This window comes from Cyprinus carpio, chromosome B2, assembly GCF_018340385.1.
Source record: "Cyprinus carpio isolate SPL01 chromosome B2, ASM1834038v1, whole genome shotgun sequence".
NCBI lineage: Eukaryota > Metazoa > Chordata > Actinopteri > Cypriniformes > Cyprinidae > Cyprinus > Cyprinus carpio.
Genome location: NC_056598.1, coordinates 23,368,450 through 23,650,450, shown reverse-complemented (window position 1 = coordinate 23,650,450; position 282,001 = coordinate 23,368,450). Strand labels below are relative to the sequence as shown.

The 282,001-nt window shown below is 35.8% G+C and overlaps 4 protein-coding genes, 2 long non-coding RNA genes and 1 pseudogene across 9 annotated transcripts; 1 reads left to right on the top strand and 6 right to left on the bottom strand.

The window, feature by feature from the left end:
• Positions 1-37,349: 37,349 nt before the first annotated feature.
• Positions 37,350-50,028, top strand: LOC122136375. The gene is made up of 4 exons (XR_006154098.1): positions 37,350-37,480; positions 48,572-48,604; positions 49,108-49,240; positions 49,355-50,028. It is a non-coding gene; the product is annotated as an uncharacterized LOC122136375 (long non-coding RNA).
• Positions 50,029-103,395: 53,367 nt separating this feature from the next.
• On the bottom strand, positions 103,396-218,929 carry LOC109068233 (ephrin type-A receptor 3-like). Of its 2 annotated transcripts, none has more exons than XM_042718730.1 (17): positions 218,671-218,929; positions 203,212-203,276; positions 195,440-196,100; positions 160,004-160,159; positions 156,770-157,105; positions 154,162-154,274; positions 150,758-150,920; positions 148,604-148,712; positions 127,935-128,002; positions 127,519-127,644; positions 125,809-125,994; positions 115,577-115,638; positions 113,365-113,574; positions 111,204-111,353; positions 110,159-110,352; positions 107,676-107,813; positions 103,396-105,207 (listed from the first exon to the last, which is right to left on the bottom strand). In XM_042718730.1, the coding sequence occupies exons 1-17, from the start codon at positions 218,912-218,914 to the stop codon at positions 105,108-105,110; spliced, it is 3,081 nt and encodes a 1,026-aa protein (XP_042574664.1). In that variant the 5' UTR covers positions 218,915-218,929; the 3' UTR covers positions 103,396-105,107. The 2 variants fall into 2 exon arrangements, with proteins under 2 accessions (XP_042574664.1, XP_042574665.1); XM_042718731.1 differs by lacking the exon at positions 218,671-218,929 and adding an exon at positions 210,658-210,715.
• On the bottom strand, positions 133,367-135,379 carry LOC109102197. The gene is made up of 4 exons (XR_006154050.1): positions 134,832-135,379; positions 134,545-134,632; positions 133,600-133,653; positions 133,367-133,480 (listed from the first exon to the last, which is right to left on the bottom strand). It is a non-coding gene; the product is annotated as an uncharacterized LOC109102197 (long non-coding RNA).
• Positions 218,930-235,869: 16,940 nt separating the features above from the next.
• Positions 235,870-240,989, bottom strand: LOC109110796 (putative uncharacterized protein DDB_G0282133). Its single transcript, XM_019123756.2, has 7 exons — positions 240,924-240,989; positions 240,595-240,791; positions 240,221-240,474; positions 239,998-240,065; positions 237,238-237,409; positions 236,929-237,046; positions 235,870-236,809 (listed from the first exon to the last, which is right to left on the bottom strand). Exons 1-7 carry the CDS (start codon positions 240,981-240,983, stop codon positions 235,870-235,872), a joined length of 1,809 nt encoding a protein of 602 aa, XP_018979301.2. The 5' UTR covers positions 240,984-240,989.
• Positions 240,990-249,649: 8,660 nt separating this feature from the next.
• LOC122136317 (C-C motif chemokine 21a-like) lies at positions 249,650-251,039 on the bottom strand. Its single transcript, XM_042719171.1, has 4 exons — positions 250,995-251,039; positions 250,559-250,688; positions 250,169-250,280; positions 249,650-249,978 (listed from the first exon to the last, which is right to left on the bottom strand). The coding sequence occupies exons 1-4, from the start codon at positions 251,037-251,039 to the stop codon at positions 249,714-249,716; spliced, it is 552 nt and encodes a 183-aa protein (XP_042575105.1). The 3' UTR covers positions 249,650-249,713.
• A 5,120-nt stretch (positions 251,040-256,159) lies between these two features.
• Positions 256,160-260,911, bottom strand: LOC109110774 (annotated as a pseudogene).
• Positions 260,912-261,333: 422 nt separating this feature from the next.
• Positions 261,334-263,022, bottom strand: LOC122136257. 3 transcript variants are annotated; one of them, XR_006154047.1, is made up of 4 exons: positions 262,883-263,022; positions 262,622-262,714; positions 262,290-262,470; positions 261,334-262,067 (listed from the first exon to the last, which is right to left on the bottom strand). XR_006154047.1 is itself a non-coding variant. In XM_042718729.1 (4 exons), exons 1-4 carry the CDS (start codon positions 262,950-262,952, stop codon positions 261,789-261,791), a joined length of 627 nt encoding a protein of 208 aa, XP_042574663.1. In that variant the 5' UTR covers positions 262,953-263,022; the 3' UTR covers positions 261,334-261,788. The 3 variants fall into 3 exon arrangements, 1 of the variants encoding a protein (XP_042574663.1); XM_042718729.1 differs by having other exon boundaries at positions 262,879-263,022; XR_006154048.1 differs by having other exon boundaries at positions 261,334-262,470.
• Between the last annotated feature and the right edge of the window lie 18,979 nt (positions 263,023-282,001).

The window sequence follows — 282,001 nt, the reverse complement described above, 5'->3', positions numbered from 1 at the left end:
CCTTCCCACAGACTTCCCACTGAGGTGCCTTGATACAGCACTCTGGGAACAGCCTATTCGTTCAGAAATTTCTTTCTGTGTCTTACCCTCTCGCTTGAGGGTGTCAATGATGGCCTTCTGGACAGCAGTCAGGTCGGCAGTCTTACCCATGATTGCGGTTTTGAGTAATGAACCAGGCTAGGAGTTTTTAAAAGCATCAGGAATCTTTTGCAGGTGTTTAGAGTTAATTAGTTGATTCAGATGATTAGGTTAATAGCTCGTTTAGAGAACCTTTTCATGATATGCTAATTTTTTGAGATAGGAATTTTGGGTTTTCATGAGCTGTATGCCAAAATCATCAGTATTAAAACAATAAAAGACCTGAAATATTTCAGTTGGTGTGCAATGAATCTAAAATATATGAAAGTTTAATTTTTATCATTACATTATGGAAAATAATGAACTTTTTCACAATATGCTAATTTTTTGAGAAGGACCTGTATGCTAGTTCAATTGTAATTTAGTTGCATTGGACGTAATGTAAAGAGGTCTTACGTAACTTATGCTGTGTAGTGTGGACTCTTGTTGAAGAGTTTAGTGGGGGAGAAAAAAACATTCTAAATGTGTCTTTTTCCCTAGTAAATAATTTGGGCTCACTTGTATATCTGTGTGCATTAGCCAGCCATAAATTAAATATATGAGACTAGTATTTCTTTTTTTTCATTTGCAGTCAGACTCATCTTCTCCGTTGTGCTGTGTGCCTGCACTGTTTTACTCAGGAAATTCAGGAAACCGTTATCTGAATCTCACAGGAACTGTGCAATCAATGCCGTCCCTCTGTTCCTATTCTTTCTGCATTGTGCAGCCTGCCTACAAAAATAAGGCCACGTGTGGTTTACATGCAAAACATGTCATTCAGTCTATAGCCTATTCAAAACCAGATGGGCAGCATTGACCTGAGAGCGCTTGTTTACCTTGCTTAAATAGTTTTGTCTTCTGCTCAGAACAGACCAGATTCCTATCTCCATGGTTTTACTGTCAGTATGTGTTAATTAGTCTAAATTAGACTGTGTGTCTCTGTAAAAATGCTAAATGAAAAGACAGTTGGTAAACTCCCAAATGAGCATCTGGCTTTTACAGTTTACAAACTAGATGAGTAAATTAACTGTGTTTTGAAAATTCTCTTAATTGCTGAAATAACATGAGTTACATTTGATATGAGGACAAATATATAGTTAAATTTAAATTAAAAGTTTGACTGAGAAACAACACAATGTGCTAAGTACATAGACTGCTTTTTCATCTTTTTTTCTTTTTCTTTTTTTTTTAACTTTTTAATTTAATATTTAATGCTAATTAGCACATTTTAAATAAGATTTCTTATCGAGTGAGATCACCAGTGTTGGGAGCTACTGATAAAAAGTAGAATAGGAGAATTAACTCTTTCACTTCATTCTATATCTATCTATGTACTGTGTGTATCTATCTATCTGTCTGTCTGTTTTTCTAATAGACTGTATAACCTTCAAAACATTCTAAGTTTAATCTTTAAAACTATTTTAAAATTCAAACTGTTTCAAATTTAAAACATTCAAACACTTAAAACTTTTTAAAACGCTTTCTGGTCTGGCTTTCCCAAGCCAACTTCAAAGTTTGTCTTGACAAACTTTTTTTATCTAGTTGGAAATTTAAAAGGTAATTGTATTCTCAGTGGTTCACAACCCTGTAAGATAAAGTAGCTAACTACTGTAAACTGTTACTTTTACATTATATAAATTGTTAAATAAATGTATCAGGAATGACAACATTACAGATCAGCTCTGTAAAGCTACAGTTGCAGTACCATGGCCAAAAACAGCAGCATATTATTTTATTGTCACACCACTACTTGTTGGAAAAAGCAGCTTGTTGGAAAAGCTACGTTTTTGGAAACTGCTGAGCTACTGTAATGCTGCTAAAAATGATTATGAAAAATGTCTGTGAAGACTAAACATCAAATTCATTGCAGTCATTGGAATGTGCTGCTACAACTTTAGTTTATAACAATAGCTAGGAAGAAAAGGCGAGTCATTTGAAATGATTGAATGTGCATTATTTCAGAGAAAATCATTTGTTAAAGAAGTCCCTAAACGGTGAAGGTAATTCTCTGAGGTCATTTTTGGATTCGTACACTGGACTCAGAGCCAAGGTCCATATTAGTGTTCATGGCTAAATTTACAGCTCTGCTCCTCAGAGCAAGCTGTTAATTTTCTTCTTCTTATATTTCCAATTAAGGGAGCTGGAAACGGGGATGATTGCCTCTGTCTCTCTACCCTTTACCTTCAGATCTGAGAATTAGAGAGTGAAAGAATAGAAATGACTGAACGAGGTCATGCGAGATCACATTTGGCCGGTAAATGACAGTCTGAATGTTTGTGTGAATGATGAGGTGACGAGTGCCAGCCGAGAGTCCAGACTCAATGACAGATGCAGACGTTGGAAATTACCTCAAGATGAACCAATCGCTCCATCTTCCCCCACCTCTCCTTTCCTTTCAAGGTTACGGTACCTCAGCTTCAGAATGGCATGTTTGAATTTGATATGTTGACCTCCACATCTCTCATCAGAAAGCATTCTGTGTGTTCTGTAAGGCAATTTTGTTTGCTCCAATGGGACTATGGACAAAGCTTTACATTATTCCCACTATGTATGGATGCTGGGATATTGTAGGGATCCTATTGATTGCATGTAGATATTCATGAGTTACCTGCTTCCCGCTGGAGCTCGCTATGTGGTCTTACATTTCTGCAATATTCTATGGACAAATGAATAATGATCGAATCCAGCATGGATTTAGCACACAAATGGGGCCTATTATAGATTCCAGTCATGTAGCTAACACTTGTTAGAGGGGGCAAATCTGGCTATGAGGCAGATTTCTTACAGCATATTTCTTTCCTAATACTTATGATGTTATATGCTATTTGCATCTAAAAAACAGGAAGAGATTTTTCAATTTCACTAAAAGATGGATGCATAAGCTCTATTAGTAGAAAAAGTGCGTTGGTTGACGTTATAAAGTGGATTCATGTTGAACATATTAGATTCACCCCTCTCACTGTCAGTTTTTCTCTCTGTGAGAGCTACTATATCAAGTCCAGTGGCTTGTCTCTTGACCTTGGCTGTCAGAACATTGAATGGTCAGGCTGTAATATTTGATTCGGGGGACCGTAGAGTGGGACAGGCTAATCTAAATGAAATGAACCAGGATTTTTCACAGATTTTTCCCAGGCTGAGAGAAATTCAGGGATCTTCTCCTGTGCCTTCTTCAACTCAGATAAAGTGTTTGTAAAGAGAAATCACAGACACTTTGCATCCTCTGTGAATTCTATGAATGCTTGATTACAAAGAATTTGCACATAATGTGCACCTTAAAATCCTTAAAAATCATGTAGTGTGAAGAACACGCTTAATGCATCATGTACAATACTGTATAGTACAATACTAGTTTTTTTTTTTCTAGTACTTTTTTTTTCTTAAAGATTTTCATGATTGATGATGGTAGTTAAAATATATATATTAAGATTGAGATGAGATCTGCTTTTTTTAAGGTAGTATTTTGATACCCAACAGTAGATTATTAGTTAATTCAGTTAGTTGCCTTTGGCCAGCTGTTGAGGGAATGCAAACATAGTCAAGTTCCCTCTACTGCTTTGGGGGAAATAACACTTTTTTTTCTGCTTTTAGAGTGACATTATATGTGATTATATAATTATACAGTTGTTTTTTAAGGTCAGTCCAATTACATTGTAGAATAAAAGCGATAATATGATTGTAATGACTGCCTTCAACAACTGTTGGAGCCACATGGTCAAAACCAGGCACATTTACACAACAAAGATGTTAGTTATGCAATGCTCTCACAAAACAAGTTCGTAGCTGTCTGAAGAATAGAATTATGTTCAGTCTAGGGCTGCAAGATATACCAACATTAATTATGAATTGCAATATTCGATTGTGATTTTTGAATCACAATTAAGTCATTTGTTAAAAAAAGAAGAAACATAGTTACTTCAATAAAAAAAAATCAAGTGTGAAATGTAATGCAAGGAATTCTGGGAATGTCAATTAACGGTTATTCACTCTGAATTATACATTCTTTTTCCACATCCAAAAACGGTATACTACCGTAAAATTGCATGTAATGTCCAGCACAGTTATTTACCGTATATAGTAGGGGAACTTACCGTTAACCAACTAATACGTTTTTACTGTAGCATTTTAACATTCTTTTATAGTTAAAATCACAGTCATTTTTACAGTGCAGCACTGTCAATCAGTTTGCAGTGAAGCTATTGCAAATACCAAAGCTGTTTTATTGAGTTTAAGTTAAGTTTAAGTTGTGTGTCTGGCATTTTCTGTCAATGTTTAGAACGAAAACTGTGATGTACTGTATGTCAATGAATCACTCTTTTTATTGTGTTCCTGTCACTGAATTGGTCAAACAGGTTAGCAAAACATAGTTTATTTTAGTAATTATTTAGGCTTTGGTTTATACTGTATGTTGCCTAAAAGCTAAAATCAAAATCTAGAACAAATTCTACAATCCTACAGGCATTGAAAGCTCTCTTATGCTCTCACCACAGAGAAAGGAAACTTTAACAAGAAATTTGATATTTCTGTTGACATAATATGCCACTGAATCTAAAGTTCCTCCAATTTATACAAAATTCACTCATAATGGAATGAAATACAGTACAAACATAAAAGCAGTTACATTATGCTTTAAAGTCAAAGAAATTGTTTAATCTAGTTGTAATAATTTTGCTGATAGAAACAAAAAAATATATACCCACAATGATACCTTTGAGGGTTTATTTGCACATTCTTGTCAGTGCTTGGGTCTCATCACTTTGAGATTTCCCCTGGAACCCTTCATTTTGGCCGCAGCATCACTGTGGAAAGCCTGTTGCATTTTTATAGCCTCCTGCTTCCATGTGCTTTACATAAAATAATAACACATGTATGACCTCGGCTGAACCCTGCAACTCTCTCGCTGTACATAGAGGGTCATTTATGCTCATTAGTTCAGAACAGAGCTCACAGTCTAGCGCTTTGACCACGTGTCATCATATGAGAGACCACCGGAGCTGCCTTATGCTCAAAATAGCTGGTTTGAACATGTATAAGGTTGTGTTGATTCTTTATTAAACATATTTTTTAGCTCCCTGAGTCTTGTCTTGAAAGGCTGTTTCATGGAGAGCCTCTAAGATGAACAAAAGAGACTGTGAAAGTGGCTGCAGAGTGATGTGTTGCCTTTTAAAACATGCTTGTTACCAGACCATTTTGAATTCTATGAGGCCGTTATATATACAAGTCACTGGCTGTTTGTCTCTGAACAATATAATTGACATTCTGAATGGCTAATGATACTATATTAGTTGCAGATTGCACTCACATTCTGTCTGTCATGAAGGAATCTATTATAATAGTATTAGTGTAGTAAAGTAGTCTGCCTCATTGAAAAAATACTCAGGGAAGCCTGTTTATAAGAAATCAACTTGGCAGTGACAAGCACAGATTTCTTTCTCCTTCCACTCAGTGAATTGAAACGGTTTGAAAAATAGCTTTGAGAGACCCTCTTTGTAAAGATGTCTATGCCGCCGTCTTAGCTATCAGATTTGTTAGTTCTCATTTTGGCGTACGTCCGACTTTCTGTGTTTTCAGGATATGAATCAGCTCATCTTTTTTTCCTCCTTTCTTATTAAATAATCTGAAATGGATAGTCTCTGTCATCATTTTCTCGCCCCATTTTACTTCAAACCCATTGATTTTCTTTCTTCTATAGAAAAGATGTTGAGCTGGATGTTCGTGCTGCTCTTTTCCATACAGTAAAACTACAATGTGTATATAATGTGTATATTTATTTTTTCTTTAAGGGCAAGTTCACTGATTTTCAACCAGTTTTTTTATTGTTACAATGTCGATAGTTACAATATATTATTATATTACCTGCATCAAGATATCTCAGTTTTTGAAACTAAAACTAAACACTCATGGATAATATGATCGAGTCCAGTGCATTATGGGTTTAAGAGTTTTTGTACCTTTCTTCACCACAGCCTTTTGTCTCTGTTTAATCTAGACAAGTAAAACTTCTTGTTTCTACATAGACAGACAACTTTTATTAAATCCTCATCCTGTTAGCTGTGAATTAGCCCTTTAATATTTGCACATTCATGACTTACTTCAAACCTGGTGTGACATGTCCTAACATGCTATGTTTAATATACACAACATCAATGAGATTTGACAGCTTAAATTTCTGTACTTTCTCCACGTTATAGCCACTTTTATGATATAATTAACCACTTAACCACTTTTTTGGAGCTTGATGGCCTCTTGCCACCATTTACTTTCATTTTCTGCAAAAACAGTCACAACATTTTGCTAAACATAAGAAAAGAAAGTCGTATACTGTAGGTTTGGAAACAACTTGAAGGTTTTCTTTTTTGGTGTGGACTACGCCGTTAAAATCTTCCCACATGAGAAAAAGTTTATTTTGTCGGCTGTCTGCATGTGTCTGAATATATATCTCTGATATTCTTCCACTATGTTGAAGGTTACAGTATTCTTGCATTGCTATTCCAGAGCCGTGATTGCAGCATGCAGCAAGGTGGATGGAACATCCCAGAGGAGCACAGAGGCCTTCTTACTCGCGTTCTCCATTGAATTAGCACTAACTCACTTTGACTTTGAAGAAAAAACAACAATTGATCTGTGCATCAGCGGCCTGGTGAGGGAGAGAAAAGATTCCTGGAGGAGGGCATTGACTCACTGAGACAGATCAAAGCCGAGCCGGGTAAGCGATCACAACTTTTTCCTAATCAGGAGAAATGGAACAGCTGTAACATCGTATTTTCTTAAACTGCTCCTTGAATCTTCCCCAGCAGCCTCCTAAATTCAACTTAGATGAGTCCAAAATGTGAGAGATTTGGATTTAGAGATTGCAGAAGCCACAAAAGTTCTTTCTCAGAAAGGTTTCTCATTAAAGTTTCTTTCCATCACTGCAGCAACTCTGCATCATTTTGTTTGCATATTGATTTTTCTTTAGATCAATCGAGAAAGTCTGAGTTATTGCTTATGTACACATCTAATGTGTTTGCTCTCCCATTTATGTGCTTGTCAAAAGTTAAGTGAACCAGAGAAAAGCTTTTGTTTAGCATGCTCAATAAGACCAGCGTGACATCGAGCAACTTTAAAATGTAACTCTCATACTTGGCAGACGTCCACTGTATTGCTGTAAAACTCATTTTAAGATTACTTACTGTAAGAGGAATCTGTTAATCTGATGAGCAAGAAAAGACATTTGAAAGCCGTCATTCTTTACTCTAAAAGATTTTCAGCAATTATAAAACTACTCAGCACAACAAATGAACCATATTTTTAATATAATACAATATTATGGAGAGGACCTGGACGCAGTTGCTTTTGCTTGTATTCATTCTCTATCATTAGCAAGATATATTCTCTGTGCCTGACGATTATTTATGCCGTGTATTTGCTAAAGCAGGATAAGGGTGGGCTTTTATATACAGCTCAGTGTCTCTTTACGAGGATTGCTCTTTTATAGAGAGGCTGGTGAGGATTATGCCACTGCACAAAGGTGAAAGAAAAGCACTTGGGACTCCAGACGGTTGACATTCAGCTGTCATTCAGTTCGTACTCAATTGGACACTCAATTGTGGATGAAGGTAATTGAAGTTCTTAGAATGTCTTTAAAGAATAATGAGTTGCTTTTCATCAATAAGTACATTATTTGAGAATTACCTGCCTTGATGTCTGGAATTTAAATGGATAGTTCTCCTAAAAATGAAGGTCAGCTCTGTAGCTGTCTGTTCCTTGTACAGAGCAGGGGTCTTCACTTTTCAACGTTTTCAGCCCACCTTTGAGGAAAGAAAGCAGTGAGTGTTGCATTTTAAGTTGATCAGTTAAATGCCATGTTTGTGTATTTATGTACTTGGTTATAATTGCAAAGTCAGCAAAATGATCATTATGGTGTAGAGAAAGGAGTCATACATTTTAATTTTACTTAATGCATTTTAATGTATGAAGAACAATGAAACATTTAGCTGAACTTACAGTACCCTTTGCTTTGGTTCAAGAGCATGTCAGTCTGCATTTACTCACCCTTATGTTGTTGACTGTATGACTGTCTTTGTTTTGTGAAACATAAAATAAGATATTTTGAAAAGTGTTGATATTCAAACAATTTAGGTTGCATTCCATTATATGAAAAAAAAAAATAATAATACAAAGAAAATCAATAGGAGCTAAAACCAGCATTCTTCAAAATATCTTTTATGGTTCTGCAGAGGAAAGGAATGCATGCATGTTTGCAACGATTTAAGTGAATAATGACAAAAATGTTAAATTTTTGTGTGGACTATCTTTTTAATGCATTTTTGTTTAACATTTTCTTTTCAAAAAATAGTTGGAGATGAGTTATTATACTGCATCTCTTGCTGCACATGGATTACTTTCTTGGTCGTTTTTTGTCGTTTGAGTAACTTTAAAGCCATTTTGAAGAATGTTGGCTTCCAAACAGTTTTGGTTACCATTGACATCCATTACATGAACAAAGAAATACAAAGGAAATCAATAGGAACAGTTTGGTTACCAACATTTACTTTAATGTCACTTTAATGCATTTTTGTTTAACATATATAGTATTTATTTTCTTTTCTCCAAAAAATAGTTTAAGATTAAATAATATACTGCAACTACTGCAGTGCAAGAAATGGGCTACTTTTATGGTCTTTTTTTGTTTTTGTCAATCTGAATCTGACAGCAAATGCTTACCACCTTCTTTTGTTGTATTATATAAGATACCAAAAAGAAAATGCTGACCAAAAGATAACATGAATAACACATAACAAATACAACAGAATTTATTTTGTGTTCCACATACGGATTTGAGAAACATGGGGGTGAGTATATGATTTACAATTTTATTCTCAGGTGAACTATCATATGCTTTAAGATTTCAAGGCTAATTAAATTTCTAGCATGCTATGATTATTTTTTATTCCCTCTTGTGTTCACATTAACAGCGATTTAACAAAATAACCACTCTACACGTGTTCTCCTGTGGGTGAGCATGCCAGTCTGCTGTCTCATGCTGCTTTTTATTTGTTCTTATCATGTACCTGTCTGTCCAAAGCAGAACTCCTTTCACGGCCCATGTAGGGCATTAAAGGGCAGGACGTGCGTGTCTTTGAAGGTATCAGATAGGACAGAGGATGTGTGGACAGAACTGTACCCTACTGAGAGTGTGTGTGGGCTTGGCTTCAAAGGAAGGGCGTACTGACCTTTTCATCACATCAGAGGGGAATAGCATAACCCGACTGCTGTCCTCTCCACAGGGCCTCTTACCAGCCTGGACTTCACATCCTGAGATAGCGGCCACACACACACACACAAACCCTTTAGATAACTCACCTTGCAGTGAAAACTAGGCTGTTTTTGCACAGCCATTTCGGTCATTTTCATTTTATGTACAAACTATGTTTACAAACTAAGTCACTGTAAGTTAATGTTTTTATTAATAGTTAAAAGGGGAAGTTCACCCAAAAATGAAAATTCTGTCATTAACTACTCACTCTCATGCCGTTCCAAACCCTAAAGACCTTTTTTCATCTTCGGAACACAAATTAAAATATTTTTGATGAAATCCGAGAGCATTCTGACCCGCCATAGACAACAATGCAACTGTACTCTCATGAAGACTGACCGGAAGATAAGAAATTGTTGAATTAAGTCATTATTTTAGTTTTCTTCACGCACAAAAAGTATTCTCGTAGCTTCATAAAATTAAGGCTGAACCACTGATGTCACATGGGCAATTTTATCGATTACCTTACTATCTTTCTGGGCCTTGAATGTGTCAGTTGCATTGGTGTCTATGGAGGATCAGAATGTTCTCGGATTTAATTAAAAATATGTCAATTTGTGTTTCGAAGATGATTGAAGGTCTTATGGGTTTGGAACAAAATGAGGGTGAGTAATTAATGACATAATTTTCATTTTTGGGTTAACTATCCCTTTAATTCTATTAAAAGTGACAGTAAAGACTTGTCTAAATGTTACAAAACTTTTCTAATTCAAATTGCTGTTCTTTTGAACTGTCTATTCATCAAAGAATCCTGAAAAAAAAAAAAATACATATTATGGTTGCTACAATAAATATTGAACTGTTTTTCTTTGTAAGATTCATTTTAAATGCTCAGATGCTTAGTGAATTTGCTTCTCTGGCTTTTCCAGTCAGCTAAACCAGCCAAAAAGAAAACATCTATCCAACTTCACAACAATTGGCATCACTGTTTTACAACTTATTGAATCATCTTATTTTCACTGGGACTATAATGCCCTGGGATCAGTCAAAGCCTTGACAAAAATCTCACATTTTTCCCCACCTCCTCATTTCTGTGTTCTACAACTCACCATTGCAGTGTTTCTCAGCAGGCGTTTTTCCACTGTAAACAAAATATATTATTTAAGTTGTGGAGCTTTGTTCACAAAGTGTGAGTTATGAGTATCATAAGTCTCGGTGTCATAAACGATAGCTTGTTGGATGACGGAATATGTTTATACGTGTTTCTTGTTGCCTAGAAACTGGTGTTTGCTGTAATTCAAAACAATCTTTTCAAGCAGCTCGCAACAAAATCAGTATCTGAAGTGGATAATCTCTCATGCATGTATGCACATTAAAAAAAAAAAAACCTAAAGCCTGCTTGTTAATGCATTCACCTTGACATGCTTCATCTGATCAGGGATGTTGCTGAGAATGCAGATTGTGAAACGATTACAAGATTATGTGTAGATTCTATCCTATTTCCTGTATTGATGTTGTAAGATATCTTTGTTGTTCTCATTCAGTGAACGGCACAATGACAATGCAGCAACATCAGGATCCACAAACACCAGCACATAAATGTTGGGATGATAACGGCTAATCGGTAAAGCTGTTATCTAGAAATCAAATCGGTGACATTGATGGAGCCCTAAATACATCTATCACACTTTCATTCTGTCTGTTCAGGTCCTGTGGTTTATATTTTTCTGTGAATGTCACCGTCCCCTGAAGTCTCCTCCCCAAGTCGATAACTTTTGCTAGTGTGTGGCCAGTTGCCCTCCCACCTGGTCTGGTTTGTGTTATACTCATGCTGAATCTTCTGTCCTGAGGGATAGAGCTTGTGAAAATCCAATATTGCAGTTATTGTTGTGTGGGCTCAGCGTGATTGAATGGAATAGTGGAGAACGGGTCACTTCACGCGACAGAATGAGGCTGGAAAGACAGATGGAGAGGTGCAGAGGGAAATAGTGAGGCAGATAAAGTTTGGTGCGGACCTGTGTTAACTGAATTTCGCAGATTAGTACAGAGCCCAACAAAGGACATGTTTTTGAGTTCAGTCGGCAGTAAAATGCACCAAATGTTTCAGTGTACCACTAACAGAACTTTAAAGGGAAATTCCACCCCCAAATTTTAATTTTAATTTAATTTTGTAATTAATCACTTACCCCATGTCGTTCCAAACCCGTAAAAGCTCTGTTCATCTTCGGAACCCAATTTATTTTTGGATGAAAACCTGGAGGCCTGTGACTGTCCCATAGACTGCCAAGTAAATAACAGTGTCAAGGTCCATAAAAGTCTAATATCATAACAGTCTCCTCTGTGTCTCTCCATGTCACCGTATGCTGTGTATGCTCTTCTGTATCATCCGCACCACAAGGATGTGCTGTTTCTTCGTGTATTTATCTTTGATTTGAAAGAAAACAGCGCATCCTTGTGGTGCGGATGATACAAAAGAGCATATGCAGCATACGGTGATAGGGAGAGACACAGAGGAGACTGTTGACAAAGGAATTGTTGAATAAAGTCGTTATTTTTGATTTCTTCGCTTACAAAAAGTGTTCCCGTCGCTTCATATAACCCAGATTGCACATCTGATGGCAGATGCAGTTTTCTGTCAACGACTTTCATAGCTTTTATGTACCTTGACACTGTTATTTACTTGGCAGTCTATGGGACAGTCACAGGCCTCCATGTTTTCATCCAAAATATCTTAAATTGTTTTCCGAAGACGAACGGAGCTTTTACAGGTTTGGAACAACATGGGGGTAAGTGATTAATGACAAAATTTTCATTTTGGGGTGGAGTATCCCTTTAACATCTTCAGACAATGATGTAGACATTTTGAATGTGCAGGATGAGAGTTCTTACTTTTTTGTTACACAGTTAGTTATTAATTTGTGCCATGTGTCTTAGAATGTAAATGAGCGCCAGTAGAAGTTGGTTAATTAGAATATAGTGCCAAGTGTTTTAGAATGCATATGCATTTCAGTTAGTTAGTTAAACAGTTAGTTGGTTGTGCCAATTGTCTTTGAATATGAGTGTCTTGTAAATGAGTGTTTGTATCAGTTGGTTGATTAGATAAAGTGTCTAATGCAAATGAATTTTAGTAAAGATTACTTAGACGTCTAGTTGTGCCAAGTGTTTTAGAATGTAAATGAATTTCATTGTTAGTTAGTAAACAGTTAGTTGTGACAGGTTTCTTTAAATGTGAATGAGTGTTAGTATCAGTTAACTAAATAATTATGCTAAAAGTCTTAGAATGTTGATGAATTTTAGCATTAGTTACTTAGACTGTAAATGAGTGTTAATATCAGTTAATTAAATAATTATTCTAAATGTTTTAGAATTAATTCAGCATAAGTTAGTTAGACTGTAATTATGTGTTAGTATCAGTTAGTAAATTGAATAACTATAAGCATTGATATACAGTAATTTAGTTAAACATAATTAGAAAATTAATCAGAAAAGTTATTAGATAAATTATTAGTTTAAAATTAGATAGATTAGTTGTGCCAAGTGTCTTGAATGTAAATGAATTTCAAGTCACTCAGTGAGTGCCAGTTACAGTAGTTTAAAAGTTTGTTATTTTTGTCAGGTGTCTTTGAATGTAAAAAAGTAAGTATCTTTTTGCTTGTTAGCCAACTAACTGATACTGGGAATTGTTTACATTCTAAGGCTACGTTTACACTAAACGTTTACACGTTTTCGTTTTAAAACGCATAACTTTTGCTATGGTTACGCCTGTCATTTACACAACTCCGGCGTTTTCGACCCTCAAAAACGGGGACTATTGAAAACTCTGGGGTTGCGTTTCAGGCCATGTCCACACATACACGGGAATATGTTTTTCCTCCTTCCATTTTTAAAAAAAATCTCTGTCCACATGAAAACATAAAACGCAAATGCATGCTATATGATGCACTGTCAAGAGCATGCCAAACAAACAGGTGGCGATATAATCTCAACCGTAAATCCATGTTGGCCAATCAGAAGCCTGAACAAGTTTCCAGTAGGCGGAGATAACAATGTGGGCTGCAACGTCACAAGCCAAAAACTACAGTTTCGCTGTTTACACGATAACACTGCAACCGGAATTTTTGAAAATCTTCACCCTGGGAGGAGTTTTCAAAAACGTTCGGTTTAATTTACCTGGAGCTGCGTTCGTGTGCGGAAGAACAACCAAACCGCGTAGAAAAAGCTGTGGTTTTAAAAATAACCGTGTTCGTGTGGACAGGGCCTCAGTGTAAACGGACCAAAACTGAGACTTTTGAAAATGATGGCGCGGATGCCCACATTCACTCTGCATATCCATATGTCTGTTGTACTTTCATGAATGGTCATGTGACATGCGTTTTCGGTTTTGTAGTGTGGATGGAGATCGTTTCTGAAATGCAGTGAAAACGCCAGTGTAGACAAGGATCATTTTCATTGTAAAATGCAATTTTATATCGAAAATGCACTACATTATACAAGTCCTAAGACACTCAGAACAACTAAATAACTAACTTTTAAAATTAACTAACTTATACTGACTCCACCTAACTCATGAATGAATGCACAGGTACAGTACTGACTCTCATTTACATTTTAAGGTACTTGGCACACACCAAATGGCCGCTTGACCATGCAGTATTGTGCATCACACATCAGCCTGATGTCTCCATGCTCTGGTTGCCACTGGAGATGTAGCTCCGTCCATCACCTCTGGTGAAGTGCACTGTACGTTGCCTCCAGCATCGCTCCGCTGTCTCCCCTCTGTGATTGCTGAAACTGACCCAATCAGGTAGAACAAACTGAATGAGCTCTGCTCCTGTCAACTCTGCCTTCTAATTTTCAGCATACTCTCAGTGTTTAAACACCTTGCATGCATCACAGCAAACCACAGAGGCTTAGATCTTTCACAGCACTTTTTAAAGCCTGCAGCGGAAACAGACTGTTCCCGCAGTGCCCTCTGTTTTTCACCTTCTCTTTGTCTCTTTATCTCTCTCTCTCTCTCATGCCTACAGCAGGCTGTGCGCAGACCATTAGGTTTGGGGTTACTAATGTTCCTCTCGCCTGTTCTGCTTTCCATTATGACCCCAGGCACTGTGACCTGTTTCTCTCTGTTCTGTGTCCCGTCTTCTATCAGTGTAATTTCCCCCTGATGGAAACCCCTCATGGGCCTCTCTCTCGTCCACTACCCATACAAACATAGAAATGTACATTTCTGGCCAAGATAGGACCATGCCTGGCCATTTTTTCATGCTTGGAAGACTGAAATGGACTTTTATTTTTCCTTTACAACAAAATGCACTAGTGAGTATTATTATTTTTTCCAAATATGTTACATCCACAGTTCATATGGAATGGTCTAAATGTCTGGGACCCAGTGTTACTCTATTATTTATATAGTATTATATATATATATATATATTTAAATAATTTTATTAATAATGTGAGTTTGCATTTATTTTTATATTTTCAGTATTAAGTAAAATGTTAGTTTAATTTATTAGTTTAACTATTAGTAATTTTTTTTGACAAATTTACAGACATTTTTTTATATTACTTAAAGAATACATAATATTCTTCATTATGTGGGTTTCTTCTTTCAGTTTTAGTTTTAGTTTGTTTTAGTTATTTATTTCCGTGCTTCAGTCTAAACATATTCCTTGTTTCAAAAAGTAATAAATATTCTATTTTATTTCAGCTTTATTTCAATTAGCAAAAATGTTTTTAATAATTTTAGTTCATTTTAGTTTTAGATTAAGTTATGATAATAATCCTGCTGAGACTGCTATGGAAAATTCTTTCCTTATTGAAATAATTTTAATTACTTATTATATTGTCAGCATAAACATTTGAGTGAAAAGTTCAATTTAAAATTAACATGAATTTGGTTTGTCCTCTTTTTGCTTTATTGACAGTAGCACTGGAGCTCCATGAACTCCACGAAGTTTGTAATACCAGATGATCATGTTCTACAACAAGATTTGAAAACAATTTACTCTCTCCGTTTGATCCAAAGGTCTCCTCTCCGTGGCTCCCCTGAAATGAAAGTGTGGTTTTTGTCTGGTTCTGTGCAGCAGAGGAAGCCCTGTGGATCGATCAGTGGCCTTCCATCAGGTGGCTGCTAATGAATGAGATGAGAGTGGGAGGGAGAGTCTAGTGAAGTATTGCTCTCCTCAGCAGAGTTCTCGTCTCCGGGTCTGACAGCATTCTCCCCCCAGCTGCTTCACCACTATCTGTCCAGTCACTATCAATTACCGAACTCTGAAACATCCTGTACCCTGTAAACCTTCCACGGCAAGTGTGGATGCACATGTCAGGGCCTTGACCTGCTGTGTGTGTGTGCCGCATGTCCGTAATCGAGAGGTAATGCTATAGAGGCAGGTGGCCACCGAAGTATCTACCTATCCATTTTGTGGAATTGTGGTCATCTCACCTTGACAAATATGTGTGTGTGCGTGCTCTTGTCCTCCTACTAAGGTCACAACAAAGATGTTGGAGCGCTGGAACAATGGTCAACCCATGCAGGTACACTAGGACTGAGTCCAGCCTGCAATATTTCTTGTATTCCTAAACCTTTTCCTCCATATTTGTTGAATAAAAGAAGGAAGTCCAACAATTAAATACAAGTCTAATTCCTGCTGAAAAAAAAAGTTAATCCAGTTTGCTGGTTTAGTTGGCATTCCAGCCTGGTCTTGAGCTAGTTTAGCAGGTTACCAAGCTGGGTTCCCAACTCGCATGTGCCAAAAACACTTCTAATACAGGCTGGGAAACCAACTAAGGTTGAAGACGGAAAAACAAACCGCCCTTTTACTCACCTGCTATTCAAACTACCCAAAGACCAAAACAAATGATACAAAATGCCTAATACTTGAAGGAATTACACCATTTTGCAGTCTCACAAACAAACTCATCTCAATTATACGATTAAATTTTGTTCCTTTAAACACGCTCTCACATCGTCGAATGCGTTTCTGTATAATCATGCTTGATTCTTGGCATGAAGAACCGAGCTGAGGAGCTCTGATTGCCGAAGTTACAGTCTAAGAGTGACTGATGAACAAGGCTGAAATTTCATGTTTCCTCTCCAGAGCCCTTAAGCAGATGTCACATTCTGGCAATTTTCCCTTCAGTATTAATGGAAATGCTCAGCTGGCCAGAGAGAAATGGTTCTGAGTCAGCTGCCGAGAGGAAGAGGACGGCAGTGTGCTTTTGGAAAGTTTGCGATATTCTCAAAGAGCTCTGAAGGTGAGTAATGACAAATCTAATCAATTCATCATTATCCCTTTATATGAGTTGAGGGTATCCATTCTATCATTCTGTTATGCGTATCTCCTTCAGACACGAGGAAGACCAAATGGAACTCCATTATCAGAATGTGTGTTTAAAACACCTTCTTTTCAGGAACCGTGTGCCATGCACAATGAATGGGAAGGCTTTTTGTCTCTTTTTGATTTAGTTCCTCCGGCTTGGTGCCGAGAATATATTCTTTTCATGCGCGCATGTCTTATTTTGCTTGAAGAACTAGCAAGAAAGGCATCTAAGCCGTAAATTATTTTAAAGAATGGGCTCTAATGACCTAACAAACTTTAATATAGCCTATATTATTGAGTCATCCCATTAAGTATAGCCAGTATTTCCTACCCATGCATTCATCATGCTGCGGACAACCTGGCTGTTGATTTATACTGCCATTTATTCCACATGAAATGAGCAGAGATTACATATTCTATTCAAATTCATATAATGGGCTGACTGCGTGTGTGTCTGTATAAGAGAGTGAGTGCTTTTTCATTTTCTAGAAGTTTACCCGGCTCTTTTTACAATTCACATCCAACCGTTTAGCAGGAAGTTCACACGGTGCAACAATGTTGGAGGTCTGGGAGTTGAATGTTTTTTTCAGCTGTCATTTACAGGTATCACCAGGACAATTAATGTGGGAACTCAGTGTCTTTCTCTTTCAACTCATACGCACCTCATTGTCACAGGAGTCACTGTAAGTATAAGCCGATTACCTGCAGCTAAATGGATTTCTGGTTGGTGATCACCAGCTTTGTACCAATGTGCTTAGCATTCATGGTCTCCCCCATTGGAAAAAACAGGCCATGTGGTTGGTTTGAGTCTAAGGTGGTCTATTAACCATAAAAAGCTCAACCGAAATTATCTCTTAGGTCTACCTCAGTCACACTGGCAAGTTGTCAACCATCTAGACCGTTAAGACCATCCCTGATAACTTTTTCTAACCCATTAAGCGATAATTGCCATTGAAAGGCTGAAGATCCATCATCTAGACTGGCTTTGGTTGATAAAAACCATGTAAAACCCACTTTTTCAGCTGGATTTTGCTGCAAGGTCATCAAAGGCTTGTTAGATCACTGCACCACCTGACACCAATCCAAATTCTCAATCCATCACACCTCTTTCATTTGAAATCGCTTGTTTTGCTAACTCGAGTCACAAATTCACAACCAATAATTTCCCAAATGGCCTTTTGGCTACACATTTCAAATTTTGCAGCTGCAGCCACGCCACACAAGGCTCACTTCATTCCACAATCACAATCAGAGAGAATCTCTGGCAAGCCAGAACTCTCCAATCACTTCTCTGGTTCAGAGACGGATATAGAGCTTTGATTGAAGAGCTCTGGTAATCAGAATGCTTTGACATTCTTTCCCCTCATCAGGGCTGGAGGTTTGGGTGTCCTGTGTTGGGCCTGCAGGGCTGACAGCAGACTCCCCCTCACAGTCTCACACGCGCTCCGCAGGCATCAAGTAGGAGAGGACCCTCTGATTACAGCTCCGCAACCTCTTCAGCCTCATGAATCAGCCATGACGACTAATGATGACAGACAGGGAGGGACTGTGGGGGCCCAGGTGGCTCTTTCATTTCTTTTTAACCAAAATAATTTAGTCTCTTTAGTCATATTTTAGAACCAATGAGATTTTAGTCTCTATACAAAGTACTTTTCTTGCTTTAAACACTTGACACCTGTGTGTCACAATACTGTTACATATACAAATGCACAATACTGTTCATAATTTTATGATCAGTAAGGGTCATGATAATAATAAGATTCTTGAGCACCGAATGAGCATATTAAAATGATTTCTGAAGGATCATGTGACAATGAAGTTTGGAGTAATGGATTCTAAATATTCAGCTTTGCCATCACAGGAATAAATTAAAATGTAAAATATATTAAAATAGAAAAGTTATTTTAATAATATTTCACAATAATACCTTTATTATTATTATTATTATTATTATTATTATTATTGTTTTGCTTAGTAATTAGTTTTTTCTTACTATTTTTACTATAATAAACGCAGCCTTTGTGAGCATAAGAGTTCTTTCCAAAAACCTACAACATCATACCGAACCCAAACTTTTGAACCGTAGTGTATGCGGACATGGTTACAGTTGTTATGAAAAGAGAGAAAAATTATTTGTGACTGTATAGAAGTGTGTTATGAACTTGCAAAATAATGACTAAAATAACCAACAGTCCTAATTAGTAATATTTTTAAATAAAACAGAATATCCAAGCAGAAAATAATGTACAGCATGGTTTGATTTTAGTCATTGAAAAATGGCTGTTATATATACCAGAATGTAGTCGAACACATGTTTGCTAAAGCAATGCCTACATTTGGTCATCATTATCCAGTTGGCGGATTTCTTTTTTTCAAACTAAAGATTCTTTGTAAATTTCAATTTCTTTGCAGTTGAATTACACAAAATAAGACCAGGAACATGCATTAAGAAAGTACATAAGTCAATTTTGATTTTGTGTTAACTCATCCATTGATTCATCTTATATGATCAGTGTACTTTTTTCTTCAAGACTGCGCTTCTAAAGCTAAATCCCAATCACCAAACCTGCATGTTGTGTTGACTCTTAGAGCTATTTTGATGTAGAATAGATATCCAACTTGATTTGCTATAAAACCTTGTCAAACTTCTGCAGAACAGCTGCTTGAAAAGATGTTTCTCAACTTTTAATTAGTTTTTTAAAACTGTATGTCGTTGCCCTAAATGACTGAACATAACACGTATCTATGGAATCGCAATACTATCAGCAGCCTTTCGGTATAAACAACCTCTCAATTCCGCTAATGTGTCGTTTGAACAGATGTAGCTGGACGCTGTGCTGTCTGGCCCCTGCTGTCATGGTGATCCCTCGCTCTTGTGTGAGGATGGCATTAATCTCTCAGTGCCGTGAATGAGGATCACAAAGGCCTGAAATTAGCGGCACGCCTCCAGCCGCACTCAATGTCACATTTAACGGAAACACACACATACACACACATAAACACTTTGCCAGGAGTCATTAATTTTAGAGCTGAGCCTGGAAATCCAGCTATGGCCTTTTCATACCCGGCTAATTGCCTCTAATTGTGCTCTTAGCAGGTGTTGCGCTGAAGTGGCGAGTTCTGTCTCTCATCCCAAAGCCAGGCTGGCCCTTCACCCTCACAGAGAAACAGAGGTGGTCTCACTGCATTCAAAAACAACAAGACAGATTGCTATCCATCATAACTTCTTTCAGAGGCTGTGTTTTTAGTGTCCTTGAATGTGCAGTTTGTTGTACTGTGGTAGTTTTGAATATTCTTGCAATGGAATACTAACAGGTTGTTCACTGCGTAATGCAAAGTAGCTTATGAACTGCCTATGAACATGCAGCAGTATTTGGTATTATAACATCAAACATCTTTTGTTCTATTCCAGATGCCACTTCAATGAGTGCAGACAGCAGCAATTAACATAATGCAAGTATGCATACAAATTCAATACAGCTCAGTAACAGTAACACACATACAAAACATGCAATATTGCAGTCAAATGTAAACCTACAATCAACCAAACCTGTTTCACTCAAGTTTACAGTCCTGACAGTCTCCACAAATCTTTATGGGCACTGTGCCAAAGTATGCAACAATAAGCTTTTGCAAAACATATTGCCACATGACCATTATACTGCAGAACGTGTTAGTATTTATTAATTTTTTGAATATTATTTATGTATTGTTGAGCTGAGGTGTATTGGTGTGAAAAAATACAGATCTTAAGAGAGCGTATGGAGTACTGCTCAGTGCTAAATTAGGCCATACATGAAAACAGTCCCATGAAGCTTGCCGTCTTTGGACATTTAAAAATTTTCTATATCATTAAAAAATTTGAGGCAGAGGAAGTTCTATTATTGCCAACTTGACCTTTAAAGGGTAATTGCCTTTTCCTTACCAAAGGATAAAAACCCTGAAATGTTTAATACAAAAATAGGACCTTCTTTACAAGCTACAATAAACCAAACAATAAAAATATGTTTCTCCATAAAATGCTAGCTATATCACTCAGGAAGAGATCTTAAATGGCTTTTAAGGGGAAAAAAAGGGCCACAGTATGTATGGTACTGATTTAACTGTTCCCACTGAAATGTTCCCTGTATAAAAGAGGTTGCATTTGAATGAGAACAGTTTTATACAAATCAAACGAGTACATTGGTCATTTTAGAAACCACGGTCATGTGATATGTATTCCTTGTTGTAAGAAAACTTAAAAAAGGGAAGGCTTTTAAGGAATAAAATGCTCTCTGGCTCTTCAGAAATGGAGTCAAAGTTTTATCCTGAAGTTTATGGGGAAACTCTGGCTGCAGAATGAAAGCGTTCCACTGCAGCTGTCATGAAAGATAGACTTTAAAGGGCACTTTTCAGACTATTGTCACATCAAAGCACTGCTGCTCTCTTTTGGGTATTGTGCTACTTTAATGATTTTTTCTTTTTTCTTTTTTGAGTTGGCAGAAAGCTATCATATATAGAAACCACCTGATCTGGAAACAGTGCAGTGAAAGGAACTGGAAAGATGCTTGGAGAAGACCAACAACTTGAAAACCGAACGAAAATAGCTCAAGAAAAGTATGAGAAATTGATTGATTATAATAATAAACCGAAGATGTTGTAATTAGGCCTCTTTAAAATGAATGCACAGTTCCTTGAGATGTGTGTAGTTTACACACATACTAACACACATAATATTGGCCCCAAAAAGTATTTGGACACTTAAAGTAATATCTCATCCTCAGACCATCCAAGATGTAGATGAGTTTGTTTCTTCATCGGAAAAGATTTGGGGAAATTTAGCATTACATCATTTGCTCACCAGTGGATCCTCTGCAGTGAATGGGTGCGGAATGAGAGTTCAAAAAGCTAATAAAACCATCACAATAATTCCACAAGTAATCCACGCAACTCCAGTCCGTCAGTTAACATATTGTGAAATGAAAAGCTGCATGTTTGTAAGTTACAAAAGCATTGTAAAGGCATTTTAAATTAAAAACAGTCAGTTCTGTCCAATATACAAGTTCATAATCTATAATAACACTTTCTCAAGTGAAAGTCCATCCCCTATTGTCCTCTCACATCATAATCCACCAACATATTTGTTTAGAACTGTTTTGTGCTGTTTTCAGTTATAAATGGTTCTTAATCTGTGCATATTTCTCTCCTGATTTAGATAAAACTTAACAATATTATGGATAGAGTCGTATTTTAGTTGAAAGCAATGGTATGAAGTTTAAAATGTTTTGATGATGGATTTGTCTATTACAAACATGCAGCTTGTGGATGACTTACATTACATGTAAATTATTGTGATGTTTTTATTAGCTTTTTGGACTCTCATTCTGACGGCACCCATTCACTGCAGAGGATCCATTAATGAGCCAATGCTAAATTTATCCTAATCTGTTCCAATGAAGAAATAAACTCATACACATCTCTGATGGCTTGAGGGAGGGTGAGTAGAACATAAAGCACATTTTTATCCAAATCTAACTTCTGGGGCAACTGTATAGCAGACTCAGCCTTCCAGATGCTCACTACAGAAACCGTCACAGGAACTACTAGCTACCATTTCCATGGGGAAGGTCTACAGTTTGCTGAGATACTGTAGCGCAATACAGTGTTTTTAACATAGGAGTTGGAAGGAAGAAAATTGACCACCAGAGTCCAGCGTGGACAGAAAAGGTCAAGAGCTCCCATCCTCTCATCTCATCCTCCTGGTGGAGGTGCTGTTCCCATAATTACAGTGTAAGCAGTGCCTTCTAAGTGCGCCTAAAGCAAACATCATCAGGCTGACGGCAGTAATTTTATATCATTACTGAATATGACTGGGTAGGGACATTAGCAATGGAACATTAAACTGCCTCATGCCGCTTCCAAATGGTTTGTAAAACAACGTACGATTCCCTTTTCATGATTTATGCAACTTTCAGGAGACCGGCCCAGAAACGGGGACAGAAAGAATGGGATCCGGTATGTGCTGATGAAGAGGAATTCAAGAATGATGATGTTGATGATGACAGTGATGATGAATCATGATGAGTCATTGTAAAAAGTCAGAGACTAGTGCAATGTGGTGGTGATAACAACAGCTGTGGTCATGAAATGATTCAGACATCTGCTCCCCATTCAATACTTTGTTTACTCTCATAATGAGGTAACAGCTTGTTTAGCATGTTTTATTATTACCGAACTAATCAATGCAGGGGACTGCAGAGTGTGTCCCGGGTCACGTTCATTCAGTGTGGCTTACTTGGTCAGCCTGAAAAGTTTCGAAAGCTTAGTCACTTCATCAAGCCAAGCTTAAAGTATGATGAGCTGCTGGGCTGCTACTCTGTATCCATATATATAATCAAAGCAAATGATCTGACTTTTAACTCTTGCTCATTTGTTGTGTTTTTAGTGCACAGGTTTATTCCACATTATCTTCTGGCTAACCAATTAAACCAGACGGACCTTTTCCAAAACTGGTTTAAGATTATTTTTAAAGGAATATTTTGTGCAAATGTGAAAATTATGTACCATTTACTCACGTTCATGTCATTTCATCTATCTATCTATCTATCTATCTATCTATCTATCTATCTATCTATCTATCTATCTATCTATCTGTCTGTCTGTCTGTCTGTCTGTTCGTTCTTCGTTTTGGAATCTTGACGTCCTGTCAGTTTTCAAAAGAAAAAAATACCTTTAGCAAGCTACCTCATTTTTGTGTTTTGAAGAAGAGAAAGAAGAAAATGGTTTGGAATATTAAGAGGGTGAGTAAACCGTTATAATTTTAATTTTTGGACAACTGTTACTTTAAGAAAGCATTGTTAACTATTACCTAGTGTACCTCAAAACTCATTATTGCATTTCTGCACAGTTAACTATGAAGCAAGCTTAAGGAGAGAGATACAAGGGGAGGTAAGAATGAAATTTAGCAGAGAATTTATGAAACTGTCTCTGATATTCAAAGCAGCGATGGATAAAACGTCACTGAATGCCGAAGTGAAAAATCCCATTTCTCAGACACACGGCTGGAGATTGAACATGAAGGGGATCATTTCTCTGCTGTGGCTAATGTCTCTTCTTCTGAGAGTCCTCTTTTTGCTAAATTAATTTCACTTCCTTTAAGTGCATGTTTACTTTAAACAGCACCGAAGTCCCCTGACAAATGCATTTCTTTCTCATCCCCTGAATGTTCAGATGCTCTCCAGGTGCATGTAGAATTCAAGTATGCCCAAAAGACATTTTGTAGCCTTTATTCAAATTGCAGTTTGCTACATCATTGAAATGTGTGCCCACCCGTGTACAACTGAAGTATGATGCCTGGAGAGTGTGTTTACTGTGCTTTTATCAGGGACCATAAAACTGTCTTAGTGAAGAAAATCAAAACAGCAAATCCCTTTCCATCATTCGAAAACCAAGCAGTTGGTGTTATGGACTAAACTGAATCAGTAGCACATTCTATTTGTTTACTATTGTCTTTTTTAGAGCTGCTTTACAGCAGAATTGAATTTTGTTTGCATTATGAAATCACTATTTTCTTGAAACAATCTGTATTGTATAAAACTCTGTATAAATAGTGGGATTTGACTATTTTTTTTACAACGTCACCAGGGTTGCCAGGTCTGTGTAACAAAACCAGGCCACAGGCCAATGACCGTATCCAGGGCTCAAATTGAGTGGGGGGGGGATTGGGGGGGAGCGGGGGGATGGCATCCCCAGCAAAATGGTTCAAGCGCATCCCCAGCAAAATGGTTCAAGCGCAACTTTTGATTTTTTTAAAAAGAAGACAACAGAAAAGGTATGATTGTAATTTAAAGACATTCCCCGACATTATGTTATTGTGCTGTATGTGTGACTGTGAGGGATTGAGAGACGATAGTCTGCCTGTCTAGGCCTGTATACTTTTGTGAGTCAAAGATGGTTGATAGCTTGTATTTGTGTTTATTTATTTTTTTCGCATCTTTTTTTCGGCAGAAAACAGGAGTCCCTCCTGGAAAATGAATTACATGAAATAATGAAGTCACTGAATTAGATCATTAGCTTGATTAACTCGCCCCATATGTTGCAGTCATGGGAGAATGATGAAAAAGCATGAAAACACATCAGCGCTTGTGAATCATAATTAAGAAATGCTAATTGTGTTTTTCATTACGGGAAAATCAATGGCTAACTCTGGAGACGTTACACTTGGTTTATTTTGTTTGGGCCCAAGATTTCATCTTAGAAGCGAAACATTATGATGCTGAATACTTAGAATATATATATGTCATTACTTTATAGTTTAACTGTCACATAGGCTACTGTAACTATAAAAAGATCTCATTACATGTTTGACAGAAAGTTCTTTTGCATACGCATTCTTTTGTCTATTTTTTGATGCAAATAGTTTTCATCAAAATTTCATTTATAGGTGCAAATTGAATAAAGTGGTGTCTCCATAATATCATACACCCAGTGCCTGGGAATACCGCTTAGCTCATGTATTAAAGCTGACTACTTGGCCTTGGACTTGCTTTGAGTCCGTAATATGCTGAGATGGGAAATCTTTGGATTGTGCATTGTTTGCAGGGTCACACACCATGTAATTATATTTTGAACCTGCTGGTGAGCTCAAGACAAGAGCATACATTTGAATATACAATAGATGACTGCAGAAAGAAAAACTTTTCTACAATGGCAACAAACCATATAGACTAACATAATATGTGCATGCTAAGTAAAAACCAAGGGCACTGTGAACATCATGGTTAGCTTACATACAGTAGCTACAATGAGTGATCTAGGCTTGCATAACTCTGTTAAATGTGCTGACAAACTAAGTTATATATTTGGTATTTGCTCATATTTTTCTTAGCAAAGCTACTTCAAGATCAATGGGTAAACATCTGTTATTATCATATCAGCTGCTTCACTTAAATATAGGAATAGTCTTAAGAATCTGCTCAATATTACCATTTTTCAATGGATGCATTGCTGCTGTGGTGATAGATTATTTTGATCGCCTTTGTCAGTTTGAATTTTTCTCAAATAGGCTTATTAGTTTCTGTTCTATTTATTTTCTGTAATAACCACATGCCAGCCAAAAAATTTTAATCCTTAAGATTTATGTAATTAAAAAAAAAAAAAATGTTAATGATGTTTTTTAAAGAAGTCTCTTATGCTCACCAAAGCGGCCTGTATTTGATTGAAAATACAGTAAAAACAGTTTACTGTGAAATATTATTACAATTAAAAAAAAGAAGCCTTCTACAGTATTTTGATATGTTTTAATATGTAATTTATTCCTGTGATAGCGAAGCTGAAGTTCCAGCAGTATCTCACTATGCAAATTCCATGTAACAGTAAGGTTTGTCTCTCTTGTCTATTTTGAAATGAGATGTTATGGCTTGAGATACAGTGCAGTAACTTTTCTTCAATGTTTGTCTATCACTTTCAGAGCTTGACGAGATAAATTTCTCATGTGTAGAAAGAAAACATGCAACCTTACATGGGTGGGACGAAGACAGCTAACGGAAGTCTTATGTAAGCTGATGCACAGCAAGTATATATATTTTTTTCCCACAGTCCAAGGACACATAGACCGGACCGAAAGGTCCCCCCGTGCACACCACTGCTTTCAAATATCTTATTTTGTGTTCCACAGACGAAAAAGAAAGTAATACAGAATTAAAAAGAGATAAGGAGGATTATGTGATCATTTTTGGGTGAACTATCCCTTTGAAAATACTGAAAAAAAAAAAAAAGTACTAAAAATATTTCACTTTTGAGATACCAACGGACAAAGAGGGACTATTACATTAAAGTGCCGGAACAAGAACTCTTTTTCATTAACTAGACTGAACTATTAGGGGCTGCATGGCTTACTGAGCAGCTCACATTACTCTGTGTTGTGTTTGAGACCCTCTCTGAGTGGCCTGTCCACCAATGCCTCGCCCCCCGCGTCCATGTCGTTCGGTGCAAGGTTAATTGCTACACCTTAGCTCATGTCCTTGTTAATGCAAATGAGACCTTTTGACATCCCGAGACGAGTTTGTGTGGTGGAACAGAATAGGTGGTGGCTCCAGAGCTTGTCAGGGAAGTTGTGTAACAAAGGCTGCTTGTCTGAGTAATCACTCTCCATTGTTTGCCAAGGAGGTCGCAGAGGAACAGTATATTCATGAGTAGAAAGATGAGGGAGACGCATTTGTTTCCTTCCTCAAACTGAAAGGTAAAGCCCTTGTTCTATGAATGCTCAACACTGTAGTCTCTCCTCGAGTGGATGTGACATACAGTGACAAATGAAGTGGAATAAAATAGGTTTTCAGCTATGTGACAGGCACAGGAGACGTGTACCACCTTAATTTAGCAGCTAATTAGATTGTTTTCAATTTATAGGCGTAAATATTATGTGTAGGAGAGGCTGAGGGCAGATGTTTTTTTTTTCCTCCAGTGAATGTTTCTCAGGGTAGATTTATATTTTAATGTCAGTTTCTGTATAAGCACACACCTTAAAGAGTCATATATACCCTTGAGCAAGGCACCGAACCCCCAACTGCTCCCCGGGTGCCGCAACATAAATGGCTGCCCACTGCTCCGGGTGTGTGTTCACAGTGTGTGTGTGTTCACTGCTGTGTGTGTACACTTTGGATGGGTTAAATGCAGAGCACGAATTCTGAGTATGGATCACCATACTTGGCTGTATGTCACTTTCACTATTGAACATTTCTACTGTAACCAACTAGGGGGAAAAAAAGCCACAGTGGAATCTTCCATTAAACATTTAACAGTAATATGATTATTAAACATGGAAAAAAAAAAAGTGAAACCGCAACAATGTACATTTACATTTAGTCATTTTGTTTTTGTTAATTGTATAATTAAGAAAAAGAAAACAGATAGAATACAAAAAGATAAAAAAGCTATTTTTTTAAAGAATAGAATTACAATAGAGAGTGCTAGAGTTAGAGGTCAAATAAAGATGGAAGAGATGTGTTTTTTTTTATTTTTGTAGCCAAATGTAAAAGGTAATGTCCCACAATTAATTAATAAATATTGTAAATAAATTGTAAACTGTTGTAAGCTCTAAAACAGCTTGTCACCTTCATTATAAAGTTGATTCTTGTCTTAATGTACACTCCTACTGTTCAAATGTTTGATGTCTGTAAGATTGTTTTTTTTTTTGTTTAAGTATTTTATGCTTATGCATTTTTTTATTTAAAATACTGCAAAATATATATATATATATATATATATATATATATATATATATATATATATATATATATATATATATATAAAAAAAATAAACAAAGAGTGAAGTATTATTACAAATAACCGTTTTATAATAAAATGTAACATATTCCTGTTATTGCAAAGCTGAATTTTTGCATGATCCTTCAGAATTCTTCATAATATGCTGATTTGGTGCTCAAGATACACTTCCTATTGTCTATGTTGAAAATGTGCTATTTTTAAAGGATTTATTTTTTTATTTTTTTGATGAATATAAAATTCTAAAGAATAGCATTTATTTGAAATAGAAATCTGTTGTGACATTATAATATGCCTTTATATATAAAATCTTATTGACCCTATATTTTCAAACGATACAGGATAGTGCACTCTATGCTTGTGTGATTTTTACTGTTCACTTTTTTTTTTTTAACCAGTTGTGTACATACTTGCTTACTGTTTCTGTATTGGTCTTGTTTTTCCACACAGGTGACCTTGTGCACGTACACAGAGACATATGATCACACTGCTGTTTACCATATCCACTTATAGAAGCCAAGCCAAAGCACTTTATCCCTTCATGAGCTAAAGGTGATCTTTACTGCGGTAGGAAATGGCCAAGATCTGTCATAGCTCTGACAAATGTAGGCCAATTTTGCAGCGTTACACTTTAAGGCTTGTGTCCCCACAAAAAGTCACCTAGCAGCTGTGTTAACTAGCCTACTGGGAGGGAATCCAATACAGCGTAGTAGAGTAAAAGATCAAGGAAGTGTGCTGTTTAGCCTGGGTCATTTAACTTAGCTTTTCCTTTGCTGCAATGACAGCATGTTGCAATATCACTATGCATTTTGCATGACATTTATACACAAGTGTTAGTTATTGCTTAATCAATTTCATTATAGGCTGTGATATTGCATAGAAAGCATGCTTGACACTTTCAAAAGGAAATGTTAACAGTGCTTTATTCTTAAGCATTTTTTTTTAATGCTGAGATGTTTATTCATGTAATCTTTTCACAGAGTATGTCAAAAATTTGGCATCTGACGGGGTGTGAATAGTTTTATGTGGGGTGATACTTTTATGTTGTTTAGTCAGACCTGGGTTGAACAGTTTATTCATACTGAAGCTTGCAAGAATTATTTTTCCCTCCTACAATCACAAAATTGACATCAGTGGTAAAAAACGGGATCAAGATGCTCATTCATTTGGAGAAATGCCAGAAATGTGTGATTAAATAGCAACATATAACCCTTCTACCTGAATTGAAAAGGTTCATGGGTAGTTCACATGCAAATTAAAAGATTTGCATAATAACTCCTTTATTGTAATCTTCTGAGATTGGATCTGTGGCCAAAGGTAAATTAAATTCATCACGTGTGGAATGTTTCTTAATAAAAGTGGGAAGAATCTGAAAGCTAGGATATTTTACAACCAGTATTTAGTATCGTCATCACACAGACTACGTTTTTTTTACCTGTTTCAACAGAAACGTAATTGACCTCAGTTGATAGGAATGTGTATATTCACCACACCACACTTTAGTCCTGATTCAGTCTTCATTCATTCTTCACGGGGAACCAAGGTACAATCCATAGAAATCTGGAGTTTTACAGTAATGTCCCACACAACATGTGATTCCCGAACTGTGTGCATTTCCAACGCAGTCTATGGTAATTCATTAATATTTTACATTTTGTGCAAACTGATGGCTAATTTAAATGATTTTATATAATCTCATTTGTAAATTGTTATACCATCTGTTTATGCCCCAATAAAGAACATTCAAAAAAGAACATATTTCGAAAAACGCCTCAGTGTTTTATATTTTCTTGTCCATATAATAAAAGTCACTTATGTCTGATATTGACTCAAATTCATTGTATGGACAAAAATTAAAGCATTCTTTAAAATGTCCCACAGAAGACAGAAAGTCGTGAAGGCTGTGATTAAATTATGATAAAATTTTTCAGTTTAAATAATATTGTAACATTTTTTTCATAATGTCACCCAAGCCCTTTCTGAGTATTTTTTTTTTTTTCATTTGCTTCCAGGTTTTTAGACAACTTGCCAGATGAATTTAGAATGAAGTCTCTCAAGTATAAACACTCACAACCTACAAAACTTGACTTCTGTTTTCATGTGCTTTTAGTGATAAAGCTATTATTATAAACCACAATTCTTCATTTCCATGGTTACAATAACATTTACAAGGCATCTTTTCAATGTCCTTGCTTTACAGAAAACATGAGAGCGAATTGTATTTACAAAAGAAGATGTGTGTCTCTTTTACAGCAGGGGAGGATTACGTAAGCAACGGAGAAGAGAGAATCGGAGCAAGCAATGCATCCTCCGAGTCAGGATTATACTGTATTTAGCTCAGACCAAGCAAACAATGCAAACTGATCATGTAATAGATAAAGACAGCAGTGCACATCTAGAGTACTTTTGGGTATTGTTATTTGAGCAGATTAAATGTTTAGAAAATTATCTTACAAGGTAAAGCAATTAGTTTATTCCTTTCTCTCCTCGCCTATTGTTTACTTTCTGCTCTCACTGGATGTTTAAAGCAGAACGCCCACTTCTCAAAGAGACTCGTAAACTTTCAAATTGTGTCTTCACTTAATTAAAAGCATGTCCTTTATTGACTGTCTCTGCAGAGACTTGACTGACATCAATTTCTTCATTTTCCAGTCAAGTGTGATGGGACTTTATGGTCCAGCTGGGCACAATGGAAACTCTCACTCGAATGTGGGTCATCCTTCATATCACAGCGACATCAGTCAATAAAGCTCAGAAAAATTGAAGATCTCTTTCCTTTCCAAAGCCAAATTTTATATAGGCGTTTTGATTTTGACTATGGGGCTGTTTTGCTGTGATTTAATATCTTGTGTTCCCACATCCGGATCTTCGTTGTTTTATCTTCACACAGATTGAATTGGGCAGTTGTGGTACATCAAACCAGGTCATGACACAAGGATTTTCTTTCTTTTCTTTCTTTAATGGAAAACTTACTGGAATAGCTTACTTATTCAATGTTTTATTGTATCTCTGTGCATTGGAATTATATTCATCTGGTCAATTTTGTATTAAAACATACTTATATAACCTTCAGCATTTCAAGAGAGGATCCAAACTGCAACAAATGGATTTACATAAATTAATAATACACAGGGCTGCACTGAATCCCAAAAATAATCCCCTTCCTTTGGCCATCGAGTTCTTCACACAGCATTTATACTCCATACTGTGCCATAATCGCTACCCGCAGTCTTTAAAACCACACTAGCTGGTGTAGGAGTATTAAATGCTTACGAAAACAAGGAATTCTATCCAGAGATTCTGTAACTTCTTCTGGTTTGTACAGGTGGATAATAACAGAGGAGTATATTTTTTGGGGAAAAAAAACACCTATATGACCTACTGCATCATTTTGAGTCTTTTTGATTCAGAAACACATTCTAAATTGTACTGAATGAAAAAGGAAAGTCTCTTTTTTGTAATAATATTATTATTAAGAATAGTGGCTGTCAGAAAAAAAACAAACAAACTAGGAAATGGACAGACAATGGACAAATTTTACAGAATTAGAATAGGCTAAATGCAATAATTATTTAGAACATCAGTCAGGTGATTTGATGTTTTATTAACATATTTCCACGGTAGAAATAGTGATTTGGCGATAACATGAGAGAGAACTCATTTCAGTAAGTTGTGCTGGATGATTAATGGAAGAAAAATAATGACAAATGTCAAAATGACAAAAAGCATGTTGAATAGCACTAACTGAAATAATAATAATAAATAAATAAATAAATAAAACATTGCATTAACAGTGCTTGCATTTAATGCCTTTTATTTTCAGGGCTTGCATTTTTAGTGGCTGAAATCCAACATAGTTGTGAATATTTTATATTTTATATATATTATATATTAAAAATTCAATAATTCATATTCACCTACTTCACTTCCAAAATATTCAGTCCGTTTAAACATACAATGTATAATATTCGACAGGCAAAATTCGGTAGATTTTATTTCACTTTACAAATTCGCTTCCACAAATTCAGTGGTTAGTGGTTCAAATTCGCCAGAAAATTCATCATTGCACATCCGGGAACTGCAGGAATAGCAGTAGAGCAACGAAGCATGATCTCCAGCTGCTGTCAGTCGCTTACCAGCAGGTGGCGCAAGCGGCTGTTGATGAAAACCAAAACAACCGGTGGCACAATTCATTCATTCATTTATAAAAACTATTTTTCAGGAATGGACCAATGGTAAGTAGAAGTTGTGATAATCAGGGCCAGTATGTATATGCGGAAAAGGTGATGTGTTTACATTTGTGCTTAGTTTCCTAAACTTTGAACTGTAACTGAAGAGGAAAAGACAATCGATTCACGCGCTCTCCGTGCTGCCATTTGAACTGAGGCAGCTAGGTAGCGTAAAAATGGCATTTATTATTTGAGTGTCCTAATAAAATAGAAATAATTTTAAATATGAGACTGTCTTTTATAAAAACGAACAACATTTATTTATAATCACGTTTCTCCACAAACGGTTAATTGAATCTCAAAATAGCTAGATTTTCTGCTATTTATACTACTTATTGCAAATTGTGGCAATTACTGCACCTCGGTATTGTAATACATAATACAATAATATTATAAACGTATTGAGTGTAAATTATAATTTTAATTCAAATTATTAAATGGACGCCACCTTATTGGGACAATAAAGCCCTCCCTACATCCTAACCCTACTCAGTACTTTATTTTCAACTTTTTGATTATTTCCTTAATTTTTATTGAAAATAGATGCCTTTCTGATGTGATATAATATTTGAAAAAGAAGAAAAAAAGTTTGGTAAATGGTGGGCTCGAACTCGGGTCGATCATGTCAAAAAGCACACGCCTTACCATCTACACCTCTGGAACTGATGTTTCATAAACGTCTTTTGTAGTGTTGACTACCCCAATCACATGTTGGTGGGCAGATCAGTGTACAGTAAATAGCCTCAGCCAACAAGGTGAGCTATTTGAACTTAGTGTAAATAGACACTCTGTAATTTGTAAATTCTGACTCAATAAGATACAGCACGCCACCTACAGTATGTGCTTACTGTGATGTTTTAGAACCGAGAGTTCAGTTCCATTATACTAGCAATCCACAAACACACGGTCGTAATCTTCATCATTTCACAGTGATGCATGCATTTTTGGTCCTAGCACATGTAAACGAGTAAAGCAGGCATTTTTTTAGTTGCTCCCACTGGCACAAACTCACCACCCTCCAGTACCAAAATTCAGCTCTGCCTGTAGAAAACAGGATTATTGTACATGCTATCGGCCTCTTGTGATGTAACATATGAACCTGTGCTGATAACCAGGACCTGGGACCACGGCCTGGTTCTCTAATTGTGCCACGGATAGTGGGCTCGTCCCGTTCGCAATACGAGGAACCATATCCGCCAACTCTGATTTAATCAGGTGGTGAAAAGAGAACTGGCAGGAGGGCTCTGATTAAAATATTGTTTTTTAGCACTGCCTGGGAGAGCCAGGCTCCTTATTAAAAATTGATCCTCAAGCTGTGTCGCCTTGCGTTTCTGCCTTGCTGAAGAATTCATTACCTCTGCCACGCACCATGTCGCCTGCCTGGTATTCTTCATGTCACTGCACCCTTCCGTAACCCCCACCCCCCTTTCGTTTATCAATTCTGAGATGCAAACAAACAAATATTCCAGAGGGAGGAGAGAGGAAGAGAAAGACGAGGAGGGAGGTTGAAACAAAACACGCTGCCCCAAGGCCTTCTCAGCACGAAGTACAAGACGTTTGATCACTGGCATGAAAACCAAATGCTATTAATAATAAGAAAAAATAAGAAAACCAAAATTCTTATTTTTCCTACTTGTATAAGTTCATCTCTTTATGCCTTATGAGTAGCCCTCTTTTTTCATTTCATTACTTCATTGCAAGTGTTGTTGTTGTTGTTTTTTGTTACCTACAGTATAGAGGAAATCTTTCCTATTAGGATGAAACAACCCAGCATTTTTTAGAGTGGAGGAAACAATCAAAATCACAAATGAGACAATTCTCTCCCTTGGACAACAATTTGCTGAAGTCTCTGGTATGTCCATTTTTTTCTCTCTCTCCCTTTATTCAAATCTCTTTTGAAAATTATGTCATACACAACTATTTGTACAAACTGCAAAAGAAAAAAAAAATGCAGACAAAAACAATATAAACTCCAATATTTCTCATTAGTTGCTCCAAAATCTAATTATTAGCTGTGCTATTTCACTTTCATTTCATAGGTTGCTTATAGGTTTTCCTAAAAATACAGACATTGCAAAGGTCTCATTGTGATATTTCTTAATAACATTCATCACATTTTTATTCCCAGAAACATCTGAGATAAAATTGGAACATAACTGAGATTCCATTAAATCTCCTGAGCTATATGAAAGAGCAGCCTCTGAGCACTATACATTTCCCATGGATTCTCTTATTTTCCTGTTGTTCTTTTCTGTATTTTTCTCTCTCCTTCTATCAGACTTTGTGCTGGGATGTTGATTAAGAACTAATGCAAATGATGGAGCCTCAGCGTCAACTGCCACAGGAAATCAATATCCCGCAAACCCCTGCTCCTTCCCCTTCATTCCTCCATACTGATAACTAGAGCTTCTCAAACAAAACAATTAAAGACTCAACCTTAAACTCATTACCCACACCGCTGAACAAGAAAGCCTATTCCAGGATGACATTGAGTGCTGTTTGCTTCTCATTGTGAGGCTATTTGATATTCAGAGCTTGTCTGAGACCTGTTTAAATGCTCAGATTAATTTTGTTCATGTCCACTTGTCTTTGCTCACACAGGTGTGCCTCCGTGATTGATTTGCTGAGAGCTTTGTATTTCGTTTCCAATAATTTAGCCAACGAATTAGAACAACCTATAAGAGTATGTTGGTTGAATGACTGGAATCTAAGACCTTAACTAGAGTCATTAATGAAAGGATTTTCAATAATCTTTACCTTGACTTTTTATTGCAGATACTTAAATGATAATGAACATTGAATCTAGTGTTGATGTGTACACCTTGTGTCTAATAAAGTAACAATATGAGTGCACAAGTAAAAGACAACATAATTGCTGTTCTTAGAATTCCTGTTTTACTTTATGACTTTATGACTTCACAGTGAAGACTGAAGCTTCCATTCATTAGAGACGCATCATTGCATGATGACATTTCCTTCTTTTCACTGGCAGGCAGTATTAATTACCTTCTGGCACCTTTAGCAAATCTACATATTGGCAATAGTGACAGTGAATCCTCTGTTAACACCCATGTCTCATCTTGTCTATCAAGATTATTACATGAAAAGACCTTTGAACCCACCGAAGGGTAAAACCTTACTTTTTTAAAGTCAATTTGCCAATGACACTCTAGATTCATATAGCAATCTGTCTCCAAAGGTTCTAATTTTCACTCGTATGAGTCATCTGTCTGGGGTCTTATATGTGATTCTGATAAATGGGGTTTGGGTAGTCTAGAATGAAGTTTTTGGTGCACTTCTGCTGCACATTTGGTGGTTGAATTACCAGCGGGTCTGTTGTTCAGTATGTGTCCAAGAAGTGAATAAATAAAAGTGGGATAATTGTTAATGCCATATTAAGAATTTTATCATTGTGGGAATAACTCTTGCCTGTCGTTTAAATGACATCTTGATTCATTACTGTACAACAAAGCTCTAGAATTGGATATTTTATTAAAAAGTAGTCAATGAGTTAAAAAACTACTTTTGCTTTTAGAGACACAAAGTCTAGGGAATTTACTGTATAGAGTAATACATTTTCTTTGACTCTTTCTGATATTTCCAAGCAGTGAAATATATACTGCCTTTTCAGTATATATATATATATATATACACACTGATTGATATATTGTTCTTTTTTTTTTTTTTTTTTTTTTTGTATTTACCTGGTTTGGAAGGTGTTGAAAGTTGTTTATATTTAAAAAATGCAAATTGATTTTTTCATTGCAGTCTCTTTCTGCTTGTATTTTAGGGTTCTGCTCTGAATTAGTGAAACTTGTTACATGTGTGCATATGAGACTTGCATCATGCAGTCACTTGTGCTCAGACAGCACATGAGCAGGTGGTAATCACAACAGTGTCCATTTAGATTACAGTGTTAAACACTGCTCTGATAGATTACATTTCATGGCCCATTTAGCTTATGGCTGGCAAGAAAATGCAAAAAAAAAAAAAAAAAAAAAAAAAAAAAAAAAAGCAAGAATTTTTCGCATATTTGCTGATCTGGCTTCATTTAAGGCAACACAGAAATAGCATTTCACAAAATTCAAGCCAATCTACCAACGGAAATACTGAAAAAGTCATTCCCAGATTCGGTCCACATACAACCCCTAACTGTAAACATGAAAAAGCACACAAAAATTAGGTGAGCATCGGAAGGAAGCAGCAAAAGAAAAAACAACAACAAAGCAAAGCAATATCCTGTAGGGTAGCGTCTGTAAATTAGCGAACTTAATGAGCCAGTGACAGCATGACGGATCTTTAGCATCTGGGCTGGGGTGACAGTGATTGATAGATGTTGGATGTCTGCGGGCTGATCTGATGGCTGATTTATGCCGTGCTCGGCGCTGATTACATAAATGCCATTAGAGCTCCCAATGGCAGCGCTGGAGTGCGGCATGAGCCAGACGTGATGGAGGAGAGGACAGTGACCGACCTGACACAACTCAACCTCCCGCTAAGTGCCCCCAATCCACAGTGACTTGAGAATATTGTATCATTTTTTAAATGATTGTTTTAGTATTTGATTATCTGTCCTCTGATTTCCATCATTTTTCATTGTCTTATATGGAAAGAAATAGCAGCACTCTCCATGATAGCTTTTTTAGGACTCGTACTGATATGCAAGGCAAACAATCTTTTTCCAGTCTGGGAACTCGGATGCCTGTTTCAGGTTGTAAAACTCACCATCCAAGCATATAGGCTACGTGCTGGTAATGACATTTACAGTAGAAGTTTGCATTTGTTTAAAACTGTAATGGAGCTAGTCATGTGTTAGAATGAGAAATAAGGGAATTTTTTTCTCTCTTAAAAAAACAAACAAATGGGAAGGCATATGAAAAAAGTAATGAAAATATAATCGAAAGAAACAACTTCTGAAGCAATGAACAACTTTGTACAAAGAAATTATCTTTTCAAACTATGGGTTTTAGACTCTTTGAACCCCCTTTATGGATAGATGTATGGAATAGAAACCATATAACATACTGTAAAAAATGTAGTGTATTTTAAGCCTGACAAAATTGTTCCCAATGATGTGAACATGTGAATGAGGTACTGTATACCACATTTTGTCTAAAATGTCTGTTATAGTCAATTTTCTTGCTACACTAGAGGTACCAGGCTCCAGTCCAATAGGTGGCGGGAATGGACCTTTAAGTTTGGTTTGCAAACTTGCATTAAAGACAAGAAACCACAGAGGAAGAGTATACCCCTGTTTTTACTGCTAGTACCTGTAAATACTGCAGTTTTCCCATTCAGAGCTGAATTGGACTCAGGTAAAATAGCTAAACTTGTATTATTTAATAAGAAGTGTGCATCACTTTGTGTGTATAATATGCTTTGACCTGTGTGCTTATTTTCAGTTCATGTAAAATCTTGTCACAAAAATGGTTGATTGAAGACTAATTATGATGATGATTAGGATTTTATTATTATTTCCTCGAAGGGTGGAAAGTAAACTATACTAGGCCAACCAGGCCAGAAAATCTGTAAATTCTCTATCCCTTCACATCTTAGAATCTGTTTTCCACAATAGCAAACCTGCATCACTAAATGACTCTGCTTGCTTCATAAAATATGTATGTCTGTACAGGGAGGAAAAATGCTAATAAGTTTTGGTGGCCGAATTAGATTTGGGATCGGAGGCAAGGAAGGAAGAAATGCATGAAAGAATTTAGCTGTGCAACTCATAAATAGTTTACCAACCTAGTGAAGATTCATCAAGTTGCATAAGAGATAAATTATATTTTCTGGCTTTGCATTCTCACCCTCACACCGCCTTTCCACCAGAGGAGTGAATTGAATAAAAGATGAGGGATGGAAATTGTGTCTGCGGCGCGATACCAAGGCTAACTGCGGTTTATACCTGCCGACGCTCGTGAAATCCCGATATCTATGATAGGCCACATTTGGAATGGGTGTCACCGATGCTATCGCCTTGCCGTGAATGAGGAAATATTGACAGCAATACAAAATGCCTTCCATGTGCACGGCAACACTATAGCGTATCCTCAACCTCCAGCAAAGCTGACATCTGCTAGTTTTTGCATCCTGAAATGGAGGATGTGGAAGAAATCCACCACCAGTGGTTTATCGGATCTCTATTTAACATAAGGCAGGCCGCTGATGAAATTATTTCTAGCACAAACTGAGAGACATGCCTTTTTGTTATTCTGGAGGAGTTAGAAATGGCTTTAAAAATGCAGTAAGCTGGAGACCAGTACCCTCGCTAGATGCCATTCTGTGTTCACAGCAATGAAGGAAAACAAATTTTCTCAACAGGAGACTTTGACTTTTTGCAAAAGTTAGAGAACGTTGTGGAAAACAGATGACTAAGCTAACCCGCCTTAAGCATTTTCTGTCATTTTGGTGCATGCTTTACACAGCTAATAACACACTAGGTGCGTCAGTTACAAGGGTATTCCCCTCCCTGCATATAGTTAAAATCCCAAACTTCGCTTCTCTCACAAATTTGTGCACATGCCTGCATGTTGTTTGTTGGCAAGAGGTCAACAAACAACATAAAGTATGTACTTCTAGTAAATTTTAAATTTGCAAAGAACACACTAAATAAATAAAATAAATAAATAAATAAAATAATTGTGATTCTTTCTTTAACAACTTTTTAATCAGTCCACATAATTGCTATGCTGGAAACATTTGGTTAGATGTACATATACTACATAGGCGGTGTTTAAATAACTTAATTTTTAATTAAAAGCAGAAAACTTTCATGCTTTTTGGTCATTTATTTACATGACATCAGCATTTAAGGAGCCTGAAAAGAGGTTCAAAGTGCAAGTTTTTAAAAACGATACAGTTATTGTATCTGTGTAAACTATGAAAACATGAATTTGTGAAATCAGTGACATCGTGCACGCATATTATCTGTTCAGTCTATAGGTATGTGTACAGGTGTTTCTTTACAAGTGACATCGCCAACTACTGGCCTGAAATGTGTAATACAGTGCTTTGTAAAAAAAAAAATGCTTTGTGTTCGGGCAAATACCGAGCTCAGAGCCCTCTCCCTGGACAGAGTGGGAGTGGTCCAGGTTCGGGAAGAATTACTGAGCTCGGAGCCCTCTCCCTGAACAGCACACCAAATACGCATAACCGTTACTCTGTTTATTATATGTAGGTGTGAACTCGTGAATTACTACAATTGTTGTTGTGCAAATGTAGCCTTAGATAAAGTTGCAAAAGAACTGATTTTCAGTGTGTGGATATTTTATATGTTTTGTTTATAGCGCATTCATACAATGTAAAAGCCTACATACTGTGTTTAGCTTGACAACTATAACAGTTTGTGTCTTGTCTGTGTAGTGCACTTGGTTCCTTATAGGGTAAGTCATTAATAAAGCATTTGATGGGATACTAACTGTGGCCTAAGTGGACAGGAGGTGAGATGTGAAACTTCTTCAGCAATTTTTGGAGAAAACTAAATCATGAGGGGTTGAAGTCAATTGCATTTGAGTTAGTTGTGGTCTCAAGTGTCAAAAAAGATTTAGATTCTGTGTTGTCAAACAGTCATCCACTTCCCTTTGAAAGATATCCCTGTCTTTGAAAGCATTACTCTGTTTTGCAGTGGCTAGACGTGGTATTTATTGTGACAGAGCTCTTCATTTATCCAGTCTGACACAAAGCAGTGGATTATGCCCAATGGGAGTCCTCTGGTCTGGGGAAACTGAGATGATTGGTTGTGTGTCATTTAGTGATCAAAGAGAAAGACACGTTTAAATCATCCTCCATTTGGCCATAGATTACTCAGCGAGGCTGCGTTCAGACAGAGAATTGAATGTAATATGTGTATAAGACTAATGGTTAAACTCTGCACAAGGCCGACCACCTCTTTTAATGCATTTAGTTTGATTAATAGCTTTATAACTATACATTGCATGGCAGTCTCTGCTTCTGATCTAATTGGTTTTATTTGAAGTGGTGTGTTTTGAGATGATGCTGCCATTAGGGTTTCGCTTGTTTTGAAATGGCAAACACAGATGAAAATAACTGCACTGCTATTAAATACTGAAGTCCAAGGCATTCATAATATCTCCATTAATTTTAGGTTCGAATAACTGTAAGACCACCCTGTTCACATATATCTGTAATTTGTCTCATAAAGTGTCTGACAAGCTACAGAACCTGAATGACTTGCATTAGTGCTCAACACGAACATCATTTAACATAAGCACAGTCTGTGGTCTACAGTGTATCCAGAGTCTTTGTTTCTTCCATCCAGACTGTGAAACATTTTTCATACATTTATATAATAATAAACATATATGTATATAGAACTGTATTTTATGTTTAAAGCTGCAGTCTGTAAGTTTTTCCTCTTTGTCGCCATCTCTGTTTGAAAACATGCAATTGCAGCTGTTTGCGGAATTATTTTCATTGCGTGGGTTGTGAGCCGGCACGGCTCCAGCGCGGATGAATCTAATGTTTTGAGGAGTGTGTGTGGCAGTCAGTCACCACACCGGTGTGGATATTTACTGTACTTCGCTGCTTCGCAATCACAGATTCTTGCCTATGTCTTGGAATATATGACCCAAATAAGAATTTTCACCGTATATTGTCATCTGAACAATTAAGTAACAAGTCTGCCACGTTTGTTCTGACCAACTAAGGAAAAAAGCATTACAATAAATTGTGCTACAAATGGTGATTTAATCTAAAGATCAGTTAGCTCATATCACATAAACCATGCAAATTATTATTATTATTGTTATACTTTATTCTCAGATTATTGATGTTAATAACACCAACATTGCCTATAATGTGTATTAGCATGTAGATTTCAATTTCTGTACAGTCTAATTGTCATACCATTCGAATTTCATATTAAGAAATTCTTTTAACCCAAAAAGCAAATTATTCTCCCTTCGAAAATCATAACCACAAAAAAAAAATCAATATAAATCCCATAATATCATAAAACACAAACAAAAAAAAAACATTAAAATAATTTCATTTCATTCACATGTGTTTCATAAACACATTATCCTTTCTGGATTACAATCCACCATCAAAATGATACATTTCATTATTCTAGCTGCTGTGAGAAAAGGCTATAACCGATCCGCCACCTACACAACACCAACATCAGATATCATACCAGACCCCACTCTCATCCCAGAGCTCAACACATTACATAATGACGTGGCAACATGCTCAAATTTTCCACGAAAACCTATCAGTACCACTCAAAATAGAAAACATTATTATAAACTAACCATTGTGAATCAGGCTAAAGTAAGGCAATGGTTTTGAACACTGGCTGGTTATGTACTTGCTCAAATATTGATTTCGGATAATTTTTAACCAAAAAAAGTGACTGACTGCAGCTTTACTGTTACATCAAAGCCAGCTTGTGCACATTTTTGTGGTCTCCATTTTACTAATTTAAATAATCGTTTCTATTCTTTATGTAAGCTTTTTAGCAAGGTACAGTACATAATGTTATATTTGTAGCAATGCTAACAGTTAGCAATGCTTACTGTTTTGTTATTGTATAAAATAGCATATGCAAAAGCATTTAATACTGATGGATTTCCATGGGAAAAGTAGATAATTATTTGCCCATTAGAAGTAGATTTTCACGTTTTACAGTAAATTCTTGACAAAGCAACTGTTTTGGACTATTGATTAATTGATTGATTGATTGTACTCTATTAAATATTTTTTAATTTTATTAAAGCATTTCATAGTTGTGCATGCCAGTAATTAGCTATACTGAAATACTATAGTGTGAGTTATGATTTTTCAGTGTGATGCAAGGTTCTGTTTTTCAGTTTTTTTACTCCTGAAAATACTGTACATCTTGTAGTATAACTTGATGTCCTTGTTTTATAATATATTTCTTGTTTTGGCAACATGCAGCATCACCTTAAATCGATGTTTCAGCTTTATTTTATTTTATTTTAAAGTCCAGTGTTGTTTTGGACCTCATTGATTTTCATTGTTTGGACAAAACATTCTTCTAAATATCTTCTATTGTGTTCCACAGAAAACAAAAGCTGTAAACTTTTGGGATGACATGACGAAATGATGACTGAATTTTCATTTTTGGGTGAACTTTGGGTACATTTCTGTTTACCCATGAGCTATCTCATTAAAAGTTTGCCTTGTAGTGAGAAATAGCTTTGTCCCACACATCAAATGTCTCCTGTGATACTAAAGTCATTTAGCTCTTGTTAGCTATTGTAAAGTCATATCGTTTTTTGATAAAACAAAGCGTCCCTGCACACCATTCACGTACTGTAAATGCTTTCTAATCCCTCTCGTTCTTTCTTTCTTTTTTTCTTCTCGTTTACTTTTGTGGCATCAGCCACAATTCTTAAACCTCTTCCGTAGGGCCGCTCCATTCTCGGTAGCGGCAGATTTTCATTACCGAAGAAGTCAATCATCATCAAACCGCCCTCTTGCCTTTATCGCTGGAATCTATTAGAGTTAATCCTTTTAGCGGCATTAACCAGGGCCCTGCGAACCTGCGGCAACCAATAGGCAAGAACAACATCCCCTGATGACACGTCTGAGCCCTGTGCTGAAAGACCTGAATTGATAGCTCTGCAGGTAGATGAATACCAAACAGAGAAGGCCCCCGCCCCGGCTCAGGAGCAGAGTCCTTTACTGCATCTTAATGGAGCCTGAGCTTCTCTGCAGAGGATGGGAGGGATTGATATGCTGCCCGACAGCTCCTCACTGGCTCCCATTGTGCTATAGGCAATATAGGAAGCAGTCAGGGAATCAGAGTGGATGTTGCAGGGGTAGCTGAAGACAGATTGCTAACTCTGCCTCTGAGGTGTTGGACACACTGAAGGGCCATTGTGATGAGCTGTACTCATGCCTGGGCAACTAAAGCATGCCAGTGTCCTCAGGCCTCACAGTGCAAGAGAACAGCATGATGCTTTTCTCCCTTGAGTGACTGTTTAATGTTAATAAAGAACGCGGACAATGAAATAATTTTAGTCCTGTCCTGCATCATTGATTTTCCCACTGAATTCACCACTCTACCACTTTTCTGCTAATGCCTTAAAGAGGGGGCTGGAAATTCCCTGTCGTTCATGAGTAAATTGGTGCGAAAGATTGGGTTTTTGTCTCTTATGGCTTGGACTAGTAATGAAGCAGTAAAGAGAGTTGCCATGTTCTGATTTAGAGGAAATACACTTGTATCACTGACACGTTTACATGGATGATCATTTGTTTGTGGTAATTTAGCTGCTTGATTTATACCCTGCAAATTAAATAGTTTAAATCTAGCTAACATGTACTTATAACTTGTAATTTATAATGTGTCGCATACAAAAAAAATTGCATACAGTTTATATGTAATCCTTCAAATATTCTATTACACATTGTTTCATGTACATTAGCATTCAGGATAACTTTATTTTTATTTATTTATTTATGAAAAAATTAACACTTTTATTCAGAAAGAATAAATTTAATTGATCCAAATTGTCATAGTTTCCACAGCTGCACAACTGTTTTTAGCATTGATAATAATAAGAAAATTAACAAATTCAAAATATCTCTGAAGGATCATGTGACACTGAAGTCTGGAATATTGACTGCTGAAAGTTCAACTTTACCATCACAGGAATAAATTAAATTTTAGAACATATTGAAATAGAAAAGTTATTTTTAAATTAATATTTCACAGTTTTACTGTTTTAGTGTATTTTTGATCAAATAAATGCAGGCTTGGTGAGCATAAAATACTTCAAAAACATTAAAACATTAAAAATACAAACCCCAGATTTCTGAATGGTATAGTACAAACAGATGAAGACTGTAGCTCTAAGTGACTATTTGTTACACCCCCCTAGTCTTAGTGTTTCTGAAGAGCTAATGTTTCTGCAGCATCCTCTGGGTCTTTCTCAAAGTATAAATGTGATGAAAGTACTTTCATCAACATCCTCATTCAAACATACTGATTAAGGCAGATCCAAAGCTGAACAAGTATACTTCACTTGTGTCTTGTAAATCAATACCGGGTGAATGTATTTCCTGACAGACATTCTGGGCATTCCATTTGTAATTCTTGTGCATGCTCTGTAAATACTCTTCCTGAACAAAAAATGTGAACTGTAATGGAGAAAGTGTTTTGTCTCTCCTTAAAAGCATTTTTGTTTATTGATGCTGTGGAGAGACTTGATACTCTAAGCCTTCAAAAAGTAGGGCTTATCTTTTTCAATGCTTTCCTCCAATACATTCTTTCAAAATTGCTGTAATTTCATTTTTATTTTTAAATTTTTTATATATATATATATATTATTTTTAATCTAATCCTAAAATGTAAGTAAATTATTTCTGAGTACTGATAAGAATGTGTGTGTGCTGACATTTAGATATCAGCTTTCCTTGATTAAACTGTTTATTCAGGTTCTGATCTGTCATAGAACATTTGTTTGAGCTTTAGTCGGGTATTTAAATGATGACTGGAATTCACTTATCTGGTCTGATGTGTTAAGTTACTTTGAATGTCTAATGTTTGTTTTCTGATCCTCCTTCAACGTAAAACTGAAATGATCAAAATAGTCACCCTTAACTCAGAGAGTCTGCAAAAAACGTTTGCCTTATTGCACTGCAGCAATATTATTAATTAGTATTAATATGATCTTGTTTTGCAGTAAGATATTAACACTAAACTTGGTGAGATGTTTGCTTAATGTATGTAGAGGAAAAAAAAACATATATAGATACCAATTAAATACAAGTGTTTTTTTTTCTTTCTGTAGTGTTCATTGCGGGCTTTTTTTTCTTATTTTAAAAGTTAAGATTAATAGCAAACAAACAAAGATTTTGGCAGTTAGTGTTATTAGACTGCTTTTTCTTAGAGATGCTGAACATTTTCTTGATTTTTTTTCCCCATACACTTCAAGAATTGGGCCATAAAAGTAAAGTATTCCAACATGCTCAAATGCATTATTTAAAGGCATCAGAGACGATGTTCACATTCACAGTGAGGTCAGGGTGAAAAATTGCTGCACAGTAATGTATTCATAGTCATATTCCCAATAAACAAATACCAAATAATCTCTCGGATAAACCTCATCATGATCTACTTCTTTAATTGACTCTCCTGAGATCAGCTGTGTTCAGTGGATTGGATCATGCAACTACATTCAGTTTTTAAGGCACCACAAATTATTAAAATATAGTTACATTTATCAATAATTCATCAGAAAATGTCAACACAAAGCTTTGTTTGTAACAGGAAGTCACCCAGAGGCAGCTCCATCTGCGGTGTGCTGGTAGTTTTGCCAAACGCGTGTGCCTGGTTCGTAAGTGGGGGAGAAGTGAAGCTGTGTCTGACCTCAGATTCACCCCAGGTTCAGTGGAAGTTCAGTGGCACTTTGTCTCATCACCAGCAGTAAGCCTGCAGGGCTATAACCCTCCTGTGTGCGGCTCCTCAATATTACATAACGTCACGGCCCCAGGATGGCACTACACAATGGAGTCAATTAACCACTGAAGGACATAGTAAATATTCTGTAATGCCTCTTTAAAGAGGTCTCTTTTAGTTCGGCTATTGGCAAAAAGTGATATGAAACCCCAGAGAATATGCAACAATGGGGAATGTGAAGTCAGACGTTCATGTAGAAACCAAGCATGACTTATTAAAATGACTAAATATTTCATTTGGCCTTAATTTGAATTTGATTGCTCTCAGTGACATTAGGTTTATTATTTTAACATTGACTTTTAGGCTGAGATTTACCCTCGATTCTAATAAGAAAAGACACATAACTTGGCTCTACTGTTCTTTTCTGCTGTAGGTTTTGACCTTGGGTTTTATATTTGGCAGACATTGCACACCGGCTCTGCAGGGACAGCCTGTGACCATGCCATTACCTCTGTAGTAAATTATTTAGCTACAACAGCCTTGTCTAGCCACCTACCGAAACCCAGACGGAGAGGTGTGAACGGCTAAGCAGGTCATCACCTGCCACCAAATTGCGAATTCCAAAGAATTTTTAAAGTGAGGGAGCTTATAGAATACATTTGAATGTTTTATATGATTGATATTTTTGTCAGCGTAATTAGAAACATTCAGCTGCTTAGAGGGCAATGCATAAATTACTTTATGGCTTTTTCCCCCCTTTGATCACTCCAGTTGTTAAACTCTAAATGAGATTTGCCTCAATTTACCAGCAGAACCAGAATTGTTTCATGCAACTAATAAGTCAAAGAAAGTTTGACAATCTACAGACTAGATTTTTAAAATAAATTGCATTTGAAGAGCAGCATTTAACATGTGGAAGACAAATCATGTGCGTTGGAAGTTGAAGAGGTAAATCTCAAGGGACAAATACATTGATAACTCAATGAAAGTGAAGATGTCTCCTCTAAGTCGTTATGTAGATGTACTGTGTTTCGGCTTTAAATAATGCAACGTGAAAAGACCTGCAGAGGCAGAGTAAGTATGGTGGAATTAAAGCAATCAAACCAAGGTTAAGTGAGTTAAATGATTAGCTTCACGTTAATATCTTTTTCATATACCAACATAAAAATGGTAATTAAATCTGTGTCCTTTTATAAAATGAAGGTTTGCTTCATGGTGGCAGCAGTAAAGCAAGAATGTGGGGAAGCATGTGGCATTTTTGATTCTCCTAGTGTTCATAGGCTTTTCACACTTGAAATAGTTAACACTGGGGCATTCTAAACCCAGGGTTAATCATCGATATTCATAAAGTTCCACGCCACACATTTAAACCTGTTTTTATTCGCATATTTGCAGTGTGATTGGATGAACGCAACATGAAGGCTCTTCGCGCATCCTCGATAAGCTGTACTATTAAGTTTTTCCTGATTTTTTGGACTATAAATGTAAGAATAAAAGTCTCTTCCTCGTTCCAATTAACATGCCTTCCGTCACCATTTGACATTTCCCCTCAAATACTGAACAGTTTAAGCAACGCGGTGTGTTTATGTGACTAAAGCATGCGGTTGGTGTCTGTTGCTGAGCATCTAGCCGTAACATTAAAACACTGCATCGTTGCAAACAGTACATGTTTGAGAACCCTGAATACAATTTCAGGCATTTCATTTTATTTCTTATTCATAGATTTGTAAAGGCATTGAGTGCATACAGAGTGTGGGTGACATCAATATTCATTGTTAAAGGAATTTTCAGGGTTATTTTCAACGGCACAAACAGTATTTCTGTATTATTTATAAACTTTGAAAGATTCTTTCAGCATAGACTGTGAAGGTTTAGGGTATTTAAATTTTAGTGAATAGTAACTATTTACATGTAAGTTGTAAAGTATAATGGGAGAAAACATCACCATAAAGTTGCACCCTTCCCAAAAAGGAAAAATATTAGAATTGTATCATTCCAAACCTGTGGAACACAAAACAAGGTGTTTTGAAAAGTGTTTAAGTGTCCACTGAGGTTCAGTGTTGTTCAATCTGTATGGACAAAAATATATTTTTCTACACATCTTCTTTTGGGTGCAGTTTTTTTTTTTTTTTTTTTTTTTTTTTTTTTTTTTTTTTTTCATTTGTAAATATTTTAGAAGTAATGAAGGTGAGTTTTTGGCTTCTTGGAAGCTTTTGAAGAATTTTGAATGCGCTAAAAGCAGTATCAATGCAAAGTTTATTGTCTTTGGAACTGAAAGAATACAATATTGTATAGACATTTTTTTTTTGCTTCATAATAAATTATATACTTAGTGTCCATGTGCCTGGCACATCTGTCTGGCACTAAGCAATTTTAGGTAGGGATTAAGGGGTTTCTTCATATGACACATCCAGAAGGTCTTGACAAGCAGATACTTGAAGCTGTCAATCAAACTGTTCGTCTCTCTCCTCCTCTTTCTTTTTCCATCTGCAATGGCCTCACTGATGTTCCTCCCTGCCGTCAGCTCCTTTAACCCCTCCATCTTTAGCAGAAATGTTCTGTCACTGCCCTCACAAGAGGAACAAGCCATATGACAGGGTGATTTTATGGAGGGAAATTGTAAGGAAACTGTCTGTCATACAATGTGGGGTCTTTTTTCATGCCTCATTTTTCTTTCTAGACACCACAAGTGATGACAGTTATTACCATGGCAGGAGTTTCAATGTCGAAAAATAACAGTGCTTGTTTCGACTTGAAAAACAACTGCTAGAAACATTACTTATTATCTCTCACATATCCTGTTTGTGCATGCATTTTGGGGGGCAAGGTCAAATTGAATAAAAAAAGAAAAAAAAAAAAAAAAGAATGATCTGTATTTTTGTGCTACATATTTTCAGTACAATTGTCTATTGTGAGCATTATTAAAACAAAATGATGTACATTTCTCACATGCTTTACCATATTGTAATTTCTTACAATAACCACAATTCTTCAAAATTTCACTTTTTATGTTCTACAGGCAAAGGTTGAACAGGTTTGGAGCAACAAGAGGGTGAGAAAATTTATGACAGAATTTTGCTTTTGCTTTCATTTTCGAACTTTACCAGCTTTTAGAAAATATGTTGAAAATCTCTATCTCTTTTTTAAAATTATTTCTTTTTTTTAATTCTTCATTTTCCCCCATTGGCAAATAGGTTTTTTCCTGTGATTGTCTTTACAAATTTCATTTAGGGTTATGCTTAAAATGAGACCCAAAATGCCAGTAGCATAAAACATGAAATTCATTATTTTAATTATTATTATTATTACACTTATTTTACCTTTTAAAGTAGATATATGTTGTTTTGAGGAATTTAAGGTATTATCTGAAAACTAATTTTATAATCTGGAAGTAAATTTTGGGGCTAAATATATCTTGTTTTAAGGATATTCATATATTATACCTGGAAAAAAAAGAAAAAAAAAAACAACAACACTGATTATAGAAAATAGTTTTTGCAGTATTTCTGAAGACAGTGAACAAAGTCAGGTTCATATTGTTTTGTTGTCTTTCAGACTGAAGCATTTGAAGTTTATAGTGTTGTGGACGCAGGTGTTGCACCTATATTGCTTTCTCAATTGAGGTTGATACAGGAATGAATGTCCATCACTCACTCTCCACAGATTTATTATGGCAGAAAGTACAACGGTTGGTGCTGTGCACATCCACACAGTTCACGTACACATACTGCCATCATGGTTACCTAAGGCATTGAATTTGACACATTAACTGGTTCAAACATCATTTCTGAATCTATTTCAGGCAGCATTTTCCACAGAGGAGGATAGAGCGCATTATTGATGATGTCTACTACAGAAAGGGTCATTGAAATGTCACGTTCATGAATGATGTACCATCAACATCCGTATCCATAAGAAGGGACCAACAGTTGCATGATAAAAGTAAGGAGAAATAGCCCTGTCCAGTGGACTCTAAAGGATGGACGGTAACATTCCTGTTTATAGGCCCATTTCTGATGGCTCACACATTGATAGCATCACCTGCAGTATGTGATTTGTCAGTGATATTGTGGTTTTTATTTTATGACGTGCTCTAAAAACTGACAGGAAACTGCTCTCACAGAAATGCTGACTTAGAATGCACATTATTTGAGAATCAATGACATGCTGGAGGGAGCTGTGGCATAGTGATCAATATGCTTTGGTGCTCAAATAGACAATTAAGGTTCAGATTTGTTTTGCAACATTTTATTTCTCCTTCTTTCCTTTTCCTTTGTAGTATAAAATGGCTCAAAAGTATTTGAACACTTAATCCACACTTAAGTTTTTTATTGTATTTGATGGAAATGTATTAAACTAAGTTGCATGGCATGAGCTGAAGGCTGATTGTCTGATTATGGCACCAGAAGAACACGTTTCCAAAGCCCTTCACTAGTGAAAATCCTCAGATGTGAAAGGCAGCAGACAGGGGGGAAAAAGTCAATTTCACGCTTTAAAGATCCCTAATAAAAAGAAACGGGCACTGGTAAAACATATTATGTAATATAATTAAATATTAGCAGTATATACTACCATTCAAAAGCTTGGGGTTGGTAAGATTTTTTGTAATGTTTTTGAAAGATATTTCTTATACTCAACAAGGCTGCATTAAAAACAACAACAACAACAAAAAAAAACAGTATAAACAGTAATACTGTGAAATATTGTTAAGTTCGAAAATAACACTTTTCTATTTTTTTTGTTTTGTATTTTATTAAATTTTTTGGTGCATTTTCATTCTTTTTATTCTTCAGTATCACATTTTTCTACATTAATTATTTTAATATAGTGATTAAATATGTGAAATATTTCTTAATGTTGAAAAGAGTTGTGTTGCTCAATATTTTTTTTTCAGGATTCTTTGATACAAAGAAAGTGCATTTAAAATGGATTTATTTGAAATACAAATCTGTCTTTACTATAGATGTCTTTGGACCTTGATTTTGATCAATTTATTGCGTCCTTGCTCAGTAAAAGTATTAATTTCTTTCAAAACAGGCAAAAAAATAATTCTGTCCCCAAACCTTTGAATAGTAGTGTATAGCATGTTTTCACAAAAATTAGTCAGAATACACAACTGCTTTTGATTGGCTGACAGTGTAGAAAACGATGTAGATAGTTAGGGCATCTACCAGCAGGGGTTAACGGGGTCATGCTAACCAGTCAAACTTTGACTCCATGGTTGGCACAGCAAAATTAGAGTCAAAAAGCGCTTGCCCTGGCAGCCTTTCTGATGGACAACCATGCTGTAATGACAACTTGTGTGCTTTGTCAATATATCACCAAGAACAATCTCCCGGTCTCTTATAACCAGCCCTCTGGTGCTCATTTTGTCCACAGCTGCCTGCCTGTTCACCAGCAATCAGTCAGTTCCAAAGAGTCTGGCATTGAGTAAGTGGCGCCAACTGCCCGAACAGTGTGTTTGTTTCATTTCATTCCGCTTTCGGGTTTTGGATCCTGCCCTCCATGAGCTACTCATTGTGTCCGATGAGCCTAAATGAAGGTGTCGGAATGAGTAATGTGTGTTGACAGTTGAAAGTGGCGAAACAGCACTAAAATCTTGTCTATCCATCCTTCTATCTCTCTGAACAAGTACAGCAGAACAAGTGTATAGACGCAAGGCAACGTTATCCATCTTTCTTGAGGAAGGAGGAAGCTGGAGAAGGAATATAAGAGAGGAAGGGAGGGACATCTGTCCTTGAGTGTCACAGCAGAGGTCAGAGTTTGCTCCATGCACATAAGTGGCAGAAAGCAGGGAGAGAGAGATTGTAAAGAGAGTTAAATTGGTCTATAGATCATTGTCGCTGTCCCCTGTTGCAGTCCAGTGAAGGTATGAGCATTGAGCAGCATGCAGGAAATTACCATGCATGAGCTGTGTGCGAACATGTGTGTGTGCACTGCTTAAGAGTAATCTGTCACCCTGACATGCCATTTAAGGGGAAACGGGAGAGTATTTTATTATTCCTTCAATGAGCTCCCTTTGTTCCGTGGTGCACCAAGCATGCAGCATGCTATATATTAGCCCTCATTCATTTTGTGACCTTTAGGAAATAAATCAGTGGTTTTATTTTGCAGGTATTTTATTTGTGAGGGTTTTCAGCTGATGACGAAAAAAAAAAATGTGGAAAAGAAACAGTTTTAGCTCAGAAACTGCTAGTAGGGTAAATTTGACAATAACAAAGAAATTGTAAGTTACCCACTTATGTACTCCAATAATTTTTTATTTCCAACATTGAAAATTAATTTTACACTGTTTAAATTTTAAAGATGTTTTTTAACAAAATGGGTTATTTTACACTTTTTTTTAAAATTGTGAGATAAACATATATTTCTTTATACTATGTCACATTCGCACAGTCAGGCTGAGTAAATCGAGCAAATTCAACCTACTCATGTTCACTCTACTTAAATGAAATGTGTACTTGAGATTGTGGATACACTTAAACGCTATAATCTCCTACCACTGTTTAATATTTATTTCCAAGCATTTTACTTCAAAATGCAGATATAGCAGCATGATTTATTGCAAGATTAGCTTCTTTTAGACTGATGAAACTGGAGTATTTCCTTCTGTAAACTGTACCCTACATTTGCATTTAGCATACGATTTGTATTAGTTATTAGCAGAGATGGGTCGATTACTTTCAAATTGCAGCTGTAATGTTACACATTTTAGTTAAAATAATCAGACTACTTTTTGATTACTTTTAGGTTACTTTTAACATAACTTGTTTATCACATTAATTTAAATAGGATAATATTGTAGGCTACTATATTGATATTAAAATGCAAAGAAAATATGTTCCATTCATTGTTATTAACAACATAAAGTGAATTACATTATTTCATGGTTCCCCAAAATAGGGTTCATGAAGGAACTGGAGGGGCATATGAGTTTATTGAAAGCTAATAATTAATTACATACAAATTTAAAATAATTTCAAAAAGAAGTTAAATAAAAAGCGCCCATACATAAAAAAAAAAGTGTCTCACATGGCTCCGGGGGGTGAACAACGAGCTCCTGTAGCGATGCGTTTTTGTAAGAATCACTTTAATCTAGCTTGCACAGAAGCAGTTCCGGCAGTATGAAGTATGAGGTCAGCGCTGCGCATGCGCTGGTGAGTCTCGTGAAAACCAACATTTGTTAACAGGAGCAAAGGAAGCAAATTTCCCTTACCTTAGCAAAGGAAAACCAGTCTCCTCTTGGCTTATATTGAAATCCTCTGACATTCTTCTTTACGGATCCTCGTTTTGTGCTTCTTATTAGTGACTGTTGTTTTGTTTTGATCTCTTCCCTGCGGTTCCACGTTTGTCACTCCTAAATGGCGCATGCGCAAAGCGGACCTCATACGTCATCCGCCCGGAGCTACTTCTGTTTTCAACAGTGAGCACAAGCCAGATTAAAGTGATTATTACATTTTGAATATGGATATGTTTCTTACAAAAACACATCGATTCACTACAGAAGGCCTTTGTCCACCCCCGAAGTTTTTATTTCACTTCTTTTGGACTGAAGCACTGCAACACCTGCTGACCGCAATGTTTGAGCTTGGAATAGCCATGACAAATTTTAATACAACTCCGACTGGATTCGTCTGAAAGAAGAAAGTCATATACACCTAGGATGCCTCGGGGGTAAGTAAAACACAGCCTACTTTTCATTTTTGGGTGAACTAACCCTTTAAGTTGTAAAAAAAAAAGCCACTCCCCCAATCACAAAATGCAAATGACCTTTATTGACACTGATTTAAACATATAACTACTTATTTTTGTTATTTTGTTAAATGAATAGCATGATTAAAATTAATTGAATAAGCAAAATATGATAACATAAAATTAATTTGAAACCAGATTCTTTTTTCTCTAGTGCACCGTTTGCTGTTCACATGTGAGGCAGTGGTTGGATTTTTGCAGTGAGAGTGAAGGGTGGTGCTGTATGGCACTGAAGACAGATTGAGGCTGTGACACCTGTCAGACACGTCTGTCTGAGCCTGCCCTCATTCACAGAACACTTCAGATTACAACGGTGTGTCTGGTAAAAAGAAAATGGGGTGAAGATCTTTTCGTGGACTGATGTAAATCATCAACCATCAAGTTTTTTTTAGTAGACAGGTACATTCAGTAAAAGAATATTGCATTTTTCATTTGGTATTTTACTGTCACATTTGGCAATTAATATGTAAAGCATCTTTTGAAGTTATTTTTGTTATGTTTAATGGAATTTTGTTGCATTCTCTGCCATTTTTATTAATTGAAATGATTTTTTTTTTTTCATTTATTATTATATCCTATTGCTTTCACCACTACTCATACATCAATCATTTTTTGACAGGAAGTGAAATTTAAATTGTGTGTATACTCAAGAGTGAGAGACAACAAAGCTAGAACACCCAGGTTATACAAACACAATACGGTAAAAAGCAATTATGTTATGCATAAAATATTCTCTATCCCCAATTTCTGATTATCATAATATGCCCAGATGTTTTTCAGTTGTACTTCTGATTATTCTAACCACTATAATACAAATATCTATATTTGTATATCATATTATTTAAATCAGCATGATTTTAAGTTAGCACACCAAATAATACCAGTATGTTTAAAATACTTCATAATTTAATTAAAATAAAACATTTTTTTTTCCACATTAAGATAATTAGATTTTTTTTCCTCTTTGTTTAAGCATAATTAGAAGTGTGGAGGGGGGTTGTAATTGTCATAATAAATAATTATGTCATAAATAATATCATAATGCAAATTATCTTAATGGCCCTTAACCCTTTCTCCACCAGCATTTTTTTTTAAAAAAAAAGGTTGCCAGTCACCATCAGCATTTTTATGTTCATTTTCACAAAATGTTCATGGCCCCCAGAATATTTGTTGTATGAATATCTGAACATGCAATATGTCAGAAGAAAGGAACAAGAATCTCCTCTTAAACAACAACAACAAAAAACATTTTATTCTAGCTTTATGCATTCTTTTTTTTTTCATTAACACTTGAATGGGGGCGAGTTTAACAACAACAACAACAACAACGATTTTTAATTTTAATTATTTTTAACAAAAATCTGAGAAAATTATGTTTTTGTGAAAGACTACAAATTGTATTCAGAACCATGAATGCATTTCCTGGGTTCACATTTCATTCTATAATGTTTATATGCTGTTAAATGTTCAATAAATGCACTATTTTACATATCCATCTGCTTATGCAATCAGTAGTTTTTGCTTCTTCTCCTGAGTTCTGATCCGGAGATTCTGTTCACTTTTAGAAGATGTTGAATAGTGCCCCCTACCATATGACAGTGAGAAAACAGAAATCTGGAAAATTCCATCATTGGTGGGGAAAGAGTTAAAATAGGCTTAGTGTTTTTTTTTTTTTTTAAGCAAATAAAATTTCATTTTCCTTTTTAAAGAGGTGAAACAGGGTAAGTTAACAGTCTCTCACTGGTCTGAGTAAGTGAAAGGCCCTAAGCATTAACTGTGTAAGGAAACTTAATTTTTTTACATGAGAGAAAACACAGTCTGCTCAGGTTATAATATTTGAATGCTATTTCAGGCAATTATCATCCAGTAGTGACATCTTTTGGAAACCTCTGCCCGAGACCTCATCCATCCCTATGGTAATGAAACCCAATCAGGTTTCCATTGTGCACAGCACTTCCACTGACCTCCCAAAGTCCCTTGGAGTTTGTCTCCAAACTTTTTTCTCTTAGTAATTACAACTTTCACTTCCACAAAAATACTTCAGCAAACCTGCCCAAATGTGTGATTGTGAGCAGGAAATGCACACTTCATTAAAACCCCCCTCTGCAGAATGTCACAGTAGATATTAGCCCCCTAAACTTTTGGGAGGTAATTGTCATGTGCTGCCTGTGTAACCTTACTGATCAAGGCGCAGTGTTCTGCCCTTCCAACCCCTTCCTAGTCTGGAAAAAAATGTTTCAGAAAAAAAAGTCCCTGACATTTTTAATAATTGTTTCATTTGTATTCAGGTTTCACTAACCGGCCTTTCAGTTTCAAGTATGATTCTGCTTCTCTTTTACTCCCTCTCCTCTGTGGACTCGAACAGTTTGACTAGCAGCATAAAAAAGTGTCTCATTAAAATCCATGTAATATTGTGTTCAGAGTAACAGCAAGTGCTTGTATTCATATGCTAATGAGAATGAAAATGTGCACAAGATATTGATCAGTTGTTTGTTTGTATCTTTTGTTGTAATTGTAAAACCTGCAACATTCTTGTATTGTATTATAGTAGTTTTTATTTTTTGGGGATTGTGAAAAGGATTTACATATGTATTTATTTATTTACCATCTTTCTTTCAATCAATCATTCTTTCAATTTCTACCCCAAACTTTCTTTCTTTCGAGCTTTGTCAAAACTTTCTTTTGGACTAACTTTCTTTCTTAAAACACCTCACAAAAATCGTGCGCACACACACACATACACACATGTTGAGTTTTCATGTTTCATGGGGATATTCCAGACGTAATGCTTTTTATAATGTACAAACTGTTTTCTATCCCCTTACCCTAATCAGGGATGGGCAACGTCGGTCTTGGAGTGCCGCTGTCCTGCAGAGTTTAGCTCTAATAATCAAACACACCTGAACAAGCTAATCAAGTTCTTCACGATTACTAAGGCTACAGAAAAGTGAGGATGTTTTTTAGAGTTGGAACTAAACTCTGCAGGACATAGGCACTCCAGGACTGACGTTGCCAAACCCAGCTCCTAACTGTACCCCCAAACCTTTCCCTCACACAAAACTTTCTATTTTAGATTTCTAAAACAGATCATTCTGTATGATTTATAACCCTTTTTCATCATAGGGACCAAAAAAAAAAAAAAAAAGTCCCACAAGGTCTAAATTTACTGGTATTACTGTCTTTATGGGGACATTTGGTGAATAGTTTGGCGAAACTATTAACTTTGCAGAATTACCACCCATAGAAACCAGTCAAAATATTATGAAGAGATATTTGTGTACATTTTCTATAGAAACAAAACATTATAATTGGCCATATAGCCAGAAATGTGCCAGAAGCATTATAGCCGTGATGGTGGCAAATAAATATCAAATCATTAAAACATTATTCAAAACTACAAAAGGAGATAACAACGGAACAGGAGAAGATGGCATTCTTTCAATCTCCATAAGGACTTGTACCACAGCAGATCGACATTGTTTGTCGCGGACAACTTCTGATGTATAATGCTATCTAGTATAATAAATTATAAGACACTTGTTCTTTGCTTTGTTTTATTTTATGTACAAACCTGATTCCAAAAAAGTTGTGACACTGTACAAATTGTGAGTAAAAAAGGAATGTAATTTACAAATCTCATAAACTTATATTTTATTCACAATAGAATATAGATAACATATCAAATGTTGAAAGTGAGACATTTTGAAATGTCATGCCAAATATTGGCTCATTTTGGATTTCATGAGAGCTACACATTCCAAATCAACATGATGAATAAAATATTGAAATTTGAAACTTCCACATCATTCTTATATATATCTTAAAAAAAATTCTTAGTGAATTCTGAAGTCTTATAGAAATAAAACTTTAGCTGTCTAGTAAAACTCTTTTTAACATGTTACTCACTACTCTTTTTGTCCTTGTATTTATTGAGTTGCTCTGTTATTAACAATACGCTAGACACTTTAATTGAAGGAGCGCAAGGGAAGCACATTCTGTTGTGATTGCAGTGCGATGTGGGCAGCACAAGTGCTCTTATCCTGTTCCCTTTAGTCATCGTCTCCATGGTGAGGCACATCTCAGGAAAAAGTCATCAGAAAGAGTAAATACTTCAAAACTGAAAGAGCCCTTTTACAATGTCTCTCTCTTTCTTGCGAATTTACTAGTTTGTTTTGGCAGTTGTTGACCCTGCTTCACCAGATTGCTACAAAAAAAAAAAAAAAAAAAAACGTAGTTTCTTAAATATCTATTCTTCAGTCCTACAGAGAGACAGTGAAATGGTTCAGAGCACAAGGACAGTTAAAAGCATCCAGTAGCAGACAGGGGAAGAAGTGGCTTGCTCAAGGATATAGTTACAGTGATGAGAATCTGGAATTGTAGCCTGGCTCTTTAAGGTTCAACTGAAGTTTTTCGCCTGCCACCGTCTAGTTAGGAATAAAAATATATGTATATATTTTCAAACGTTCCAAGTTTTGTTCAAAACTTTAACTGTTTCTTAGTTGCTGATGCTGGCAGAATATCTCTGAAACTTTGGATGAAACTGCCTTCTGTTCAATGGAAACCTTAGTGATTGCTACTGCAGCAGCTGCAGGATTTTGGAGAACTCTATACAGAGGAAGGAGGTCTAATATACCTAGAGAGAGTTATCATTGTTGGTATTCCCATTCATCTCAGTGGCAGTTGCGCTACTGGTGCGCGGAGCCCAGAAGTATGCGACCTGGATGTTGCCATCTTTGCTTTATAGACTCTCACACTTCTGATGCTTTTGGCCATCCATGCAGCATTTACCAGCAGGACCAAACTCTGATCCAGAGCGTGGGTATAGGATGAGGTAACTTAATAGCTTTTATGGTGTGTAGTTTTTAATGTTGAGACGCATTTTCCTATCCTAATGGAGTGGGTCTGGGAAGAAGATCTCAGCTATTTGGGAACCTATATGTTTCTGTTTGTATTGTGTTGGTGTAATGGCACAGTGATTAAAAACTTCATCTTCTAAGTTGCAAAGACTCCACAAGAGCTGTTGTAATTAGGAGTCATTTAGCAATGCTTTCACCCAAAGTCATTTCGAGTAAATTTATTAAAGGGACAGTCCCTCTGGAGCAACCTGGGTCAAGTGTCTTTCCCAGAGGCGCAGTGGTGATAGCTCGTGGATCATACCTTGTCACTTGAACCTATACATGATGATTTCATTAGTAATTACTGGTGTTCATACATAACACTGAAGACTGTTTATTAAACTGTTGACAGTATATAAAACAATTTTTTCAATATATTAAAAACTTGCAAGGTTTTTTGTATGAACAAATGTGTACAATGGCTTATGATAGTTGAATATTTAATTAAATAGGAGCTCAAAAAATAAATAAATAAATACGGGTAAAATATAAATTGATAAATTCTATAAATATTAATCTAACCTTTCAATTACCAGTATAGTTAACCGTGGTGCTACATCACCCCGAACAGTAACTGTAACAGACAACTGTGCCTTTGAAACAGATTAATAAAGAGTAAACAAACAGAGAGGACTGAAATTGTGTCTTTGTGTAAGAATCAAAGGCAGCGCGTTTGGACAAATAAGCATAAAAACACTTTGGTCTACATTATACAGTCAATTTAGTATCAGTTTACAGGTCATGGCATCTAAAAGTCTTACATTGCCTAAAGCAAAGCCTCCGCTGTCAAAAGTGTTTCACAAACTGAGAGATATTAAATAGTGCTTATCTCCCTCTTGGGTGTGTAATGTTTGCACAGTATTACAGCCCACGGCTCTGTGTCTCTCTAAATTCAGACCTACCTATCCTAGTTGCTGGCCTCAGACAGGCAAGAGGGGCTTTAATTACAAATGTATCTTTTGCGCTGGGCGGCTGGCTAATTGTTCTGAATTCCCTCCGGTGTCATTTTCTTTTTGCCCCACCAGTGGCCTGACTCGCAGCCTCTAATTGTCATGTACACACTCCAGCACAGTAGATTTAGTGTTGCACTGCCCTTAATTTAATTGGAAAGCACAGAACGTTGTGAGCAAGAAAAGGAGAAAAGAAAGAAATAAAAATGGAAGCAATCTTTCTTCAACGGGCAGTAAAAGGGCTGCAGGTATGAATTATTCATCCACTTGATGGATGGGTCTGCAAATAAAAATGTTGAGTGGGTCGCTGACTGTTAAGCGAGCTTTGCATACTGTCACCCAGTTCTTTTCCCTGCTATATGACTGAGGAAGACAACACACACTGTTAATTATGACACGACGTCACCACGCAATTAATGTAATGCGTTGCTATGTAGAAATGTGTCACAATAACCATGGTGTTCTGTGTGCCTGCAGTCTTTAAATGAATTAAAAGAAATGCTGATCACAGGATGCGGTTTTGTTCTTGGGAATGTTTCGGCAGAAATGTTCGCTCACAATTGCTATAATATTACATGTCGGTATTTCATGCACCTGGACCTAACAGAGTGTTTTCAGCTGCTCCGCAGTTGGCTGCAAATGACAGCACTTCATAAATCTTGATCATCAGTTTCATAAAGTTAAGTGACAGATGATTACAGTTAATCATAAGCAACCCAAAAGCCATTAGGATTTTCTGCAACCCTCTCCCTTTTTTGTATGTAAAATTTCTCTATCTTTGTAATCCAAGCACAATTTGTTCATTATTTCCTGACTATCTAAAATCTTGCCCAGATAATAAGCTTTCAAGGGAGTAAAACTAGATGATGCTTAACAACACAGCTCTGGGTTGGTCATGATGACAACAACAAGACTCAAGTGGATGTTTAACACAAGGTCTATAAAGCCTGGAGGAACACACTACAGTATAAATTAGCATTTCTGTTTATCTTAAAAGCAGTTGTTTGGCTATTGTAGGCCTCTGGAAGTATGACATTTCAAATCTGATACCTTTGAAGGCACTCAGTTATTGAGTAAACGATTGGCTAATAGCACCACAAGAACTTGAACAGACGCAAATCCTCTACTAGCCCTGTTTAAAAAACCAGCATGTGCTGGTTAGATAAGTTTTGAAGCATGGCAGCTGGTTTTAGCTGGTCCTCAGCTGGTTATGAATTGGTCCTGAGCAGGAGCTAGTTGCTTAGGACCAGCACATGACCAGTTTATAACCAGCTCATGACCAACTAAGGACTAGCTTAAAACACCTCAAAACCAGCTGCCATGCTTCAAAACATACCTTAACCAGCATATGATGTTTTTTTCAACAGGGAGCACCTATTCTGACCTGACTATTTGCCAATAGAGGCTAACTGAGTCATTCTAACTAGACAAGCCCCGACCCCTTGTTTTAACATCTTAAAGAGACAGTTCACACAAAAATGACAATCCTGTCATCGTTTACTCACCTTGTATTATACTTATATCTTCGTATATATGTACTGTTGGTACTGTAACCAGACAGCTTTGGTTACCTCTCTTTCTCTCTCTCTGCAATTGTATAGACAAAAACACTGCAAATTTCTCAGAATGTTTTCTTTTGTGTTACGCAGACCAAAGAAAGTCATACAGATTTGGAACGACATGAGGGTCAGTAAATGACAAAGGGAGAACTATTCCTTTAAGTATTTGTGAGACGGAAGAGTGATTTTACTGCCAAATGATCAAATGTGAGGCATATTAAAATACGAATCAATGGACTGATTACCTGATTGATTGATTGATTGATTGATCAGTGAATAGATAACTAGACAAAGATGAATGAAGGGTTTAAAAAAATAATCTGTTTGAGCTTTTTTTGACTTTTTAAAGCATTAAATTATTCTGTACTGTAGATAATAAGCATGTGGTCAAAAGGACTCTGAGTAGGTGTTTTCTGTGCTTATAATATCTCAAGTTCTCTCCTTGTGTGTCTCTTCAGTGTTTAATAACTAATTTTTCTCAGCTCTGCTCCCTGTAATCTTCCTCAGGTACCTCATCAAACGGGTGGGCCGCACGATTATTCTCATCATGGTTAAAGACGTGATTGTACATCTGTTATATTTTACCCTCGCATTTCTCTATCCAATTATTATCCAGACCCTCAGCCCACAGTCTGCTGAAGGGACTCTTTAATGTCATAGATTCACACATCCTCACGTATTATTTTTATCCTTGCAATCACAAATCACTATTCTTTACAATGAACGCTACACCCAGTATTCAAAGCAAAAATGTCAGGCATTAATTTCCATCGGAAGCGGAACGTTTTTCTTCGCTAACAGATCCAGTTGGTGTGTCACGGACAGGAGTGAGCAACTCCGTGTGATTTGAGATATAATTGCTCTCTCGCTGAGCCGAGTTTTCGCTTTATTGGATGCTGTGCATTCAATAACTGAAGTTTAATTAGTCTTTATGCCAGCGATTAAAGAAAATAAACAAAGACTCAACAGGCTTAAAGCGTTTGCCTCACTCTGTTTGCAGTAAAAGCCTCCATTTGACCTTAAGTTCATGTGGATCATTTGGGGCAAAACTCGAGAGAAGCATTTATAATGTTTTGTGCCTCCCCAAATACAGAGGCCTCATGTAGGGCTGGGGGTATTTGCATTTGTTTGTCAATTAAAAAGACAGAAGGAGTATGCTAGCCCAGATTGCAGTTGAAGCTGCTGTTCTGTGTGATATTTACACAGGCTTGAAAATCAGCGGTTGATTAACTTACCAATGATCCACGGGAGATGAGGTGTGCCCGTGTTCTCATCACTACATGGATTAATTAACGTTAATGGGCTAATTATCTCAGCCAAGACAGATATTATACTGGATATCATGAAAAATACTTTGCGCTACAACAAAGCATCAAGGTGACCTGTCTTTTTATTTTTCAGCCATGATTTAGGATGATTTAAGACAAACAACATTAAGAACTGACCGCTTCAAGGCAGCCTGGAGCAAATTGAACCACTGATTGAATCCAGAACCAAAGGACATTAAAAGAATCAAGACCTACTTGTGTTTGATGGAGGGCAAAAGAGACAGACACAGCTGTACGTCTACGAGCTAAAGCTTATCACCCTCAACAACATGCATCAGACTCTCTTCAGGCTATGAGAGCGAGCTGTTGGTGGAATTGCACCAGCCAATCACAGATGGGACATCACTTCCAGGTGAGGCCAGATTGTTCTGTGAAACAGCTGATGGGATCAAGGCTTGAGTGGGAAAAAGAGCCAAGCAAATCTCTCATGGTTATAAATTACATGGCCTATTCGCTCTTAAGCGCTTTACATATTCAGGATTTTTCTTCTTTGCTATCTTCCAAAACCTAGTGAACTGCCTCACTCCCTACATAGGCACCATCACAACCATGATGGAACCTTATAAATAGCCAGTTTTACATGGTTTAATAGTTTTAGTATGTTGCTAAGCCAATGGCATGTTACACATTATGGTGCTCATGTTTTATGGAATTGCCTTCTCCTTTATGCAATGCAGCCTTAGAATTTGGATAAAACTGGGTATTTTAAGGCAACATGACTGAGTTGTCAACCTTTTGGAACAGCTTTTGAATTTGGTATGCACTGTTTATTTATTATTATTATTTGGTACAGAGCTGCCATTCCATGATTTAAAAGTGTTCATTTGTAGATCTGTAAGCAGTTTTTAAAAACTTTGTCACAGCAGAAGCTATATAAAAGTACAGTCTGTTTAATATATTGAACCTAAGCATCAATCATTTCAGTGAACAAACAACTTCAGGAAATGAACGTTATGTGACCCAGGATGTTAAGAAAGTGCAATATATTAAATAGAATATATTTCCATGCCTCAGAGCCTCAGTTTTATTCACGTCAAACTAAATATGGTAGCCTCTCTGGCTAGTATATGTGTGCGTGTGTATGTATGTATATATGATCATTCATACATTTTCAACTGTAAGGAATGTTACTGGGAATGAAAGGAAGTTTAGGATGTTGCCAAAAACTTTGAATTTGTCTTCAACTGAAAATGTTGTCTTTGTTTAGATTTTTTCCTATATGTTATTGTAGGTGAAATATTATTTTTAGATACTGTGGCATCTATTATTGATACTCTGAATTTGCTGCATATCCAACCACAAGGCCGCCCCATTTTTCTCCTCCTGGCCTACTTGTCTGAGTCCTCAAGGGCAGCAGTGATCTGGGAGATGTACTATAATTAGGTGGGAGCTTCTGAGTCCTGAAGGATGCTGGGTGAATGTGTAGGTTCTCTTGTCTGTACACACACACCTGCATTCACTGGATGTGAAGCTGCTGTGATCCATCAAACAAACCATCACTGGTAACGGATTATTAAAACAGTCTATTCATTGTGTAAAAATAAGACCTTTTATGCCGGTCTTGCCTTTAAGAGGAAAGTATAGAAGGACATTTGTTCTAGAGCTGCTTTGACCCATATCACAACTGCATATTTGATACGAGTAACTCTTGTTATGCAGAACCTTTTGAATCATATAGCTTTGAAAAAAAAAATTTGTATTGTACTTTCCTTAAAAGTGCACACCAGACTTTCAGAAATATTGAGCTCTGATCAAGCTCATTTTAATTGAAATCATGACAGTTTGGTACAGAATGGGATTTAACCAAACAAAACCATGGTTTTCAATTATTGTGAAAATGAATGATAAAATATTAAATTTTATAGTCAGATGGGACATAAGGAATGCATATGTGATTAGTTGGCCTTTAATAGTGTTGCCTTGTTTGATCTGATTCTAAAAATGTATGATATACATTGTAGAGGTTCTATTAGTTTTCTTGGTTTCTATTATAGTTTTTTTTTTTTTTTTTGGGGGGGTGGTGGGGGCGGGGGGGGGGGGGTGTACTTGTAGGTGTTGTTTACCTCTTATTGACCACAGTCTTTTGGGATGTCCTCTCTGTGTGGGCCTGCTTTCATAAACACCATTAAGCATAACTTCTTTATGTGTTTCCCTCGGCCTGCCTTAATTTACGGTTGCAGCCACTCTCGCCTTCATGTTAATTTGTGTGTTGAGTCCTTTGAGCTTTGTGAGGAGCTGGTGTTAATCACACAGCTCACACCACAACTGTGTCCACAGCCCCTCGGAGAACGCCATTGATCAGAGCATAATGACTTCACAAGCCTGTGATCCCTACCATTCAAGACACCAGCTTGCCCGAGGACAAGGGCACAGGACCGAACATCCCATAATTACCCTGGGGGAGACAAAAATGCAGAGAGAACAGGAAATCTTGTGGCAGAAATACACAGAACACTCAATCCTAGATCTTACCGGTTGCTGCATGGGGCATTATGGCAGGAGTCTTATGAAGGACTTGTTTGTAGATGCAAATTAAAAAGAAACAGACAGGGAAAAAAGACAAGCTTTGATTTGCTGTTTGTTTTCCTACTCAAATGACCCAAACCTCTTCCTTGCGGGGCCGTGATTATGTTGTGGCTTGCCCCGCTGTGTATGGGGGCCCAATCAGTGGGTGATAGGCCTTTGATTGGGTGCAGGTTCTCAGCTCTCACATGCTATTAAGTATAACAGGTTTGTGGTGGCTGAAGCCACTAACACTCTCATTGAGTCGAGGGCTTAAATTCAGTCTGTCCTCTCTATCAACCATAGCTCACTCTGGTATAATGGCCTCTGACATCATAAGGATGATGGATTATGAAGATGGAGTGTTTGTGATTTGGCTGCTTATTCAAAGTGATAGATCTTTGCATTCCAGGATCCTTACTGCTTTGCTCCTGCATTTATCACTAGTTTGCTGTCATTTCTTAGCATCAGCATCGTAGTATATATCAGTAATCAGCACATTTAAATAATAAAGGGCATACATTGTCATGCACATTGACAACAGTGGATGATGCTAATGAATGAGCCTGTTGAAAAGAGTTTGGAGTGGCATCTTATTGCCATGGCTGCAGGTGTTGTATAATCAAGTGGGTAATTTTGATAATCCAGTTCCTCGTTTCCAGAGATTGGTACAGCTGATCCCGGTGGAATTAATATAAACCTAATCAAACTGAATGTCTAATGACTGCAAATATTTTTGTCTGTTTGCTGCAGTATGTGCAGGTGGAAGCCTTTTAAACATACCTGTATAAAGCTGAGTGATATGAACTCCTGCTTGTCAAAAAAGTTATGAACATTTTATGCAATATGCAGTTTACTAGGTAAAGGGGACTAATGTTTCTCACCAATAACATTTTGTTTTTATAACAAACACAGTCACCTACCGAACAATGTGTTTCTTATATAGATTTTTAAAAAATGTATTAAAGTGTTATTTGTAGTCTATTATTATATTTATAAATATATGAATTAGGCATTAACTTTTTTATATTCTCAATGTTCATTTAATTTCATGTGCTTTTGTCATTTTTATTGTTTTTTTTTTTATATATATTATTTCTGTATAAATATAGATTTTTATTTCAGTTAGTTGCAAAGACAACATTTCTGATATTAATTTAAATTCTTTAATTTTACATTTCCCATTTAATGTATATATTTTATTTTATAAAAGAAGTGGACATAAGATCTTATTAATATAAATGCAATACTATAAATGCAATAGTTACAACCTGAACTTTAAACATAAACTGAAGCTGAGCACTTTTAAACATTACAAGAGGGGGAAACTAAAATTCAGCCTTAGATTGATGATTGCAGCCATCCAGTTACTGAAGTGTTTGTCTCAATGCTAATTAGTAAATGTTTCATACAAGCGGTGCTTGAATTACTCGATTAGTGTACGGTTTTGAGTTGGCGTCACAAGTGAGTGTGTCCCAAGTGTTGTTCACATTTTTTTTTAAAGATTTGATGAAACAATTATTGAAAAAAAAAAAAAAAAAAAAAAAATTTCTTAAAGTATTGGCAAAATTCTTTTGACAGCAGCACAAGAGAAAGTATGTTTGCCGAAGGGCGTTTCGCCTGAGATGCTGAACTTGCCCAGACGGGCACAGCATGAATCTGTCCGTCAACGTCTGATGTGTTTTTTGCCTGTCTGAAATCTCCCGCAGGAGGCTTTTAATTGTGGCCCTGTTTTAATGATGCGAATAAACAGGCTAGAACGCATCCTGAAACTGACCTTCCCTCTCCTCATGGGAGGCTGTACGTGATTGAAGGTTGAGATTTTCTCATTAAAACCCCAATGCAGAAGGTCTTAACCAGCCCACCAGGGTGACAAAAAATAAAAAATAATAATAAAAAAAATATATATATCAAATCTCCATTAAATAGCACAAAGAAAAGTTTGGTTTTCTCAATTTTACCTCTGGGTAAATTAGCACAAAGTGTTGGATGTGGATGCAGATTGCTGTCCTCAGCCAAAACATTCATACCTTCCAGTAGTTTAAAGCAAAAAAAATGATTATAAGCTATTGGAAGAAAGCTATAACAGTGCTTCCACAGCTAGTCACATTTACACTTTCAAAAATAGTCAGCATACAACACTTGTAGCGATGTAAGGATATGATTGTGCAGCACGAGCACTTTATCTGTATCTTCTGCAATGACAATTGGATAATTGGAAATATGATGTTAAAACTAAACAAAAAGCTTTAAGATGTTATCATTTCATTTACAGTTGCGGTATAACAAATATGCCTCAAATCTTAGTGTACCAGCAGCAATCTGTATTTCCCCCAAGTTCTGTTGTCTTCTTGTGTTATTGTCTTATTTTTTTATAAGGATAGCCGATAACCCCATCTCCTCCGGTTTGTTTTGTTCTCTAAATGTCTCTGAGACTCTCAAATGCCCATCAGAAAAACCAGATAGATCTGAACACGGCCTGAATGCTGAATCGATATTTGAACATGGAAGACACCCACGCTGCACTGCGGGGGAGACAGGAGGATCCTAGTGTGGGCGTTAAGCCTCGGCCCCCAGTCAGAGTCAAACAGGCCCCTCAGCACATGGGAACCAGACTGGTGCTCTAACCACAAAGCTTTGATTGCAGGATCAGCTGGTCTCAATATTAGATCACCTGTGTCCTCAATAGGGTTCATTTGAATCAATTCACTGGCTGTACACAATTTGAAATATTTACACTACAGTATATCTAAGCCATTATTAAAAATGCATTCAGTCATTAAAAGATAACATTGGTGTGCATTTAGATTCAGATATTTTTGTATGGATTCATATAATTTTATTTTGTTTTTTTCACTTTTTCATGACATTTTTTTAAAAACAAAGTAGAGTAAGGAAAAAAAAAGTGGAGAGAGAAAGATTTGCTTTGTGTGCAGGTCTGGCCGTCTGTGAGTGAACGCTCGCTCAGTAAACATGGCCATACCTCAGCTGAAGACTGAGTCAACAGCAGAACAGATGGTGAGATCCTGCTGGAGCTGTTGGGTGTACACAGAGCTGAGACTTCACCTCCTGAACGAATGAGGAAACACAGACAGATGAGAGGGTTATAGAAAGAGCTCTTCAGTGTAAAAAGTGAAATGTTTGTTGATACTTTGGTTGAAGAAGAGTTAATGGTTTTTTTTTTTTAATGCATGGAAAGAGTACAAGATACACTTTCAAAAAAAGAAGGTACAAAGCTTTCACTGGGGCAGTACCCTAAGGTGCAAAAGCTAAAAGATACATCCACAAGTTCCCTAATTACCCCTGAATGGTACGTACTAGTTCCAGCTTTCAAAACGTACTAATATGTGGGGTACTTCCACTTTGAAAGTTTCAGACACTATTTTAAACCAAAATCAAACTTCCATCATCGACATTTGTATGCATTATTGAAGCCGTCAGTAGCAATGTAATGTTTTTTTTTTTTTTGTTATCTGTGTCTGCACATGCCATTTGTGTGGGTCAGATTTAGCCTATTTTGGGGAGCAGCCAACTACGAGGGAAACAGCTTTAAGGAATAGTTCACCTAAAAAAGAAAATTTCAGATTTCATTGAAAATTTCATTTCTGAATATTTACTCACCCTTGCCTCAGGCCATCCAAGATGTCAAAATGAGAGTCCAAACAGCTGATAAAAACATTGCAATTCACAAGTAACTGACATGACTTCAGTCCATCAGTTAATGTCTTAAGCCTAAGTGAAAAGCTGTGTTTGTAATAAATAAATCCATCATTAAAATATTTTAATTTTAAACCATTACTTCCGCCTAAAATATGAGTCCTCTAGCCATAATATTGCTTTCTTCAGTGAAAAAGCAGTCTTGTCTGAATCAAGAGATAAATATGCACAGATCAAGCACTGTTTACAAGCAGAAACCTTTCTAAACAAATATGTTGGTGGATTTTGTTGTGAGAGGACAACAGGGGATGGACTTTTTCACTGGAAGAAGTGGACTGGTAGTTTGGCCAGAAGTGACAGCTTAAAGTTAAAATGCTTTGATGATGGATTTGCTTATTACAAACATGTAGCTTTTTGCTGCACAAGACTGCTTGGAGTCAAAACTGATGGAGTCAAAACTGTTTTTATCAGCTGTTTGGACTCTTGACGGCACCAGTCCACAGCAGAGAATTCATTGATGAGCAAGTGATGTAATACTAAATTTCTCCAAATCTGTTCTAATTAAGAAACAAACTCATACAAATCCTGGATGGCCTGAGGGTGAGAAAATATAAATCAAATTTTCATTTTTGGGTGAATTATTTCTTTAATATATCCTACTAAATATTTTCTTGCAGAAAGGTTAATTTTACGTATAGAAAATATAATTAGCTAGGCATTAAAGCAATGGAAGTAAATGGAAAGTCCTCTGTTACAGAAAACCGAATGTGTGTGTACGCTTGTATCCATCTGCGCTGTCTATGGACATGTGACACAGGTTTGATGACATTTTAAAATATTCATGTGAATTAACAAACAGAGAAATCGAGGCCAGCGAGGATGGGGGCTGGTTTGTTTTGCAGGAGCAGGCCTTTGTAATTGCTTTGTTTATTGCCTCTTGGCTGCGTGCGATGGCACATATGAAATATTACCAGGATGATGATACGTCTCAGCCTAATTCAAAATTATGACAGCTTAAAGTGTGGCAGAAAACAGGAAGGGGGGAATTGGCTGGCTCCGCTGTCATACATAACAAAACTTTGAGTAGATCCTGACCTTCAGGCCCACAGGTACAGCTAACGAGATTTTAAAATGATGACCTTCCGTAATAAATGATTCGCCTGAACCTCAACCATGCGCGGTGGTGACACTATTAGTGTTTAAAATGATGGCAACTTGAGTTGTGCTGTGAAAACTAATTACAGATGGGTAATTGTTTTATTTGTCTTGATGTTAGCGTGTGAGTAATGGCCGTGGCAAATGCATATTGGAAAATATGCCACATGCGAAGTCTAATTTTTTCTCATTACAGGATAAAAGCCCTCTGCGTTGGGATTCTGAGAAGTATATGTGCTGTAATTTTCTGCCATTTATCAGGCAACAAACAATAAACAGGTCAATTTAACCATTACTATGTATTGTTGAGCTATTTTGTCTTGTTTTAGGGATTTGTGACATTTTATATGATGTTTATTTACTTTTTAAATCCAGACTCCTCTGGAGTCTTTTTTTCTTTCTTTATTTTCTTCATTTTTTGACAGACTTCAAACTGTGCATTCTACATCTGTTTTTACCACTAACCTATGGTGAAGTCAGAAACGTCTCTTTAAATGTCATTGTCCATTATATTGATTGTCAGCTTTCGAGACAGAGAAGGGATCCAGGAGACGTGGAGACCTCAAAGTGTCCAGTCAGCAGTGAGCGTCCATTGGATATGGGTAGAATATCACTTTTCCATTGGCAGTCACAGCACTTGTGTGGCCAGTTTGGGTGGTCTGGGTGGTCATTGGAGCCTATTTTCCCTGTTAAAGCCATCCGATCGGCGTCTGAGTACCTCTTTGTGAGCTGTCTAGGTGTCTTTTAGTGATGGCTATCTTTGCTTTGCAATCAAGTATGTGCAATATGACCTTTAGAAACATGTCTCCTTTCGAAGATGAGGCTGAAACAGATGCTTTTATGGCTGCAGCAATGACCAGAAGCACTCTTGACCACAGTGCAGCATCTTTGTTAGGTTTTCTGGAGATGGAGTTAAAGAAAGACGGAATTTAAAAATTAAGACGTCTTGCTTTTTCCTTCCTTTTGTTCACTCAGTAATATTTTTCTTATTACAAAAGGATAAATAAAATGTATACTTATTAATATAAATGTAAATTATTTTATTTAATATAATCCTAAATCATACTTTTTATGTTCTAATAAAGATTTATTACCTTTCCATGATAAAAGAAAATTGTTGTCAGCTTGTCTTAAGCATAATCTCATAACAATAATTTTGTTATAATAGTTTAGATATTTTTCCAGTAACACAGTATTGGTGGAGAGATCTTAAATGTGTAAATTTTACTTTACTTTATTTTACTTTACTTTACTTTACAGGTATTAGACACCTCCTTGGGTCAATTTATACAGTTATGCAGTGCACCTTTAAATATCGAAGACTGGTTTATGCAAAAGTAGATTCCAATTAATTTAGCATTAATCTCTTTGCAATTAATTTATTGTGCTAATCTTTATTCTTGTATATAGTAACATCAATGTGAACCTTATGCATAAGGGTTTCGTGAGCAATAACATGCAAATATCATATCTATTTAACATAATTAGCTCCAGCATTTCATCCTCATGTAAGGACCCCATGAGAAAATAGCTGACATTTGTGGAAATAAAAGGCCTCATCTGTTGACAAAGCCTCTAATTGACGTTGAAATCCAAACCTCTAGAGCTCACAGTATGGGGTCTGGGTAGCCAAACAACGTTCAATATCCTCCAGCTCCGAAAACTCTCCCTCTGGTGGGAAAGCCAACGTTCTCAGCAACATTAAATGTTAAATGTTTTTTTTCCTCCAGCTGACCAAAGCCATGTGTTTTCATGGCTATCTCTGTGACCCGCAGCCTATGATGAAATATTCAGAAAGGTGTTATGTTTTGGGACTAGCAGGATATGTTTGTGAATTTCTCTTTCCGAATAATGGAAGAGAAGAAGCGACCCTAGGGTCTATTCATTTTACACACATAAAAATGGTCCTCTCCGATCCATTGTGTCTTTGTTTCACAGATCTGTAAAATGAGCCTAAATGCATGTGTACGTCTCTTTTGTTCGAGGAAATGATTCTAATTATCTGGCCTTTAAACCGTTTCTATACATCAGCCTTTCAAGTGTGTGCATCAGAGAGTGTAATGGGTACTTTCTACCAGATAATGATGATCGGAGTTAAAAACCAGAGATAATGACATGGTGGTTATTATTTAAACATGTTGCTGTTACTGTAGCAACCTGAGCAGCTTTAGAATATATTGCATGAATTAATTACAGACCACTGTATATTGAGACTTTACATTAAGTAGCTCAGTAATTGTTTAGTAGCGCATTGAATTTAGAGATGGTGAGAAAATAAGATAAAAAGATCAGTAGATGGTTGAAAAAGTGAAGAAATGAGATACATTGAAGTGAATATGTGAGTGATTTTATAGAGAGGCATCTGTTGAGTTTCATGGTGTTTTTGCCACCTGTGAATGATGCTGTCCCGATGGACAGGCCCAATGAATTCAGATCAGTTTGAAACTGATTTTGCACGGTGCTGATCCTCGCCACACTTTGTTTACCTTGCTGTCAGTCATCCAGTGCGGAACATTTTGGGTCTGATATGAATCTGTGGCATGGGAGATTTGCTGCCTAGAGATGGGGGTTTTATTTAGACCACCCAAATAAAAAAGTGTGACAACAGCATTGGTATTTCAAATGAACAGTCATAAAAGTAATTAATTTTGGTTTGTGGTGAACAGTACTTTTTTGCACAGATGTGTGAATTATGTGAATTACATCTGTTAAAGCATATGACCTTGTTTTAATGGCTTTTAGAGTTTAGTACATAAAATATGCTATTTAGTAATTTTAATTATATTATACATTTTATTTTAATTTTATATATAAGCATTAACATAATATGATGTCTGTCAAAATACGTGACTTTTTAATGTTTTTGAGTTTATTATATAAATTATTTAATATTAATAGAATATAATTATTAATAGAATATTATTATATAAATATATATATATATATATATATATATATATATATATATATATATATATATATATAAAAACACACACACACAAACATATATATGTCTGTTTTAAATTAATTTGTTTAATTATTAATTTAAAATTTGATGTGTCTGTCAAAATACAACATATTACATTGTTTTTATGTTTTTTATATAAATATATATATATATATATTTTTTTTTACTGTTTTCTAGAAACTTTACAATATTTGTTTGTTTATAAGCTTTATATAACAAACCTAAAGCCCTTGAAACAGGAAATAGAATTCGATTTTATTTTACAAAATCATATGAAAAAAGGGTTTGAAACATGCCGTCCAAACCACACACATCCTAAAGTTTAAATGGGTTCAAATTGCTTAAAGCATTCTCTGATTCTTCCACTTCATCTCTTCTCAATGGGTGGATTTATTCTTTAGAGTGTATTCCAAAAAATAAATTGATTCCAGAAACTCTGGCTTAGCATGTAAGTGTAGTGTTGATGAATGAAGGGGAACTGAACAAACTCTTTTGTGCCATGTCCCTGTTTCAAATTGACTTTATCTATCCATCAGGATTGATGAATTTCTGATGACAAGCAATAATATGAACCATATTTTTTATTAATTAGGTGCCAGTAAATGTCTACTTTTTTTGCTGTATCATAGTGCACAATGCTGTATGTTTGTCTGTGAGTGTGTAAGAGAAAAAGATGATGCTTGGCAAAAATTCTATAATCGGATAGCGAAACTCGGCGGTGCAACTACAGGCAGCTGAGCCACTTAGCTTATTGCTTTCACATCCAAGATATATAAAAGGAGAAGAGAGAAAAAGGAGCATGCTAACAAGATGCTGAAAATAAATACCGTTGAGATATCAAATAAATCTCTGTGTGCTCATTTTCTAAAAGCATCATCTTGAAACCAATTACTGTTGAATGCTGCTCACTTATGAAACCTTGTCATGGCTTGAGGTTGAGCTCACTTTCCAATCCAGTGAATCTCAATGGAGTTTTGAAAAGTTTTCAGAGACAGTCTGTACACTTTTGAAGGTTATGGAGGGTGAAATTCTCCTATCACTTCATAATATAGTGAGACATAATATTTGTCCCAGTGTTTATTTCACATATTAGATCATGCTGTTGTTTTTGCACTTAGAAATTATACATGTTGCGCCGATGTAGTTCTTTTTAATATAAAAGGGATATTTACTCTTTACAATCAGTTACTCACCCTCATGTCATTTCTTAAGCTAAACACAAAAGAAGATACTTTGAAGAATCCAAACAGTTTGGGTTCCCATTGAATTATATTGAAACTGTTTGGTTACCAGCCTTACTGAAAATAATTGTTGTTTGTTCTACAGAACAAAGAAAGACATGCAGATTTGGAATAACATTACATTTACAGGTACATTTACATTTAGTCATTTAGCAGACGCTTTTATCCAAAGCGACTTACAAATGAGGACAATGGAAGCAAACAAAATCTACAAAAGAGCAATGATATAAGAGTGCTATAACAAGTCTCAGTTAGCTTAACACAGTACACATAGCAAGGGCTTTTTAAATAATATAATAAATAAAAAGAAAACAGATAGAATAGAAAAAGAATAGAGCAAGCTAGTGTTAGAGGTCTTTTTTTTTTGCTTTTGTTAATTGTATAATAAATGAAAAGAAAACATAGAATAGAAAAGGAATAGAGCAAGCTAGTGTTAGAGGTCTTTTTTTTTTGCTTTTGTTAATTGTATAATAAATGAAAAGAAAACCGATAGAATACAAAAAGATTAGAAAGCTAGTTTTTTCATTTCATTTTTTTAAGAATAGAATTAGAATAGTGAGTGCTAAAGTTAGAGGGTCAAATAAAGATGGAAGAGATGTGTTTTAAGCCGATGTGAGATGAGATGTGTTTTAAGATCTGTTTACTCAACATTAGGTTGAGAAAATGAGCATTTTAATTTTGGGGAAGACTATTCATTTAATGCATTTCACTGTCAGATCTTAAGCCCTTTTTTGTTACCTTTCAAACATTAACAATGTCAATTTCTAAGGTAAATGTGTAAGCTTGGTGTGTTTGATTTTAAGGCTCATTACCAAGTAAAAGGCACTGCCGGCTAATGCACTCGCCAAACACTTGTCTTTGTCCCTGTCTTTCCGAAATCACATCCAAGACCGTAAACTGATAGGGGAGGATCAATTGAAATAGATCGGACTTTCGAGACAGTTAAAACAGTCTTACTCTTGGATGCAGATCCTCTTTCATAAAGAAACTTGGATAGTTGAAATCAATATCGAAGGCTCCACTTCTTTCTGTTAATGCCTCTGTTCTACCTCCGTTGGGTGGTGGTTGTCCTGCAGTGCAGGACAGTGTCATATATAAATGTTTACTTCGCCTTCCCTCTTTATTTGGCCTAATGAGCAGACAAGCTCAACTTTAACAGCTCAATACTTGATCTTCACCTGACCTCCCTCCAGCCTATTGTGATGCCGTTCCACCAACAAAGAGATGCTAATATGGAGAGCACAGCATCTGTGTAGCGCACCAGGCACCTGCTTTAGCTAGCACATTGACAGCTTGGCTAGATTTCAATAACGGATCCATACAGCCGTCCTGGCTCACTCCACAGCAGGGCCCCATATTGATGCTCTTGTGTTCTCATGCTCAATACAACAGATTGCTCTTTAGAAGTCATTTCCTGTACCTTTTTCATAAGTATTTAGATGTGTATCTCTCGCCCACTACATGCTGGAGATTGTGTGCTAACGAAGAGTTTGAACAGTCTTTGTCCTCTGTCAGATGTAGAATTGATTGTGGCCTTGTGGGTGAAAGGGCGTATATGTCCCATGAGTCTCTGCAGTGACAGCAGAGGTGTCTGTACTCTGGTAATGGCAGACTGGAGACAGACGCTAACATTTCGAAGATGCAAGGTCTCTGGTGACCTAATGAGAGGTAGGAGGAGAGAAAGAGTGATAGAGGATGATGGGAGGAAAAGAGGGAAAGAATGCCTTTGGGTGTTCTTATGTCTCATAAATATTGTCATTGTGGCCCTCATGGTATCCCAGCTTCGTATTTCAGCTCAGATGGACTGGACAGATGTGACATTTGTGTTGATTAATATTCCTGTCATCCTCTTTTGTCACTAAGGTGCAAAGGATGCTCTTTTTTTTCTTTTTTCTTTTTTCAAATCGTCAAATTGCTGCATTGTCAGTAAATACAGGATACAAATTTTGTACATCATGCTCTTCAGGTGATTTAAGTAATTTCAGCTATTTTGCAAACTTTGCACATGTTTATGCTACTGAAATTTACCACTTGATTTCAGCAAACCCAAACATACACAATGAACAGCTGATTGGTCAAATATCTATAAAAAATAAATAAACTACAATTAAATTAATAAATTATTAGAGTGTCTATTTACAATAAGTGCAAATAGCCCACTTTTTTGGCAGAGGCTATTTACACTAACTCCACCCACCAAAAGACACCTATTAAGCAACAGCTCCAGTGGTGTAGGTGGTAAAGCACGTAGCAGTGACATTTTGATGCGATCGACCAAGTGCGAATCCACCTTTTGCCGAACTCGTTCTTCTCCCTTTACACATCACATTTCAGATAGAAAAGGCATTTATTTTCAATAAAATGAAGGAAATATAAATAATGCACCTCACGGTTGTTTATCAGTTAGGGGTAGGTGTGGGGACCTTACTGTCCCAATAAGGTGGTGTCCATTTAATCATTTTAATAAAAAATTATAGGTAACACTTTATTTTCAGGTGTCCTTGTTACACATTTTACATGTACTTACTATTATAATAACAATGAATTAATTACGCATAATTACATGCAAGTAACCCTAAACCGAACCCTAATCTTAACCCTAACCATACAGTAAGTACATGTAGTTAATTAATATTACTCAGTTATTAAATATATAGTTACACTATAACAAGGACACCTTAAAATAAAGTCTAACCAAATTCTAATTTACACTCAATGCATTATTATTGCATACAGTTTTATAATACACTATGGTGCCGAGGTGCAAATATCTGCCAGATGCATAAAGTAGTATAAATAGCATCTAACTAAATTTATTGCGGAGAAAATATTGCTACATACTGTAAACAGAGTCTATCGCTATTTGCACTTAGTGTAAGTAGCAGCTATTGCTGTTTGCACTTAGAGGTAATTGGCATTTATCGCTATTTGCACTAAATTTTAAAATTATTTTTATTTAAAAAATTTTTTTTTGTGGAAACTCTTTTACTTTTTTTCTAGCACGCACACATCTAAAATCAAACTACTGTATATATATCGTTTACTGTTGTATACTAGAGTCATTGTTGATGTGAACCAATGGCAATATCGACAAGGCAAGTAAAAATCTAATCAAACTAACAAACAAACACAAAAGACAGTAGGACAAAAAATCCTTGCTGTTGAACCCTTGTTGAGGTGTCTAAGACTATAAACTGACTGTCTAAATTGAAAGAGATTTACAGAACATTTTTATGCAAACTGTCTATGAGGAAAACTAATGGTGTGTATGATGTGTTTTAACCCCGGAGGATATTTTTGGCAGCATGTCACTGGCCAAATACTTTTTCCGCAAATGTTGGGTTGGGTTTTGCTTAATGGTGTAAAACGGGGGTTTGTAGTGCAGAGATCATCCAGACTGTAATATCTCAAGATTGATGGCATTTTATTTGAGGTCAAGAACGATTATTTAACATCGGTTACTAAATGCTTAATCATGGTTAAAGTAAATAGTATGTTTTATCTGGCAGGAGCTTCGGCTTAAGATTGATCAAGTATGGTAGACTCAATGGCCCATATGGCAAGTTGTGCCTGATTTATTTTGATGATTTTATGTATGTTTTATGAATGTGTGATGTATTTCTTCTGGTTTTCAAAAGGACTGAATCATGATGGAACTGAAATTCTGTGTTTTTCCTATCCTGATCATGCCAGTTTTAAAACAGATTGTACAAAATCATTTCACGTCTTTGTTCCTAATATAATTCCATGTTTTTCTAGGAACAATCAATCGCCATTTCAGGTGAGGCTGAGGGAAGGGATTTGGAGTGTGAACACTCATCTGTTGCTGTGGTTGTCCACACCGTACCTCTGCTTCACCCCCTTATGATGGACCGGTCCCCTCGCTGTCTACCAAGAAAATTTCTGTCAGATTTGATTATGTGGGCTGGCAATAAGAGACTGCTTTTGACCTCCAGGACCCTGCTCACGTTTTAACGGGCAAGTGTAGTGGACAGCCCTCGGAGAGTAATCAGTGTCAAATGAACCGTTGATAAATGTGTTTGGCTCTCATTTGGGAATCTGTCATGGAAGCTCACATGCAGAGGAGTCCAAACCTCTTTCCAGCCCTGCCGAGAAACACCAAGAGAGCTGCCTGCCAAGACCACCAATACCTTACTGTTTTTAGCTTTGCAGTTTTTAAGTTTGGAGTCTTTTCTTTTTTTGGATGACACACTTCAAAATGATATATATCTACTGGACTTTGTGAGTTTGTGTGTTATTTGGGAGACTACACTCAGAAAAAAATTGGGTCATTGGATGCAAAATTCACTTTACAAGTTGTTTGAACATAAATGTGTGTTAAAAGTGTGTGTGCACATCCATCCTATGATGATAAAAAAACGTTTATTTTTATTTTTTATTTATTTTTTTTTTTTCAATCCCGATTTTAAAACCCCCTTTTTCAAATCAGGATATTCTTGGATTCCTATCAGAAGGACGTATTTCTGCACAGTCCCTTCCCATGATAGTTGATTGACAAGGCCGTCTTACCTTAGACCCGCCCTAAGTGAGCTGTCCGCTATTGTGTTTACTCCAGTGCAGGGGAAGACAAAAACATTGAGCTGTTTTGTTGTTGGATGTAATACTGAATATAGCAGTCGTCATTTACCTCTGACATCTGATCCTCTAAAGACAGAGGATTAACATTACTTTAGTTTTGAAGGGAATGTGCCGATCTGCCTAAATGCGTCTATGTTCGCACGAATCATTTGTGATCGAGCTTCATCTACAGAAAAAGTGAATATAAGGTTTTTTTTATGAATCTTTGCAAATTGCCTTTCCTAATAATGTGCTAGTTAGCCAGTTTCGCAGCTGAAGTTTACAGTCTGCTCATCACCCCGCAGAAAAGAGGTCCAATGACCCCTTTAAAAGTACAAAAGTGTACCTTGGGAAAACGTGCCTCCCCCGTGACAGCTTTACTGCCTTTTTTCTGAGAATTGTTAGAAAGGCCAGTAACTGTAAGGTTTTCTCTTGTAGCTAGTTTGTTTGTTTCAAACATCAAAAATGTGTATGTACTGTATATAAACATAGAATAATAGTGGCATATAATTTTAACTGCTTCATGACTTTTCAGAAATGTTGGGATAAGCCAAGTAATACACAAAAAAAAAAAAAAAAAATTATTTTTGCCTTGTTTTCAAGTCCAAAAATAAACATTATTATCTCAACATATATTCTTATAAACATTCTTAAATCAAGATTCCCCTTTACATGAGAAGCAAAATAAAATGACTATTAGATATTAAGTCTTCTTTTGTGAGAAATTGGTTATGTTTTATGAGAATTTATACTTAAAACATTTGGGTTTGAATTAGGTTTATTTCCCATTTGCCACTGACAGAAATTTGTACTAGATTTAAGCATAAGCTCACTTAATTTTGATATTTTCTTTTCAGAAAACAAGACTTAATATCTGAAGTCATTTTGTTTCTCAAATAAATGTATCTTGTTTAAAAAAAGAAAAAAGCTTTTCTACTGCAAAACAAGACAAAAACACTGACAGAAAATAGTTTGCAGTGTATCAGTTATATATTGTAATTTTGCATTTTCCTTTTTGTTATTTATTTATGAGTTTAAAAACATTTTTTCTATTATTAAAAAAACTAAACTTCTAAATATTTTCTGAATTAAATGTGAATTAACATGAGAATTTTAGAGTGTGGTGGGAGGGTGGTACAGTAGGTTGCAGTTAAATGGTTGTGAAAGTATTTGGAGTAGTTCTTACCGTAGCATGTGGTTTCCAGCATGTTCAGAGTGTTTTTTGGTTGCTTGCTTGCTGTTTTTTGGAGTTTTTCTGGATTCTCTTTGATGTGTTGGTCCCTACAACTTAGCTAGTAAGCAGCACTATAAACTTGAGTGCAAAGTGTGATGGCTCACCTGAGTTTTGTGAATGTACATTCTGAAGCTGTTGAGTGATAGGATCTGGTATAGTTTGATGGTACTGTAGAGTATTTGTATCACAGAGTCTGTTAGACATGTGATGATACCTGTACAAATCTCATCACATCTGTAAATGCATGGTGTCTTCTCGAATCAGTTTTTTTTAACTCTGTATGTCTGTTAGCTGCTCTTAAACCTAAAGTCAGTCAAATTCAACAGTGTGCATCTATAGTTCTGCAATAACTACAGTTTCTACTTTTAAATAGAAAGCAGCAGATATATTGTGTATAAGAAAGAAATGTTGAAGGTGATTTGTTTGGCACCCACAGAACCTGAATGCATAATTTCATAGTTGTATATTCATATATTCATATTTGGTTGACTGTTTGATTACAGGTACTTTTGATTACTTAAAAGTACTTAAAATATTGAAAAATGTCATTTCAAACCATATTGCATTAACATTTAAAAATAGCGCATGTCCTGGAATAAAGATTTGATCATGACCTTGACTGGTTATCAAGCAGATTTTGGTATAATGATTTTTTTTTGTTTTTCGAGAATTCAATTTGAAATTTATTAACAAAGTTAGTTAGCGGTCAGTTAACTGTGAATTTATAAAACAATAAGCCAAAAATCCTGTCTTTAAAAAAAAAATAAAATAATATATATATATATATATATATATATATATATATATATATATATATATATATATATATATATATATATATATATACTTAAGGGTCATAGAAGTTCAACCAATTGAAAAAACAATTATTCATATATACAGACTCTGAAGAAGTGTTCCCTATTCTAAAGTGTTACCATATATATATATATATATATATATATATATATATATATATATATATATATATATATACATACAGTATTTATATATGGATATGGAAACACTTTAGAATAGGGAACACTTATTCACTATTAACTACAACATTTCCTTCAATAAATTCCTAATTTGCTGCTTATTAATAGTTAGTAAGGTAGTTGTAAAGTTTAGGTATTGGGTATGATTAGGGATGTAGAATAAGGTCATGTAGAATAAGGCATTAATATCTGCTTATTAAGTACTAATAAATCGCTAATGTTCTAGTAATATGCATGTCAATAAGCAACTAGTTAAGATACCCTAAAATAAAGTGTTACCGCTGGAATAAATTGTACATTGTAGAATTTATTAAATGAGAAAACTGTTATTTTTAATTGTAATAATATTTCACAATATAACTGTTTTTACTGTATTCTGAAAAAAAAATGTTGCCTTGATGATCATAAGAAATTTATTTCAATAAACTTTTAAAACATCTTACCGAATGCTAGTGTACCTATTCATAAAACATACATTTCCAAACACTAATTTTCATTTAAACTCTCCCTGTACTTTATTGTAAATTATTATTATTATTATTATTATTATTATTATTATTATTATTATTTTTTACGTTTGATTCTGTTCTGTTCATTTTCCTTTAAGAATGCTCAATTCAGGGCTTTGAGATGACACTGACATCTGTTAGATAGTATGAAACGCAAGAGCATTATTAGAACCTGTTTCCAAAAAGTATTCTGAAATTTAAGCATAATTCCTTTGTGGTCTGGCCTGTCATGTATTTCATTAAGATGCCATTATTGCCTCTGTACCCTGACTCCACTCTGTCAAGCTGTAGGGGCCGACTGACAGATAGCTCCACCATCTATTGATGTGTTTATTCCCCTGTTAGCTCTCAGTCATAGATGGAAAAATAATTTGTTTTGCGAGAGTAGGAAGGCACTTGCTAATGGCGGAGTGTATTGGAGTGTGTGGGCATTCAGCATAGTGCTTTATGACCTCATAGCTGGACAAGATGTGTTTCGATGATTACAATCATACAAGCCCTTGTATGAGATTTTGTTGGATTGGCCAGTGAACATGTATTATTTTTTTTCTTGACTCTGTGCAGTCACATTCACAGTCTTAGTCACATTTATATTTTGATTTTAAACCTGAAATCAAACAACCCTATAACTATGTTCTTAATACTTGTTCCTGGTAATATTGTGAATTATTCATCGGTGCATATTATTTAAAAGAAAAACACGGTTTGACTTTGTAATCTTTAATTTAAATGTAGTACCTTACTATTCCTCTGAAACAACACTGATGTCACTTAAGTAAAGTTGGCGATTAAATAATGCTTTCAGTCTGGCTCCATTGTGGTATGTAATATTACATTTTGTATGTTGCATTCAGTTTCTGCTAATTTTTTTAACAATATTTATTTATTAAAGAAATAATTCACAGTATATAACAAAAAGGGTCAAATTTGTGTTGACTTTAATTTCACCAACATGTCTTGTCATCATCAGCAAGTTAAAGCACCGAAAGACTGTAAAATCAAATTTTATTATGTAAATAAAAATCTCAATTTTATGTCACTTTTCTTTCTCTTTTATGCTCCGCTGAGCATAGTCTACAACGCTTTTATCTTTGAGCGAATGTGGAGAAACAGTCTGTTCTGAGCACAGCTTTCTAAATGAAGATCAATGCAGGCATTTGGGTTCAAGGTGATATTTTATTTGGTATTAGCCTATCAATTTGCTAATGCACAACTTTCTAGAGTTGCTCCGAAGAACAAGGTGACAGCTGTTGGAAATGGATATTGATTATAAAAGGCTGCTGGGTTTTCTTTTTACTTTTTCCCCTCCTTTTATCTTTGTCTTTCTCTTTTGGTCACGCTGTAATGTCTTATGTAGCACAAAGCATGATGGAAGGCCGAAGCAGATTTCAAGGCTTCGTGTCAGAAGCGCACTTTTGAGGATACCTGATCGAATTTCAGCCCTCTTTTCTGTGGAATCTCTTGGATATCATTATTGATTTTCAACCTTAAAGCTTAGCCATGAAAATGGACCTGCGCAGAAATAACTGAATAAAAATAGGCTCAGCGTTTAAATATCTCCTTTTAGGGCAATATAGGATAGCCGCATGTGACTGGACATGGAACATCACAAAATCATTCTCCTGTGCAGTTAAGTTCATGTGATTCACACACCATAATAGACTAACTACTTCTTCATCAACAAAAAAAACTATCAACAAAAAAACTTCTTCACCACAGCCTCACTGCTGAAGTTTTACTTGTACACTAACAATGTACTGTCATGTTTTGTTCTGAAGGTCAAAAATATTTCCACCACATTTCAAATGATTTATTTTTACTATACTCTGGTGGAAATCATTTTCATAATCTTCTTTTTTCTTTCTTTTTCTTTTTTTTTTTTTTTTTTTAATAAAATGGCTGAATTGCTGTTTTTTTTTAAGGCTAATTTGTTTTTATGTATTTTAGTTGTACCCAATTAAATAATAATTTGTCAGTTTTTGCATAATTTGACAAAATTACAGCTTGGAAAAGACACAACTGAGGGATGTAAAACTGTGTAAAAACAGATCATGTTAAACAATTCCGGCTTATATATTATATATATTACGTTTTAAATGTAATTCACAATTAATGCTTACTAATTAGTGCTATTAATTAGTGCTCACCTTGAATAAAACTAATGAATTAAAAAAAAGAATACAACTGTTCACCTTGTGTGTATGTACACACACACACACACACACACACACACACACACACACACACACACACACACACACACACACACACACACACACACACACACACAGGTGCACAGTGTCACACAAATACGAAAGGCCATCAAGGAAACACGCAACATTAAAACTAATTAAACATTAAAATGCATTAAGTTATAACATAAAACCCCTTAATAAACACCATTATGTAAACAAAAATGACCATCAAATGTGAAGTCCTGGGAATGTCAGTTTGCAGTTTTTCCTCTGCAAATTATAAGATGACGTTATATTTTTTTACTTTCAACATTTAACAGTATTTTAATGTAAAATTACATGAAATGTAGGGTTGGATCTATAAGCTCCAGGTCTTCTTGTACTGTAGCTGATGTTGTTGTGTATTCAAGGTTGGACTCCATTATTTGATGAGAATGTGTGTCCTGGGTTTATGATCTCATATAAAGCATGTGTGCATGACAGTGTCTTTGTTTGTGTAAAGACGCCTTGCTGTATAAGCACTTATTTCTTTTGCAGTGTTACTCTTGGCTGTTCTTGCCATATTTCGGGAGACGTGTGAATCTGGCTACCCATCTGCATCACAGCTGTGAGGTGTCCTTTTATTTAATTGACTTTGACGTGGAGCTCCAAACACGCAGCATCTCTGCAGAGCAAACAGCTCCCTGCACTCAATCAAAAACACTTCTAATGAAAATGATTCTACCATCTTTTTCGCATGCATGCATTCATTCATTCATTCAGTCATTCATTATCATCCATCATCTATCTATCTATCTATCTATCTATCTATCTATCTATCTATCTGTCTATCTATCTATCTATCTATCTATCTATCTATCTATCTATCTATCTATCTGTCTGTCTGTCTGTCTGTCTGTCTGTCTATCTATCTATCTATCTATCTGTCATTTAGGATTTGCAAGGGTTTCTCTATCAGGATGTTATTAACCATATAAAGCCTACTGAATCGTAATAAGCAAATTTCCACCTTTAGGTCATGGAATACGTCTTTTTTGCTGTTAAATCTTTACAGATATTTGTCAAGTAAACATAGGAATAACTATTATATTGTTTGTAAGTTATATTTTAAGATGGACACTTTATGGACTGAAGCAAATGATTAAATAAAAAATAAAAAAGGTTAGGTTTTTTGCTCAGTTTGCACCCCTGAAATAAAATTATGGTGTTTCTCCCCCTCCTCATCAATTATGAGCTCCATATTCTTCTATATCATACTGTATAAGCCATAAAAGCCTGATGGATCACATGATACTCAAAACTAAAATAAATAAATAAATAAATAAATGCAAACTTCTCTTTAAAACAAACAAATAAATAAATATACTGTTCCAATAAACTGTGTAGCAATATTTGTCAGACTTTATAAGGTTAATTTGTTAGTCAGCCTGCTTTAAATAAAGCTACTGATTGCTATATAAATAAAGCAATTGAAGGCTAAAGGTTAGGTTCAGCCCACAGGAAGACCGAGCACATCAGATACCCGCCTATATTGTCATTTGTCACTGACTATAATCCATTGATGGCTCAAATTAATTTAACCCTTCAGTCATAGATCAATAGGATTGATTATGATAATCACATCATTGGTGAAAGGTCAAAGGTTAAATGAGTTTAAAGACTGGTAAAAACCATTTAACACTCTGACTGATGCTCTGGATCTCTCTTAAAAACTGTAGGAGGGTTTCTAATTATGCAATATTTGCAGCTCTCCATAGAATAATGTTTGAAAAACCAGTGCAATGTTATATAATGTGTTGTCACAAAACTGTAAGTGTGAGTCTGCATATCATAATGTGTTCATCTTTCTACTGTACTGTATCTTCCCTCTTTTTCAGTTTCCAAAACCATGCTGACATTTGGAAAATCGGTCTAAGAAGTGCAGCCAGGCCTCAGAGTTGCCAGAATATCAAGATGTGTTTGATGTGACAGATGTGTTAGCCCAAACTGACACAGCATTCATGACGGGGTACTTACTGTTGACATATTGGGGGCAGAGGAGGAGATGTCTGGTGTCTACACAGACTGACTGTGCAGAGACAGGCCTTGTGTTGAAAAAGTCAGATATGAAACTCTCGCATAAGCTGATGTTTTGCCTCAGAAGTGCAAGAATGAAGTTTGCCCTTGAAACCAAAGTCAAACCATAAACAGTTTTGCCAGCCTTGTTGTCCTAGACTAAGCGCTCAGCTTTAAGCCTTGATTGCATTATCGAAGGTAATCAAAGCAGATGGCATTGGCAAAAAATGAGCAGGGAGAGAATGCATGAAGGGCGGCATGTGGAAAATTCAGACTGTCCTTGGGCCTGAACCTTTTACTGCTCTGTTAGTTTGCCTTTAGCACAGGGAGGCACTAATTAAGGGTTCATTTAATTTCCTGAATCAAACGGAATTTGTCAAACACTGATACACGAGCGCTTGTTAAGCCCTGTGGGTCCTTAAGGTTCCATCACATAAATGCTGCAAGTCACAAAACACTATTCAGCAGAATTTTAAACAAGGTGTTATATGTTTGAGTATCTGGAAAGAAAGTGCTGGATGTCTCACATTTTTAACTTGCAAGGTTTTTCCATCTGAAATGAACAAAAACGAAGCCAGGCATCACAAAAAATCTTTGATCTGGTTTTAATTTCTACATCCAATGATGAATATATTTTTTTTCAGACCTTCATTCTGATTGAGGTGAATGGTGTAAAAATGTCTTGTGTTACTGACCTTGATGATTCATTTAAATGGTCAGATGATTCAAAGATTTATATGATTAAATAACTCTGATGACTCTGATTTTACTTGAATGCCATGTTTAAATAATGATAATAATTATAATTGATAAATAATTATTTCTATCCATTTAACTTGTCTCAATAATGTGTGGCATTTCTATTCTATTTTATTAGTTTTTAGAGTTTTAGCTACATTTACTTCATCAGTAATTTAATTCAAAATGGTTTAATCTAGGGATGTTTAAAAAAATGATTTCTCAATTTTAATCGATTCTCATTTTTAAGAAACTTAGATACCACGAATCGATTAGTCTATTATAGCCTGTTTTCAGTTAATGAACATACTGTAACATTGTAGTGTATTTCCCATCCAATAAATTGCAATAAGCTTTGTGCTTTGCTACTTTTGATATGAAACAAAGTCTCAGATTTCAAATTCTGCCCATTTTATTAGAGTATTCAAACAATAAATGTTTTTTTTTTTTTTTTTTTTTTTTTTTGCGCGTGGTTTAATGTGGTGTCAGAACGCTGTAGCGCCTCAGTTCACACTGATCATCTCCTCTACTTCAATACCAGTTTCAGTATGAAATAAACATGCATGAACATCCAGAGGTATATTAAATGAAAGACTCACCAAAATATGTTTTTGTCTCATGTTATTGCTCAATCAGTGTTTTAATCGTGCAAAGACATCAATATATCGTCACATTTTCCTCAGCAAACCATGTTTGGTGACCATAAATTTAAAGAGAAGCATTTTGCTAAACACATGCGCCATATTTATTATAATGTTTACTGTTCTCCAATGTTTTATGTTTGAATAGATTTTATGACAGCCACCATTTAAATGTATCAGAGTATAAATGTAATTATGTAATTGTTGCTTTATTATTAGAAAAGAGTGTAATTTAAGCATTATACAAATCAGTTGATTTTAATGTTCAATATTAATGTAGTAGCCTACCAACTGACTCTCTTGTATATTTTACAGCATTGCAAAATATAACATTATAATTATAATTTTACACCATTGTAAAATATACCTTGAGAAATTTTGGCATGAACTGTACCTATTATATATCCAAAATAATCAATATCAGAATCAGAATATAATCCGAATCCAATTGTGAAATTTGTATCAAAACCCAGTCCTAGTTTAATTGATGAAATAAACTTTGTCTAGTCACTGTGGGACCAACAAATTACAAATGAAGAATCTAAGGCAACTTAAAACTTAACTTTTCATTTTTATTGGGTTGAAAAATTGTAGTTCCCTATTGGGTTTTATAAATATCTACCATATTTATGCTATTCACACAAACTTGCAAACACACCTAGAGCAAGAGTGCTATATTTTCTCTCAGCTGCCATGTGAAAAGTAATGAAATTCAAAGCTACATGTTGACATTTCCAATATGTGGGCTGAGGGAACTGTCCAGAAATCCGTGATTGATCTTTATTCATCCTTAACGCACAAAAACACGCTTAGAGTTTAATGCAGTGCTCCCAAACTGCCTTAAATTGGTTATTGATTTAGATTTTTCAAAAAGCAACAGTGCATCCGCTTTAGCCAACAGCTTGTGACATTTGTGTTCACAGCAGCAGTGATAAGTGAAAACATAAAAAAGAAGCCAAAAATTTGACCTAAAAAAGATAATGACGAACATACTATGTAAAATAAGCAGGAAATAGTCAATCTGAGAGCTTGTTCAGATCTGATACAATCACAGCCTTCAATAATGCCAAACACATGTGATTTTACAGCAGCGCAGCACGCTGAATTCATTTCCTCTGTGTTTTTCCTGAGTGTTTGCTGTAATTCAACAATGCTGTGATCTCCGTGCCTGACACATGGCTGTTTTCATAAAGAAACATCTCCAGTTTCAACACTGAAATGCACATTACTGTATTTCCTTTGTATAAAGTAATCACATGGACTGTATCCAGCAACTGTAGATGTCCGTCTGTGAGGCTAATGTGTGTTGTGCACAGTCCAAAACAGATGTGATACCTCCATACTGTATTCTCATAAACTGTGAAATATCTTCTGTATTGATTTGCAGACAATAAATATTCTGTTGGTAACTGGAGAAGATTAAATCTTTAAGATATATTGTACGTTATGACTGTGAGTCATTGACTTTTAAATGTGTTAGCTGTCTTTGATCACAATGAGCAGGTTTTATTCTTAAGCTTTAATGGTATGAGTCTTTTGGAAATCTTAAGGGTGCGCAGTGACCTCAGGCACGCTCAGGGCTGCCAGAGACCTCTGGACTCTGAGAGGAGATTTTTTTGGGGGAAGCTGTACAGCTGAAAAACTTCATGGGGAGGCACTCTGGCTCCAGGCAATTCAGGACTCAGTGGAGAATATAATGGAAAAGAGAGAAGAGAGAGCTGACTCAGGAGAAGATGCAGAGTGTAGAATAGAGAGAGAGAGCGCAGAACAGATTTATGTTTGTGCTTGTGTGCCTCTGTCAGTGACCTACATATCTCGAAAACATTCTCTATATTGTATGAAAGCAAAGATGAAATCTTTTTTAACATGTAATCATAACTAGATTTACAAGGATAGGTCAACCAAAAGGTTTTTTTTTTGTGTGTGTGTGTGTAACATTTTATTGGGACTCACAAAACCACAAAACCAGTCTTAAGTGATCTTTATTTTATATCATAATGATTTTTGGCATAAAAGAAAAATCAATTTTTTTTGACCCATACAATGTATTTTTGGCTATTGCTACAAATATACCCCAGCAACTTAAGACTGGTTTTGTGGTCCAGTGTCACATATGCCGCAAGCACGTGACGGAAATGTTACGTCCCTTACAATACTGTGATGCCTTGTCCTGGCGCGACGAGACAAAAACAATAAAACCTATTACAAACGAGGCATTTGTTGCATACAGTGGGGACATAAATACCGATTATAATGACTTATACTGTCTTTTTACGTGTTGCGTTGCATCTCATGCTGAGTAAACATAAAACCATGTCTGCATTTGTGATCGGAGAAACGACAAACATCTAGCACTGCTCTACACTGCTCAAAACTCACATTTAAATTGTCATTGGCAAATTCTTTAAATATGAAAATGTACTTACAGGCTGTGAGTCAGTAGCACCAGACTGTCCTTGCAAAGTTGGAATTGCCCCACTTTATAGAAACAACCTTTGTGCACAGCCTTCCCAGGTTCAGGAAACAGTCTTCTGTAAAATGCGCTGCACACATCTGAATATTTGGGTTGAACTGTTCTGGAACAGTGTTGTAAATACAACTTAACCACTGATTTCTAGTTGTGTACTCCTTCTTTCTTTGCATCAACATTTGGGCGATGTTATGCAAATCTTCCCACACAGTGATGTAGACATGTGGGGGCGTGTTTAATCCAGGCATTTTAGGAGGGCGTGGACGAGTCTTAACTTTCAAAAAGAATATCTCTTTGGGTTTGAGACTTTACTCTTTGCAACTTTAGGGATCTCATCTATGCATGAACAGCTCGTAACACTCCAAAGAGAAAGGAAAACTTGAAATTGCATTATATGACCCCTTTAACACCTTTTGTTATGTCCATATTTACTACATTTCTATATCTCCTCTGATGGACTGCCGCTGGTTAAAATGAAAGGACAGAATTGGGTGACATTTCTGTTTGAATTTCTTCAGTATGCTACAGTCAAGATGCTGATGTTATCATACCAGCACAACCACTTCCTCTCTCATGTTTCTCCAGACATAACAAACAACACACAGCAATTTTCCTGTTTACCGTGACAAAGGTTGGAGAGCTGTTAATCTCAGCAATACATACAAACATTTGTCATTCAGAAAACAACTGAAATCAGAGAAACCACCTGGCTCCAAAACCCTGTCAGCAACTGTACATGCTCAAATGCGCGCACAAAATGAACATGCATTTCCATGCTGTATTCCACTTGTCTATTCTCAGAACCCTTCATTTGGAGGGAAAGTAAATAAATAAGCTGACACAGCAGTGCTGGGAAAACAAAATGCTTAAGTACTAAAATTAATGAGTGGGTCCCATGGAGGGCTTGACTGAAGTGGTCTACCCCAAAGACTCTGCTTTGCCTCCAATTTCAATCTGCTTTTCTTCGCCAGAGGGCACGTGATGGTCTTTTATTGCAAGTCTAACCATTGTCGACATTATTTCTTACAGATGCTGCAATTTCATGCCTCCACGATCCAGCGCCTAAATTTGGGGTTTGCTCACTGTGCATGTGACCACTCACAGCCATATGGTCAGAGGATATTGATTTGGCTTTTTAATCTGAAAACAAGTGTTTGTGTGTGGGAAACTGAACAGGAAATTTAGTCCCGAATGATGTCATTCTCAGTAATCTATAAGAGGATTTCTAATAATGTGTGAGTAAAACTAGCTGATCTGAAACAGAATTTCAGCTGATTCACTTGTGGGGTGGACAGTTTTATTGTGTGAACTGATTTGTGTGGTATCAGTTCCTCAGATGTAAACACATCCAGATATGTCCAAGAGCAATAAAACAGTCTTTAACTAAAAACAGAGAAGTCTCATAGCAGGGGAAGAGCGAGTCCTGGTATATTAGTTCATTATTTCAAGTGTAAAATGTTTTATAGGGTCTAGCACTGGAACGAATCCTGTTTATTGTCGCAACTGAGTATCTGGTGCCGTGCTACAATTTTTACGTTTCACAAACAAGATAAATTGGAGTTATAAAGTCGTGTGTCCTGCCCATGGGAACTTTACTGAGGGTCATATGATTTCAGCTGCCCTACTGAAAAAAAACGAAAGTATATTATGGTGGTATATACATGTTCATTTGTCCGCTTCATAACAGAAAGTGAAAGAAACTGAAATAAATAATCTGTATAGTGTGATTTATATATGATTTGTAAAATCTAACCATACAATTATTTATAATATTAAGAATTCATAAAAATTGTTTACGTTTCTGAAGCTGTGCACACATGAATACATTTATGTTTTACATGTTGTCAGTATTCTTGTTCATTTTCTGTTTTAACGTTAGTCTATGTAAACCAGGGTTATTATAGTTCAATAAAATGAAAACCATAATAACAGTTTTTGTTACTTGAAATAAAACAAACTTTAACTGAATTAAAACTGAATTGAAAAAAAAAAAAAAATTCAACTTGTTAAAGCACTTTAATTTAGTTTCCTGATGTATCAAAATAACTAAACAAAATTTTATATATATATATATATATATATATATATATATATATATATATATATATATACATACATACACACACACACACACACACACACACACACAACAACAAAAACTAATGTAAATGAAAAAAAAAGAATTACTAAAAACTTTAAAATTAAAACAGAAAATATAAAAACTAATTCAAAATATTAATAAAAACTGTAATAGTATCTGAATAAGACTAAAATAACATAATTTGTGAATAGCTATGAAACCAGCACCCAAAACACATAGCATGCTGGCCCTTTAAGCAGGAAGGTTTTTTTTTTCTCTCACTTGGTTCTTTTCAAGCGATCTAAACTTGCGCAATTTCAACAAACACCACTTCAGAAGATAGCATAGTCTAAAGCAATGCAACAGCTTTAAGGACCCAGTCACTTGAGAACAGATTTCAGTCAAACGAAACGTCTCCAGGCAGCGTGGCAGTCACAGCCGCAATTATGCCTTTTCTACTTGCATGTTTGTAATTGTTTCTTTTATTTAGGAGCCCTTGAGGTCCTCTGGAGAATCATAAATTGTGTAATTAGGGGCAGTGAATGGAAATCCAGAACATTTTGCCGTCTTCTAGTCTGATCTCTCCCGAGTATCTACAGTCTTTCAACTCTTAGCCCTGAAGCCTTCTGAAGCATTTTATTTTCTTTGCGATTGGATGTCTCTGCAAGCTGAAGCACATTGTGTAAAAATGTATTTATTTTTGTTTTGTTCCAATAATTGCATTGTTCAAGATGTTTTTCCCCCTCGCTGCCGTTTTCACACACTGTTGTCTGTGTTTGGGTCTATTCCAGTTGGTGGGGGGGAGGATTTTTCATTAACTTAACTACTTTTGGTAAGTGTCAGAGGCTGGTTTGACTGACAGCACTGTTCGATTGCACAGTTGGCCAGAGATTGCTCCACTCCACAGTGGGCGTGGCTGAGGGAAACTGATCAAGCCCCCAGCGTCTGCTCCTATCTTCTGCCTCATGGCAGGTGGAAATGGGCTGTGCATGGACTGCAGTCTTCTGGAAATGGGATTGGATTGGGAGTGAATAGGAATGGAGAAGTTTGCATTTTACTAGCAATGCACTCGTCCCCTCTTTTCAAACTGGAACTGATCTAAAATACTCTGGATTTGCAATTGATTGGAAGAAAAAGATATTGAGAAGAAAGTCGGTTTTCATTTTAGTGAAGGGTTACAGCAACAGCACACGGAAATCAGTTCTTCCATTATTTAATTACCCATACGTTACCTGGAACTTTTTCATTTGTATATTTATTATTTGTAATTTTTTTTACCTGAATACTTATTTCAAGGCCACCAAGTACACTTCAAGATATATAGGGTAACCTTTTTTTCTCTTAAAAATAGTATACAATCATATCATTTTTTATTTTTTTTATTTTTTTGTCGTTTTATCTTAACCTCAACATTTGTAAGATTTAGTCAAAACACTTTTGAGGTTAATTTTGTGTCTCTGGAAAAGACAAATTGACATTTTTTTATGTTAAAGTTTGGATATTTGATTTATTAATTGTATGTTACAATTTAGGGTTACACTTTATTTTAAGGTGTCCTTTGTTTCAGTATTAACTACATGTACTTATTATATGGTTAGGGTTAGGATTAGGGTTTGTCTTAGGGATATTTGCATGTAATTATGCATAATTTATTGTTATTATAATAGTAAGTACATGTAACGTGTAATAAGGACACCTTAAAATAAAGTGTTACCCAATTTATTAAATGCTTATTTTTCTAAATTCGGGCATCTTTCCCCAACCTTAACCTTTAACAGCTTTCTATATGGATAAATAGCAAACACACAAACATATATATATATATATATATATATATATATATATATATATATATATATATATATATATATATATATATATATATATATTAATGATAATTATATATATTATATTATTTATTTATTACAATTTATTTATTTATTTATTTTTTCATTTTTTTATTGAATAGGGCTCCATTTCCCAAAAGCATCATAAAGCCTAAATTGATCGTAGCTCCATTGGTTTCAATTGGTCTACGATGTACTTAAGCTTATGATGCTTTTGGGAAACGCAGCCCTGGACAGTTAGTTCAGATTTCATTAGTGTCTTTTTTTTTTTTTTTTGCTTTGACACTGTGCTTAATAAGCATATATCCATGCTTAGAATACATACGTAGATACATACATACTTGCTGTACCAATAAAGTAGCTACTAATGAAGTTATGAATTTTTTTGAGAAGGGTTTTGGGCCTTTATCAGCTTAATCACTTAACAGCTAAACACCCATGCTGACAAACTAGTAAACAGCTTAAACCACTTGAGACTAACAAAGGACCTTTCATCAGTTTTGCAATATATAATGTTTTTGACATTTTTCACATGCTGAGATGCATTTTCCAATTCAGCCGTGATGCAGATCTAGCTTCATGTAACTGTCAGAATGGAATACAGAATATATGCTGTATGTTCTATGATGTATCAGATCAAATCATCAGCACTGAATTGAGTTTAATGTAGCGGTGCAGTTATTTTCTCTGCTGTGAGGTGTGTGAGACAACCCTCCGTCATCATCTTTCATCTCCATCCATGAGTATACTCATCTCTCCACTTCTGCTCGTCCAACATACCAGATCATCTTTTCCTCCAATCACTCATCATTACAGTACCAGAGTACTAGAAGCGTGGGACTCCTCTCCCTCGTTCTCTCTCTCTCTCTCTCTCTCTCTCTCTCTCTCTCTCCATCCGCAGCTTTAGTTTGCTCCTCATTCACTGTGTTCTGCTGCAATCTCACTCTCATGTGCTTTTTCTATGACATATCACGACTACAGACCTACTTTTCCACTTTCAATCTTTCAATTGCTTTTTCATTTTTTTCCTGGTACAGGCAGTGATCCAAGAGGGACAAGTATTCCAGTGTGCTGGGGTAATCAACGCTCACTGAGGTATCAGTCTCATGGTTATAACCCATGTTTTCAGAGAACAGTGTGATTAAACAGACTTGTTCTCCACTGAGCTAAATCCTATTTAGTGCAGTTGGGCTTTTTGCCCTGCTAAAAATGTTCACAAAGCTAGTTTGAGGCATTTTTTTTTTTTTTTTTGGAAAATAAACTTGTTTTGTGATAAACTCAGTTGCTGTAGCTCAGTGGGTAGAACATTAGCAACACCTACGTCATGGTACTGAAAAAACGTATACCTTGAATGCACTTTGATTGAACAGCATCTGCCAAATGCATAAGTGTAATGGAATGTTAATATAAACAAATGATAAAAAAAAGAAACTTCATAAATGTGCTGTATACTCATCTAAATAATCTAATTGCACACATATGTTGCTTAGAAACAGGAGATAAAATAATATATCACTGACAGGTAGGTTCTCTTTATAAACACAGAAACTTGATTATATTTAGTGAGTTGGGTTGTTCTTTACTTTATGTAATCTCAGTGTACACATTTTCCAAACTGCTTGTCCTGTGCTAAAGTCTGTCCCTGGACGGATGGACAGATGGCCAGTCTGTATATGAATTATAGAAAGTATGGGATCAGTATGATTATATATATATATATATATATATATATATATATATATATATATATATATATATATATATATATATATATATATTATTTCTTTTATGCAGCTAAAAGAATTCGACATTCGGTTGATCAAAAGTGACAGTAAAGACATTTATAATATAATGCAAAGATTTCTGTAATTTCCACAAAAAAAAAAAAAAAAAATGAAAAAAAAAACAACATTTCTCAACACCAAATCATAATAAAAATACTTATCACCAAAAAATCAGCATATTAGAATGACCTCTGAATGATCGCTGCAAAGTAATAGCTTGAAAATTGATTACAAGAATAAATAACAAGAATAAATTACATTTTAAAATATATTAAATATGAAAACTTGGAAAAAGTTGTTTTAAATTGTAATAATATTTCACAATATTACTGTTTTACTGTATTTCTGATCAAATAAATGCAACCTCATGGGGAAACATGTTTCAAAAATATTTATGTTATGTATTTAAAAAAATAATAATGGTGGGTATGAAAAATGATTAAAAGTCATTATAAAAATATGTAGCTACATACTTTTAAAATGAACTTTAATCTAATTTTATATATATTTTATTATTAAATTTATAATAAATTTATGGTATAAAAAGAGCAGCTGTAGTCTCCAATTTTTTTAAATTTTTATATATAGAAAGTTTAACCAAAATTCATGTAACTAACAAAAAAAAAAAAAAAAAAAAAATCAATATAACTTTTAAATTAAAGAATCTTAAATGTAAAATGTCACAAGGAATTGTGGGAATGTCGGTTTATGGTTTTTCACTGTAAATAATACATTTATAAGTATAATAGTAATATAAAAGTAAAATAATAAGTATTTTACTGTAAAATTACATAAATTGTCCAATTTGATCTATTACAGTTTTTCATCATACTGTAATAAGGGAATTTACCGTTAACCAACTAGCAGGGTTTTTCTTCTTTAAAATTTTCACAGTTTTTCCCCATTCAAATTATATTTCAAGAAACTGACCCCTATTGTAAATTGTTCCAGAGACACAGACCTATATATTCCAATTAACTTCCACATATTTTCAGGTTGTATCTAATGTCGGATTTTCCCATCCCTAAATGTCAAATATAAAAAAACATATGTCACATGTTACTCAGATGGCATCTTTCTGAGCAGTTCTTAGTCAGAATAAGTTGAAATGAGTAGCAGACTGTAAGACTGCTATATAACTGGATCAGAGTGGTGTCTGTGTGTGGTAATTCATCATGGCCAAAAGCCCATCAGCAAGTGAATCTAGATTTCCCTGAGCTCACACAATGGCATCATCCACCATAATCTTTTCCTTAATATCTCTTTTCCAGCACTCAGATGGGGCATTCTGCGATTTAACGTTTGCAAGATGTGGCGCAATGTTCCACGAAAAAGACATAAGCGATGCTCATTTTTCAACCCACGATCAACTGCAACCAGCAGAGGCGACTCTTCCAGAAACAAGTGCCAGCTGTGCACCAAAAAGAAGCACATCTGCAGAGGGTTAGAGGAGATCCAGACCTCCACTGAGAAATATCCTGTACGATCCACCAACTCCCCACAAAACCCCAAAATAATGCTCTTTTTGAAAGAGGAAAGTCAACCAAATGTTATTGAGCGGTTCACTATAACACTCACAATGGGAATACTGGCGACATGCCCGGTGCTGCTGGAAAGCAAGGACAGCAGTCAAAACATGTAGTGTAGATGGTGACAGCTCTCCCCTTTCTTCTCGATTTCTTTCTCTTGTGCGGCTGAATGCAACGGGTGCTTTCTTTCCTGCATGGGTCAACAATACTGAGCGTCTCGCTGTAGCATGCTGATCAAAGCAGGCGTATCAGGCCCATGCATGTAATACAATTTAAAGCACCATACTCACTTTTTAAATTGAATTAGTAACTTTGATAGCTAATGTAAATTTGAGGCAGGAAGTGCTTTGATAGGCAAATTAAAATTCCATGAAAAAACCAAATAACTTGGAATGAAAACAGGTACAGCAACAGCGTCAACTATGGTATCTCAAAAAAAAAAAGCTTTTAGTGTACGAGCCAAGGTCAAATGCTTAAAAGACTTCCTGACTAAAATATGCAAGTGTGCTTGCAGATTGAGAGGTGCTGACTCATCAATACATAAGTCAGAGGAGCAGTTAGACTTTTTTTTGTGAGTGATGCTGGTAGGATGATTTTCTAGCAGACTGATAGACGGGCATCTGTTCCAACAGGCTCTAATTAACATCCGCTGTCTGTGAAGTAACATCTCTACTGTCAAACGCTACAGCTGATCATGCATGGAAAAGTCTGATGGATGTGTGGAGTCCTGGTATTAGTATTCCATAGAATCTGCTTTTGTGTCTCTTTTGTAAGTCGCTATGGATAAAAGCATCTACTAAAGGCATAAATGTAAATGTAATAATAGCAATATTAGACAATATAAAATGTATAGTTCCAAGTTCTGGATCTTGGCTCGTCAATTATTGGCCTTGATATATTCCTACTGTATAATTACAATTTTGTTCACCACATCACTGAACAGCTCATTTAGTGAACTGTTTATTTTATTTAAAAAAATAAAAAATAAAAAAATAACATTCTGTAATGTGAGGGACTGGGAAAGGATGATTCTTATTAAAACACATTTTTAATGAAAAAACCTATAACACTAAATAATATATCTGTCTGTTGATATTCAGTATATTCCAAAAAGTAACTATGTGTCTTTCTCAAAGAACTTTAACAACAACACACCACCATTCAAGGACTAAGATGTTACTTTTGGGGGCGTGATATGAAAATGATTTTATGGTTACAGTTCAGGAGCTACTGGAAAGCCCCTATCAAAAATGCAAATTGTTCATTGTGTCCTAGTGTGGCTGCTTGTCAATTTTAATAAAGCCTCTTACAATGGTCTAACTGTACACTCTTCATAAAACACCATTCACAGAGCCCTCGCTGAACACGTCTACAACAGCCAAGACAGCGCTGTTTGTAAGTAAGCCGTCCCTATAGATGTTTTGCTGAAGTGGATTAGGATGACGGCCGGGCTAATCTAGTTAAACGTGAAGATCCCCTTTGTGAGCTGAAATTCTCCCACACTTCCTGTGGCTCATCCTCTACCACAGTCAAACAATAGCTCAGTGAGGAGCCGGATCATATTAAACACAGAGGACTGCACAGCAATCACATGTTCCCCCAGTATCGCAATGAGTGAGTAAAACCAGCTAGGCTTTTTTTTTTCCTCGCCGAGCAACAAATGCGATTTGGTTTACAGAGGGAGTGACAGAGAAAATCAACTGACATATTTTTATGAAAAACAACATTTGTTCAAACAACATTTGTGTAAACCGCTGTCAAAGACACCGTGAGCTAGCATGACGAGGGAACTCGTATACTAAATTTTCTTCAGGACTTTAGTTCTGATCAAAGCGCTACGGTGTGTGACCTTTTTGCTATTCAGTGTCATGTGAGGATGGCACTTGTTGTGCTCCGAACCTTTTGTTTTCGCCTAAATGAAAGTAAAGGCCGGACGCGCTGGGAGCAAACGCTAAATGTCACTGCTAATCAACCAGGATTACATGACAAATGAAAAAAAAAAAAAAAAAAACAGCCACTGGGCCACAAGTAAGAGTAATAAGAAAGCAATCCAGAGTAATTCGAATTTATTTGCGCATTTATCTAACTATATTTCATTTTCAGATTGGAGTGGCTTTGAATTAGCATTCAAGAAATATGCGTCCGAGCTTAATGTATTAAGTGCTTCCCAGTTTCCAACACATCCAAGAGAGAGCGCAGTGGGAACGGATCGGTTCCCGGACAGTCACGTGACCCAAATTGAATCCTCTTCAATCTCCCTTTGTCATGTTCACCATATTAAACAATCACATGACACCAGTAAGCAGGGCAGAAAGGATGACCGGCTGTCATTTAGGACGGCGTGATGGATCACCCCGTGATAATGTGTCATTTTACCAAACCACAAATTAGGCCCAAGTCCATATATTAGCAGATGCGAACAGTCGGCCACAGTAGGACATATTGATTCATTTTGAAATACACATTGACATAATTTGAAAAGGTTATATGGCGAGGCGAAGAAGGCTCGAAAGGCCAAAACATGACGGATGGGGTTGTCGGGCGTGTGCACAAACTCGTACAGCGCACTGATTCACTCTGAACAAATGTAGAAACACACTAAGCGAACAAATTCACTTTTACTCACTCTCTCTGTAACACACATGCACACGGTAGCGAGTCCCGAGGGTGTTTAGTCTAATTACTCCTCTCAGTCATGCTGTCAGACAGGGGCTTAGGTGTCTCTTAATGTGAGTGCAGAAGGCATTAAAAGAACACAGGAGCCCGAGGCTGGATGGTGCGATATAGATCCACTCAGCAGCGTTGGAAAACTGACCCCTGCCCCTTGTAAAAATGGCCCTGAATGATCGCCCCCACACACTTCACACTTTCGCAGTGACATGCAAAACAAACATTGATAATACCTTCCTTGCTTAATGAGAAAACTTCCCACCTTTGCGATTTGTCTAGTCTATAAACACTCCACATTTTATCATTGTGTAATGGGAACACAAAAGCCCATGTAATACTCATTAAATGGAAAACTACTTTCTTTTTTTCAGTTCTCAGCACTGCGGTACAGAGGCCCGTGACATGTAACGAATCCGCTATGGCAAAAGCGAACCGTTAGAGATGATTTGTGTACTGTTTGAACTTCTGTAACGCAATATGATTTGTTTGAAAAACCGTCCGTAATGTTCATCTGTACTGTCTTGCCTGCTGATTGTATTATTGTGGCCCTACGGGCTGCCCATAAATCTGTCCGACTGCCATACTAATGATGGCTGAAAAATGACTATGTGTTCCATATGATATGTGTGTGTGTGTATGTGTGTGTGCCGTATAATGCACAGCAAGACAAAGGAGAGAAAGAGAGAGTGGGGATTGGTTGTAATGGGCATAACATAGAGTGAGAAGAGAGGCAGGAGTGCTTTTAAAAGCTGACCTTCTCTGACCCGTTCTCTCTCTCCGGAGAATATGACATCCGTCTCAGGCACAGCACACAGGTCAAAAAGACCCTGTTTTGCTTGACATAAATGCAGTCTAAAAAATAAAATAAAATAAAATAAAAACTACACTTTTTGCAGTTATAGCCTCATTAGGAGGCTGAATGTTTTTATATATAGTTGTTCTTTGTGCATCTTAAATTTAAACAAATGTTGAAGGCACACAAATTTGGACTCAATAATTCTGCTAAAAAATAAACTTCATGTAATATATACAGTGGGTACAGAAAGTATTCAGACCTCCTTAAATTTTTCACTGTTATATTGCAGCCATTTGCTAAAATCATTTAAGTTCATTTTTTCCCTCATTAATGTACACACAGCACCCCATATTGACAGAAAAACACAGAATTGTTGACATTTTTGCAGATTTATTAAAAAAGAAAAACTGAAATATCACATGGTCCTAAGTATTCAGACCCTTTGCTGTGACACTCATATATTTTAACTCAGGTGCTGTCCATTTCTTCTGATCATCCTTGAGATGGTTCTACACCTTCATTTGAGTCCAGCTGTGTTTGATTACACTGATTGGACTTGATTGGGAAAGCCACACACCTGTCTATATAAGACCTTACAGCTCACAGTGCAGAGCAAATGAGAATCATGAGGTCAAAGGAACTGCCTGAAGAGCTCAGAGACAGAATTGTGGCAAGGCACAGATCTGGCCAAGGTAACAAATAAATTTCTGCTGCACTTAAGGTTTCTAAGAGCACAGTGGTCTCCATAATCCTTAAATGGAAGATGTTTGGGATGACAAGAACCCTTCCTAGAGCTGGCCGTCCGGCCAAACTGAGCTATCGGGGGAGAAGAGCCTTGGTGAGAGAGGTAAAGAAGAACCCAAAGGTCACTGTGGCTGAGCTCCAGAGATGCAGTCGGGAGATGGGAGAAAGTTGTAGAAAGTCAACATCACTGCAGCCCTCCACCAGTCGGGGCTTTATGGCAGAGTGGCCCGACGGAAGCAACTCATTAGTGCAAGACACATGAAAAAACACCTGAAGGACTCCTAGATGGTGAGAAATAAGATTCTCTGGTCTGATGAGACCAAGATAGAACTTTTTGGCCTTAATTCTAAGCGGTATGTGTGGAGAAAACCAGGCACTGCTCATCACCTGTCCAATACAGTCCCAACAGTGAAGCATAGTGGTGGCAGCATCATGCTGTGGGGGTGTTTTTCAGCTGCAGGGACAGGACGACTGGTTGCAATCGAGGGAAAGATGAACGGCCAAGTACAGGGATATCCTGGACGAAGACCTTCTCCAGAGTGCTCAGGACCTCAGACTGGGCCGAAGGTTCACCTTCCAACAAGACATTGACCCTAAGCACACAGTTAAAATAACGAAGGAGTGGCTTCACAACAACTCCGTGACTGTTCTTGAATGGCCCAGCCAGAGCCCTGACTTAAACCCAATTGAGCATCTCTGGAGAGACCTGAAAATGGCTGTCCACCAACGTTTACCATCCATCCTGACAGAACTGGAGAGGATCTGCAAGGAGGAATGGCAGAGGATCCCCAAATCCAGGTGTGAAAAACTTGATGCATCTTTTCCAAAAAGAATCATGGCTGTATTAGATCAAAAGGGTGCTTCTACTAAATACTGAGCAAAGGGTCTGAATACTTAGGACCATGTGATATTTCAGTTTTTCGTTTTTAATAAATCTGAAAAAAATGTCAACAATTCTGTGTTTTTCTGTCAATATAGGGTGCTGTGTGTACATTAATGAGGAAGTACTTTCCAACAAATGATTTTAGCAAATGACTCCAATATAACAAAGAGTGAAAAATTTAAGGGGGTCTGAGTACTTTCCGTACCCACTGTATATATATACATATACAATTTTAAAGGACTTCTTTTAACCTTTTAGAATAAGAATAAAATACAAGTAAAAAAATATACCATTTAAAAAGTAATACATTTTATTTATAAATTAATATATTTTACTAATTAATCCAGTTCATCATGAAATCTGAAATTTGATCACAATTTCATATTAATATTTTGCTGTGCAAAACTTTCTTTAAAGTCTGTCAAATATAGAGAAAATGTACTATAAAAATAAATAAATAATTAAATAAATAAACATTTTACTTGTAAATGCATATCTGAATAGAGGTGTAAATAATTGCTTTGAAGTTCGATTTGGTTACTACAATTATTTTCTAAATAATTCCGGGCATCTGGAAATCTGATATTTGGCCACAATTTGGTTATAATATTTTGGTGCAATTCATAAAGCGTCTATTATGGATTTTTTAAAAACAAAACAAAACAAAAAAAAAAACATAGAAAAACAGAACAAGCTTATCAGAGTACATTTTACAAAATATATATTTTTAAAAGTAATACATTTTATTTATAAATTAATATATTTGTACATATTTAATTTATATATAACTATTTTGTTATTTACTAAATCCTGTGCATCATGAAATATGTAAATTTGGTCACAATTTGATTCTAATATTTTAGTGTGCAAGATTTTCTAAAAAATAGTTTTTCTACACCATTTTTTTTTTCAGGGTTTTTGTGTGTGTATGTGCATCGCATTATAAAGAACCATAAGTGCATTTAGAGAAGAAGGAAAAGAGATGCCAAAGCTTCAGGTGAGAAATTAAAAATATTAGCATTTATTACAGCGACATGAAGAATCTCAATGCGTACACCCTTTTTTGCGAGCTCAAAGAGACCTGCAGTGTGTGGAAAGATGGGCACATAGCTTACAAAAGAACAGAGATCATTCACAAAAGGATCAGCCCAAACACATGTACAGAGCCGGGGCAGAACAAAAGACAACAACTTGATAGACAATTTATAAGCAAGATTCATCTATCATCTTCTATCATATTAACAACATTCCACATCCTGCCACTAACACTGTTTAGTCACACAACCACCTGCTTTGATTCATTTGGTGAGCAGATATATAGATAGAATTCTTTACTTAGCTCCATTAGAAAAAAAATAAAACCTAATCACTCACTGATAAAAAACTGGAGCTTATGTTTTATCAGTGGTCATTAATATTGCCACTATCATCATCATCATCATCATCATCATCATCATGTTTTTATTCTTTCAATGCAATTTTCTGCAACCAATTTTGCCACATCAGCATATTGCCTCCCTAGACAGAGTTGAATGGATTTAATTTTGGGTTGAAAAATGAGCATAAAAATGGATGAGTTTCTGGTCTTCTTGAATTACTTTACATATTGAAATCTCAGATTTAGTGTATAAGGTTCATTAACAACCGCAGGATAGAACAAATGAATTCATCTAAATGCATAATCACTTGTTTAAGGATGTGTTTTTCCTCTCCCTCTGTAAAATATGCATGAAAAAAAAAGAAACAATACAGAAAAGTGCAATGGTTAGTAGTGATCCTTGCATTTATCAGTATCATATATATATATATATATATATATATATATATATATATATATATATATATATATATATATATATATATTATTATGATGCAATGTATTGTTGTTTATGCCATTTTAATTCGGGGAACTAAATATATGGCCATTTTAAACATGGTTCGAGATGTCATTTTCAGGATTTTCACCTTTTATGAAAATATCCAGTTATGCATACTCTAATAACAGATGATGATGGATTTTCCTTAAAAATTGACGATAGGAAGTGTGGTTATGTGTGCTTAGTTAAACCCACACGGAATCTGCAGCTATAGAATTCTGACCTTTTATTTATTTATTTATTTATTTTTACTCATTATAATTCCATTTTAAATGCATTTTGAACAAAGATATTTTAGCATATTCAAATGCTTTCAGGAAGAAAAACCCCTACAGATTCCAAGCAAGTTTTTGCGATTAGTTACAGTGTTGTGCTGAAGCATCGAAACAATCAATGACATAAAAGAACTCAAAATGTGAAATGACGTCAGGGAATCATGATTTGAAGTATGATTATCTCTCATTTCCATCCGTTCCTGTATTTATGTATCATATATATTTAAATAAAACAGGTAGACTTCTACTTTACAACAGAACAACCTCACTAGTACAAAAATATACAGTGCAGCAAATCAGTCTCGGTTAAGTTAGCATGAGGCATTTAGTTCGGCCCAATAGAGTCTCCGTCCCTGTTCCACACGGATCGAATGCGTTTCCACAAACAGCAGACTAAAACAACACGTCGAGCCTGGCTTTAACAACGAGCTCCAACTTCTCAGTGACGCAATGATAAATACTATTTACATTAAACTTCATGATATCGTTTCTAAGGGGAGGACGAGAAAAAGAGAGAGAACTGCACAGTTAATAAGGCATCTAAAGTCAAGCAGCTAAGGGCACCACTTGAGTGAAAAAACTGCAGTCACTGTCACCTGTCAATCAATGATGAAGTTTAGGATCCATGCTACATTCCAGAGATGAGTTATTATCGCACATCGACAAACGACGGTGATAACGACCGCTTCCTCCTCTTCATACTAAATAAAAGTACATCATTACAAACATTCTAGTTTTTCGTGTTTTCGTTTTTGTCTTCTTTTTTTTTCAAATCAACACTGTACATTTTATACACTATAGTACAATAGTCGTCACGCACTACGAGTATAAACGTATAGACGATGCGAATTTCGTAATGACGAAAATTACCTTTCGAAGTTGTGACGTGCACGAACTTTGCAGTGGTACAACACGTTGGCTTATCTGTGCAGCGAATGGACAGAAATAACATTTTTACTTTCTGGATGTGTGTATGAGAAGTCATACGGTTTCTTATTCAAATGCTTGCAACACGGCGATGAGTGAAGAGCAATTATTTCTCAGCTTATCTCGTCGTCCTGTGCAAGGCACGGCCTTCATCTTTGTCATCGCAGATGTTTCCGACCATCTTTGCTGGTTGTTGCCTTTTCGTCTGAATACTGGGACTTGAATCCATCTGTGCTCAAACGCCCAATTATGACAAAATAAATATACTATAAACATCTTCTGATATGTTACTGTGGCTTATAAGTGATGTAGAAGGACAGACTGATATCCCAAACACGGATGTGAGAAAAACAGAACAATAACCCTCCTTTTAAGAATAACAGTCCGACCTCTGATATGCAAAATGTCAAATATTAAATGCAAATGTTGAAACTGTAAAACACAAGCTGTGAATTCTCTCTAATGTGTTTTTGTTCCTTTTTTGTTTAATAACCATACTTCATATCTGATTTGCCGTGGCCTTGTCAAGCGATTGTAGATCGGTCTCCGTGTGTTCCTCTGCCTGTAGGAAGCTCGGACGTGCATGGACGGAAGCCAGAGTGCTTACAAAAGGGTCGTTTGCGGAAACATCCAGGGTGAGAACTGTACGTTGAAGCTGCTGATAGGGACTGTGGTGGGAGCGGTTGGTAACTCTCTCAGTCTGTACGCTCTTCAAGGCTTGTTATACTTGCACGTGTGTCCCCTGTGCGTGCAAACTCTGGACGGCCGAGAGAATCTTCTTCTGGTGCCCGACCAGAGTCACGCCCATCTTGCTTAACTCGCTGAGGAAGGAGGGATAGGAAAAAAAAAAAGGTTCAGGAAATCATTTAATTTTGGATTCAGTTTATTGGTAGTTTGGTTATAGAAACAATGATTAAACAACAATATATTTAATAGTAGTATAATTTCTCAGATATATCTTGTTTCTAAAGTAATTGCAATGTGGAGCATGATTTTTGAACAAAGAGATTTCATTGTGGGGAGCTACCCTGCACTACATTATAAAAATACAAACCAAGCAGGAGTTTCACATTAACAGCTACTGGTTGGGACAAAAAAAAAATAATAATACAGTGCCCTCCATAAGTATTGGAACAGTAAAGACAAAATTGTTCTGTTTGCTGTGGAGTCAAGAAATCTGTAAATATGATTAAAAGGTGAATATGAGACAGAACTACAGAATGTCACATTTATTATTGGGTGATTCAACACAAATATGTTTTACCAGCTAAGAAGATCAGCACTTTTTAGAGTTTCATCTCCCTATCTGATGTGAGCATAAGTATTGGATACAGTTGCCTCACAGGTCTTTCTAAGTGATCAGCTGTGTCCTGTTGCATTAATTCTTCAGATATTAAAAGCAGGGAATGTGTCTTATCAGTTATATCCATTGCTTCTGCATTCTAAGTCTTGCATTCGATGATGACATACACAAACCAGGATGAAGACGAGGAAGCCGACTCTGAAAGAAAAGTAAGAAATTTGGATGCTAAAAGAAAAGAGTAAGTCAATTAGAATTATAGGAAAAACAAAGGGCATGGAGAAATCAAGAGTTTGGAAACTACGGGCGACATCAGCAACCAACGACGACCTGATCGGCTGAGAAAAACAAGAGCAGTTGATGACAGACAAATCATAAAAGCTGTGAAAATGAACCCTAAAATACATGTCTGTAAAATCACCAACAACTTCCAGAAAGCTGGGGTGATGCTCTGTCAATCTACAGTCCGCAGCAGAATTTGACACAGAATTACAGATGCTACACAGCAAGATGCAAACCTCTGATCAGCACCAACAATAGAAAGGCAAGATTCTTCACAAATGTGAGCCAGTAGAGTTTTGGAACTGAGTTAATGGACCGATGAGACAAAGATTAACCTTTATCTAAGTGATTGGAAAGCAAAAGTGTGGAGAAAAAAAGGAACTGCAAATGATCCTAAGCATACAACCTCATTTGTAAAGCTTGGTGGAGGTGGTGTCATGGCATGGGCATGTATGGCTGTCTCTAGAACAGGAACTCTTAATTTTTAAAGATTACAAAATCAACTATGCCACCAACAGAAATGAATTTGGAAGGGTACAAAATCATCTTGGCTACCAATATTCAAGAAAATGCCCCCAAACTCATCAGAAAGCACTTCTGCCAGTTCAGTCAAGGACTTTATCATTGCAAAACAAGCAACAGTTGGAATTGGCTGCATTAAAGGCTGGAGAAAAGCATTTCAAAGCATAAGATCAAAAGTCTGGGGATGTCTATGGGTTGCAGACTCAATGCTCTGATTGCATGCAAGGGATCTGCAACTAAATATTAGCTTTTAATCTTTTACATCTGCCTTAAATTCAACTGTTCCAATACTTATTCTCACATCAAATAGTGGGATGAACTCTAAAAGTGCTGTCCTTTTTATTTGGTAAAACGTGTGTCTCGAAAGATCTAATAATAAAATGTGACATTCTGTAGTTTTGTCGCATATTCATCTTTTAATCATATTTGCAAATGTCTTAACTCCACTGCAGAGAAAGCAATTTTGTCTTTACTGTTCCAATACTTATGGAGGGCACTGTAAATATATATATGTATGTATAAATATTTATATATATACAAAATTTGATTTAATTATTATAATTTCTAATCATTTTCTGTTTTTATTTTTTCATTTTTATTCGTTTTTATTGTTTTAAACATCTATACAGTTTTATTTAAATTTTTATTTCAGTTTTAGTTTTAATTAGTTTAGAATGTCAAGAAAAACTAAACGAAAATAAGTAATGTCAACTAGCTTAAATAAAATAAGTTTAAGTTTTTTTCATATTTTATTTCAGTTAGCATTTATTTTATTTCAATGAATTATTTTTATTATAATAATTTTTTTTAAAGGTTTTGGTTTTAGCTTAATATAATAACCCTGCACTACAGTTCAGAAGTTTGGGGTTGGTAAGATTTTTTTATGTTTTCAAACAATACACTCTTATGCTCACCAAGGCTGCATTTATTGATCAAAAATACAGTAAAACTTAAAATTTAAAATAACTGTTTTCTATTTTAATAAATGCATTTTATTTACTTCTGATATGGCAAAGCCACTGTCTTTAAAAATAAAATGATTAAATTATTTAAAAAATAAATTAATAAAATACAATAAAAATAGGGTCTTCTTACTTGCCAAAATGTGTGTTTTTGTGTGTTTATACACTACTTTTGGGTTCACAAGTATACAGTAAATGTATTTATATTGGTATACAAACTTACCACAAGCTGATGTACAGTATGGAATCTAGAGAAACGTAGCCTGCGCTGGCAAAGTTGTCTTTGTACTGGCCCATATTGATAGCGTCCAGCCATTCATCCACCGTACTCACACTGAACTCAGGGGTGGTGGGGTCTTCCCTGAAAAGGAAATTGAATTTGTATCAATTGCGGTTTGGTTCATTGCGAAAGCATTGAGAACTGAGCTGAAAAACTGGTCTTGCATTATAAATCATCTTTGGAGATGCAGGATATAGTATTAAGGCTTCAACTTCAGGCCTACAGTTAAGAATATCTAATCAAACTGTCACTTGTTTCTCATTTCATGATAGTTTAATGAGAGCCTTTTTTCCGAACCAACAAAGCAAGCTGATCCAAGAACTTTCTACTAGGGAATACAGCAGTTTCTTCCAAAAGCCGATATCTTAAGCAATTTCATGAGGAGCTACAGTTGAGCTTAAAACCTATTGTGTTGCCTTTCCGTTCTTCATGACAGAAGGGTTAGGTTCACACTGCTGAGTGACAGCAGCTTTGAGTGAAAACCGGGGGTCAATTCAATCTCAGACCTGGGATGTATTTAACGCCCTCGTTCTTCTTTGGGATAAAATGACTGGCAGGTTGGGCTGTAATCAGAGAGTCTGTGATGGGTTCGAGGAAGCGTATATCTCATGAAGGGCTCTGAGTCACTGGCTTGTAATGTGAACTCCTGATAAACCGCAGGTGGAGGGAGAGTCTGCGCTCTGTCTCGTGTCAGGTTTTACAATGGGGTTTCAGGCTATCTATACAACTATGTCTTTTTACAAAGCTGCAAGATGGATGTCTGCTGGAAAAGGATCAGCGACACTAGGTTTGGTTATATTAGACAATATGGAGTTTATCTGCTTGTTGTTTCACATAAAACGAAAGATTTGAGAGTTCATGGGGCAGACACCGAAAAGCTGGATTGGATTTTCTCTGGATTTATTTGAGCTGTTAGGGATTTGTTTTTGTGGCTTTTAAATGTTTTATCTGTACATCACTTTAAAAGAGACAATCCTTTGGTTTAAACTGGTGTTGTCCTTCGTGTTTCATGTTTCCACCAAATGATCAGGTTTTTCATAATTTAAAGTGTTAACCTTGAGTTAACATAATCTTGGGTTATCTCGATCCATGTTTACACTGATCATACTCTTTGTAAACACTGTACATGAAAACCTTGGGGTAGTTTTCTAATTTGCAAGTCTTGCAAAATGGATGTGACATGTTTGAGTGCCTTTTCAACAATTGAACACGTTTGCCATCACTATTCATCATAACCTCCCTCAGACACTTGAATTAATTAAAATAATAATGCATTTTCATCCCACTGGTACTTTTCAGAATATCTCTTACAACATATAGTAAAGTTTACATTTAAAACAAGAATAAATTGCTAATTGGGTAAGAAAAAGGAATAATTTGAGACATTCCCTGAAAATGAGCCTTCCCTAGTAAATGTGTATTAACTTATCTTTAATTTATCTTGTTTTAAGGATATTAAGATACACTACCTTTCAAAAGTTTGGGGTCTGTAATTATTTTATTTTTTAATTTTTTTCCCACCAATGGCTACATTTATTTGATCAAAAATACAGTAAAAAAATTTTTACAATGTAACTTTTCTATTTTTACATATTTTAAAATTTTAAAGTGCTCCTGTAGCTCAAGTGGTAGAGCATTGTGTTACCAAGCGCAAGGTTGGGGGTTCGATTCCCCGGGAACAGATGATAGGTTAAAATTGATAGCCTGAATGCACTGTAAGTCGCTTTGGATAAAAGCGTCTGCTAAATGCAAAAATTTAATTTAATTTAATTTAATTTAAAATGTTATTTATTCCTGTGATGGCAAAACTGAATTTTCAGCAGCCATTACTACAGTCGTCAGAGTCCTGGAGTAATGGATCCTTCAGAAATCATTCTAAAATGCAAATTCTGTGCTCTATAAAATTATTATTGTTGAAAACAGTACTGCTTAATAATAATTAATAATAATAATAATAATAATAAAAAAGAAAATAATAACACATTACTTTTTTTTCATAATAGAAACATCAAAAGAACAGTATAAATGTTGTTATTGTCACTTTTGATCAATTTAATGCATCCTTGCAGAACAAAAGTATTAATTTCTTGCCAATAAAATAAAATAAAATAAAATAAAATAAAATAAAATAAAATAAAATAAAATAAAATAAAATAAAATAAATTTAAATTTAAATTTAAATTAATTTTACTGACCACAAATTTTCAGAATGGTAATGTATATGAACTTATCTTTCATTTTTCTGGTTCAAATATTTTTACAGCAGATTTATTGCAGATTTATTGCAGATTGATTGCAGCGTGAACATTACCTAATCCAGGGTCAAAAAGTGGCCTTAATGCAGGGTTAAAACATAGTGAAAATCATGTGTATGCACAAATATCAGTTGAATTTTAATGAAGTAAGGGCTCATATGAGTTTCTCACCAGACTGAGCTGTTGGCAAGCTCTTTCAGACTGTTGGGGTTACGGATCAGTTTGTCAAGAGTGTTGACGATCTGCCCGAATTTGGGCCGTTCACTCCTGCTCTTCTCCCAGCAGTCCAGCATCAGCTGGTGGAGGACAACAGGACAGTCCATCGGAGCGGGCAGCCTGTAACCCTCATCTATAGCTTTAATCACCTGGAAGACAAAGACATGCATTAAAAATACTGTACAATACAATGTGCATGTGCAAATGTATATTTAAGTACATATTTCTATTTGATTTTCTACAAAATTGCATTAATATAGGATCTTCATAGAGTTTTCTGAACCTTTCTGTCCTTTTTTTTTACTTTTTCTCCTTTGAAGACAGTATTAACAGTTAACATCAAGCCAGTGGTATTCTATTATAGTGAAAACTATGGTTATCATGGTATATTCATGCAAGTAACATCACTTTTACATTTCCATAACATACCAGACTATAACTCAACTCAATGGTTTAAACATCTTCTATATGACTATAATTCATTGCTATGGTTAAAACAGCTCCTGTTCACTGCCACTTCCTGTTCTTAAATCAAAGGAACTATTTCTTTCAGACAGGAAACATTCTAACATTAATTTCTTTGTTTCAAAATGAGCACTGAAGTCTAAATCATTATCTACGGTGCCCTGAAGGTCTTGAAGATTTCTTTGACATTTCCTCTGATGGTAATAAAGGGAGAAGTCAGAGAGCGTTAGCATAATACAGCAGTGAGGGATGAAGTGTGTTTAACTGGCTTGTATTAAAGGCAGGAGCAGCTGGACAGTTCTTGTTTATGAGGCTCCTAAAAACCATTGTCATTCGAGCGGTTGCCATACAGACATCACCGCAGGAAGATGTCTGTTACTCTCTGAGCGTTTGCAAGGACACACTGCTCAGAGCCCCCCGAGAGGCTTCAGTGGAAATGATATTAGCAGAGATATTAGATATTAGTGGAGCAGATTTCAATTTAAACAATACACACGAGAACACGTGCATTTCCAAGTTTCTCAAGGACACTTACGTCTTGATTAGACATCTCCCAATAAGGCCGCTCTCCATATGAGATCACCTCCCACATGACGATGCCGTAACTCCAAATGTCACTTGCTGAGGTGAACTTCCTGTATGCTATAGCCTCAGGGGCCGTCCATCGAATGGGAATCTTTCCACCCTAAATAAGACAAAAAAAGTTGAATTTTTTTCACTTCAAGAACTTTGGTGTCCTAGGGGATGATTTTTTATTATTTTTTTAAACTAACCAATTTCTTTCTCTTTTTTTTTCTTTTTTTTTTTTACATCATATAAAGGACACTAAAAACATTTTGTAGATTTTATTGTTTTACCCTTGTCCCGAACCCAGATCTTAAAATATGAAAATCCATCAAAAAAAAAAAAAAAGGATTATTACCAGTTAAAACTATGATCATCTAAACAAATAAAATGAAACGGTTTTATTATTTATTGTGCAGGGGGGAAATTGCATTTTCATTAGTCATCCCACATTTTTGTGGCATCATTTATAACAAGTTTTCTCAAAAATTAGTGTACTTCATAACCAAAGAGATAATACAGTCAGTTAAGAGCTTGAGATGAAATATGAAATGCATGACATAATAAAAACAAAGAAAATGTTTAATTGTGCATCAGTTTCATTCAAGCTGTAACTTGTCAAATTATGCAGAAAGTGTGAAAATAAACACACAACATTTAAAAGTTTGGGGTCAGTAAGATACATTTTTTTTGGGGGGGGGGTTAATATTTTAATTCAGCAAGGATACATGAAATTGATCAAAATGTATTTTATGTTAAAAACATTTTAAAAAACTTATCAACCTCAAACTTTTGAATGGTTGTCTATGGTTTAATTGTCTGGAAATGTAAAAAAATTCCATCACTGTCATTTCCATCAGAAAATACCTATTAAACACAAATATATATTCTGGTGTAATTTCTATTTCCATGTAATTTCCACTGTTGGACATTGTTAGTAGACTAATAAAATTGATGGGAGTGTGAAAAGTGTGTTTCAATATAGCTAATCTTCTAAAATTTAAAGAAACACCCATAAATAAACAGCAAAATAGAGACAATATTTGTCTTTTCCTATTCCAGCACTATGGCAGGGTCTGTATTTTCCTAAATGTCTTTTTAAATAGCTGCAGTGGTTTGTAGTTAATCTCTATAGTCAAAGTCAAACAAAAGACAAACCAGCTGTACTCTGTATAGACATACGTGACGAGAGTGCCAAAAAACGGCAGCGGGGCCCATGGGGTAAAATCATTTAAAGAGAATTTCAAAAAGCGATCTTTACAATTTTTTAATTATATAAAGTCACGGCACATAAACGGCTGCCTCGCGTGGCCTGGAGGGTTTTGTCTCTTCATGATTTCAGCACTTGAACCAACAGGGCAAGGGGTGCTGAATGTCAGAGTTCCTCTCTGTGAGAAACACACATTTTGCCACAGATGCGCACACACGGACAACAAAAAGAAATCTGCGGGGGTCTGTTCAGGGTTGTATGAGCACTTTTCTCCCCTGTTTGCATGTGACAACAGATTTGCCTGCTGAGTTTATGCTTTGTCCACCCGAGTGGACACTGACGGTTACACACACACACACACACACATATGCCTCTTTCTTGCCCTTGGCCTTCATACGCATCCACAGGGTGCTCACCAATTACCGAGCTGAGAAGGAGAGAGAGGAACGAGTGTAGGGGGTTTGGAGGCGGTTGTCCTGTCAGAAATGGATGCAATTAATACATGCTGGGTTGACAGAGAAACCGACCCCTGAGAAAGCCAACTTTCATCTCAAAAATCCCTCCTCAGTCTCTTTCTTTCAGTGTCTTGGTGAAGTTCTTTCACACAATCAAACACTTTCAAAAGACAGGAGAGACATTTTCAAGGAGATCAGAGACATTTCAGTCATTATTTCTCAACTGAGGGCTCATGGAATCAGATTTACCGTATTAAACAAAGACAATGCTCTGAAAAACCATTAAATAACAACTAAAGTGGGACTCAAATTTATACTGGAAACAAGATGTTACAAAACAAAACAAAACAAAAAAACAGCATTAATTTTTTATCCGTATAGTTCTTCCTTCATTCCCTGTTTCTGTAAAATTGATGATGGCTCACTTTAGGATCTAATAAAACCTTGAGGGGGGAAAGGTCCTTTACCCGTGTGGTGTATGCAGCTTCAGGGTCGTCCTCTAGCACTCTGGACAGGCCGAAGTCGGACACTTTGCACACCAGGTTGCTGTTCACCAGGATGTTGCGTGCCGCCAGGTCACGGTGGACGTAGCTTATGTCAGACAGATATTTCATTCCTGAAGCGATTCCACGCAGCATGCCCACCAGCTGAATGACCGTGAACTGCCCATCGTGTTTCTGCAAGAGAAAGTGAAGGCATCTGTTATTATTTGTAGATTGTACAGGTGGTGTACACTGTTAAAAACAAAGGTTTGAATAACTTAAAAATGTCATCCTGTGGCAGAAGGATGCAAAACTGGTTCTAACCGGAACCATTATTTTGTTTTTACTGGCTAATTTAATATGCAGAGGCAACTTATGTAATACATAATATCAGATATCATGAACTAGCAATATAGAATATTTTGGTTACACTTTATTTTAAGTTGTTCTTGTTACAGTGCAATTATAAATGTAAGTACTGAGTAATATTAATTAACTACATGTACTTACTATATGGTTAGGATAAGGATTAGGGTTTGGCTTAGGGCTACTTGCATGTAAATATGCATAATTTATTGTTATTATAATAGTAAGTACATGTAACGTGTAACAACATTGCATTATTCAGAAAATAATTTATATTACATTATGATATGTATATATCATTAGTATTATATATATATATATATATATATATATATATATATATATATATATATATATATATATATATATATATATATATATATATATATATATATATATATATATATATGTTGTTGGTACTGTAGGTGACACTTATAGTTAATATTTGAAGACTTTTTTTTCTGTTACAATTTTTTACATTACATTATTCAGACTTCATGCATTTTTCAAACACTCCATTTTCACAGTTCTAATGGTTTTGCCCTGAGTTCTGATTCATTATGCAAAAGAGTATGACCTCTGGTTTAACAGCTCTTTCTGCCATAATTGCTATAATGTTTACAGGCCTTTATTAATGTAAAACCATCTGGATTTGGTGCTTCTGTTAACTAAACAAAAGAGCCTGGACATCCATTTTGCCTCAAAAACAATCTTCGCAATGAGCAATTAGCCCAACGCCTTAATCTCCATATCTGGGCAGTACACTAATCTTGTTAAAACCCCACTTTTGTCCCTCCGAGCAATATCAATCTGAAACATGCGCTCGTATAATATTTCATGCATCATAATGTGGGTAAGTTAATTATGCTGTGTTTTGTGAAATGTGGCTGCTGATTGATCGTCTGGTCTGATCAACTGGTTGTTATCAATCTAGTGTCAGAAGCCACACTACTTATAGGAAGAGCAGAGAAAGACAGAAATAGAGACAGAGAGAAATCCTATATTTTTGTACTAGTAAGTGATGCTTAACTGATCTGTCCTCTAATTAAACACATGTAGCTGCGTGGCCGAACCATGAGCTATTAGCCATAAAACTGACCCCATAATTATATTAGCTTTTTATGTGGGCTAAGGGGGTATTTATGAGATTCATTATGTATGCTGCAGAAAGATCGAAAGTCTCAGACAGGCCCTTTTTTAGGGGTGGAGGGTGTTAGATTTCATTTTCATTTCCTCAAAGTGTAGGCAATTAAAAAGAGTCCTGACTTAAAGGAAAACGTATCTGTGCTGCGTGTAATAAAACTGCATGGCCCGATCCGCTGGGTGACAAAGGCGGTAATAAATTAGCGAGGATTGCGGGAGACGTTATGGCAGCTTGGTAGAGCGAGTGCACCCTTATTATAAATCTACCAAATTCATTTACTCACTTCCTGTCTCTATATGAGACACACTTGCAGCACGTTCACTCGAATACACGCTAAAGTGTTATTTCTGATTACTAAAACCAAGGCAAAAAAAGGAATATTTCATGAAGCAAAAACATTCAAATGTGCAAAAGTCAGACTATTATAATCTTGGCACTTTTGCTGTACAACAGACAGGATGCCAAAACCCTAATGGACAGCGAGCAACTGAATCCTCACAGCTTCCACCAGGCATCCATTCCCTGCTTAATTTCCCTCCAGTAATAGACTTTCAGGGAGGTATCCGTGGCTTATACCCTTGAGCGATGCTAGTTTATTGGCTGTAGGTAATTAAATGTAAGGCAGCATCTTAAACAGCATGCGAACATCGGTGTGGACTTGTGCCACGAGCGTTTTGCCTTCCTCACCTTCAGGAAAGTATCCAACGATCCATTCTCCATGTACTCTGTAATAATCATCACAGGCTTGCCTGTAGACACAAAGAAAGAAAAAAAAGACAAAAACACAAGATTTACCATCAGCCTAGATGGAAGGAAAAAAGCATAAAATGTCGTAACAGATTGATGATTCTACACAAATCCACAAAGAAATAAATCATGGTAATGGTGTCATTAATCCTTTATAGCTGAGATGCTGAAACACAGGAATGAAGGAGAGAAAAGAGAAGGCTAAACCCTGGCCACACTCTCAGCCTCTCTCCCAGGCAGCCCCATTATTCAGCATGACAGACCTTCATCAGAGCCTTCCACCATCTACGACAGCAGTTAATTAACCCCAGCTAATCCACTGAGAACCAATTAGAAAGCTTTGTTGCCATGATGGGCGGGCAGGACAGTCTATGAGAGCCGATGGGAGGCCACTGCTCCTGTTTTGATGGAAGGCAGGTAGCGAAAAGGGAGATCTCCTGTAATCTGACACTTTAATATCTAACAGTGCACTTAGTTTGTTTTACAAATGACTATAGAACCCAAACTGAGAAAGCAAAGTATTAGTCACCTGAACACAACACGTCTGTTCTCTCAATACAACCATGATCAAGTCAGACAAGTATCAGTCTACAGGTTAGTCTGAGAAACACACTTGTAAACATTAGCACCATAGTTTTCTTCATGTGTAAGTTCATTAGCTTCTAACAAATACAAAACTTAAAGCATTATAAGTGTATTTCTGACAGAAATGATCCAAAATGAAGCTCAGGAAATTACGTTGACTTCTAAGATGTCTAATTTTAGCCAAATGCTAATATAGCATCGCACGTCTCCTTTGCAAAATATGCAATGCCAGTTAGCCAACTGTGGACATACACTTTATTCATTCTCTCAATATTTCAATCAATAATTTTGTTTGATATCTGTTGTTGGTGCTTTTTATTTCTGTTAGATTAACATGTTAGCTTTACAATGTGCTAATGCCAGACAGTAGCTACAGAGTGCAACATTCAGGTTCTGAAAGTAAAAATCCCATTAATTTTCTCGATTGGTGAACTGATTTTTACCAAAAACATTGAAAACAGACCTACTGTGAGCTACAAGGTTGTTAGATGATAGATTATGCTTTTGTTGATGCCAGCATTCAAAATATTTTTTCAACTTATTTTTTAAATGATCGTGTTTGAAACAGACCTACTGTGAGCTACAAGGTTGTTAGATGATAGATTATGCTTTTGTTGAAGCCGGCAGTCAAAATTATTTTAACTTATTTTTTAAATGATCATGTTCAACAACAAAATTCCTGGTGAAAAACTACATTACCCATGATTCTGCATGATTCTTCCTACACTCTCAAACTATGTGTACATTTGTACATATATGCATATTTTTCAATAATCCTAAAATGTGTTATTTCTATGCAATCACCACCTTTAAAACAACAGTTATGTATTAATCTATCACTTGATTATGCCATTTGCAATGCTTCATGGGATTGTAGTTCTTTTCTTCATTAAAGCAGTTAAGTACACTGTCTTGCACCTTTATATGTTTGTCTGATTTTCAAATATGTTTTGCTTTAAATCAAAATTTCTAATATTGTGATTCACCTTGTAGCTGGCTGGTTTGGTTTATATCAAAGGGGAAAAACAAAGAATGGGAACCATTTAACCAACCATTAATGTATTTGTGGGTCAGACAAGCATACAGTATTTACATACAGACTAACATATTCATTGTTTACATTACCAACTTTATGTGCCTTATATTCAATTCCACTAAGCTATTTTTAATGCAAGAAGGCATCCTGCATGAACACCCGCACTTACAAGGTAGCTCCTTCTGCAGATATAAGGCAAAAATGCAGAACACTGGGTTTTGAAAGAGAATTTTAGTCTTACAAACACACTCACACTATTAAACATAAGTTATACTACTGCTGCCACCAATCTACCACAGAGCATCATCTGCAAGCCGATATCTGAAATATAGCGACAGGTTGAAATAAACAGAAAAATGTTCCAGTGCCTTGTTGAGTCTCGGTTAACAAGCTCTGTCATATCCCTCTCAATCCTCTGACCTGAATACATCACTCACAGGTCACCGAGAGTTCAACAATTTAGCGACCCTTGCTTCATTTGACAGAACGTCTAAGTGCAGATTTGACGGAACGAATCCAAACGTGACCGCTGGGGTAAAATGACCGTGTCAAATGTGCCTGTTGATTAGTTGGGGCGTATGATTCCGGTGGTGTACACCATGTTTGCCCTTGTTAAAGGGGCATATCAGTGCTGTGTATGAACCTACGCCAAGCATAAGTAGGTCTCCAGAGCGGAGGCTTATAGGTTCATGTACAGACACTGAATGCTAAGTGGGCTTACAGAGAGCCAGATAGCAGGAAACAGGCCGTCATGTTATCACACAGAGAGATGTAGTGTTCATTCGCTTTTAAGCCACTAAATTGCTCTTTACAAATATTAGTCTATGGAGGACCTGCATTTTATATATATTTTATATATATATATATATATATATATATATTTAACTCAGCTTCAGCCATTTTTTTTAGATAAACTGACATGCAAAACAGTGTCATTTTAGTGTTATTTATACACTATTATAGTATTTATTAATACTTATAACAACGCTAATGCAATATGGGTACAGCAGTATATTAGGATTCAAACAATGCATTAGTAGGCATTTTCTTTCCAAAAGTGGTTACTTCTCCCCAAAAGTATGAGCAATCAGTATGTGTGTCAGTGTATCAGTGTTTATTAGTGCTCAGCAGTGGGCTGTTGTCCCTGTCTCTCTCAGGGACATGTAAACACCAGACACGTCAGTGCTGATAAATGACTTACATTCTGGAAACCTCCACTCTGGAATACAGAGATATGTGCTCGAGTCATGGGACGTGAGGTCTATGTTTGTATATAAATATATATGTCTCTATGAGTTTGTGAAAAACAGGTTTGATCACCCCCCTCCAAGCATCACCACAGCAACAGACTGGTTATACATCACCTAAAATTAAATCACTATCTCACCAAGATAAATGCCTTCCACAACACCCCCAAACCTAAACCCCCATGTCTCATCTGAAAAAGGAGGGGGAAAAAATGCAATTCCGTTTATTTTCGGAGGCAGACTAATGTAGCTGTCAGCCGCTGAAAGAGAAAGAGAGGGAATGGGCAGCAGCGCACTGTGTTCTGGGAATGGAACGGCAATGGGTGGCCATCTGATGTCACTATGTGTGTGTGTGTGACTGCTTTATCAAAAAGTGAGTTGAAGCGGCGACTGGCATTGATCCTGAAAGAGCGGGTGGCCGAGGCAGTGGATCTGATCAGTGAAGATTACGGCAGCCTCCCAGGGCCCTGACCTCAGAGCCGAGCCCAGTGAGAGAAAACACGAGCTGAATGTGCAGTTAAACACTGTGAGGGCAGATGTGAGGATTTAACGGCATCACATATTTTTAGCACTTCAGCTTAAACATATTTATTTCAATTAGTATTTTATAGGATGAATCAAAATGTATTAGTATTTAATGGAATGTCTAATTTTCGTCATGTGATCAGGTTAAATTTTCTGTTTTTGCATTCATAGCAACTATTTTGATAGGAAAGGATGACAAATATAAAACCAATGAAAAAAATTCATATGAAAATTTCAGACTCAGTGTGCAAGGACCTTAAATGCTGGACTAAACTTTGTCTCAAGTCTTATAATAAAACTGCTCTGGTAAATCGTTTTGAAAGGTCATCTAGTGTTGATTTTATATGTGGGTTTAAGCCACGATTACAGCAGGCGTTTAACTAATAAAACACTCCTTATTATAAGCTCTTCGGAAAACAACTCTGTAAGATTCGCTCTTGACATTAATCTCTGGCAACCTTGAGGGGATTTTTTAATTTCCCCTCTAATTCATGCGTTATCAAGTGATCATTCTGGATATCTGACATGCCAATTTTTCCTGATGAGACATAAAAAGGTTATGGCACAACCACAAGCACACACAAGCAGCTTCATCCGGTGCAGACGGTGTTCGCTATCTCAAAGCACACAATGGAGCTCATTGAGGGCTTCCTGCATTAGCATCACATGTCTTATGAACAGAGGGCAGGCATATCTCTGTGATTTCACCCTCAAGACCTGGTTTCTCTTTTTGCTATGTTACTACAAAGACATGAATATGTTTAACCCTTCATGAACCCTGCATGGCTGGAATAGCAGCAGTCTACAATGAGCGCTGTGTATGCGCAAGTGAACTAGCAGTTAATGTCACTGGTGGCTTACTAAGTGTGACCTCAGGTACAGAGCTTTAACAGAAGGATAGGTTATAGATTTACATACTGTGAAGATCAAGAAACCCTGAGGGTGACACTAAATATGGTTCAGGCAGGCAGGTTTACAAATCATTCTTCAGAAGACAATTCAACTGTCTGACACAACGTTCTGTTAATATGAAGGAATTGTCCATATTGATTTTTTGTAAGTGCTTTCCCTGTATTTTACATTATGCATTAAATTGTGCTGTGTTTTAGATTTACTGGAAATGTCTGTAAACAACTCTATGGATTTTTTCTTACAGTGATATATCATATGATGCTGCAATGGGTTATAAACGAGCTTAAAATTTTTTTTTTTCTTTATCTCAATCCAGAAATCAGTTTGGATGCATTAATGAATTTATTCAATTCATTTAAATAATAATAATAATACAAAACAATAAAGACTAATACATTGTTACAAAACAAACAAACAAAAAATTCAAATAAATGCTATTTCAATGAACTTTCTATTAATCAAAGAATCCTGAAAAATGTATCACAGTTGCCACAATAATATTAGGCGGCACAACTGTTTTTTAACATTGATAATAAGAAGAAATGGCTCTTGAAAAACAAATCAGCATATTAGAGTGATTTCTGATTGATTCTGTGATATTTAAGAGTGGAAAATTGCAGGTGAAAATATGGTTTTGCCATTACAGGAATAAGATACATTTTTAAATTATTAAAATAGAAAATAAAAATGTATAAATTGTAATAATATTTCATTATATCACAGTTTTTTACTGTATTTTTGATTAAATAAATGCAGCCATGGTGAGCATGACTTCTTTGACGTTTCAAAAACATAAAAAAAAAAAAAACTTACCCTCCCAAAAACTACTAAATAATATAATTTAACATAAATATAACAAATAAATAGAAATGCATATACAACACACAAAATAATTTCCTCAAAGCTTGATAGAATGATTTTCCCAACTCTGATCCTTTGCTACTTTCAAGAAACAACTACAAACACAAAAATATGAATCGTTTATGTTATTGTACTGTTTTTGCTCTGGATAAGTGGGTCTGATAAATGCATAAATGTAACATGTAAATGCGACTATAAAAGTACAGAAATAAAGACTAAGCTGTCATTGTCTGTGGTAAAAATGGAAGCATGGATCCAGATCTGCTTGTGTTGTAATATCTAGGACAGAGACTTAAAAACCATATCCACTTAAATAAAGCTGTCACAGCACGCTGCTGTCAGAGGCATTTTGCACAGAATCTCATGAACTCTATACGTTCTTTCCGGGGAAAATCGCTGGATAATTCTATTCCCAACGGAGTCCCTCTGACCTACATGTTTGTATCGCACGTTCAGGAAAAAAAATGAATACCTGCAACAAACTCAAGTAATCAATATCACATAACACCTCATCTGTGTAATGCAACACCCCTGTGATTTACTTCTAACCGGTATTGTAGAATAATCACTAAAGGAAACAGTCCTTTGTTGCAGGTGATTTGACATTTAGAGAGCATGTACGTTATAAAAAATGCTTTGTGACATCAGATACAAGGTGGATTGTGTAATTGCTTATTGGAGGGGAGGCGCACCAGCTTGAATGTGTGTGTATAAACAAATGTTTGTGTGTAAAGCGGCACACCAGAGGCTTAACATTTGGCTTGTAGTCGTCCCAACAGGACTCCAGCAGTGACACCCCTTAACAAGCTCAAATCAGCCCCATTCTCAATGCTGGCTCATCTATAGAGCAAGAACCCCTATTACAAATAGAGTATTGATTTTACACCCCGCATTAAAGCGTGGTAACAGCAGAACTCATATCTCCATATATTCTGCATTGACATACAATGAACTAACTTATAGGATAAAAGAGAAATTGACCAGGTTGATGTCCTGATGGACCACTTTGGGCATGATTATGAGCATAAGAACACAAGGAGCTGTTCTTCAGCTTTACAATCTTATTGATTTTCCAAATGGTGTTTTAACTAAATGACACATGATGTACTTAGCACTGAGCTGCTTTCCAAGTCCTCGCTGTTCCCTGCATCGCAACCCTAAATCTACCACAAGAGTTAGCGTAATTTAACACAAGAGTCTCCGCAAGACTTTAAACTTTCATTGTCACCTAAACAAAGGAGCGGTGGTTTTAATGAATGCTTTCTCGAAATAGCAACCACTTTGTTAAGAGGAAAAACCTTTGCGGTGGAAAGGGTGCGATGAGAGGAGATGATAGCCTCCTCCAAATTGAATGCTTCCAGATTAGGCGATTGTTGGCACATAAAGGAGGAAATGAGAGATACGGAGAGATCAGAACTTTTCTGACAAATGACGAGATGGCAATTAAAAGGGCTATTTCCAAAGCTTTCTTTTAGTCGCACCAAACCAACCATCTACATAACAATGGAAGCAATCACAGCAAGAGGGAGGGTTTGGAACATTATTCTGATAAAGCACTGTTGATTGGAGCTCTGTTTTGGATTTGTTGATCGCTGAGGCCACAAGCGTAAAGAAAAACACAATAAAAGCTACATTTACGAAGGCTTCTTCGTGTACATCACTAAAATTAGCCCTGAAGGGTAACATTGGGAAGTCAGATTCATTCTGTTTATTCAAAGAACCAGTTAAAACTTGATTAACCAACTTATCTGAGTCATTATTCAAAAGTGTTTCCAGCAGCATTTTAAATTTCATTTGAAGTTGTTTTGTAGTGTGTGAAATGCTGCTGTTTATCACTGTTTATCACAAATGGATTTTTATGATTTTTCCCATTACTTTTGCAGATGTTTAAGATTACTGGATATTTTAATAATGTTTTAAAATGAGTTCATAGAGACTGCACTCACAAAAAACAATGAACGCCAATGAAATATATTAAAAGTCCATTCATGCCTGCAAATTTGCTGATATTTCCAAGTTTTCCATAACCACTGGAAGCCTGTTGTGCTAAATACAGAGTGATTTATCAACACTTTGGGAATCAGTTTGAGAATCTGTTCAAAAAGAATGAATTAGACACTTTTAGCTAATCAAAGATACAATAACAGACAGAGACACATTACTCTTCAAGGATTTTACATATCCCAGAGGTTTTTTGTTGTTGTTGTTGTTGCTATAGTGAGTGGCAATCACAATGGAAGGATTTGAATGCTGGGAGCTGTTAGAAATGGATGTTTTGAATAACTCTTTGGAGTGAAAGGTTAGAGAGCTGTCCCTGCTGTTCCCTTGCCCTCTCCTCGGCCCTGCAGCCACTGACCTGCTGAGCAGTGATCTGTGAAATTGCCTCTCTCCGCTGTCATACGTGCGACTATTCACAACCCCCAAGGCCAGAATACAAGCAGCCATATGGACAGTGACATGACTATCACTTTACCCTTTCAGAATCTCTAAGATGTTTAGTACATAAGAGAAATAAAGTCTTAAACATAAGAGCACACTATGTTTATATATATATATATATATATATATATATATATATATATATATATATATATATATATATATATATATATATATATATATATTAATAATAATAATAATAAATTGTAATAAATTAAGTTAGAATTCTAATAAGTTAGAATTTTTATTTAAATTAAGTATAATCCAAAAGACAAAATTTAAATCACAACCTTTACCAATATAACACAAATTGTGTAAATATTTTTTTTTTTTAATATGTAAACATCTGTGAAATAGCTTCATCAGAGAATTCAGAGAAGAGCAGAACACAATGAACACACATTTTAGCACTGAGATACTATTATAGTTTTTTAATGAATATTTTGAACCTAATTTTAATTTGTTATATTGTCCCTTCTTATTTTAATTTTAGATAAAGTATTAGTACTTTTGTAGTGTTTTTGCCATTTTTTTTGCAGTTTTGTTTCCCCCTCTATATGTCTATACATTTTTATACATTTTTTATTTAATTTTTAGTTTTAGTTATCACCTTAATACATTTACATTTACAATCAAAACCAACAAAAGAGCAATAAAATGAAAGTGCTATGACAAGTCTCGGTTAGCCTAATGCAAGTTTTTTTCTCTTTTTCTAAGAATGTCAAATATTTCCTCTCTACATCTTCCCCTAAACTCTCTTTTACCCTGTCAAAAGCAGGCTTATTTTAGATTCCAACAGAGGACTGGTCTATTCCATGAAGACAGAGGTCAGAGTGCAGTCCAATGTTGAATGCATTACTCTCACTTAAACCGCTACTTTGTTCTTCCAAAGAGTCTGCGCGCTCTGAGATACTGAACTGAGCTTTAACCCCGAGCCCCTGATATTTGCTCAGAACATAAATACACCACTTATAACTAGAGGACAGGCAATTAGGCAGCGTCTGCCTTTTCAAAATGAAAAGCAAACTCGATTTACGGAGAAAATAGTTCTGTAAACTGCACAAACCAATGCTAACAAAAGGTCAAAATTAGCATTCCGCATTTAGAGAGAACAGAGCGAAAAATGAATAAGAAATGTCGAGACGTCGCTTTTCATATGTGCGCTGCTGAATATTTATGACACTTAAAACACATCCAATTAACTATTTAAATGATTAATATTCATGCAGTCATAAATATGCATACTTTCATTGTTGTGCTCTATAGGTAGTGCGGAGCCGCAGACGTTTGTTCAGTCATAATGATGCTCGAAAGAAAGGGTTTTTGTTTGGCGTCTGGTGAAAGCTGAAGTTCTCCGATAAGCTCTCCCCCATTACTGATGAGATAATGAGACTCTGAAAGGTTTCTAACACACATAACACTCTGCTAGTCTATCGCTGTATGCGATTAAGATCCAATTTAGACAACACCATCAGGCCACAAACATATAAGTGCAAAACGGCAGTTGAAGATTGGAGAAACAAGAGATAAAAGGAAAACAAATATATGTCCTAAAAGTTTCTAAACATTTCATTTTGCTTGTGTTAATGTTAAAAAAGCCTAGTTTACTTAATCTGAACAGGACATTATTTAAAGATCAGCGCAACATTTCCACTTTATATACCTAATCTATACTGTTGTAAAACTTTGCTAAAGACTTAAAAAGGTTTAAAGGACAAGAATTAGTTCAAATTCTATTCAAAATATTAGACTGTCTGAAGAAAATCTGACTGTTTTCCATACATCATTGTCAAACTGCAATGCTAAGGTGTTAGGAGCGGTTTTTGGCAAGTACTTATGTTTTCTAGGATTTTTGGGTGGTTTTAGGCATTTAATTGCTAGGCGGTTTAAAACAAAATGACACAGTTATCATCTACCTTTAACTGTCTGTAGCACAAACAGTGGGGAACAAGATAAGCGCCAATTTTATAAGTCATTTAATACTGTACTTAGGTTTACTTTTGCATAATATTCCCTAATCAAAAGATTTCAAGTAGCCAAATGACCATTTCCAAATGAATAGTGAATTCTAGAGATAATATGTTTAGTCACATTTAAAGGCTTTCTCTGCAATACATCTGCTGTAGCGAGTCTTTGTCTTCCAACCCTCTTGAGTGGTCGGATCCAACTCAACAGAGCCATTCAGGTGGAACAGTAGAGCTCTGTTTCTGTCCTCCCCAAGGCTGAGCACGTCAGTGAGTACAGCACACCTCCATCTGGCTCTTAATCACAACGCCATGAAAACACTTTGTGACCGCTGTGGCGGAAAAGGTTTGTTGGTATAGTCACAATAATCATATACTGTCACACTTGTGCTATTCAACCACGCTGTATAAAAATTGTACTGAGCCAAGAACTCAACTGTGCAATTGAATCCCCGCAAAATGATTTCTTAAAGCACTTTTGAGAACAGCTTATTTTTCCCTCAGTGCTTACAATGCAGTGTATGTACTTACTTAAACTTTTCAATCCGTCTTTTAAAAGCTATTGGGTGAAGGTGAAGATGAAAGTACATGTCAGTCACTTACATCTGGTAACGACTCCCTCCAGTCTGATGATGTTGGGGTGGTCGAATTGGCCCATGATGCTGGCCTCGCTCAGGAAGTCCCGCCTCTGCTTCTCTGAGTATCCTGCTTTCAGACTTTTGATGGCCACGTAGATTTCTCTCTTGCTGGGGAGCTTCAGACGGCCACTGCAAACCTCACCAAACTCACCTGAGAAGTGACACACAGCTATCATCACATCAGGGTCAGACTATGGTGGATTTATGAAGGAAAAATATGCACAAATAAAATTCACTTGACTGGACACTGTGACTGTGCTCACCGTCTTGTTTTCCAGTGAAAATATATGGTAACACTTTAATATAGGGTCCAATTCTCATTATTAACTAGTTGCTTATTAGCATGCCTATTATTAACATATTTGCTGTTCACTAGTACTTATAAAGCACATATTATGCATGACCATATTCTACATATCTAATCCTACACAGTACCTAAACTTAACAACTACCAACAACTACAACAAACTGTTAATAAGCAGCAAATTAGGAATTTATTGAGGCAAAAGTCATAATTAAGGTTTGTTAATAGTGAGAAATGGACATTAAAATAAAGTGTGACCAATTATATAAACATAATTTAAAATAAATATATTTTCTGCATAAGATATAACAACTCGTTAAGACAACAGAGAATATATATTTTTTTATATATTTCTTTTTATTTTAGTTTGTTTTTCTGACCACATTTATTGTATTATAAATACAAAATTTAGTGAGGTTTATTATAAAAAAGAATTAAAGCATTTTGCCAATAGGGTAAGAAAATTATTTATACAAGTACACAATTTAAGGATGTTTAGATATACAGAATATATATATATATATATATATATATATATATATATATATATATATATATATATATATATATATATATAATTTTTTATTTATTTATTCCTCTGAGAAACAAGACAAAAAATATTACTGATATTTGTTGAAATGTTATTAAGTGAGAAGAAATGGACTGTAGAGTTATACGAGAAACATAAAACTAGAATAGCTTTGTAGAAAACTAATTACCATTGACAGAACAAATATACAATTTTGCGGTATATATTGTATACACAGATATTGTTTTGGGAAAGCTCTGTTATATGGCGGATAACATCTCTGTCAAATATGTTTGAGTTAAACGCGTCTCCTGTTCTCACACAAAGAATCTAAGAATATTTCTCCATGGCATTGTTTAATTCAGAGCTCCTAAAGCCCTGAAGAACTCTATTGCACACTATTGCAGCCAGATGAAGAGAAATAGGAAATGAGAGAGAGAAATAAAGAACCAGGATAAAACACAAAAAAAGTCTGAAAAATGGAGAAACAGTCACTCACGGACAGAGAAAGCATAAGCTGAGGAAAATGAGATTTCAAAGCCAAGTTCAGACGCAGAGATATGTGGTATTAACAGCTCAGTATTTCAAACAACAGCTTTGTGTGTGAGGATTAGAGTTGGCAGACGTTCTATAATTAGGGCTCAAATAGAAACCTCCCTTTCTTTGACATACATTAGCACACAACTGCGCTTACACACTGAAAACACGTTTTATGAAGTGACTAAACCTCCAATTTAAGGAGCTACACTGACATGATTTGCATAATGTATATTTGAGATTCAATATTGTTTTATTTTCATTTTATTTCCACAATTTGATCTACAGAAGAATAAGACTCTCACCTGCCCCAATAACTCTCTCTATACGTATAGTGGAGGCATCGATTTCCTTGGCAAAATCTCGGACGGCTTGATTGGGGTCCTCATAAGTGTGGGGGTGAATATACGTCCTGCTTCCTGGCAGTTTCACTGCAAAAAGAAAAAAAAAGACCATGTATGATTTACAAAGGGATTTTCAGTCCAAATGAATGTCAAGACACGACTGCACCATAAACCCAAACAGCCTCCTAAAAAAGTTGGAAAAGATAAACTCTATGGTGAGGCTGAACATCAGGGGTTTTGATTTATATCGCACTGTCACAGCCGGGATTAGAAGAGAGACCTTTTACATTTATGCTACCTCTACAAAGTTTGTTTTGACAACCTATTATGTATGAGTGTTTTGTGTGTGTTTGCGTGTGCTATTTTGGCCATCGTACCTCTCCCATTCTGAAACTGCATTTTTTCTTCATCGGGATCTTGCTTCGCTTTAATGTAACCACAATGTCTACAACAGATAAAAAAAAAGATAAAAACATCACCTATGAAAATGTATATTTTTATATACCAGCCATAAAATTGCCGTTCAGGACTGTATAAGAGTGGGGAAAAGATTATGATTATTTCCATGCTGCTGAAGAGATGAAGTTCCCTTCATATATTAAACTCAGCTGTGACATCAATCAACATTTTCCAGTCCATATATACAGCATTAATTGAGTCTGAACACATTTGAATGAGTATGCACTTAAAATATGAATAAAAGTCTTAAAATGAGAGTTTGAGGAAGTGTATGCCCTGATAAAAGTTAGTCTTTGCATGTGTATAAATGTGTGTGTGTTGAGCGCACTAGCACATCTGTGAGTTAGTCTCCGAGGGCACGTTGGAATGTCTAAAAATACCCATTGGTGTTCTGGGTCTCCGTGGGTATGATTTTGAAACCGTCTGCCTTAGCCTGCAGCAACATAGTGCAACACACCCAGTATAAAAGCTCCTAGAGGCTTAGCAACATTTTAAACATCACTGCAAAACAACAGCCCCCCTCTCAGTCATTTGTCAACTGAACACGGTTGCAGTTTACGCATTAAAAGACCCCTGAGGTGTGTCTCCTAAAGGCATTTCATTAAATGAAATTAAATAATAGTTTCACATTTCAATTGTACAAGTTCACCTCTTCATGCAATTCATGTTTGACTTTTCGTCTATGATGGGAGACTGAATATGAGATTAAACTTAAGATCAAACTTCCATTGTGAACTAAATAATAATAAAAAATGTGCCGGTAATTAAAATAATAAAATAAACTTTAATCTGATTAAATAAAAAAGTTAAAGAAATTAACAAATAAATAAGTAGTGCCTGTAAAATAAATAAATAACAAATCCAAAAAAAAAAAAAAAAAAAAAAAAACAATCTGTAAATGTTCAGCCCTAGTGCCATGTGTCAGAGACAACAAAAATCTTTCTCTATTCAGGGTATGAGCAATATTAGGATGACTGGAATTAATCCTGAGATTTTACAAAGATGGATGCTGAATGAACTGACCTGCCTTTGAGTCTGCCTAGAAACCCATTTCTTTACCTTAGATGCTTGAGTGAAGATCTTCTTGAACCGAATCAGCCTCTGCAACTTCCCACATGTAACTGCCTAATCTTTCATGCTCCCTTGCAAACAGCATTACGCTTTAATGAGAGAAGCTATGAGGGAATTGCATTTCCCTTCTTCAGGTTCTTCTCTCCCTTGTTCCTGGTCCTAAACTCCCCTCGGTAATTTGTCTCAAAGTAAGAATCACTCATGACAGCTAATCTGAGAAGAAAATGTTGAACTCTCTCATTACAATCAAGGACTAGTACATTTTAAAATCATCTTTTGATTATAATTGGTTTGGGGTGAGTTCCAAGGCGTCCGTAATAAGCGTGCTCTGGGTTCGGCACAGCGAGGGAGCGGCCGAGCTCGTGATAAGAGTCGGCAGCAGGGAGACAGATGAGCTGGAGGCTTCTGGCTTTTAATTTGGCAGTAATGATGAGGAGAGGGGCTGCCCATGCCAGGGTCACAGGAGCCCAGCCATGGCGAGTTGGCAGCTGGAGCTGCGATTGCGTGGCAGAGAAAAGTGAGAATGATTCTGTCTTTGGCAAGCACACCTCACTCGCACACATGTGTGTGTACACTACATAGTGTAACTGATTGCCAGTGTTCATCATGCTTCATCACTTCAGTTTGATGCTGATTTTATTTGGCTGAATCAAACACAAGCTTGTCATCATGTAAACGCCACTAATTGGCTGGACGGATGGATCCCCCTGTGCGTGCGTGCATGTGTGTGTGTGTGTGTGTGTATGTGGAAACCTTGACTCATCTTGTCATTGATGTCAAGGAAAATGAAGAAAAATGTGACACATAACAAGATGAACAGCTGAAGGTCATCAAAACTAGAAAACAAGCCATTCATTAAAATCTTAACTTTGTTTTCTTGAATGCAATCTGACAAATGGGAAAATATCAGCAGATTTAACAGCAGTTTATTATGACAGCACTCAGCTATGCTGTCAGGAAAGTGACACAAGCACACACCAAAATACTGTGTGTGTGTAAGTATATATATTTAAATGCCTGCCAACTTACATTGACAAAGATTTTCCATTAGTTTTTCTAATGTTTTGTTAGGGCTGAATCCAGTGCCATCATCCTTTTATAGAGATGCTTAAAAGCACAACAATTACATTTGCAGCATTCTAACGTCTCACTTTCTGAAGGTTTTTTGTTAGTGTGTCAGATGGCATTGTTAGTCTTGTGTTTTGAAAATAGTTAAAAGCGTTACAATTTTATGCATAGATAGATAAATAGATATATATATAGATAGACAGACAGACAGACAGACAGACAGATAGATAGATAGATAGATAGATAGATAGATAGATAGATAGATAGATAGATAGATAGATAGATAGATAGGTGTGTTAAATCTACAAATTCAATCCAAATTCATGAATTGAAAGGGAGGCAGTTCTTTACATTTGAATTGTGAACTATAAGATCAATTATGGCTATTATTCATTATCAAACAATATAGTCATCAAGGAATCAAAATAATACTATATCAAAGAGAGAGAGAGAGAAAAAAAAAACTTGTCAAGTTAAAATAATAGGATTCTTCCTATAGTTTGGACAATGCAACCATTTCTACAATCAGTTTCTCTTTTGAAATGAGAATGTGCACATTCTGTGCCGCATGTCAATAACGAGTAAACATTTCCATGACATAAAGTGTGTATGCGGATATTGAGGACCAAAAATCTTATGAAGCTGTTCTCACACTGTAAAAAAAAAGTTTTTTCACAGAAATATACTGTATTATTTTACAGATATTTTCAGTTTTTTTAACATTACGTGTAAATGTCATGAAAATACAGAAAAAAACTTTTATTAAAAACATTAACCATAAAATAAAAGTAATAATGTGTAAATTCATATAATGAGAAATTATAGGCTTTTTTACAGGATTATTCTTTTGTTTAATTGGCTTGAATGTTAAATTACATTAAATTCTATGTAAAAAGACAAGACAATTCACATATTTAAAATTAAGACAACTATGTGTTTTTTTACTGTGAAACCTTAAATTTAAGGTAAATTCATGTAAAAAAAACAATCGTAAAAAAACGGTAAAAAGTCTGGCAGCAAAGTTGCCAAACACTTACCGTCAAATTACAGTAAAAAACCTTAAGTTATTCTACGGAATAATTCTGTTTTTTAAATACAGATATTTACTGTAAACATTTTCTGTATTTTTACCGTTCCACTGCTAAAGAATGAAAAGAAAATCTCATTAAAAAATGTCTGTAGAATGTTAAACAAATGAATAAATCTGCATATAAACTGGAGATTATTATAGAAATACCTTAAAATTATACAATTAATTAAAGTCTTCTGTTTTTACACAGTATTCTTTGGTAAATTCGTAACATTATCAATTACCATCCACAAGAATTCCCTGTCAAAATACAGATTTTTAGATGTAAAACACACAAAAAATTACATAACATTACTTAAAATACCGTATATTAAAAGCTTTAGGTTTTTATTTTATGGGATTATCAAATATATTAATATTAAATTCCTGTTAAATTTAGTTTTTGAACTGTAGAAAAAATAAGATCACATTATAATAGCTTGCAAAGCCATATTTTTTTTATAGTCATTACTTTATATAAACAATATTTGACAGTAATTACAAGCATTTATCCAATATATCTACATACTTTCCCCATTAATGTATGGGGTTTACTTTGAATAAACATACTTTTATAGTAATTAAAAGCAACTATCCAATATATTTACAGACTTTCTCTATTAATGTATGGGGTTTATTTTGAATAAACTCACTTTTATAGTAATTAAATGCAACTATCCAATTTATATACATTCTTCTCCCATTAATGTATAGGGTTACTTTATATAAACATTGTTTTATAATACTTAAAAGCAACTATCCAATATATCTACATACTGTTTCCATAAATTCATGGAGTTCACTTTATATAAAAAAAATGTTTATAGTAATTAAAAGCAATTATCCAATACATTTACATACCTTTCCCATTAATTTATGGAGTTCACTTATATAAACTTTGTTTTATAATACTAAAAAGCAACTATCCAATATATCTACAAACTTTTCCCAATAATTCATAGTTCACTTTATATAAACTTTGTTTTAATTTAAAGCAGCTATCCGATATATCTACATACTTTTCCTATTACTGTATGGAGTTTACATAGTTTCTTTTATTTACTATAAACCAATGTATCCAATATATCTAGAGACTTCTGCCAATTAATGTATGAAGTATATTTTTCCAAAAGCATTTTTGATAGTAATTGAAATTAACGATCCAAGACATACATGTCAGACACTCTTCAGAGGAATATTTGTTCTGCAGTGTATACATAGGTTCATTTCAGCTTTTTCAATTTGGTCTCATATGTGCTGTGTTGGAATTGCTGTCAAACTATCTCTGAATGCAAATTCTAGAACTAAGTTTTGTATTTAGCTTGTAATTTGCAGTTATTTCTAAAGGTATATTATATATATATATATATATATCACTGAATTAAAATCAATATATATATATATATATATATATAAATATAAAACACACTGAATTAAAATCAGAATTTAATTAAATCCTTTTCATTTTCACATTTTAACATTTCATTTTAAACCATGTCTAGAAAAATTACACTCCAAGTGTAAAGTGTTACACATGCTATTGCTGTTCAAATTTTACACTATGGGGTATTTTAACACCTCTGCTGTTGTTTTAAGCGTAATTAATAATGTCCTCTTTTCAGTGCAAACAAAAAAAAATAATGTTAATTATGATAAAAATAAAGTTAATGTAAAAGGATAGACATAAAATCAGGAAAGTCTTCAGACAGATGTATACATTTCAACATTTATTGAACAAATGGGCAAAGTGGCAACTTTAAAACCATATACCAAAAGTTTAAATATTAATTAACATTTGTTGTTCATTAAGTGTTGCACAGAAACAAAGTAATTAATAAAACACAAAAATCATCAAATTTACCTAGACATGAACAAATATGACGTGTAGATTTGAGTTGTGTAGCATCCATGAATGATGTTCCTCATCGTCCCATCAGTGAGCGTGTATGGGCTATGTGGTCTCTTCTCTGCAATCAAGCTGTTCTTGTTAGTGCCTGCAGATAAAAGACAAAAGTAACACTCAAGGTCAGCTCTCCAACTGTTTTTTTTTTTAATATTAAATGTGTTTTTCATATACAACCCATTTGGCAATATTTTTAGGCAGACAATAGGTATTGACAGAAATGTCCAAATGTACCTTTTGAAGATGTTTTTCAGCTTGACAGGATGACATTTTTCCAGATCCCTTGCAGCCTTGTAATGAAGGTGGAATCAAATGAAGTAGGAGACCAATTGAAGCAATATAACTTTCCCATTCTAAATAACAGATATGACAAATTTAGCAAAAAATGCATGAACACAGAATATAGATACGACATGAATATAGATATTCTTATTCTGAAATATAGCCTAAACTTAGACAATCTGTTTCATACTTCTTAACAGCTGATTCAGAGGTCAACTGGATCCTTGAAGGTCTTCTGAGGCTTCTTGAAAAAAAAGAAAAGAAAAACAATTAATGACAACATCTCTCTCAGGAACCATTATGCTAAGTTGATTGTGTAGTCACACAGTGGCTCTGTTCACAACCTGACATTAGCAAGCATCTCGGGTGACACATATGGCCATATACTTTTATTACAGGATTCGTTAAAAAAGGAAAAGTTCATCAGTTTACTCAGCCAAGACTTTTGTTATCTTTGAAACACAACTGAAGATTTACAGTTTCACCTACCTTTAACTCGCATTCATACGCAGCCCCGCACGTCACCTGTAGGAGAAAACCATACAATCCGTCCCGTCAGTTTATAAACCGACACTTTTTGTTAAACCGAGGGAACAGTTTAAGAATTCGTGAGTACGGTTTACAAACTGACGGGACGGATTGTATGTTTTTCTCCTACAAGTGACGTGCGGGGCTGCGTACTTTCACGATACTTGCATAAACGAAACGTTACTCATCATAAGAAACACTTCACGGAAGCGCGTTTGTGTCTGTTTGACGCAGATATGACGACACGATAGACATGATATTCAGCTCTGAGAACAAGCAACGCAAGACAGTAGCGAAATAGAAGTTTTTAAACGTGCTCTAATTTCAGACTTTTGCATTAGATAACGTCAATCAAAATTTTTGGAAAATGTTCCTCGTTATAGCCAGCTCTGTCTGCAGAAAGACTGCACATCTGCAGCGAGTAGACGGACACTTCTACACGGTGTTGTGCGTCACAAAAAAAGATGTTAGCGCGTAATGTTTAACACTCACACTATTTACCGTTTCAAAAAGCATGGAAAACAGCGAAATGCCGCACTCAATGCTTTCAAAAACAAATGCATTTACCCATTGAGATGAATTCTCTCATTTTAGTAGAAAACCCTACCGAATATAACGTTAGCAGCTTCAGTCTTCAGCGCCAGATTAGCAGTAACCCCAGGCCGAGGAGGGAACAGAGGCGAGAGGACGACCAACTAAAATAAAAGAAGCGTAAAGCATATAACGTTTATAAACATAAAGTTAACGAACGAACTTAACACTGAACCTGACAAAACACTCGCGGTTAGTAATTTCCTAAATGTGTTCACCACCAAATCATATTTCGAGTTAAATCATCAACCAAAAAATGTTTTTCCAGTGTACTTTTATCAAGAGAAAAGCAGTCCAGCTTACCGTCTCGGTCGCTCGAAGAAAAGATGGCGTTGTCGCTTCGCGAGGCAGCAGTCACTGAAGGGCGGAGTCCAGACAATTCGGCGGGTCTTTTATTTACACCATATAACAACACTGAACACGAGTACTGTTTAACACTGTGGATTGTTAATTCAAATCTTTGGGAATTAATAACTTTTAACACTGCAAATATTACACTGCTGATTTTACTGCCCTGTTACGTGCTATGACTTCGTCTCCACCGAAAGAAAGACCGCCAACTGGACGTTCTTTTAATTTGAAAATCAAGCAGCCAATCAGGGCTGGCTCTTGATATTGTACCTTAACCTTTAAAGGAAAAGGTACATATATGTACATATATGTACCTTTTTAATGCTTGGGAACATATAAGCGAACCGAATGTATGCAATTATTAACATTTTACATATTAACAAATTAACATATTAACAAATTATTTACATTGGTAATCATGAAACTGACATATTGACCACACTTTCTTCCTGTTTTCACAAATCATCCTGTCCTGCTGTATCTGGATTCTCTATAATATACAAAAAACCAGAAAGATAAGGGACATAGTAACTTAGCAAAAAATATCAATAAAAGACAAATTGAACAATGGCTTGTTTACCTTAGACTTAGACTTAGAAAACTTTAAAGTCCTCAGAGAGAGGCATTTGTGCCTTGACAACTAAAGTCATCGATTAATAAATAGAGCTACTGTTAAGATTAAGTGCGATTAGGTGCGTAAAACGTAAAGCTTAGCCTAGCTAAGATTATTGCCCAAAGATTAGCATTTGCTAACCTAACGAAGTGTTTTTTTTTTTTTTGCCCAAAGAGTTATTATTATTTTTTTTTGTATAAATGAAAACCCTTTCACCTTTTCACACCTAAAAAATTGGTGCAGAGAAAACATTGATTTGATGTATCTGTTTTAGTCCAAAAGTGCATGGTGCACATGCCCAAGTCTGTGATAAACTCATCAGTGAAATATTATATGCTGTCAAATAATGTTTATATTAAGTTGTTAGTCCCATGCACTTATAAGGAAGGTCTGTATATATCGGAGTTGGTTATTATTACTGTGAAACAGTGGTTATATAAAGTAAACCCCATGCCGTAATGGAAAAAGTATGTACATATATTGGACAGTTGCTTGTAATTGCTATAAAATATTGTTTACATAAAATAAACATGTGTATTTTTACATATATTGGAGAATTGCTTGTAATTACTGTCCATTAATGTTTATATAAAGTGAACCCATACATTGAGTAAATGTCATGTTGATATATTGGAAAGTTGATTTTAATTATTAAAAAGCAATGTTTATATAAAGTATACCTCATACATTGATGGTAAAAGTATATAGATTTTATTGGATAGTTTGCTTTAATCACTATAATATGTTGTTTAAAGTAAACCCTTGTACATTAATGGGTAAAAGCATGTAAAGTTATTGGAGATGTGTTTGTAATTACTGTCAAGTATTGGTTATATAAGGTAAACCCCCCATATATTAATGATAACGTATGTAGATATATAGATATATTGGGAAGTTGCTTATAATTACCATAATAAAAATGTTTTTAATAAGGTAAAGCCCCATACATTAAAGGTACAAATATGTAGAAAATATTGGAGGGTTGCTTGTAATTACTACAAATAATGTTTATATAAGGTAATCCCCTGTACGTAAATGGTTAAAGTGTGTAGAAATATTGGAGAGTTGCTTGTTATTACTGTCAAATAATATTTATATAAAGTAAACCCCCGTATTTAAATGGTAATAGTATTTAGAAATATTGGAGAGTTACTTGTAATTACTGTCAAATAATGTTTTATATAAAGTAAACTACCGTATTTAAATGGTAATAGTATTTAGAAATATTGGAGAGTTACTTGTAATTACTGTCAAATAATGTTTATATAAAGTAAACTACCGTATTTAAATGGTAATAGTATTTAGAAATATTGGAGAGTTACTTGTAATTACTGTCAAATAATGTTTATATAAAGTAAACCCCCGTATTTAAATGGTAAAAATATGTAGAAATATTGGAGAGTTGCTTGTTATTACCGTCAAATAATGTTTATATAAAGCAATAACAGTTAAAAATATGTTTACGAAACTTAATATCACAAGATCTTGGTTTTTTTGTACAGGATAAAACCAATATTTAACAGGAATTTACTGTAACTAGATTGAATAATGACATAAAATAAAAGTTTAAATCGATCAATATACTGGTATTGGGCTTTAAATTAAGGTATCTGAAGGTAATTATACAACATTTTCTATGTGTTTTACATAGAAAAGTCTTTACTTTGACGAGGAGTTCTTGTAGAAGGATTGGATTATCTTAAAAATATATCAAATAATACTGTATTAATGCAGAAGTCTTTGTTTTAAATTATGTAATTTTAAGGTATTTCTGCAATATTTTTAAGTTTTTTTATACAGATTTATACATTCGTTTAACATTCAACCGAGATTTTTTTATGAGATTTTTTTTTTCTTTCTACAGCAGTTTGACTGTAAAAATACAGAAAATGTTTACGGTAAATATCCGTTTTCAAAAAACAAATCTTTTCTGTAAAATAATTTAAGGTTGTTTACTGTAATTTGACGGTAAGTGGTTGGCAACTTTGCTGCCAGACTTTTTACCGTTATTTTACGATTTTTTTTTTTACAGTGCACTGTATGTCTGTATGGCTGACAGGCCTCTCAGAAATCTAATGAGAAAAAATGCATCTTATATTGACAAAATGTCTCTCCTTGAAGAACAAAGCAGCGAGCATCACCCTGATGGACGACACCAATCTTCCAGTGTTCCTCCAATAAATGAGCGAGCGCTCTTTGCTTTTGTTGAGCAAGGCCTCTACTCTTTCAGTATGGCCTGAACACCATGAGGACAAATCACTTTGTGCTGCCTAATGCACTCTTGTTCTCTTTCTCCAGAACATTCTGCCACACAGAGCAGACAGATATGAGATGTTCGGTACACCAGGGTCTGCTATTGTACTTTGCTGACGGGAGAAAAAAAGCTGTTCCCACTCTACGTGAAGGTCTAGCACATTTCAGCTTCATATTTCCTCATTCTCTGAATCGCACACTCAATTTACATTTCAATTTACCCTCCCGGTCTAATATGCTGTCACATGAGCGCCGTTCTTCTTCATGACGGCTTCCAGCTTTCTGTCCTGCAGATCATATACTGTGGCTTCTATAACGAATAGTTCACCTTAAAATGCTAATTCTGTCATCATTTATTCACCTTCATCTCATTCTGTATGACTTTCTGTCTTCCATGATTTTAATGTTTAAACAATATCCTGGCCACTCTTTTGCCAAAATGCATCATAAAAGTATAATAAAAGCAGACCATTCAAATCAGTCATCTAAAGCCATTCAATAGCTTTGTGTGATTAACAGACAGAAATTGAAATTGTCAAAATCTTGACATCCAACATAGTTCTCACTGACGTTCATGATATTTCATATTAGAAGTAAGGATATCTGATCCATCTACTAATCATTTTGAGTTTAATATTTCCAATGAACTGATTGTTCACAGAACCATCTGAATGATTTGTTCACTTATTTTTATGTTTTATTTTCCATAAAGCTATCGCATTGCTTCAGACAACTTGGAATATAATGTACGATTCGTATGAAAACATCACTATTTGTCTTATTCTATAACTTTTACTCTTATTTAGATTCAAATAGCTTTATTAGTATAGTCAAATTTGGGGGTTTTGGGGTCAGTTGATTTTTTTGTAATGATATTAATACTTCTATTCACCAAAGATGCATTAAATTGATCAAAGGTGACAATAATAGACATTTAGAATGTATCAGAAAAAAAAAAAAGTTATTTTGAAGTTTTTAATCATGAGAGAATCCTGAAAAATATGTATAATGGTTTTCACAAAAATATTACGCAGCACAAACTTTTTCTACATTGCTAATAAATGATTATTGAGCACCAAATCAGCATATTAAAATGATTTCTGAAAGACTGTGTTACACTAAAACTGGAGTAAATGCTGTTAAAAATTTACTCAGCTTTGCCAGAAAAAAGGAATAAATTACACTTTAAAATGCATTAAAATTGAAAAAGATACTGCAATAATATTTCACAATAATATTTCAGCCTTAGCAACTTTTGAGCAGAAATACACATGTAAAAAATTATACAAAAATGCAATTAAATAAATGTATTAATAAAAATGCAAGCAGTAATTTTATGCATGTCGCACAGTGTTTCAGTTATTTTTATCCTTTCCTTTTCTCTTATCTGACCTTTAACTCTTTGGAACTTCCATCACAATCGTTTCTCCTCTCGCTATATTTTCACATCTACATCTTGACACTCTTTGAGGGTTTGAGTCGGAGCAGAGCTGACGATTGTGCTGACAGTGTGCTTTCTGCTCGGAGCGCTCAGTTGGGCTGCAGCATACTAACACTATTGAAATGAGACTTGGGGAGAAAGTGATCTGCTGTAACAGGAACCCTAGAGCTGTAGAGCCCATTCCCATCAGCCTCTGCCCTGAACACCGAGCTGACTAAGGCGCTTTTTGATTCCCCCATCTCTGCGAGGTGCCTGGTGTGAAAAACGGCTCTCCCAAAACAGAATTTCTTTAGGATCAAGAAAGCTGGCCAGACAAAGACGGCGGTGTGATCAAACAGAAGGGAACTTTCTACTCTGCGTGAGCACAGATGGATGGTTTTTTTTACACCGAGACTCCTTTAGAAGAAAGTTTGATACCTTTAAACTGAGTAAATATGGATGTAAAGGGAGGCTTTGAAACCAAATTGAAATGTGAATCTAATGGAAGTTCAAAGGCTGGAAAGACACAAAGGAACTTCTCAACCTTGACTGAACCTTCTCGAAATTCGAACTTTGGACAAATGACGACAAACATGCTGTATAATGAGAAATATTTTATATGACAAGCAGGCTTTCTCGATATTCAGATCAGTCGATCAAGACAAGCAGGACTACAGAAATAGGAGGACGGGTCAGGGTTCTCCTCTATCCTCCTGGCATTCCATTCATCTCCATTAAAGCCTCCCTAGCCACATGTCCTTGCCAACTGTTTCTAACTGACTCGCAATTAGGTGAAAAAAATGGTTCAGATATTCCCATGGCTGCCGCTGCCCTTACCCTCGCGCTCCAGCAGTGTGTTGAATTACGATCACCTCATCTGGTTTAATTCACCCGGCATCTCATTTTACAAACACAAAGTGGACCGCCGTAGAAACAGGAGGAAGGGAGTCAGCATCAAGTAAGCCTTTTGCTAAAGAGTAATCAGTGACTGTTTGGTCAAAGCGATGACCCTTTGAAATACCAGTCAGTTTATAATAAACGTAAAATTAAAACTTCCTTTTTGACCATGATTTTTATTCAAACCAGCATGGGTGTTCATCATAGGCTTCTGCAAAATACACACATCTGACCTCCACGCTGACCTTCTCTACTGCTCCGTTCCACCTTTTAAACATTCTCCTCATCTCAGAGTGATGAATGGCAGGCGGTCTTAAATGTTGATTTCCTGTTTGGCGCACGTCTGGGCTGGGGAAGAGCTGTAAAACCTGAGAGGAGCCTGCAAAGGGCACAGCATGAAGTTATTTCCTCCCATAATGCTTAATTGCTTGTTTGATTACCTTGTGTTTTTCACAGCATTAAAACGGGAGGTGACCAACCTTAGCCTTTCATTTGACAATAAGCATGTGACCTTGAGATAACCGCCCATGCTGACGACACAAAACAGCTATGGTCAAGCTGATATGTGGATTTTACTTTTTATTAATGGGAGGACTAAAGAAGCGTAGGAGACAAAGTGACCTTCTCAGGTCTGCAACAAGCCAACAAGCCAAATCACGCAGCTTATGCTGGAATTCTAAAAAAAAATGATTCTGTTTAAAAATACCTGCTGAGCACTCTTACAAACTAAACTAAAAATTTCACAGCCTGATGAAGAACTTTTCAAAGTTCAACAAAGGACTTTTTATTCTCTTAAATAAAAGGGAATTCTCACATTAATGCCATAGAAGAACCATTTTTGGTTCTTTCAAAAAATCTTAAAAACCTTTTTCCACTATAAAGAACATTTTGTGGAATGGAAAGGAACAATGCATGTCAAAAAATAACCATTAAACCATAGATGCCAATGAAGAATCTTTATTTTTAAAGTATTTAGAAATATAAAGTTCTGGTGCTTAAAATAGTTAAAAATGTAAAAAAAAAAATATATATATATATATATTTTCATGATTTCTGAAAGAAAATGTTTCAGATGACATCAGATATTAACAATGTATAAGTGTAACTTCAAAATAAAGATTTTATTAATTTTTTTAATGGTTCTATGCGGCATCTTAGGTTCAACTTGTCTAATGAAGCTTAATTTTTCATTGCATTGCAGTTTTAGGGGCTATATATAGATATTTAGAAATTGAAATAGTCCTTGATGTGACATTATAGATTCTTTAGATGGTTTCTGGGTTTCTTAAAGAGATAGTCCACCAAAAAAATAAAAATCATGTCATTCCAAACCCATATGACTGACTTGTGCAAAACACAAAAGATGATTTTTTTGAAGAATGTTTCAGCTGTTTTTGCCCAGACAATTACAGTCAGTGGGGTCCAAAGCAACACTGGACCCCATTGACTTTCAATGTATGGACCAAAAAAAACGTTTGGAACAACATAAGGGTGAGTAAATGATAAGAGAATTTAATGTTTTGGGTGACTACGGCATGCTGATCTAAAGAACCTAGAATCTCACATCAGTTACATTGTTTAATCTCTAAAGATCTCTACAGTCCATATAACTCAAATGTACAATGAAAAATAATGCTTGATAAAAAGAGTTGAACCTAAGGTACTGCAATAAACACTGAAGAACTGTCATTTTGAAGATTGTTGCATAAAAAGTTTATAACAACGTTTATACGTTGTTAACATCTAAAGCGAAGCACTTTTGGTATAATTCAGATTAGACAGCAGTGTCCGTGTTTGAAGTCAGAATCAAAGTAAATGCTTTTGAGAGGCCTCTATTACTGAGGAACAAAAAAAGAAAATTACGCGAATGATCTCGTCAACATTCGGTAATGAAGAAATTGAACAAATGACAGCACTTTGTTCTGAACCCTTTGTTCATATACTGTCATGCCAATAAAGAGAGAGCGAGAGAAACAGGAATAGGATTTTTTTCTGGGCTTCAGAACATCTAAACCGCACACAATGTAGATCAAAAGAGAAGTTACAACAACACTACACAGTGTCCATACAAGATTAGTCTCGAAAAATGGACAATAAAGCTGAAAGGGATGCACAGAGATGCTCTCCAGTGCTCCGTATTTTTGGTGAGGGAATGTTTTGGCCCGCAGTGGCTGTCAGCAGGGTTGATTAGCATAAACGACAGGCTTTTTTCAAAGATCAGACGATTTCTAATCATTCGGTGTGTTTGCCACAGTGCTAATAGGATGGAGACGGACAGAGAAATGCCCCCCTAACGCTTTCATCACGCGGAGTGGCTCTTCAGATTAATGGCAATCAGCGACACCCACGGCTCCAGCTCACAGGAGCCGTCATCGCTGCACCGTACGGTCATTACATTATCAAGCAATAACAGATAGCCAGAATGAATGCGAAACAAAATGCTCGTCCCTCGTCTCTTGATCCCTCATTTCTTTAAGCTACTTTCTCTTGGCTCCTTTCTCTGTTGGAGGAGACCTGGCAGACCTCCAAGGCCTGTGCTTGCTATTTTAAAAAAAGATTTACTCCAGCTAAAGTCATTATTAGTGAACTGAAGAGATTAAATTGAGATATGTGCTAAATTCCAGGACGTGTTTCTGATAGGTGTGGAGAAACATCTAATTTGTTAACGATTCATTACAGTAATTGAGAATGCAGGAGAGAAAATTGAGGTGATAATGATCCTATTTCTGAGAGCCGCTTTTTATTAGTTTGATTCAGTACAGCAGTCAGATTCCAATTAATTAAGGAGTCTGACCTCTGACATGATGACTAGTGTCGCCTAATCTATGCAGGGGCCATGCATGTAATAAAACTCTCATTTGCTAAGCGGCCCAAAGAAAATGAAAAGACAAAGTGCATGCCTTTGTTTTGGCGAAAAACGACTGTAAATTAGACTAAGCATGATAGCAGGTTCATTTCGGTTGACTTTTAATTAGAGATAATAAATACTAAGGATACAAATCGTGAAAGGTTATTTGTTCAGTTAATTATGAAAGCAATCTTTAAAATTATCATTCAAAAAATTAAATGCTATTATTATTATTATTAAATTTCTAATGCCAAATTTAAGAAAAATATTAACAAAAGCACTATATAAAACTATATAACAACAGCATTAATGTTATATTATATTAATGTAATAAAATAGTAATATAACATTTTCATAACGCATAATAATACTAATACTACTACTAATATTTTTAAAAGACTATATTTATATTTATATAAATATATTATTGTATAATTAATAATAATATGAAATATTTCATAAATCATAGTAATAATAATGCTATTTTTATAATAAAACAATTATTATAGAATTATTATTATTAAAAATAATATTACATTTTCATAAAGCATAATAATACTGCTATTTTATAACAATAACAGTATTATTATTATTATTATTATTATTATTATTATTATTATTATTATTATTATTATCATCTCAGAAAACCAATCATATTTCCAATGCCATAACCTATATCTAACTTTCTTTTGTTGTTCTGAGCAAAGTTTTCTGAGGAAAGTACTACAGCACATGGAAATTTACACTCCCTCCCTGAAGACTTAAAGCTCGAACCACACAAACAAGCCTGTCACCTCTTTCCTAGCAAGAGGTTTAAGATTCCCTTCCAGTATAATTGTGCTTGACAGGCGGCAGCTTGCTTTGCTTTCATTATCTCAGTGTTTACTTCTCTTTTATGCTGACTGTGCGATATTTCAGTCGCTACTCAAATCGCAGCGCTCAAAATGAACTGAGCTATAGTGCCGTCCATCCTATAGAAACAATTATAGCAGCAGCCCTGCTGCCAAAGAGCGATTTTACACACAGCGAGTATATTGTGGTGAGAGGCCAGTCCATCACGTTAAGAGGATGGGAGAACCATTACACCTCTGGATAAACGTGAGAAGCATGTGTGTGAATGTGTTTGCACATGAGTGTGTAAATGAGAATGCACTGAGAAGGGCCCGCTGGCTTTAGACTTGGAAACCAAGCTCCTATGAAGCTTTGTGTTCACCATTCCAGCTTTTATAATGGGACAGCTCTTCAGTTTATAAGCAGTTTTGGCTCTAAAACATTATTATGTCTGTTGTGCTACAATTTCAGGCGAGGGAAGGCGCTTTGGTGAGTCTGCTAGCAGCACAGATGCATTTATACCAGGGCAGAAAAACTAAGAGCCAAACGTTAAATTGTTAAATTGGTGCCATTTGGCCAATCAAAGATATCACTTCGATGTTAGCACACACAGGCACACTTGAGGTAAAACTGAACATTTTATGCAGAAATCCATTACGAACATTGCAGCGCCATAACCTGTTGGACAGATAATGGGAGGATGAAAATTATCAAAAACATGTTGGAGAGCATGAAGTGTTCTCAGCTTCAGAAGAAACGTTCTACTCGCATGAGAGTGAGTGAGCGTATGAAGCACACTTTCCTGTCATCATTAAGTTTTAAGAATAACCCAAGGCCTGTAGCAGATGCTTCGAAGATAACATCCCATTGACAAAGAGCTGCTGCTTCTGTCTGATTAGATCGGCTTGAAAATCTTCCTGTGCACTTCATCTTTCATTACAGAGACAGATCCATCTGTGCCATACTAGCATCATCAAGGAGATAAGTGAATGATCTCTTGTAGAATCTCAAATTATTTCCACCATCATGACAGACTATATCTGAAAAAGGCAGTAGAGGGGTTTAAAAGCACAGTATACACTTATAGAGGTGTACCAGGGAGGGAACAAATGAATGGGAAAAATCATGATGCACAATATGGCAGCTCTAGAAATTAAAATCCCAATTTGTTTTCTCGAGAGCAAGCATGCACATTTAATTAGACATGCCTGGAAATAAGTTCATGCAAATACTTTTCAATGTTTACAGTTACTCATGCAATTGTAGAAATGCATTATTTGCAGTCGATCTTAATGAATTTATTCCAAAAGTGTCCAAAAATCAGGAACTACTGAAATAAATCATGCATATAATATGTATACAAAATATTTATATAATAAGAGTAATACGCAACATGTAGCTGGTCATGTGATCTTAACATAGCGCTCCCATGATACGACCTACTATACAGAACATATATAGGCTATTGACAATTCACTATGATTTTAAACATTTTTAAAAGTACAATTTAATTTGACAGTTTCAAGTTAATGCATAAGTTTCTTACAAACACACGGTTTTTCACTTCACAAGATGTTAATTGATAGAGTGGAGTCATGTGGATTGTTGTGATGTTTTTATCAGACTCTCATTTTGACGGCACCCATTCACTGCAGAGGATACATTGGTGAGCAAGTGATTTTCTTTTCTAAATCAGCTCTAATGAAGAAACAAACATCTTGGATGGCCTGAGGGTAAGTACATTTTCAGGAAACTGTCATTATTGGCTAAACTATTACTAACTATTTAAATGAGGGAAAATCATCTTTGAGATGCATAACACTGCAATTCGTATGAATAATTTATTAAATATTAAAAAAAAAAAAACACAGTAGCTATTGATAATCATTCAAAAAGAATGTGCTTGCTTGATTTGCGTGCAGCAGAAAATATAAAAAAAATGTAATTAAAAGACAAATATTGGCATGTGTAGCGCGCACGCCAAATAATTAGGCGCTCCACTGAGGATACGGCTTAAAAGAGATTATCCTAAAGGATAGAGGGAGTTAGACGTGGGAGTAAAATAGGTTTTCCAACTTTCTCATAAGTTAAAAACAAAAATAATTGTCTGGCAATGATGAGAGCAGCAGTGATGTTTGAGAAGTCGGACACCTAAACTTGCAGGAGATTCCCAGCCGTTAGCACCCACCTGCCGTGTTTTAATTGCTTTTTAGGGAAACAGACTTTTAAAAAGAAATAATAGTCCGAATTTGATGACTGAACACCATCTGCCTGCTGTAACACATGCCAGTTTCTCCTGTTGTCCATATACAAGACCATAAATATTCTATATTCTGTCAGCCAATGTAAGTCCCTGGTGCACTGAACAAGCAAATTAAAATAGCATTATTTATTTATTTACTTATTTTGATCTCAGCTGTTATTTTATTCACATAAAAACTAAAGCGATCACAGGGAATGGAAAGAAGAGAAAGGGATAGCTTGTGGGCTAATGGCTCCAACTAAAACTTTATTTCTATTAGCCAGTTCACTTACAGTTTTTATTATTGAGAATTTGACTGTATGACTATTTACAAAAATGCATTTTTATGGTATGCTAATCATGCTCGCCTATTTTCATTCAACAAGGGGAATGACACTAATTAGATGTATTTCAAACGATAATATTAAAGCACAGATCCCAGCCTCAGTGGAGCAGGCAATGCTGATGTTAAAATCTCTAAATTATGCATTATCTCTGTGAGCCAGGTGAAGTAATCAACAGTACAAAAATATGCTAACGGTGCTGTAGCCTTAGCAAAATATTGCTCATGTTTTTATCTACAGAAAATAGAGAAAGAGGGAGGGAGGGCGCGAGAGAAGAGGAGTGTGGGGAATAAAGACTGAAAATAATGAAGTAAAACAAGCTGAAAACTGCAAGACTAACCAGCCACTCTGCTACTGTTTGTTTATTAATTCACTCGTTCCTTCATTCAATTGTTTGCTTGTTAATGCGTTTGTTCTTTCATTCATTTGTTCACTCTTTCATTCACTTGTCATTCGTAAGCTCTTTCATCCCTGGTGTGATTCTTATATAAAAAAAGATGGATATACTTGGCAGCTATAGCGACCTCATGGTACTTCAGAGGAAACAAAATGGACTCAACAGGTCAAGTGGGATTTTAGCAGACCAAGACGTGAAGAGCAGTAAGGTGATTATGCTTTTCGATCTCTTGCCCTAAAATCCTGAGCTGCATGAAGTGAAACTATTCTCAATGTTTGAAAGTAAGCCAACGGTTCAGCATGAGGACATATAGCTGGCCGGCAGGGGTTATTGAGGACTGACTTTTCTCTGAAGAACGATACCGTTTGCAAAATCTTTCTATAGTATGTCAGACAGCTGTGCTACAGTAGAGACTTACGCCTGAGGCCCGTAGCCAAAGGAATAATCTTCTGGCAAACCTGCACACGGTGGAATAATAAAAATACATTTGGGGGCCTCAAATTTGTGGGAAAGACTGTATATCTGCATTATGTTAGCAAGTCTACAGTATAGCTTTTGTAACATATTTCACTGTGTCTGAATGACTTGTGTGAGCCCTGTTTAATTAGGACTAATTAAACCCATTATTTTCATTAAAGTTGAACTGTTTTAACTTGACACTATTAACTAAATAACTATTGAACAAAACAAATGTCTACACAAAAAAATAAAAATAAAATAATAATAAAAAAAATGAAGGCCATAAGGATGAGCATTGCCACAAACATTGCTCAAAAAGCAGAACATTTGAAATCTGACAGTAACTGTTGAAACGTATTGTTCAAGCCGCAGAATTTCTAACAGCACCTCAAGGGAGAGGAATTTAGAGATGCAACATCTCTGACAGAGTTTGATGTGCTGACAGTCCGACAACATACTGTCAAAATCTTTTCAGAAAATGTGTCTTTTAATTTCATTTTGCAAATTCAAAAATATTAGAGCTCAAAACATGAGACTACTAGCCATCTTCAGTAATTGACCATCCTTCTTTTCTATGTTGTCTTCCCTTCTACAGTTATCTGAGGAGCACCAATCAACACTGACTGTTCTCTCAATGCATTCTGTTTTTCCAGCCTTCACTCCGGACCTTGAGCTCTAATTGGAAATGCATGAAGCTGAGTAAAACCTGCAGAGAATTACTGTACTGCACCACTTTTTCTGGTCTTGCGTATTCCAATCTTACATATTTATTGTTTTGGTTTATAGTTGAGTGGTTGGAGATTAATTATTTGTTGCACATCAATCCATTACGTTCATTTCTACATGCTCTCAGCAGGCTAACATGGGTCTTTTCTAGTCAATACTGAATAGGGCACTCAGCATGATAGGCAATCACCTCAGATCAATACTAATGTTTTTAGAGACTTCAGGCTAGCTTTGTTCGAGAAAGAAACCACTATTTAATTCAGTCAGAGTATATTTATTATCAGCATTAATTTATAGGCTCAGTACTTCTCATCCAACTGACTGCACCGTGTTTTCTGCTTCAGCTACTGTATGAATAGCAAAGATGCTGTGCAAAATGTCTCCTCAGACTTCAATTTGAACACTTTCTTCTAGATTTTTAGGAGCCTATAAGACACACCTCACCGAGTGCCTGTATTGGGTTGTTCTAGTTCTTTTAAATGCTTCGGCATGGAAGAATCCACATTTCATTTTCTAATTCAAAGTTCAATTTCTTGTAAAATCGCCATTTGACAGCAGCTCTCAGATCTAACGAACAGAAGCGTTTTATTTTGCTCTGTAATATCAGCCCTCGGGACCAGTACACCTTCCTCCAAGATGGTTTAGAACGACTGAAGCAAAGGTCAGATGCTGTTAAAAGGAAGCCTATTCTTACCGTCCACTCACTACAAAACACGCCACCAGGAAGATAAGGAGCACAATGCCACCGGCTATGGACACCGCAAGGATTGTGGACTGGTTAGGGTCCCCAATGGCCAGCATATCTAAAGATGGAAAAAAGAGAAAAAGAGACACATTTGCATCAGTGTTAACCCTCGTGTTCTGTTTTTGAGATTGCTTCGCTTCCTTTTTGGCCTCAGAGACCCCAATGAGTTCCTCTGACTTAAAACCCACAAGAAAGATATCCAGGCATGTGATCAGCTAGGGCCAAAAAAAAAAATCATATTTTATATCAAACAAGCAATACAGCATCTTTCATGGAGACTTTTTGGAGGACTTTTTAAAGTATGCGGTCTCTTAGACCCCAAAGAGGGTTAAATACAAAAAAAGCTTCAACATCAAAATAAACATTTTAAACCATACTCAAAAACCATAACCACATGCAAAATATCCACAAAAAATCAAGACTAAAGCATTATAAAATACTCAAATCAACCAAATAAAAACCAAATAAAATATGTTAACAGAGGGAATAACATTCCATGTCAGATAGCATAATGGCAGATATATGGATTTTATGCTGCTGCAATCGACTCATTACTCAAAACAAATACATCATTTATCAAGCCCGGCAACGCATGAGTAACCGCCTCTTTCAGGAAAATGAATATCTCCAGCAACAGAAATTGATTTAGAATTCCACTCAACTGCACCACGTACAGAAAGAGATCGCAACTTCCTGAGTGAGGACCAGATGCATGAAATATGCTAAATAGGAATTTATTTTTTTCCTTTTCTTTTTTACATTATAAAGGATTTTTGCCCTTTTTGACAGTTATTTTGACAGGACAGTGAGAGATATGATCAGAAAAGACATCGAGAACAGAGGCAAGCATGGTTCATGATATATAAAAACTGGAAACCTTTACAGTCAACCTGCATTAAACATGAAAATCCCATTAGCGCTGTCAAACAATTAGTTGTGATTAATCACATCCAAAATAACAGTTTTTGTTTACATAATATATGTGTGTGTACTGGGTATATTTATTATTTATATATAAATAAATACAAAAGTATGCATATATTTCAGAAAAATACATTATGTTTGTATATTAAATATATTTAAATATACTATAAATTATATAATATAATATGAATATATATTATATGAAAATGAACATAAATATATATGTAAATACATGTAAATATTTTCAAAATATATACTGTATGTCTGTGTATTTATATATACATAATAAATATGCACAGTACACACACATATATTATGTAAACAAAAACTTTTATTTTGGATGCAATTAATTGCGATTAATCGTTTTACAGCACTAAATGCTATTAAATGCAGATTAAATTTAGCAGCCAAAACTAAAATAAATAATAAATAAATTACAACTATAGTACTCTGCAAAAAAATTAAGTAAACTAAAACTAACAACAAGTGAAAGTTACCAAAAACTCCTGGAAAGATGAGTTGAAAGTAAAATAAATAAATAAATAAAAATTCACTATTATAATAACCTAACCACTAGCCAATGGTTTCATAAATTGATTTTTCAACATTATCAGACTAAACATATGCAATTTACAGCCTGTTTTGCTCTGATGTGTATCGTATGAACAAATGCATATGGTGTAAGCCGTTTATGAATGTCACTGTGAGCCAAAGGCTTAAGCATTTCTCATATAATTAAAAGAGCAATTACTATACTGGACTCCGTTAACTTTCAGCTTGGCAGATCAGGGCCGCTGAGCTCTGTGATATGCTTCCAGAGATGCTCGCCGGGCCGTAACATACTTTAAATTAGGTGCATATACCACAAGGTCTCTGTGTTTACCGTATGCCCCAAAGCCTTTTAAAATGTGCCTCCATTCTTTGATCCCTATCAAAGGAACATTGACTCAACACAGCCTTGTTTGTCCTCACAAGACACACACCCTGCACGCTCCCAATGAGCATATGCAGGAGGTTTGGTAAATAAGTCACACACTAGCTCACCATATTAAATTCAAAAGCAGTGTCCTGAAATTCCAGGCATCTGCTCAACAATGGAAAGAGGAACAAAACATGCAAAAATATATAGAAGAAAGTAAAAGAAATAGGAAACTGTTGAGAAAAGCATAAAGTCATTACCCTCATGACTGGTCTCCAGCTCTATCTCTCCACCGTAGTTTCCGTAGCCTCCGTCAGTGCGCGCCCTCACTCTGAACACATAGGTGGTGCCCGGCTTCAGCCCCTCCACTGTCATTGTGTGAGCTTTGGTCTTCAGAACAGTGTAGTTCTGGTCTCTTTGGTTCTGGAATGGAAAAAAATACAGCAACATTCACATTCACTTACAGTGAGATTTGTTAAATTGGATTCAGAGATTGAGGATAAAATAATTATTTGAGTTGTAAAGCGTTCCTGTCCGATTTTATTGTGGATTATACTACTGTTTAAAAGTTTAAGGTCGATATAAATGCCTTCGAAAGAAAATGTTCTTATGCTCACCAGGGCTGGATATATTTGATCAGAAATACAATATCTAAAAAAAAGCAATAATAGGGCCCTATGAAATCCGTTTACATTTTTCCAAAAATCTTTTTTTTTTTTTTTCAAATTCCCTTTTTTCCACTTTAATTTCTCTAGACTTTGTTTTAATGGTTAAATTACATTTTATGAATCAAAAAGCATGTGTAATTAATTGAAATCATGAAACTTACAATATTAAACAGCAATTTATTAAGTTTAACAATAATATAATTTTAAGGCCCTATGATATTTTATTTTTCTTCTAAATAGATTCTGGTAAATAGTTTTTCTGGTAAATATGACTAGTTTATGTTCATGTGTTCATGCACTCATATATTGAGGCGGAAGAGGCTGAAAACACTGTGAGCGTCACATGTATGTGTGAAGTAATCGAAACTGTGCGTCTGCGCCGTTCATTCACACAGAGCCATGCAGAACATGCACGATTCATATTTAAATAGTATTTTTGTGGCTTGATATTCACAGACAGTAAGCCATATTATGTTTTGATTTAAGTGTACTGACCTATACTTCTGCTTTATCCAGAATTTGGCTAATTCCATGACATTCCACATAATACAGTAAATTCTGTTTTTATGACTGGATTCCAACTTATTTCCATTTTAATATATTTTAAAATGTAATTTCATTTCTGTGATTGCAAAGCTGAACTCCAGTCTTCAGTGCCACATGATCCTTCAGAAATCATTCCAATATGCTGATTTGGTGCTTAAGAATCTTTCTTATTATAATCCATGATGAAAAGAGTTAATATTTTTGTGATTTTTTTTTTTAAACAAAAAAGTATTTAAAACAAAAACAAAAAAATAAAAAAAAAAAAAAAAACAACAACAACAACAGCATTTATTAGATTTTTTTTAACAATGTTTATTTAATGCACATTTTTTTTAATGAAATTAAACATCTATAAAACTTAACAAGCTTTCTGTTAAATCTAATTGTGATGCTATGCTAACAATGTTAACCAATCAGTCTAATAATTTGTTAAATCTGTTTAAAGTAAACGGCAGGGTGGCAGCGTTGATGTGCTGCATGTAGAGCAGCAGAATTTCGAGGCTGTGCTGTAGAATATGACATAAGAGGATTAATGAAGGATATTATTTCAGCAGAATGTTAACACTGTAGCCAGCAGGCTTCATATTTTGAGTCATTTTAGAGAGGCAGATGCTGGGGTGCTAACAGACCAGGCCAAGGCTTTAATTTACACTGTTTGACATGATTTTTGGTGTGATTATAGTTACATGAGTCAGACATCTGCAGTGGTGTGTGACTATGAGTCTATGAATACTGTGAGTTGATTAATTTTATAGTAATTACCAAGAATGCCAGCTAACACTTAACATGGCAGATGCACTTATTCTCTGATGCATATTGTACACAAAAACGACAAAAGCTGGCTGAAAGTGCTAGTTTGGATGTGGCTGACTGATTTTTACTTGCAGTCAGCAGTCTGGTTATGCATTACATTTACATTCATACATTTGGGTGACACTTTTATTCAAAGCGACTTGCATTCAAGGTATGCAAGTCTAAAAAAAAATCTTGCAATAAGATCTTATAAACTGACCATATCAATCAAGAATGGACAAAATGGGAGATGATATTCCTCAGAGAAATCAGCCACTAGCTACCAGTCATTAATATAGTCAAAACGCCCTTTCAAAATGAATAAATCTCTTCCAAATACTAAAGAGCATCCCATAACCAAATGGGTTCTGGGAAAGACTTGGTTCCTGTCCACCACACCCAGAATGAAGGAGTGCAGAGCAGGTTTGTGTCTGAGAGCGTGGGATCGTTCCAGTTCCAACAAACACAGCATGCACCACACGATCTCCAACGCCAGACACCCATCTGGGCATTCAGTCTGAGCTGACATCCCATAATCACACAGCAACCAGTATGTGTGCCAGACTAGACTGGGTCAAACGATTGCATCTGTGCAGGACTGATGTAAAAAAATAAATAAATACCAAAAAAAAAAAAAAAAACCTTTTTGCCTGTGACCGGACAGTATGCTTTGAAAGGTTAAGAATAGATCTTAGAGGAGATGTCATATTTAATTTCATGGGAATGAAAATAAGGCTGAGTTAGGGATTGAAGTGCAATCTGTTTAATATGTGCAAAAAAAAAAAAAAATATTGAACGGAAATTAATTAGATTTTTTTACATTTATTATTAAGTATAAAATAAATAAATAAAAAAAAAATAGGATGTACTGTATGTATATGCCTCACAGCCTTGATTACTTGAGTAACAATTGTGTGTGCATGTTAAAAATAAAATAAAATAATAAAATAAAATAAAATACAAAATAAAATAATATATTGGATATAACATATATTGGATTTATGAAGTACAGCCTGCTCAAAGTATAAACAAATTAAATAAATAAATACATATTTTAAATATTTAAATAATAAACATAAAATAAAAATATATAGATATAGATATAACGAAGATCAGCTTGTTCAATGTGTATGAATAAAAACAAAATAAAATGGTTTCTGATCAGTCATCAATATTTACATAAAATAAAATAAAATAGATATAATAAAGTTCAGTTCAATTTTCAAGATCAAAAAAAAAAATCATTACTTATTAACAACTGTGTGTGTGTGTACATGTTCTCCTTTATTCTGGATGTGTGTGTGTGTGTGTGTGTGTGTGTGTGTGTGTATACAGGTGTGTTACAGTGAAGGTATTCTCTCTGATCGGTGAGGTCAACCCTGGTTTCATTCTCCCGTTATAATTAAAGAGCTATGTGTGTGTGTGTGAGCAGTGGCATACAGGGTCTACTGATTGCTTTCATTCCCAAAGGCACGATGATGCTTCAGCCCTCAATTACACATGCCAGGGCTGCCTGGACAACTGCAATCGTTACAGCTTTTAATGGAGGTCAAAGAAGCATGTGTGCAATCTGTGTGTGAGGATGATAACTCGGCCTGTTCAGATGGTAATAAAAGAGGAGAGAAGAAGAAAGGAAAGCAGATGAAAAGTAGACGTACCTTCTCATAGTAGATGACTTCATATTCCACTATGACTCCGTTTGGTCTGTCGGGTCCCTGCCAGGCCAGTGTGATACTGTCTTTACTCTTTCTCTCCTTCAGGATCACATTCACTGTAAACAGAGAGAGGCAATGGCACAATGTGATGATGTGCGTACAAAATGGTAAAATTCTATCTATAAGTATTCAAGATCACTTCAGTTCAATCGCAGCTTCTTGACCCATATGGTTTTATTCAACAGTTACCCCTCTATTGATACAAAATAAAGCCACTGAGAGCTCACAATCCCCTTACAGAGAGTGCTTTACACACATACACACAAGTGAAACCTTTGTCTGAAGAGAGACAAAGGGGGCCACACAACAGCAGGTAATTACACTCTTGAAACACAGTCTAACACCTTCTCTGTCTCTCTCGTCTGTCCCTTCATCTCTCTCACTACAGCAGGACGGACAGAGAAAGAGAATGAGAGGGGGGAGGGAGATGGCAGCAGGGACAGCGGGTCTGATATTTGGTCAGATGGTTGGAGGTAAATTCACCTGGTGTCCTTCACCTTTTCTGTGCTCTGAGATCTGTGAACAGCCTTCAAAATTACACCAGACATAGACACACACACACACACACACACACACACACACACACACACACACACACACTGAAACTCCTTTAGGACAGTAAATTATGTTCAGATACAATTGCTTTAGGTTTCTACACTTCTTAACCAGTTAATTTTTATGTGATTCATGGATAATTATTTTATTAACACATTAAATAGATCAAATTGACATTGATTTTGATTTCAAATAAACACTGTCCTTTTCTAATCAAAGAATCACAGTTTTCAAAAAAAATAGATAAAAAAAAAAAAAAAATTAAGCACCATAACTGGTTTCAACACTGATAATAATAAGAAATGTTTCTTGAGCGCTAAATCACCATATTAGAATGATTTCTGAAGAAATGTATTTCATATTTGCCATCACAGGAATAAAGTACATTTCATGATGAATTAAAATAGAAAACAGCTGTTAAATTGTTGTAACAGTTTTAGTAACACTATTTCACAATATTACTGTTTTTACTGTATTTTTCTACCACTCAATATTTTATACTTTATTATATGAAAATAAGAAACACTTATCATACTTAAAGAAATATTTAATAATTACATTAATAATTAATTGTGTTCTTTATAGCTACATTTTAATGATCTTTAATTTTTTTATATAGGTTCTTGATTTGCTCTGGTTTGTGTGTTTTAAAACACTAGAACATAGAAACCACTTCATTTTCTAAAGAACTAGAAAGTAACAAATTCCTAAATAAATAAATTAAATGAAAATAAATAAATAAAACTTGCTTGTGGTACTTTAAAAAAAAGTATCTCCCATTGCATCAGGCTGAGAAAACTTTTTGTGGAAGTTTTATTCTGAACAGTGTGCCATTAAATGTGAATTTTTATGTGCATCATTAATTCCTAAATTGCTTTAAACTATATAATATTCGGGTTGGTTCATGGTCTGACGTGGCTGAATGTATAAATCATTGGGATCTTTGACCCTGTTCCGACACTAAGCGCGTCTCTCTCAGCATGTGCCCATTCTGCACAAGAGCTTTCTTCTACAGCCTCAAAACCTTCATACATATTTAATACCTCAGTCGGAGCCTTACACAAGGCCCAATACCACCATATACACATTCACAAACACACATTTAATGAGAACACACCTGCACTGATGACCCCTGTCAAGACTGTGAGACAGAAATTTGTGAGGGCAGTTGCGTCTTCAGCACATTTTTGCACCACAGAATGAGTCCAGACTGAAGATAACATATTCAATGACATGTATTATTTAAAGCATTTGTATTACTATGAACTTATGAACTTCCACAGAGGTTGTGTGTATGTATGAGAGAGTGAGATGGTAGTCTGCAAATGGCAATCTGGTCCAACAACAACCCTCTGGCTGTAACAAACCTCTTCTTTGTCTGATATCGAAAGCTAGGACCTTGAGCAGAACAACATTTTCAGGGAAAATCAACAATACGCTGCATCACAAATGCAAACAAACACCACACACAAGGACTGTCAAACACTGGAGAGTTTTGAGAGTTCTCATTGAATAAAAAAGATAACCTTCGCTGTCAGCGTAAAGGTTTGGGATGTATAACATTTTGACTAAGAAAGGAAACAGAGAAAAAAAAAGGAATAGTTTACCTCTCTTGTAACACAGACGCACACATGTTGACTACACAAATTCCATCAAATCATATTTGGAGAGTGTTTTGTTTATGAAAATCTAATGAGGACCTCTTCACAGAAAAACAATAGCCTGAGGCATGCTGGTTTTCAGTTTATCAACATGTAGCGTTGTGCCGGCTTTGGCATTCAAAGTGTAACATTGCATCCTAAACAGGTCCGACACGAATCAACATTTTAAATTAAATAAATTATCAGTCTTGAAAGCAAAATGCTGCCCCAAGTGACAAAATTTCAGTCAATCAGATCCTATCTGATGTTAGATTTTAAACCATCAGGTTTCACTGTCAAAAAATATACACCAAGCATCATTTAAACATGATCATGGAAGAAAAGACGCAATCTACCTGTCTGACTGGTGGTGATGTTGACAGTGACTTGTTGTTTAGGGTTCGGGCTCAGATCGGACACTCCGTTCACTGCCTCTATGCTGAAGGTGTAGTTGGTGTTGGACAGCAGGTCTGTGATCAACACTTTAGGGATCGAGAGACCAAACTGTCTAGGTACGAAATGGACGCTGTTGCTGCACGGGCTGCATGTTTTGCCGTCATTGGCACACTTCCTGCAGTGGATGTTGTAGGTGACGTCCCCTCGGCCGCCGCTGTCTCTGGAAGGACTCCACTCTAAAGTCACAGAGGTGTCATTCAGGGTGGAGATAGGGTTCTCGGCTGCAGACGGAGGCCCTGGAAGCAAAAAAAAAAGGATAGAAAAGAGAGTTATTTTAATTTACTCAGTTTGTAGTAAATTTGTGTAAATTAAAATAAATTTACAAAAAAAAAAAAAAAAAAAAAAAAAAAAATTGTAAATTCATTTGTGTTTGAACTATATGAATCTACATCGTTCTCAACTGGTGGCTGTGGCTCAAAAAAGGTCCCAAAAATATAAGAAGAATATGGCCAATGCTTCATTTGGTAATTATGATTAAAACAAAAACAAAATATTTGGTCCAGTGTTTGTTTCATCTCTTAGATTGGTAAATCTTTGGCAAATAAATGCACAAATTAGTACACGTACTTGTGCACATATATATTTTTATTAAAATATGATTACATTTAATATAATGCATAAAAAAAGAAAATATAAAATCAGTTAATAGTATTCAGTTATTATCACTTGATTTCTCTGCAAAAATTAACAGATAATAAATCTTAAACATCTTATTTGTGCATATATATTTACACTTAAATATTGTTACAGGCCTATTTATTATAATAAATGAATTAAATCAATACTATTCAATTTCTCCATAGAAATATATTAATAGGCCACACACACACACACACACACACACACACACACACACACAATTGATTTTGTCTTAATCGCCAAAAATACATGAAAACACACACAAATTAGTTACTTTAAAAATTATTATATGCATTATAATGAATACAAATTAAATATTTTTATGTTTTGTTGAACCTATGCAGTTCAATATTCAGGGGCTGGGAGAGTTTGGGTGACCACATTATGTAAAACATAGTTCTTGAAGTCAGTGAAAAATCTAGCAAACAACGCTCATAAATCAACACTTACACTTGAGCAACTTCTTCTGCACTTTTCTTTTCATCTTTGCCAACCAGCAATAGGAAAACCATACTGTGCAGCACTCTCACTAAAGCAAGCACACCAACCGAGTCAACAAGGAACAAATAAATAGGAAGAAAAACCTGGAGGTTCTCCTGTGCTGTTAAGCTGTAACTTTAACACTAAATGCTTTCCTTATTGCCTTGATGCAGTGCATTAAGAGTAACGTTCATTCAAAGGAGGGCATGATAGGTCTGAACAAGTTGTGGGGTGCTGGATAGTGCTGCCATGGGCTCTTTTCTTTAATAAACTGCTAAAGCTGCAACTACGCACAACTCCAGTAAAGGTTTTTTAACACTACTCTGTTCAGCAGGGTGTCTTCTCATTGAAAAAAGGTGTGTGCGGGATGAAAACAGGAAAACACAGCCAAAGGAAAGAATAAGATAGGAAGAACTGCCGATGCACGTATTCCACATGGACACAAATTGTTTTTGCAAAGCCTCAGTAATCAAACACGCTCATTTCTATTCCTAGAGAGTGATGGTTGCTTTCACTGCTCAAAGGGTTTGAAGAGGCTGAAAGAGAGCTTCAGGATAGAGAGAGTAAATGAAGCAGAGGAAACAGGGGATCAGGGTGGAGGAGTTTAAATGTCTGTGGTGATGACATTTCACCAGATCTGCTAGCTGCTGGGGGATAGGGAGGGCTCCTCTAGGACACGGATCAGTGTGTTTGTGGTCACCTGTGATGAAGAAGTCTATATGTTGCACAACCTAAAGGTCATTCCAGCTACTGAAAAAAAAAAGAGTGTGTTCTTTTAAGCTTCAAAAAAGACCCTTATACAGAAATTTTGTATAAACAAATTTAGAATAATGATTAAAACATATTTATGGCTTCTGAAAATTCATATGGCTTCAGAAAATTCATATGGCTTCTTAATCAAATGAATGCAACCTTTATGAGCATAAGAGGTTTCAAACAGGTTTACTAAACATTTTGGAATATTGCATAAAAAAGGCTGGATGGAAACACTAAGATAGGCATAAAAAATACAGTCTTGTTTGAGGTGTAAGAGTTAAGACATGCACATAAACTGAACGTAATGTTGTTGACATGCATATGTGTGATTTACAGCTGGTTTCTAAGTAATCACATTAGCACATCATTTTTATTTCCTGGCACATCATTTTCATATACAGTATAAACAGTCTCATTTCACTGCTGTTGCCCTAATTTATTTTATCATTACATTAAGCAAGCAGAGAGAGTATGTGTGTTTGTGTGTGTGTGTGTGTGTGTGTGTGTGTGTGTGTGTGTGTGTGTGTGTGTGTGAGATTGGGGTAGGAGGTGAGTTTGTGTGTAAGTGTGTGCGTGATGTACTACAACTAAAGGTCATTAAGTGGATCCATATGTTTAGCTGCACGCATGATTTGCCTTATCAGATGAATGAGTCCTTTAATTAGGATCTGTCGTATTGGGTTCTTTCTTTCTCATTCATTTCTTTCTGTTCTCTTTTTCGCTCTTCCGCCCTTCAACCCAACGCAACACACACACACATACCAACACACATACATAGGCAATGACTCACTATCCTGGTCTATATAAGGTGACCTCACCAGTCTTGTAAACGCAGCGTTAAACGTCCAATCTGACATGATGTATGATGATGAGACAGTGATGGAGGTGAAAATGTACTGAGCCCAGTCTATAAGAATAAATAAGGAAAACAGCCTCCAGCCTCTTCTTATAAACAGCCTGTCCTCTATCCATCCGTTTTTCCATCCATCTGTCTGTCAGTCCATCCATGCATAATTAGAACTATCCATTCAACTAACTCACCATCATTTTATCCGTCCATGCATCCACCTATTATGCTTATTTTCAACAGTTTATCCGTCCATACACTTACAATGTACATTCATGCATTTCTAATTTCCTCCACCCATCCATTCACCCCTTTTTCCATCAGTCCATCCATCCATGGATCTCTCTGCCCATCAACATTCATGCATGATCTATCTAACATAGATTTATTGGTTTAGTGCTGGATCACTCACGGGTACAGGCCATTGACCGCGGGTCCATGTCAGCTCTGTAAAATCCCTTCTCGCAGGAGCACTCGGAGGCTTTCTCCTGATGGGAGAAACTGTGAGGAGGACACTTGGTGCAGTAGGCATCCATGGAAGAGGCCTTGTAGGTGCCTGGCCTGCAGGCTGCAAAACAGAAACATGAAGACCGAAATGTTAGATTTACATCTTCAAAGTGCACTCCAGTAAAACAACACAAAACAAAAAAAACGAAACAAAAGTAACATAAGACACACACAAAAAATAAACATCAAAACAAAATAAAAGAAACTAAAGATAAATGAAACAAACCAAATGAAATAACACAAAGTGAAACAACATGAAACAAAACATGAAGTGAAACAATAGAAAACAAAACAGCAAAACACAACAAAAGGTAGACGAGTTTTTAAAGATTATCTACCAGATCATCAAAGTGATCTTCCAGACTGACCTCTAATGACAATAAATGAACATCTTTGCCAACAGAAAAACCACACAAACCAGTTGTCACCATCAGAAGCGAGTAGGATGAGTTTGGGTTATGACTAACTGTTTGTCTGACCAATTATTTTTGGAATTCTTTCAAAGAGGCACAGAAAGTACACACTTCAGCTGTAAATACACATTCCTTTTCCCTTTTCAGAGCTGTTACAACATCCCTTGTTCTGTAAAAATGGGTCAGTCAACACAGACTTAAATAACCAGTGGAGAAAAACGAGCCCGAGTGCAGGAATTACAAATAGTTTCTTGTAGCAGAGCATCCCTAAAGGACTTCGCAAAACCAAAACACATCCTTGAGACCTGGATTCAAATTCCAACATTCCCTGCTTCAGAGTACACCATGATTATGTTTACAAACTAGAGAATGGCAACCTGACTCTCCCCTCAAAATGCGGCCATTTCTCGCTTTCACTTTTCTATCCATCTCTCTTTCTCTTTCCCATCTTTTCCACATCTGCTTCTCACATTCATTTGTTTGTATCAGAGCCCCAATGGATGACCCAATTTCTTGGTCCCTCTAAGGAACCATGTGAAATACGTGAGGAGGAATTCAGTCTTTTACCCATTTACAAATGCGAAGTGTTCTCACAAACACAGGCCTGAGAAAAGAAGCATGTAGAGGAGTAGATGAAGGTGGCGAGTACTACTTTAGCATGGTGTTAGACTCACTCTAGCTCAAGGCACCAATAAAAAAAAAAAAAAAAAAAAAAAAATAAATAAAAAAAAACACCACACAGGGCTTCTGCATATTCTAATTTATGTAAATTCGGAGGCCGTGTGAATGTTAATGAATTGGAAAGGGCATATTTATTTGATTGCTTTGCTGGTTGGCACATGTCGAGGGAATGTTGGTGGGAGGGAGGTGATTCGTGATGGTGCGTCTCAGGGGTAGAGACGTAAATTTACAGGGCAGTTAAGGCGAGAGCGTTAGCAATCTGCACCGTGAGCAAATTAGACAATCCTACCGGCAGCCGAGGTCAAGCCATCGCTAGTGTCGGAAACGCAATTCAATTGATGGATCAATGCAATGATGAATTTATCCTCGCCTTGATTGCCTGTGTGAGTGGTGAAGGTCACGGATTTAATCAAGGCCTGCAGCTCCCTTGCTCGCCCATAAATCCACAACCGGCAGAGAGCGGCATGCTAACCCTGCACCGCAAAGATCCAATCTCCACCTCGGTTCCTAAACATTCTCATATCACTTGTTGCTGTTTCTCTTTTCCTCTAAAAACATGAATAGAAATACAATTTGTATAAGCCTCCATTGCTTCTTTGATTTATCATGGGACCCAGTTTTCAGTTGAGAAACAAAATGATTTGAAGTCCGCCTTAGGGCTGACGATTAATCGCATCCAAAATAAAAGTTTATGTTTACATAATATATGCGTGTGCACTGCATATATTTATTATGTGTGTGTGTGTGTGTGTATATATATATATATATACACACACACACACACACACACACATACATGTACATATTTAAAAAATAATTAATTAAAATATATATAAATATAAATATTTTATATACAATTGTATTTAATTTTCCTTAAATATATATGCCTGTGTGTATTTATATATATAGACATAATAAATACAGTATACACAGTACACACACATATACATACACATATATATATATATATATATATATATATATATATATATATATTATGTAAACACAGACATTTATTTTAGATGCAATTAATTGTGATTAATCATTTGACAGTCCTAGTCTTTTCTTCTGTATTGTGACATATATTTGAGTGAAACCGGTTATTTAATTCAAAGGAATAACTAGTTTATTATTATGCCAAATATATAGTGCCCAAATAAACATCAATGCATTTAGCTACATTTTATTAGCAAAAGTAGTAATGTAGCTAACTACTTATATTAAAAGTTTAAAAAGTTGCTAGTAGTATCATACTTCAAAAGATAGTTAAACTACAAACTATATTGTGAAATGGATTATTGCAAAAAGAAAAAGGAAAAATGGGTTACACTTTATTTAGATGATAAAATCTACTTTAGACATTATGTTAACTTTAAGTAAATTTGTAAATACATGTCAAATAACTCTCATTAGAGTATTAGTAGACTGTTAGGTTATGGTTAGGGTTAAGTAGAATAAGCTGACATACTTGCAAAGTTACTTTTTAAACACCAAGAAAGGTGGTTTCCCAGCATTGTTGCTAACAGCTAGGCTATGGCTTCAACAGCTCCATTCTCCCTGGAGGAACACATGCCTTCCAGAACTATGATCTCAATAACTTGGATCAATACTTGTCGCTATCAAACCGTAGCATTGATAGAGCCATGCTTTACCTGCTGAGCCACAAAAACATATTTGTTCCTTTGGACGACAATGGTGAGATCGAATCAGCAACCTTCCAATTATGCCCCATGAGCCTTAACCACTACACCACACCATCCCATTTCATTGTCCTGATTCAAATGAAAAGTCAGCCAATTGGGATACATTTCACGGCCTCCTAAATAGCCATAAGCAAACAAATAAATTCAAATTAGGTTCAAGAGCGTGTTAGTCTTGAGTGTGGTGGGCTTTTGTTGGGTCGTAGCGGTTGGAAAGAGAAGGAGAGAGATAGAAAAAGAGATGAGTAGGGCTCTGCTCTTAGAAAGTCTAATCAGAAGTGGAGCGTCTGGGGTGAAGGCTGGGCACCGTGCCGCTACACTGGAGAGTTTTGGCCTGCTGATGAGGGTTGCCTGGCTGTTCCTTCCTGGCACTGATCCACAGCGGTATATCAGAACTCCCAGGCAGCCTGACCACACACAAACACACACCAAAAACACACACACAATCTGGAGCAAACACACATAGGCCCTTACGGCCACAGGAAATTCCCTTCTGCGTAACAATCTTTGAAAGTCTTTCAAAGTGTTTCAGAGAGAAGAAGTCTATGACCTCCAGCATCTGTTTAGATGAGTTTCAAAGACTCAGCTTTACCACAGCCATTTCAGCAGTACGTGCTGAACTCAAGCAGTGAAAATAATACGGCTGGGTCGAAGACTGAATAGCCATAATTTGTTCATTGTGCCAAACCCAAATTATATTCAATGCAAATAATTTCAAGTAAGAGCGAAACACTGGAAATTGCTCCTATTGGAGTCATAAGGCTCAAGGAAGTTTGATGTTTATTTGAAAAACTGTGTTTGACAGAATTAAAGACATAAGTACTATTTGAGCAAAATTTTTCCCAACAGTATAATTTTCATGTCAGGAAAAGTGAAGGGTCAGGGTGGCTGACTAGTTATCCAATACTTGTCAACCCTCCCTGTTTAAATCTAAATTAAAGACATATCTCTTTAGCCAAGCATTCATACAGCTCTCATTAAGTGTGTTATTATATCTTATGAAATATAACACTAAATACACGTGATCATCTTTTATCCGAAATGCTATGAACAGATTCTCTGATTCTCTACAGATTAACTACAGATTGCACCAGCTCCAGTATGAATCCAGCCTTTTTGAAGATTTCAGACGACGCCAACACTTGCAAAGACCTCAGGTGACGTCAACTTTGGATCAGCATACAAAACTGTCAATCATTATTCTTATATTGTAATCATTATGAGCACAATAATGTTTGTTGTATCTGCATAACTGAATACATGACATTAACTAACCAAATAACATGTATTATATTACAGCTACATATTATGGACATTACTCTGACATACTCATCTCTGGCTAAAAACAGAATACTTCCTAACTGTAAAATTGAAACAAACATTTTCTGTAAAGCTGCTTTGAAATAGTATGTGTTGTGAGAAGCGCTATACAAATAAACTTTGGAAAAAGAATTGAAAAAGTGAGTCTTTATGTGTGTTCATTAATAAATGAATATAAATACCCATGAGGGTTTTAGCAAGCTGCTTAAAAATCATTACTGAGAACATGCCTTTAGGATTGAATTGTAATATATGTTTGGACTTCAGTAAAGATATCTTTTAAGGTGAATCTACTGGAGCCAAATACGAATTATGAGGCACTATTAAAAGTTTCCCAGAGCATTACCAGTGAAATAAGTTACAGTTTGGACATACTTGTATTAAACCCTTAATGACTTGAGATGCATGCATTAGATGCATGATTATGGACAACTCACTACCTTGAATGGAATGGAGGTAGTACACTTGGGACCCCCAAATCTACATCTATGCCTCTTATATAAGGCAGCCCAAACTTCATACATCACAACAGAGAGATTTTTCAATACTTCAGTATCCAAGTGCAGCAATGTGTCTGAGGAAAAGTAAAGCACTGCGTCCGCTCCTCCCAACAGCATGCGCTCTCACTCCGATAGTAAATCAAAAGACAAGGGGAAGCGAACGCTCCAGAAATCTACATCTCGGATATCTCCAGGAGGTTTGCCCCATTAAAAATTCATACCCATCTGACTCCAGCTTTTTGTTTATGGCAATCAATAGCTTTTAGATGTGATTCCTGAACATAAGAAAAGGGAAAACGCAACGCTTCAGGGAGGCGAGAGCAGATGAAAACGATCCACTCACAAGACAACATTGTTTATGAGACAAACTTAATCGTCATTTTAATTTACAGAGTAGTGGTCATCCGTGAAATTTGATTACAGCATTGCTCAAATATTTTATGGCGAAAGCATTTCATGATGTTCGATAATTGTGTGCTGTGTTATAATAATGCTTGAGAAAAAAAAAAAAAAAAAAGGAAAAACGAGATTTTGAATACAAGAGCTTGAAAAGATTTATGTTAAGTATATGCATCCACTTAATGCACATAAAATGTCTGATCTCAGCAGTACTGATATCATAGTCAACGTTCAAGTGAGTAATCAATTCCAAAATGAATAATTCTTCATTTATGAGTTCAATTTTCATCTAGATATCCTGATTCACTTCCTCCATCTCTTATAAAGAAGTCAAACAGGACCCGACAACCCAACGTACGCCACTGATGAAGTATGACCCGTTTGGGTTAGCCGACTCCAACGCTGTCACATCGCATCCATGTATCACTGATTATAATCTAAACAAATTTTCCCTGTGCTAATTGGCTATCACAGCAGTAAACAGGCAGAGCAGATTTCAACAACATCCCTCTTTATCCAATCAGACGTCAAAGCAGAGGTGTGCATTTTTCAATTACTGGCCTTTGTTCGGCTAGAGAACAAATTCGCAAGACAGAAAATTACCAACCCCACAGCCGTCGTCGTGCTCATACATAATGCATCAGTCGGTGTTTGTCTTTTTAAAGAATTGACAGTAAGTAAACAGTGCCCTGGTGTTGAGGACGACACACGCCTCCTCAATAATGCCGTTCGCAAAAACTACCTTGCATCAGCATCAATAAGTACAATGTTAATTGCATGGCGAGGACAAGCGCAGGCATGTCTTTGCCAATTTATATTACATTTGCATTCCACAATTTTTTAGTTAACCACTAAATTTACCTGAGATTAACAATATATGACATGTACACTGTTACAGACGTAGCTGCTAATTTACTGTTTTTCAATAGCAAGTGAATTGCTGATGAAAGGAACATGAAAAAAAAAAAGCTACAGCAATCTGATGGCTAGTTGAGCAAATGGGCATAAAACCGCTGTAGAATATGGATGTGTCAATCAAACTCTTTCCACAACAGTCTAGGATATGCTGGGTTTTTCCCCAACAAGTGTGAAATTCATATGAAATACAATCACATCCCGAGAGAGCAATACCTAGTCCCCGGGCTAAACAAGTGTGTGTGTGAGAGAGAATATACTAACGGAGGTGCCTTGGTGTCTCTCACTACCTCAGGCAGAGAAATAGAAATCACACACTCCTAGATAACTGTGAATTACATCCTGGAGGATGACATCATTACTGGAGCACACACACGCGCACACACACACACACACACACACACACACACACACACACACACACACACACACACACACACACACACAAAAGGTAGGTAATCACCAGCAGTGAGTTGCGTCCTGGTCTGTGTGTGATAAGGCTGTGTGGAGACTCACAGACGGAGCTCTAAGAGCTGGTGTTACTGCATCATATGATATCAGGACATGGACGATCAGGATGTGCCCATCACACTCATAGTGGAGGGTGAGGGTCCATCTGATTGCCCACAAACTCACAAGGAAAGAAAATGGAAGAAGACACTCTAGATCTTAAGATAAACCTTCCTCTAAACACACCCACACTGGAAATGACAAATTCAATGTAATCGAAAAGTCACATCAGAAATCTGCTGTACTCGTGATGTCTTTGACACTATTTTGTCTCTATTTTCCAGCTTGCAGAGTAACAGGCATGTTTACAGCAATGTTGTTATTGTCAACTAAAATGATTAAAAATCATGCTTGTTATTCAAAACAAAGCTAAAACTTAAAAATGTAACTTAAAAACTTGAAATTTAGAAATGCAGCTTTGGCAATTAACTGAATTAAGTTTCATTTAAAATATTAAAATAACTAAAACTAAAACTGAATAAGAAGTAAATTGAAAAGTAAACTGAACAATAAACAATGAATTTAGAACAATAAATTACCCTTCCAGTTGTTCATGATTACTGAATAAGGATTTTTTTTAAATAAATAATTTTGTAGAGACAAAAATTGCATAATAATTGAAAAATAATTGTGTGTGTGTGTGTGTGTGTGCTAAGCACACACAAACTTTCACTTTAGCTTTTGAACGATCTCAGCTTCAGTGCGGATAGTGAGGAGCAAACTGATCTCTGCTTCATTACAGTTTGCACATATTTTTTCGCTGTGAACATTGATCTGTCTTCAAAACACCTGGTAAAAGAGTCGCACGATAACGCACATCATCACTATGACACACCCTTTACGGCATTGGTTCTGGCTTTTGTTCACACAGAGCTCGTTCTGGAACTGAACCCGGCAATGTTACTAGGTCCCCAACCCGGGATCGATCCCGGAATCAATCCCGGGACGTGTTTGCGTTCACACAGAAGGTGATCCGGCAAACTTACTTAACCAACGTCCACTGTAAAATATGACCTAGATTACAATTTTGAAACATTTCCCTAATATTGGAATATAAATATTTGCAGATCTTGCATAACTGTGGGAACCCTGAAATTCAATTTGAGTGGCGTCCAATTAATTCAGTCCAAAATTAATCTAATTTTCAGCTAAAATTAAGTATTGGAAGTTTACAATAAGGCAAGATAACACAATGTTAAAGACCATGTTAAAATCACACTGATATTACTTCAGATTCATTAATCACACTGGAATTTTGACAGTACTGTATTGTGGGATACATCTCACAATGGTGTGCTTTGGCTGTATATTGCAAAGTCTGGCAAATGTTGTAGGTCAACTGTCCATTAAGTGCATTTTAAATTGTGCACAGCATACAGACTGCATACAAATTACAAAAAAAAAAAAACCTGGTATGCCACTCTGAACATCTCCCCACAGCCTAGAGAAAGACATGTGATTGGCCCCTGTGGTCGATAGGGCAATGTCATTTTAAGATAACTCTCTCATTTAATAATCCCCTCCCTTAAGCGGAATGTTTCTATGGGATTACGCAAGGCCTCTCTATTGAACTTCAATACGGAAAGCATCAATAGACACAGGGTGGGAGATAATGGGATTTGACTTGTCTTAAAGCCTAAAGGGGCCACCGTAGGGGTCGAGGACATCCAGCACATAAAAACAACCACTTCCTCCACATTTTGCCACCTAATATGCAGAGGATGCATGGGTCAGGCCATTACAACTATCTGATTGGGGTGCGAAATGCACTTGAGCATCTAACCTCGGAGCTCTGATGAAATGACAGCTTATTCACTGATATCTTTCACAACGCAATGCGACACAGGTGCTAATGTTATTTAAGAAGAAACGACTGGACTGTATCAGCCAGGCTGGACGCAAATCACATTCAAATCTCAGGATATGAAAAACACGGCAGACGATTGTTCCTGCCTCTAATAAACGTCGGCGAGATAAAGGGATTCAATTTCAATGCCTTGTGTTAGATTTCCAGGAACTCTTTTTGTCATTCGCTGGCAGTTGCCTTCACTGCAGGGCCTCTACCTGTATCTCCATTTACTGTTTATGATTTCATAAAACCATTCCCTGAACATATTAGAGTTGGACATTGACATAAGGAGCTGTTCCTGAAGGGCTCTAAACAATGACAGGCCTCATTTGTCATGAGAGAGTAGAGTGTGTCTGGCAGACAAAGGAGCAGACGGATATCTCTGCAGGAATGAGGGTGGCGTAGGGGACTGAGATATAAAACCCAAGCTCTTTGTTTTCCTCTTGGATTTTGATGCCTATGACAGATGTGCCGTTAACGTTTCAGAACAATGCTGTGCATGCAGTGGACCGCTGTAATGACAACATAATTATCTACACTTCCTGTGCAGGAACATAGAATCTAATAACCTAGAACAAACACAATTAGTAGTTCACAAACCTTGGCTTTTAGGGTGCTACATATTAGGCCACTGAAAGATGACATTTTTCACAGAAACTGAAAGCATCATTAAACATCTGTCAAACCAAAAACCAAATTCAGTAAATGAGCCAACATGAATTATTTTTAAAGCCTTTATCCAATCAGAGAATTCAGAAACATATCAGGTTCAGAAGGGACATCCTGATACCTTATTAACTCCTCAAAATGCATATTAGTACCTTATTCATACCTAAAGTGTACATACTAGTGTCTAAATGGCACATACTAGTAGCTTCTGAAAGGGTACTGTACCAGTGACAGATTTTGTACCTATAGTGTATTAATTACATAATTCACACAACCCAGACAGCAACCAGTGTCGGCCCACAACTGGATTTCACGCGGGCCAGATGTGGGCCAGATCTGGGCCAACACTATGTTCCTGTTTGGGAAAGAAGAAAAATATGATCATGTACACACAAAATAAGATACTGTGCAAAATGTCTCTGTTGATTTCATACAAGAAAAGCCAATGGGGTTCCACAGAAGAAGGGAAGTCATACAGGTGTGGCACAAAAGTGAGTAAATGACAAAATTTTTGTTTTTGGGTGAACTGGCCCTTTAATAGGGATTTGTAAAACAGATGGTTATGCTTCTGAATTCTGACTGAACATTTTGAGACATTGTAAAGCACCTATATCATCTAAAAGAGACAGAGACAAAAGAATACAAGAAGAGAGTGAGAGTCAGTGACTGAGAGCATGATATCAAAAAGTCATTATGAGTTGATAAAATGTTCAAGGCTTGTCTGCTCATGTCCTGTAGGCGAGCGAGGTATGGACACATCTGCCAAACTGCCCGCCTGCTGTCGTTCTTTACTGAGAGAAAGCTGAAACAGAACTGAAACTACTATATCTATAGATAAATCTGCTTTAATACATTAACCCCATCTCTGAACCTTTAGCAAAATGATAAAACCTCTCTCTAACCATGAAGACATTTAATCACAAAATAAAATAAAATAAAATAAAATAAAATAAAATAAAATAAAAAATTGTCAGGACTGCATAGGACAGGGTTTTAGCAAGTATTTCTTCTACTTTTCAGATTAAAGGATTCCCGGTTGGGTAATGGTTCCAGGTTGGGCACGAACTCTTCCTCATTCATTTAACAGCATGTATCCCTAGTCACACTCTCAGTTAATTTCTAAATCACTCTGCCTCTAACCAGCTCTTATTGTGCCTTCTGGAAACTTCTGAGCTGTATATTGTCTACAGCTGTTACCTCACCAGGGTTATAAGCTGTCCTCAGGGGTTACATAAAAGAAAACTGTGACCTGAAATGTTTTGCCCGGTTAGCAAGCACTGAGCTAAAGCTCTGGAGGCCAAATGGAGACATTCACAGCTTGGCTAAATGCAACCTGAGTGCCTTCTTTCCCCGTAAGAGCCCAAATCAGGGCTAAATCCTAATAAGCACTGAAGCAAACCAAATCCCTGCGCCGCTCCTCCTCTCGCTCTCCTCCTCGGTCCTTCGGCTTCTCTCAGAGGGAGAGGGAGAGACGGCAGGCTGCCAATCAGCTGTGAAGGGGACAGCTCAGTCACCATGACTCATCTAACCTTAGATGAGGGGGCCACACACACACACACACACACACACACACACAGTCTAAATATAAATATAACTTCAAATATAAATTTGATAAATCATTATATTTTATTATTAATACTACTGTCACATTTACTACTAATAATATTAGTTTTTTATTTTATTGCTTTATTATGCGTGTAAGGGTCATCTCATAAATATTATTATTATTATTATTATTATTATTATTATTATATTAATAATAATAGTTTTTAAAATGTTAAATAGTTTGAATAAATATTAATATGTACTTTGTATTATTATAAATGTAATAAAATAAACATATATTAATGATTAATGAAAAAAAATAAAAACTTTATTTGTCTATATTACCTTGTTTATCACGGCCTTCTTATATCCTTATTTTTTTTTATTTTTTTTTTTTTATAAAATTATATGTATGTACATTGAGCATGTGTGTGTGTGCATTTGTATCATTGTGAATCCCACAAAAAAAATAAAAAAACAGTGAGGTACTGCTGATAGTAAAATAGCACTAAAATACACTAAACAGGATACTTTAATGGAGAGAAGCATAATTCAACATGAAACTCTGCTGACGGCCTCACAAAAACCCAAGAGATTCTTCCTCTCTCACCATTTTCATTCACCTGATGGGCAGTGGGCCGGGCCAGGCCGCTCTGAGATATTGATTTTGTGTCATCCAAGAGAGGACAGACTCTCTGAAAATCATCTTTAAACTCTTCTCTCTCCTTTTCATGCTAAGCCTGAGCGCTGCAGTGCATCAATAGAAAATCAACATGTCGCTATTCCAGGCCGAGCAGAGCTCCAGATGAGCTGAACTAAGGGCTTTTCTCTGTAATAGCTACAGCCGGCCCACAACCATGCATGGGGCAGCTATTCACCCGGGAGTTGCCTCAACAAAAATGCATTTATCTCGTCGGCTGCTGTTTTTTGAGCTAAACGGGTCACTGAATAATTATCTCTGTCAATGGAAAGATTGCTGGTAAAAGAAAGATTAAAGGGAAAAATAGCAGCTAAGGCTTTAGGTAAAAAAAAAAAAATAAAGATCTAACATGGTTGTGGTAAAGGAGAGAAGTGACCGCACACTTTTACAGCATGTATGGAAGTAGTTTATGCTATTCATCTCATTTTAACTGACATTTGGTAAGTAGATAGTTAACGTTAGATAATGTTACTTTGATAGTTTGCAAAAACACACCACAATCCAGAAGTTTTTATATTAAAAAAATAATACATTCTTTAAAAAAGGTTATAATTTTACAAAAATAATACTATAAAATATTTATAATGATATATTACAAACAAATATATATATATATATATATTTATATATATATATATATATATATATATATTATTTTTTTTATTATTTTTTTTTTTTTTTTTTTTTTTTGAGATTTTCAATAGACGTCCATGAGCGTCTGTGATCATGGGGGTGATTGGAAATATCCCAGACGTCCCGGGTTAAGCTTTGCGAAACTGCAACACCCCTTCTTGTAATGGACAAAACATCCACAAGTCTTCACACTCTCACACATGAACAAACAAACATGCACACAAGGATATTAGATGCACAGGTCAGAAAAAAAACAAAAAATAAACAGTCAGCCTGCATTGCCCCATGTTAGCAGAGCACCTTTCCAAAACTGAGTAAACCCATTCCAATTATTTAGATCAGTGAAGGGGAACAGCATGTTTCTCCTGGCTCGCTGATTTAGGCCATTCCACCACAACACTTCATTTCCCATCAATCACTGGGACAGCAGCACTGTGCGGGATGAGGCATTGCTGCTTTGACTTGTTGCACAAAGGTACAAATTGTTGTAGAACGTGTATTTAGAAACATGATATTTTTCATGAGTCATTCTAGTTTCAATTCATGGTTAATTCTAGTTTCACTGATTGTACTCAATCATTTGCTTATTATAGAATTATTACATGTTAGTATATTTGAAGAAATGCCATATTTCATCCCAAAATCACAAGATTTTAAGATTAAGATCTTAAGCAATAGTGACATTATTATTGTTGTTGTTATTTTGTATTTCTTTATTTTTTTTAATAATAGTTAAAAAATAACCCATCCATTAATTCTCAGTAACCTACTGTAATTTGGAAAAAAATATTATTCCCATTGCTGGATAATAATTATAATAATAATGTTAATTGTAATAATTAATGTTAAATAATGAGAATTTGTAATGGAAACATACAAACATATTTTTATTTTATTTTATTTTATTTTATTTTATTTTATTTTATTTTATTTTATTTTTGAGGGTTAAATATGGGACATTTATATGTGACACAGAACAATATCTACTTAGTGTATTCAGGTTAATGTTAAATATTTTTGGTTATTTAAAACTTTTTATTATTATTTAAATTATTTAAATGTTTTAGTGTACTACCACACAACAGGGTCATTGAAAAGTATTGTACAGTGTCTAAACATGCACATCTACAATGCTAATCGTGTGTGTGTGTGTGTGTGTGTGTGTGCGTGTAATGTTATAAAATTCTGATAATCTAAAACAGTTTCACTAATACAATAAAGTGACCCTGCTGTCCAGTCTTCACTCACTCAAACAGATAAATCTAGAAAAAAGAGATGTCTTCAGATATGTAGATGGATAGATAGATAGATAGACAGGAAGTCAGGGCTCAAGCTTTGGTCTCCGTCTGCCAGTTTGTGATTGTTATTCCTCTCTGACCTCTGGGCATTGTGCTGGCCATTTGAAATTAAATAAATATTAGCGCAGGAGCTCTGGAGGGGTCAGGGTCAGAGTCTGACAGACAGCCACAGCAGGAGGCAAGCGCGCACACACACACACACACACACACACACACACACACACACACACACACACACACACACACACACACACCATCTTTGAAGACATTCCCATCCCCAAAACTACCCGTAAATGTTGATGTGAATGCTAAATGGGTTGGAGAAAAAAAAAGCTTGGAGTGAGGCCTGCTGTTTCATTCCTCTATTTCCCGAACGCTCCCTGCAAAGAGTGCTGGAAAAAGAGAAGGGTCATCAACTGTTTGAAAGGAGAAGGGACAACACTTAAAAGACAGCAAGACGAGGGGAAAAAACATCTCCCGAGAAACAGAAAAAGAACTCAGTGCTGGGCGTTTCAGGCTTACTGCTTCGCTCCAGATACTCAGCAGTGAGCCACAACTAATCACTCACTAATTTCATGCATGCCTACAGACACTATAATCACCCAAGCACACAACAAAACCTAAATCGATCCCAGCTGCATTTCTGCTTATTTGAGTATAGCTGGACACAGCATGTGTTCAGGAACGAAGCCTAAAGAAATGAGAGAGAGGACGAGGAATAACAAGTTTGTGTGCTGGACAGCAGCATGTGCTGGTTCTGCTATGTAACGTCCTAAGCATTTCAACTCCATGTAAAACAGGAGCAACGGCACACATTTTTGTGCACTGAAAATGAAAATTGCTGCCAAAATTTCCCCTCACGTAATTTCAGACTTTCCCTTAGGCTATACAAAAAGTTCTCCTACCTTTACACAAGCAAATCCTCATTTATTTCCTGCAATTCAACAAACAAACACAACAAGTTATTAAATAAATCCACTAAATCTCAGTAACCTACTGAAATATAAAACACCTTATTCTTATTGCTGGAATTAATGTGAAGAAGGTGGAGAAGGAAGAGACAATTATTATTATTATTATTATTATTATTATTATTATTATTATTATTATTATTATTATTGTTGTTGTTGTTGTTGTTATATCAGTGTTTATTATTATTATAAACACTAATATAATAATAAAAATAATAATAATAATGTATCATATTATATTATTTTAATTATATTAATTATATTATAATTATTAACAAAGTATCCTATTATTATCCCACTATCATTATTAGAATCCTTTATTATTATTATTATTATTATTATTATTATTATTATTATTAAATAATTGAAATGTTTATTAAAAATAAGAATTTTTAAAAATAAGAATTTATGATAATTTGGGAGGAAAATGTGTTTAACTCTAATGGGAAAAAAAATGTCCAAAAATATAAAATCTAATAATAATTTTTGTATTTTTGTAATGTTACAAACAATAAATAAATGAAGGTTTGATGCAATATACAATTAACATAGTTGAAGTTCATTATCAAGCAAAGAAAAAAAAAATGTGAATCATTTCGGTTGAAAGACTTGTAGTAGCAAGCAGCAATTCACGTTTTGTGAACAGGCCTTTAGCTACAACAGTGTTGGAGAGGAATCATAATGTCTTGTTTTTTGCCTTACACTAGAAAGTGTAAAGAGAGTGACAAACCAAGAGCACAGTGATTAGAAACAGAAAAACAGCAAGGTGAAGAAAACAGCTTACTAGAGAAAAGGAATGATAAAAGAAGAGTGAGGATAGGGCTGATTCAGGAGTGAGGGATGCAGAGAGAGTGATGGGAGTTCGCTGTGTGATCTGTGTTGTCGTGTAAGGATGAGCAGTAAATATTTAACGCTGCAGGCTGGGACTCACGTTGCTGCGGCAGGTGCTACAGCCCTGCGCCTGCTGTCTGGAGACCTCTCTCTTTCTCTCTCTACATTTACATTTACATCTATCTCCCCACTCTATGCTTTCGTACCAAAGTAAACATGCACATAATTTGTCGTGACACTCACTCTTCGGCAACTAGTGCAAAATGCAAATCATACATAAAATGTAGTCTTCTGTAGATTTGCATGCCTGTGCTTAAAAATAAGAATGCTAACAGTAAACTGTGTTTTAGTCGTTAGACAGCAGCTACAGCCAAATACATGCATAGACGGATGAATGTAGTTTTGCACATCCCTAGTGCCATGTTAGCTTTTGTAGGCATTAGAAGTTTCTATCCATTTATTTATTTATTTTTTTTCTCAGACGGAGGAACGCCAAGACTACGTCCCGCTCTGTGCCATTTACAGGATAAACTGAGCAGCAGTTAAATAAAGGACTATAAAACTGCGGCCCAGCTTTCTGCAACCACACCACCCCAGAACCTCCTTCTGAGCTCTTCTGTGCGTGAAATATCTGACATGAAGAAATACAAACAACCCCCTGCTCTCCAAACCTCACATCTCTCACTGGGAGACCAGAGTCAAACTAAGATGTGTTTCTGAACTCCTATGAACTAGCCTAATCTTATTCTCTGCTCAGCGGGAACCAGGAGAAACACATCCATTTGGTCTGATCAAATGTTTTAAAGTATCATTCAATGTCCCAAACAGTGTGTAGTACTTTTAGTATGAATTCCAGAAAAATGGAATGGTAAGTGTAGTGTCTAGGGCAAAAGCAAACTAAACTAAGCTGAACTATATATAACAAAACAATAATGGTTCAATTTATATCAACAAAGTCTATTATTGTCAAAGTTAATCTATGGGAAATATACATCAAACACATATTTATAAAAAACACCTGTTAACCTTGTAATTGCAAACAATTAGGCTACATTAATTTATGTTTTTATAAATATTAACGGTAAATATCAAACAATTTAACGTTTACAGTTCCCCCTCACTCTACAACAAATGAAAATGTAACGGTATTCAGAACAGAACAAGAATGAAAAATAAGTAGTTATAAAATTATATATTAAACTATAAAATAAAACACAAATTAGGCTTTAGTGGCATTCATTATAAACAGCATACAAATTACAAGCAAAACTGAAACGGCATTGGGCTCATACCCATAAGAATCCAAATGTTTACATTTTTGACATATTTGTAACATTTGTTTGCATAGCTATTCATTATGTAGCCTAAACATGGCTTTATACTTCACTCGTTCTAATATCCGTGTAAAATTCTTCACATGCGCAAAAATGTCTGTTTAAAATATAATGGACCTTTTAAAATAAACAGTGTAACTTTTAGGTTTGGTTGACTGCATTTTAGTTTGATGATGAATGGCTGAAATGTCTAGGGCCCTTTCATACACCCAGCACAATGCGGCGCAAAGCGCGGCGCAGGTGTTTTTACTAGTTTCATCCTGATGCAGTTCTCATTTTCCCATCCTGTGCCGCGTTGTTTAAATAGCAAATAAATTTGCGCCCATTTGTGCACCCATGGGCATGCTGGTCTAAAAAAGAGGTGTGTTCAGGCACATTGCTGGCGCGTTGCTATTTTGAGGAACTGAAAATAGACTGCGCCATAGACCAGCTCAACCCTGGTCTAAAGTCTGGCGCAATATTTTTTCTTTGTTATTTAAAGAGAGTGTATATGCGCCTATAAGCGGGTGCACAACATGCGTACACTTTGCTTATTACACACACAGGGACACGCAGCACCACACAAACATTTTTAAAAACTAAAAATTACATTCTGCAATGTAAATAGCGAACCCGCCATGGCGCGAGGGCAACTGGCTTATAAAGGGGATGGGAGATGAGATTTTAATTGGTTTATTGCACGTTACATCCAAAAAACACCCATTACTCATTAAGGGAATAGGGACAACCTGTTTAGACCATGTGCCTGGCCGCGCCGACCATTTTCCCGTGGTTAAACTAGCAAAAGTGGATTTGGACACACCCAGAGTGCACCTACGCATGCGCTTTAGACCATGCGCTTAGATCGTTGAAATAGGGCTCCTAATGTCGCTTTTGTGTGGGTGAGGCATCTGTGCAATCAGATGGATTAAATCAAATAAAGATATAAAGAAATAAAATGCATTTTGTTAATCTGTTAATTATATTTGTAGCCTGTTATATATTTTGTGTGATCCTATTTATTTTATTCCTTTCATATACATCATTTCTGTTTTTCTCCTTTCACAGAAGTGCTGCAGGTGCATGATGCGATGATTTAATCCTCATGGTCTTGTTTACGCTGCTATTTGCACATATAAAACTAAAGCCCTGTCTTAAACCAAAAAAAAAAATACATTTCATCCATATTGATAAATTCCAAGTTTTGCGCTGAAACGACCATGCGTCCAATTTTCATGTCGAATGTTCATTTCGTAAATGAGGCCCAATATATTTAAAATAATAATAAATAATCATAATACTTATAATAAATAAATGCTTTCTTTTTGTTACCTAATATTATGTGGCATTGAAAGTCTTTTTATAAAAAATATTTAATTATTAAAATGACAACATTAATAAGTAATCATAATAATACATACAGTGTTAACTAAATGCATAATTTTTTTTTTTTTATACCTTTTCATTCTGTTAGGAAAGTCGATATAACTGAAATTACAAGATCCAGAGTAAAATTAATTTTTGCCTGCTGTCATTAGCAGGTTTTAGGTTTCGGCAAATTACATCCTGGCTCCGTTCATCTGACCCCCCGGCACACATGGCAAGTGATGCTTCCTCTTTCCGACAGGCACACAGAAACACACGCATGCACACATTGTGTGAGAGAAAACACTATCAAACACTGATAACAGGCCTGACCTGACACGATATCTCATCCCTATTCACTCATTCACACACTGCCAAACTCCTGTGAGAAAGCTGGCAGATTGTCCGCGGGCCATTGTTCCTTTCATCTTCAGATGGGAGGTTATGGATTTCAGATTGAAAACTGCATACTGATTCAGATGAAGCATATGCTCCCTCTGTCAGAATTAATAGGAAAAGCTCGCTCCTTCCAGTCTGGCTGATAGGGATTTTAGTGTCCGTTTCTTTGAGAGTACAAATGAACCCTGATGAGCTCTTCCTCGTTGATAAGCGCAGTAATATCCGGGTTTCGCCCTCCGTGGCGGCCCGCTGCTTTCTATTGTCCTGGACTGATTTGAGTCATGGACTCTCCAGGAAGCTTTCCAGACGGGCTCTTTATGAGCTCAGCTCACCGATTCGAGAATAAAAAAGATACCTCTGCTTGCATGTCTAGCCTGTTTGAGTCCTGTAACTATATTGCACAGCAGGTTAGGTTAGGTTAGACTATTCATCAGTGTCTGATATTGAAGGACAGATTAAAGGCAGAGTTTTCTTTCCATATTTTCAAGTACAGGAAGTAAAGAACAAATCAGATATCTCCAGAATTTTAGCTATTCCAGTCAGATATTCATTCACTAACTGATTTAGATAACACTGATTCATTAGTTTGTAAGTATTTTTGTCTAATTAACCACATCATAAGAGTTTAAATCACACGCATATACACGCACACCATACTTACTGTCAAATCGTCTAGCTATATCATCAAAAGCTAGGAAATATAGAATGATCTAGAAGTCAAGCCTAAAAACACCTATCTCTCCTTGATTCAAATGCCAAGAACCCTTCAAACCCATCCAAGTGAGCCAATGGTACTGTATTAGTGGGCATTAGCGAGCCTTCTGAGAATCCTACTCACTTACACAGACAGATATTAATATAAAGGAGAATATACAGTGTCCAGGCTTCCTGCCTAAGGACCGTTGTTACCAGGTGGAATCAAATTAATTTAGCTAGCCTTCTGATACCAGGTCATTCAAGGATTGGCACATATATAAATACAGCTTCAAAAATGAAAACCACTGTGAATGCTCTTTGCACTATCTAAGCACATCTAATAGGTTTACTACAATAATATTTAGCAGGAGCTGGTTCTTCAAAACAAATATTGGCCTCTATACATAGATAAAGCGTTACAATATAGACATGAAGATTTAGATGACACTGCAGTGTAGATACACTGAACTTGTAAATAAAGATTATTGGAGTATGTTTTGGAGTACGAAAATATAATTTCAGTTTTCAGAATAAAGTTTAGGCCAATGTGTTACTTGCTGTTTCTAAGTAATAGTAGAGTTTGTGAAATTTATAAGCAATTTCTGTGTGAAAATTGTTTCTACACCATTTTTTGTACTTTTACTCAGCAAGGACACATTACATTTACTAAAAGAGACAGTAACAATATGTATGATGCTTCAATTTTAAATAAATGCTGTAATTTTGAACATTCTATTCATCATAAAATCCTGAAAAAAAAATGATAATAATAATAATAATACCACAGTTTCTGACACTATAGACTGGAGTGATAGCTGCTGAAAATTCAGCTTTACCATTACAGGAATAAATTACATTTAAAATACATTAAAATATAAAAACAGTACATTTGAATTATAATATTTCACTATATTACTGCATTTTTTTAACCTAATAAAAGCCTTGTAAAAAAAAAAAAAAACACAAAATAAAAACAAACACAAACACACACACACACACAAAAACTAACTTATTGCTTTCTTATGAAGAGCAACTGTGAAGAGCAATTGTGAAGACATGTCACCTGATAAAAAATTGCTCGAACAAAAAAGAACTGAGACATATAGGCCCAGCCTATTTTCAACCACAGTGGTCTTGTAGCTCAGTAACTAGACAAATAAATAGTGGTCAACAGGACAAAGGGTGATTAGAATGAACAGCGTGGTGCAGCTGATAAAGGGGCTATGAGACTTTTGGACGTGTTACTGTGCGCTCTTGGGACAGAGGTTATGAATTATTGAGAGAGATGAACTTAAAATAAAACAGAGCTGGAGGTGGCTTGAAAACCAACGATGTGCTCACTCTTTCTGTGCCACGTTCCCACCTCACTGCTATTAAACTGTATGCATCCACTCGGCTGCCACAGAAAGCAGTGAGAGCATGAGAAAGTTTAGAAATACATGATGCAAATGAGGTGAAAAATGCCAGGGAACAGCCAAATGCAGCTTTAACATCTCCCCATCATTTCCAGTAAAAATGGCAAAAAAGGTGAAACTCTAAATCCATGTGTAGAGTAGCAGAATAACAGTAATAGCCTGCTACGGCCGACATCATGATAATGGCAGGCGCAGAAAACCACTCTCTCTATAATTAGCACAGTGATGCCCAACTTGCAGCTCGGTGTATTGAAGCTGTTCAACACGCTCCGCTCACAGCATGACCACAGATCGCAACAGCGAACACAGACACTGCTCCGCTACGAATAGCACTGATTAGCTCACCGCCTCTCAAATGCCGCAAGCTAATAACTGCTAATACTAACCCCCACGGTGGTCGGTTTACAGAGATCTCAAATCACTTAGCAGTGAGCACTGATAGAAAACACCCTTTGATATTACAACTGGTATTTTTGGGCTAATGAAATAAAAGGGTACATCAGATTCAGGACATTAAATGCTTTGGTTACAACTGCCAGCTTGGTGATATTTCACGATGGTTTCGTGGATTGATTTTGTTTTCACTTTTTTTTTCCATCCAGGGCATAAAACCGAATCTCCCCACAGGGATCAATAGCGAATCTCTCGGATTCTAACATTTGGAACTTGTCCATCATGAAAAGCTCAATTTCATCACAGAGGCTCCAAATGCCACATTGTTTAGTGATATTTTCCACTTAGCAAGAAGGGATTGGTTTTTGAGAAGTCTGTTCAACAGATGAAATGACTTTCCTGCCTGAAAAAAAAGAGCTTATACCAATTTGTAGCATATACATATAATGCATACTGTATGTAAAGATCGCAAACTCCAAAGAGATCTCTAAATCTCAACTCCCAAGAATAAAAAGTGAATAGGCTTTTTCCACTCCACATGTATGAACTACTGGCCTTCTAATTATCATTTTTGAGGAATAACTAATCTCCCAAGTTTGTGAAATTGGCAGCTTCAAAACTAGCAACTTACACAAAAGTAATCAGTAATCAAACCAGTAACCAGTAATCAAAAGTCTGGCCCAGTAAGACTAGGTGCATGAAAACGCAGCATGAAAATACACAAAAATATACTTCTTATACAGTAAATTGTCATGTATGTGGTTGTTTCCAGCAGGGTTGCTGAGTTGGTTTTCCTGTGGTGTGGTGGCGAGCAGTGGGGGTGGATGGCTGTTATAAATCTGTGGGGGTGAAGTGTTGTTTGATGAAGCAGGTGCAGATCTTTACCTCCTCTGACAGACTAATCAATTCAGAGCGATACTTATCACCTGCTTGCACTCTCCAATACATCACACATGCACATATCTCATATCACACCCTCTGTTCCTGCCTTGACCACATTTTATTAAGGAAACACAAAAAATGTTCAAGCGTGTTACATGTATGTGATGTTGGTGTGATAACAGACCTACAGTCTGTTCAACAGCAGGCACTTCAGCACACACAGCCTTAAAAGCACAGAAAAATGGTTTTAAAGAAGACTGAGAAAGCTGAAAAATGACATTAAACTCAGTATGTGTGGCTTAAAGTACCATTTCCTTTTGTGTTTCTCTGTGTCCTTGAACTCAAGTGCCAAAGCGACAATGTCTGAGCAGACAGAGAGCAGCCACACTTTAGAGAGGACAGAAGGCTGCAGTCTCCAGGAAGGCAAAGCAGGGATCTGAGGAGCAAACTGGGTTAAGAGAGACATGGACTGCAGGCGAAAGCACCGGAGCTTTTGCATTATTGATAACATAGCAACACAGCGGGCCTCGTTCGTACAGCGGCCGCCAATTCTCAGAGCTGTGATTGGTGTTGTCAGCACAGAGGTCAACGCGGACACGGCCGCCGGTCTGACAACATTCAAACACATCTGGAATTTATCACCACGGATCAGAAGAGTCAATTCTCCATTTCCTTCAGGAATGAGACAGCTGCCTCCCAACATGCAATGCAATTTATGTATAACTCCAGCTCTTATATATTCACATCCTTTTTTCACCACTGTCCCTCTCGGCTGATCTCTTCTCTTGTGCAATCCCATGATTTGTTTAAAAATTCACTTTTTTTACTTCTCTGATGCTATTTCATATTTAGCAATGCTTAACAATAGTGTGCCACTAGTTAATGTCAGTTAATGCATTACCTAACATTAACTAACAATGCATTATTTACAGTATTTATTCATCTTTGTTAATGATAGTTAGCCGTGCATTGTTACTTCATGTTACAGTCCATTAAATATTATTTACAGATGTTTTCAAAGTATATTTCATTGTTAATTCATGTTTAGTAAACTAATGTTAACAAATGGCACCAAATTGTAAAATGTTACACACATTTTTGGGGGGGATATTAAAATTCTGTCTGATACGTTAAGATTATTTTAATTTAATGGTCAATAACTAATAAAAAAGCTAACAGCAAAATTAAAAAAAAAATTCCATAAGACAAATTAAAAATAAAACACCACAAACTAAAATACAAGTGAATGCAATCATCACATCATTATATATGTACAGTGTTTACGAAAATGGGTATTCAGATTGAGAGTACATTTAAGTGAGCTATTAGTGTTTTTTAAAAATAATTGTAATAATAATAATAATAATAATAATAATAATAATAATAATAATAATAATAATAATATGATTGTGTGTTAAGAACTAGTCAGCCAAATTAGACCAAGTTTTTCCACAAAAAAGGGGTATAACCAGTCTTAAAGAGAAAAAAAAAAAGATAACTTGTAATAGTAAATTTATGCAACAGGCCTATCTTATTGTGGATAATTCACCAGTTATTTTTTTAAAAGTACTTGCGCCTCCCCTAAAATTACTTTCCTTTTACTTTTTTTCTTTTACTATTTCCTCTTACTTTTCACCTCCTCCACTGGATAATAACATCCACTTTCACAATCCAATTTATTCCCAATGAATAAAATCAGGCTCCATCCTGCATTTTTTTTCTTGCTGTAGATCCTGTTTCACATGATAATTCATCATATTATGAAAGCAAAATAGGCTGCAAACAGCGTTTCATGTTGACCTTACAAAAATCATTAGCTGTTCTGTTTCACCATTCAGCTTTTTGCTGCTGGTGTGTGCGTGTGTGTGTGTGTGTGTGCATGTGTGTGTATGCACACAACACTCATAACAATCTGCAATATTCCACTGTTCAAGAAAAGATGAGCTCCGATGTCCCCAATTACAGCAAAAATATGTATTGAGCAATGAATATAACCGTGGTGTTCTACACAACTATTACGGCTGCATCGTCCCATAGGGGAAAATGATGATCTATATTTGGACCTCAGATTTTCCAACTGTACATCCATTTACTGCTACGCACGTTCTTTGGCCTTGTTTTTCCCCTAGACTTGAAATACTGGGAAATAAATGTTATTCGTTTCACTTGCTCAGAGTCTGAGAAAATGAGAGGAGGAGGAGAGGGTGATGTAGTCTGAAAATGAGGTGCAGCTGTGTATTTGAGGTCGGCAGTGAGTAACACTGAAGCTTTGTGAGGATGTGAGCAAAGGGGGGCTGGAAACGGCCCCCAGATTGTTATTCAATGAGTCGTTCCACATCACCCATCAGTCCCCCTCAAGAAACATCTGGCATGAGGTAAAATTTCCCCTATGCACACAGAGCTTCAAGAGCTCTCTTTCAGCGAGAGGTCTTGGGCTTCTGACTGACCCTCTACTGCGGTAAAGAAAGAACGAATGAGAGAGGGCTCAGGAATAATGTAGACGCTCAGGGAGCACTTGACCTTCAAAGATCCTTCGCTGTTTCAGATGAACTTAACAGGGATCAGGTGGGTCTTGACTGACTGCTGCTTCACACTGCCACCACAGGTTTAACACACGCACACACACCTCCCCTGATATATGACAGGACACACTGATGAGAGGAAGAGGGGTTATTTGAACATGATCTGCCAAAAGAGATAAAAAATCCCTGCCCCCCCAAAAAAATTCAAATATGTTTTGCAGGACTAAAGAATAACCCTTCTTAACATCTGTTTTACTTTCTAACATGTACATATATCACTATGAGTTCATATATCACAAGGATCTCTCTTTTAAAAGATGAATTCTGTTTTTCTTATGAGCTACAAAGAGTCATTCTCCTCTGAGAGATTCAGTCAAAACTTCATTGAGTGCATATCTGAGACAAAGATTTGATAGACCTCTGTATAACTTTTAAGACAGCTACAGACATTTGGTAAGACAAGTCAGTGTACTTTGCAGGAGGAAAAAAAATCCTTAAAACATTTTGCCGTTTTAAAAGCTGTTTACAATAAATGACAGATAATTTGTTGGATAATTCATTCCATGAACTTCCAAAGAAATGCATTGCTATATCTTGCCTCTTTTTTCAAAAATAATTATTTAAAAAAAAGAAGTTAAATTGTCAATATGGGGTTAGGTCTGAAATATATTAACGGACACCTTATTTTTTATTTAATTTGCATTGCAAATTTTCCTTGATTTAATTAAATTAAAATTCAGTCAATGTCAATGCAGAATTTTGGACTACAAGAAGTTTAGACACTTAGCCATGGACAAAAAAAAAAGTATAAATTAGTATAAAAGTCATTGAATTAGCATAGCAATCTACAAACAAATGATTCTAGACCTACAATATTTCTCAGGACTCATTATTTTCTAAGCCATTACCGACTTTTAACTAACTATAATTTTAAGTGGATGTTTAGTTCCCCTCAAGTTCATACAGGTCTCTCCCACATGTGTAGTTTATCACACTGGACATAATCCACTAAAGTTTGACAGCCAGAAAGTGTCCAAATATTTTTGGGGGTCACTGTATAAATATACTGCAGAGAGCAGTGACACAAGTGTAAAAAGAGGAAAGACTGAAGAATTAATCACTTTCCTCTCTGATGAAAAGAACAGCGCTGGTGGTTACAAGCATGTGTTTTAAGATACTGGTGTCCTCCCAAAAGTTTAAACTATAGCAAGACTTCCTCTAACAAAATGATGCTGGTTGACCAGCTTCACCAGCTCTTTCATTGCTGAGAGCCATGACCCACATTCCTTACTGTGAAATCAAATCAGTCTGCTCTTAATCGCTTTTAAGAGGGACCCACAGGCAATCAGCCAGGACGCACTTTCACCAAGGGCCAGAATCTGTATTCTGCTGTCACTTCGACGACCCAGAAAGCTCTGGGCATCAGTGTGTGCTGCTGGACCCAGCCAGAGATGTTAGGACACTAAATATCCCAGAGCCCACCTCAGAGGAACATTAGTAAAGTAAAGTAAAACGGTTTTCCTAATGTAGCTGTAAATGATGCATCCTAATATAATCAGGTTGATTCAGTCGTATTAAATAATATTTTGGCTTGTTAAAGTATTGTTATACCATGAAGTACATTTCCATTTTTTTTTTCACTTTATGCTGCCTCCAAGTAATCCTGGGAGGTTTCTGCTTGAGTTCAGAAATTATAAATATGAAGTGACACATGTTCAAGTGGTTTTGAGCTGAATAAAACAGATGAACACACTGGGGAATTTCATATTTTTCACTCTTTTTCAACTACTGTCAAAAGCACGAGGCTTTTTAGCATTAGTGAATCAAACTGAAGAGTGCATTAGCTGTGCACAGGATTTGCAAACCACTTACAGTACATGATTAGTTTTATATAGTAGTTAAATTTTATAGTAAAATTGTATTACATATTTAAAAATTATAAATCTTATGTATTTGGTAACCAACACTAACATAACTCTAAGAAAATGCTGAGTTTCCCACTGGTAGTTAAAACATATCACAAATATGGTCATTCTGACATGACCTGAAGGCAGAATGGCACTATTTGTCACACTTCACATTAAATCATCACATCAAAAACAAAAATTGTACAAAAATCCTGATATCAAAAAAATACCAAAAAACAACCTCCCAACACAAACTGAACACACTGATCCCATACAATTTCCTGGATCCTGCATGAGAAATAAAACATGACGTACTGTGCAAAAGAGTGCAAGACAGCAGGACATACTGAAGGGCATACGGCTAGAACAGAGAGAAATTAAATGCGCCAACTGAAGAGAAGCAAGGAAAGAACCTAAGTAGGAGCGATCGGCCAACGTCATACAGGAGGAGTGAGTGTGAGTCAGTGGAGAGAGAAAGTATATTGGGTTCCAGGACAGAGGAGTGGAAGATGACAGGTGTCTGGGCTGCTCTGGTCTCCGCTGGAACTGTAATTGGTTGTGGCAGACGCAGACAGCATGAATGGCCTGCTTCAGGCCTCCAGGGGTCAGGTAGAGAGAGACGGATGAAAAAAAAAAAAACATCAACTCAAAGCCTTGATAGAAAATGGAAAGAGAGGAAGAGACAAAACCAAAACAGTGTGCAATGAGTGCAATTGAGGATATGTATCCAGTGGTGTGTTTTGACAGCAAATCTCAATTTCATAATGATATAATCCCTATGACAGTACACATCAGGTTATTTTTTGCCATGGACGTGTAGGGTTACTCTGAGAGAGATAGAAAGTATGCGCATAGGGACTCGTACAGTCAGTTATTCCGTTTAATCAGTGAGACACTATCCGACATCAGTACCTTGGGTACCATGAAAGTCTGAATATGACACACTGACTGTATCTAATAAATACACAGCCTCGTGTCAAAATAGAAACAAACACAAGCGACATTTGGCAGAATCTAAAAATTGTACACAGGAACAGCCCAAAACATTCATTATAAATATCTACACACCTAAAAACATCTCATTGTGGTTTCATCTGATGCAAGAGGTTTTTTTTTTTGTTTGTTTGTTTGTTTTAATATACCAAGCCACAATCTGACTGGTTGGTTTTATGCAATTTCTGGGAATCCGGGTGGAAAGGTTTGAATGAGTAAAGCACAGTCTAGCTGAAAAACGTTCTGCTGGAACTTTGTTGCATCAAAGCTCTTGAAGATTTTCAAAGAGTTTTACGTTTTTGCAAATTTAATTAAAAAGTGATCTGGAATCAGTGCAGAATTTAAAATATTTCTCACTCCTTTAGCAATATAATCTTTATTTTTTCTACTATTTTTGAATCCAAAAGTTATATGTTTAAATTAAATATTGAATCACCAAATTTAGAAATATTTTAACAGTGTTATTAAATTATTAGATGATGGCAAATGTAATATAAATGTAAAAAAAAAAAAAAAGTGACATGAGAATGCAAAATTAAATATTAAAAAAAAAAAAAAAAAAAACATTAAAATCAGCTATAATCTATTTGGTACTGATATAAGGCCCAGGCGTTGTTTTATACTCAGAAGCCTGGCTCCATGAGACTACCTTCAACATGACATATGCAAAGACAAATGTGCACTCTTCTATTCATGTAAGCAATGTGAGCTCAACAGAAACAAGCCCTGTCTACCCATCCTGAACATTTCAAACCAAGAAAGCAACATCCTTATTTATCCAGCTGATATGAGAAGCCAGCAGCAACACAATAACTGACCTGAGGACAGGCAGATCTTATCAGATAGGCCCCTCAACTCTGTGAATAAAGCCCACTGAAAGAGGACTGTGCTAATGAGAGCTCCCTTGAGACTGAACATGTTAATTACCTAGCAGGGTGTAAAGGTTCTGGATGGGCCCATTTCAAAATGCCACATGTAGAAAAAAAAAAGAAGCCACACAGCGTGGTGAACCACTCAGGAAGATCCACTGTCAATGGAGAACTCATCAGAGTTTCAGAAGATGGGCTATTCTGGTAAGATAGATGATAGATTTACTGTAAACTCATTAAGTGCATCTTAGTATATTTCAGACCAGTTCAAATCACTAAATTCCACATCCGATCCAGCATTAAATATACATTGAGGAATCAATAATAATAATAAAAATAATAAAAAAAACAGCATTCAAGGTGTGTGTTAAGCTGGACTGAGTAAATGATGGCCTTCTGTGTTGCATTGCTGTGAAACTGCTGACAAATCCTTATAACATCTATTTAAAGGGATAGTACACCAAAACATTTAAATCATGTTGTTACTCAACCTCATCCTTCCTCACCCTTTCTGGAACAATACTTTGGCTAGACTTTTAAATATGATGAAAGTGAATGAGGACTGATGCTGTCAAGCTTCCAAAATACCAAAAGAAAGAAAGAAAGAAAGAAAGAAAGAAAGAAAGAAAGAAAGAAAGAAAGAAAGAAAGAAAGAAAGCCGAAAAGAAAAAAAAAGAAAGAAAGTAAGCGGCAAAAGTCATTACTCACTGAAATTCTAACATAATTGACTCATTAGTGTATACAAATACAAAAGTCATTACTCACCGAAATAAATATAATATATATATGATATCATTTATTTATATGATCAATTCAATTTAATTTAATTTAATATATATATATATATATATACATACATAATTTTGTTTCATTTCAATTCAATTCAATTCAATTCAATTCAATTTAATTTAATTTAATTTAATTTAATTTAATTTAATTTAATCCACAAAACCAGACTGAATGAAGATCGACCAAAAATAGTTTCTTCAATAAAACAGTTACATTTTTAGTTATACAGGTTTAAAACAATATGAGGAAGAGTAAATAATGACAGATCCTTTAAGACAAAAATATATGTTCAGTATAAGTGATTTAAACCATTAAATATCTTTATTTAATCATCCGAAACTAAAGGAGGCCGTATTAATTTGATGTCCTCTGAAAGTGTGGCACTATATCACGATCTACTCACCTGCCACAAACAAGCTATCTTTCTGATAAATGCAGGTATACTCAAAAAGTGCACTGAAAAATAACTTTAAAAGACGTTGCCATGAAGATATTAATATTTTATAAGCAGAACGATACCGTCTGCGTCATCTGAGAAAACTATAGAGGGAACGCTCTTCGTCCAGAAGTCCCTATGGAAATGTATCAGTGCTATAGCCTGCCTCGCTGCATCGGCACAGAGGACAACACGACTCAACCAAACGCACAAGCTCATGCCTTTTCAAACACATTTATGCACAACTGTCAAAAAACGCAGTCTTGAACAAACATACGCTGATCAGCATTCAAATGGACTTCCTTGCTGACTTCCAAATGAGAAGCGTTGACGGGCAGCACACAGCCAAGCCTAATTGAATGTCATCATTTTCCATTATTTGTTGCCTTTTTTAAATGAAAGCACTTAGCCTTTTTTATTCACGTTTCTCAGAGACAGTTGGATCCATGAGTCCTAATGAATATTTAAACAGGGACCAGCAGCCTCATCTCCTGAGTGGTCTCCGAGCATCGCTAGAGCCCGCGTCGGGAAGGAGGGGTGACCATTACCGAAACTCGACCACGGAACAGCTGAAGAAAAACACGGATATTACAAAAACAGCACTATGGAAAATGTCAGTAATTAGAGCTGGCTGCCATTTCAGAGGCAGAGCGGGCCCGGCTAATGAGTCCATTAGCACCTACCTTGCATAAAAAAGACAAGCAAAAAAGCCTCATTTTAATACATTAGCCTGCTGACAGTTTCACCACAAAGGCTATTCAGCACAGCTGACACGCTTTTCCGAGGGCTCTGACCTTTTGTTGGCTGAGCGCTGGCTCCGAGAAGAGCGTGGATTCAGCTCTCCTGGGCATAAACACCGGAGCAAGTGTGAGAAACCAACACCTTTTGCCTTCACTGACTCATTGAGATGCCAGCGCCTCACTACTTTTTTTCAGTTACTAACGGTCCTGGAGAGGTAACACAATTGCCCATGTGGGCATTAGTCATGCAACGTTTCCAAATTTAGCCATCACTCAAGTCCTCGAAAACATTCGAAAAGCTTGCTGTTTAGGTGAACACTCATTTCACCTTGGCTCGCAATCAACAAACAGTGAAAAGAATGAAGTGTTCCCATTGTTTTTCTGAATTTCACTCTGCTGTGAAATTTCAGCAGATAAAAGTAGAAGTCCTTTCACTCCCACTTCTCTCTAAATACTCCAAATGTCCTTGCCCACATACTTGATTGTTTAGTTCACCCAAAACTGCATATTCTGTCATTTACTCAACCTCAGTGTTGTTCCAGACCTGTATGAGTATTTTTTTTAACTATGGCACACAAAAAGGTCTGTCAAGTACAAGGGGAGAAAGCATAATAAAAGTAAAAAAGACAGAAATTTAAGTATTGTTTGCTAATAATCTAATTTAAATACCTGCATATTCAAACTTGATATGCATCTCTGTGAAATACAGAAATTAAAAATAAATTTGAATATTATGCTCAGGAAGGCTGCATTTATTTGCTCAAAAATGTATATCTATAATTAAATCTATAATATAATGTATAATTTAAAATAACAATTTTCTGTTTTAATATATGATAAAATGTAATTTATTCCATTACTCGAGTTTTCAAGCGTCACATGATCCTTCAGAAATCATTCTAATATGAATGATTTGGCATTTATTCATGAAATTTATTATTACTATTATCAATATTGAAAACAGTTGTTCTGCTTAATATTTAATGGAATCTATGATACACACACAGAATTATTTGATGAATAGAAAGTTCAAAAGAACAGAATTTATTTATAATTGAAATATTCTTTAGCATTTCAACTGTCTTCACTTTCACTTTTGATCAATTTAATGTGTTCTTGATGAACAAAAGTATTAATTTCTTTCAAAAAGAAATAAAAATCTTACTGATCCCATTTAAAAAAAAAAAAAATAGTGTATACCAATATAGCACAAGGGACTATTATTTATTTATTTATTGGTGTTTTTTTTTATTTTTGGGGTTCGAAATTCACTTTATCAGTTACTTTTGTCACATACTTTATCAGTTTCCAGTTACTTTTGTTACTTTTTGCTAAAGAACACAAGAATGAGTAAATAATAATTGAAAATTCAGTGAACTAAAGCCTTAAAAGTTGTTGCTATGAGACATCTTTACTTTTTCACTACTGAAAAGCATCAGAGATTCTAATTATGCTGTTCTATCATAGTCGATTATCTCCCACCACAACAATAAGGCACCACGCTAACCCAAAGTGGCCTACAGCACAAAGCAATAGATCCATGATTCCTAATCCCACGCTAAGCTCTCCGATATCTTCTAGATGTCTACCTGTCGATTAAATAACCATGTGGTCTCCAAGGCAGCTATTGTACTACCACCAGAATCCATTTCTAGAGAGTCTGTCAGCTTAATACAGATGGTGGATCATTCACAAATCCGCAATATAATCAGAGCTTACAGGGATAACTCATGCACTAAATATGAAAAGCCATCTGCCGGCCTGATGTGTAATGCAGTCACTATGGTGAAAGCGAGAAAAAAAAAAAAGAAAAGAAAAAAAAGCCTGCGCTTACATATACCCACACACATAGAGCTATAATTCACTGCCTGAGAGGAAGGACAAGGCCATATATTAGACGACCTCTGGCCTTGCGCTGCCAATAGACCTCCATGATTAGCCATTTCGTCATGCTGGCCTACGGACCACCACACTGAGAAATAGCTCAACACGGTCAATCTCTATTTATTGAGTCTTGCGCACTGTTAGCAAGGCCTTCAGTGAGTTCTTATTTCTCTTTTCCACTGACCTCTCGCATGATTGATTGAGCGATTGGACCAGAAAAGATACAGCTAGCTTTGTCTTGAATAAGGTTAATTGACCGGCAGAGAGCAATTTATTACACTGGCACATTCTGATAAGATTATTTTACATAGAGTGACCATTCCTGACCTGCTGCTTGAGAAGGAGGGAAGGTTTCAAAGCAGTGTTTTTGCGTTTATCGCTTTTCGTGAAATTGGAAGACATGGAAATGTTTGATATTAAATACTGTACCATACCACTATTTCTGCAATATCTAATAGAGGAAAGTTATATAGGATACTGTATCCCACAATGTTCTCAATATAACCATTCATTTTTTACAGTGATGAACGTCCTGGATGCAATATCAACACCATTTTTATTATTGGAATTCCAAAAGGTCTTTGGATATTTTTTTATACAAAATTAAATTAAAAATAATTTGTTCTCTGTAGATCACACTTTGTTTCACTCATTACTGGTAGATTATGTACAATAGCTGCATGATATTTCTTAAAGGGATAGTTCACCCAAAATTTCTGTCATTAATTACTCACTCTCATGTCTTTCCAAACCCATAAGACCTTCGTTCATCTTCAGAACACAAATTAAGATATTTTTGATGAAATCCGAGAGATTTCTGCATAGACGGCAACAGAACAACCACGTTCAAGGCCTAGAAAGGTAGTAAGGACATCTATAAAATATTCCATGTGACATCAGTGGTTCAACCTTGGGGAAGTCGTGGCCTAGTGGTTAGAGAGTTTGACTCCTAACCCTAAGGTTGTTGGTTTGAGTCTCGGGCCAGCAATACCACGATGAGCAAGGCACCAAACCCCCAACTGCTCCCCGGGCGGCGCAGCATAAATGGCTGCCTACTGCTCTGTGTGTGTGTGTGTGCACTTTGGATGGGTTAAATGCAGAGCACAAATTCTGAGTATGGGTGACCATACTTAGCTGTATATCACGTCACTTTAATTTTATAAAACTATAAGAATACTTTTTGTGGACAAAGAAAACAAAAATAATGACTTTATTCAACAATTTCTTCTCTTCTGTGTTTGTCGACGTGCATTCACAAAAGCACCACGATGCATGCATGTGATGCTACTGACGCAGGAGCTGGCTGACGTATTACTTGGGTAGGCATTGAAGACTGACACGGAAGAGAAGAAACTGTTGAATAAAGGCATTATTTTTGTTTTCTTTGCTCATAAAAAGTCTTATTGTATTCTCATAAAATTAAAGTTAAACCACTGATGTCGCATGGACTATTTTAAAAATATCCTTACTACGTTTCTGGGCCATGAGCGTGGTAGTTCCCTTGCTGTCTGTGGAGGGTCAGAAAGCTCTCATATTTTATTAAAAATATCTTAATTTGTGTTCCAAAGATGAACAAAGATCTTGCAGGTTTGGAACGACAAGAGGGTGAGTAATTACATTATAATTACATGAAAACAATAGGAAAACAAAGCCAAAATCATGACATTACGGGCAATTAAGAAATTCCTGCCAGGACATGACTACGAAAAAGAGAACATATTATGGTCTCCCAAAAATTGTACTGACATTATGAAATTAGCACATGCTTACCTAAAAAATACATAGCAAAAGAGCTATAACCACAAAATAAATGTAGTTAACGCAGAAAAATGGCGATGCCATCTGTTTGCAAGTGGTGTAAGTCTGCAAACATTTCATCATGAAGGTGCTGTCTTTAGCTCCTCAGCAGGTCCCTCTCTGTTGCTCTGGCCTACTCATTAGCAAACAACACGATGCCACTCAGCAGCCATTAGATGGGAAACAGCCAAATGCACAAAGAAAGAGAACAATGGCTCCACGATTACACTCACAGGAGCCTGTCATGCTTTCTTCGCTTTCACAGCCGTCCGAGATCTCAGATTTGATTAAAGAAACGTACACTGCATAATGATGCCATGCAAATAAATAAAAATAAGTAGGAGTTTCAATCAACAAGAGGTCTGAAACTGCAAGAGCTGTGTGGGTTGCTAGATATTTTCTTTTTTTAATATGTTTTGACGTGTTTGCAGGCTACACAGAAGTCAAAACAGCAAAAGAACAACACAAGACGAATTAGGAGCAATTGAAACTAGTATGATCTCAGCTGATCAAATAAAAAGAAAAACATCTAAAATAAATACTGAAAAACCATATAGTATACAATTTTTTAGCAACAGCTATGATTCAAAATACCTCTTAGCCAACTATCCATAAAGGCCTTTAACATTAGCTTACATGTCAGGGACTATAGTTCTAGAACATTTATTTTTTTTAAATAATGGATTTGCTTAATAAAATTTATTAATTTACATGTATTTTGTAGAAACATTCAAAAAAAGTTATATTGTGAATATAAAAAAACACTTTTTAGCTGCATGGAATCTTATACTTTATTGCTTCAATATTAACTGAACGAATCAAGAAGATCTGAGGTTTGAGGTACTACACTAGCTTGAAATGATGCAAAAAGCAAGCAAAAAAAAAAAAAAAAATACAAGTGGCTTAGACTTCTTTGGAGTAAACTTTTACAGACTCATCCAACAAACACACACACTCTCGAATAAAAGTTAGTCTGCCTGCTGGAGGCCTATGGATTTGCAGAGCAAGTAAACAGAACAGATATTCTGTGGAATCCTATGTCTCAATAATTAGTATCCTGGAGCACAACTACCTTCCCCAACACAGGGAAACGAGGCACAGAGTGAATCTGAATGAGTCACTGAAGCCCTCAGCTACTTTCACTGCAAACTTATTTGCATTCGCTCACAAACACACGCATACACACTCACTTCAGAAGCAAACAAAGGGACCGCAACTGACTGCGGATACATTTCATCACTACAGAATGTGTCATATATTACCCAATAATTTTTTTTTTTTATATATATAGTGACCTTAAAAGTATTTGGACACTTTTGCCACAGTTAAAACACATTTAACTTATTTTAATTTAAGGTATTAAAAAAAAAAAAAAATTTGCTAGTAGGTATTTTTCTTGCAAAAGAAAAAAACTGTTCTGATGCAGATGCAAATGATATTGATATTTGATATTTCTATGTAATGCAATGACATTTAAAAATATAAATGGGGAAGCACTGATATTAAAATACTGGCCAGTAACTTCCAATAAGCTGAAATGTATTTTATTATGGCTGATAACAGATAAATGGCAGCTATTAAAAAATCTATTCTATTTTGTCTAAATTAATAATCTTTATTTGTACAATCTTTGATGCTACAAATGAATTTAAGCACCACAACATTAAAATGTATAGTATGAAAAATTGATATGTGTATTGGATATTACATTCAACAATATTACTATTATTATTGTTTTTTAATAGTAACTTTATGTAAGCATTAGATGATGTAATCTTTATGTAAAAAGAGGGGAAAAGAGAATGCACAATTAAATATCCAATATCAACCAAAATATTTATATCAGTCTTAACATCAGTCATCAATATCAGTCAAGAAAAATGACATGTGCATCCCTACATTTTAAAGTGTAACTTGAAAGTACAAAAGTGTCGAAATACTTTTTAGGTCCACTGTATATCAGAAGTTGCCAATACAGGAGTAAATAATGCTGCATAAAAAACTCACGCTGACAGTAGTCCTTGTTTTCCTCAAAGCCTGGCTTGCAGACGCAGCGTCCAATGGGCACCAGCCATCCACCATCTCCACTGCAGTACATCCTCGGCGCCTCAAACTCCTCCGAGTCATTCACACAAGATCCCCTAACCTCCACCAAAGCCGAATCTCCCCCAGTCACCGTGTCGGGAAACTGGGCCAAGTTCAGAACGGCAAGAGGACACTTCTTATAGAAGACCCTCAGGGACACCAAAGCGATGCAGGCGCCAACATCTTGGAAAGCCAAGTAGAAACCCTTCTTGCTCAAGTTACTGATGTCCCTCACTTCTGTGTTTAGTTTCATAACGCGATCACCCACGTCAGTCTGCGTGAAGCTCTCATCGGCTGCGATAGTGTCGATCTTTATGTACTGGCTCTCTTTGATATACCACAGGTTGGGGTTGTTGGACTCATAGTAGTACATATTGAAAGTTTCTTTGCAGGTGCCAGGGACTCCAGGCAGACTGTTGCAGTCACGCAGGGTGAACTTAATCTCGATGTAGACGCGCTGCGCTCCATCTCGTGGGATGTGACGTGTGCGTAGCCAGTTGTTCTGATTAGCCTCCATCACATTACACACCTGGTAGGAGCGCATGGGGGTGTTCCTCTCATCCATCACACTGATTTCCTCCCACTGCAACAGACAGAACAATTGTTATGGTTGCAAAAATGTGCTAACTTTTTTCACAATTTTAATATGAACTGTGACATTTCAGTGGAATAAACTTATTTTATCTTTTAGAAACTATTATATATACACATACAGCATTTATATACACATTAAAATTAATACTTTTTTCAGCAAGGATGCATTAATTTAATCAAAAGAGACAGTAAAAACTTTATGATGTTAGAAAGGATGTCCATTTCAAATAAATTCTCTCCTTTTTAACTTTATCTCTAGTTATCAAAGAATCCTGAAAGAATGCATCACGGATGCTCAATATTTCACAAAAATATTATGTAGCACAACTGTTTTTAATGCTGATAACAATATGAAACGTTTCCTGAGCTAAAAATCAGTATATCAGAATTATTTCTGAAGGATTATGAGATACTAAAGATTGGAGTATTAAATGCTGAAATTTAGCTTTGCTTTCAAAAGGAACAAATTACATTTTAAAAATTTCACAATATTGCCTTTCTACTATATGTTTGATCAAATAAATGCAACCTTGGTAAGTGTAAGAGACTTTTACGTACATAAAAATAAAAATAATAATAACCCTCTGAAGTCGATTAACGCGTATACGCGTTTTGGGGTATTTTCTCCTGATAACCCCGAAAAGAACTTAAATTACACTTTCAGTTTTGATCGTACAGATAAGAGCAATACATCAATCGAATCTGTAAAGGGTCTACTTTTATCAATACTGGGCTGAAATATTGCATGCATATTAAGTTAATATTTCTTATATATTATTTCTATGTCATGTATCTCCATTTCATCATGCATTTCTATATTATTTTTATTTAATTTATGGAACAGATAGTGTGCCTCAGCTCATTACGTGTATGTGTGTATGTCTCCAGTATAGGCAGCAGTAGATAGAGTATGTTTAAGGGACTCGTCTCCCATCATCTCTTGCCATCTGCTTCCACTTGTCTAAGGTTCCTTCATTTGGAACACTTCATGCATAAGTAACATTTCACTCCTTAAAGGGAGAGAAAATAAACCATCCAGGGAGTCTTAGAGGGGTGGGCAATTTCTTGAACGACTGCTTCTCAAAAAAGATTCTGATTTGCTTCAATAAATTCTATTCCTTCTCTGTATAATTTGCAGCAGAAATGAGCTGAAGGACCACTGGCTCAGTTCTAAGTGATTTTAGGGATTCATTTGAGCTTCTGATCAATCAGCGAGTAACATACTAGACTTCAAATACTAAGAATTCAGAAATTGTTGCTTGACCACTTGAGTTCCCACTTGAAGACATTCCTCATCATTTCTGCTCAAGATTTCTTGAACATTGCATGATGGGACCAATCCACTGTGAGTACAAGAAGACAGGGAATGTTAAAGCTGGTTCTTTTAAAGAGCACTATGTTCTTTTGAAGGACTAGTTCGCATAAAAATAAAAAGTCTGTCATATTTTACACAACCTCATGCTGTTCCAAACCTGTATGACTTTTTTTTTTTTTCTTCAGTGGAACAAAAAATGAGAACTAACCACTCGTTTCCAATTACAGTAAATGCAGACTGGAGCTTTCAAGCACCAAAAAGGGTGTTAAAACGCCATAAAAGTGATCAGTACTAATGCAATTTTTTCTAAGGCCATGCAATACTTTTCTATGAGAAACAGCAAGTATCTGTATCAACATACAAAAAGGGTGACACTTATAAAACAGCATGCAAATTATTTAAACTTTTAGAATTTTCTTTATGAAGCTTTACAGCTCCTGTCCTCAATACTCATGACTGAATGGCAAAAGCCAAACAATACATGAAATTTCTCCTTTTGCGTTCCAAGGAAAAAGCAAAGTCAAATGGGTTTGGAATGAAACAAGGGTAAGTAAATGATGATAGCATTTTCATTTTTGGGTGAACTAATCCTTTAACAACCCTTAAACCGATTGGCAGCTGAATATGGGTGCACATTTAAGCAAATGGTCAAGGAGACAGAGTGCATCAGAATGTCTCCAAAAGAGCCATTTTCCACATCAGCGCAATCAAGCATTTGAAGTATTTTATTCCATGTGTCAGCACAGTCTGGAGTGCACATCACTTTGTAACCATGATGTCATAGCAACAAAGAGAGCATTTATGACACGTTGCCATTAGCTTATAGCTTTAAAAAAAAAAAAGTGATCGAGGCATGAGGGTCAATTGCTAGCGCAGTCTGGCTTAAACTGAGCCATATGCTGACTGGTGGGAATGGGCGGACATTACAGATCAAAGCGACATAGCCACTGAACGTCTTGGGTACGTTCTTTCCCTTCAAGTGCAATAAGTACGACATTTGAAGGAATATTTATACAGGGATAAAGGCAGGTTTATGCCTTTCTGTTTATTTATTTTCAAAACTCGGTCTGAACCCAACCGCTATGGAAAGTTTCTTTGGAAACGCATTGTCTGATTTCATGAAGTATTTTACCACAGATGGGTGGTTATACAAAAGTCTAGTGGGTTGTGTTACACACTCCAGATCTCCAGACGCACATATACAATTTAGTTACGCATTTTAGTATGCCACGATAGGGCACAGCCATCTGAAAGGAAATTGGCCATGTGCAGTTGATATATTCGTGAACATAACTAGCAAACCTTTAGCAAAAGCGTACATAAATCCTCCTACATGCAGCTAGTTCCACACAGACTCACAATTGCTAAGTGAAAAACAGGTTATTTGGACAGGAGGCAAAGCTTAGCCACTCTCAATCAACGTGGCGGTCATAAGTGTGACATGGGCGTCTTGTTAATTAGCGTTTCCAGCTGTCCGCTTCCCCTAGAGTCTCATCTGAAATACCTTAACTCCATTCCCCAGTCACCCTTCACAAGGCCTGACCGCTTTGAAGCCAACCAAATATGTCAGATCAGGGGGTCTGCTTAGCCCTTCATTGGCTTAACTTAATTGCAGGCCCACAATCATCTGGTAGTTTAAGATACTTAAGTGCAATTGACTTTAAATCCCTGAAAGAACGTCTGTTTTTTGGGCAGAAGGCCTCTTTTGGAGGACATGTTATTAGGGTTACCTGTTTTCTATCACTCTAGGTGAATTACTCCCTTCTATTTTAGTAACAGACATGCACACATATCCTAAATGACTATGGCCATTTGATAGCTGATCCAAAACAAACCTTCCACATCTGGGACAGGGAAAGCTGTATTAGCCTTGACCTGGGAGGGTCAAGTGGCAGTCGATTGAGTCAGTAATGTAAATATCCAGCGGAGGTGAAGCAGCCGCTTTGGGAACATGTCAGCTTTCCTGTGAGCCGCTCCACAACGGCGCAACGGCGGCGGGTTCAGCGGGTCACGGGTCGCCGCGATAATCCTCAAGTATGAAACGCAAACTGCACCTATGAGACCTGATTTAGCCTGATTTTACAGTTCACTCCCATTAAATAACTGCCGCATCAGCAAAACAAAGAGACTCCTACTATCACTGAATCTGAGGTAAACACCATATGAGGACAGGGAGGAATGTTCTCTGAAGAGTTTAACAGATGTCATGTTGATACAGGCCAATTGGAAGTGACTCTCACAGTATGTGGGAGTCACCCAATCCAGTAATCCAGTGTCTCTTAGTTTGGATTCTTAAACTGATAATTTATGGCTAAATTTGGTTAGTGGTTTGTTGTAGAAATGAATACTTTCTATTAAAAAAAGCTACTACAGACATTTGAATAAGAAAGTGTTGGGACATCTACAACATCTCCCCTTTACACAGGCCGTAAGACATTTTTTTCTTTAGCCGATTTCAAAATGACTGGTTAAATGGATTATATTTAAAAAATCTATGGAATTGAGGGCTGCAGGAATGAGTCCTAAAAGCATTTTAAGCATTTTTACACTTCAGGTTCAATCGCCCCAGTGTCAATGGGCTTTTGGTTAAATGCCTGAAGTCTGAAGTTAACACAAGTTCAAGGTATTTTCATGGTTTATTTTACATTAAATACATCAGTTACACTGGACAAGTGATTCTTTTTAAGCACTTAAAAAAGATGTTTCACAACAAGTAGCTAAATGGGACTAATAGAGGTTGTCGAGGATGTTAAACATCACGCCACACAGAAAAACTATTTTACTCACTAGTCCTCTTTCATAGTCTGTTTAATATGGAGTGAGAATCATTTCTCACTCTATAGTTTATACTCACACTCTTGCAAACTTTCCTAACTAAAACATTTCAAATTGTAAACTGTAAACAAAGAATGAGTTGCTGGAAAAAGCAGTGGTGATGTAATGTATTTCATTTATAGCAAAGTTGTGTTCATTATTGAGAATATTGATAAACAAAATATTCAAAAATCAAGAACTTGTGTCATTCACAGATAATTTTCTCGGTAATAATCCCAAATCTAATGGAAAAATTGCAATGTTTTTTTGCCAACCAGATTGGCCTACAAAAATCAGCATTCTATAAAAAATAAAAAATAAAATAAATAAATAAATAAATAAATAAATACATAAATAAATAAATAAATAAATATTGAAATCAGTAATGTTATGCTTTAGATGCCATCATAACCCAGTAATGTAAAGTAAAAAACAATTATTAAAAATTTAAATGATTGAATTATTCATTTTGACTTTTACTAAAGAAAAATTTGTATTTTATTTGATTATTTTTAATATTTTACCCAGGTGCTGGGTCATTTTAACGCTGGGTTATTTTGTTCTACCTAACCACTGGGTTGAGCTTGTCTCTGGTGAAACTTCTCAACAACGCAGCTTTTTAAGCCCACAGGAGAGATTGGTTTTCAGCGCCGACGCCGATTTGGTGCACTCTTTCTGGGAAATAAATGTTTGTATAAATTTTATTTCATTTAAGTCTTTAATGTGGGGTAAATTATATTATTTTACACAATGCAACATAAGGACAAGATGTCAGTTAGCTGCGTCAGTACTCAGCAGCGGTTGTTTCACGCTGGAAACGCCATTGTCTTGCATAATATAAATGGATTTTATTCGTTATAATACTGAGCATAATTTGATTTGATGTTAAAATATGTTCTCTAATTTCAGTACTGTTGGTTTTTGAGCAGGTTTTGGAGTCAGTCATGCCATCTCTCAGCTACGAGTGAAATGTGAGGCCGCAGTCTAAATTTCGTGGTTCCCCCGTAAACAGCAGCCTTTCTCCGGCTCAGATTTCGGTAAAAAGCGATTACAGAGAACGGTTGAATACACTTAAATTAAAATTCTACTTTTAAAAGCTCCTTTTTATTTCTAAAATGCTTGTTAAACCAGTTTAAATGTATGTGATATTGTAAACTATGCTGTATTCACCCAAATAAATTCAATTTGTCTTGTAGTTTGTCCATCGGTGTTCTTGCTTAATAATAAATGTTTATCTTTTGATTATTGCTGTTGCCTATAGTATTTCTGTGTTTGATTTTTAATTTCCAGCACATTTTAAGCCAGCAATATAATCATTTTAAACAATAGATTACCTAAATTAAACAACCCAGCTTGGTGGGTATAAAAGTTTAGCCCAACCAGCTGGGTCAAAATAACCTAACATGTGTTCAGTCCAATATTTATCCAGTGCTGGGTTGCTAAATAACCCAAGCTGGTTTCTTTTTAACCCAGCAGTGTTTAGAGTGTAGTATTAGATGGTTGTAATAGTAATCTACAATGTAAAATAGGCAGTAACAAGCATTCACAATTAATGAAAACACTAATAATGGTCACTAAGTGATACGATCCCGATATCATGCATCCCTGAAACACAAATTCCTATGCTTGTACTATGCAGGGCAGATAGTATGCTGAAACTGAAATGCAGTCCTAGAGAAACAGTCTTCTGTAGTCGCTCCACTCATCTTCTGAGAAGCTGGTGATGGGTTCACTCACACTACAGCAGCGCTCAATCTCACTACAGCAATCCAAACACCAAGCACACCAAGCAGTTTACAAAAGCTAATCTCCTCTATATAAATGTAAGAGACCTGCAAAGAATACTGTGACTATTAAACATGACAAATCTCATAACTCCTAAGTTTGGCTTATAGGATATATCTGTTTTGAGGATCTTGCTCTATTGCGTTTGCATTTTCTCCACAACTTTTAAATGTCATTCAATATTCACATGATCTCCTAGGGTGAGGCAGTGGGTTTGAGTTATTGAAAATGTATCAGCCTGTTATGCAATGCGATACTCTGTTATGCAAGTCTAATATTTCTCGGTTTGAGAATGGGTACAGACTTCATGTCTGTCGTACTATTTTCAGCGAAAAATCATTTGTAAATTCCGCTCATCTCCAGATTTAGCTGCTACACGACACGTCTCGTAGACACGCGTGTGGGGCACAGACAATCTGATCTAGCTTCTGACGGCTCTATTAAATCATTTAAAAGGCGGCTGTGACATCCCAAAGATTGATTTTCCTTTAAGCCCACCATGGTTTTTGCAAACTCAATTATTTTTAGACCACTTTGGGTGCCTGAAAAAAAGACAGAACAGGCCTTCTCTACTCAAAATAAAGGCTCCTTCTTTTGCTCTTTGGCACAAGGGATTGTGTTCCTGCTTTAGAGACTCGTAATCTTGACGTCTTCCTCAAATAAATTGGAAGCAAGCGACTGGGGAAGTTGGTGTTAAGCCGAACATGAGCGCCTCTTGGCTGGAAACAGGTCTAAGCTCACTAGACTCCACATGACCTTGACACCACATCCTACAATTTACACACACACAGAACAGTGGCTAATTTTTATAAGAACTTGAGAACGTGCTTACAGCTTTTCTTTCCCATGAGCCCGATGAATGCTGTATCCACTCTTATGAATATACATGTGCAGGTCGGGTCTAACCATATGCAATTCCAGCACATCTGAAACGCGACAGCGTGATTACAGATGATTGTTGGCAAGAAAAAATGTGCTATAGGGGTTCAAAAGTGTGTGGAAGCCCAGGAGCATAGATTCATTTTAATTTTCAAAAGTTTGTCCCTGCGTGGTTCAAATCATTTTGTGTAAAACAGGCACAGATAAAACGCACCATAATTTGGGCTGGTTGCAAGAGTTAGAATTGATTAAAGACGTTTGGGGGGCTTGTGTGTTTGTCTTGATTTTGATTGGTCGTGTTACTCACCCCTTCAGCTGGATAGGCCTCCCAGCCAAGGTCTCCCAGAGCAGACATAGTGTCCAGCAATGTAACTAGAGAGAAAGATAGAGAAAGAGCACACAGGGGAGAGAAAAAAAAGTAATGATTTGTTAAAGTTCACTCAACCTCGTGACATATTGTGAGCAAAACAAGCCGGTTAGATGAGATAGCATATTTGGCAAGTAAATCACAGAGCAGTTGCAGACAATCAGGTCTGTAGCCTGTGGGACGAGAGTCTAGCCCCACGGTTTAAATCATTCCCACAATGCCCTCCTTCATCCAGCGGCGAAACCCAATGCTGGGAACCCATTACGAGAGAAAGACTGTTTTGTAAATCAGATATATCAATAAAAACACATTCATGTCTTACACAGCATTACCGGCAAAACAAACTTTTCCCTCGATCACAGTATTGATGGTTTTAATTTTCATTTCGGGAGTATATATGAGTATGCGTGTGTATGCCAAGGGGAATGGGTCAACAAACCATCTAAAATGCTATTTAATTTCTCATACTAGTCTCTCTCTTCATCGCACAGCATGAAATAATGTCTTAGCATCTACAGCTATTAATTTTTAATCACCTCCGATGCTGCGTTTTCATATTGAGGAAAACATATACACAGCTCATTTGATAAAGTGTTGCAAATCATTTTCTACATTTCAATACTACATTTCATAAACATAATTAAAAGATACAATTATCAAAACACCGATTTAGATACATTTGATTCCCATATAAATATGGTGGTACTGTTTTTGGTGTTGCCAGCTGTAACAGTAACATTACAGAAATTAACTGAACAAAATCTGAATTTATAACATCATTATTAAAATGTCATATATGTTTATTATACATTTGAATAATACATGACATATTAACGCTGTTATTAAATCGTGTTTTAATAAAATAATCGATCATTACATTATTCTTTTTAGAAAAAATAATGCAGCCTGATTGATTGATATACACTCAGACTCTCTCTCTCTCTCTCAAACACACACACACACACACACACACATACACAGACAATCACAACTTCTAGTCAATACTTCAGGATATCCTCATAAAGAAATGCTGAGCACAGCGTGTTTTTTATATTGGCACACATGCAATTTATTGGCATGCAGATCTTAAGTGGTTTAATAGCCTTGTTTGTCTTTCACCCTCTCGGAAGTCAATGTTTTAACTGGATTTGTCAAAAAAAAAAAAAAAAGTAAAGTAAAGAACAAAAGTATGACCACAGTATCCTTAGCTGTTGTGTATGAAGCTGAGTGGGATGTGTGTTTGATTTATAGTGACAGTGCAGTGTTGGTGTAAGATTAATGGAGTCATGTATCATAAATATTTTCCCGCAGACTGACTGTAATCCTTAAGCGGTGAGAGGGATCTGCTCTACCTCACATATTGTGCACTGCATAAAATGTCGAAACAACTACAGCGACACAGAGCTGTGAATGTCAATGGCTCATTTCACATTCAAAGTGTTTAGCCAATCATAGAAGATGCCGTTTAAATAAAATATATTTTAATAGAAATGGTTTTGCCTATATAGCCTAATATTATATGTAAGTAAAGGACAAAATGAAACAAAAAAAGGGTTCATATGGAGTGATTCGGTGAAGCCAGATTCATCTCCCCTCCTCCTCTCTTCTGTCCCCATCTAAATCCTCTGGATTGATGAGGAGCGCTTTTCCAAAGAGCTCTATGCCTGATGCAACACATTACACCCCAGTGATGGTGACATTTGTAAATAAATAAAGTTGCAGTGAAAGTGTGTCAGAGTGTTTGCTGAGGCCATTTACTCAGTGAACAGGTACCCTTTTCGCTGAGGAAAGGTCGCTCTTTAAAACCACACACAACAGATAAAGAGCATTTCTGTGGTCTGTTTGGTTAAACCTAGTGATTACTGATGTCTTTAACAGCACACTGTCTAATGGAGGGCAGAAGCTGACCCAATACAACTGCCCTGCGGATGAGAACCACTAATTTGGATGCGTTAAATCGGGATAAACAATTCCGAAATGGCAGAGGAAAGAGGAAGCCAATAATAATGCGGATAACACAGGTGGATGACTGTTATATAAATTATTCACAAAGCTGCTGATAAAGCCTGTGGTGGCGAAACAAAAGACAGACTTTAACTAAACACCACACATCCCACTTCTGCTCTAAGGCTGAAGATAGATAGATAGATAGATAGATAGATAGATAGATAGATAGATAGATAGATAGATAGATAGATAGATAGATAGATAGATAGATAGATAGATAGATAGATAGATAGATAGATAGATAGATAGACAGACAGACAGATGATCAAACAAACAAATGAACGAATGAACGAAACAAACAAAGAACGAGCGATAGATAGATAGATAGACAGACAGACAGACAGACAGACAGACAGACAGATGAACGAACGAACGAACGATAGATAGATAGACAGACAGACAGACAGACAGACAGAGACAGACAGACAGATGATCGAACTAACGAACGAACGATAGATAGATAGATAGACAGATGATCAAACAAACAAATGAACGAACGATAGATAGACAGACAGACAGATGAACGAACGAACAAACAGAACGAGCGATAGATAGACAGACAGACAGATGAACGAACGAACGAACGAACGAACGAACGAACGATAGATAGATAGATAGATAGATAGACAGACAGACAGACAGACAGATGATCAAACAAACGAACAAACGAACGAACGATAGATAGATAGACAGACAGACAGACAGATGATCAAACACACGAACGAACGAACGAACGAACGAACGATAGATAGATAGACAGACAGACAGACAGACAGATGATCAAACACACGAACGAACGATAGATAGATAGATAGACAGACAGACAGACAGACAGACAACTTTCCTAATTTCTCATCTCTTTGTCTCTTCTGTACTTTTTTTACTCGTCTCACTCTATTTCTCTGTCCCTGGAGAAGTGAATTCATCTGTAAGTGTAACTCTAACTTGACTTGCTTTCTCACATCTAAAAGACTGTTGTCCATTTGTGTCCCAACCCTGCTCCAATTCATCATCCAATAAAACCAGACACAAAACACCATCCATGACTCAATACCAGATCAAAGCCAGCAAAACACTTTACAGTAAGATTCATATATTGCCTCATCTCACACATCTGACAAATAAAACACTATAAGGATTTATAAGGATTCATGTTTGCTGCAGAGATAAATTTTTCTCTAAACACAACATGTGAATAATTTTCCGAAGACCACCTCTGTTGTCTGCATGAGCAGATTGCATGGGTTCTTCACAGGGTTTGGTTTCAAACAGGCATGCTCATGTATCGATTATTGTCGGCGGGCAGCATTGTACATGGGCAAGAAAAGCAGAGAGGCTGTGGGACTGTGTTACTGGAACAGGACGCCCCAGAGACAAGCTAGAGTCCACTCCAGGATTTTATTGTGATAAATCATTAAATACGACACTTTTATCATAATCCATTGATCTGTTGCACTTTTAGTTCCTTGCATTAGTGAAACTCTAAAGGAAGCATATGGAGAGGAAAATGTTTGTTATTGTCTGACATACATAAAATTAGTTTTAGTGGTCAGGCTGAAAAACTGGCTGACGTTTGGGCAGTTTAAGGTTGTGTTTACACTTGGCAGGCTTGGTTTGAATAAAACAGACTCTGGTGTGATTGCTCTGTTAGTGTTGTTCATTTGAATATGTGCAAAGGCTTCCATCCCGAACCTTGGTGCTCACAGAGTGGACCGAGACCCACTTTTTCATGTTTGGTAAGTTTAGTAAATTTGCAAAATATACGTCACAAAAAATGTCCAGTGAGGTTGTGATCTAATCCTTATGCTTTTTATTTTGTATCTTTAGGTTCGTGATAAAAATGAGAGTGGGGACACTAATTGAACCAGGACTAAATATACCATTTTTCTTTTTTGGTCCAGACTAAAAGAACCAAGAGAACCAAACAACAAATTTAAACACAGCCTAAGATGATCAGCATTGAATCAAAATGAGCAATTCACACCGACAGTGATTAAAATTGCTTGAATCACATAAAAAGATTAGGTTGCAATTAAGGAATCGCTAATGCAATTATTATTATTTTTTTTTTTTTTATGTACATCACATTAAAATGTAATAGTATACACTGTTTGAATAATACATATATGTGTGTGTGTGTGTGTGTGTGTGTGTGTGTGTGTGTGTGTGTGTGTGTGTGTGTGTGTGTGTGTGTGTGTGTGACCCTGGACCACAAAACCAGTCTTAAGTGTCAATTTTCCAAAATTACAATTTGAATATATAAGCTTTCCACTGATGTAAGGTTTATTTAGATCGAACAATATTTGGCCGAGATACAACTATTGTAAAATCTGGAATCTGAGGGTGTAAATAAATCTAAATACTGAGAAAATCGCCTTTAAAGTTGTCCAAATAAATTTTTAGCTATGCATATTACTAATCAAAAATTAAGTTTTGAAATATCTTAACTTAATAAACTAACAAAATATCTCAAAAAAAAAATATATTTACTCAATACCCTACTCATAATTAAAAAAAATAAAAATTATACATATAAACAATGCCTCTGTATACTGAATATATATATATATATTATAATATGAATATATTACTATAAAAAAAAATATATAATATAATTATATATAGAATATATATATTACATATATATATATATATATATATATATACTATCATTATAATATATTTTTTTTTTATTTTTTTTTTTTTTTTATTCAGCACAGAGGCATTGAAGCATTTAAAAATAAAGTAAAAGTATTCAAATAAATTCCATAATATATTTACGAGCTGTTTTCTACATAATGATAAAGTGTTTTAGAAAATTGTTTCTTGAACACGAAATCAGCATATTAGAATCATTTCTGATAGATCATGTGACACCAAAGACTGGAATAATGGCTGCTAAAAATTCAGCTTTGCCATCAAAGGAATAAAATATGTTAATTAAAACAGACAAAAATTTATTTTAAACTGTAATCTTAATAGTATTATCGTTTTTACTGTATTTTGATCAAATTAATGCAGACTTGCTAAGCAAAAAATAAAACATTACTCAAAATCTTCAAATTCTTCATTAATCATAATGCTTTCTAAGAAAATTCTTGGCTGTCCTCAGACATCGGCCACTGAAAAACCAATTTCACTCGCTTGATCACTAGCATAACAACACACATCCAGAAATTGAGACCATCATCAAAACGGTTCCCTTTTTCATTCTCGTTTTCTCTCTTTATCCAGATCCCCCATGATGCTCGCTTTCTCTCTTTCAATCTCGTCTGCTGTTGAAGTGCTTGAGTCCAGGCCAGTGGTTATTACGGATGCTTTGAGTGGGGAGAGCTCAGTGTTCCTCTGGCTATGATCTGCACTTCCATCCCCTTTCGCTTTCTAATCCCGGCGGAAGAGCTGCTTTAATCTACCTGCCAGCAATCAAACACCCCACCAGCCCTTCCAATGCCTTAGGCAGAGCCGCAGACTTCACAATGAGGGCGGCAGCCAAAAACATACGCTTTGTCACAGGTGTGAATATACGGACTACCTACTGAAAAGCAGAATCAATATGAAGATAAAAAGGTGTATTGAAGTGTCCTACCTATAGAACACATTAGGCCTAAAAACATAAAATTTATAATAGATAAAACACAAAAATGCACACACACACCTCTGAACCTCTCTGATGCACTTCTCCATCTGAATGAGGCCGTCAATGGTGCTTAGGGCCTTTCGTTCCACTCAGAGTGTTGTCGTGGTTACAGGGAGGTACTATGGTACAGCAAGGGGGAAATTGAAGATTTGTGGATCTCGCTCCAGTAAGACATTAAGGAATGCTGGAGTCAGTGCGGTTCGGTCAGCTCTCTCCACACTGGGTCACTCGGCAGCCAATGGCACATTAGTGAGCACATAATCACTGCTGAGGGCCGAGTCAGTGTACCTGCGAGCAGCTACCAGCATCATGGGCTGCATCTATAATGAGCCAAAGTCATCAGAAAAGCATATGGAAGAGACCACTTCCTCTTCCAAACTCACTGCTTGCTTGGAACGACGTATTTAAAACCATTTTAGACAGAGATGCCAGATATTTCAGTGACTATATCAGTATTAGCATTTGTTTGTTTTTGTCTGATTGAAGATAATATCAAGGTGGTTTTTTTTTTTTTTTTCTGTGTTAAAAGTACTTAACACTTACCCATATGTTCTTCTTAATTTCTCATTTTACTGTACATTAATCAGTGGTGGACGAAGTACACAAATCAAGTACTTGAGTAAAAGTACAGATACGTATAATCAAATATTACTCCAGTAAAAGTAAAAATACTCCTTTTTCAGTTTTACTCGAGTATAATTTTATATAGGCTACTTAATTTAATTTTATATTGGCACACATTTTTTATAATGCTCAAATGCTCTACTGCTCAAAATACCTGGGATTTTCTCAAAATAACCACTGTATAGAGTCGAGATATATTTTTGTTGATATGGACTATGTTGATGAGAGTAATGTTCACTGTGAAGCTTACCTGAGAGAATGTGATGTACCTGAGAGAAAACAGATTTGTTCATCTGATCTTCACCAGTAAGAAAAAAGTGTTTTACAGTTTGTTCTTTTGCAGAACATCACAGTTATATATGACATGAGAATAAGGCCTGAAGTTAGGAAGAACATTTTAAGGAAAATATAATTATATTTTCATCATGATTTTTTTTCTTCTCAATCCTTGTCTGTGGTGTAAAAACACCCCTGGCCAAATGCCCCCAGAGAGCATCACTTCCCACTTTGATAATTACTGCAGTTACCATGTTCTGAACATCACATGCTTTCTTTTTCCCCAGATGTAATCTATCTAGGTGGTTGAATAAAAATATTTGGACGTTATATTTAAAAATAACCTCAATTTAGCACCAGCAAGCTTGTTAGCTAGACAGTTAGCATCAGCTAAAAATATTTACTTATTTTCAGTATGGTTATGAATAAACATTCATATCTGTCTAACATACTCAGCTAGTTAATAAAAATGTATACTGTTGATAAACAATATAAAAACAGACGTCACATAGGACTAAATTCGTAGCATTTTAATAAAACTGTTAACGTTACGGCAGCGGGGAATTTGAACGAGCATGATTATTGTTATTTTATTTAATCTGTGTTATGTTAATGTTACGTTTTTGTTGCTGTTGTTGTTATTTTTCCCCCTAAAACATAGAGACGCCGATTGATCTGATGTGTCTGCATTCAAGCATTGCAGTGGGCTTAAATAGATCACTGTTTAGAGCTGATTTAGTTCACAAACAACTGACAGTTTTGACCTAAATATGATTTTCAGGTCTTGATTTTATTTTTTTTTTATTTTTTTTCAATCCTAAAATTCGACATTAGTAACTTACTTTTAGCAGCATCAGTCGCGTGCGCGCTCACAAGATCTCCCGGTTAGTTGTGTACTATTCAGTTCACTAGAGACTCGCACTAAACGGTTCATTTGAATCAGTGAGTTGTTGACTCTAGAACAGCTGCAATCGGATCATTCTAATTCGTGAATGAATCGTTTGGTGCGATTTGCGAACCGATTTAAAAGGGTAATTGAAAAAAATCAGTTTGTTCTTGAATCAGACACCACTTCTGCGTGTCAGAGCACGTGATATATTATAAGGAGTAACGATATGTTTTATGAAATGTAGTGAAGTAAAAAGTACGATCTTATGCTTTGGAATGTAGTCAAGTTAAAGTAAAAGTTACTCAAAATAAAACAACTCCAGTAAAGTACAGATACTTAAAAAATACAGTAACGAAGTAAAGCTATTCCGTCACTGCCCACCACTGACATTGATAGCATATAACATTTGTGATCTGTTTTTTAGTATGAACACTAAAATAAATAATATTGTCCATCAAATTCTAATATGCTCTTTTTTTATTAAACAGTGTTGTTTAAAGGGGTCATATGATGAAATTTCAGTTTTTCCTTTCTCTTTGGAGTGTTACAAGCTCTTGGTGCATGAAGAAGATATGTAAAGTTGCAAAGACTAAAGTCTCAAATCCAAAGAGATATTCTTTATCAAAAGTTAAGACTCTGCCACGCCCCCCTAAAATGGCTCGTTCTAACATGCCCCCACAGGTCTACATCACTATGTGGAAATATTTGCGTAATGCTGCCCAAATGTTCACGCAAAGAAGGAAGGCGTGGTTTCAGTAACCGCAGTTAGTGTTGAGCCAGAAGCAGCCCAGCGAGTCAGGGAGATACTGTGTGTTTCTAGGTGAAAGCAAAAGCACTTTATTTGGCCTTCTGAAAGTAGATACATTTAGGAATCTTTAAGATTACTTACAACAGAACAGCAACGCATTTTATGGACGACCATTTCGTGAACTTCAGAGAGGAGGTAATTCTGACTTTGCTACGACAATCTGCCGTTTCTGAATCAGCTACTGTAAGTATGTTTTGTTATTAGTTTAAGTATTTGCTATTGAATGTTCAAATGCAGAGTTTTGCGCATCGTGTGTGTGTGTGTGTGTGTGTGTGCGTGTGTGTGTGTGAGAGAGAGAGAGACAGTGTCACACAGTGGAGTCAGCTGTCTTAACCGTCCATGGCTTGTGTACTGCAAACACATAGGAGCTTCATCACTGTTTCTGCACGCGACTCGGTTCCCCTTTCCGGCTTGAACTGCTGGTAAAACCAAGGACATTATTAACTGTCTTTACATTTATTTTGAAAGATGAAGCTCGCGATTATGGAAAGGGGTGTTTCATTTCCGACGAGTGCTTGTGGTGTTCGGCCGAGCACAATACACTGGGTCAGTTGGCCAATCAGAGCAGACTGCACTTGTCAGAAGGGGGAACTTCATAGAAAACGATGCGTTTGAGAGAGGCGGGGCACAAAGGACCTATACAGTATTTGAAAAATAATGTGTTTTTTTGAACATTAAAGCATGTCAACATATTCTGTTACTCCAAATACAAAAAAATAATGATCTTTAAAAAGGCATCAAATGACTCCTTTAATACAATTTTGTAAACAATTTTCTTTCTGAAACGCGGCGATTTTTACAAAGCTCATCGTTCTGAAAAGCGAGGTGGGTAAAGGCACCAAGAGCTTGTACCAGTCCCAAGACATCGTTCTGAAAAGCGAGGTGGGTAAAGGCACCAAGAGCTTGTACCAGTCCCAAGATTAAGGAAAAATTGAAATGGCATCATATGAAGGCACCAAGAGCTTGTACCAGTCCCAAGATTAAGGAAAAATTGAAATGGCATCATATGACCCCTTTAAAAATGCAATTTTGTGTAGAAAGACTAAAATAGTATTTTCTTGTAAACCTCTCCAATAATCTTTGTTTTATTTACATTTTTACATATTAGCTGTATCCAGAATATTTAGCTGCCAGCAACAACACAATTTAGACATCTGAGATAGAGATTTGTACTGTATATTTTCTTATTTAAAATAGCATTTGCTCAGTCTGGCTCTGTAAAATACTGAGAAAAATATTGTAAATTAAAAATTGTGGTGTTTGTTAGCCCTCTAAATGTACTGTAGAATTTATCCGAAGCACCGCAAAGTCAGACAAGCACAGACACACACAAAACTGTGGACAGGAGAGAACGAAAAAAACTGAATACACCCGCTTACGCACACACATGCACTCTGACAATCACACAGGTGGACAAAGCTTAGAGTCATGGGAACACAAAGCTTTAGAAAACAAGATTTTTGAATGACAGCATCCTCAAGTCCCTTGGCACCAAATTGGCCACAGGAGGGAAAGAATGAGAGAAAGCTGGAAGAGTAAAGAGTGTGAGTGACTGAGGGAGAAAAAGAGAGAAAGAGAGAGACTTTCAGTCAGTCCAGGCTAAAGCTCATTGGCATACAAATCCTTCCCACAAACACATCTCCATTCTGCCTCTTTTTTCCCCCATCAGCTGCCAGGTCGCCCTGCTATTGTGCTGCCAACATCAAGCCCGGTCTGGAGAGTGCATGGAGAATGAAGCCCTCAGACAATGACCACTCTTTTCCTCTCCTTTTCATCTCTTTCATTCTCATTTTCCTCTGCCATTTCCCACTGGCCATCAGGCTCTACATGGACTGAACAAAAAGACCACAAAAATTCCCATAATCACCTGGCTGCTAGATGGAATAGGTTTGATTCCATTCACAAACCTGAGTATTTCTGATTTGTGATGAATCCTGTGAGGTAAATATAGGTAAATATTTCAGATAAATATTTAAAACACACACACACACACACACACACATATATATATATATAATAAATCAATTCAATTGATCATTATTTTTTTAAATGATAAATTAAAATTATTGAACTAATGTAACCTATGTCACTGTAGTTCTGTCACTTTGTGGTTGTAAACTTCACTTTAAAACATTGTTACTAGTTCTTAACCTATGTCACTGCAGTTCTGTCACATTGTGGTTGTAGAAGTGGGTCGTATGACACCAGAATCGTATATCTGCAAAGGAAAACAAGAATTAATTTTCACCATCATCTACTCACAAACCTCGTTCCATCCATTTTCAGTGCACTTACTTGTGACCACCAATAGTTTTGTGGTGCATTATCGTATCATTTTAACTATTTTCTCTACCAAAAATGCTGCCCGATCTTTATAACATGACCGGGATGTATTATTTTCCAGTTAAGAGGTGCATTACTTAAATTACACCTCTTTTATCACTGTGTGTTGACCATCTAAAGTGCTGTCTCAAGAACCGCATAAGACTGGATCAGGTAGCAAAGACAGCATGTGATATCAGAATGACCCAGGAAACAGGCCGTCCGGAGCAGGATGTTGGTTTTAGCTTTTGAAAAAGAGATGCTCATCGAGTGGCAAGGTCGCATTGCATCGAAATGTGAATCTAACCATCATTTTACCCAACACAAAAGCAGCCAGCGCAGATGGACTGAGCAAACAGCCCAACTTTAGCTCCGACAAACAGAAAACAGAGACTCGAAGCATGCGGGACACAGACACTGAGAGATTTCACCCAGTCAATAACACAGAGCCGAGCAAATTGAAAAACCCTGCTGTTTGTTTAGTGCTGCGGTAAGGCAGCGATTCTCCGAGCACAATCGCCTCTCCAAACTACGCAAAAAAGAGAGAAGCTGAGGCCAAAGGCAGACAGATGAATTCAATTAAAACAAATAAAAGGTCAAGACTGGGACCCAGCAAGACCGCAGGGAGAGCGGAGCGCACAGCGTGACGTTTAGAGTCAGGCTCCATTGTGTTGACTAGCCTGCTAATGAGCTTCCAGTGAGAGAACCGGTAGCCGAACATGAGTGTCAGAGGCGTTCATTTGTAGAAACAGAAAGGAAAAAGCGAGAGAGTTAAAAAGGGAGGACAGAGCGGCTCATTTGTTGGAGACAGAAGTAGTTGTAGCTGACAGGGCAATGCAGAACAGAGGGCATCCCAGTGAATACAGGTCACCAGCCCAGCATGTCACAGGAAGGGTTTCTTTACAAAAACAACAGATAGAGCCCAAACAATGACCCGAGTTCAACCAAAACAAATAACCGATCAAGTAAAATGATCCCTTTTCACAAAGAAACTACACCGGTCTGCCTATTCACACTGTTTGTAGGCCATTGTGCACCAATCAAGGCTGATGATGTCCTAAAATCAATAGCTATATGTCTACCCCTATCTCTTTCACCTATTTTAATTTCATTGCAAATAATATTGGCCAATCAATTACCTGGCTTGAGCCATTATGTGTCCAGAAAATAATTTTCCCTCAGCCTTTGCTCGTGTGTGGTAATAATGGTGTGTACGGTGGGAAATTAAGAGGCCCTCTAAGGTCTTTTTAATGATTGCACATCGGTGTGCAACCTACTGTATAGCGCAAAGCCATCAGTAATCCCAGTAATAGAGGTGAATCAGTGCAGTGAGGCGGCCAATCAATGTCCACGTCAGCTCAAGGTCATGAACAAAATAATGATGGTGATAAAAGCAATCCAATTACACTGATGTGATTAATCATAAAATTATATTATGATTCCCATTCTCATTATACAGTTAAACAAGTGTAATCAATAAATAGATCTATAGTTATTCTCCTAAAAGAAAGACTCTACTGAGGAGTTTTGAAGAGATCTTAAAGGGATAGTTCATCAAGAAAATTCTGTCAGCTGTAAATGATGACAAACCTCTACTGCAGAGCATAAAAGATGATATTTTGAAGAATGTATGGACAAAAGCAGCTTAAACAATAAAGGTCAATGGGGTCCCAAAGAACACTGGATCCCACTGATGAAGAAACAAAAAGAAGAAAAACATGATTTCCAAAATAATTCTTATTTGTTTTCCACAGATGGAAGGAACTATTTTTGGGAACGACATGAGAGTACATGATGACCAAAAGTCAAACATTTCCCATGTCATTTTTATCCAGGATCAAATGATCTGAGGTATTCTCCACACACAATGACTCATTTGTTTCTATTATTATTTTGTCTGAAACTTCATCATGTCTCCTAAATGTTAAGAACATAGATAGATAGATAGATAGATAGATAGATAGATAGATAGATAGATAGATAGATAGATAGATAGATAGATAGATAGATAGATAGATAGATAGATAGATAGATAGATGTCCTACTCTCTTGCTTGTTTTAGCCAAGGCATTTGGCCATGAGGGCACTCTAATCCAGACTGTTTAAACCTGGAGAAAAGGCAGAGAACAGAGGCTCCTTCACAAACAGAGCCTCTTCCCCTGGGGGGAAGCTGAGCTACTAATCCTGCTGCCCAGCAAATGAACGCAAGCAACAGGGACAGGTCACCCAAACTCGCTAGAAGGGAGGAAAGAGAGAAAGGAATATCAGAGCAGTGAAAACAGCCCATGGTGGAGGTAGAATACTAATCTAGAGCAAAAGAAGAAAAAAGAAACATCAAAATCGATGACCATTCCAGGGGTTCAACAAAAAGATTAAATGTTCTTTTTAAGCCATTAAACCGAATTAAGCTCACCAACCCGGATCAGGCTCAATCTAATCTTTACTCAAGCAGGTGGTATGAACCCTCCATTGGCAGACCGCAAGAGACAGAGCTCTTCTTCATTTCATTATAAAATTAGTTTTGAAACAGTGTCTAGTCGTGTTCTCGTTGATACTCTGGAAAACACGCTTGGTGATGTCTTGGCATAATTGTGTTAAGATCTCCATGAATGGGGCTCAAAATCCCAACCCATGTCAAAATAACCCACCCCACCCCTCATATTCTAAATTCAAGAAACTGTGAGATCCACCGCAAAACAAAACCCTGACAAAAGAATTTGTGTGCTACAAGGCGCCCTCTGCTGTTCATATCAGCTGCTTCACTGTCCCCTGACCTCTCTGAATTCATTCCTTCTTAGATAACTTCCACATTTTGGACCATATGTGGCAAATGACTCCCTTGTCATTGTGTTCGCATTGCTCCAGTGTAACATGGCACCCGCACTCCCACTGCGGCTTAAAATAACAAACGCTGGTCAGTCTTACGGCTCGGTGAGCAAGCACAGCGGGCGTCCTCTAGATGAGAAGACGTTATTTACAGTCACATAGAGCACCATGGAGCATAGCAGAGACAAAGCAGAAGAGTCCGTGATTAAGTGTTGGAAGCCACTGGATGTGCGGTTATGCACTCTACTCACATACGCACAAAAGCACATGCTACTGCAAAAATACAAAGACATGGGTCAGTCGATTAAAGTCAGACAATTAGGCTGATAACAGAGGGGAAGGTTCAGAAGAAAGCAGAAAACATTATAAAGAAGAAAGAGGCTAGAAGAACAAGCCCTGCTGGGAGGGAACACAGGGAAAAAGAAACAGAGCGAAAGCTATTGTCCAGTCACCGGACAGCCAAAGACACCAACCAGTAAAGCACTGTTTAGTCCTTCTGTTGGGCACCAAACGATTTGTCTTACATTTCCACTGGTTAAACACAGTTTCACCATCCTCTCAAGTGCATTTTTCATCTGACAAAATACATTTTCCTCAGGTTTTGAGAGTTGGCATTGGTACAATCTAAATGCTTTTGTGACTCAAAAAGCTGATTTCTTCCATTTATGAATGAATTCACTTAAAGGACCCCCCCAAAAAGAAGTTCTTTGACTCTTCTACTCGGGATAGGAAATTACTGTAAAAGCTCTCTGCCTCGATGGAAGCATTATCTTCATTGTCTATCTAGGATGCATTTTGCTGAACTCAAATTCCAACATTTGAGCTAAACTGTGCTGAAAAAGAAGCTCATTCATATGGTCTGACTCTCTTTATCATTTAGAAAAAAATCACAATTCAAAACTAACCATATTGGAATATTTGCTGGACAACTCAAAGCTCTGTCACACACAGAAAAACATGCTCTTTTGGTTTTTTGAGATTATTAAAATAAACCTTCATTAACATAAGAATCGATTATTATTCCAAATGTATTTATTTTTAAATAAAGTGATAAACTACTTGGCCAGTTTCATGTGTTCTAATTCTTGTGGCAGAGAACTGGTACTTACATGCTATTTTAGGATTTATTATTTATTTAACAGACTGTGGAACAGATTTTTCTAGTGTGTATTGAGACTGCTATATGGACAAGATGCAGTCACCATTAACAAATCACCTTATGGTCACTGATAAATGATCAGGCTTATAGAGATTTCTCTCGGGTTCCAGCTGGCCATACGGCATTGCACACAACACAGCACAATTTCTGGACATATAAGAGAATTGCTCACATCAAGTTCTTAATTTTGTTTTATTTGCTTTTTAATCCTTAGCAAAAATATGTGCTTTCAAAAATAACTTTAACACTTATTATAATATTAAATAATAAAATAGTAAATAACTTTCTAATACTGTACATAGTCTCTTAAGTTAACTTTTAGGGTTTAACTTTTTTATATTTGTTTATAAATAAATAAACAAAAAAGATTGCTTTGCTGTTGCACTGTGACTTTCGAATAGAGTATATTAGTATTCACAGTTTATTTTCTATTTAAAAAAAATTGTATAAATATTTTTATATTTTTATTTATTTTTTTATTTTATTTTTTATTTTTTGCTGTGGTAGCAGAGATGTACATTACAATAATTCTTAAAATTTCAAATTTGTGATCGTGTGCAAGCATTATCATTATCCTAATAATATCCAAAAAAAATATTGGAAATGTCCAACTGCAATCCACAGGGAGCACTTCAAAAGCGAGTTCTACAGGACAAGCCTGACGTACCCTAATATTTCAATAATCCTTAGTAATAAACACATGCACTTGCTATTTTCCCTGCTTGCTTCATTCACCTTATGCATGATTTATAGAAACCACAGCATCCAGAGCGCACTTCAGAAACTGTCTCCCGCAAACCTCAGCCATGAATTAATCCTATTCTTAGTTAATAAACACAAAGCCCTCTTACCTTCATTCTCTGGGTAATTCCGTAAGGCTTGACTCGGTGTGAGGGAGGGGAAAAGAAAGAAAAGAAGGGACGGATAAATCCAACGGGTTGCCATTTTCAGGCTGCGCTTTGAGCGCGCTGCATCCCTCTCGCAGTAGAAAGTTACTGAGGCTCGCGAGTCGCGATCAGAGCTCAAGTGCGAGAGGAAAGCAGAGCAGAGCAGAGGAGAGGGAGTGTCTTGGACTAGCCACGGAGTGTCAATCATCCCGGGCTGCCAGGGAAACAGAGGACGGCGGTAAGGCGCGCGGCTGCTTTCAAAGGCGCGAGCTCGATAAAGATCTCATCATTCGAAAAAAGATCATTTTCTATGGTCAGTTTTTTTTTTTTTCTTCACGTTTGTGGGAGTATCCAAAAATGGCCTACATATTGCCATTCACTTTTTCCTACATTATATAGTCCACTTGAAAGAGTGAGTAAAAACGAGTCAACCAATATAAGTGCACCCAAAGGACAGCTGTTTTTCGCAGTTTGTGCTTGCTAATATAACTTGCATTTTGAAGACCACCACTGTGGAGATGTGGGAATTCAATAAACAGGTCCCTCACAGTATGGGAACACATTGAGTGTACATTGGTTATGCACTAGTATATTTGTACACTAGTCCACTATGGTTTCAGACACTACAAATGCTATCCTCTCAGTCAGAAAAAAATAAATAAATAAAATGTATCATATTAGTTAGGCATAAGTAAACAAGATTTACATTTTATTCTTAAATTATTGCCTTAAGTTATTAAAGAGATACTCCACCCCAAAATAAAAATTTTGTCATTAATCACTTACCCCCATGCCGTTCCAAACCTGTAAAAGCTTTGTTCGTCTTCGGAACACAATTTAAGATATTTTGGATGAAAACAGGGAGACTTGTGACTGTCCCATAGACTGCCAAGTAAAATACACTGTCAAGGTCCAGAAAAGAATGAAAAGCATCAGAATAATCACATCAGCGTAACGCCATTCTGGTGAATCTGAGCTGTACGCAGGCAGCGTACGCTCTTCTGTGTCAGCCACGGCACAGGATGTGCTGTTTTCTTTCAAATCAAATCATAAATATACGTAGAAAATGTATCCTTGTGGTGTGGCTGACACAGAAGACCGTATGCTGCCTGCGAGCAGCTCAGATTCGCCAAAATGGTGCTACGCTGATGTGGAGTGACACAGAGGAGACAAATTATTGAATAAAGTCATTATTTTGTTTTATTCGCGTACAAAACGTATTGTCGTCGCTTCATAATGTTATGGTTGAACCACTGATGGCAGATGGACTATTCTGACGATGTCTTTCATACTTTTCTGGACCTTGACAGTGTATTTTACTTGGCGGTCTATGGGACAGTCACAAGACTCCCTGTTTTCATCCAAAATATCTTAAATTGTGTTCCGAAGACGAATTAAGCTTTTACAGGTTTGAAATGACATGGGGGTAAGTGATTAATGACAAAATTTTCATTTTGGGGTGGAGTATCCCTTTAAGGCATGTTAAAAAAGCATTCAGAGTACAGACTAAAGCAATAAGTCAAGCATTTTAGGCATGTAAAAACTGTGGTAAAAATTACTGTAACACATGGCAGCTGACACATACGGAAACTGTCATCATTTACTCACCCTTATTGTCACTCCAAACCTCAATGTCTTCTGTGAAACATATAAGATGATATTTAAAGGAATGTCTACAATAAAAGTCAATGATTAGCAAACTGTCAACAGAATGTAAAACAAAACTGTTTTTCAGTTACCACAAAAAATTTACCACATTTATTTCTAAATATCTTTTGGTAAGTAAATGAAAACAGAACTTTTATTTATTTATTTAATTATTTATTTATTTATTTATTTATTTTTATCCCATTTAACACATTTACAATAATCACACACAAAAACAAATCACAAAAAGTGCTTATAGGAACATTACATTTTAATTAAAGTGTGCTCATACATATCCATTCATCTGCTATTACAATGCACTTGAGCACAGCTCATCCAATAAGATTTTAGATCCGGAACTATTCTTTTTTAAATAAGGTATTCTAAATGGACTACAGCAGAATTAAAATTGCAAGATATAATTTGTAATCTTGGCCAGATCTGGGAATCATAGCGGAATAACGACCAGTGAAACCACCATCACTTTATCCACTTTCTCTTTGTTCCAACTGGGATTTTCTAAGTGTCCAATTAAGACAATTAAGCAATTTACACTCTATACAGGCCGCATGCCAATGACCTAATTTCCCCATGGGGTGAAATAAAAAAAAGGTTTTTAGAAGGCTTCATTCATACAATAACAAAACTCCGTCATGGCAACACTATCAATGACATGGCAAGGCTCTCAGACTCCTCAACTAACACCAACCCCACCTAAGGCTGTTTGTGTGTGGGATGTCTTTAAGACACTCACAGTCCTCATGGTCACTGTGGATTGTCTCTGAATGCTACAGTAAAATGCAGTGTCAGCTTCTGCTCTTCAAGAGAAACCATGGAAGTCCAGACAGATTATATAAAAATTTGTCTGCAATACTCCTTCTGCTTTCATAACACAAATGGCCATTAGAGGAGGACAGTGAGCTACTGTTAAGAGTTCTTCATAGAATCACTGCATGGTGTACTTTTAGCTACTGCCAGTGCTACACTCAAAACACACACATACACAAAATCTTTCTCCTCAGACTAATTCATGTGCCATTTGTGCTTTTTTGCCATTCTGTGTTATTTTGAGCCACATCAAAACTTTACGGTTGACTTTTTATCCAAAGGAAATGCTTCAGTTTCAACCTTTTTTCAGCCCATTTCTAAAAGGATTGAACTCTGGTCATCTGCTCTCTCCCCCTTTCACCCTAAAAAGGTCAGTTAGTTATAATGGCTTGGACTGAGGGCCAAATCCAACTCTTCATAGCGCAGATTGTTCTATTTGGCAGGTTGCACTGCTGTGAAGATTCACTGCTGGAAGACAAACTAACCAAAAAAAAAAAAAAAAAAAAAAAAAAGAACACCACATGCACATGGGACCACAAAAGAAAGCTGTTGATCTCAAAAACAAAGCAAGGTGTGCAAATGTATTTTGCCTTTACTCATTACATGTACATATAAATTAGAAATTACTTCATTATGAAACTGAAATAAACACACACACGCACGCTACTTTCGAAATGTAAGGGATCAGTGTGATTTTGGATGCATGTGTGTGAAAAAAAAATAAAAAATCAGCAAGGCTGCATTTAATCAAAAGTTATATTAAAGACATTTATAGTGTTACAAAAGTTTACTATATCAAATAAATGCCGTTCATTTGAACTTCCAATTCAGTAGAGAATCTGGAAAATAATCTATCACTGTTTCCACAAAAAAATTAGGCAGCACAACTGTCTTCAAATCTAACAAATGTTTTTGAGCACCAAATCAGCATATTAGAGTGATTTCTGAAGGATTATGTGACATAATGTAAAGACTGATATATTGGCTGCTGAAAAGCTTCACTTATTGCAGGAATAAAACACATAAAATATATTAAAATAGAAAACAGTTATTTAAAATTTTAATATTTCACATATTACTGTTTTCTGTTTTTTCGCTTCAATATATTAACTCCAAACTTTTGAAAAGTAGTGTGTATGTATTCCACTTGTATCTCTGTTCTCCTAAAAGCAGGTTACACAAAGTTACACCTAAGTGACTAGTGGCGCTTTTCCACTGCATGGTACGGCACGGTACGGCTCGGTATGGTTCACTTTTGGGGGTTTTTCCACTGGGTACAGTACCTGGAACCTGGTACTTTTTTTAGTACCACCTTGGTTAAGATTCCAAGTGAACCGTACCGTTACCAAAACGTGACGTGTAAACTCTGCTGATCACGGATTGGCCGGAGAGAATAGTCACTACCTGCGTCACTGAACTTGCAACACAAACACAAAAGAACCGCTAGATTTAAATCAGCAAAGCCAGCTGGATCAAATGCGATCGTTTTGAACGAGCGCACCTTTTTTTAACAACCAAAAAGTTTTGTTGTCTGTTGCAGAAGTACAGACGTTCGAAATGAAAAAGTTATACAAGCGGATCTAGCAGGAGCTTGATGGGCGACACGGAATGAAAAATTTTTTAGGAGTTGTGGCAGTACAGGCAGCTCAACTAAAATGACATGTGAATAATCCTGCCCACTCTAAAGCGATACTAAACTGCAATGGAAATGCAAACCCAAAATAGTTAAACCAAGGTTTCAATCTTACATCTTTAGCTGAAACCACAGGGCTTGTGGTAGTACAGGGCTCGCTGAAAGGGTCGTCTGCCATGCTGAATCCACCTAACACTCTCACAGGCTATTCAGAGCTACTCACTCGTGTGTTAATGTCTCTATTGTGGTGGACCAAACATTTAATGGCCGGCAGTTTGGTGCTCGCATTTAGAGGCAAAGAAAGGCTTTTTATGAGGAGGTGGGGGCACTGATCCAGAGACCCTCTGGACATCATCGGCCACCAATGAGGGGAGGGCTGGACGAGGCTAATGGGCAAAGAAAGAGAGAGAAAGTTGAACAGCCTGCCTGCGGCCGTGTGCCTCGGTTTCCAAGATGGATAGTTTGAGCGTGAGGAACATAATGGAGGGAGGGAGAGTGATAGTCTGCTCATGAACGGAAGGAAGCAAATTGAGAGATGAGTGTGGGGTTGGGGGAGGAGGTGTAACTATAACAGAGAAAGGGAGCAGCGCTTTGGCACTTTAGTAACTCCCGTGCAACTGAACCACATGGCATGCAGCATGCAATTCATCATGTCAGAGTTTGCAAGAGACTGCACACACAAAAGTGAGAGTGTGGGAAAGCCCAGGACAACAATGAAAGCTCACAAGATCCCCCCATAAACACCCCCTGTTCTCCTCTCCCATCTCCTAAGGAATCCCTCCATGAGCCCAGAACTTTACCTGCCACACTGTAGAGCAGACAGCCATTCATTCCCATCCAACAAGTAGCAATTGAAAGAGAATAAGAAAAACTTTGTGCACTCTTTGTGCACTCTAGTTCTAGCCAGTCACTTTTTCACACTCTCTCTTTCTCTTTCTCTCTCTTTGTGCACCTGATTGTTGTCAGGTCTACGATTACTTGATAAGACAAAAATCGCTGTAATGGCCCAAGCCTTTTAAAGCTTGATCTGTTCGCCTTTTTCTAAACCAAGCTCTATTTCTGAGTTTTATTTTAACTCTTCTGTCTCTAGGAAAAAATACATCCAGGCAGGAAGAATATATTGACCAAAGCAGCTACCAGACAATGCAATTGTAGTTTTGACTCATGAATGCCTTACAGTTTTGTGACAAAATATACGAAACAGAATATTTGCTTCTCAGATCTTTATCAAAGATGTAAAACAAATTTTCGTCAGCTTTCTTGGTAATCATGTTGGAAACCACAGTAATTTCCTGCATGGTTAGTGGGCTACAAGGGTGCATTTGCTTTTGTATGTACTGTTTTGCAACTCTCTTTTGGTATTACCATGGTGAGTTACCAGCTGCATGGTCTTTGAACGAAGCCATCTTTCAAAGCTCATATCAATGTCTGTATGCATATCTGAGATCAGAACAGCCAATATATCACTTTGTTTAGAAGTTTATAGGCCTAATATAGCGGCCTAGTGTATGAAAGGTTAACCAGTCTATCCATAATAGATCCTGAGACAGAGTAAGATCTAGTACTCTTGACTCAGACTCAAGGGAATATGAAACCTCTCCCCTCTCCATACAATCGTTACACTGTCTACATGCTGGAGGGGAATGTATGGCTTTCCTGCTGATATATTGCAGTTTTGTTCAATGTTCAAGAATTCAACACAATGTAGATAAAATGAATGATGTTTAATGTAGTTTCTTCTCAGAGCAACTAGATAGGGACCAACGTTTATTAACAATTATGAATACTAAATGTTTTTATGATTACATTTTGGCAAATCATACAACAATTCACTTGTAAACTAAAAACAAAAAAACAATGCTGTAATTGAAAACCAGACATATATACATACATAAGTTTTATTTTAATGTTCAGTAATGATGGACCCAAGCTTGTTTGTCCTTCATGAATTTTGACAGCTCTGGGGGGAATTTTAAAGAAACGTTTGAGATGAGGTAAGAACACTGCTGCAAAATTCTACCTGCCAGGTCTCTTTCTGAGCATTCACATAGATTTTACTACAAATGTCATCCATATAAATTTACCAAACTGACACATTTTTTATATCCTCAAAAAGGTTTAGAATCTGTTCAGGATTGTTCATACCAAGGAGCATAACTCTAACAATAACTATAAAGTTCCAATAATAGTTTTAATTATTTGAGAACAGGGAAGTTAACACTACAGCTATAATGACAGAAGAACAATATCATTGGAATTACTTTTAGATTTTTTTTGTTTGTTTTTTCTCAGCTGATGAATAACAAAAACACTGAGTGCCAATAAGAATCCACCCAACTTTAAAGAGTTAGATCATTTACAGTGGCAGACATAAGCAAGCGCTTATAATAAACAGAATGTTATTGTGATTGGTATGGACACTATATATAATAGCCCTAATACTTTAAAGCTATAATATCTGAAATAAATTCCCTTGAACCTGATTGAGTACTTGGAATCATACTTTTACATGCACAGTTTATGTAACCTAACAAAATGCTCACAAAAACTCCTTCATAATAGGGACGATCATGAAGTGCTTCAATGAAGCTGTTTGAATAACCTGTTTTCTGGCAGCCTATTTAATGTGTCAAATAAATGAAATAAAACAAACATAAAGAAACAACCAACACACACACTTTCAAGTGTTTTGGAATGAGCTGTTTTTATTTTTTTTATTCTTTTTTTTTTTTAGTTACCAGTGTGCTGAACAAGCCCAGCTACATTCCACTGAGAAAAAAAATAATACATATTTAATGAGAGAATACATAGATGATGAAAAAATGTTCATTTCTTAGGGATAAACTCTCCTCTCCACACCAAAAATATCTTATTCATTCTGTACACTGCCAGCAGTTACACTGAGAGGAAATCCATGTGTGATTTGTCACCATTTCCACAGACTTAGACACCCAGGCACACAAACCCCATCCCTAATGGACACTCTGCGCACGCTAAACAAATTAGGCCCGCGCATTACAGCTAGAGTGCTAGACAGAGAGAGATAAAGATGCTAAAGCTAATGGCTACCAACACTCTCTTCTAACACCATGATGGATAACCGAGGGTAACGTAGTTACAAAACTCCCCGGAGAAGCGATCGACAGGCAGCCCTGCAGCTAGACGTCAAAGGACATTCACATACCCACAGCAAATGAGTGAATGCATTATGATCCATCAACGCTCAGACACCTTTAACACCATTACGGAGATGCTTTCACTTAACAGAGTCTAGACTAGGCAAAAACAAACTTATCGTCTTCACCTATGGATGATGGAGTGACGCCTATATGTAATGGCTAGGGTAATTTATACATTTATTGGTGTCACGGTCACATGTCCAGGTCAATAAACACAGTTGCACAGTAAGGCTATGAAGTTTTATTTTTAGCCATGTTCCATGTTTTCTGTTTTTTGGATTACATTTTCTATAGGTTTTATTACATCTTAACAATTAAAAAGGAGGTCTAAACAACATAAGGGATCGCTCAACCAAAAATTTTAATTACCCCATGATTTACTCACCCTCAAGCCATCCTAGGTATATGTGACTTTTTGTTTTCAGACGAATACAATTTGAGTTGAAAAATGTCCTGGCTCTTCTAAGCATTATAATGGCACTGAATGATGGTTGAGATTTTGAAGCCCAAAAAGTGCATCCATCCATCATAAAAAGCACTCCATATAGTCCCGGGAGGTAAATAAATTATTTTTTCAATTTTGGGTGAATTATCCCTTTAATCATAAAACGGATTTTTTTTTTTTAACAATAATAGGGCACTATATGGAAATTGTTCTACTTTTCCAGATATTCTGTTTTGTTTTGTTTTGTTTTGTTTTGTTTTTCTGGATTCTATTTTATTATTAAATACAAAATTATTATTAAAATAGTATAAAATTAGCACATAACATGTTAACAATTTAACTAATAGTTTAATGGTTTAAATTAAATCATCAATGAAAAATTGTGCAATATACCTAAAAAACAATGATTCAAACTATATGATTATTATTGCTATTACTTTGAGAACGACATTCTACTATATATTAGTAATATATTTCTATCATAGTTTCTTCAAGTTAAACACATACACAAAACTGTAAATTATTTAAAAATGGTTATTAATTAAGTTTAGAGAAAGTTGCCTAACCCTAACCATGTGGCTCTGAATATCCAGTCTCACTAAGTAGTCACGCAAAAATTATTTTAGATCATAAAATTACACATTTTCAGGATCATACAAAAACTTGCAGGTCTCCTACTGATGACACCATGACTGCAGCATAATTGTGTTAGTCAAATAAAGGTTGGTAACTGTAGCAATGATGTTGGTAGAGATAAGGAACAAGACGGGTGAAGCCCATTAGGACACACTTACTTGGTGAGAGGGAGAGTGAATCTCTCACACATCAGTGGATCTTAATCAGATCTGGGACCGGCACAGGGTCTCATCTGCACCTTTCATCTGTCTCTCTCCTGCTACCACTCCGTCTGTCACTCCATCATTCCAACCTTCAAATCTCTCCTATTTTTGTGCTGATGAATGCACACAACGCTTGTTCTGTGCGCTGCATGTGCTACCCAAGTAACTAGAGCCAGTGAGGGCCGATCCTGTGATCCTTCAGCATATCTGACAAAAGAAGCAGACACGGTGGAGTTAGAATCGCGAATAAAGAGGAAACCGGAGTAATGTGATGTGGTTTATCGGTAATGCTGTCATGTAAATAAACATTACATGCAGTTCAACGCACTGGCTCACTGCATAACATCATTCTGACATGCAGTTGGAAGCACAATCATCTTGATATCCGTTGAAAATTCCAGAATTTTCAAGCACATTCTTTAGTTCCTCTTGGAACCTGTCATGGTCAGTAGGTTAACCAGCCGTCTCTAAGCTCCGACCTGGCCTCAGACCTTGGCAGAGAGATCTCCTGAAAATCATCCCAAGACCCCCCCTGGGTTCACGCTGTGACTTCGGGGCACAATTACAGCCAGTGTTTCCAAACACAGCACATTCCCCCACAAGTAATTAATGATCACAACATAATAATCTCCAACAAAAGAGCCCCCCCTTTCACAGCATGCAGGCCTTTGATTCTGACCTCATTTAACCCCGCAGTGTCTAAAGAGTTGGGCGGGGGATGGAAGGAACAACATTTTTATGTTGAATATAAGCTTATGTACATCATACAATGTTTACAAAGAGTTTAAGAAGGAAGTTTGGAAGAAGCTTGTTTCTAGTCTTGTCAATCATGACACAAGGACAAAATAGCTGCTTACGACCTAACAAATACATGTTCCAAGAACATTTAGCAAAAATTCTCATTAAGTTTTCTAAATCTTTTCTGAACATTCAAAATGCCCATCATTTTGCAATCATAATGGAAATGTTACTTTCCAATGTTCTCTGAGCATTCGGAATTAAGTTAAAAAACAAAAAAACAGTCAATGAATGATTTATACATACTAAATATTTTTGTGCTAATGCTTTGAGAACATTACTAAAGACCAGATTACTTTGAACAAATGTTCTGTTAATGTACAGAAGAATGGAAAAATGTTTATCCATAACTTTAAGGGCCTTGCCAAAACGTTTGCCAAAAAAACATTACCTCTTTGGTTACTGCCTTCCCACCACCCTATCCCAGCCCACTTTTATTTTTGATATATGCTATATATGAAAAGTTTATTTGCAAAAACAGATAATATAAATTTTCTTAAATCATGTTTTTTTAGTGTGTTATCATGTTTTTATTGCAGTTTGATTGCTGTTTGGAATGCAAGACAAAAAAAAAAAACACAAAAAAAACATGATTTTTAAACATTTTTAAAAACTGTGTAATCTGTCGTTGGTTTTTTGTTGTTGTTTTTATCTGTATGTATATATATATATATATATATATATATATATATATATATATATATATATATATATATATATATATATATATATATATATATATATATATATATATATATATATAAACCCTAATGTCTTTAACTATAATGTCATGATTGAGCCTTTTCTTTACAGATAGAAAGCCAAATGTTTTGCTTTTATATGTTTATCTTCATGTCACTTCCAAAGGTTATATGGACACATAAACTTCTGAACTGTCATATTTTTAAGCTTTCTTATGCGTAACTGTTCCAAAAATATAGCAAAGGTCTTTTTAGTTAGGTTTCTATTGAATCTAAAAGTCTCAGCCTGTTATTTGGGCACCCACATCCCTCTGTGTGAATCATGAATGGTTGAAGATGGAGAATACTATTAAGAAGAACAGCATGAATAGTTACCAGTGATGAACAAGTGGAGCGAGTGAAGTTGGTATCTAAAGTAATCATTTCTGGATCAGCTGTGGCTTTAGTGGCTGTGAACCATGAAATCTGGGGCAGGCGCACATCAATTTAACTACTTATTGATTGTGTGTTTCTGCACCCTGTGAAGAGTCCTGTCTGCCACTGAGAAAGCTGAGATACCATGCTAAGTATTTCATCTTTTTTTTTTTTTTTTTTTTTTGTGAAAAACTAGGCCTATATGTTATTTTTCTTGTTTACAGACTATTATTAGGTTAATATAAAGCTTGAACAAGTACTACACTTTATAGCTAAGGAGATGTCTTTTAAAAACACCAACAACAATAACATCAAATGTTTTCTATAACTTATCGCTCAAGCAAAATACAACACATTAGCATTAAAATAGTTTGGGGTCACTAAGATTTTTTTTTTTTTTTTTAAAGAAATCACTACTTTTACTTTAGCAAATACAGTATGCAATAAATTGATCAAAAGTGATAATAAAAACTTAAACAAACAAAAACTTTCAATATTGATAATTAAAGTTTCTTGACCTCCAAATCAACATATTATAATGATTTCTGAAAGGATCATGTGACACCGAAGGCTGCTGAAAATTCAGGAATAAATTACATTTAAATATTAAAACAGAAAACGGTAATAAGATGCAAGCAGCAACCTTTCTGCTTCACCAATAGATAATTCACAAAAAGTCTCCAAGTCATTTTACATTAGGACAGAAATAAAGGATCTAGGGAATCTCTCACCAACCAGTGATCTGAAGGTCTGTGGTGTAAGAAATAAAAACACCTTAAAATATAAAGAGACAGAGAAAATGAAATCTCAGGATTAGAAAAACAGCTTTTCAGATCAATGGCCAAGAAAAGGTCTGAGTATCGATTTGAGAAAGGTACTTTTGGTGTATAAAAACACAGAGGTGGATTTTCTGTCGGCTGATGGCTTAGATGACCTTCTTCAGATCCTCAGAGGAAGCACAACAGCTACAAACCTTTCATATCTCAGGCTGGTGTCCATTCCTATCAAACTCAGTGGTGAGGTACTGTAACCAGACTGAACCTTATTTTAAAAAGAAAAAAGGCCTCAAGCCCTGTCCATTCTGATCTTAGATGTGAACTATAATTGGCTCGTGGTCTACCGACATGATCCTGTCAACTCGTAAGTGATTGACAGCCCTTAGTCCCAGAAAGCCTCATTTGTAGAGAGTTTCTTGCTCACTTTGGCAATAAATATCCCTCTCCTCATCTCCCTGGGTGAAACTAGTACTCACAAATGTTCTGCTTATATGATCACTTTTGCACACACATACATGTTGTAGGCCATTAAATGATGAAGACATGTTCTTGGCATAGCAATCACAAGAATTCTTTACATTCATAGTTCTGCAATCAGTCACAATACCAAGAACACTTAACAAAAGTCATTATACAAAGCAAATGTAATCTATCTATCTATCTATCTATCTATCTATCTATCTAGCTATCTAGCTATCTATCTATCTATCAATCTCAAAATGACAATAACTATATGACTGCTACAGTATATGCCGATTATAAATCAAGTGTTTCTGAATAAAACCACTCTTACACAAAACAAGAGGGAGAGGCTTATTGATTAAGAGAAGGAAGAATCCATTACTAAGGGTCATTCTTAATCCGGTCTTCCAAAGATGCCACTCTTATTGACCATAGGACGACAAATTAAACAGAAGAACTGAAGATATGCAGCACACAGGCACACGCACAAACACACAAACTGCTCTTCCCAGAGGTTAATACACGAAAGGACAATCAAACATGAACAAAAAACAGGCCAGAGAAGAGTGAGATAAGAATAAAACAAATAAACCTCAAATAAAGTTCAAACAGGAATCTTTCGCAGAAAATGGAAATTAAAAACACAACAAATTGACTTGCTGTATCCTCCCTTGGCTATTTTTTTCAATACGTGTTAAATCTCCTATAACAGCAGAGTACATATTATACAAGCTCCCTGTGTCACCGTTTAGTACTTTCTCTTTTGTTTCTCTCTCTCTCTGAAATGCAGGGAGTTTTCTTGAGGATGAAACACTTAGCGCAATCATGCCTTTCAACTTGCTGTTTCATGCAATCAAGTTGTTTGTGTGTATATATGTACTGTATATGTGTTCATATATGAAATTGTAGGGATAGAATTGTGTGCATTTGTGAATATGAGTTAAGGTGTATCAACTCCAACATGTATAACTTAACAAATTTTATAAGGCTGAAGCAGTAGGCCTATTTTATTTCGCAAAATCAAGCCTAAAAATAAAGAAACTAGAGGGAATTTTAAATTACAGAATCTGTCATCATCAAATTAAAATCTGTTATGCCTAGTGACCATTCAGTAAAGACAACACAACTGATAAAGTTACTGTTTTACCTTTTTAAATATTTGTCCTTGTAGGCCTGCCTGTAAATGTTATCATGACTGCTGTGTTTCTTTGGACAACCGCTTCACCTATAGATCCCATAGATGAAAAACATGACATCTTTCAATCTTTCCATGACAACCAAATAACCCATTTTTGGCTGGCGTCTTTAAGCTGGAAAGGATTTTTTCTATTTCTTAATTTTTATTTTATTATTATATATTTTTTTAAAAATCTATTGGCATGCACATGTAATCAAAGGCTTCTGTTGCATTTGATTTGTTCGCCATGGAAAAAAAGTCTGTCTTTGGGTTCGTGTACGGTGTATGCTTACTTTCAGTATGACTAACTTTCTGAATGAAACTCGAATGACTAACCAAAATATACAGCACACAACACAGAATAATGAATCCAAAAATGCAATATGCAGAAACAGAAGTACAATGATTAAAATAATAATAATAATAAACAATATTTATCAACTGAAACCCCTATAAGGTGAAATAAAATGGTTTTGTGATTAGAAAATGTACACAAATAAATACCCTAATATTTAATCAGTGTTGCCAAGTCCGCAGTTTTCCCGCAGAACTGGGCTACTTAACACTGTCTACTTAACTACGTGATATTTAGCCCCTGGAGTGCAAATTTTACTAGGGAAACCATGCCAAAAAAAAAAAAAAAAGTGTGCCTTACTCCCGGCACGATTTTTGCCTGGGGTCCCCCTTCGAAACGTTTTTTTTTTTTTTTTTTTTTTTTTGTGAAAACCTGTATTTAATGTACTACTGTAAAATTAAAACTGATCTAAATATCTGTGGCTGGTCAAGCTGGTGTGTGGCTGCTCTTCGATTGCCTGTGCCCTTGTCCAATACAGGTGAATCTGTGAATGTAATCTTCCTGTGTCAGACAAATCAATCTCGTCACCGTCTTTCAAGTTAAGCTCTGTCCCATGAGTACATCTCCATCAGTCCTTAAAACCCTGTGCTCAGCACAAGTTACGTTGTCTTTCCCTACACACACACACACACACACACACACACACACACACACACACACACACACACACACACACACACACACACACACACACACCCTTACATGTTATAATGTTCTCTGTATTATGTTTCCTTCAGCGTGGCATGATAATATGCTGATAAATTTCAGGTGTACAGGCAAAATGGTCAATACCTAAAGTAGTAGGCCTATTTTACATAACATTTAAATTGACTTGTGCATGTAGTGCCATAAAAAGCTGTTTTATTCTGCATAAGAGTGGCACCATTTCATTGTGGCTGCCATTTTGAGACTACATGACTAACCAAATACTACTCGCTTTTTCTCTTATAATCTGATTTTACAGACTCATGCTCTTGCAAACTATATTATAACTATATGGAAGAGCTGTCAGAAGCCTAATGGTGATAACGGTAAAGTCATGTGACCGTGACATTTATGACATAATTTATATGTTTAGCCTTTTAATTCTTGCAATCTTATTTAGGCTTTAAAATTCATAAAAGTTGTGTTGATTTGTGAAGATTATCCTGATGAACAAAACGTATGATTCATAAACTTTTGTTGGTCACAAAGCTTATTTTCTGCAATAATCCAAAAGCCAATGAAAAATTATATTAGGTTTTTGTTGAGTGAAGAAGGGTGATGCTAATTTCTGTGTTGGCCTATAAAAATATGCAATCACTGCAACACTCTAAAAATAAAAATAAAAAAAAAAATTATTGTGAACAATATGATTATTATTTTGCAAAAGAAATATAATTTGGTCTTATTTAGGTTCATTTGGTCCTCCTGTATAAAACTTTATATTTTGTTGTGTGACTTTTTTTTTTTAAATACCACTTTTTTTTTTTTTTTAAATACCACATATTCAGTAGAGTTGACTGGAATGTAATATGTGCTAATACATATTTAATGGAACCAGTTTTATCAGCCTCACTTGGGCTTTATAATTTTTTTAAATAAATTTTATCAGACATAAAAACACTTTGCAAATAACCCCTTTAAAAAGAATCCCTCTTTATGACAGACTTGCAAAACATAGTGACCCTTCCCTGTGCCTGTGGATGGGCATAGGGAGTTTGTGTCCATCTTATTAGTGTGCAATATTATCATATTTCATGGACGAACAGGCCAGAGAAGGTAATTACCTGCTCTGTGCTATTAAGCCCTGTTTTATTCCATTCATTTTCGCCTGGCCAATTCAGGCATTTATTTCCCGTCTGTAGATTTATGAGGACCTCGGCTCAGCTAAGCCATAAAAAATCTGAGGAGGAAAAATGCTCTATGTGTCAATGAGTGCATGCCCACATGAATGTGAAGGAGAACGCTATAAACGTTCACACATTTATGTGAGATTTTTCACAGCCGTGATATAAACAATATTGATCGTCAGTTTCAGCACTATTGTTATTGAAGAAAAACAACTTATTTTTATGTAAAAAATGCAGCTGGGTCTCCAGTCACATTGTCCCCGAGATGAAGGAGAATGCTCTACAAGGTGAAAAAAAGGAAAGCTCAGAGTGATCTGATCTCAAGCCAGGTGTTTGTGAATCTCGCCACCTGTGAGATTTGATCTCAATCAGTTCAAATGTTTTGTTTGCCTCTTGTTTCAAGATCTAAATAAAAGGTGCTCTCTGGCTTACCAGAGGTATCCTCAAGTTTGTGAAAAACAGGCTACTCCTGTTTTCCAGTATAACTGATTTTGCAAAGCATTTTTCATCTTAAAAAAAAAAAAAAAGACTCAATATCGGATGAGCATCTGAAGCCAAGTATTGATTGTAATTTCCTGCAACGTTCATTCCAATCGCAAGCTTTATTAAGAATCTCATTTCTGTCTGCCATACGATTGGTGACCCAACAAGCGTGCCCATACAAACAGAGAGAAAATCAAGAAACAAAATAAGACACCCCAGCGTCCTGTGTCTGAAATCAACATTATTGTGCTGGTCTAATTATATTATTTGTCGGTTTAGTTTGGGTCAGTATGGAGAAGGTGTGGTGAAGTATGTAGGCTATGCTTTTTTATGTATGCTATATTTGCCAACCTTTCAGAGTGCCAGTGGTAAAACTGGATTATCATCACCCTGCTGAGACTGACATTGAGACTTTCTCTCTTTAGATTATAGTTTGAAGTTTGAATTTGAAATGGGCTGCATTCTTTATGTAGAACTGCTGAAGTAGCCCACCTCTAATTCACAGAGAAATGTGTGGTTATTTTTTTATCCTGAGACAGGTCTGTTGATTTTCAACTGTTTTCAAGGCTTTATGCTGTTGTACATTCACAATCAGTTTAACTCTACTGGTGTAAAACTGTTAACTGACTTGACTGAGCGTTGTCATGGTTAGCTAAGGGCTGCAGTTAACTAGAAACGCTTCTCTAGGTGAGTCTCCCACCATGTGGTGATAGTGTGACACTGCACCCTCACTTTGGTAAGATATCGATATGATGAAGGCCTCTTTTCCATCACTGCAGTTTCAGATCATATTTGACTCTCACTAAATACTTGTCCATAATATATATATATATATATATATATATATATGTATATATATATATATATATATTTGTGAATACTTTCAGCAAGGTATATGCATGATATCTACAATAAAAACACATCAGAACAAAATATTAATTATACTCATTTACACATTTTATTTATATTAACAAATATTTATTGAATTACTTTATTAACAAACAATAATAATACCAAATTATTTTAAATTACACTCTCGGTAGAAACACAACACACAACTGAACTAGGCTACTGAACTAATTCAGTAAAAAAAAAAAAAGGTCTACAAAAGACCAATACCAAAAGTCAGTCCTTTTCTGGGACTAAATAATATCTGTAGTGCCTCAACTCACAACCCATCATCCTGAGTATATTCAAACTTACTGTAATATATGTGTATATGTGTGATTAATCGCATCCAAAATAAAAAATAAAAAAATTGTTTACATGATATATGTGTGTGTACTGTGATAATATATTATGTAAACAATAAACTTTGTTTTGGATGCGTTTAATCACGATTAATCGTTTGATAGCACTAATATTTATACAAATTGTCCAGTTTTATCCAGATTTCTTTTTTATATTTATCTGAACTTTTCTAAGTCTTTTCTTGCTTTTCCCAGCTAGTTTTATTTTTAATTTTGATGGTTTTGTCCTGTGATTATGTGAAGTATTGTTCACAATTTTGTTCTTTGCTGGAAATGTGTTCACAGGTGTAACTGCGCCTATTCCAGGAGTTTCACGTTTTGTTTCTGTTGTTGGTGTAGTTGTTTCACCTCTCCCAGATGTTATCACAGTAGATTCTGGGTTGTTTTTGGACACTGAAGTTTGTTGTATGGTTGTTTTGCTGATCTTTGTCTCTGGTCCAGATGTTTTGATTGTTGTCACTACTGGTGTTACAGTTGTACTCGTGCTGGTTTCTGGTCCAGATGTTTTGATTGTTGTCACTATTGGTGGTACAGTTGCACTCGTGCTGGTTTCTGGTCCAGATGTTTTGATTGTCGTCACTGCTGGTGTTACAGTTGTACTCGTGCTGGTTTCTGGTCCAGATGTTTTTATTGTTGTCACTATTGGTGGTACAGTTGCACTCATGCTGGTCTCTGGTCCAGATGTGTTGATTGTCGTCACTGCTGGTGTTACAGTTGTACTCATGCTGGTCTCTGGTCCAGATGTTTTGATTGTCATCACTACTGGTCTTACAGTTATACTCGTGCTGGTCTCTGGTCCAGATGTTTTGATTGTCGTCCCTGCTGGTGTTACAGTTGTACTCGTGCTCGTCTCTGGTCCAGATGTTTTGATAGTCATCACTGCTGGTGTTACAGCTATACTCATGCTGGTCTCTGGTCCAGATGTTTTGATTGTCGTCACTGCTGGTGTTACAGCTATACTCATGCTGGTCTCTGGTCCAGATGTTTTGATTGTCGTCCCTGCTGGTGTTACAGTTGTACTCGTGCTCGTCTCTTTTCAATAACATTTGGAAACACATCACTTCTTCTTTTACAGTTGTACTCGTGCTGGTCTCAGTCTCTGTTCCCGGTGTTTTGTTTGTTGTAGTTACAGTTGGGCTCACGTTTGTTGTACTTGTATAGCACGTAGTAGGTTTTTGGGAAGGTGTTGTTGTTTTTTTTCTCCTATCCACTATCCCCATTACTTTCTTAGCCCATTTGCTATCAGGATCTGAACAAATAACTATATTTTTCTTGGTCAGGAATCTGTACATGGAAAAAATATACTTGACATTTTAGCTCTCATCAGTTAATTATCTGCCAATGTATTACTTACTCTGTGTAAAACTTCACATTGTTATAGATTTGAATAAATCTGAACTTGCCTTACAGCTCTGACAGGACATAGCACTGATCGTTGTATAAAATAGTCCACAATGTTTGTAGCTTCTACTGCGATGGTTGTCACAGTATTACAGCAGTGTGTTGGAGGTCCATCAACTACTAGAAAGCACATCATTGTATTCAGATAAATAATCATTACATTCACATTCACAGTATAAGATGTAAACACTTACACTCTCTCTTAAGCAACATTGTCATCGCAAGTTCTGTACATTTCAATCAAGTGAAAGTTACTGAGGTCAAACAATATTTAACCACAGAGTTCAGGAATTAAGATAATCAAATCTCACCTGCTTCCACAACACTCATCCACCCTACAGAGAAAATAAAGGCAGCAAATAGAGTGAACTTCATCTTGTTCTGTTGCTCACTTCTAATTCTGAAACATTCTGCTGGGCTGAAGGGTCTATGTTGAGGGAGGTCTTTCAGCCCACAATGCTCTATGATCATTTTCTTCGTCACCTAGACCCACAGACACCTCAGCCGGGGACAGGAAAAGATGAGTGTTGAGTGATGAGTGGAAGACCAAAAGTGAGAGAGAAAGAGATGCATGTAACCACATAGAGGAAAGTAAGGGGTTATAAATTCACAATGAGCATTCATCATTCAAAGTTCAGTTCATTGTGGCCTAAAGTATTGGTCAGAGTGAAGATTCAGTTGAATTTATGTTCAAATAGCTACGTAATAGCTCATTTGCAGCCACTGTCCCTGGTTAGGTTTTAATTCATATATAGTAATTATAATTCATAATGAATTATTATTATTATTATTAGTAGTAGTAGTAGTAGTAGTATATTTTTCATTTTTAATTAAACAGACAAATAGGATTAACCCTTAAAAAGTGCTGTTAAATGGTACAAAGATGGTACCTGATATTATCTTGAAAAATATAAAAAAAAAAAAAAAAAAAAACAAAAAAACCAAAAAGAAAAAAAACGTGCTCTAAACAAAGTTAACACTCATGCTAATGTGCATCTAAAGTATCTTCTTTTTGATACCATTTGCCAGGTATTTCAGTATCATGGTGCTTCCAGTATGTGCCTAAGAAACACGGTATTTCCAAAAATGTTGTAATACCATGGTACTTTTTGTAAGTGCACAGTATATGTACAGCTAGACCTGAGTCCATTTACAAACTGCTACTAAGTAAACTTTTGAGTTTAACAGCAACATTAAAAATTTTCAAAATTAGAGTGCATGCATCTAAAAATGTAATCTTTATGCACATTGTGAGCATTAGGTATAAAATGTGGGTCTTTTAAACGCGTGTGGAAACTACAGAGGCCTTAAAGAGACTGTGTTCATGAAACCACAAACGTTTTATTCAGCCTACTGGGATCTTCCACCTCTCAGCAATACCTTAAAACAAAACCAGCGCCCACCCAGCGCTCACCTACACTTATACATAGACATGTGAAGATGTTTCATGATGTCATTTATCTTTATATGACATTCAGAATGAAGAACTGCACAGTTTAATGCAATTATACAGATGTTTAGCATTTTATAAGGTTAACATTTATGAGTTTGTTTACTACGACCCTATTTACTATAGTACAGTGGTCCTTTCTGGTATTATGAAAGTAAATATGTAGACCTAAATGAACAACCACATGCGCGTTTCCTGTTTCAAAATCACATACAAGAAACATGGTGTATGATGTTCTCTGAGTTATCTGTAGAAAGTTCTGGTGTAGATGTGAGATGACAGACCACAGCATCACACTCTGTTCTGCGAGAGGAAGTAGTGATAGCTATGCTGCACCTAACTATGCACTATATGCTAAGAACAGCCAGTAGTTTCAGTATTCGCTGACCAGAATTACATACATTTGACCTGACTCATTGGAAAAGATTAGAGTTGTATTATAATTATAGTCATGGTCAGGATGCGTGTTAATATTCATGTTCTAGCTTTGAGTTGCACTCTGGGTTTTCAGCAGGGTTGGAAAAAGTAGGTTCATACATTAGTAAAAGTCCAATATAGCACTAATATATTGAAGGGATAGTTCACCCCAAAATGAAGATTCTATCATTTACTCAGCCTCATGTTGGTCCAAACCTGTATTAGTTTTTCTTTGCAACACTAAAACAACATTCAAAAAGAAATAAATTAAAATAAACTAAAAGCATACTGTGAGCATACACTGAAAATCAATGGGATTCAATGTTCTGGGATTCAAAGTTGTTTTGATACCAACAATCTTTGAAATAACTTATTTGGGTTGAAGTAAATATCAATTAAGTAAAAGTAAAAGTAAAAGTATCTGTGTAAATCTTTATAAAGAGGGTTTTTCATCATCCTGACCATTTTCTGTGAAGCTGCTTTGGAATGATGCTTACTGTAAAAGAATAATAATAATAATAATAATAATAATAATAATAATAATAATTTGAGATAATATTAGTACAGTGAGAAATACAAGCATGTTTTAATTTAACAAACAATATGTTTATTATTATTATTATTAATATTATTACAATATTTTACACACAAAGTAAAGGCCTATTAATGGGACTGTATGAATATAAGCCTATATTTAAGTCTTCTCCAAAATGTGCTAGGGTTATGGGGAAAACTAAACATGCTCAGAGAGACAGACAAGTTGACTAAAATAAAAGATGAGCTTAGTGTATGTTCACCGGCCAAGCCCACTGCACTTCCTTCTCTCTTGCCCGATTTAGTTGTGTTGTAGTTGCAAGCATTGGCAATCTGACTGCAGCATTAAAAGAATAGTTCACCCAAAATTTGAAGCCGCATCAAGATAAAGTTTTCAGTCATTGGATGCAATTGTATGAAAAACATATTTACAGGTATATTTGACATAATTTACTCTCTGCAGCTGTCAGTGTCTAATAAAACACATTAAGAAACAACTTGCTGGACTCTTGTAAAATAGAAAATAGCTTTTTAATTCACTTATATGATCTCATGTGAGCTAACGCTGGCTACATTTGACCAAACTGTAGCCCACAATTTATTGTGATGTCCTACTCATAACCTTGTGGGTCAGCGAGCCACAGTGTCAGGGAGCAATGCTTTGGGTGACCCAAGTTCGAGTCCCGCCTAAATGTCTTTTCTTCATCCCTTTCCACTCTCTCTCTCTTCTCAACTGTTCTATACAACAAACACAAAAAACCTGGAAAAATACATCTTTACAAGAAAAATGGTATTTACCAGTTCTTTAATTTAAATGACAAATCGCATCATACATAGTCCTACACACAATGTAATATGAATTAATTTCAATTTATTTTAAATATTAATTGTACTGGTCTCTGGTCCAGATGTTTTGATAATCATCACTGCTGGTGTTACAGTTGTACTCGTGCTGGTCTCAGTCTCTGTTCCCGGTGTTTTGTTTCTTGTAGTTACAGTTGGGTTCACGTTTGTTGTACTTGTATAGCACATAGTAGGTTTTTGGGAAGGTGTTGTTGTTTTTCTCCTATCCACTATATCCATTACTTTCTTAGCCCATTTGCTATCAGGGTCTGAACAAATAACTTTGTTTTTCTTGGTCAGGAATCTGTACATGGAAAAAAGGATACTTGATGTTTTAGCTCTCATCAATTAATTATCTGGCAATGTATTACTTACTCTGTGTAAAACTTCACATTGTTATAGATTAGAATAATTCTGAACTTGCCTTACAGCTCTGACAGGACATAGCACTGGTTCTTGTATAAAATAGTCCACAATGTTTGCAGCTGGTATCATGATGGGTGTCACAGTATAACAGCAGGGTATTGGAGGTCCACCAACTACTAGAAAGCACATCATTGTATTCAGATAAATAATCATCCCATTCACAGTGTAAGATGTACACACACACTCTTTCTTAAGCTACATTCATCTCAAGTTCAATATGAGTTGAAAGTTACAGTATATTGTATAGTATACATAGAAATTTACTGAGCTCAAACCACAATATTTAACCAACGACCTCAGGAATTAAAATAATGAAATCTCACCTGCTTTCGCAACACATATCCACCATATAGAGAAAAGAATGGCAGTAAATAGAATGAACTTCATCTTGTTCTGTTGCCCACTTCTAATTATGAAACTTTCTGCTGGGTTGGAGGGTCTATATTGAGGGAGGTCTTTCAGCCACCGTCACCACCTCACCACCCTCTGCAATCAATTTTCTTCATCATAAATAAATAAATCAATAAAAATTAACCCCTCAAAACTGACCCTTAAAGAGTGCTGTAGCATTGTACAATGTGTGTATATATATATATATATATATATATATATATATATATATATATATATATATATATATATATATATATATATATATATATATATATATATATATAATTTCATTTTGTTACATAAAACAAACTGATAGACTTAAAAATATATGTTTGAGAAGATCATGGCACGTGCTCATTTGCATCTGAAGTATCTTTAAAGTCTTTTTTTATCATGGTGTTCCCATGGTATTTGTCCAAGAAACTTAGTATCGCTATGTTACCTTGTCAAAAATGTGATAATACAATTGTACTGTTTTGTAAATATACTGTATTTAGAGCTAGAAGCTACTGCTGTGCAAAGGCAAAAGACCGTAACTTTGGTTTTGGTTGATTTTTGGGACATTTAACACATCCTTTATCATGTGGATAAGTATCTTGAGTCAATTTTATTGTTTTTCAGAGAAAAGTATGGGTTGTCTTAACCATAACTTGATACATAACTTAATACATAACTTTGTTTGGAATGCTCAAATTGAATTACAGCATTCTGCCTTTGTTAGCCACACATCAATATGAAGTTACGGTGCCGGCTTAGAGTTATACGTTGTTCTGCCTTTGTTTTACTGTCCATTAAAGTCTGCCGCATTTTAATTACAGTGTAACTTGTATACTTTCATACATACCTGACTACAGTACATACAGTACATGCCACTATTTTCTGTAAAGTTGCAGTGGAATGATGTTTAGGCCTATTGTAAACAACAACAGCAACAAATAATAAATTAACATTTAGTTAACAAGAGTTTGAGTGCTGTCCAGAGTTCTTTTCTGGATCCTGTTCCATTCTTCATTCACATCACTTCTCAACAGTTTTATTGGAAATATATATGGAACAAAACGTACAGAAAAGTCAACTAAATCAAAAGGTATTTAATGGAAATGTAATGTCCAGTCCATAACAAATATTCACTACAGAACCATACAAAACACAACTTAATATGGACAAGATTAAATTTTATTATAAATGTATTTTATTTTAATAATAAAAAAAATTGAATTCATTAAACAAAACAGGTATAAAAATAAAACAAAAAACAATGACAAACAATGACAACAACCCATTGATTTTTTATCTAGACATCAGAAATAATTCAGTCATCCTGGTAAAATCAGTAGATTATACCGGCATAAAGTTGTTTTTATTTATTTATGCATGTATTTATTTAAGTTGTCTAAACATTTTTAATATAAGACATAAATAAAAACTTGTTCCTATTTTAAACAAAAGTACATATTGGGGTTTTTATAGGTGTCGTCGATTATTACAGATGACAACAGCACTGATGTTATCAAAGTCTTCTTCTGTTTCTCCACCTTGGATGACCCTTTCGGATGAAATGTCTCTGTGGTTTCAGTAGATCTTCTTGGTTCCAGCTACAGTGGTTGGGTGCTTGTGATGGCGATTTATTTTTTGCCTGTTATTTAGTCTTTCGGTTTATTTTGTTCTGTTCAAGATCTGTATGTCTTGATCTTCTAATCTTTTTGTATTCTATCTATTTTCTTTTCATTTATTATACAATTATAAAAAAATACCTCTAACACTAGCTTGCTCTATTCTTTTTCTATTCTATCTGTTTTCTTTTTATTTATTATATTATTTAAAAGCCCTTGCTACATATACTGCATTTAAGCTAACTGAGACTTGTTATAGTACTTATATATCATTGCTCTTTTGTTGTTTCTGATTGCTTCCATTGTCCTCATTTGTAAGTCGCTTTGGATAAAAGCATCTACTAAATGACTAAATGTAAATGTAAATGTAAATGTAAATGTATGTAATCCTGGACCCAACTCTTCTTTGGGGGAGAGCAAGTTGTTTTGTTCTTCACAGTTCTGAATCTGTAAATAAGCAAATATGTGGATGCGCATACACACACACACACACACACACACACACATGTATATATGTATGTATATATATATATATATATATATATATATATACACACACACACAATGTGTGATTATTTTAGCAGACTTAAACTTACAGTACAGCTCTAACTGAACATCGTGGTGGTTCTGGTTCGTCTTTTGTTACTGTTAAGCACTCTTTTGCAGATGTAATGGTGGTCAAGAAAGAAAGAATGAAAAAAAAAAGAAAGAAAGAAAGAAAATACTTTTTAGTATATTAAGTATAAAATTAGTGTGTGAAAATAGAGCATTTTAAGTAAATTATGGTGCTTTATTTTAAAAAAATTTTGCCAGAGTGGAAGCAAATGTTTGATTTAAGTTTATTCTTCTTCTTCTTGTTATTATTATTATTATTATTTTCTTTCTTTCTTTCTTTCTTTCTTTCTTTCAGCAGATAAATTGTTCATCGTAAGACTAGCACTAACAAATGTGCACTAACAAAGTAAACAGAGTCAGCTTTATGAATAGGTTTAGGAGGAAACACTTGCCTAAGAACTTTTACTGCTATTTAGGAGAACTCTTAGTTGTAAGATCTTTTTTTTATGTTAATTTAGGTAATAAGACAGTTTTAATAAAAGGCATATAGTTACTGCATTTTATCTTTGCATGGCAGTACAGTCATCACAGAGAAGAAACAGTGCTCTGGCTCTTGCTCTTGCTCTTGCTCTTGCTCTTACTTCTACCTCACCCATCCACTTTCTCCCATGCTCAACCTTTACACCAATTAAGGCTGTAAATTTGCCTGTGTTGTTCCCTGTAGGCATTCTACATGTGGTCTGTGTGTCCTGCAAGTTTATTTTTATTTATTTATTTATTTATTTATTTATTTATTTATTTATTTATTTATTTATTTACTTATTTACTTACTTATTTATTTATTTATTTATTTATTCTATTGTGCATATAACCCACTTGGTCCAGGCACTTACTGGATCTGCACATATATGTCTATTACGCACAGTGGTGAAGCTGTGGTTATAAAATACACTGCATGTCATCCTAAACTCATTCATTCATTCCTCTACAGCAGTAATCCAACAATCATAATGAAAAATATCTGCCATGTCTTAGATGTCACTCATTACAATATTGCTATCGTAAGATGAAATTTAAACTTACATTACAACATCTGGACAAGGGATTGAAGGGGTTCCAATTCTAAAAAATTTTGTTTTCGTCTTTTGCTCTTTAGAGAAAAACAACAACAACAACAACACCACAGCGCACTGGTAAATAAATGCATGTGATATTATAAGAGCAATCTCTTACATTCTCTATTCCTCTATACAATGATATGAAAGTAGCTTGAACCCAAGCAACAATGTACATGCACATTTTTACTGGAGTGTACTGATTGTATTGAAGAGTTGCACAATTAGAACAATCAAAACTCACCCACTAGCTCAACACCTACCCACCCTCTGCAGCACAGAAGAGCAGTTAAAAGTATGAACAGCATCTTTCAGTTTTCACACTTCTAATGTGAGGTAAAACATCAAAACCTGTACAACATTTGACTGGGCTAAAGGTTAAATTCAGGGCTTTTAATGGGGGCTATGGACCCCTAGGTGTCCATGAAGGTACTGCGGGGGTGGACATTTTTGCACATATTCCTCAAAACATACATAATATGTGCCTATGAAAGGAATTGATTTCTAATGCAAATTTGAAGCATAAAACTCAGAAAACCCAATGTCACAATTAATGATTACAGGAACAGATTAAGAAAGTTTTTTACTGGAAAATAACCTAAAGCTACAGAAATTCAGCACAAAACATATACAAAAACACTTTTTTGTTTTGTTTTTACTGTAGAGCACATTACAATATGATTTAAAAGATAGTGGATAGTGAATAGTTGAAACAAGCAACTAGTACATTTTTTAACAATCATTTTAAATTATTGCTGCTGTAATGGTGAAAGTGTTTATTAAAGTAAAAAATAAATCTATAAAAGCTATTACATAACTGATTACATGCACAAACAGATCTGCCTTTTGTCTGCTTCCCTCCGTTGATGCTCCTTCTGCAGGCTCTCTGGGCTTCTTTTCTGCTTCATCCACTCTCCACATGGGTCTCTTTATCCAGTCACTTTTAGGATCAGAACAGAGTCTTTTCTCAGATACAGCCTGGATCCTTGAAAGAAAGTTCATTTTGTTATTAGTGTTCATTTTTTTTAAATTAATTAATTAATTTATTTATTTATTTATTTTTGTGGAATTGCCTGTTTTCTGTATCTTTTTATGGACTTTTAAAAAGTAATTTAAAATATTTCCAATTTAAGTTTTTCTAGTAAAGTCAAGCTGCAGTCTAGTGTTTTTTCTGCTTTCCTGTCCCAAACCTTTCTTGTAACAAAAGGGCCATTTGGCATTCCTGAAGGTACAGAGGTGCTGATAGTGATGTGTATACATTGGGGGTCTACTAACTGTCACATCTTTTGCACAGTGGGTGATGCTGTAATTTGCTGATTGGTCAGTTTAAATGTCTCACATTTGGTTTTTAGTGATATGGTCAAGGAAGGAATAAAAGAAAATGGTAACTGCGCTGCCTCTTTTCTTTGTTGGAGCACTTCTTAGGGCTCTGCCCTCTCTCCCTCTTTTTCTTCCTCTCTCTACCCCCCAACCCCCCCACCCCCCAGTCTCTTTCTCTCAGGTAATATTTTGCATTCATGCTGGGTGAACGCAAAAAATATAACCAATTTCTGTTATTAAACCATTTCAATGATAAATTATGTGCTAACTAGTCTTGATTCAATATTAACTTTGAAGTGCTACCTATTGCAATACAATATAGTCACACAATAGCAATGCTCTCCCATATATTTAGCTATTCTAACTGTGCTTATTTCTGTCGTTGGTATAAGTTGCAGTGGGTGGTAATAGACAAGAAATGTAGAGTTTTATCCCATCTTGCTGATAACGTTTCTTTAGTCATTCGGCAAACCTACAGCCTGAACCACTGAATGGAAACCACCCTTACACCATATTTCATACTTCACATTAACTGAATGTTTCAGTACAGAGTTTTAAATTTATTCTCACACAAGTCAACATGTACACAAAACCACACGGTTCTACAGCAGAACTGCAGAGGTAAAGTCTCAAAACCAGATTTGTGCAAGCTTTAACTTTACTCTGAAGGGCACTGAAGGACCCAAAAAACACAAATTGTGAAAATCAGCATCACCTTGATCATGTCAGCAGTCCGAACTGCTCTGAACAACTTGGATGATAGTATTTTTAACCCATGAATGTATGAATGTTTCGCCAATCATTATTACAGATTTGTAATAATGACCTATATATCCAAAATGGATGGATCTGTAACTGCTGCAATAGCAAAAAACTTTCTTGATATTTTAATAGCAATTACAAAAAAATAAAATAAAGTATATTTTGTGACCTTTTGAAAGTTAGAATGGTTCAATTTGACCAGATGATTTTACCATTGCTGTCATCGCCAGTGCGCACTTCCCCAGTACATTCAGTGTCTGGCTCATATTTGTTTTACAATCAAATGAGCCGATTCCCATATCGTTGCCAATTTATTTAGTTCTTATTACTTTTATTATTATTATTACATTTATTAAATGTTTATTTTGCTCTGTTACTGGCCAAACTAACCTTGAACAAACAAACAAACAACCAAAAACATATGCAACATGAAGCAACTGCACAAAACAAAAACATCAGACAGTCTGAATGAATATTTTATTATTACTCTTTATTATTATTAGTTTTATTACCTTAATTATATGTATGTCTGCACTATGTTTGTAGTTTCTGTACTGGAAGCTCCTGACACCAAGACGAATTCCTTGTGTGTGTAAACACACTTGGCAATAAAACTCTTTCTGATTCTGATGTAAATACAAATTCAATCTCTGACAGCAGGTGGCGCTTATAGAACACTAGCGTTTCCTGAGTTATTGCTGCACGCAGCGCTGCGCTAATTAACACTCCTTTAATGTGTATTTAAGGATGGTAAGAGGCAGGGGCGTCGAACTGGGGGTAAAACCAGTACTGAGTTCCCAAAGGAAGAGAGGGCCCTTAAAAGGCCGGAATATATTTTATTTTACCTGGACATTTTCATGGGGGCCCATCAGGACTGCCTATGCATAGGGCCCGGGATCTTGTGCAAAGCCCCTGGTAAGAGGAAAAAGAAAATGCCATCGAAACTTTTCGGAAGACAGTCAGTTCTCCTCAGAAATACATCCATATTCACCCCACCCTTATTCCATAATTATGGTTTTCTTTCAGTATTTCAATGAATTTGTTCTGACTGGTAAAGTATTTTCTCTGCTTGCGCGACTATTCTCTCCTCTTTGTGTCTGTCTTCAGTGCATCTGTCTTAACGATATTATATCATGATGATCACTAAGTTTGTGTTAGCAAATTGCATCCTGTCAGGAATAACCTGCCCGCGCTGTCAGTTATGCTGGCGTTGCCAGATATTGAAAAATAAAAATAAAATAAAAAATAAACCGCAATGAGTCCAAATCTTGAGTTATGGAATTAATATAAAGATATCGCTGTCCCTAACTTGCAAAGTCCCACTTTATTCACATCCCAAATTAAGTGAAAAAAAAAAAAAAATCATAGACGCTTATAATGCGTGTATCTGGCAACATGACTGAGGCTGAGCCCGCGTCCTCAATCACAACTCGCTCAAGGGCTGTTTCTCAATTCCAAGAACGCAAAGAACGCATATTGAGAAACAGCATGTAACCGTTTCACGATGATGATATTTATTTATTTTTTAAAACTCAGATAGCTTGCTGAAATACTTTTGCGGCCGCCTCATTTACCTCAGCCATGCTGATCAAGACCTTTCCCGGTGACCCTGTTCGCACCTAACCTGCCTTCCGTTTCCACTATACGCCTTCCGTTTCCACTACTCTCTCTCACACATAGATACATTCTTCTCTTACATACATGGCTTGTATGGTCCCTCATAATTTTAACTGCAATAGTTTATGATTCAAATTCCATGAATAATAGGTAATACAACACAGTCACAATGGCTACGGAGAAAAGAAACAAGGAACAGCTGAAATCCAGTGATCATGTCACAGCCTGTCTACATTCATCTGGGGCTGTATGTACAGTATAAAGTATGCCAAAATTGTAAGAATTATGTAATTATACTTTATTTCTGGCTTAGTGGTTAGAGAGTTTGACTCCTAACCCTAAGGTTGTGGGTTTGAGTCTTGGGCCGGCAATACCACGACTGAGGGGCCCTTGAGCAAGGCACCAAACCCTCAAATGCTCCCTGGGTGCCGCAGCATAAATGGCTGCCCACTGCTCTGGGTGTGTGTTCACTGCTGTGTGTGTGCACTTTGGATGGGTTAAATGCAGAGCACAAATTCTGAGTATGGGTCACCATACTTGGCTGTATGTCACGTCACTTTCACTTTAAAGAATACTGTAAGTGTGATTCATAAAGGTTTTCATGTATTGTACTAGACTTAGACTTCGTCTCAGCCCCTTGATTTGAGAGTTGGAGAGGGATCCTTATAGTCGGCTTTTCCAAATTTACTGTAATATAGGCTACATTTATATGTTGAATTCAGCTAAAGCAGGCCACTTTTGTTAAACTTGTAATTTTGTGATCATGCACGTGACAATTTCAAAGTGGGCCAGCTTGTCTGGTTAGGAGGGACATCTCTTTATTAAGTAAGTAAGTAAGTAAATACTAGCCTACTACAATAATAACAAACAGAAAATATTTAAGTAATTTATTTTAATGTAATAATAAATGCAAGATGTTTTATAATTTAACAAATAGCATGCTGTCTGTATAAAATTACAGTGTATCAGCCTTTTATTTATGAAAAGGTCCATTACAGTGGGCCTTAAAGCAATGGAGAAAACTAAACATATTCATGAGAGTGCTGGGATAGCAAAATGAATCAACTAAACCAAAAGATGCAATGAGAACAAAAGTGCAGCATTATACCTCCCTGGCCCACATCAATACATGATAACAGTTTTAAATCCCCCTTCCTCTAGTACACCATAATGAAAAGTAAACTGAGCCCAAGCTCATGTCTGTTACTGAAGTGACAGCTGCACATATCTATCACTTAGAGAACAAAAAGCACTTAAAGAGTAAACTGGATCTGTCATGTTAGACACTTCTTATTTTGGCTAGGTTACTAGGGTTTTCAGTTGGGGTATATGGACACCTGGGGGTTCATGAAGGAACTGCAGAGGGTCTGTGGAAAGATCAAAATATATGCTTCAAAACATATACGTCTGTGTATTACAGAATTTATTTATTATTATTTATTAACCAGTTTACATTCTTGCTGCGAGTAATTAAGAAAGGGTTTGTTTATGTCAAACAATAACATTACCAGTCACAGACATATAGTTTACATTTAAAATGTAGGGTTAGCTACAAAAAAAAAAAAAAAAAAAAAAAAAAAAAAAAAAACAATATACATTATTTAAAAAATATAAATCAATAAAATTAAAAAAAATTACAAATGTCAGTGTGTAATGTTTAGCACGACATTTTCCACAGTTTTTGTTCTCACAATTCATATTATTTCCTTTTACACCTCTTTTTTCTCATTTCTTTGGCACCCTTATGAGACCCATTTGTGGTTGTCTTTAGCTTTACCTTTACTCTTCTGTCTTGCTGTTACTCTGTTCCATTGGCTATTTAGTGGCAACTTTATTGCTGTTACTGGATCTGCCCTTCGTCTGCTCCCAGCCGTTGATGCTCTTTCTGCAGGTACAGGATCCTGCTCTCTGGCCTTCTTCTTTGCTTCATCCACCTTCCACATGACTCTCTTTGTCCAGTCGCTGAAAGGATCGCAACAGAGTCTTTTCCCAGATACAGTCTGGATCCTGGAAAGGAAGGATATTTTGTTATTATTGCTCATATTAGCAGATTTATCTGTATCTTTTTATGTACTTTAGCAAAGATAACTTCATATTGAAATCTTTCTGCTGTCTTTATTGCAATGTATGTATTTCTAGCAAAGTTAAGCAGACAGTCTAGTTTATCTTATGACCTTGTCTACTGTGGTTTACTTACACAACTGCATTTATAGGACACAGTGCTGTAGTTTGTATTCTGTAATTCAACACTTTGTCAAAAGGTATTTTTCTGCATCTTATTTTGAGGCAACAGCTCACTGGACGTCCATCTGTACATGTAAAAACAAATGCTGACAAATCAATTGCTATGATTAATCCATATTTAATTTCATACTTCATATTTTGGTTTCAGTAAAAAAGTTTTCATTTTATTCCTAAGCAAAGTCAACATGTACACAAAACCACTCGGTTCTACAGCAGAGCTACAGAGGTAAAGTCTCAAAACCACATATGCTCAGACTTCAACTTCACTCTCACTTTATTTCAAACCATACCACAAGGCATATATGCACCTCATTCACAGAGAAAAACTTACCAGCAAACACACTGAAGGACCCGAAAACGATCCAAAAAACACAAGCCGTGAAAATCAGCATCATCTTGTTCAAGTCTTCTGGCCGAACTGCTCTGACCAACTTGGACAATAGTATTAAAGGAGGAGGAAACCGCACATCTGCCTACCCTCTAGACATGGTAGTATCTGTGGTAACATGGCTGCCCAGTGGAAGACTATGTGCTGCTAATTCAGTTCCCCACAGACTGGAATAAAGCTGTCATTTTAAATCTCCACTGGTCATAAACACAACAAAATGACTAATATGGGACTGGAAATCATTATTCATTGATTCATGAACTTATTTTGTTGTTGCTTTTTTCCTCACTTTATACAATAAGTGTTTGCTTTTCTCTTTACATACTACGAGGTGATATTTTTCTTTAGGCGAAGCTTTAATTTGCAGTTACAATTTCTACGGCTGTCCTACACACAGATTTTGCTCGTGTTCAAACTGGTCACATGAATTTGCCATGTTGACCAACATAAAGCTGTTTCTTTTGAAATGTACTTCTGTATGAGCTGTACCTATTGGAACACTATTGGAAATCAACAATGGACCTTTTTTTTGCATTTTCCCTAATATGACAGCAGCTTTAGGCTAATCTCTGTAAGATAATACAATCATTTAAAATCAACTTCTCTTACTGGACTTTAATTGTAGCATTACCGAAGAAGAAGCTAGGCTAGCTAACCAATAGGTTTATTTGTGGTTAAATTGGGGCTCAGTGGAACAAATGCCTGGATGGGGCCTTCAGCCAGAGACAGGGTTTATTCACCTACAGTCTGGGATGAAGGTCATCAAACAAAGTGATAAATAAGTCCCCAGTGATCTGAGTGACAAAACATGCAGTTGGCGGACATTTTTATCCAAAGTGACTTACATTGTAAGGTGCATTTTTTTTCTTCAGTTCATGCATTTTCAGGTAATTGAACCCATGACCTTAAAGTTGCTAGCTCCATCTACTGTTTCAGCTACAGGAACACTTAGTAACTAAATGCGCATACACTACTTTTCAGAAGTTTGGGATAGGTAAGATATGTAAATGTTTTTGAAAGTGTTTTAAGTGGCTCACCAGAACTGCATTTATTTGATCAAAAACAGTAACATTTTGAATATTATTAGACTATTATTCAAAATAGTTGTTTGATATATTGATATATAATGATAGATTTTTTCACTATCCTTGATGAAAATAAATTGCATCTTAATGTATGTTTTGGGTCTTATTATGAATGATTTATTGGTCATCGCTTTGTCCTTGTAAGCTTTACACACTTTGCCTCTGAAACAATTCTAATTTTCAGCCTGAAACAATATCTTTTACTCCTTCCCACCAACCACTGAGCCCAATTTTTGATCCTATCAGTTTTTGTCAAATTACAGAAGTAAAATATAGAATAACCAGTATGGATTTTTCATGTCTAAATTCAAATAATAACATGTTCCATTTCAGTCAATTGACAGTAAACGTGACTAAAGACTGGACCGTCAACAAGAGAGGAAAATGAGAGGGGTAAAAGACAAACCACATGCAAATATTTAAAGCAGTTCATCTGTAAGTAAGCCACAGGTGCACTTTCACCGTCACTCAAAACCAAATGCAACCCTGACATGTGAAACTGCTCCTGGGCGTATCTACACATGACTGTACTTCCTGTGTCATCACACATACAACATCTGTCGAAAATGTATTCATGTCTGTTATGCCTCTGTGGTGTCATATAGTATTTGATAGCATTTGTTTAGTTAAAAGAGAATGTTAAAACGCATGTCTTGGAAATAACACACGTGGAAACTAAACAAGGGGGGAAACCCCACCAAACCAATGCTAGCTCTGTGAATTAGGATGTTGTTCCTCCTACAGTTTGGTCGACAGTTTGCAAAGCATCCCCACCATGAACCTACATATTGAGCTCTTTCAGTGAGGTTTTGCTTTCTCACACCCTCTATACCACTAATCTGGAAAGCATTGCTCCTTTGATTTTAGCCATTATGGAGCATCACAATGGGCCACCCATATACTTTTCCATCATATCATCTAGTCTTTGACTGTTCATTTATAAGATAATCTTTGAAAAATTGCTTCTAAATGTTCCTCATTTATATGTCGTATTGCAGGGATAGGCAACTCCGGTCCTGGAGGGCCACTATCCTGCAGAATTTAGCTTCAGCCCTCATAAAAACTCACCTGCCTGTATCTATCTAGTAATCCCAAAAACACTGATTGCCTTGCACAGGTGTGTTTAATTAGGGTTGGAGCTAAACTCAGCAGGACAGTGGCCCTCCAGGACCGAAGTTGCCTATCCCTGTCGTATTGGATAAAGGCATCTGCTAAACTAATACATGTAAATGTTATGGCTGGAAGGCTATCAGTTCTCCAGTCTAGTATAATGCAGTGTCTAGTAGCATTAGTAGCACCTGCCCCTTTTCCCCTTGATGCACAATGTGCTCTTTTGTTAAGGCATTTTTAATTATTTATTTAAATGTTTTGTAATTAAATACCCTTTTATGAAGGCCTGCTCAATCCAACTATTAGTAAAAATTAATTAATAATAATTTAGCCGTAAATAAAATGATTCAAGTGATGACCTTTAATCTTATGATCTCATCTGGCACCATCCCTCACGTTAATAATGTTGCGCACTACACGTCCACAGCTGCTGGTAAGTGGAGTTCTGAGTGAAGCAGTGTGCTTGTATACTTATATTAAATTATTATTATACAAGAACGACGTGAAGAGAGCATGTACAGCTGTTGTTTATATTGCTGTGTGTAGCCTGTGGAAATAACATTAGCTGCGGCAAGGGGCTATTGTTACAGGGCGAAAACGAAGTGAGACGTGTGGGTACATTTGCAAAGCTATATTAGAAGACATGGTCAGAAACAGGCAGGGTTGAACACCAGCAAACACATATGGCACAGACAAGACACAAAGGTAATCCGTTAAACAGGTGTGGGTCTTCGATCGGCAAACAGAATCCAGAGGGCTTGACAAGAGGGGTAATCCAAGGAACACAAGCAATAGTCCAGGCAAGGTGCAAACAAAATTCAAAAGACAAGATGAAAGGGTAATCCAAAATACTCAGGCAAGAATCAGAACAGAGAAAACAGACAAAGCAAGACTAAGCTAAGACTAGGAAACTTAAGCAGGCTCTGTAACATAACTATCACTGACTAGCAACATGTGCATGCAATACTCGGCGTTGAATTGTGGCGTGAGACTGATTAATATAGTGTGTGTTATTGGTAGCAGCTGTGTGTGATTGGTTTCAGGTGAGCTTGTGATTGGTGCAATGGAGCATGGGAAATGTAGTCCAGGATGATATGTAACAGTCTATGTGGTGTGAGAGTTAATATAGTGGGAGGGCGACCTCTAGTGGCAAGTGGACGGAAGTTCATGGACAGGATTCGTGACAGCTATAATATTATTGTTCAATATTTTCCTAATGACAATTTTATGATTGCTTTAAAAAGTAACTATGAACAAGTTTTTCCCATTTTCTATCACAGAATAAGGCAGGTGATGCATAGACTATCGATACTGTCTCTTTGAATTTAAATGTAGATTTAAATCTAAAACCCTCTACGTGAACCCACCTGCCTGAATAACATTTTATTAAAATTAAATATTTATTATAAAAATAAATATTTACACAGCAATAGCCTATAAACAAAGGTGCCTGTTCTCTTTAGTTTTTGCTGTTTGACTGGGAAAAGTTTAAAGGACGTCGAGGGGTCTTGTCTTTTTTAATGTTATCTGACTAAAAACTATTCATACTTTGAATTATTATTATTACAGTATTTATTAAAAAAACGTAGAGTGCCTTAAAAATAATTATCACAACACTGGTAAAACAGTACCGATTTTCTCATCCTCCAAATTATACTTATCAGTCCTGTTTTTATTATCATTATCATTAAAAAAATGAATATTTCAGAGCAGGATTAGAATAGAATAAGATTTTTTTTTTTTCCTACAACAGCAACTGTAGTGTTTACAACAGCAAAACCATCATACCCTATAAACTCAATAATAATAATAATAATAATATAATTCAGTTTCTTATTCCAGAGTAATTAAGAAAAAATATATTTAAAATATTTAAATATTTATATATATATATATATATATATATATATATATATATATATATATATATATATATATATATATATATATATATATATATTACTTAAAATGGTCTTTTCTGTTCTGTGATTCTTTTTCAAAACTGCGTCATGGCATTTGCTGCTGTATCAATACAGAAGCATCCATTTCGATACATGTATCAGAAAGGAGCACACCCCTATTTAAAGCCGTGTTCCATGTGACCCTTTTAATCTTTGAGCACTTGCCCCTCCAAAGGTCTCTGCATGGCCCTGCTTTCCACAATGCTCATCTTTCGCTTCATTCTGTGCCCCATGGGTGTTAAACGAGAGCTGGTAGAAAGTTGTCTTCTTTCTATTTAGCACAGCTGGAAACCCGCAAGGAGCTATGACGTTGATGACTGGCCAAATTAACCACAGGAAAGCAACGAGGACATTCACTATTCCTCAGAATTGGGGAAGTGGGTGTTTAGAAAAACAATTACCTACTAAAGTGTATATTAATTAATTATTTGTGTGCTAGAAGAACAGTTAGAAAAATCATAGTTTGATCAATTAAATCTAAGATATAAAGGCAGCAGCTATTTACCTTTAGTGTAAAAATGCTGTTTATAGGACACTCAGTGTAAATAGTGATAGATGCTACTTGAACTAAGCAACAAATAGTTTTTTTTTTATTTATTTTTTTTTTTTTTACATTAAGTGCAAATAGTGATACAGTGTAAATAGAAGTAACATACTATTTACACTAAAGTACTTTCTGCGCAATAGCCGGCAGAGTTAATCAAAGTAGCGCTAACACTCTAGAATAAGGAACACATATTCACTATTAAATAAGAGTTTTCCCTGAACAAACTCCTAATTTGCTGCTTATTAATATTTAGTATGGTAGTTGTTAAGTTTAGGTGTGGTGTGGATTAGGGAATCTAAAATATGGCCATGCAGAATAAGGCATTAATATGTGCTTTATAAGTACTAATGAACAGGCAATATGCGTGTTAATAAGCAACTAGTAAATAGCAAGAGCTACCGCTGTATTTTATTTGTCTATTCAAGACATATTTTTTTACATTTACCCTAAAAGTCTTGTATAATTTGTGATGTGTTTTTTTTTTTTTTTAATGTTTTCAGTTCATCCTACAGTGCAGGATAGAATTTAGTCAGAGGCATCTCGATTTGGTTTATCATCGCTTATGATGTTTCATTGCTCACAAGTGGTTAAACTGTTACTATACCATATTGATTTTTACCTTTTTGTAGAATGCCTTGTACATTTAAGTTTACTTCAAATGTCCAGACAGTGGTCCATCTATTTTCTGAAAAATAACTTCAATAATTTCATTTGACTTAAAATATTGATATTTAAAGCTACATAGATTAAATTACTTAAATAAATTACTTAAAAGTAGTCGGACACAGAGGATTTTAGTTTATTTGACAACATTGTCTCTATACATACAATAAAACAAAAATACATAATCAAATATTTTAATAATTTTAATAAAATACAAATTATAGATATATATATAAAACATATACAATTACGAAAACAGTCTTTTTAAAAGTAATCCTATACATTGATATATATTTTTTTTAAATCGCAACTTAAGGTGTGTGATGTACAATGAAGTACAATAAAGAGAAAACCTTTAAAAACGCAAAATCATACAGTTCACCCAACAATTTTCATCCAAGGGGGTCAGCATTTAAATCTGTGCCGATAACCGAGTCCTATTTGTGGTGGATGTATTCACAGGAACCGGTGTCACAGACTAATGAGCTGTTTTGTTTGATACTGACTGCAGTTTTTTGTTCTTTTCATCCAGGTAATTCATGGCTTTTTTGGCCCATGATGAGGAGGGATCTGAGCAGATTATTTTTCTTTTGATTGTAAGAAATCTACAGAATCAAACAAAACAAGATATTGTATTATTACACATTTCCCAGTCCTTCTATGAACAATATTAGGTAAAATAAAGCTTTTATCCTGCCTTAAGTTCATGTCTTAATAGTACAAGATAAATTTGCAATAATCTGAATAGATTCTCACCTCGCAGCATCCACAGAGAACAAGGGTTTGCTCTGGATTGTGTAGCTAACCAGATTCTTCAGAGGAACTTTAGTATCTGTAGTTGTTAGACAGCTTGATATAACAAGAGCATCTGTTGGAGATTAAAGGAAATTAATTTAAACTTTCAATTTAAAAACCTTACAAATCCAATTAGCATCACCATTTCCACCATCAGTAATGAATCTAGTGCCAATTCATACAAGACTTTCTGTATATTAGTAAGAATGCGTGAAACCCACCTTGACTTGAGAACAAGACCAGAAGCCACAGCAGCAGAACTGCATAGTAACCCAACATCCACGACTTCATTTTCTAGTATGGTTGTCACCCGTGATGTGACCCTCAAGAAAGTCGAGTGTCTATTTAAGCTCTGCCCTGAACTGGGACACATGGAACAACCGCCCACCGATACAGCTCCACTCTCACGCCACCACAAGCAGAAAACTTGTGTAATACTAAACAAACCACTACCCAGAACACTGGTCAAGGTTTTTATTAATAATGACAGGTCATAAAATGTCACATATGGTGACAAAAATGTCCAATGAACTGTTGTTGTCTGTGTAAGATCCAGACACAACATGAAATCAATATTTACATATTGATAAACTATCATAGTTGGAAAGAAGGACATTTAACACAATCTGTATTTGAAACATGTAATTTTAATATAATGTTTAATATAATGAATAGCATCACCTATAACTGACAAATTAAACTTTGCTGTAATTTTAACTCTGTTTGATGTATTTCCTGTTTTTTAGGTCATGGTAGCCTGCTTCTTTCCCCCCACCACATTTAGGGGCTTTTATCATGCAAGCAGTATCAGAGTGCATATCAGATCCTTGTGGTTGAACGTTTATTATGAGAAAGTAATCACTTTAACGAACAGTTAACTCAATGACAGAGGAGAGAATGATCCAAACGTTATGGTTTATTAATGTTAAAAAAGAAACAATTTAGATAGCAGAAAATAGAAATGAACAGCCGACAATGTGAAGACAAGACTCCAAAATGAACACAGGAGCCACAAGGCTGTAATTATAACTCCAGGTACGTTTAAGTCATTTGGTTAGAGCAGTTTGGCAGTGTATTTTATTTTTTTTTTAAGAAAGAACAAATTTTAAACTTGTACAAAATAAGGATCAAAGAATGTGGATCAGTTTGTTTTTGCTTTATGATTTTTTTCAATTTGTGAAGGTCCTGTAAACTGAAGCATTTTATTTTGTAACTGTACAATACTGTACTCTGTGTACCCATAAGTACACATGAACTAGACGAAATGACTGGCAACATGGGCACTATCTTCTCTAATACATTAGAATCTGTTGCCCCCATCAAATTGAAAAAGGTTAGAGAAAAACGTACTGTGCCATGGTATAACAGTAATACCCACTCTCTCAAGAAAGAAACTCGTAGTCTTGAACGCAAATGGAGAAAAACTAACTTGGAAGTTTTTAGAATTGCGTAGAAAAACAGTATGTCCAGCTATAGACAGGCTCTAAAAACTGCCAGGGCCGGGCATATCCACAAACTCATAGAAAATAACCAACACAATCCAAGGCTTTTATTTAGAACAGTGGCTAGATTAACAGATAACCAGACGCCACCAATCTAAATATTCCCCCACAGTTTAATAGTAATGACTTTATGAATTTCTTCACTTATAAAATAGATAACATCAGAAATACAATAACAAATGTAAATTCAACAGCGTCTAATACTTCAGTTTCATCCATCGCATACAAAGATAAACTGCAGTGCTTTACAACTATAGGACAGGAAGAGCTAAATAAACTTATCACTGCATCTAAACCAACAACATGTTTATTAGATCCTGTACCCACTAAATTACTGAAAGAGTTGTTACCTGTAGCAGGAGAACTGCTTCTCAATATTATTAACTCGTCGTTATCTTTAGGTCACGTCCCAAAACCATTCAAGCTGGTGGTTATTAAGCCTCTTATTAAGAAACCACAACTACATCCTAGTGAACTGGCAAATTACAGACCCATTTCAAATCTTCCATTTATGTCTAAAATTGTAGAAAAAAATATCTCTATGAAGAATTTCAGTCGAGTTTCAGGCCCCACCATAGCACAGAAACTGCACTTGTTAAAATTACAAATGACTTGCTTCTTGCATCAGACCAAGGCTGCATCTCATTTTACTTGATTTTAGTGCTGCATTCGACACCATAGATCACAACATACTAATAGATCGATTACATGACTATACAGGTATTCAAGGGCAGGCTTTAAGATGGTTTAGATCCTACCTGTCCGTTCGCTACCACTTTGTTTATTTAAATGGGGAGTCATCTCATTTATCACCAGTAAAATATGGAGTGCCACAAGGATCTGTCCTAGGTCCTCTGCTATTTTCAATATACATGTTGCCCCTTAGTAATATTATTAGAAAATACAAGATTAGTTTCCACTGTTATGCTGATGATACTCAACTATATATTTCAAAGAGACTAGCTAACAGAGTGTGTAAAAAATGTAAAAGATTGGATGACCATTAATTTTCTCCTGTCAAATTCGGATAAGACAGATATATTACTTATTAGACCAAAAAAGAGTACACAGAATCTCGTAGATTACAATTTGCAACTAGACGGATTTACTGTTACTTCCTCTACAGTCAAAAATCTGGGTGTTATATTAGACAACAACTTGTCTTTTGAAAACCATATTTCCCATGTTACAAAAACAGCACTCTTCCATCTTAGAAACATTGCCAAGCTATGAAACACTTTACCTGTTTCTGATGCAGAAAAGCTAGTTCATGCATTCATGACCTCTAGACTGGACTATTGTTATGCACTACTAGGTGGTTGTCCTGCATCTTCAATAAACAAGCTGGTAGTCCAAAATGCAGCAGCTAGAGTTCATACCAGGCCAAGAAAATATGATCATATTATCCCAATTTTACAGTCTCTGCACTGGCTACCTGTTAAGTTCCATATCAGTTACAAAATATTATTACTCACCTATAAGGCCCTTAATGGTTTAGCTCCTGCGTACCTAATTAGTCCTAGCACACTACAATCCATCACGCTCCTTAAGGTCACAAAACACTGGACTTTTGGTAGTACCTATAGCAAAGTCCAATAAAGGAGGTAGAGCATTTGGCTCCCAAATTCTGGAATAGCCTTCCTGATAATGTTCGGGGTTCAGACACACCCTCTTTGTTTAAATCTAGATTAAAAACACATCTCTTTGGCAACGCATTCAAATAATGCATCACATCATTTTAGATTGCAGTTATATCTGATCAAATGTGCATTATTATTCTTTAGCTTGGGTTAAACTCATTAATTTTACTTGGTTGGAACAGCAGCTATGCTAATTATGCCTCTATTTGTTTCTCTGTTTTGCCACAGGATTTACACAAGCTCTAGTCTGGATCCAGAACACCTGAGAAGAGATGATGCCAACCCCTCAGAGGACCTCAGATGATGCCAACCCTGAAACATCATACAGAACTACCAAATTTTGCTATAAGTTTGACAACCCCCCAACATGGAAACTCAGGCATTCAAATTTCCTACTCATAACTTTGACTTCTGTGTGCAGTCAACTCATAAATATGATTTTTCCATTATCAGTATATACAAAAGTTTAATAGGACTAAAGTCCGGGACACACCAAGCCAACTTCAAAGAACTAGCGACGACGAATGCGTCGGCAGCGTCGGACCAAAAAGCTGCGCTTGTAACCATAGACTGTATAAAAACATGGACGTAGTGTCCGTGACGTCACCCATAGACTCCTGAAGAGCGGATTTGAAGCTCAAAGTGTGCAGAGCGGGCCGCAGCCATCTTGGCAGCGCGTCACCACACGACTCTCCCGGATAATCGAAAATGGGCAAAAAGGCGGGAGCTGGTTGCTGAAGCCACGCCCACCTAGCGCAACGGCATTCTCAACAGCGGCAATCCACCTGCCACTCAAGTGGCCCCGCCCTTAATTATGCAGAACTTTAAAGCTTAATATAATTTCAACGGATGAGTTATAAAAAAATTCACCCCCCTCACAGTTGTCATGAAAGATATACGAGATAAACGCAGATACTGTATATACGAAATGTAAACAAAGCAGCGATTGCTTACCATTTTGAATATCAGTAACATTAATAACTTTAATCATTTTAAGCGGCTCATGTTGTTATGAAAACATTCACGTATTAGAATGATTGGGAAAGATCACGTAACATTTAAACAGCCTTCTGTCTGTATACCGCCTTCATTCACATGCTTGTTTTCATCACTTTTGCGTTAATTCTCGGCACTGACTCGTTTGCTAAACTGAACATCCAATCAGAGCTCTCATTCGTGCCGACGTCCCAGACTCTGATTCAACATGTTGATTTGGGCAAACTGCCGCAAATTTGAGCCCGACGAGAGCCGACAAGTGGAACATACCAAAACTAGCCCAACCGTCACTCGCCATCAGCCCGACGATAGCAAACAGCCGATCGTCGGCTTGGTGTATTCCGGGCTTAACAAGAAATAATCCAGAGTGAAACGGGAACAGAGCAAAACTACAAACCAAAAGTTGACATCACAACAACACTACCCTCAGGTTAATACAAGTGCCTTACTAAAGCCCATATGTGCAGGTCAGTCCAGTGTCATTAAGATGATTATTTTTGTTTACAATTACAATTATATTGCTAAGCAAAACAGCCTTGAACATTTTTCAGTGACCTTCCCATTAATTTCTGATTACCAGGTGAGTGTATTTTAAAAGCAATTGGAATTCAGCGTTCTCAATTGTTGCTGGCATCTTATAAAGTTGTCTAGAATGCACCATAAATCACTACAAAACCTTGCGGACGACAAAATTGACATCTTTTTCTTAATGCAATGCTAAAAATATCTTCTCCACACAGGTTTTCATTATAAGTCGTGGTTAAAAAGGCACTGCATACCAAAATGTTTCCATACAGATACAGATAAAATCTAAATAGTTGTCAAATATTGGCAAATATTCTCATGCATAAAATTTCACTCATATTTAGGGCTGCAAATTATATAATTAAGACCCCAAGTATTTAAACTTCTCCCTTAAGCAAAAGTAACCACTGATAATATATGGCTCATGCATGATGGTTGATGACATTAATAAAGACTCTGTCTCTCCCCCTTCCTCCCATTTCGGCCCATCCAGCTGAACTGTCTCTGTGGTTTCAGAAGATCCTCTCCAGTCCTGTTCCAGTGGTTTGATTCTTGGGATTTCTGTTTTGTGTGTTGTGTGTCCTCTTATTTCTATTTTCTGTGAGTTCTCCACTGGAGGAGTGCATATTGGTTTGTAGAGCTGTAAATGTGCATATTAATGAACATTTTAAAATACCTTTAGACTGAACATAAATACTTAATAGTAATTGTAAAGGGTATTAAATTGCAATAACACACAATGTTTTCTTGAACTCTGCAGTAAATTTTAATGGAAATCTGGTTTCTTTACTTACAAGATGATTTATAGGCAAATTATTTTAATTCAAATAAATTGCATTCAAATGTCTTATTAATATGTTACCTCTGAGCTGATGTTGTATTTGTGGTTGACATATTCTTTGAAACCAGTCACAGAATGATGAGCTGTTTTGTTTGATACTGACTGCAGTTTTTTGTTCTTTTCATCCAGGTAACTCATTGCTTTTTTGGCCCGTGATGAGGAGGGATCTGAGCAGATTATTTTTCTTTTGATTGTAAGAAATCTACAGAATCAAACAAAACAAGCTACTGTATTATTACACATTTCCCAGTCCTTCTATGAACAATATTAGGTAAAATAAAGCTTTTATTCTGCCTTATGTTCATGTCTTAACAGTACAAGATAAATTTGCAATAATCTGAATAGATTCTCACCTCGCAGCATCCACAGAGAACAAGGGTTTGCTCTGGATTGTGTAGCTAAGCAGATTCTTCAGAGGAACTTTAGTATCTGTAGTTGTTAGACAGCTTGATATAACAAGAGCATCGATTGGAGATAAAAAAAGAATTAATTTAAACTATCAATTTAAAAACCTTACAAATCCAATTAGCATCACCATATCCATCATCAGTAATGAATCTAGTGCCAATTCATACAAGACTTTCTGTATATTAGTAAGAATGCGTGAAACCCACCTTGACTTGAAAACAAGACCAGAAGCCACAGCAGCAGAACTGCATAGAAACCCAACATCCACGACTTCATTTTCTAGTTTGGTTGTCACCCGTGATGTGACCCTCAAGAAAGACAGTGTCTATTTAAGCTCAGCCCTGAACTGGGACACATGGAACAACCGCCCACCGATACAGCTCCACTCAGACGCCACCACAAGCAGAAAACTTGGGTAATACTAAACAAACCACTACCCAGAACACTGGTCAAGGTTTTTATTAATAATGACAGGTCATAAAATGTCACATGTGGTGACAAAAATGTCCAATGAACTGTTGTTGTCTGTGTAAGATCCAGACACAACATGAAATCAATATTTACATTTTTTTTAAACTATCATAGTTGGAAAGAAGAACATTTAACACAATCTGTATTTGAAACATGTAATTTTAATATAATGTTTAATATAATGAATAGTATCACCTATTACTGACAAATTGAACTTTGCTGTACTTTTAACTCTGTTTGATATATTTCCTGTTTTTTAGGTCATGGGGGCCTGCTTCTTCCCCCCCACCACATTTAGGGGCTTTTACAGTATCATGCAAGCAGTATCAGAGTCCATATCAGATCCTTGTGGTTGAAAGTTTATTATGAGAAAGTAATCACTTTAACGAGCAGTTAACTCAGTGACAGAGGAGAGAATGATCCAAACGTTATGGTTTATTAATATTAAAAAAGAAACAATTTAGATAGCAGAAAATAGAACTGAATAGCCAACCATGTGAAGACAAGACCCCAAAATGAACACAGGAGCCACAAGGCTGTAATTATAACTCCAGGTACGTTTAAGTCATTTGGTTAGAGCAGTTTGGCAGTGTATTTATTTATTTATTTATTTTTTTAAGAAAGAACAAATTTTAAACTTGTACAAAATAAGGATCAGAGAATGTGGATCAGTTTGTTTTTGCTTTATGATTTTTTTCAATTTGTGAAGGTCCTGTAAACTGAAGCATTTTATTTTGTAACTGTACAATACTGTACTCTGTGTACCCATAAATACACATGAACTAGACGAAATGACTGGCAACATGGGCACTATCTTCTCTAATACATTAGAAGCTGTTGGCCCCATCAAATTGAAAAATGTTAGAGAAAAACGTACTGTGCCATGGTATAACAGTAATACCCATTCTCTCAAGAAAGAAACTCGTAGTCTTCAGCGCAAATGGAGAAAAACTAACTTGGAAGTTTTTAGAATTGCGTAGAAAAACAGTATGTCCAGCTATAGGCAGGCTCTAAAAACTGCCAGGGCCGAGCATATCCACAAACTCATAGAAAATAACCAACACAATCCAAGGTTTTTATTTAGCACAGTGGCTAGATTAACAAATAACCAGACGCCACCCAATCTAAATATTCCCTCACAGTTTAATAGTAATGACTTTATGAATTTCTTCACTTATAAAATAGATAACATCAGAAATACAATAACACATGTAAATTCAACAGCGTCTAATACTTCAGTTTCATCCATCGCATACAAAGATAAACTGCAGTGTTTTACAACTATAGGACAGGAAGAGCTAAATAAACTTATCACTGCATCTAAACCAACAACATGTTTATTAGATCCTGTACCCACTAAATTACTGAAAGAGTTGTTACCTGTAGCAGAAGAACTGCTTCTCAATATTATTAACTCGTCGTTATCTTTAGGTCACGTCCCAAAACCATTCAAGCTGGCGGTTATTAAGCCTCTTATTAAGAAACCACAACTACATCCTGGTGAACTGGCAAATTACAGACCCATTTCAAATCTCCCATTTATGTCTAAAATTGTAGAAAAAATTATCTCTATGAAGAAATTCATTCAGGTTTCAGGCCCCACCATAGCACAGAAACTGCACTTGTTAAAATTACAAATGACTAGCTTCTTGCATCAGACCAAGGCTGCATCTCATTTTACTTGATCTTAGTGCTGCATTCGACACCATAGATCACGACATACTAATAGATCGATTACATGACTATACAGGTATTCAAGGGCAGGCTTTAAGATGGTTTAGATCCTACCTGTCCGTTTGCTACCACTTTGTTTATTTAAATGGGGAGTCATCTCATTTATCACCAGTAAAATATGGAGTGCCACAAGGATCTGTCCTAGGTCCTCTGCTATTTTCAATATACATGTTGCCTCTTGGTAATATTATTAGAAAATACAGGATTAGTTTCCACTGTTATGCTGATGATACTCAACTATATATCCCAACGAGGCCAGCTAACAGAGTGCGTTAAAAATGTATGATTGGATGACCATTCATTTTCTCCTGTTAATTTTGGATAAGACAGAGATATTACTTATTGGACCAAAAAACAGTACACAGAATCTCATATATTACAATTTGCAATTAGACGGATGTACTGTTACTTCCTCTACAGTCAAAAATCTGGGTGTTATATTAGACAGCAACTTGTCTTAAGCTACAAAACGTTACCTGTTTCTGATGCAGAAAAGCTAGTTTATGCATTCATGACCTCTGGACTGGACTATTGTAATGCACTACTAGGTGGTTGTCCTGCATCTTCAATAAACAAGCTACGGGTAGTCCAAAATGCAGCAGCTAGGGTCCTTACCAGGTCAAGAAAATATGATCATATTATCCCAATTTTACAGTCTCTGCACTGGCTACCTATTAAGTTCGATATCAGCTACAAAATATTATTACTCACCTATAAGGCCCTTAATGGTTGAGCTCCTGCATACCTAACTAGTTCTACCACGCTACAATCCATCACGTTCCCTAAGGTCACAAAACACTGGACTTTTGGTAGTACCTAGGATAGAAAATTCCACTAAAGGAGGTAGAGCATTTGGCTCCCAAATTCTGGAATAGCCTTCCTGATAATGTTCGGGGTTTAGACACACCCTCTTTGTTTAAATCTAGATTAAAAACACATCTCTTTGGCAAAGCATTCAAATAATGCATCACATCATTTTAGACTGCAGTTATATCTGATCAAATGTGCATTATTTTTCTTTAGCTTGGGTTAAACTCATTAATTTTACTTGGTTGGAACAGCAGCTATGCTAATTATTTCTCTATTTGTTTCTCTGTTTTGCCACAGGATTTACATCCCGTGGTAACTAGGCTTTACACAACCTTCAGTCTGGATCCAGAACACCTGAGAAGAGATGATGCCAACCCCTCAGAGGACCTCAGATGATGCCAACCCTGAAACAATGTACAGAACTACCAAATTTTGCTATATAAGTTTGATTGCATCATATAATAATTGCTGTTAATAGTGTTCATCATCTGTTTGATTACGTCTTTAATAGATTTTACATTTATATGCACATAAACTGGCAGTCACCACTGATAAGTTACTACTAAATATCGTAGAAACTTGATTTGGCTTTGCCATGATTTGTATCGTAAAAAGTGCTATACAAATGAACTTGAATTGAATTGAAAATACTGTCATATTTCGTACATGCAACATAAATCATTTTATTGTGAATGAAATACTGATAATTTTATTAATTTCAATAAAATTTACCATCAGTACAGACATTGCATCCATTGTATCTGACGTTTTCTCACTGACAACCCCCCAACATGGAAACTCAGGCATTCAAATTTCCAACTCATAATTTTGACTTTTTGTGTGCATTCAACTCATAAATATGATCTTTCCATTATCAGTATATACAAAAGTTTAATAGGACTAAAGTCCGGGACAGACAAGCCGACTTCAAAGAACTAGTGTCTAGCGTCGGACCAAAAAGCTGCGCTGGAACCATAGACTGTATAAAAACATGGACGTAGTGTCCGTGACGTCACCCATAGACTTCCGAAGAGCGGTTTTGAAGCTCAAAGTGTGGAGAGCAGGCCGTCGCCATCTTGGCAGCGCGTTACCGCGCGACTCTCCCAGATAATCGAAAATGGGCAAAAAATGCAGAAGCTGGTTGCTGAAGCCACGCCCACCTAGCGCAATGGCATTCTCAACAGCGGCAATCCACTTGTCACTCAAGTGGCCACGCCCTTAATTATGCATAACTTTAAGGCTTAATATAATTTAAAAGGATGAGTTATAAAAAAAAAAATTCACCCCCCTCACAGTTGTCATGAAGGGCAAAATTAGCTATATAGACCAAAATAATTTTTTGAACCAGGCTGTAAATATGTTTTTTTTTTTTTCTGCTGTAAAATTGGAAATTTTAACATGGGGAGTCTATGGGACTGACTCCCTTTTGCAGCCAGCCTCAAGTGGCCAGTCGATGAATTGCAGTTTTAGTCACTTCCTTGTTGGCTTCATGATAGAGAGTGGGAGGTTGCCACTCGGCTGGAACACATCGCACAGACTACAGCCGATGGCAAACTAACACGTGCGTTCTGTGCATCCATGAGAGGAACGAGCTGTTCATATCAGCAGCTATTATAGTATATACTATAGTATATATTCTTCATTCAAAAGGAGAAACCGAAACAAAGATATATGAGATAAACGCAGATATACGAAATGTAAACAAAGCAGCGCTTGCTTACCATTTTGAATATCAGTAACATTAATAACTTTAATCATTTTAAGCAGTTGTTTGTTATGAAAACATTCGCGTATTAGAATGATTGGGAAAGATCACGTAACATTTAAACAGCCTTCTGTCTGTATACCGCCTTCATTCACATGCTTGTTTTCATCACTTTTGCTTTAATTCTCGGCACTGACTCGTTCGCTAAACTGAACATCCCAGACGCCAATTCAACATGCTGAATCGGGCAAACTGTCGCCGATGTGAGCCCGACGAGAGCCGACAAGTGGAACACACCAAACAAACTAGCCCAACCCCAGACAGCAAGCAGTCTCGGCCCAGATCCGGCCTACATCTAGCCCGTGTGAAATTCATGCGAGCCAGATGTGGGCCGGATCTGGGCCGAAACTGCTTGCTGTCTGTACCTTGCGCTCGTCATCATGCAGCTTGACGATGACAAACGGCCGATTGTCGGCTTGGTGTATCCTGGGCTTAACAAGATACACCTTGAAATAATCCAGAGTGAAACGGGAACAAAGCAAAACTACAAACCAAATGTTGACATCACAACAACACTACCCTCAGGTTAATACAAGTGCCTTACTAAAGCCTATGTGCAGGTCAGTCCAATGTCATAAAGATGATTTTTTTGTGTTTACAATTACAATTATCTTGCTAAAGCAAGTGACCTTCCCATTAATTTCTGATTACCAGGTGATTGTATTTTAAAAGAAATTGGAATTCAGCGTTCTCAATTGTTGCTGGCATCTTAGAAAGTGTGTTAAATGACACTGAGGCAGGGCTCGATCCTCACAAGCCAGGCTTTCTGCACAGCTCCACAGTTGTCTAGAATGCACCATAAATCACTGCAAAACCTTGCGGATGTCAAAATTGACATATTTTTCTTAATGCAATGCTAAAAATATCTTCTCCACACAGCTTTTCATTATAAGTCGTGGTTAAAAAGGCACTGCATATCAAAATGGTTCCATACAGATACAGATAAAATCTAAATAGTTGTCAAATATTGGCAAATATTCTCATGCATAAAATTTCACTCGTATTTAGGGCTGCAAAATATATAATTAAGACCCCAAGTATTTAAACTTCTCCCCTAAGCAAAAATAACCATTGTTAATATATGGCTCATGCATGATGGTTGATGACATTAATAAAGACTCTGTCTCTCCCCCTTCCTCCCATTTCGGCCCATCCAGCTGAACTGTCTCTGTGGTTTCAGAAGATCCTCTCCAGTCCTGCTCCAGTGGTTTGGTTCTTGGGATTTCGGTTTTGTGTGTTGCGTGTCCTCTTATTTTTATTTTCTGTGAGTTCTCCACTGGAGATGTGCATATTGGTTTATAGAGCTGTAAATAAGCAAATGTACATATTAATTTTGCTCTGAACATTTTAAAATACCTTTAGACTGAACATAAATACTTAATAGTAATTGTAAAAGCTATTAAATTGCAATAACACACAATGTTTTCTTGAACTCTGCAGTAAATTTTAATGGAAATCTGCTTTCTTCCTTTACATACAAGGCAAATAATTACAGGCAAATTATTTTAATTAAAATAATGTCTTATTAATATGTTACCTCTGCACTGATGTTGTATTTGTGGTTGACATATTCTTTGAAACCAGTCACAGAATGACGAGCTGTATTGTTTGATACTGACTGAGGTTTGTTCTTTGTATCCAGGTACTTCATTGATTTTATGGCCCATAGTTTGTTTGGATTGCTTTCCCTTTGACTGTAAGAAATCTACAGATTGAAACAGAATATTCTGCATATACGCTGAACATGCAGTCATAAATGCATAAAAATTACATGAGAAGCAGAAATACCAATCCATTCATCAATCTGAGACAGAGACAGAGATATGTGGAAGTAATGACATTTTAATATTCTTATATCTTTACCTCATCAGAATGGTGTAATCAATGAAGGACCACTTGTCTGTGGTATTTCTCATTTGTCTGCTCAGTTATTAATGTTAGTATACCTACTCTGACAAAATCTGAATGGATTCTCACATCACGGCATCCAAAGGGGAAAAGTGCTTTGTGCTGGATGGTGTATAGAAGCAAAAGTTTCTGAGGAACTTTAGTACCTTATATTCATTAGACACCTTAAGCTTACAGCAAGCTCATCTATTGGGAAAAAAATTAAATAAAATTAAGGAGGCAATCCACAGCATGAAGTTGATATATTTCCTCAGCAACCAGCATGGATCAGCTCTAGGCATGATGAAGCGGATATTGTCCTCTTTTGGAAGGCCAAACAAAGTAGTTTTGCTTTCACAACGAAACACACAGCATCTCCACAACATGACTGTGGCAGCAACAACAATACTACAGCGTGAATAAAAGTTACGTCTTCTTTCTTTGCGTGAACATTTGGGCTGTGTTATGCAAATCTTCCCAAACAGTGACATAGACATGTGGGGGCGTGTTTAAATGAGGCGTTTTAGGAGGGCGTGGATAAGTCTTAACTTTTATAAAGAATATCTCTTTGAATTTGAGACTTAAGTCTTTGCAACTTTGCAGATCTTCTTTATGCACCAAGAGCTTGTAACACTCCAAAGAGAAAGGAAAAATTTAAATTGCCTCATATGACCCCTTTAAGGAACCAAAGGTGTTTCCGCACAATGACATGGCTGCACATCAACTTCATAGGCTAAATAATACTGGAGTAATACCGAACAAAACTACTAACCAAAAAAGCTGATAAGTGTAAAAACTCATCATCACAGAATTCAAATGTCACAGAGGATGTAATTAGACAATGCCAAGATACTTATTTATTGGATGTAAAACAAAAAGTCAAACAAACTGATAATGTATATGTGACTGATGTGAAGCATATGTTTCAGATGTGAAACATATTTTGGTATTTAATTAGCTATCAGAGTTTGAAAGGAGAACATCGAACACAATCAGTATTTCAAATGTGTTAATAGTATCTTTACTACTGAGTCTGGGTGATGCATTTCCTGATTTTCTAGGTCATGGCTGCCCGCTCCTTTTCTCCAACCACAAACTAGAGGTCTGTACATGTTACAGTTGTCACTATAGGCAATGTTTCATTTTACATTTAAAAGTTCATGAAAAAATGTAGTCTTTTTTGTTTCTCTTTTGAATGTAGTACATGTGTTTATTTTACATTTTATTTTATTTGAACATTTCAAATTTAATGAGGTTAATAGAATGTTTAATGTAATAAAAACCAAGAATTGTTACTTGTGTAAGGTACAGTTAGAAAGAGCAACCTCGAACAGAAACCACTCAATCTAATAATAATTTTAGAGAATATTCTATAAGGATTTGGAGTTAATAGGGTTTCCAAATGAAGAATCTAAGCAAAAGGGGCAATCCAAAAAAAAAAAAAAAAAGTAGAAGCTAGACATAAATGCAGGACAGTTAAATATTTTAATAATAACAGTTAATTAACAGAATGCTGGATCCTTTTGGATTATTATAGTTATTCACCAACTCTCAAATCGTGACTGTGCATATAAAAGACACAAGAAATGTGGGTTGATATGGGGGTGAAAGAGGAAGTTTTTTTAAACCACATTTCCCATCGTTTAACACTTCTTCTGAGGTTAAACTTGTGAACCAACAATTTAAAGCACATTTCAAACATCAATCTTGGTAAGGCTTTATGAGCCACCACAGAAGAAAGATGTTTTTACTGTGACAAGAAGCATCCAATATCCACTAGATACTTAGGTTTAGTAAGTAGAAACACAATGGCTACCTTAGGTAGTGAATCTAGAAAGTTTTTTTTTTTTTTTTTTTTCTTCTAGGTCGGAAGAGCGTAGTGGCCTGATTTGGTGTGCCGGAAACATTGTGTACTGCTGAACAAGACTGTTGCATCAATTCATGTGAAGGTACAGTATGTGAGGCACATAGTCTCCAACAAGACTAAACACCAGAGGACAATAACACAACCAACTTCTGTCATATGTTAAATAATATGTAAGAGCTACTGGTTAAGACATTTAATATTCCAGTAATGTGTAATTAGTAGTTATACATTACCGTGACTTCTCAGTATCACAACACAAATTTGATAGACATTTAAAAAAAAAAAAAAAAAAAAAAAAGAACCTACCATTTATTTGTAAAAATAAATGCAAAAATATTTTATATATATATATATATATATATATATATATATATATATATATATATATATATATATATATATATATATATATATATATATATACATATATATCCAACAAAAAAAAAAAAAAAAAAAAAAAAAAAAAAAAAAAATATATATACACACACACACACACACACACACACACAAATAATAGAAATATGTACACAATACAATATATTGTTTTTTTTTTTTTTTTTTTTTTTTTTTTTAAAGAACTTTCTAGGCTTTTTACTGACTGCAATAGTTTGAAATGGGATCAGGGAACAACCCAAGACAGTCATGAACTTGGATCATCTGCACATAAGAGCCACTTATGCATTGTGAACCAAAAAGCCATGATCTCATAGTATTTGTCAGTAACACAGAAATCTATTTAAATCCTGGATTTTCTGACAGCAGGCTACCATTTTCCCAGTGAAGTCTAAAAAGGCATACAGATAAAGTATCACATCCTCTTTTTAAATGAATGAATCTATGGCTTGTACCCAACAAGTGGAAGTGGTGTCTTGTGGTGTCCTTATTTCAAAGGAACCGGACGATCACACTGATGACCTAGATAGTAAAGACAGTGAGTGGAAAAAGTATAGAAAATACAATTAAAATAAATAGTTATATGATCAGTGATTAAGCTTGTGCATAAATGTATATATTCAGATGCATCAACTTCTTATATACAGATAAAGACAGGATTTAGCTACAATATGTTAAAGCAATAAGCCACAAGAGGCCATTCATTAAAGCAGTTTTACTATGGTAAAGCATGTTTTACTGCCTTCTAAATCCAATGTACTGTAACACACAGTAGCTTATTGCTTTTATAAAATGCTACACTGTAAAAAAGATTATTGTGAGATTTACAGTAACTTGCTGGCAGCAATTGGCAAGTAAGTTGCTGTAATATTCCACAGTATGCTGACTGTAAGTTTAATCACAGTAACTTACAGTATTACTGTACAGTAAAAATCACAATACCATAATTGCAACCAGAGTAATAGAATGCTGTATTTTTTAACATATGAAATATTATTTTAATATTACAGTTAATTGTGTGTAATGTGAAAGGAAGACATGGTTTCTTTAAATTGTGAAATTACATAAAAATGGCATAAAATAGATTTCAATTTTGTATTTTTTTTTTCAGTCTGTAAACACTTTTTGTTTTGCATAAACCTAAAAATTTATCTTTTTTTTTTTTTTGTTTTTGACTTTGTTCCAATATAGGGTATATGTCAAACATCACATAACAAACCAGAAGACAGTAAGGTGAAAACTTTTCGAATTTGAAGATCAGGGTTAATTTAACTTTTGTCTTCTTTGAAACATGTATCTTCTGAAGGGCAGTACTAAATAATAATAAATAAATAAATAAATAAATATATAAGATAAGAAAAATGTACACATCTTCATTTTGTTGAAAAGTTTTCCACCCCCCCCCCCCCCCCCCCAAGGCTATCTTCATTGCAAAAACTGAGTTACAGTACAATAATACAAGTTACATAAACACAAAAGTTGAGTTAAACACTATCCTTCAACATTATTAAAGGGTAAGTTCAACAATTTTCAATCCATTTTGAATTGTTACAATGTTGGTAACATATGTAAAAGAACAATGTTTATTCTTTCTCTTAGATACCAAGTTTATTTTAAACACATAATTTATTTATTTATTTATTTATTTTTATGCTGCAAAAAATGTCTTTTTTGTCATTTTGTCAAAACTCTTCATTTCAGTTTGCAACATCCTGCAGAATGTTGCTTACAAATAAAAGGAGACATATAGGTACACATAACTCAGAGAAAGAGTAAATATTGTTCATTTACAGATATTACAGACATTGCAATAATACAAAGCGGGTTGAAAATCATCAAACTTGCCCTTATAGGCAATATAAGAATGATATTTGTCAGTTTTGTATGGCCATTTACAGTTGCCATCATCTGAAGTCTTTGTGAGTGTTAGCATCATCTGAAGTCGTCACAAGTGAGGCTGGATCCAATCTGGAGCTGGCGTAATCTCTAGTAACCTTGGGCTGGGCATCCTGAGATAGAAACAAGAAATCAAAAGGAGGAAGTTTAGCATAGCTGCTGTTCATATTATTTCATACAAAAGATTCCTATGGTTTATAGAATCTTGGAGATGTTGCCTGACAAGAGGTTCACGCCGACTCTGCTGGGGTGCAGCAGGCCATCAGCACTGAAGGATCTAGGAACAAAACAAGCAATTTGACACAGAGCTAACAATATTTAGTATGCAGTTCCAGGTGTATTAGAAGGAAACAAGCTAGAGCAGAGGTACAATGCAGATAAAAGAAAGAATAATATACAATAATATAATAACATATGTGACCCTGGACCACAAAACCAGTCATAAGTACCACAGGTATATTTGTAGCAATAGCCAACATCACATCTAACGGTGAACTCTGAAAGTGAAAGACGCATAATGTTAACTTCACGAGTGAAAACTGCAAATATAACTATATATGATAAAATAATGAAAAAAATTTAAAAAAATAAAAATAATGAGCAACTTTACATTTCTGAGGTAAAATTGAAAAAAATAAATATAGTCGCATCACGTCGATAATCCAAAAATTGCGCTCAAAATTACTGTATGATTCACAGGAAAATATAATTTTACTGTAAAATTTACCCTTTTTTAATTTTACCCATGATGCTTTGCAGATTTACAGCAAAATACTGTACATATATTCTACAGTATGGATTTGTTTATTTTACAGTAATACTGCTGTGAAAACTACAGAAATTAGTTACAGTGTAGCAATGGTAATATGATAAGAGAAGCCAATGTACAGTAAACAGGTCAGAATTCAGGGTCATAAATATCCACTTTATAAACTGTATAAGTAATTTCATAAATAATAAGTACTAAGCCTTGAGTAAGATACAGCTGAAAAATGTTTGGTTATAGTAAGCAAGAAAGAAATGTGGCCATGAAGATAATTGTAAATTTCAAGAAACCGTCTTTGCATAATGGGTTCAGATGAAGACATGACATGATTTTTGGTCATGTGAGGACTAGTATCAGTGTAACATTAGTGACTGGAAATCTTGTGCAACTCTGATGTGGGGTTTTGTCTTCAGACAAAAAATTCAACCAGCAAGTGCAGAGGACAGAGAAGTTTGGAATGTGAAAAATACTTCCTTTTCAAAATTATGTAATGCGTAATATTTATAGAAATGCTACATATTAAACATATTAGAACTAATATTAGACTGGGAAAAAATGTGTGAGTCTTATTGCGTTTGGCAGCAAAATAACAAATGCAATTATGTTAAAGTCTTTTTTGTTTGTTTGTTTAAAAAACAATAGATATACTGTTTACAATTTAAGACAAACAGAATTCTGGGGCCATTATTTTATCTCAGACTTAGTACTGTGATAATTTAATAAAATTATGCACAGTACATTGGATTACAGGTGTCTAATATATATATATATACAATATATATATATATATAATATATATATATATATATATATATATATATATATATATATATATATATATATATATATATATATATATATAATATGGTTGTCTAATATGGTACATATATTTTAAAATGTCTAAGCCAGTGGTAAGCCACTGCTTTCATACACTGTATAAATCTTTGTACCTTCACTAACTCTTGACTTAGTTTATGGAGGTCAGAATTTAAGTGCAAGGGTGAGCATCCCACCTGATAAAGTCATGATTTGAGTGGTTCTCTCTTACTTACTGAACCCTGACATGATACTGTAGTTCTCATGGATCATTCACATCCTTCCTCTTTTCTGCTCTGATGCTGCCTTTCGGCAACAGGAAGCATCTGATTGGATGTCTCTATCACAAGTCTACAGAAATAAGTAAAAACTGTTTAATCATTTGTATTTATTTTTTGTTAAACCAAAAAACAATAGAGTAGTACATGTGGGAGAAAGCACACAAAAGAAAAGCTGATCCAATATTTAATCACTGATTGAGAGTCTTTCCTTTCTTTCATTCCTTAAGCACATGATTGCATCATCAAATATCCAGACCAAAACCACAGTTAGCACAAATGTGGGGGGTGATTCTCCAGAAATCATTTATAAGAAAAAAAAAAAAAAAAAAAAAAAAAAAAACAAGAACGCCTAATCCAGCATAGACAGTTCCTCGTTTTAATGATATAAACAGGACATAACATAACATAACAAATGACATTTATTGTATGTACTGGATACAATCCATATGTTCCTATCTGTTGCAATCTAAATTTAAAGCTGAAGTCGAATTGTGCTCAAATAAAAGACTAAATAAAGCTGAAGTTGTGCTTGTCATTACATTGATGAGTGATCAGGAAAAACTACACTCAAAAGTTGCCCAAATGGGCTAGTTAAATGAATACAAGAAGCAAAGATAATGAATACAAAGGTAAACTAATCTGAAGTGAAATTTGTAAATTCCTGATCTGCAGTCTCATACGCATAAGATATTATTGTCCCTGCTTGTGGTTTTTCCATGTCAAGTCTGATATTAAAGATGTGCGCTTTACAGACTCAGCAGGTTTTGTTACAACCTAGTCCAGCAGAGGATGTTCTTCACATATGAACAGACCAAGTTCAAATGTATAAGTCTGACTTTTAAATAAATACTTAAAAATCTGTAGTCTAATTATTATAATGAGAAGGTAGTAGTTATTATTAATCATTTTAGTTACATACTAGAGCTACTGGTCCAAATTTTCATGACATCTTCAGATTATACACAATACTGGAGTGGAACAGTCGTAAAGTGAAAGGTTTTCTCCTGTGTTTTATTGGTTTTAACTGTAGATGGCAGCACTCTCTAATAAAACAAGCTGTTATTCTCATCCGGTAACTAAAAATCTGCTTTGTGCATAGAATTCTCTTAATACATTGAGCTTTAATAGTCTCTCTTTCACTTTAATTCTCCTCCTATAAAACTCAGTAATGAGTAGCTTAACCTCATCAGGATAACACTTCTTCTCAGAGCATGTTTGACAGTGACACTCGCTGGTATGCTAGCAACTTTCAGGAGTATCTTCAGATTATAATAACACAGCCTTGAAAGTCATCTCTATGCCAATGAACTAATACTGAAATATCCTGATTTATTTATTACTTACTGACTTACTAAATTAACTGCATATTATTGATATTTGTCCAGTGAGTTGAAAATAGGTTATGCATTGATGTTTCTCACTTACTGTACAGCTGTTGAACGATATTAAAATGAGAACATTTGTACCCAGACCACCTAAAAATGAGGATCAGAAAGACCCAGCAGATAGACTATAGTTTTTCTCTAAACTGCAACATTGTTATTATTCCTTTAAATGTAAAGATAACTTCAGACTTGATTCTTGTGTAGTTCTGTTTGCACATTGAAAGTGACATGAAGGCCCTAAGATTTCGTCATTCTATTTTATCTGTATTGTTATCTATATATTTCACAATTTATAATCTCAAACTGAGTTATGAGATATGATTAAATATGTGAAATATATAAAATACTGTAATACTGTGTACATTTATTTATTTCCAGACTCAGAAAGACAATAAAATTAAGGTAGACCTATTGTTTGGACTTTAAATATGAAAACATATGAAATATGAAAACAAAAGGATAACTACAGTAAATATACAAGGATGTTTGTAAAGTTCACTGATATAAAGATACATAATTTGTTCTTCTTATCTGAGATGTGTGCTGCTGACACCCTTTCCTCCTTGTTGCATTTAGTGACTAATCATCTTGCAAGATCCATGATTCATTGCCCTCAATGAAGAAAGTTTTTTCACATGACCAAAGTACATCCTCAAACTCTCTTTTCTGTGAAAAATGACTGCATCACTGACTGAGAGTCTTTCCTGTATTCTGTTCCTAAAGCAAATAATTGCACCATCAAATATCCTGAATAAAACCACTATGTAAGCATAACTGAGGGAAAGTGTTTCTCCAGAAAGCGTCATGAAGATATGCAATTCTGACAGACAGTTCCTCTTTTTGATAATATAAACAGGGCCGGTGTAAGTGAGATCAGTGAGCATCTTATAACTTTGCACTGACAGAAGACTCTGAAGACCCAGGACCTCAGCAAAGAAATAACATGCAGCTCAACCAGAGGATGATAATGGGTCTTGCTGCCATTGCTGTCATTATGTCAGTGATGATCACAGGGACGAGTAAGTATCTTCAATATTTTACTTCAGAATTTATCAGTGCTGTCTGACGTATTAAAAGTTATTTAATAAAACTCTATTCATTAGATGGACAAAACAAGCCTATTGAATGTTGCACAACCGTTTCCACCAAGGAGATCACACTACCTATAACAGGATTCAAACTTCAGAAGCGTGAACCTCCTTGTGTCAGTGCAGTCATGTAAGTAGGCCTATTCTCCACTAGATAATTAATGTCTGTTTTGTCTTTACAACATTGCCCTTTTCAAAAATGTCATTCCTAAATCTCTCTACCTTTCTTGGCAAACAGTTTCTTCACAGCTAAAGGGGACTATTGCAGCCATTGGAAGGAGAGCTGGGTGAAGCAAAAAGTCCAGGAGCTCAAAAAAATTCAACTTCAAGAGTAAGTCACTGATGAACATACACTGTTGCAAGAAACATGACATGAAATATTAGAAATAAAATTGACAACAAAAATCTGACTGATCAGAAAGAATGGAAATGACAATTTGTTCTCTTTTGCTCAGATGGCATATGAAGATGAACAGCACTGACTCTACACCTCTCTCTTCAGCCTCTCCATACAACTCTACATCTGTGTAGACTGGAAAATATATATTTGATTCATTTTTTTTTTTAACGTATATACCAGTTTTATTTATTGCAATGTAATTTATCACTGTATAAAAATGCATAAAAATATGTATTTATTTGGTTTTCCAAGAATTTGAAGCTGTAATAATTTGAAATGAAAAGGCATTTATTATACTGAACTGATAAACCAGTTCCTATCCATTGCAATCTATATTTATGCCATGAAATTGAGCATTTTGGAGACAAATCTGTAAAAGGAGAATTATGCTCAAATAAAGATGATGACCTAAAGTCTTTTCATTTGCATTCACTGCATTACTTGCTGGGTAAAATGCTAGACAAATATCCAATATAAATGATCTTAATGTGATTTGTGATAGCGACATTGGAATATTCTCTTTATTGGAGTAAATGAGGACTGGAAAGTGTAGATATAAATATTATTGTTTAGTCATTATGTGGACTCTTGAGTAGATATGGCCTAATACTTTTATTCAGCAAGAACACAGCTGATCAAAAGTGACAGTGAAAATATAATTGTCACAAAAGGTTTCTATTTTAAATTAATTCAGTTGTTTTTCTATTCATCAGACAAAAAATGTAGCACAATTTACACAAAATTAATGTTAAGCAGCGCTTTTTTCAAAACCAATTAAAAATGTGTTTCCTGAACACCAAATGAGCATATTTAAATGATTTCTTAAGGATCGAGTAACACTGAAGACTAAAATGGGTGCTAAAAATCATCTTTGCTGAATAAACAGCATTTTAAAATGTATAAAATAGAAAATAGTGCATTAAAATTTTAATATTTTACAGTACTGTATTTTTGAACAAATAAATGTTGCCTTATTGAACATAACAGACATTAATAAGTTGTATAGATCCTGTTTTTTTTTTTTTTTTTTAACCATATAGTGTGAGTAAGAAATACAACAACTGATTACAAAATCCATAGAAATAGTGGGGAATTAATGTGGGGTATAAGTAGCCTACAGCATTTTTTCGAATTCACTGAATCCAAATTAATTTTTCATTCATCAATAAGCATTAGATGCCTCACATTATATATATATATATATATATATATATATATATATATATATATATATATATATATATATTATTTTTTTTTTTTTTACAGTCATCTCTAATATTAAAACAAAAGGCAAATGTCCAAAGCAAACTCATCAATAAGCAACACAAGCACCTATTGTTCTCTAACCTACAAATACATGAACCCTATCAAGAAATGCCCTATACTGGTGCTGTATTTGTCTCTAAATTAAAATGCAAATAATTTTTTTTTAAAATAAATAAATACATTTCAGGCTTAAATGATACTTTACTGTTCTTTAAAACTGATTTTACAATATCCTTTAGTACAAAATAAAGATCCAGTAAAACTATTTGTCCATGTTGCTTGTCAACTATGATGTCACTTTGTAGGCAAAAATCCGGAAGCGAGTTAGCATTTTAGCACTTTCGGTTCCATTGTCCCAGAGTCAATGGTTTTTTTGAATGGGAGTTTGGTTAAATCCCTTAACCCCTTACCGGTCACCCCCCATTTTCAGCATGGAGACACAAATGGCATACCCAAAATTAAAAGGTTGTTGCTCATGAGTCTTTCTTACTAGATGCATAATCAACATATGTTCACAAAGCTGACACTTCAAAGTGTACTGTTCAGGAATCAGAAATACTCAGACTGTTATGATAATAGAGATATAAGCTCAACCATGAAAACAAAACTAAAAATATTAAAAACATTTCTTAAATGTATAAAAAAAAAAATGTTGATGTAGGATATGGTTTTAGAAACATAATAAAGCCACAAGTCTACTAATGCTTCATTTGATATTTCAGAACATAATCTCACAAACTGTGAATTTTATTAAACATTTTCTAAAGCCATGCCGTGTGTTTTTAGAGAAGGCTAATAAAAGGCTAATAAAAGACAATTTATGACATTATTAGTACACTTTTACTCAAAACTCACTGTAAACCCTGATCGAGTGTTTGTAATAACTTCCTTTTGCGATCTCAAGTGGAATTTGGTCGTTTACTGTTGTAAAAATATGCTATTTATAGCCTTTTATATCGCTGCACAAATTAGCATTTCAGATGTACACTTTGTATATTGTTATAAAAATGCCCCAAATCTCAAGAAAATCACATACAAACCATATACTTACGTAATCGTGTGTTTATTATTTGGATATTTCGAGGGTACAGAGGTTTCTCTGTGTTGTTGTGGTCAGATATCAACACGGAAGTGTACAGGAACTGAATCACAGGATAGGACGCGGCGAGATATGATGGGAGCGGATAATTATCACCAGATCACGTAAATCAGTGGAAAATGAATAGAAATTATGATTCTGTCTGAAGAAATATGAAGTAAACATAAGTAAATATATCTAAATATCTCCATGTATTTGTTGCAAAGTCTGCGGTTTTCCCTTGGAACTGGGCTACTTTATCACTGTTGCTGCAGGTTGAAGCAACCCCAAAAATGTGTATTTTAGCCCCTGGAATGCGATTTTTACCAGGGGACCCCTTGAAATGAGGTTAGTTTGAGCTAGAGTTGTGTAGCAATTGGGAGGGTTTTGTTGTAAAAAAACCTGGAAACGCTTTCTGTCAAGCAGGTAATGTTATTATTGCTAGCATAGCCCCTGCGTTCCATTCGGAAGGACTCATCCCTATGCCCTAATTCCTTCGAAGGGTTTACCCTCTGGAGTGAGAGCTTCAAAGGGTTGAAGGGTGTAGGGAACCAAACAACTGTTTCTTGAAGTGTCATTCTGCGTCATCATCATGTGCCCACACGGAGGCGCCATCATCATGCAAATAATTTTCGCAAAGGATCATGGGAGCCTGAAGTGTCCATCAGTTGTACCCTTCAAAATCCTTCATTCCGGACCCTTTGAAGTTGCAGCCCAACGGCATTTTATGTCTAATCTACTGTAACCGTTCATCGTAGGAAATGCATAATGTCGATCCACATGGTGATGATGATGATGACATCTTTAAGAAAATCATATGTTTTTCAGAATATAGACATCAACTGGAGTAGAGTGGTTGAAAAGCTGAAGGAGAAATACCCCCAGTGGACATCTAAAGACATCTTGAACCTTAGATATCAGTGCGAGGTTTTTGTCAGAGATCAATGCGATCTTCTTCACTACGCTACCTTGTAAGTGATAGATTCCCACCAATGCAGTTTTCAAAGGTCAACCTAAACATGCATCTGTCAAAAAATTATCTAACAGCTGTGATTTCAGCTCTAGGTGGCAGCACTCTCTAATTTCACAAGTTGTAATTCCCCACAAATAACTAACAGACCAGATAAAATGAACACAGGAAATATTGATAATCTCTTTCACTCTCTCTCTCTCTCTCTCTCTCTCTCTTTTCTTTACCGTCACATCATGAACTCTGAGACAGCAATGAGATGCTTGACGTCTTTCAGGATGACACTTCTCCTTAGCAGCACAGGACGATGTTTGACCATTTAGACACTTGTCAGTACAATGCCATCAACTTCGAGGAGTATCTTCAGGTTATAATAGAAGCAGTACCTTTAAGGACATCTTTTTCATTATGATTTTTTTGCTGAATCCAAGTCAGTTTGTGTCATTATAACT

Excerpts from the sequence above, each read along its gene's own strand:
- LOC109110796 (XM_019123756.2), bottom strand. The coding sequence starts at position 240,983 with ATGAAGTTCATTCTATTTACTGCCATTCTTTTCTCTATATGGTGGATA. Across the intron at positions 237,047-237,237 it reads GATGAGTGTTGTGGAAGCAG|TAGTTGATGGACCTCCAACA; the intron begins GTGAGATTTGAT and ends TGTGCTTTCTAG. Across the intron at positions 236,810-236,928 it reads TGTCCTGTCAGAGCTGTAAG|ATTCCTGACCAAGAAAAATA; the intron begins GCAAGTTCAGAT and ends TTCCATGTACAG.
- LOC122136317 (XM_042719171.1), bottom strand. The coding sequence starts at position 251,039 with ATGGCAAATTCATGTGACCAGTTTGAACACGAGCAAAATCTGTGT. Across the intron at positions 250,689-250,994 it reads AACACGAGCAAAATCTGTGT|GCAGATGTGCGGTTTCCTCC; the intron begins GTAGGACAGCCG and ends TCTAGAGGGTAG. Across the intron at positions 249,979-250,168 it reads TGTCCTATAAATGCAGTTGT|GATCCAGACTGTATCTGGGA; the intron begins GTAAGTAAACCA and ends CTTCCTTTCCAG.
- LOC122136257 (XM_042718729.1), bottom strand. The coding sequence starts at position 262,952 with ATGAAGTCGTGGATGTTGGGTTTCTATGCAGTTCTGCTGCTGTGGCTT. Across the intron at positions 262,471-262,621 it reads TTCTCTGTGGATGCTGCGAG|ATTTCTTACAATCAAAAGAA; the intron begins GTGAGAATCTAT and ends TTGATTCTGTAG. Across the intron at positions 262,068-262,289 it reads AATACAACATCAGCTCAGAG|CTCTACAAACCAATATGCAC; the intron begins GTAACATATTAA and ends GCACATTTACAG.
- LOC109068233 (XM_042718730.1), bottom strand. The coding sequence starts at position 218,914 with ATGATTGACACTCCGTGGCTAGTCCAAGACACTCCCTCTCCTCTGCTC. Across the intron at positions 160,160-195,439 it reads AAACAAGGACTACTGTCAGC|CCTGCAGGCCAGGCACCTAC; the intron begins GTGAGTTTTTTA and ends TCTGTTTTGCAG. Across the intron at positions 150,921-154,161 it reads AAGTCATCTACTATGAGAAG|AACCAAAGAGACCAGAACTA; the intron begins GTACGTCTACTT and ends TTTCCATTCCAG.